This window comes from Equus przewalskii, chromosome 7 (assembly GCF_037783145.1).
Source record: "Equus przewalskii isolate Varuska chromosome 7, EquPr2, whole genome shotgun sequence".
Classification (NCBI taxonomy): Eukaryota; Metazoa; Chordata; class Mammalia; order Perissodactyla; family Equidae; genus Equus; species Equus przewalskii.
Window position 1 is genome coordinate 11,806,621 of NC_091837.1, and position 284,550 is coordinate 12,091,170.

General features: G+C 53.8%; 4 protein-coding genes and 3 long non-coding RNA genes across 15 annotated transcripts in view; 4 read left to right on the forward strand and 3 right to left on the reverse strand.

The window, feature by feature from the left end:
* Positions 1-4,155: 4,155 nt before the first annotated feature.
* Positions 4,156-7,516, reverse strand: CRYBB3 (crystallin beta B3). Its single transcript, XM_070626979.1, has 4 exons — positions 7,299-7,516; positions 6,282-6,414; positions 5,655-5,797; positions 4,156-4,466 (listed from the first exon to the last, which is right to left on the reverse strand). Exons 1-4 carry the CDS (start codon positions 7,400-7,402, stop codon positions 4,301-4,303), a joined length of 546 nt encoding a protein of 181 aa, XP_070483080.1. The 5' UTR covers positions 7,403-7,516; the 3' UTR covers positions 4,156-4,300.
* A 4,600-nt stretch (positions 7,517-12,116) lies between these two features.
* On the reverse strand, positions 12,117-191,827 carry KIAA1671 (KIAA1671 ortholog). 8 transcript variants are annotated; one of them, XM_070626972.1, is made up of 12 exons: positions 191,728-191,827; positions 136,258-137,859; positions 134,188-134,275; positions 127,109-129,946; positions 119,200-119,334; positions 30,291-30,409; positions 27,624-27,879; positions 24,639-24,813; positions 22,768-22,892; positions 20,542-20,684; positions 18,373-18,455; positions 12,117-17,236 (listed from the first exon to the last, which is right to left on the reverse strand). In XM_070626972.1, the coding sequence occupies exons 2-11, from the start codon at positions 137,802-137,804 to the stop codon at positions 18,377-18,379; spliced, it is 5,505 nt and encodes a 1,834-aa protein (XP_070483073.1). In that variant the 5' UTR covers positions 137,805-137,859; positions 191,728-191,827; the 3' UTR covers positions 12,117-17,236; positions 18,373-18,376. The 8 variants fall into 8 exon arrangements, with proteins under 8 accessions (XP_070483073.1, XP_070483071.1, XP_070483074.1 ...); XM_070626970.1 differs by lacking the exon at positions 191,728-191,827 and adding an exon at positions 147,216-147,811; XM_070626973.1 differs by lacking the exon at positions 191,728-191,827 and adding an exon at positions 139,608-139,877.
* Positions 76,273-79,645, forward strand: LOC139084433 (uncharacterized). Its single transcript, XR_011541787.1, has 2 exons — positions 76,273-76,545; positions 77,651-79,645. It is a non-coding gene; the product is annotated as an uncharacterized lncRNA (long non-coding RNA).
* On the forward strand, positions 160,934-165,269 carry LOC103559210 (uncharacterized). The gene is made up of 3 exons (XR_546921.2): positions 160,934-161,063; positions 164,287-164,424; positions 165,006-165,269. It is a non-coding gene; the product is annotated as an uncharacterized lncRNA (long non-coding RNA).
* A 4,746-nt stretch (positions 191,828-196,573) lies between the features above and the next one.
* Positions 196,574-208,449, forward strand: LHFPL7 (LHFPL tetraspan subfamily member 7). Its single transcript, XM_008532630.2, has 4 exons — positions 196,574-196,707; positions 204,246-204,463; positions 205,191-205,329; positions 207,942-208,449. The coding sequence occupies exons 2-4, from the start codon at positions 204,263-204,265 to the stop codon at positions 208,202-208,204; spliced, it is 603 nt and encodes a 200-aa protein (XP_008530852.2). The 5' UTR covers positions 196,574-196,707; positions 204,246-204,262; the 3' UTR covers positions 208,205-208,449.
* A 5,162-nt stretch (positions 208,450-213,611) lies between these two features.
* SGSM1 (small G protein signaling modulator 1) overlaps positions 213,612-284,550 on the reverse strand; it is an 84,127-nt gene continuing 13,188 nt past the window's right edge. The window contains exons 3-26 of one of the 2 annotated variants that reach the window (XM_070626981.1): positions 268,848-268,923; positions 265,956-266,118; positions 264,233-264,385; positions 262,993-263,060; positions 262,567-262,712; positions 262,303-262,434; positions 259,452-259,576; positions 256,690-256,757; positions 255,369-255,532; positions 255,045-255,177; positions 249,111-249,251; positions 247,091-247,229; positions 244,492-244,556; positions 242,552-242,697; positions 239,019-239,147; positions 234,749-234,931; positions 233,399-233,467; positions 231,451-232,041; positions 227,893-228,017; positions 225,643-225,725; positions 221,143-221,252; positions 219,688-219,784; positions 218,422-218,589; positions 213,612-215,612 (exon numbers count right to left, since the gene is read on the reverse strand). In XM_070626981.1, coding sequence (XP_070483082.1) covers positions 215,524-215,612; positions 218,422-218,589; positions 219,688-219,784; positions 221,143-221,252; positions 225,643-225,725; positions 227,893-228,017; positions 231,451-232,041; positions 233,399-233,467; positions 234,749-234,931; positions 239,019-239,147; positions 242,552-242,697; positions 244,492-244,556; positions 247,091-247,229; positions 249,111-249,251; positions 255,045-255,177; positions 255,369-255,532; positions 256,690-256,757; positions 259,452-259,576; positions 262,303-262,434; positions 262,567-262,712; positions 262,993-263,060; positions 264,233-264,385; positions 265,956-266,118; positions 268,848-268,923 — 3,363 coding nt within the window. In that variant the 3' untranslated portion in view covers positions 213,612-215,523. The remainder of the gene's footprint in view (positions 215,613-218,421; positions 218,590-219,687; positions 219,785-221,142; positions 221,253-225,642; positions 225,726-227,892; positions 228,018-231,450; positions 232,042-233,398; positions 233,468-234,748; positions 234,932-239,018; positions 239,148-242,551; positions 242,698-244,491; positions 244,557-247,090; positions 247,230-249,110; positions 249,252-255,044; positions 255,178-255,368; positions 255,533-256,689; positions 256,758-259,451; positions 259,577-262,302; positions 262,435-262,566; positions 262,713-262,992; positions 263,061-264,232; positions 264,386-265,955; positions 266,119-268,847; positions 268,924-284,550) is intronic. The other variant, XM_070626982.1, reaches the window with a different exon arrangement.
* LOC139084434 (uncharacterized) lies at positions 240,275-246,860 on the forward strand. Its single transcript, XR_011541788.1, has 5 exons — positions 240,275-240,426; positions 240,508-240,710; positions 241,138-241,228; positions 241,309-241,530; positions 242,341-246,860. It is a non-coding gene; the product is annotated as an uncharacterized lncRNA (long non-coding RNA).

Sequence of the window (284,550 nt, forward strand, 5' to 3'; positions counted from 1 at the left end):
AGTTCTCAACTGTGTCAGCACCAACGCTCCCTTCTTGGGACAATCATTTTGTGAGAGCCTTTTCACTCTCTTGAAATACAACTGACACTATAACCAACTACATAGATGCTTTCAGAATAAATCAGTAATAAAACGTCCTGACCATAACATAAAAGAATAACAAAATGTATAATAACGTGCATTTCCATATGTAAAGTTTTGGATACAGCTCTGCCAGACGACGTAAAAAGGAGCAGGGATTGGTGCTCCTCATGACAGATGAGTTTGGAGAGGAAATTAATATTGAACTGAACGTGCGTTTGACATTTTCACAGGCCGGTGAAGAATCATCTAGAATGTAATGCAGCCACACGCACAGACCGTTCCAGAGGGGAGGATGCAGACACCACAGGCAGCATGGCCAGGGGTATCCTGAATTCCCAAAATGGGTGGAAAGCTTGGTCAAGTTCCCCCCTGAGGGAGGGAGCTGGGGTATTTATATCCCATTTCCCATCCGCCACTGGACGAGGGCTGCTCCTGGTGGGCGTGCATTCTCCGGAAGTCCAGCCGCCCCCGGGCACCGAGGTTCGTGGATGCTGGACCCACCCACACTGGGAGTCCTAAGGGATCTTGGGAAGCACACGGCGTCCGCTGCCATCCGGGGCCAGACGAAGGGCGTCCGGGGGAGGGCTGAGGAGAGGGGGCAGCTGGCCGCAGGACGTGGCAAGGGGCCCCCAAGAGAACCGGAGTGGGGGCTGCATTTTCAGAGGCCCACGGATGGTGGACCCGTAGGAGGATGCCTGCAGGGCCTGCCGCCCGGCTCCCGACGGTCCTCGGGCTCCTGTCCCGTCTCCGTGAGCCCTGCTCTCCCAGGAAGGCTTGTCGCAGCCTGGACTCTCCAAGCCGGGCCATGGGGCTCAGTTTTCTTATTTCCTCCTTTCCATGGGCGTCCTTAGGATGAAGCCCCCTTATTGAGTAACTGGGAGGTCCCTCTGCTCTACCAGGGAGCCCATCTCCAGGGTCATCATCGTTGAGGAGGAGGGGGGTGAACACTTACCCAGCACACACTTCGCTTTAACCGATGTTTTTAGCCCTTTCTGCAAACTAAACTCACGTTCACACTCACAACAACTTATGAGACAGGTAGCGTTACTATGCCCGTGTTACAGATGAGGAAACGGAGGCACAGAGAGGTTAAGTGACTTGCCCAAAGGCACACACTAAGTGGTGGAGCCTGGAAAGGAAGCCAGGTGGTGTAGATCAAGGGCCCCACTCGGTCATATTGCCTCTAATCCCTTGGCCAGGCTGTCTCTAACCATTAGTCTACACTACCCCTCAATTAAACAGGTAAAGAGACGTCCTGGCGCTGAACCTCACCTCCTGTCCCTGAAGGACTCTGCTACCCTGTCGCTCTCAGGCTCTGCTGCTGCATGAGACAGAATTGAGTCTCGGCCAGAGCTAAGTGCAGCCTTTGGGGGTTAGACGGGCCTGGGGTCAAATCCCAGCTCTGCCACCCCCTGGCTGCGTGACCTCAGCCGTCAGCTGCCCCTCTCTGAGCTTCCCAGGCCATGAGGAGGACTGAATACGACCACGCATCGTGATCTACAGAGAGAAAGTGCTCCCCGACACAGACAGTCATGATGTGTTTGAGGTTTGGGACAGGCACTCGATGTCAGTGACCTCCTGGGTCAGCCCCAGATCTGAGGGTCCAGCTGAACCCCACCCCTAAAGTCAGCCCTGCTCCAGACCCTGGGACCGAGTCTGGCACGAGGGAGGGATGGGACCCCTCCGACCCAGCACTGAGCTGGCCTCCTTGCAAGCCTTCTTCTGACGCGGTCCCCAGGGGCCATGAACGGGCCTTCTTGGTGACAGCTCCCAGCCCAATGCTTAGGACATAGAAGACGCTCCAGCAGCAGCAGCCTCTCCCACAGCCACAGCTGCGGTGGCAGCTGAGGCCTCAGGGCAGCCCAACCCCGGCATCAACGGCCGGCGGGTGGGGAGAGAGGAGCTCTGGGGACAGGCGTGAATTTAAGTCCTGGTGGCACCACTTAAAAGCTGTGGCCCTCGGAGCAATTTACTTCAGCGCTCGGAGCCTCAGTTTCCCCCTCTGCCGACGGGGATCGTGAGCACCTGTCCGTATCTCGGAGACGATACTGTAAAGCACCCAGTGGTGTGCTCCGCGCACAGTAGGGGCGGCACGGTGGTGGCTATTATTATTGTTGTCATAACAGGAATAATAACTGTGGCTCCTGTCCAGGGTTCTTCTTAGGATTCAGGAAGACGATGTGTAAACAGCCCTGGGTCCGGCGTTCAGTCAGCACTGACGCGTAAAAGCTGACGAGGCCTCTCTGTGACAGGGAGGAAGGAGTGGGTGCTGGGTGAGGAGCTGCGGGGGGCTGCCATCCCCACCCAGGGGAGTCAAGCCCTGCCTTTTGTCTGCCCAGTGCTGGGTGCCCCCACCCCCGAGCCTGAGGCCCGGCCCCAGCTCTCCCCTACACCCTAAGTAAAAATGATTCAAAGCAGTTTCTTGGCTCTGCATATTTTTTTCAAAAGCAGGCCGAAGTAACTGAAAATTGCCTATTCTTTTCAATGTCTCCCTGTGGCGCCCACGGCTTCCCACACATCAGCCGCGCCGGCGTGGAGGCGGCAGGTGGCTGGGACGACTCCGGGCACAACAGGGAACAAAGTCAGGGAAAAGACGCAGGACTGGCTCGTGGAGATGGGAGGGCCAGGGGCCGGTCCCCAGGGCTGCGGGAAGCCAGCTGTCACCTGTCAGACGGGACACTCCCTCCTCTTCCCACTGCGGGCAGAGGAGACTCGCATTTACGCCCGGCACTGCCACAGCGTCCTCCTTTGGCTGGATGAAGGCACTGAGGCTCAGAGCAGTGACGGTCAGTGGTGGGAGGTGGGATGGGGCTCAGTCCCCAGCTGAGGCTGCAGAAGCCCTCTGGACAGGGGACAGAGTTACTGATGCGTGGAAGAGAGAGGGTCGGGGCATCCCCGCATCGTGGCTCGCCGGATCTCGCAGTGGCCTCCAAGTGGCCTCCCTGAGGCCCCCTGGCCCCACAGTCTGTTCTCCAAGCCACAGCCAGAGGAATCCTATTAAACCCTAAGGTAGATTGTGTCTGTCTTCCCTCGGGCTCTCCACGGCTCCCAGCTCCAGAGAAGAGTCAGAGTTTCCCGGAGTCTGTGGAGCTCTGAATGCCCTGACCCCACTCCCTCTCTGACCACTCTCCATTCTCTCACTGTCATCTTCTCAATAAATGAATGAAACTAGAGACAGACAGATAGAGATAGAGGCGGAAATGATGAATAGCTGGATGGATGGGTTAAAGGAAGAATGGATGGAAGCATGGGTGAATTAATGAGTGGAAGGATGAATGGGTGGGTGGATGGATGGATGGATGGAAGGATGGGTGGATGGATATATGGATGGATGGATGGATGGATGGATGGGTGGGTGGATGGATGGATGGACGGATGGATGGATGGATGGATGGATGGATGAATAAATGGATGGATGGGTGGACGGATGGGTGGGTGGATGGATGGATGGGTGGATGGATGGATGGATGGATATATGGGTGGATGGATGGAGGGAAGGAAGGAAGGATGGATGGATGGATGAGTGGATGAATGGATGGATGAGTGGATGGGTGGATGGATGGAGGGAAGGGTGGATGGATGGACGGAAGGAAGGATGGATGGATGGATGGATGAGTGGATGGATGGATGGACGGAAGGAAGGAAGGATGGATGGATGGATGAGTGGATGGATGGATGGATGGATGGATGGATGGGTGGGTGGGTAGATGGATGGATGGATGGGTGGGTGGGTGGATGGATGGGAGAGAGATAGGACGGATGGATCAATGGAAGAATGGATGGAGGAAGACATAAATGGGTGAGTGTAAGGAAGGATGGATGAATCAATGGAAAGAAAAAAACATGGAAAAATAGAAGGAAAAATGGATGCATGGACGGACAGACAGGCAGACACAAGATCAGGGCAGGATGTGCGCGTGGTTCCACCTGAAGGGACTAGAGCCTAGAGCACGCGCACAGCTCACAGCCCTCCCTCGGGGGTCTGAGAACCCTCCCCCAGCCTCCTCCGGCCTGCCCCTCCCACAGCTGCCCCCAGGCCTCGCCCTTCAAGAAGTGACACAGAGGAACATGGCAGGTGGGGGCCCGGCCCCAGGCTTTATTGAGCAGATTCCGGGGAAGGGTGGACAGGCGGGCCCTCCCCCCGGCCCTGGAGCCTCCTCTTCTTGCCCTTGCTGCCCCCAGGGGCGGGCCGGGGCCACTGGGGCCTGGGTGCCCTTCAGCTGCTGAGGAAGCAGCCCCGCTTGTGCCACTTCTGGTCGCGGATGCGGCGCACGGACTGGAGCTGCGGCTGGTTGGCGTCCCACTCGTTCCAGTGGCGGTACTCGCCCCGCTCGAACACGTACTGGCGTCCACGGTAGCCGGGGAACTCGTAGCCAACCCACCTGCGGGGATGGCAAGGCCGGGGCAGGCCGGTCAGCCTCCCATCTCCCGCCTCCAGCCAGAGCGAGCCTTTCAAAGCCAGCATTCGCCCATGCTCTCCACCTGCCCAAATTCCTCCCCGGCTCCCCAGTGCCCTCGGGAAGAAGTCAAACTCCTTACCCTGCTCACAAGATCCTTCAGGGAATGTCTCTAGCCTCATCTCTCAACCCTCCTTCTTCACACCCTGGACTCCAGCCTCTCTCATTCTACTTGCCTTGAATCTGCATGCCTCTGAGCCTTTGCACATGCTGTTCCTTCTGTCTGGAACACTTTTCCTTGCCTCATCCTTATCCCTACCCCTCTGTCATTCGCATCCTTTACATCTCAATTGGGATGTCTCCTCCTCCAGCAAGCCCTTCCTGATACCTGGAGGCTGAATCGAATGCCACCCTGGACTCCCGGAGCATCCTCATCACAACACTGATCACACTGTGAGTACCTGTGTCCTTGTCTGCCTCCCTATCAGGCTGTGAACTTCTTGAGGGCAGAGGCTGCGTAATTTTATTGCCCCCACACCCTGCGCATAGTAGATGCTCAGTAAAAAGTTGGTGACTAAATTATTATCAGGAAGAGGTGGCATCTTTCAGGGCCCAACCCCGGATCACAAGCACACAAGTGAGACGTAGTCACTAACGAAGGGAAAATGATTCTGAGATTGCATTAACAGAGATACTAAACCTAGAAGGAGGGAGGTGATGCACCTGCTTGCCTATGTACTACTCAGGTCACATCTAGAGAACCACGATGTCACCAGGGCAAGAAGGACAAGGATTGTGGAGAGGAAAAAATCTGAGAATCAGTTCAAGGGTCTGGGGATGTTCAGAAAAGGAGTGAAGACTTTGATGAGGATGGGGGGGGGGGGGAATGGACAGATTTCATGTGATAAAAATAAATAAACCTTTCTATAAGTCAAGGCTTCCTGAAAACCCAGTGGTACAGGAGTGCGAGCCATTGGACGTTCGCATCCTGAGGCTCGAGAGTGGGGCTCTGAGCAAGGATGCTGCAGGAGCAGCCGACTCGAAGCACGGGCCTCCAGCCCCGGAGGAGCAGGTGTCAGCTCTCTAGGAAACATGGTGAACAGAGATTCTGTTTGGAGCCCGAGCTGTGAGTGACGAGGACGAGGCAGTGGAAGGGTGGGGGTGGTCCCTTACGTCCCGTTGATGGCCCGGATGCTCGCTACGCGGTCCTGGAAGCCGTGGGCCCAGAGGCTGGGCACGTCGTCATCAACTATCTCCATCTTGCGGCCGCTGAAAGCTGGGTTTTCAAACAGATGCAGCTTGTGATCCGGACCATCCTGGGGGCAAGACCACGGGGTGAAGCGGCTGCTCCCAGGCCCAGAACCCGGGTCGGGGAGGCTCCAGATGCAGGCAGGAATCAAGTCGCCACAAAATAACGCCCATCCCCGAGCCCACTGCCTGGGGCGGGGGGACTCATGGGGCTCCCCCACCCCCAAATGCAGGAGGGGTGGGGGCCTAGAGGCTCCTTCAGAGCCCTAGAGCCAGGGAGCCGTGAAACCAAGAGGGGGCGTTTCAGGTCTCATTCAACGCCATCATTTAGCAGATGGGGAAACCGAGGCACAGAGAGGGTGGAAGACCAAATCATTAAGGTGGCTGCATTCCCTCTTCACTAAACCAGATTCTGATTTGCTCTTCCCAGCTTTCCCCCTCCCACTCCCCTTCCAAGGAGCATTAGCTATTGGGACAAGGAGAAAGGGCTGGAGCAGCCACCAAGGGCGGGGGGAAGCAGGTGGGAGAGAGAAGAGTGACAGCTGTACTCACGATGTGCAGGGGCCGGAGGGACAGGAGGCTGTCGCTGTGGTGGCTGTTGGACCAGGCGTCCCAGCGAGGGTAGTCCCCCTTCTCCAGGACAAACTGCTCCCCGCGGAAGGCCCTGCACTCGAACGCCAGCCACCTGTGGGAGGAGAGAGGCCGGGCCGCCTGTGCTGCTGCTGGGGGAGGACCCGAGTCTAGCGAGGGAAGGGCAGACCTTTGACCCGGCACCCTCCTGCCCACCTTTCTACTGATCCCCCGGGCCTGTTATGGAGGGAGCTCCCAGGACACTGGGAGCTGAGTCTCTGAGCCTGCACCCCATCCTGGGAAACAGTCTTGAGAATCTATTTTACGTGCCGCCCGTGGCGGATGCTCAGAAACGTGCTGAGCACAATGCCTGGCGAGTAAGTTCTGCACGGTCGACTCTCCTTTCTTCTTCCTGTGCATCATTCCATTCATTTTCACAAAAACCCTCTCTGAAATATGTGCCATCATTATCCCCATTTGACAGATGAGAAAACAGAGGCCCAGAGGGTGGGACTTGCCCAGGATCCCCCGGGGGGTTGGAGCCTGGACTTCCAATCCGAAGACGAGAATTCAGAGCCTGGCGGGGACCTGCTTGCCGTGTGGACACAGCCGGGTCACCTAACCACTCTGGCCTCAGTTTCCTCATCTGTGGCTCTCTCCTAGGGCCGTTGTGAGGTTTCAGTGAGAGAGCGCATGGTCAGTTTCAGATGTTATAATTATTTGTTCAAATCGTAATGATGAAGTCCCACTTGGCAGACACTGAACAGGTGCCGGGTGGCCCCCTCTGTGCTCCCGCTGCGTAGATCCACATGGATCCGGAGCTAGAAGGATTCTAACACGATCACAGTTCAACCCCTTCATTGTACAGATGGGAAAACGGAGGCCAGAGATGGGAAGCGAGCCGCCTGAGGCCCCGCAGCCCATCTAGGGCTGGAACCCGGACCTCCCGACCCCCCGAAGGCTCAGGGCTGCGGAGGGGCTGCGGGTCCCGGTACTCACGGCCCCGACTCCACTTGGATGGAGCCCACCTTCTCCAGCAGGCTGTCCGTCAGGTTGGGGCACTCGGCCGAGAGCTCGCACCGCTTGCCCTGGAAGTTCTCCATTTCGTACACGATCACCTGGAAGGGCAGCGTCCTGAGCGGCCCGCGGGCCCGGCCCCCGGCCCCAGCGCCTGACCCGCGCCGTCTTCCCCGGGGCGGGGACGGAGGTACCACCCGCCCGCTCCATCGCTCCGCCTCGCCCGGCCTGGAGCCCGCGCCACAGGCTTGCGCTGCCCTCTGGTGGCCATGCAAGGCACCGCCTCCAGGAAGCTCAACTAAACCAGGGATTGCAACTCGGGCACCTGGCAGGGGCCAGTCTCGACCCCATTAGGACTGTAGGGAAATGAAGCTGCTTACGGAGGAGCGAATGCGGGCCCCATTCTAAACTTTTCAAGAGAGGCCATATATTTTTCTTAATGGGAAACTTCCCCATTTAAAAAACCCAGTGCAAGACAGATGAAATGTTAGTTTGCAATAATGGGGTGAACTTTGCCTTACACCCAGGGAGAAAGCGGCTGCAAAGACAGAGGAAGGCTTTGCCTCTCTCATCCACCTCGAAGCCCACTGTCTCTGAAGCAAGTCCCTGGGGGAACATCTGCTCTGGTCATTTTATAGAAGGTTCAGAAAGGGTAAGTCACTTGTCCCAGGTTGCACAGCAAGTTAAGTGGAGGCACTGGGATTCAATAAGTCAGCCGGCTCTTTGCACCCCCGCCCTGGCAAGGACAGCAGAAGGCCCACAGATGACAAAAGGAGGCAGGAAGGGCTGGGAGTGGTGCCCACCTTCTGGTGGGCAAGCTGCCTCTGAGGATGTGCCATGCCCGTGAGGTCACTAGCACAGCCCTGCGCTCTCCCCAGGAGGAAGCTGAGGGTCCTCATGGCAAGGCTGGCCCAGCGTCACCCACAAATCAGCCCCAGAGCCAGGCAGGCCTCTTGGCTGCTCTTCCCTCCCCGTTTCCTCCACTCTAAAGCCACCGGCACGGCCTCAGAAACGCCCCCGTTAGCTCTGTAGTCAACCTATCCTTGAGCCCTTCTCGAACTGAAGCCCCCGGGGCTCACTCAGAGAGGGCAGAGACAGCAAATTCCAACTCTGTCCCATCATGGCATTTGCACTGAGCTCCCGCCAGCTCCGGGGGACGAGGGGGGTGAGCATCGTTCTCATTTTCCACGTGGGGCTGCTGAGGTCCAGCGAGGGACGGGAACTGGACTGAGGTCAGGCAGGAGGGTCAATACCAGTTTCCTGAACCCCCCGGGGCCCCCCGCCCCGTTGGGACAGGCAGGGTGTGTGTGACCAGCTCCACAGAAGAGGGAAGAGGCAGTGACGTCACGAAGCGAGTTGACGGCAGAGGGCACAGGTGTCCTCCTGGCCCAGCTTGTGGAAGGGCTGCCGCTCCTTTCTGGAAAGAGGCTGCCTGGCCGGGATGCTGACCCTGAGGCCCCGACCCTCCCCGCCCAGTACCTTGTAGGTGCCCCCAAGGCCTCCATGGCCCTTGGCAGCCGCAGCCTGCTCCGGAGTTCCATGCTGCTCCGCCATCTCCCAGGAACACCTCTGGATTCAACCAAAGGAAAACGGGTCACCAGGTCCACCTGGGAGAAACCAGGTGCTGAGGTGACTGGAGTCGAGGATGAGCTACAGAACTCTGCTGCCTATGGCATGTGGTCATTACTCACAACCTACATTTGGTCATTCAGTCATTCAACAAACATCCACCTAGCGTCTACGATGGGCCATGCAGACTGGGACAGTCAGTGGGATCGGGATCCCCATTTTACAGAGAGGCACCCTGAGGCCCTGTGAGGGGAGGCCACTTCCCCGAGGTCGGGATCCGGCCTGGCCCCAAAGCCCATGCCCTGCCCCTACACCCAGAGCTCAGCACAGACACCACCTCGGACCCCGGTCAGAGGGCAGGCCCCGGGGCGTTTCCTCTGCAGGGATCTCTCCCCTCTGCACTCCAGACTAGAGTCTCTGTTCGCTCATTGCCTCACGCACCAGTGATTCCGTGAGCCCCTCAGAGCCCGGCCCTGCGCTGGGATGAGCAGGGGACCACAGGCTGGAGGGCATGGACAGACAGACAGACAGCTGGAGAAAGCATGATGCAGGACCAGGTCCTCAGACACCTGCTCCAGCCCAGTTTCCATACATTCACTTCTTCATTCCATAAGCATTTATGGAGCACCTGCTGTGTACTGCCACTTAAAGAGACACAGACACAGACAGACAGCTCCCGTTCATCCCACGGGGACCGTGACACACAACACAGGCCCCGCAGAAGTGGAAGGATTCTCGTGATTGTCCCGAACGCCGACACAGAGGCTGTTCTGCAGTCTATCAGCACACGCACAAGCACACACACGCACATATGCACACCATCTCCCATAGTCCCTGTACACAGTCACATCCTGTCCACTGCACAAGGACGGCCTCGCTCCCTCTTTCACACACACACAAACGCAGGCCATTTCAGACATCCACAGCGGTCCACAGGGCACCCATATCAACACCCCGCACCCAGCCGCTCCCCTCCCCTGGCTCAGGCACTGCCACTCCTGCATGCACAGGGAACGGCCCATCGAAGCTGGACCCGGGCCCAGGGACGCACAGCCTGCAGGCTGGCTGTCCTGTCTGCGCCCAGCCTCCGCGGGAAGCAGAGCCTGGTCCAGCTCCTGGAGGACTCTGGTGAGACGTGGCAGCCCCGTCTGCCCACCGCCCTCCTCAGCTGTGCTCAGTCTTTGCAGGCCTCCCACCCCAAGCACATGCCCAGGGCACCACCCTCTGATGCCAGCTGGCCTTGGGGCTGTTATCCGGTCCGCCCTCTCGGCCCCAACCTTCAAGTGAACCCCCGATTTGTGCGGGGGGCCAGTGCACGCCCCACTGGGACCCCCAAAGTCCTGGGCCTGCCAGGGCAGCACCTGCTCCCCACCCTTGCACGTCCCGGAATGAACCTGCTGCTGGCGCCTTGGGAAGAACCGAGGGGTCAGCACTGGCTGCAGACTCCATCCGCCTTTGCAAGGAGTGTCCTATTTATGGGCGCTTTCTGACAGCCCAGCACATCCCGGCCTGCTGAGCCAGCGCCCTGTCCTACCGATTCCGTTCAGGCCATTTCACTCCAATAGCGGCCTGGGGAGGCCCCAGCGCCTGTGTCCTGGGCCAAGGCCTCTGATGACTTCCTGGGGGCAGAGGGACCTCATCAGCTTTGTGGGAAGCCCGACGTGCCAGGCGTGGGCATCGGGATGTAGTGCTCGCCAGCGCCCCATCCCTACTCTTTCTTAGGCTTCTCAGAGCAACCATCTTCTCTTTGGGGGGGCCTGACATCCTTGGAAAGCCTCCAGTTCTTAAAGTGAGGCACCCCAGAATCTCGATTTTCCTATGTGCCATGTGGCCTAAATTTGAAGTCAGATCACCCTAAACATACCCTCCAGATTGGGTGTAAATCCATCCAACCATTTTCACACGATGCTGTAACAGACGCATCAAAGATTTATTTTCTTCATATAAAAGGCACATACGAATAACAGCTACCATTTATCAAAGGTCTACCATGTGCAAGGCCCTGTGCCAGCTTCATGAGCATTGTGTTCAATCCTCACCCAGCCCTCTTTAGGGGAGGAATTATGATCTCTGTTTTACAGATGGGAAAAGAGTTCAGAGAGGTGAAGTCACTTACCCAGGGTCACACAGCGGAGAGGAAGAGGGGCTGGCCTGCTTCAGGGTCCGGCTCTTAGCCTCCGAAATAAAGGTGATGCTGATCGTCACCTTATTCATAAGCAAAACAAAGTAAACTCACGCATTTTTTAAGTGTCTTATAAAGTATAATTTTGCCTGTGACGAATATTTAATGATTATTGAATGAATGAAATGATGATGGGCCAAGGAGTAAATTAAGCAGAAAGGTTTTCTTTTGTTGTCATTTGTGGCTAAAATCCGCAAGTCAGCGTAGCACCCAGTTGCCCCGCATCTCTGGAGATGCTGGTAGGATGCTGTGGGAGACAGCTGGACTCTGGAAGCAGGTGGACCCAGGTGACCTTGGGGGGGTCACTGAAGGTCAGAACCGCAGTCTCCTCATCTGTAAATGGAGAGCTGCGGAGAGACCGTGAGACCAAGCGCTCGGCACAGCCTGTTACTTGCTGACTTTTAATCACCGAAGACCATGCCTACTAGCGACACTTCAACCAGGGACTACTTCCTGCTGGTGACTGTGGAAAGCAGAGTCGGTCTGACCCCTGACCTTGGGATGCAGTCCCCACCTGCTAGGGACATGAGGGGGAAGACAGAGGTGGGGACAGCCAGTCAGGTGTGACTCCCTCCCATGAGATCCTTTGGGATCCCAAGGACCTACTGTGCGCCCAGCACTTGCCCAGGCCACATTTCCTTAACCTAGAGTTCTCCACCTCGGCGCTATTGCCATCTGAGGTGGGATCACACCTGCGGTGGGGCCGCCCCGTGCATTGAAGTATGATGAGCAGCATTCCTGGCCCCTACTCACCGGATGCCAGCAGTGTCTCCCTCCCTTCCTTGCGCTAACAAAATGTCACCACCCCATTTTGGAGAACCGAGGCTCAGAGAACTCCCACAGCCAAGAGGGGGCAGAATGAGGATTCAACCCCACGTCGAATGGACATCCTGCTTTGTCTCCATGGGCCCCTCTCCCAGGACCCCAGCCACCCCCTCCCCCTGCCCGGCCCCCATCTCTGCACAGACAAGAGACCGACTCAGCGGGTGACGGGCATGCACGCATGGGGGAGTCCATTCATCCCCACACCGACACACCAACCTCTCCAATGCAACTTGCATCAAAGCTTTATTTGCTGTTTTCAGAGTCTGAATGCAACATCTTTGTACATGCAAAGGTCATCTTGTATGGCAGTCGACCAGATTCCCGAATGCTCTTCGGTGCGTATGAAACCTCTTTACAGTTACAAAATATAAAAGCACTTGGAGACATCGATACTCTGTGAGGTCCAGGAAGCCCCATTTGTTTTAACGTTAAAAATATAGGTTTTTCTAGATGAATTCTCAGTCACGCAAGGAGAGAGTCTTTCTGGGGTTGAATAAAGTGCCTCTCGTCCGCCTCCCGTCCAGGACTCCTAGGGTTTGTGAATTCATAAGGCAATTGCGAGAACACCAGCAACCTGAACTCTCCCACACACAGGACTCGAGGTCCTTCTCTATCGCGACTTAGATTTTCGGAGGAGGGGACCCAGAAGGAAGGTTAGGAAAATATATATTTATATTGACTTCCACTCTCCCCATCTTACAAAGCGTTTGATGATCATAATCGTCTGAGAAGTGCCAGACTTCTGGGATATTGGGATGATTTAGGAAACAACACAGTACAAAATATCTTCCATAACACAATATATTACTTTTGTGAGCCCCTTATTTACAGGATCTATAAGGCTATGTGGAACGAGAGCATTAAAAAGCTCAAATTCTTCTGTAGACAACGGCATAATTTCTTGAGCAGGCCTGACATCACTGGAGATTGTCAAAGAAGTGCCAGTCCCATCCGTGGAAGATGCTACGGCACCAGGTGTGAGGATGGCTGTTTCAGGAGGTCCTGCGCGGGCTGGGGGACAGGCTGGGAGGATAACTGGCCAGAAGCCTCAGGCTGACTCTCTAGAACCCTGCTTTCAGCCCCTCCATGCAGGAACCCACCCAGACAAAAGACAGAAATATCTAGAGGGATGCAGGGGGCACAAGGAGACACAGACTGACCAAGAGGCAGCACGGTCATGCCCACAGGCTTTCTGCGTGGCTGCCCATTTCCAGAACCTCGGCTTGCCCAGAATTCCAAACAGGGTGACTCCTAGCATCTTCTCAGCGCAGAGGTCGGATCCAGCTCTCCCTAAGGGGATGAGATGTGGAGCTGGTCGGGCCTGCTTCAGCTGGCTCCCTCCACCTCAGTATCCTTCCAGCCCACGGACACACGATGTCCCGGGACTTTTGCTTTCCTGTTTTAACGCGGTGGAGGAGGAAAGGCACAGTCAGGGGGTCCCCAAGGTTTCTCCATTAGTCTAGGGACTTGCCATGGCTCCAATTAGGGGGAGGGCACTTCCCATTGGAGAGCGCTCTACTGCCTCCCCATCTCCCCTCAGGCTCACCCTGAAATGCTAGTTTACACAAAGGCAACAGAAATCTAGCTTCCTGTTTTTCGGGGCAGGGCTGTGTGGGAGGGACCACAGGGACTGACGGGGAGAAGCAGAAACGGAGGTGGGCTTGAGGACCGTCTCCTCGCGTGGGAGTCTGGCTTCCGTGCGGGCTCCAGTCACCTCTAAGAAAGCATTTAGTGTCGGAGGTGATGTGACCACATCCCTGTGGAGTTTTAGCTTTGTAATTATGCCTAGCTCCCGGGGCAGCCCGGGGACATCAGGATGGAAACTGTAAAAGCAGAAACGGACAAGGCAGCTTTGAGCATGAGGTGGGAGAAGCTGAGGCCTCCTTTACGGAAAGCCCGCCAAGGGTTTTTTCAAACCCTTGCATGGCCGCTAAGCTTAGGGACCCCAGTTAACACCTATTTCTTTCTATTCTCGTTCCTTAGCTATACCTCGAGTTGGCCTCACTCCCCGGGATGCACAAAGGAAAACACATTTGCCTGAAAGTAGACGACTTGACTTGTCCCCCTGGAAAACATCCCCATCGGATTGTCGTTTCTCTGAATCCTAGACAATCTGAGGCTGCCAGCTCAGCGTCACTCACAACTGCCAACATCCCACACGCCACGAGGTTTCTCTCCCACCAGAATCTCTCTGGTGGCGCTGAGGAATTCTCCACAACACTGATTTCTGAGGGCTTGCCATGGAATTTCAAAGGCCAAAGGCCCCTGTTTCATTAGGCAAGGGACCATGAAGAAGGGATCTGCGGGAGGGGAGAGAGATACAGACGTATCGAAAGACCAGCCATCAAAATGCTGATGTGCAAAGGGTGTGTGTGCGTGTGTGGTTGTGTGGAGAGAAAGAAGGAGAGATTGTACAGACATAGGAATTTGCATTTTCTGTAAGACTCTCATTTAACATCCAAAGGCCCAGAGGAGGAGGGTTGGATGAGGACAGGTGACTTGATTGCATACAAACGATTAAGGCGTCTTAAGTTAGTTTAAAAGGAGACAGATTTTCAAGGGCGGCGCCAGGCAAACTGGAGAAACGGGCATATAAACCCTTGCTTAGCCCCCGAGAGCTCACCTAGTTTACAAAAAGGAGAAATAAATAACTCACTTGCCCAGCTACCTGCAAAAGCTGCAAGCAGCCGCCACGTCTGAGTTCACTGCACACTGATCACGGGGGGATCCGGAGGTCGTGGGAGCCTGCAGTAAGGGGGCCGCTCCTGACCCACTGTGACTGTCTGCTCTGCGGTGGAGAGAGGAGGCTGCCCTCGTCGGTTTCCAGGGGTGGATTTTGTACGTCCGAATCATCAAGGAACTAAATGGATTTTTATTTCCAGTCAACGGGTGGGAGGTTGGGCAAAAGATCTCCAGGTCAATCTCATTTTCAAGTGTTTTTTCCTGCCTGTCGGGCATACTTGGGCTAAAACGTGACTAATTCAGAACCGAGAGTCTTGCGTGGTGAGCATTGATAGACTCACTCAACAGAGCAGGTCATTCCTACTGCCTACGATGGTCCCCAGGGGCCCTGCCCACCTTGAGAAAGACAAAGACGGCAGCCAAGAAAAGCCGTCGGGGTCAAAACACACTAGGAGTATCTTTAAAGGGGGCCTATTAACTTGGAAAGCCACTATATTAAAACTGTTATAAAACATGAACTTGATCTTAAAGAAAAAAGGAAAAAAATCAATGGAAGCAGTGCCTGGAGGAATTAAATTCCCGAATGGCCACAGGGGACTGACCGCTCACTCAGCGAACGAAGAGAACACAAACTATTATCAAGCAGGGCCAAACCTCCAGACACAGATGCATGAGGCTGCCATATGCAGGAGGCTGGGCGGGTCACGGGTCCAACAACTGCCCATCAGGAGCCCAGGATCAGCCAACGGGACTCAGGGAGGGAGGGGCCCTGCAGCCACTGTCCGTGGTGCTGAACCACAACCACCTGGGGCACAGGTGTTTGTCTTAACCTGGAGAAACAGGATTGCTCTCCACTCCCTGCCGCCATCCCCAAGAGAGGGAAGAGGTGGTAAAGGGAGATAAGGGGGGAAGAAGGGATGAGGAGACAAATGGAGACTCCTGGAAAGGTGGCCAGGGAGAAGGGAGCTATGTTTTGACACCATTTGCAAATAATGGATTTATCAAGAGAGAATTTCACCTCCTGGGAAGCTGGGGGCCAGGGGTGGGGGGGAGGGGGGTGGAACACATGTGCCCTCACTTCCACATCTAGCCAGTGCTGTGCATGGATCCACTAGGAAACTCAGCCCAGGGCCCCTCGGCAATCACAGGCTGCCCTATGAACTCCCCAGGCATCTCACCAATGGGCGTCTCCCGGGCAAGGTTGGCACAAAGTGGATGGCAACTCCAGACATGGCAGGTGGCCAGCCAAGTATATCTGGGATGATTGCTGGAGCCTTGGGCTTCAGAGGTGGAGGAAGCTGGTGTTGAGGATTTCCAAAAAGAAGGACAGAGTAGAGATTGTCTAGAGGTCTTGAGCAGAGGTCTAGAGCCCCCACTGAGAGCTAGCAAGAAAAAAGGGACAAGGCAAACCTTACGCTTCGTCACCTAGCATCCAGCACTTCTGTCCAGAGTCCCTAGCCTGGGGGCCTCTCCTCCAGAGAAGGGCTTTTAGCAAGACCCTCCCTTCCTGCATTTGGACCTAAAAAAGCACTTGGTCGGGTGGAGTTTGCGGGGGGGGGGGGGGGGGGGGGCTGGCATGGGGGGTGTGGTAGAGGAAGAGGAGAGAAGAAACAAGGAACCCTCATTTGCGTGTTTGTCCTGAGGCCAATTTGTAACATTCTTCCAGGCCAGCAGCTCAGGAGGGGTCCAAAAAAGACTGGAGAAAAAGATTCTCCGGTCGGGTCTGATGTTTGAGTGAGAAAGGCACTGCCATTTGGGCTGAAGTTTATAAACCCTTGAGGCCAAGGGACAAAGGTCACTCTACCGAAATCAGAGCTCAGATGAAAAGAAACCAGGAAAATACATCCAAGGGGGACAATTAGAATTTTTCAAAAGCTTGGACAGGGAATAAGAACCTGAGATGATCGGATACTTCAAGCAAACTATTCAGACATCTTTCCTCCTGTTCTCGAACGTAAAAACATATATACATAGCAAATTTCAAAGAAAACTGGCTGAATTATTGCTTTATCACCTTCTAAAGCGAACGAAAGTGACATACGATGAAACAGGCCAACTCTGCAGGCAGCCCCGCCAGAGGGAGAGAGACACTCGACAGAAGGAGAGTGGGGGTGTTTGAAAATCGAACTGCTGATTCGTCGACAGGGCGATGGAATTCATGAAAAAAGCCATCCAAAACCCCAAGCAGAAGGTACCACCTTGGACCACAATGACGGCAGGCCACGAATGGCTTCTTCCTCCCTGGAAATGTCCTTTTGAAAGAGACCTGCCCTGGGGCGGGAGAAGAGATGCTTTCAAAATACAGGAGTTTTCCACAACCGGAGAGACGGTCCAGCCTCACATCCATGTTGCTGGAGCTGCTGCAGGTGTCCGAAGTGGGCAGAAATGCACATTTTTAAGTAAAAAACCAAACTGCGAGCGTGGACAATTCTGGGCAGCCCGGCTTCTTTCCGGCTTGAAGTGCTGTCTGGGGAGACGTGCTGGGTGAGCTGTGCCGCCCGATCCGGGAGGGCCAGCGGGGGGCACCGGACAGCATTCTCCACCCGACCGGAGGGGTCCTGGCTGGTCACCGTCGTGCAGGAGAGAACGGCAGCAGTGTGGCCGTGTCTGGGGGTTGTGACAGTTAAGGCTTCTGTTCATTAGACGTGGCAGTGTCCCCTGTCTGGAGAACAAGCGACAGTCCTAGTGTCAGTAGGGGGAACAGGTGGCCCCATTTCTTTCCACCATCAGGCCTTAAAACCTGTCCTGGGATCCCCCCAGACGGCCACTCCCACAGCTACAGGCCAGGAAAGACAGAGCTTGGTTTTGTCTGAGGGGCGGGATGAGGAAGGCGGCTGGCAGCAGGGTACGGTGAACAAACGTGAACTGTAGGGTCAGCTCGGGGAGCCACCTCGGTGCCCTCGTGGGCTGCTGGACGCCTAAGTGAGGTATGGCATGTATGGCACTAAAGACGAAAGAAACAGTCTCTGATCCCTCATCCCCAACCCGTGAGCGTACATTTATCAGGAAAGGGGGAATTTCTTGGAGTTTATCATATACATACAGACACACATACATATGCCTCCATACATACATGTCAATATTATGTACCGTATATCATACATGCATATATCACGCAACGCCCCAGAGTCAAGCACACGATGTGCCTGCACAGATATCCTCGCAGGTCAGGTGTGGCCACTAAGTGGGTGACAACAATGCTTTGTTTTCAGAGCTTTCTGGACTCGGGTCTGTGGATAAGGGGTGGTGGGCTTCCCGTGCTGCTCACATCAGAGCTGACTGTTGGGGTGCATGTCCCGTGTGCTCCTGTCCCTCGGGCTTACAGGCGGGACTCTGGGTGCACTGTCACTGTGCCCTGGGATCGCTCAGCAACACGGGCGCCCTGACCCATTTGAGAGATGGAGAAACTGAGGTTCAAGATGTTCAGGCATCCGGGACCCCCACCAGGGTACATCTAATCGTTTCACTTTTTAATCTCTCTTTTTTCAAATTAATTTTTAATTATACAGGTCGTATATGAAGGGAGAAACGGGGAACATTTCAGATTAAGCTGGTCTTTGATAAATGGGGACTGAGATGAGTGAGAAGGGCGGCCAAGCGCAGGAGCCCAGAGCCCGGGTCACCCACCTCTGCGCCCACCCAGGCTGCCCGCTGTGGCTCTTCCCCAAAAGGAAAGAAGCTGTGGCCACCCTCCTCCCAGGACCCCAGGACGCCCCAGGTCTCTGAACCTTTCCTCCCACCACGTTCCCTCCTCCTGGGATCATAGGCTGCGTCCAGCACCCCCAGGGCCCGCCGTACCTGCTCAAGCTTGATTCTCACACAGGCTCTGCCTCTTCTTGGATTTCAGCTCCCGCAGCCACTGCGGACATGGCTCTTCTGATCTGAAACCACAAAGCCAGCGAGAGCCCAGCGTGAGCCAGACCGAGGGCTCCTGCGCGCAGGGCCGGGTGGGACCCGACTCCCCATCTGTCATGCCAAGGCAGACGCTGAGCCGGCACTCACAGATGGCAACGTGCCCACGTGAATGTAACTGATAAGAAATGGGAGGTAACCAAAGCGCCAACGATGGGAATGTTAAGTAAATCATGGTGCTTCCATTCCATGAAATAATCTGCACTATAAAGTCATGGTTATAGAAAATCATCTCCATCCTTCCACTTGTCGCCCAGACATTCAGCCATCCTTCCATTTCTCTACCCGTCTAAATGCCTGTGATGGTTAATCTTACGTGTCAACTTGGCTAGGCCACAGTACCCAGATATTTGGTCAAATATTATTCCAGATGACCCCTGTGAAAGTTTTTTTTTTTTTAAGATGAGATTAACATGTAAATCAACAGACTCTGAGTAAAGCAGATTACCCTCCAGCATATGGGTGGGCCTCATCTAATCAGTTGAAGGCCTTCATAGAAAAAGACTGACCTCCCCAGAAGGAGAGGGAATTCTGCCAACAAACTGCCTTTGGGACTTGAACTGCAACCTCAGCTCCTCCCTGGGTCTCCAGCTTGCAGCCCACCCTGCAGATTTTGGACTCGCGAGGCTCCACAACCATGTGAGCCAATTCCTTAAATAAATCTCTCTCTTTGTGTGTATACATCCTATTGGTTCTGTTTCTTTGGAGAACCCTGACTAGTGCAGTGCCCATATGACACAGATTTGTTTAAATGTATTGTTAAAGAGATTTGTCTGCTTCCCACAGCCCCCTCTGTGCTCTGATAACAAGCACTGCCTGCAGCTCCCAGCAGCATGAGGCCTCTGGGCCTTTGCACATGCTGTGACTCTGGTCTGGGATCCCCTCACACTGCCATCTCTTTGTCCATCATGACTCAGCTCAGCCTCTCCTTCTCTTGGAAGGCTTTTTCACGTCTTTCCTCCTCAAGTATGGGTTAAGAGCCCTTCCTCTCTCCTGGGGCTCAGATAAACGGCCAGACAGTAGGTATTTTTGACTTTGCAGGTCACTGGGTGTCTGTTACAACTAGTCAGCCCTGCAGTTGCACCAGGAAAGCAGCCGTAGATGATACATAAATGAATGGGTGTGGCTGTGTGCCAATAAAGCTTTATTTATAAAAGCAGACAGTGGGCCATGGTTCACCCAGCCCTGCTCTGTCAGAGCACTTACTACATCACAATGCTAGGAGCACGAGTAATTCCTAACCTCTGTGTGTTACCAGGTCTCATGACAAGAACCCCACTACCCCTTAGAGGGCACGTGTACCAGCCAGCTCCAGGGCCAAGGGCTTCACACACACTGTCTCGTTTCATCCTCACGACCACCAAGGAAACTTAGAATGATCAGTCAACCCATTTTACAGATAAGGAAACTGAGGCCCAGAGAGGTCAAGTGACCTCTCCCAGGTCACACAGCTCTGAAGCAGCACAGCTGGGATGATTTTAGAGGGAGCTTTTAACCTCCAGCCCCAGCTGCTGCCGTGCCCTGGTCTGGGAGCCCCTGGGAGCAGGAGCTGTGCTGTGCTCATCTCTGCGTGGAGCAGGCCTGGCCGGGAATGGGACAGCCGCTCCCCGAAGGGCGAGTGAATTAAGTGTATCTCGTTCAACCTGGCTGTGCCCTTCCCTGGTCTCTCGGATTCTCCTGAGACAAAGTCGCTTCCCTGGAAGGTAACAGGAGGGAGGTGCCTCAGTTTCCCCTCCAGCCTGGAGAGGGCGGCACTCAGCAGTTTTCCAACAGCAGATTTCCAAGCAGGATGTGAGGGGAGGAGGGAAGGAGTGAGGCCAGCAGGCCGGGTTCCTGGCCCCCTCCCCGACCTGTGCGTCCGTTACATCTCAGAGTCCGCAGCATCACATTATTGCGTTAGATATGCCAAGAGCTCACCTGAATCCACAGAGCTTCTGCTGCCGGGAAAACAAAGCTGAAACTCTCCTTCCATTCAGCCCTGCAGCCCAGGCACGCTCCTCCCCAGAAGGGCACCCGAGTGCGGGGCGGAGGGGCCCTCACCCCCAGACCCCTCACCTCTCATCCTTCTCTGCGCTGGAGGGCAGCACGCGACTGCCCAGCACCCCAGGCTGGAAGGGGGACTTGGGGGTCCTGGGCTGGGGGGCCCGGCCGGGGGTCTCGCCGGGACTGTCGGCCTCGGGCCTCTTGTGCAGCTGAGTCTGGAGAGAGAAGAGGACTCTCTGTAAATGGCCTGTGGTCTGGGGAAGGGTCCCGGCCAATGGCACTGTCAGCGCATGGTGACAACGGGGCCCCCAGTCTCTGAACGGACCTGGAAGGAAACACAGGGGCAGGGGAGACGCTGCCCGACCCTGGAGGCCGGGACACCTCGGAGGTCAGGCTTTCAGTCCCCACAGCCACCCCTGACCACTGGGATCAAAGACCCACCAGCAGAACGCCCCACAGTCCCATCATCTTTGGCTGAAAAGCCACCGTTTGCAGGTTTCTCAGCACAGGACATCCCGTCTCCTTCAACTCTGTGAGATAGTGCCCCTCCCACAGCTGAGGGTCGGCTCCCTTAAGCCCCCCACTCCTGCATCCGGACAAATAAAATGAAGTTTTGACATCAGACATCCCCAGGAAAAAGCCAGCATGGATTTTCACCATTTTCGGAGGGCACGTTGGGAACAACTTAGTAGTGTGCTCAGAACTCCCTTGGGGGCCCGAGGGTGTGAGGGTGGCAGGTGGCATTTGTCTCTGAGACCACGCCGGGACAGCCCCCAGCAGCAACAGTCGTTTCCATCGTCCGCCCGACAGCCCTGTGCACTGAGATCCGTCGTTTCGACTCTATCAGGCCTGAGTTACAGGACACACGCTCCCAAGACAGACACTGGCTTTCCCCCTTTTACAGAGGAGTCACCTAAAGATCAAAGGTCGAGCAGTTTGCCCAAAGTCTTCCAGTTTTTAAGAACTGCAATTTGCCCCCAGCCTGCCCAACCCCACTGCAGGGCTCCTTCCAGAACGGGCCTGGGAGCCTCCTCCAGGGGTTAACAATTGCCTAGCATCGCCCGTGGCTGAGAGAGCCCAGAGCACATGTGGCTGCCACCAGGCCTGAGGAGCTCATGCTAACACTGACAAGCGGACGGGCGAGAGCCTCGTCTCCACGGAGCGCAGTGCACCTGGGCTGTGTCCAGGGAGCCAGGCCCGTGCCACGTGGGAGGCCAGGCCCCGCCTGCTCCCGTGCCTCCCACCTCAGGCTGCCTCGTAAGATGCCATTTGTTCTGATGCTTAAAAAACAAGTCAGAAAACTTCTGGCCCGGTACAATGGCTGCAAGGCGCTCACATTTTGAAGAGCCGGGAAGCCAATTACAGGGACGGGCAAGCATCCGCCGTTTATTGACTGTCTATTCGCGCAAGAAACGACATAAAAAGCAGAAGAGCCACCTAGTAAAGGGGTGGCAGACTTGTGGCCCGCCCACAGGTGGTTTTCGCGGCCTGCGTGGAATATCGAGTTGAGATACCCCACAGGAATATCTCCCCCTTCATTTCTTCTCCAATAAAATGGGAGAAAAGAGCGACCTTTTGTGGGGTTTCTGGGGGGCAAAAGTGCGTGGTGCCCGGCCCAGAACAGGGGGCCACAAAAGGTCCCTCCCTTGCCTGACTGAAGCACCCCTGCACCCCGGGACTGAGAGAAGCTGGGTGGCACTGAGGGTGGGGCCCAGGGAGGTGGCCCCACTCTGCCCTGCGGATTCCACAGTCCAATGGGGGTTCTGCTCTTATTTACGAGAGCGTCACATGGCTCCAGCGCCGGCTTCCCACATCCTTTGGTATCGAAACCATCATTTTCTGTGCCTACCGTCCCCTGCAACCGATTCCTCAGGGACACAGGCTGGGTCTGTTCACTCCCGTTTCCCCGGCAGCCAGCAGTGGGCCTGACGCCCACGGCGCATTATCAGCCCACTTTACACACGAGAACATCGAGGCTGAGCTACGAGACCAAACCAAGCAGCGGGTTTGGGGGCTTAAGAAAGACAGGGAGTGGAGATTAAGAAACACCAGGTCACCACGGAAATGATAAGGTGGTGGTCCCCTGAGGTGTTATCACGGGGCGAAGCTGGGCGAGGGGCACTCGGGAATTCTCTGTACTATTTTTGCAACTTGTCGCGAGTCTTAAACTATTTCAAAAATGAGAGAGAGGGAGGAAGGAAGGGATGGAGGCAGGGAGGGAAGGACAGAGGGAGGGCTGGACGCATGAGGGTACTCTGTTACTCCCAGGTCATGGGGGCTGTGGCGCCAGGCTGGTACCTTTAGCACGGCCGGGTCCATGCCTGGGAACACGGGGATCCTCTGCGGATGGCTGACAGGTGTCCTCTCGGCCCTGGAGGGCTTGTCCTCCTCATCAGATTCTTCCCTCTGGGGGGATTTCTCTTCTGTTGCAAAGGAAAGGTCACCAAAGTCACGGACAGCCGTCTACTGTGGCCTGTGGGCCAGACCCTTCACGCAGCCCCACGTGCAGCCCCGGCAACAGCCCTGCACAGATGGGATCGCGCGCGGGCCACTCTGCAGATGGGGCCACAGCGGGGGCCTTACTGTGGACAGTGAGGCAGGACGGGTTTGCTCCCGGGACTGGGCATGGCCAGGCCCACCTCCTGGGCTCCCGGCTCATTCTGAGTTGGGGAAACAGACGGAACTCCTTGGCAGAGGCAGGAAAGGAGACAGAAGCCCTTTCAGCCCATTGTGCGCTGGGGTCATGCTCTTAGAAGGGAGTGGGCAGGGCTTCGTGTGTCTTGGGGGAGGGCTGCCCACAGTGGACCAGGAAGCCACTGTCCTTCACCCCGAGCCCCCCTCTCTGGGATGTAACCCCATCACCATGGTCCAGCCTCCAGGTGATGGGCTGCCTGTCCCCACTCCTTCAGGAGACCTCCTGGAGACCGGGACACCGCCACAGTGAGGAGTGGGGGTCGGGGACGGTGGAGGCAAGGTCGGGTCTTCTGGAGCCCCGGGCCAAGCAGGGAACTGGGGTGTGTTCAGAAAGCATACCCCCAGGCCCTCCCCACGCTGGCCGGTTCCTCAAGGCTGCTGGGAACCAGAGGCAGCCGCCATGCTCCAGCTGGTGGTACATGTGGCTTTTGTCCGCACTTTGGTCTTTATTGGCTCCAGGCAGCTCCATGGAACTTGGCTCAGAAAGCCCAGGAAGGGTGCAGAGAGAGAAGTCTTACTCAGGCATTTAAACTTTTCCTCTAATGACAGACATGAGACAGGAGAGGGGGAGATAACCCTCTGAGCATTTATTTAAGGTACTGATCAGAGGCTACGCCCCTCACCCAGCCCAGAGTCTGGTCCAACATCCTACTGTTGGCCATGAACAAATCCCAAATGAATAAAAGCTTACAGTAGCTTTTGGGGACCAAAGGCTATACACACATAGAGCAGTGGGGTCACTTGCTATGGTTTCCATCAAAAGAGATTTTGCTTCTTCTTAAAACCCTTCCACAACTCTCCATCTACAGATAAAGTCTAACTCCTTAGCAAGGAATCACGACTCTCTGAGCTGACCCCTGCCCACCTTTCCAGCATGATTCCTGCTACTTCCAGCTTAAGCAACACAGAAGCACTTAGCCCTGCCACACACACACACACAGAAGGGTCTTTCCACACCTCTGCCCCTCGGATCCTGCAGATATTTCTGTGTGGAATACCCATCCCTGCTTAATTCCATCTGCTCTTTAAGATTAGGCTCAGGTTTGGATATGCAATGCAGCCAAAGAAGTCCTTAGAGGAAAATGCGTAGCCTTCCATAATTTATTAGAAACCAAAAGACTGATAATAAATGAGCTGGTCTTTCAACTCGAAAATCTAGAAAAAAACCAGGCAACAAAACTAAAGGGAGTAGAAGGGCGAAATTAATTAAGGATAAAAGAAGAAATCCTGAAACCCTAGTAAGTTGTGTCTCTGTCTCTCCCAACCCATGGAGCCCCAATTTATATGCCATCCCCGAAAAACCTTTTCTGTCTAGTTTCTACTAAGCTGTGTAGAATGAAAACACTGTAGCTTCCTATGCCACTGTGTTCTAACATCCCACAGCCTGCAAAGTCAGGAAGGTCTTCCCAGTGTCCAACCCAGCGGCTTCCTGCTGTTCCATGTGGTGTCTGTGGAGGGGAGAGTGTGTGGCGTACCCGTCGAGTCCTTGAACATCCACCTGCTGTCAGCGTCCTCCTCCAGTGGAGATCGGCTCTCCGACTCGCCCACTCGGCTGCGCCGGAGGGAGTGGGAGATGGGAGCCCGGCGGCGGCTTCTCTTGCTGAGCTGCACCCGGGTCTTGAGGGCACTTGAGTCGAGGACTGAGGTTTGCTTTGGGAGCGGCAGTGGGGAAGAGGGAAGAAAACAAAGGAGCCATTACTGGAGGGCACCACGTAAGGGAGGAGTGTGTACCTTCGATGATACATGAGATGCTGTTCAGGTGGTCCGTGGCCAGACTTTCTGCATTTTAATAGTAACCAACACCTTAACCCTAAATTTCTCCATAAAACATACCACGAAGGCTGATTACAAGAATTGAATGAAACTTGGGTGCCCGAGCACAGTGCCTGTCACCTAGGGGACACATAGTAGAAACGCCTTTCCCCTCCTGGTGATGTCGTATGAGCATGTAAGCTATGGCAATGCTCAGTACACAGGAGCTCAATAAATATTTGTTTGTTGAGTGAATAACTGAATACATCATCTAATTAAACCTTTACAACAACCCTATTCACATAGGGTCCACAAACTGAGAAGTTCTCACTGTGGTCCTTCCTCCACCCGCAGCAGTTCAGGGTGCAGGCGCAGGTGGGGGGACCAATCTATTAGGCACCAGGCAATCGTTTTCAAGCTTTCAAACATCATGCTCTGAGAAGGGGCAGGTGGAGGGTCAGTGATGGTTTCTAAGATTATCACCTTCTGCAATCAAAGGGCCGGGGGTGCAGACCACCACCAGCGGGCCCAGCAGAGAGGTGGGGCAGCCACTGGCCCAGCGATCTCCCAGGCGATGGTGGTGAGGAGCTCGGAACTCAGGGTTCAGATCCCGCTTGGTCCAAACCCTGGCTGTGTGACCATGAGCAGTGGACGTCACCTCTCTGAGCTTGGGTGTCCCTATCTGTCAAAAGGGGATAACACCAGCATCCCCATCCTAGGGTGGCTGAGAGAATTCGGTGAGCTCAGGCATGGAAAGCCCTCACTTCAGACGGCGCCTGAGAGTCCACAGACCAGAGCTATGACTACAAGGGGCGTCTCTTCCTGGCCAGCTCACGTTCTGGCGTGAAACGTTGGTTTCCTCCTCTCTGGTCTCTTTGGAGAAATTCCGTCACCAGAAGCTGTTTAAGTTAGCAATCACGGGCCAATTTCAGTGAGTCATTTCCCAGAGTTGTAAGTGCCAGACACCCCACCGGGGGCGGGCCAAGGGAGCTGATATTTGCACAGCTGGTCCCAAACTGGCCACAATGGTGTCCAGAGTAGGGGTACTGGGAGAGACGGAAATCATGGGTCGCTGCCCCCAAGAGAAGGGCAGACTTCCCCGGTCGGTCACTAACCAGAGCCAGTTTCTCAGAGTCAGAGAAGGGAGGAGGGGATCACACCAACTGAGGAGCTGGCTGGAGGGGGAGTCGGTGCCGCTTCCCCGGGGCCACCTCGCAGCCTCAGGCTGGTGCACAAGCTGGAGACCTCAGTACCTCGCCTCCCATTCCAGCCTCCAAACAGAGCCCACGGGGGATGCCCATCACAGTGGGCATCATGGGTAGACCTCAGGACACATTAAGTAGCAACGCCTGTGCCTGGGGCCACCAGCATTTGAATCTCTCTGCCACTTTAGTTCCCTAGTCTGCCAAGTGGAGCAGGAATTTTCACCTCTTGGCATTACGAACATGCACGTGGGCCAGGGGCCAACACTCAGTGACCAGCGGCCGTTGACACAGCTGCTGTTATTTACAATGGACGCTGAGAAGCAACTACTTAGTGTTCTAGAAGGTAAGTCCAGAGAGTGATGCTATGGCATGGTGACATCATACAAGCACATAAGCTAGAGCAATGCTTGGCACATGGGGGAGCTCAAGAAATGTTTGTTGAATGAATAACTGAATATATCACCTAACTAAATTCTTACCGTCCATGCCATGTCCATGTTTATATAATGCAGTCCCCCAGTGGACTTGTGTCTTTCCCCACTTTGCCGTTATCCAGAGGGGCCAGTGAGAGACCCTGGCCATACTTAGAAAGGGGAATCCACTTTGAGACCCTAAAGGAAGACCCCTCCCGAAGCAGTGGTGTTCCCACTCTGGGAGATTCTGGGTGGCCATCCCCACGAGTGTGGGCATGAGGTTTTACCGCCAGGAGAGTGGGTCCCTGTTAGACTCTGCATCATTTAGATGCTGCATCCTCAGGAGGGTGGGAGGGGCGCCCCACTGTCAGGGAAGGAAAATGCTGAGAACCCCACGTTTCAAGGACTGACAAGGAAAATTGGACCCCTGAGGGGAGGGGCTCCTTGGGAGCGGGGGCAATGAGAGGACAGGGGCTGGAGCAGGAGGGCAGCTGGACCCGAGCGGCTGGCATCCTGGAGGGAAGCTCTGCTTGGGGCAGCCCCTGGGGACCCACGCGAGGGCTGCCCATGCCTGAGGGGGCTCCCCTTCCTGAAACCGCCACTACCCATTTACAGAGAGACTTGGGTCCCCTGGCACCAGGGACATGGTCCCACTAAGCAAGACCCTGGTGAGAACACCCAGCAGAACTGGTCTGAGCCAACTCCGGACTCTGAACATCTGGAATTGCAGACCCCCTCCCCCAGGGATGAGGACCCAGACTTTCTGGCAACCTAACAGCTGAGGGCTCGGATCAGTTTTAATTTGTGATTGTATTTAAGGCTGTCAAGTCCACTGTGCTGGTTATGAGTGGATGAGGAAGCTGAGGCTCAGAGAAGTGAAGACATTTGCCTCAAGACACACAGCTGGGTGTATGGCAGGTTCCAGCCACATGCAGACATTAGTCCCACCTGAAACCACGCCCTCTGCACCCACCCCAAGGTTCCGTGGTACAGACTCTATCCCTGAAAGGGGCAATTCACCGGGAGATGCTAGAGTGTCCCTTTAAGAAGAAATCAGTGTTTCCAAGACGAGCTCGAGTTCCCGACTCACATCGATAAAGGAGAAGTCGTCCACTCTCTTGGCAGGGGAGGCGTCCGGGGCGGGCAGCCCGTCCGTCCCGTCGGTGGATTCCAGGTCAGTGCTGGAGCGGTCTGCACTGGTGCTCCGCTGGTCTCTGGAGCCCTCAGGCTGGTCCCCAGCGGAGGGGGTCTCCGTTTGCGAGGACAGGGAGGACAAGCGGCTGCTGGGGGGCTGTTTCCGCCCCGACGCGGCACTGCTGTCCGGGGACGGGGACTCGGGGGCCAAGCTACGAGAAAGGAACGGAGGAGACTCGGTCATGCGGGTCGTCTCAGAGAGCTGAACCCAGGAACAGGGCGTGGGCGAGCTTTACACAGCGGGAAACAAGACACAGAGCATCCCGTGGGATGACCTCGGGCACAGCCAGGTGCTGCTCAGGGCGCCCTCACAACACCTGGACAGGTGCGCAAGGGGAGGAGTCACTCCTGTCCCATTCAAGACCCCCTAGTCCCGCGAGGTCCAGGAGCCGTGGCTCACACGTGACTATTGGGCCCTTGCAATGTGGCCGGTGAGAGCGGAGCGTAAGGCGCATACAGGATTCCTAACACTTCGGGTGGAAAAAAAACATTGGATCCATGTGCTCAATAAAATATTGCTATTTAAATTGTGAAGATTAATTTGACCTCTTTCTTTTTACTCTTTTTGTTTCATTCATTCATTCACTTATTTGATAAAGATTTACTGAGCGCTCACTATATGCTCAACACTGTCAATTAACGCTCTCCACAATCCTAGGAGGATTACCCCATAATCCCATAAGTTCCACAATCCTACGACAGAGGATCGATCTCATGAAATTCAATATCCGCCTCAGTAAAGATGAGGAAAGCGAGGCATAGAGCTGGGAAGGAGCCCAAAGGGACAGGACTGCCTCCAGAATTCAAGTCCTGGAGCGTCTCCTGCTTCTGGAATTTCTTCCCATGACAATGCGTTCAAGTACTGCTAGAATCATGGGAACCACACGAGATAGAAAATCTATAGATAAGTCAAGCCATCCAGTGAAAAAGGCTCCCTCCCATAAAAAAAGATACCCAAGTCAAGAGCACGGGAAGTCTTACCCTGAGGGGGGCGGGGGGCACACCAGACACCAGCCCCTGACGGGAGGGTCTGCCCTGAGGACCCCCGAGCGGCCCCCTTGAGCAGAAACTCCAGCCCATGTGGCCCGGTGTCGCGCTGCAGGAGCACAGCCACACTGTTGTCAGCTCTGGGGTGATTTTCTTACTTGGAAGAGGTGGGATGTTGGGGTGTGGGGTGGGATTCAGTCAAATCCACAAAAAATGAGGGAACTACCACCGAGGAGGCAGCAGATGGCGCCGTCGTCCAGGGCTGGGAGCACGTGGCTCCTTGTACGGCCCCGGAGCGGGGCTGCAGGGCCTCGGGGAGACAGGAGGGGGCGCCCACCCACGGGAGACCCCAGGACTCCCTGCAGGAGCTGGGGGTGGAGGCCCAGAGAGGACGGCCCTGCAGGGTCACACAGCGAGTGGGCAGGGCGAGACCCAGGCTCTGGCGGGGGTGTCTGGGGAATTTTAAGGAAGCCTACTAACCAAACCCATTTGGCACGTTGCGGGGAAAAGCTTTCCTGGGTAGACACACCACATCCCCGGGCATAAAACCCACAGATGAGAAAACTGAGTGACATAGTGACAGCTGGTAAGTGGCCGTGCCGGGAGTCAATGTAGGTCTCCCCGACTTCCCCCAGCACTCGATCCTGCAGCCCTCGGCACGGGAAGGCTCGAGCTGGGAATGCGACAGGGCCCACCCTGGGCATCCACCAAGCCACTGCTGTGCATGATCCCCCCACAAGGGGGAGAAGATAACTTGCATTTTTAAAACAAGTAACAGGTGCAATGAATAAAGCTCCTACTGTGTGCCGGGGAATATGCTAATTGCTGCACGGTTGCCCTCCCAACAACCCCATGAGGTGGGGTGCCTCAGTCTCCGCCTCTGGGAGATGGGGTAACAGATTTACATGTTAACACATTTCAGAGCTTACAACAGCGCTTGGCGCGTACGCTCAGCAACCCTCGGCTGTTTTTATAAGCATCGCTCCCCTCCTACATGGAGGAGGGATGTAAAATCTGGAAAATACAGCTGATGACGAATGCACACAGAGCTCAGGAGGCAGTATGATTAATACGCTCCTGTATTTGTAAACACACGCACACAGATGTATTGAAACAAGGCGAGAAAGACACACAGCACAAGCAGTGACGATGGTTCCCACGCTGTGCTGGGGGCACAGGTGGTTCTCATTTTCTCTGTGACTTTTTTGTTATTGTGGTAAAACACACGTAAGATTCACCACGAGTGAGATGTAGCATGTTCGCAACGCTGTGCAACTGCCGGCTCCGTGCAGTTCCAGAACATCCCTCACCCCAAAAGTGGTCACTCCCCGTGCCCCCCGCCCCCCAGCCCCGCAACCACTAATCTGCTTTCTGTATCTACGGATTTGCCTACTCTGGACATTTCATATATTATTTTCTTTATACGTTCTAAAATTGTTTTTTTGTAACAAGAATGGTTTACTCTACCATGACAGACAAAACTGGTCCTAATAATCTGGAAATCAGGAGGCAGGGGGGCCACACTGACTCCCACCCAGGGCCCCCCTGCCCCAGCTAGGAGCCCCGCACAGCCTACCTCTCCCCGCTCTGACGTGGGTCCGTCCATGTCCCATACTGGCTGTCGGCTTCCTGCACGAGGGTGTCGGTGTCCCTGGCCTCGGGGGGCCTCCTGGAGAAACACTGCTTCAGCTGGTCCTGCAAGGACAAGGCAGACGAGAGGTTTCTATCAGGGAAAATGCTCAGAACCCCGGGCCGGCCGACACGAATGGTATGACATCACTCCCAGGTCAGACCCGCCCCAGCTCCCCACTGCTCTCCAAGGTGGGTCCCAACGTCTTGGCTGGGCATCAGGGTGACCAACCATTCGGGTCTGCCCAGGACATCACAGGACGCAGGACTGTCAGGGCTAAAGCCGGGCAAGCTGGGATGAAGGCCACCCTCTCTGGCACACAGAGTCCCGGTGGGTGCCACCCTGCCCCTCCTCAGTGCCCCTCTCTCAGCCTCACCCTGCGGCCAGGCTGAACTTCTCTCCATCTTCAATGCCCCCAGGACTCAGTCCGGTCTCGGGTGCCCCCACTGCCTGAGTCCCACCACCACAGTGCTTCCCCGTCAGCATCACCCAGCACAGCACCCGTGGAGCATTTAACTCGTGCCCGGCCTCGACCAAGCTGTTGACGCATCACCTGGCTGAACTGAGTCCCATGGCGATCCCGTGAGGTGGCGCTTACTACAATCCCGTTTTACAGATGGGAACACTGAGGCTTAGAGAGGTGAAGCGACACGCCCCAAATAAAATAACCGGTAACTGAGAAGGGGAACTCAAACTGAAAGCGAGGACGAAGGAGTTACAGTTTCCCTGGATGAGGATGAAACCGCGTCTGCACCCACAAGGTTAATGTGGGAAACAAAGTAACCGAAGTTTCTGGGCTCGTCTTGCAGAACAGCGGGAGGCCGGCGGATAAGAGAGCGGCTTGCTGACAGCCCCCTGCCAGACTAAAGACCCACCACATGCAATACGTCGAACGCCCCCAGATTTGCACATGTGGCCCATGAAGAATATGAAAGAGTCACCCCCACGCAGAGGACGCTCAGAACTTCAGCCCCAAGGCCACGGGCTCCCCTCCCGGTCTCATTCCCACCGTGTGCTTTGGAAAAACACTTAGAACTGTGTGAAGGCAAGCTAATCTGTAACAATAGAAAGAGTAACTTGTTAGCAGAAAATTTATGTCCTCTGCCCAAACCTCCCTTCCATCCCAGATAAGGAAGGAACTGAGGCTTTCTTAGATTCCTTAGAAATGTCGCCTTCAGCAGATCCGTGGGGAGAGGCGCCCGACGTTCCGTGGTCGTCCATCCCCTGACACCCCGAAGCCCCCTCCCCAGCCCCACTTGCCCTGCAGAAGTCATTTCCAAGTGGGTTCCCTCTAAGATGGGGTTTTAGGAAGATAGTCACCATCTTCCCATCTGCTAGTTTATCGCTTATTAAAGTTCTTTTTCTCCCACCGCCTGCCTGGCCTTTGATCTTGCGGGGAGCAGATGCGGCCCCTGCTCGGTGTCAAAACCTGGAGCTCGAGCCCCGCGGCCTGGACCCCTCGGTTCTGTCACTGCCTGCTTGGCTACTGGCCTCTGTCCTCGGCCTGGGCCCTGGGTACCACCCAACTGGCTGCAGGGCCGAGCCCAGGGCCTGGCACGTGGGGGGCAGCCCACAGATCCCCCACTAAGTGACCAGGCTGCCGGCTTCCCTAACGTGTCCGCTCAGGAGAAGCCAGAGCATTCAAGGCAAAACCAAAACCCCACTCGCGTGGGTGGCTGCTGGCTTCTGACGGCCTGTGAGGGAGGTTCCCAGTCACCATCTTTTGAAGACTCGGGGCAAGTGGATGAGGAATACAGAAGGAGAGGGGGCGAGGAGGTGAGAGCAGCCTTGCCCCAATTCCAGAAAGGTCAACAGGGAGCACCTTCCCTTCTTTTGTTCTATTTGAGGTCAGGAGGCATCTTCTGCTGAATGTGCTTCAGAAGCATTCATCTGCTCACAATCCTTCCATGGCTCCCTATTGTCCTCCTGCTGAAATCCAACATCTCTCGTAATGGAGCCCCAAACTTCCCGGCCAGTCCTATCTGCCACTCCTGCCCCAAACAGCCCTCCATCCCCACTCTGCCTGACTTACTCACTGCATCCCGCAGAGTCCTCGCATCCTGACCTCTGTGGCTTTGCTTGGGCTGTGCCCTCTTCCTATCCATCCTTTCCAGCCAAGCCATTGCAATCACAGTGATCTCTCCTTCTGAACTATTCCTGCCTACTCTGGACTCATGATTGTACCAGGAAAAGTCTGCCAAACAAGTTATTTACTCAACAGATATTTACTGAGGACCTACTATGTGCCAGGCAACGGGGAACTGGGGGTGGGGTCACAACACAGACCCAGTCCCTGAGACTCTGTAACTCAGCTGATGCACCCTTCAAGGTCGGACGCTCCGTCGTCTTTGTTCCCCACACAGGGCCTGCCTGGTACCCAGTAGGTGCTTAGTGGAAGTGGGCTGACCCTCAGCAGTCTCCCTTCCTCCAGCGGTGGCAGCATGCCTCTTCACAGCTTCTATGGAACCATCCTCAGTGGAGAGAGCACATATGGTCCAGCAGAACGAGCAAGTGCATGGGGAAAAGCTTTGCTGTGTGACGTCAGGGCTTTTGCCTCCCTCTCTGGGGCACAGAGAAGTGACAAGGACTCTCGAGGAAACGGTAGTCACCCCAAGGGCACAGAGGCCAATGAGAGGACCCAAGTGACAGCTCCTAGTACAGGGCCTGGCACTCAGGAAATGCCCGATACGTGCCCCCTCCTGCCCCGGTCTCTCTCTCTCATCTTTTGGGGGCACTTGGATAAACCCAGGATGTTCAAGGGGATGCTGCAGGCGAAGCATATGCAAGGACGGGAATTCAGAAGAAACCCCTCAGTCCCGTCTGGTGAACAGCCACACTCGCGACCCTCGTAACAGCCAGACAACCCTAAATCCACGGCCTGTGGAACCTTTTCTTGTTTCCACCAAAATAACACATGCTCATTGTAAAACATTTAGAAACGATAGAAAAGCACGAGGAATGACATTTTTAAATAACCCGTCACTCGGTGACAATATTGTGGCACAGTCCTGTCCAGAATTTCCCCCGGGTCAGTTCACCTAAAGCACCATCTTTAACCGCTGAAGAACGGCCCAGGGATGGACGCAGCATCGTTCATTTGACAATCTCCAAGTGCTGGGCATTTAGGTTGCTGATTACTTTTCACTGTCACAATCAGCAATATGACGAACATCCTTGAGGCTAAAGGGACCCATCTCTGTGACCACTCCCCCAGGAGAGATCCCTAGGATAGAACCACCGGGTGGAGGGGTCGCATATTTGTGAGGCTCTCGGTCATGATGAGCAAGCCAGCCTGGGGACAGTCGGCCCGATCTCCAAGGCCACGGGCGGCCATTAGCGCACCTCAGGATGCAGTCAGTTCCACCAGGGGAAACCTGGATGCGTCTGCCTTAAAAGGACACCTGACATTCTCAGTTGCCCTGCACCCTTAACAGAAATCTCCCTGGGGGGGCGGCCAGGTGGCCCAGCGGTTAAGTCTGCACATTCGGCTTCGGTGGCCCAGGGTTGACCGGTTCGGATCCCAGGTACGGACATGGCACCACTTGGCAAGCCATGCTGTGGTAGGCATCCCACATATAAAGCAGAGGAAGACGGGCATGGATGTTAGCTCAGGGCCAGTCTTCCTCAGCAAAAAGAGGAGGATTGGAAGCAGTTAGCTCAGGGCTAATCTTCCTCAAAAAAGAAATCTCCCTGGGGCCCAGGAATGGAAGTGATCATCTGAGCATGTGCCCAGCTGCTTACTGTTTTCAAAGATGTCATAGAATCAGCCTAACTTGACCCCCTACGTGGTCAGATTCAGAGGCCAGAGGTTGGGGCCTGAGGGGTTGCTTCTGGCGGACTCGACATCATCGTCCCGAGCAGTGTGCAGACGGCTGCAAGCTGGATGCGGGGCCTGGGCCCTGCGTGCGCTAAGCTCAGTGGAAGGCAGAGGGGTGACGCTCAGGGATGGTCTACAGCCTGGGGGGCTTGCTGTCTCTCTCCACTGCACCTGTGTGGCCCGGCCAAGCAGCTTCCCCATCCAAGCCTCAGTTTCCCCTTTGGAAAAACAGGTTGTCCTGAAGCTTCAGCAGGTAACCTCTGGAGAGTATCAAGCTCAGGAGACGGGAGCTGCCGTCCCGGGAACCACTGTCACGGCCTCCCCAGAGTCAGGCAGGGGGACAGACCCCTGGCAAAGCGTGGTTCTTCTCGGGTCCTCCAAACCCCCAGCGACAGGGAGCTCTGAGCGCTGAGCGAGGGCGGGAGGCATCTGAGGGGCCTCTGGCACTCAGCAGGGCAGGTTCCGGGGGAGGCTGAGGATGGAGTGGGGGCTGGAGGCAGGGAACGGCTCTGAGCTCCCGCGCACGCTCTGCGTGGGGGCGCACATGGCGTTCGGCAAAAACACGCCGGCTTCCATCCACTGCCATCTGGGGGCGTTCAGGGCTCTGGAACCCCCACGGGCAGGAATTCATGTGCTCGCCCTCCACCGTCTCACACCGGACTCAGGATTCCAGCGGGCAGCACGCCTGGCCCCCCTGCTACCCCCAGCCCTGTGGCGCATCAATCCTCTCAATCCCTGAGTCCTTCAAAGTCTCCTTCCGGAACATTCCATCCGGCCTCGGCCAGCTCCAGGGTCTCCTTGCCGACCTCACCTGGGGCCCCTCCCATAGGTTCTCTTCCCATTAGTTGCCAAACCGAAATCGAAGCCTGAAGGGCCCCTGCTCAGAATCCTTCATTAGCTCCCCGTGGCCCTCAGGATTAAGACCAAACACCCTAAGGACGGCTTGCAGGGCCCTCATGAGTGGGGCTCTTTCCCCATCGTCCCAGCCCCTCCCTGCTCCCCAGTCCGTCCCAGTGGCTGGTCCAGCCAGCTTTGTCCCCCACATTCCTCAGTCCACTCTCCCTCCCCTCCAGACCTGCTGGACCAGCCACCACCTCCTGGCCATATTCAGATTTCAACTTGGATGGCTCTTCCTCCAGGAAGCCTTCCCTGAACTCCCCCTACCCCCCCCCTCACCCCGCCAACCAGCTCAGGAGCCCCCAGCACCCACCGTTCCCTGGACCTCAAGTCTCTGTATCTTGCTGTCCAATATGGTAGCTGCTAGCTCGATGTGGCTATTTAAATTTAACTTAAATTCATTAAAATTGAAAAGTACAGACAATCCAGTTCCTCAGTGGCACCAGCCATGTTTCAAGGGTCCCACGGGCACATGTGGAGACCACACTGAAAGGCACAGGTACAGAACATTTCCATCGCTGCAGAAAGTTTCTAGCAGTGAGCACTGCTCTAGAACTTTCCACAGTCTAATAATTATAATTGGCCTGTTTCTTTTCAGCCTCCCCTGGATGAGTACTGTTTCTGGAGCCAGAATGCCTGGATTTGAATCTAGGCTCCATTGAGAGCAGCTGTGTGACCTTGGGCAAGTTACTTAACCTCTCTCTGCCTCTATGGCCAGACAAAGCAGATGTTAAGTATTTGGCTGAACTCCATCTCAGTCACTATGCTTTAACACAGACCCCGAATGTGCAGGAATTCAGGAGTTAGGAACACCTGAGGGAATTCATCTTGTAAAGGAGGCTGAAGAGAGCAAGCTGTTTACCAGCACTTTCTCCAGTTGGTATCCGGTAACCTTGTGTGCGCTGCGAATTATTCACGTCCCATGGCCCTGGCAGCACTTCCAACCTGCAGGGCTTCAGCTTGCTTCGCTCTCAGGGCTACGAGGCCTTAAGAACAACCCCAGAAAGAGCCCGAAACTCTTCTAAAAACTTCCTGAGAGTCAGATCTTTCATTAGGTTTAAGGCGGGACGCTCTTCCAGCTCGGTTTCGCCTACGGGCCGCCACCCAAGCCCTCGCTGTCCGCCGGCGAGTCGGGATCTGCGAGTCGGTGGGAAGACCCCCGAGGAAGGGCCGCCCAACGAACACGCACGGCCAGGTCAGCCGTCCACTCGGGCCACGTGCTGGCCTCTTGGACACGCACCCCTGATGGGTGTCGACCACCCCAATCCATATGTCGTTGTCACGTGTCAGATGAGGACAATCAAATCTTATCATTTAGATCGACGAGGACCCTGGGGTCCACTCAGCTGGCCCTTTTCAGATGAGAAACTGAGGCACAGAGGCAGGAGCTGCCGAGCGGCTCTTAGCTTTCACGCTTTCATGATGAGTAAGAGGCAGTGCTGGAGAGACGGAACCCCGGCTCCTGGCTCCCGTCTCGGCCCTCCTTCCAGCCCCCAACACCTCGTCCAGGATGCCTCCAGACGCTCTGAGAGGACATGCGCATTAAAACGCTCTAAAGAGCCTCAAGAACTCAGCAGGTTTAAAAGCCACTGGCTCGGAGCCGCTCACCACGCCCCAACCCAGGGATGGGGGACGACCCCGGGCCCCCGTCTGCAGGCGGCATGACGGCCTCGGCCCGGCTGTCCCCACAGTGGACAGCCCTGTGACACCCAGGCTGGGGAGACCAGGCTGACGGGCGCCTTCGAGGGCTGTGTGTCAACAAGCCGTGACGCGTCCTGAAACGGAAAACGCGCACGCCCTCAACTCGGTGATTTAGTTCCAGAAATTTCTCTCAAGAAAATCAGGAGACACGCTCGCCAAGCTCCATGAACATGAGCGCTCCCTGCGAACATCACAAAATATTAGAAGCAGCATCGCAGGATATCAGAAATGACCTAAATGTCCAATGAGACGGGGACCGGTGACATACGATACGGGGCATCCACACAACGGAGCAAATGCAGCCAAGGAAAACGACGTTCGCCAAGAACACTTACTGCCACAGAAAGATGTCTTTACCAGCAAATGTCAAAAAAAAAGAAAAGTAACAAAACAGCATGTGTGTTAGGATACCAGTTTTATAAAAATAAATAGATAAATGTATGTGAGCATAAGCAAGGAAAACTTCTGGAAGGTTCCACAGCACACAGTTAACAGTGGCGCTGTCTGTGGTGCGACAACAGGCTCTTTTTATTGTTGATGATTTAACTCAGCGTCCACACTTGTAATTTCATATCCTAATGTATCAGATGATACAATTAGAAGTATGATTTGCCTCCCTCCAATCCTACCATGTCGTACACATCGTGAATTAGGAACAAATCAGAAGGAGGCTCTTCAGGGCCGGCCCGGTGGTGCAGCAGTTAAGTGCGCACGTTCCGCTTCAGTGGCCTGGGGTTCGCCAGTTTGGATCCCGGGTGCGGACATGGCACCGCTTGGCAAAAGCCACGCTGTGGTAGGCGTCCCACATATAAAGTAGAGGAAGATGGGCATGGATGTTAGCTCAGAGCCAGTCTTCCTCAGCAAAAAGAGAAGGATCGGCAGCAGATGTTAGCTCAAGGCTAATCTTCCTCCAAAAAAAAGAAAAAAAGAGCCAGAGAGTAAATATGTTGGGCTTTGTGGGCCGTACGGTGTCTGTCCCAGCTGCTCCACTCTGTCCTTGTCACCGTGAAGGCAGCACAGACAGGATGTGAGTGTGCGTGGCTGTGTTCCAATAAAACTTTATTCACAAACAAGTGGCCGGCGACGTGGCCCACAGGCAGTCGTTTGCTGACCTCTGATCTATGTCGGCCCCCTGCTGTGCCCCAGCACTCAGGACAACACCTGGCCCATAGTAGGTGCCGAATAAATATTTGTTGGAGGAATATGTTTCTGAAAATAACTTTTTTGCAGTTGGGTAGCTGTGACCTCAACCAGAAAAGGGAACATAGCTGGCGAGGGGGCGGGGAAAAGAGGAAACATGATGCCGGCATTATTTTGGGGGGTTTGACATCTCCGCCTAAGCGAGAGCCCTGAGTCAGGGCAGCGCCAGGCGGCCACAGCTGACAGAGCGATTCCGAGCAACTCGAGACGGGCATCCCAGCCCCTCTGCAACTCTACACTCCCAGGTCACTACACTGAGGTCACGGGCCCAGGACGGCGTGGGCGACACCTGCTCTGTCTCGGTGCCCCTGAGGGCCTGTGGCATCTTCCTGTCCTGTGTCCGGGTCAGAAGTGCACGACGGCTGGGCAATAACAGTGACAATATCGAGGGCTGACACTATGGAGCACCGACGAGGCGTCATTCACTTTGCCACGTAATGCCCCCAACGACACTGTGCAGTAGGAACCGTCACGGGCCCATTTTACAGGGGAAGAGACTGAGGCCGAGAGAGGAGACCTGACCCACCCTGTACCCCCGGACCCAGGCTCTCATCTTAAGAGCACTGTCTGTGCTCCTGCAGCCCCGTGCAGGGCCCCGTGGTCCAGCGCCTGCTCCTCACCTCCTCCCCTCACCGTCGCTCCCTCACTCTCTACCTCGCCACACGGACGCCCACACACACGGGGCCCCTTCACGCCAGGGCCCGTGCCCGGGTGTTCCTCTGCCCAGGATGCCCCTCCACCTGGCCGGGGGCCACATCCTCCAGACGGCACAGGGAGTCAGCCCCTGGGAGGGGCTCCCCACCCCGAGCCGGGTCCAGGTCCTCAGCTGGTGGTTCTAAGATGCTCGTCTGACCCGCTGGGGGCCTGTCCCTCCCGATGCACAGGATCTCAAGAGGGCAGAGCTGGGTTTTGTCACCTTAGGATTCTCGGTGCTTAGTCACAGGATCTGGCACTTATTAAGTGCTCAATAAATAGGAAGGAAGGGAGGAAAGGAAGAAGAAAGAAGGAAGGAAGGAGGAAAGGAAAAGCAGAAAAGAGGAGAGGCGAGCCAGGCAGTCAGGCCAGAAGGAAATGGATGGGCGAGGGGCTGGCAGACCCAAAAGCTCGCACAGCATCCCCTCCCTGTGGGTTTGGGCCTCAGCCAGGAGGAGGAGGGCAGTGGATGGGCTTCTGGGCAGCCCACGATGCTACCTTGGCCTCCAGCACCAGCCAGCCTTGCCCTGCACTTGCCCAACGGTGGAGGGTGGTGCCTCCCGGGGACAGTTGCTGGGATGCCAGTTGCTGACCCCTCTCAACGGGCTCTAAGAACTACAGCGCAGGTGTGGCCAGGTGTGGCCAGGTGTAGTCAGGTATGGCCAGGTGTGGCCGTGTGTGGCCGCACTGCGGTGGCTTGGCTACGGGCACAGCTCAGGGCGTGTGCTGGCCGCCTAGCTGGCGTCTACTCAAGACGTGCCACGGGCATCACTCAGTGGAGCAGGAAGGTCTTGAGCTCATCTCTGAGGTTGGTGGCAAGCTTGGGGTGGAGGAGGGAGGGTGGTGAAGGACGGACAGAGAGACAGACAAACGGAGGCAGAGAGGGAAGCAGCCAGAACAAAGACAGAAACAGAGAACACGACCATGACTGAGAAGCACAGAGACGGGCACAGGGAGAGACGCACGGGGCGAGAGTGATGAGGAGGTGGAGGAGGATGTGTCCCCGGGCCGCCGAACGAGGGGGCTGCACGGGCCACCTGGGCTGCGGGTCTGTGGCTCCGCCCACAGGAACACACCTGTTCCTGGACTCCATCCCCTCCCCAGTCCCAGCCTCGCTCCCCTCTCTGGATGACCCTCCCCTTTCTGAGCCTCAGTTTCCTCTCTCGGTGAGTCAGTGGCCAGGGAGGGAAGGTCTCGGTGGCCCTTTGCAGCTTGACAGCTAACCTCGACCGCTGGCGCTGGCTGACGCCCGGCGCTTGCCACGCCCGCCTGCTGAGCCATCTGCGGTTCCCAGCGAAGAGGGTTTGGCTCCTTCCCCTTTGAACGAGTGCCCACTCAGATGGTTCAGACCCCCGACGGGGCTGCCCACCTAACTAAAGATGAAACGATGCCCTCCACTCAGAGGCTTGAATAAAATCAGTTTTTATCAACACCCCACAGGTAAGTAACGGTCCCCGGTGACTAGAAATCTGAGCCACAAACTTGTAGGTTGCAGGTGCGAAATTAACCTACCCAGAGGCCCTGACAAGTCGGAGGTGGGACAGGTTCTAAGAGTGGACGGACGGGGCAAATCCGGCTCTGCCTTTTGCGGGCTGTGCCCAAACCTCTCGAAACCTCGATTTTCCCATCTGTGAAATGCGGGTGGAGAGGATGCTTAGGGGTGTTGGGAGGATTCTGTAAAACGTGGTGAGAGCTTGCACATGTCCGACACACGGTAATTGCTGAATAGATGCCAGTCGATCTGATGATGAGGATGACATCCACTGTTTAGCTCCCAAAACACATCGTTTTAACAAACACTCGAACAATGTCCTCTTGGGCCCTAAGGAGGCCGAATAGTCTCACCACGCAGCTGAGAGCACAGGGTTGCCCCTCCAGGATCCCTGAGCACCTCCCTTGACCTGGACACTGGTCAGCGACCCGCCTCCATCACGACACGAACTGGACCCCAGCTCGGCCCGGGAGACCTGTTGCCCTCCAGGACCGCACCATCCACCAGGGGCACAGGCTGCAAAATGACGGCTCTGGCAGACACACTGTCTCAGCGGGGCAAGTGCGAAATCCAAAGTGACAGGGACACACGTTGGCAGCTGGTCCTCGGGAGACGTGTTTGGTCTCAGCTGGGAGTGCCCGACCAGACTCCAGGGCCAGGGCCTCCTGGCTCTTCCGACAGCCTCTGAGGCTATAAATAGAAATAACAGCTGGGCGGGGGCGCCAGGCTCCCATCAGCCTCAGAGGTGGGGTTCCCCCAGATGCAAGAAGCCCAGCAGGCACCCTGGGGCCCATGCTCTGGGGGTCAGAGGTGGCTGAGGAGGCAACAAGAATAGCAATAACCATGAACACTCAGGGAACACCAGCTATGTGCGTGGACCACGTCAAATTCCTTACGTGGACCATCTAGTTTAATTCCCATAGTAAATATTCCTAATATCCCCATTTCACGGATGAATGGTAACAATGACGACAGCAACTCTAGGACCCTTACAGTGGGCCAAGCAGCCCCATCTGGTCCTCCCAGCAACCCTGAGAGGCAGGCACTGTTGCTGCCCCACATTCCGGAGAAGAAGACTAAGGCACAGGGAGGTAAAAGGACGTGCCCAGGGCCTCATGAGGGAGTGGAGAAGCCCGATTCAAAGCCAGCTGCTCGGGCTCCAAGTGGACAGCCTGTTACCCCCACTCTAACAATTCCTGCTGTCACTCTGCCCAGGAAATGCCCCTCTGAGGGACTTCTCAGGACAGTCTGTCAGCCACCAACCAGGGCCAGCCCCAGGCCTGCTTAGAATGTGTTGTGAAAACACAACTCAGGCATCGCCTCCTCCAGGAAGCCCCTCCTGACTGCCTCCATCCATCCTGGGTTAGTCTCTCCTTGGGACCCCAGAGAGCCCCCTGTGCTCAGCCCATCATAGAACTTACTGTTGGGGGCTGTGCATCCTGTTTGTCTGACTGTCTGCTCCCACCTGGGAGCTCCTTGAGGGCAGGCACTGGGTCCGTGCAGACACGGTGCTCAAGGAGAAACTGATAACGTACAGACGGATGAACGAATGAGTGAAAGAACCCAAAAATGTTCCCCTGACGTCCCTGAATGATACTCTGTTTATGCCAGTTCTTTTGATCTATCGCAGGACTGTTTTTATATATGCCCTCAAAATTTCATTTTTGTTACTTTTTAAAGCAAACTTTTCTTCTAAAATATCACATTCAGTGTGGAGACAAACAGTGAAAGCCGAGTGGCCAGTGCAATGTTTTTTAGGGTGCAAAATAGAAGAGATTAATCCCAGGAAGGAGGAGAATCCCCAACATGATCCAGAACTTTGGTGCAGGGGGAGGGGAAGGGCAGAGAACATTCTGGAAGTACTAAGATGCTCTCTGCATGAAAACAGACAAATTCGGTTTCCCTGATAAGCCTAACGTTCTCTTAATAAAAGGTCTTACAGGGGCCGGCTCCGTGGCCGAGTGGTTAAGTTCACGCGCTCCACTGCGGCGGCCCAGGGTTCGAATCCTGGGCGCGGACATGGCACTGCTCGTCAGGCCACGTTGAGGCGGGGGCGTCCCACATCCCACAACTAGAAGGACATGCAACTAAGATATACAACTGTGTACGGGGGGGTTTGGGGAGATAAAACAGGAAAAAAAAAAAAAAAGATTGGCAACAGTTGTTAGCCCAGGTGCCAATCTTTAAAAAAAAAAAAAAAAGCTCCTAAGGGAGTCCATTTAAAAATAAATAAATAAATAAAAGGTCCTAAGGTTAAGACGAGCCAAAGGGAAAAGAGGATTTGGGGCTTTGAAAAATGTATTTCACCTAAATTATAGAACGATCAAAATGAGGAATACTATTTAACTGTTAAAAGGAATGAGGAAGATGTCTACATCCTGCTGTGGAATGACCTCCAGGAGGCACTGCCAAGTGACTAAGGTGAGGAGCGAAACCACACGTAGAGTGAGCTCCATCCATCTAGGAGGAGAAAACACGGCCGTAAATATCTGAAGATACACAGAATATCGGAGGACAGGAAAGCGGTAGTAACACTCGTCTCTGGGAGGGAACGGAGTGATGGGGGAGGGGAGAGGGAGCCATTTTTTAATTCTACCTCTTTTTGTATTTTGTAACATTTGCAGTTAGTAATTTAAAAAAAAAATGTTAAAAATGTCCAGTTCTATATAAATATATCATTCTTTCATGTTTTCCAGCATCTCCTCTTTACAGAGTCTGCCCCCACCCGTCCTGACTTGGCAGCTCCCGGAGGGGTTCTTAAAACAGTCTAAGCCAAATCGGACTTATTTTCGAAACATCACGCGTCGAATCATCTCTCGCATGTTTATTTCAGGCAAGGGCTCAGCCTGTCAGGTGACACAATTGCAGCCTGGACACGTAATGTGAACCCGATGGGAAGGCAGGGCGCTGGGGGTGTCCCTCCACGGCCTGGGACCCCGAATCCTCCGGGATCTCCCGTTGGCAGGACACAGCTGCCATCTTGGCCATGCTGTGTGACAGGGAGCACATTCCAATGTCACAGCACCGCTCCACCATCCCTGCTTCTGGTGATTCATCCAGCAGAGACAGGCGCTCAAACAGAGAAACACAAACGCAGAAACACATATACAAACACACACAACACATACACAAAACACACGTATACACACATGCAAATTACAAGATACACACAAATATACACACACACAAACATACACATACACAAAACATGGACAATTCGCACACCTACACAAAAACCACATACAACTACACACAAACACACAACTACATACATACACAAGCTGACACACCCAGGGATGTTCACAGTAACACTGTTCTTGGTAACAGGAAACACAACCCAGTTGCCTCTCCACAGGGGCACCTGAGATGTAAACCACGGCTCGCCCCTGACAGGGGACACTGCGCTGCCCCCGAAAACAGTGCAGGAGAATTCTAAGCGTGGATGTGGGAGGACGTCAGAGCCACCACAGATGAGTTTACGAAGAGCAAGGGGCAGAAAACTCTGCCTTCATCACCCCCCGGTCATCCTGGGCCCACTGAATGACAAGTTTCCTAACCCAGGTATCCGAGGGGCTCCAGGGCCTCGGATGAGAGGGTGGGGTGGGGTGGGGTCCTGAGGGTCCAGAGTGGGACAGGTGGGGAGACCAGAGAAGGCAGTGCAGGTGAGGGGACAGCCTGGGGAAAGGAGGGAGCGAACCGGCATCTTTATCAAGAGCCCGCCATGTTGTCGATGGACAGTGCCCTCCCCTCTCACCCCCCCTGCAGGGGAGGCAGAGGACCCAGCCTGCAGATAAGGGGCTGGTGTGCAGAGGCGGGGCGAGCCCAGGGCATCGAACGTGGATGGAGCCCCTCTCCCCTGGAGGGGGGCCGCCCTCCTTGGGTGGCACGGTGGTTCCTCTGTCAATGAGCACCCAGCCCAGCGAAGGAGCAAAACCAGTGGAGCTGACATTCCGCGGTCAGGGACAGAACCGAGGGCCCTGCCTCCTTCTGGTGCCCAGCCCGGCCTGCAGCTGTTTAAAGACGCTGCCCGGGGCCCAGGCGTGCCTCTGGGGGGCAAAGTGAGCACTGGCTGAGTACTACTGGTCTAGGTCATGCGTCCTTTATAGGAGGGGGACTGTCCCCAAGGGAGTAACGATTGGTTCTTGGGGGTGGGGGTGAAAAAAATCTTGTTTTTTAATGTATAAAACACAGATACACATACGGTAAATATACAGATACACAAGATAGCCATGATTTTAAATTTTCATGGGAAGGGAATTAAGAAAAATTGTTTAAAAAGGCCCTTTGGGGGTCAAGAAGGAAGAAAAACGTTGATAAACACCAGTGTTGGCAACACTCCACAGGCAAACATGGCAACACGTGTGAACAGTCAGCCATAGGGATAAACAGACACTGTTAATAACCCCACGTGGGTACACTGGCATGGGGGGTTCGCCTCAAATGAGAGCTTTTTAGAATCTGGATGAGGGATTGCAAACCTGGTGTCCCTTTTATCCAGGAGAAAACCGAGACTCAGAGAAATTAAGCCGTTTGCCTGTGTCTGTGCGTGTGTGCATGTGTTGGTGTGCACGCGTGTGCAAGTGTCTAGCTGACCCCAGAGGGACTGCATCATCGCACGCAAGGCCTCCAACGCGACAGAAATGACTCTGGCCGTGGGCTGGAACTCGCTCAGCAACGGGCACCGCAGCCCTCAGACCGCACAGGTCCCTGCCTTGGCCCCCCGCACCTGAAAGTCACTCTGATGACGCGCGAGTGTGAAGACAAACATCCAGTGACGTTTCCTGTGGCCTTACTTACAGGGCACAGAGCCTGCCAACAGCCTGAGCCTCCAAAGCTCATTCGGGGCCCCGAATAAACCAAGCGGACGCACCTGAAAAATGGGACAGGGGCACGCGCAGGTCCACGTCCACGGCCACGGACAGTCAGTCAGAGCAGAGAAAACGAAGGAAAACTGGGTACGAAAGAGTTCATGGAGCAGAAGCCCATTTTACTGATCTATCTATTTGCACATATGCAAAAATATGTATATATTTTGCATATATGCCGTGCAATATGTTGCATTTATATGCAAAATGTGAATATATTTATACATGCATATATGTGTATGTATTTTTATATATTCATGGATGTATATATATATTGCATATATATATGCAAAAAATCTTAAAGGACATGGACATGTTACAAGAATTATTTCCAAGGGGTGGGACGTTGAAACGTGTTTTCCTTTTCTTCCTCATCTGTGATCTTATTTCTCTACAGTGAGTGTGTTTGGTTGGTGCAATTCTGTAAAACAGGAAAAGCATCCAGAACACACCAGGAGACAGGCACAGCAGACCCCTCTACGACGCCACCACCCAATGAGGGGAGAGGCGAAGAAAAAACCATGCCCGTCGCACAAGCCACGGGATCTGGGGTTTTCCAACAGAGAGGCGGCTCAGAGGTCACCCAGAGCTGGCCCAGGACAACAAGCACTTAGTCAGCACCTACTGTACGCTAGCAGTCTGATAAGGATGCTGAGGCGTCTCGGACATCTGCCCTGGGGAAGCTGACGATCGAGCAGGGGGAGTGGATATGTAAGCACATCACTCCAACAGGGAACAGAAAAGACAAGGGACTGGAACGGACGCAGCATGGGGGAAGGGCATGGGGGAGGTTAGGAGGGCTTCCTGGAGGAGGTGACCCAGAGCGGAGTCTTCCTGGAGGAGCAGGAGTTAGCCAGGAGAAGGAGAGGGGCGGTTAAGGTTAAGACAAAGGCACAGGGGTGGGAAGGGACCGGAGAGGAAACTCCACAGAACACAGCCTTTACTCCTTGGCATCCAGTCAGAAGTGAGGGGTGCGGGGAGGGAGGGGCCGGGCAGGGCCTCGAGTGCCTCGCTAAGTTACTTTTATCCCAGGAGTGACGGGAGAGCCGCTGCAGGGCTTCCAGTCGGGGAGGGGCAATTTAATCAGCAGAAATATCATCCCCAGGGGAAGGGAACACTCCAGCTGCTGGGTGCAGGATGGACTGGAGGCGGCAAGAGAGGGGGCCAGCAGGAGGGCACCCACCACCACGGTCCAGGCGAGAGGGCACGGAGGCCTGACCCAGGGCACAGCGAAGGGATGGAGAGACGCACATGCAGTAAAGGAAGTGTAAGGAGCTAAACCCAGCAGGGAAGTGGAGGCTGGGACGCGAGCTGCAGACCATGCAGGTGACGGGGATTCAGGGCTGACAGGTGCCTGGGGGCCAGACAGACCCAGGCTCCAATCCTGGCTCCCTGACCCTTAGATGCTGTGTGGGCTTGCATAAGTCTCTCCACCTCTCTGAGCCCCAGTGACGACAGAGAACTACTCCAGTGTCTGACGCTGATGCCAGCATTGCGTGGACTCATGATCTATGCACAATGCTGAGCACGGGGCTGAGCAAACGGCGGGGCCCTGGGCAATGGCTGGCATCGTCAGGATGCTCGCAAGGCAGATGGCTTCTCTCTGGCTCTGAAACCAGAAGGACACAGAGTCAAAGAGGCAGACGACCCAGGAGCCTTGAGGAATGAGGTGTTTCCGGAATTCCTGGCGGAGATGCCTGCTGACTCTCCCTCAGAGGAGCCGGCGGGACTCACAGGAATTGGAAGAATTCCCCCAGCAATGACCACCCCAGGCTTCCAGCAAACAAGGCCCGAGCCACAAACGCCGTTCTCTGCGCGGTAAACAGAGCCGTCACCGACTGAATGCAATCGCGACAAAGGACAGGATGGAGATGCCCGGGCAGGGCACACAGCTCAGCTGAGCCAGCCGCCAGCGCAGCCCTCTGCCAGGCTCCAAGGGGCAAAACCCCCGGGGCAGTGGGAGCTCCTGGGCCAATGCCCCTCCCAGGGCCGGTGCAGCAGGATCAGTCCAGGCCCCTCAGCTGGGCACTGGCACCCCGGGGACTCCTCTCAGACCTGTCACTGGCTGCTCTTCCCCATACACGTCCTGCTTCCATGAGATGGCACTGCGTGTGGTTCTGCGACAAGCAACACCGCTGCCTACTGCAGTGACCTTCTGTCTGCAATTCAGGTAGCCTGGTTCGTCTACTGGCAAACTCCTACTCTACCTTCAAAACCCACATCTCCAGCACAGGGGAGCATGCAGTCCTTACTCATAACTCTCCTAGAGAGCTTAGGACCCTGGATGGCAGGGGTTTGGGTCAGTTCGGATCCCACCCCTTGTGCCTCTTAGGGCTGGGACCACACGGGTTCACTTTCCTCTTCCCAGGGCCAAACCCAGGGCCCAGCACGATGTCGGTGCTCAGGGAACATAAGGGAGGGAAGGAGGGAGGGCAGGACCAGGCCCAGACTGTGGATAACGTGCAGAGGTACGGAGGCGCTAAACTGCTAAGGTACCCAGTTCCAACGTCCTCACCTATAGCAACGGGGACAACAGAAGCCTGCTCTCCAGCCTGTCGGCGCTCACACGCAACAATCAGCCTGGCACACAGGCAGCCCTTCCTTCTTCCTTCCTTCATCTGAGTACCTACTGTGTGCAGACACCGAGAACCAGGGGGCTAAGTCCTTGCCCTGCGGGAGCCGACATCTGATGCAGGGAAACAGACAAAATCAGAACAGAGCGGGTTACACACCACCTGCAGGGTGGCCCGCGCCACGGGGAGAACAGAGCGGGGCAGGGACCAATGAGGACGGGGGCTGCAACTTTAAACAGGGTGGTCGGGGGGTAGGAGAAGCTAGAGACAGTTGAGCAGAGAGGTGAAGGAGGTGGGGGCGGCAGCCAGGTGGATATCCAGGAGGAGGGCCAGTGCAAAGGCCCGGAGGCTGGCTTTTGCTGGAAATGCCACCAATACTACAGACAGCGCTTCTGGCTTTTGGCGTGAAATTTAGGCATCTAGGCTAAAGCATCCCCACCCCCATTGCCCCACATCACACTCTAGGCCTAGCATTCCCGCTGCCCATCCTAACCCGGAGCTTCCCACAGGAAAACACAAGGAAGCACACACACAGCGCTGGGTGCTTACTTCATCCTTGACCCACTGTGGGTCCAGCTCCAGGGAGAGGGAGGGGGTGGCCAGCACCGAGGTCTGCCCAGCTCCTCCAGGTCCTCGGTTCCCAAAAAGTCCCCGCTGCCCTTTGTTCTCTTTTATTTTTAAACACAGATTGGGCACCGACTGTCTACATCAAGACCCTTTGTGGGGGGCATTCATAAACATCATCTCCAAATGTGCAAACCAAAGTCGGGGGCCCCAAATATTCTGCTCCCACTGAGGGGGCAGCACATTATCCACGGTCAGTATCCCATTTTCCAGATGGGGCAGCGGGTTCCAAGGGAGGTGATCCCGCCCCTGGACACACAGGAGTCAAAGCCAGGCAGTCCAGCCTCACGCCGCCTCCTGAGTCACCTCCCGCACCTCCACTCATTCCAAACAGCTCCACCTGGGCGGCACGCCTGGCTGGGAGCCGCTATTGTCTCCAGAGGTTTTCCTCGTGAGTAACATTTCAGGGATCTGTGGGGGAGGGCGGGGAGAGGTAGCTGATCCCTGGGTGCAGGCAGGGGATCTGTGAGCAACACATCTTGGAAATGCTCCGTGATGCGGAAGTCCAAGTGTCCAGCTGGATCTGAGGCCAGACAGACCTGGGTTCGAATCCTGGCTCTGCCACGCACCAGCTGTGTGACTTTAGACAAATCGCTTCACCTCTCTGAGCCTATACTTGGTTGTGACTACTAGAACCTTTATCATTGTTGTTTAGACTAGTATTAGATTCCACCAAGCACCGCGGAGATGGTCCTTCCTTGCAAAGGACCTTCCAAACAGTGAGAAGCTGACTTTCTGCAGAGGTCACCTGAGTGTGTCACCGGATTTTTTAACACACGGTTTGTAAAGAGAATCGCACATGTGCACCGCTGGCAAACAATGGCTCCGCTCTGCAGCCTGAGTTTTCCTGAGTAGATTGGGGAGCTGGCTGGGACCTGGTTTTAGGAGTCAGGAATCCAGGGCTCAGCGAGGAGAAGTGGCCTGGGCAGGTGACACAGCTGGGGGTGGCAGTGTCCCAGGAGGACGCTGGAGGCTGCTCCTGCCCTCTTCCCCTCCGGCAGGCAGCACAGGTCAACGGTGGCCAGGACCAGTCCCGATCCTAACGTTCCTACGCCACGTCCCTGGAACACGTCTGCAGGGGCAGGGCCAGGCCACGGCCACACTCTGGCCTCAGGGACACCACGGGCACTGTCACTGCCCAAGGGACAACTTGCTGGAACTCTCATCTTTAAAACCCGGCTCTGCAGGCCGTGCTGCCGGTGGGAATGGCAACAGTGGGCAGTGTGGCCGGGTCCGCGCCGTGGCCAGGAGGCCGCCCTCGCCCGCAGGCTTTCCCGTGCAGCCATGCCGCTGGCCTGGTCGTCTTTTCCCTCAACCCACCCCCACTGGGGAAGAGAGCCAGGGCCATCTTTTAATTCTTCCCCCAGCTCCCTATTGATAGCGTGCTGACAGGCGAGGGATGGTTTCCAGCAATAATTAGGGAACCCACCCCCGGGCCTCAGGTCTCAGGTGGGCCGTGTGGCTCTGGGGACCATCGGAGCCCATGCAGTGTCCCCTAAAGGGAAGGGACTCCCAGCCGCACCTGGACCAAGGTGTGCACGGCCGAGGGCTCAAGAGCAGGCTGGTCAGGCGCTGTGACAGCAAAAGGACGTCTTCCCCTGATTCTGGAGGCCACAGACTGCCTGGGGGAGACGCCACTTGCTGCTTCTCCATTGTCACACAGAAACTTCATCAGGTACTAACACCGGCCACACAGAGACCCTGGCGAGGTCGGGTTAACTAAGAGCAAACGATGCGTGCATGGGGCTTGCAGGGAATCCCCAGTGTAGAGGGGCCTGGACTCCAAGGCCCGCTCTGCCCCTGCCCGGTGGTGGGGCCCTGGGCGAGTCCCTTGGTCTCCCCGGGCCTCAGTCTCCCCCTCCGTACAGCGGGTAAGAGTCCTGCCCTCTCCACTCGCTGCTGTGAAGACGGAGCAGACACTCGCTGTCCGTTTGCTGAGTGTGCACCGGCGGCCACGTGACTCTGAGACGCGTCCCAGCCCAAAGTCTGCACCATTTGCCAAAACCTAGAACTGCTCTGTGAGTTTGTCCAGTGGCCTGGGGCAGCGGGGGGCATGTCATGTGTGGAACGGGGCCCCGTGGAGAGCTGGGGGCCGGGAGTCGATAGAGCGTTTACCAAGGAGGACGCAGCCCCTTCAGAGGAGCACCCGGGGAGCCAGACGCGCGTGCAGACCACCAGAGTCTAAGTTACAAGGAGCGACGGTGGACTTGTTTGTTGGGTGGGAGACAAAGCAGGGAAGCCCACCTGGAGGAGGCAGCATGTGAACTGGGCCCCAGAGGATGGGGACACTGCCAAGGAGTAAAGATGAGGGCGCCGGGGCAAAGGCATTCCACGGAGAAGGAGCATTCAGCAAAATGGGAGAGGTGGAAAAACGTGGAACATTTTAAAAGCTAGTTAATATTCCAAAAAAAAAAAAAAAAACCAGGAAAAGAGAGAAAGCATGTGTTGCATACCCTGTATGCCAGGCAGACACTTTCAGAGCGAATCCCCTCAAAAAACCCTTATGATGTAGATACTATTATTATCATTCTCATTTTACAGATGAGAAAACTGAGGTTCAGAGAGGCTAATTCACTTGCCCAAGGTCACACAGGACATATGTGGCAGAACCAGGATAAACTGGGTCGAGTTAATCCCACATCCAAGTTTCTAGACTACAAGGCTGTCTTGTGTTTCCAGGATGGTGTTGTGGGGTTGGGGTGGGGGTGGGGGGCAGCAGACATAAATGCCTCTGCAGAAGTGCAGAGAAAACAGGGCTGAAGACAGAGGTGTGAGACGGCGGCTAAGGCTCATGAATCACATCTGTCAGACGAGGTGCTGGAACCAGATGAGCAGAGAGACCAGCGTTTCCGTTTCACAGCCCGTGATAATTTACAGACAGGGGTGGGGGGGGGGAGGGGAAGAAAGATTGACGGGGAGTGGCCTATACCGGGCTGCCAGCACTTTCATCTGCTAAATCAGGACCCCCGAGAAACAAAACAACTTTTCATTTCCTAACAATTCATTTCAAAGTGGATTTTTTGATATTTTAAGACCCTCCAATAGTGACAAACGTCATTTCCCAATAAAAGGCAGCCCTTTCTGAAGGGATGTGGTTTTCTCTTTTTTCTCTCTCATTGGCTGTGGACGCAAACAGCTCCGGTTGTCTCCCCTGGGGACTGGAAACCCCATGAGGGAGGGATGGGTCAGCCACCGCCTCCCGGCATGTGGCCCAGCGCCTGGTCCAGCGAGGAGCTTGACAAGCATCTATTAATAAATGCACGTGGGAGGAGGGGGGCACCTCATGGACCCGCAACTGGAAACCAAGGGCTCAGATGACATGGACTAGGATCCTCCCACTGGGGGGGTCCCAGTTTGAGCTGGGGTGGAAGGGCGGCCTGTTCCATGTCCAGGTCAGGCACCAGGCACCTTGGGGCTCACCCACCTGGTTCCAAAGGAGCCCAGACGGATGCGAGCAGCAACATCCCCCTCATCTCAGCCCAAAACACCATTTCAAGGACAGACCCACGGACCAAGATGGCAGCTGGTGCCGGTCCGGGGGGACAGAGCTGAAAATCCGTGGGCATCACATGCTGCCTGCAGTGAAAGGACCAGTTCTGTGACTCTTTCGCGCTCTCCAAAAGCCTGCCTATGGCTTGAGACGACGCTGGGAAGGGGCCGGATTCTGCAGCTCGCAGACGGGTCTGTGCACACTGCGGGTTTTCTCCTCCTCGTGTAAGCGGATACTGGCGCCATCTCAACGGGTGAAACAGGCCCACGAACAAGAACATCCCCCGCTGTGGGTTTCTGGTTGCTAGGCAACCAGAGGCAGCGGCCACAGCGCGCATCCCAGCCCCCTGCCGCCCGGGACATGAGTGGGGCATCTCTGGGCGCTGCCGATGTTAAAGGTCTGCCCGCAGAAATGCTTGAGAGAGGACCCGGCAGCTCACTAATTCTTAATCTTGAACAGAGAACCACCGTTTTTGTGGGGTTGCACAGCTTGAGGCGTCTCCCCGTGATTCACCCCATCGCCTCTCCCCTATGAGGCAAGAACTGTGGATAAGCAGGAGGTGGGGGCGAGTGAGGCGCGGAGAGAGAAAGGGGGTCGCCCAAGGTCACGGAGCGAGTGCCTGGTGGAGCCAGGGTTCAGATTCACATCCAACCAACTCCAGGCCTTGGAAGATGCCAGAGAGACCCATGAACTCAGGGTCTAAATCAGAACCACTGGGACTCAGCTTCAGGAGGGCGGAAAATGAAAATCCACTTTCAGAGACCAACTCTAAAGGAAAGAAATGCGGGGGGATGTGCAGCCCTAGTCGGCTGCACCGGGCACTGCGGGCAGGGCAGTGAGAAAAGGGATGTGTCACCAGAAAGCCCCAGTGGTCACAGACTTTTTCCTGATTATACAAGTTACATGTTTTCACTGTAAAATATAAATATAGATCTAGATACAAAGACACATATATTAGCAATAAAAAGCTATAAAGAACACAAAGACCGCCCACAGTCCCACCATCGGAGAGAATCACTGTTAAAATGTGGGTAAAAGTAGGGGCTGGCCCGGTGGTTCAGTGGTTAAGTGCGCACATTCCGCTTCGGCGGCCCGGGGTTCGCCAGTTCGGATCCCGGGTGTGGACATGGCACCGCTTGGCAAGCCATGCTGTGGCAGGCGTCCCACGTATAAACTAGAGGAAGATGGGCATGGATGTTAGCTCAGGGCCAGTCTTCCTCAGCAAAAAGAGGAGGACCAGCAGTAGTTAGCTCAGGGCTAATCTTCCTCAAAAAAAACAAAAAAAAATGTGGGTAAATGTACTCCCCATCGATTTTCTGATTGTTATCTTACAAAGCTGGGATCAGATTTCAGGGGCGATTAGCCAATGGGATTATTTGTTTACTGCCTGATTGTCCCAGTAAGCTGAGGAGCTGCCACGTGCCGAGCCCTGTGTCTCACCTGCTTTATGGTCTCATGAGTGACGGAGGCTCAGAGGGGTGAGGGTCTCGCAGAAGGTCACACAGCAGGTCCCAGGAAAAGCCTGTGAGAGCTCTATTTTCTCCCTCCCATGTATGTCTGACCAATGTCCTGTCCCGGAGCTAGAGGGACTGTTACTAACAAGAGTGACATTCATGGAATGCTTACTGTGAAGCAGGCACAATTTCTCACAGCGACCCCCTGCTCAAGAGTCTCTCACGTTTGCCCGTCACACGTAGATTAATCCCAAGGTCCTCACCGTGTCCCACCAGGCCCTCACTCACCTCCCACTCTCCACATCTCCAGCATCAGTCCCCCCTCGCTCACTGCCTGCAGTGGACAGACCCTAAAGTGGCCCCCACATTGCCCACCTTTCGTGACCCCCTCCCCCCGAGGGTGGGCGGGACCTGTGACCTGCCTCTAACCAAGACGATGCGGCAAAGGGGACGGGCTGCTCTCCCGTGATGAGGGGACAGGGCACGACATCATCTAAGGCTCGGTCTCGCAGGCTGACTCGCTCTGAGATCTCCCTGCTGGCTTGCTGGAGTAAGGGGCCGTGCAGAGACACCACGTGGCAAGGACGGGGGGCGGCCCCCGGGTGACAGTCAGAGGCCTCTGTCCTCACCAGCATCGACCTGATATCTGCCAACAACCAGAGCAGCCTTGGGAGTAGCTTCTCCCCCAGTCAACCCTCCAGATGAGAACGCAGCCCAGCTCACACCCTGACTGCAGCCTCGTGAGACCCTCAGCGGAGAGCCCAGCTAAGCTGTGCCTGGTTCCTGACCTATAAAACCCGCGAGATGACAAATTCGTGTTGTTTACTGTCTCCTTCCCCCACCTCAACTGGAAAGTAAACTGCATGCGGGCAGGGACCATGTCTGTCTTGTTCCCTGATGTATCTCCAGCACACAGTAGGCCCACAACAAGAATTTGCTGAAGAGATGAATGGTCTCAAATCCTTACAACATCTTTGACAACTGGATAGTGTTAATGTCGTTTTTAGAGGAGAAAACGAAGGCTCAGAGAGGTGACGTGACTTCCTCAAGGTCACACAGCAAGTAGACGGCAGAGTCAGGATCCGAGGCTGAGTATGTCGGACCCCTATCTACACACCATCCAGCCTCTCCTCCCACCTCCTATGGCCTCCCTTGTGACAGGCAGGCCTGCTCCTACTCTGGCTCCTCCTCACAGGAGCAAAGCTGGAGGCTGCAGCCTGCCGAGCCGCCACCTCCCGTGGCCTTCCCAGGTGAGCCACGTCAAGAGGGCCTCGGCTCCCCGTTCTTGCTATGTAATTGCCTCTCTGGGCACCCCAGGCAGCGAGCGTTCCTTTTATAAGTACCTTCAGAGCAGCATTCCCGGAACGCCCAACCGAGAAGAGACGAGTACAAATGCTCAGGGGGCCCCTTACTGTGCCTGGACCCCATATGTGCTTCTCAGTCAAGGGCTGGGGAGGGGCGTGCAGCTGCCTGGGGCTTCTCGCTGCTTAAGCACTGACGCTGGGTTTACCTTTCCTCGGGGCGGGGTGGGGGTGGCGGGGGGAGAACAGGCAGGGGGTGGAATTGCCAAGCCCCCCAAGGACAGAACCCTCTTAGCAGCCTGTAACCACAGACCACTCTGATCTGAATCTGACATGGAACCATCTGGCACACAGCAGGCGCTCGATAAATGCTGCCCACCTGGAGTAACCCAGGCCCCAAGGTCTGTGCAGCAACGCCTCAGTGGGTTGGAGAGAGACCAGCCCGCCTTTCTTTAAAGAACTCTGAATTCCTGTGAAGGACTCTGGGATTTGAAGGTTTTTCCACCACTGCAGGTTGGCAGTCCACCTCCAGGACGAACCAACAGACGAAGAAACGAACGGGAATGTGGGGGCCCGAAAGTGTGCTGGACTCAGGTGTGTGTTCCATTCGGGGCGCCTTGATAAAACCAAGAAACACAGACAGAGTTAACCCCAAAGGGGGCTCACGCTAGAGAGATGGGAAAAACAGATCTGTGCAAACAGTGCTTCAAATGAACCCATAAAGAGCAGGCCAAGACCATGGCGGGCAGACCGTATGACGAGCACACATTTACCGCCCCTCCCTGTGGGACGACACACCTCTCTGGGACGCAGGTGTGGGCATGTGACTGGCCCGAGCTTGTGAAATGTGAGTAGAAGTGACGTCATCTGTTTCCGGGCAGAAACTTTACAAGTCACTGTATCGCTGGCCATGTTCTCTTTCCCTCAGGCACGTGGTTGGCCGTGTCCCAGGCAAGCTGCTCCATCAACCAGGGCCCCGGAGTGACAATGACATGAAACACAGACATAGCCAATGTCAGGGGACACGTAAAGCACTCACGAAAGGAACCTACGTTTCTGTTTTAAGCCACTGAAATTCTGGAGGGGCTGTTTGTCACGGCAGCATAACCTAGCCCATCCTGACAGATACAGAGGCAGACGATTTTTGAGACAAGGACAAGGAAAATGAGCCATCACGTACTGCACATCTACTGCAGGACAGCCATTCAATTCGCTTGACATATCTAAGAGCGGGAGCTTCTGAGGCAGATGGCCCAGCTCTGCTGCTTTTCAGCTGTGTGACCTCAGGCATAAGTGCTTAACCTCTCTGGGTCTCAGTCTCCCCCATGGGAAACTATTTACTTACTGGAAACTTTCCCAGCTATGCGTGGGGCCTGCCAGGAGGACAGACTCTGCCAGGAAAGGATGAGCAATTTTTATTTTGCTTTGAAAGGAAATCACTTGATGAGAACACGACGGCTAATAGCAGTAATCGAGCAGAAAGAGAAAAAGAGACTCAGAGAAGTCAGTAAACGAGGCTCGTCTGGACTCCCCAGCACACGTCCAATTTGCCTACTGGTCACTAACAAGCTTTGACGGTTAGTGAGGGATGCAATGGTCCCGTCAAGAAATAGCAGAGATTCATCGCAAACGTTCTCGTTAGGTACCCACTTCTGTTAACCTCAGTTACTAGCTAGTGCCAGATTCTCCCAGACTGAGGGGAACCAAGGGGAATAATGACCATTCCGTGAGCCCAGGATGCTTTCCTAAAGCCTCCGACCTTTACAGACAGACCCCACGCCTGGAAATGCAGGACACAGAACTCTGGGCATGGGAGCTGGTGGCGGCTGCTACTATGGCTGCTGACATCCGTGCCCTCCCGTCCCCAGATTTTAAAAAATATAGTAATAATTTCATGTTGGAAACACAAAGCGTTACTCTTTAGAAAACAGCAAAAAGTAGAAAATCAGGACCAACACGCCCTTGCTTGCCCGTGGCAGACATCAACAGTCAATTACAGAACTGAGCCCCACATGCCCTGAGAATCCCCAGGCAGCCACTGCTGGTCATTCAGAGGTAGGAGGTGGGCAGAGATCTATGTGGTACCCTGCGATGGGCTCACGCGCTGGTTATCTTTTATCAGAATCACGGGATTACAGGATTGAAAAGTATTTGAGAGGTCATTCTAACTCTACCTGGCATCTAGAGCATCCAGCCTCTACTTGCTTTCCTCCAGGGACAGGAGACTCACCATTTCACAATCCCCAATGTCCACAGTAGTTGTATCACGGAATGTCCACAGCCTCAAAAATGTATCCCAGTGATGGGACCCATCTGCTCTGCTGTCAGGGAAAAGTTTCTCTTTGTGGCTAAGGAAAAACCCCATGACTGGCCCAAGTTGTGCCTGGGAGACACACAGAACAGAGGAGTTTCATTCCGCTACCCCGGGGCACCCTCTGAGGTCTGCCCTGAGCCTCCTCCCCTCCAGGAGACGCATCCAGGCATCCTGTGCTATAATCAGAATACACATGCGATGCCAGTGGGCGAAAGAGGCTCAAAAACCAGGGGCAGGATTTTCTCTGGCCCCACAGCGGGGTCCTCTCAGAATCGGGTCTAAGTTCCAGGCTCCCTGACTGCTGGTCTAGAGCTGTTTCCGTGATGCCAAGCTCTGGGTTCACATTGTCCCTTCTCCTCTGTGGGGACAGGATCAGAATCGCCACAGTCTGGCTCAGTGTGGAAGAAAGCTTGGGCTCAGAATCACCAAGACCTGGGTTCAAATTCTGATGCTTCCTGGCTGTGTGATCTGGGTAAGCCCCTTGATGTCTCTGAGCCTTGACTTCTTCATCCGAAAAGCAGGGATCAGAATGCTAATAGTGTGCATATGTGTGTATGTATGTGTGTACGCGTGAGAGAGAGAGACAGAAGGGAATATATAAAAGAGAATGCAAAAGGGGAGACATATGGAGGCTGGCCCTGTGGCCGAGCGGTTAAGTTCGTGCGCTCCGCTGCACGTGGCCCAGTGTTGGTTTGAATCCTGGGCGTGGACATAGCACTGCTCATCAAACCATGCTGAGGCAGCGTCCCACATGCCACAACTAGAAGGACCCACAATGAAGAATATACAACTATGTACTAGGGGGCTTTGGGGAGAAAAAGGAAAAAAAAATAAAATCTTTAAAAAAAAAAGGGGGGGGAGACATATGTATATAGGTAAAGGGCTCACACAGCTGGCACACAGGCAGCTACATCCGGAACAGCAGCTCCTGTCCCGTTCCTCCTGTAAATCAGGCCGGGCACAAGTTAGTGGCAGAGTTGACAGCTCCGGGATAGCACAGGGGCTATGCTCTCAGGCTCAAGTCCGAAGCCCTCGGTCAAATGCTGATTCTGCAGCCCCTCAGCTGGGTGACCCTGAGCAGGGCATTTCACCTCCCTGAGCCTCAGTGCCCACAACTGTAAAGCAACACCCAGCTCGCGGGATGCCCGTAAGGCTCAAAAGCCTCAAGGCACCTGGCACAGGGCCTGCCGCATCGTAAGCACTCAGTAAATGTCAGGGGCCACTATTGTAGGTCACGGCCGCGCTCCTCACACGGCTGTTGTCGAGCCCCCCCCACCCCTCTGCCCCGTGAACGGGGGGAAGACACGGGATCCAAGGGGTCGGCCAGGGAGGAAGTGCTCTCGTCGTCCACTTCCGGAGCTGACACCCAGCGCACAGCCACGTGACGTGCAGAGCCACCTTCCCTTGGTGGCTGCCATTTTAATGACATCTAAAAGGTCATATTTCCCCGCTTAAGAGGCGTTAATTAGTCACACGCCTGGCATCCATTCTTTAGGCTTCAGGAGTAGGAAGGAAATTTCCAAAGTGTGAACGCAGAGGGAGAAACAAGCAGCGACCGCTACCGGAAGCAGCGCACGAAATCCACGCAAGGAAAGGCATCCGCATGCCCCGGCCCGGAGTGCCCAGGACCCCTCAGCTCTGTGGGCAGAGAGGAAACGGTGGCGCCTGGGGGACTGTCACAAACAAACGGCTCATCTTAACATTATGCTAACCCTTTGGCAAGTACATGACTCTCTCCAGGATTCGGCTGTCACACCTTTAAAGTGGAATGTGTCTGAGGAAGATTATGATAATTGCTGACATTTACAGAGTATTTGCTACGCGACATTCTGCTAAGTGCTCTCCCCCCATTAGGTCATATAGTCTTTACGTTAAGTCTGTGACAGATACAAACATAAAATTATCACCCCCATCTTACCCAAGAAGGAACTGAGATTCAGAGACGTTAAGGAGTTTGCCCCAGGAGACAGAGGTGGCAAGTGGCTGATCTCGGCTTTAAACCCGGTCTGTCCCACCCCGAGCCTTGTGGCCACTCCGAGGCCAGCCTGGCAAAGCTGCGAAGCCGCCGTCTTCAGCCGCCCCTCTCTGAGCTCAGCAGCCAGTTATCTCAGCCTTACTGCGCCCCCCAGGCTCCCACCTGGTCCAGCGTGCGGACGACAGAACCCACAACAACAATGTCACAGACACTTCCATTTCCAGGGTCTCCAAGGGACAATCTCCTTTCGACAAATTGATAGAGAATGCGAAAAAAACAAATGCCAGCACTTTAAAAAGCAATATGGAAAAGCTTATGCAGTCACAGGGCTGTAAAGGCGGTGGGGGAAGCGGGTGCACACACACGCACACACAGGCGCGTGCACATGCACACATGCACGCGCGCGCGCACACACGCACACACACGCACACACTCTACCAGGAGGGCAGGGGTGGGGGGGAGACGGGCCCTCCATCCCCGCAGTTCTGGGACTGCGTGCCAGCCAAGCCCGGGTAAACACAGGAATCCAGCGGCCAAGCCCTCGGGCACATTCATTAATTAAACTCCATGGATGCACTCCGTTCCCGGAAACCTCCACTCATTTCAGTAATAATTGGAGGCGAACCAGCTCGGGCTGTAAAAACAGCATGTGAGGGACTCAGCCTTGCCCGGCGGAGAACAGGAGACAGACCGGGCCTGGGGTGAGGTTCTGGATTCCAGGCCTGCGTCCAAGGCGCTGTGTGACCTTGGCCAAGTCATTTCTATCTCTGGGCCTCAGGCCCCTTCTCTGAACAATGGGAAGGCAGCCCAGACCAGATGGAGAGTTCCTCTTCTGGAATCTCGGGGCCTCTCAGGTTGTCCCATCAAGGCCTGGGGGGGAGTGAGTTACACACCCATACATGGACCGTCCTCTCCACCCAATAAAAACAGGACGGAAGGAACGGACACCGACTTCACAAAGGCAGCTTGGAGAACGGTCTTTTAATGAAAGCCAGTGTATGTAATTCTAGAGGGGAAAAAAATGGCTGGGCGCATTTCCCAACGTGTGTTATGCAAGATACCCATCTAGGCGCAAGGCTTTGTGAATTCTGTGGTCAATGCGCGTCGCTGAACTCCTCCATCTGGAGCCACACTTCCCCCCGAGATCTGGCAGTTCTGAAAGTGGCGAGTACATTTCCCCGCAGGGAGACATCCCCCATTCAAGTCAGCGAGCAAATCGATACCACTCCTCCCGATGGAGATCTCAGACACACAGGATGCCAAGGGCCATCGCTGGAGGTTCCTAATGTATATTTGCATAAGCAAAGGCTCTGAAAAGTCCTGTATTAAAACCCCTGTTTAACCAAGTGATTCTTAAATGTATTATCTCTGGTGTTCTTTACTTGTGGAACGCCCATCCACGTGGTAAGTGGAGCAAAAAAGAATTCTGGGAAACTCCCAGTCTGGAAAAGTGAGGGGGGAAATCAGTAATAGGGGTCCTCCGTGGTGACAAGCAGGGGGTGGCTGGCTGGACATGGGTCTCAGGTCCCTGTCCGCCCTGATGTCCAGGGAACACGTGTGTGAAACGTCCACCCTTTTACTCCTCAACCTCACAAAAGGTACCACTCATATGCGTCTCCCGTCCGTCCCAGCAGTGTCCCTCACAGATAAGGAAACCGAGGCTCTGAGAGGTGTAGGGACTTGCCCAAGGTTGCACAGGAGCCAAGTGCAGCCCTGGGATTCGATCCTGGGTCCGTCTTACTCCGAAGCCTATGGTCTTTCGGTTACGCTGCCTGACCCTGCGGTTCTCAGCCCTGGTGGCACCTGGGGGGCCTCAGAGACGCCCGCTTCCTGGACAGCATCCCAGACCAAGCTTGAGAGGTGGGGCCCAGCCACCAGCATTTTTTGAGAACCTCGGTTCGCCAACAATGGTTTGCAAATTGGGAGGCTGAGAGCTTTACCGGAGTGAAGGTTTTGGAAACATCCCAAATCCCGCTTACGATGCTATGCGTCTTTTTAAACCGCATTGATTTAAAACAAATGGGGGTCCAAGAGGGAGCAAGTGTGTCTGCTTTTTTTTTTTTGAACAGCTTGACTGAAATCGATTCTTGGAATGATGCAAACAGCATTTGTAACCATCTCCCAAGCAATAATAATAATAGCCACCCCCACCCCCACCCCCGGAACCGAGGCTAATGGGCGCTCCAGGGAGGGCACTGCTCTGAGCAATTTTCACGCATCACCTCGGTCATCCTCAGAGATGAGCCCCCGTCACCTCCTTTCGGAGGAAGAATCCGGGGTGCAGAGGGACAGAGTAACCTGCCCACGGCCACCTGGCCGGGAGGGGGCAGAGTGGGGATCTGACCCCAGAACCAGTCTGCCCCACAGCCCGAGGTGCCTCAGGGAGAAAAGGGATGGCGTCACCCTGTTCTCGGATGGCAGGGAGCAGACTGTGTCTCCAGGAACCACGGGGCCCTCCCTGATCCCGCCCCACATAACAACAAAACAGGACACGGGCGACAGGCGGGCAGGCGGCCAGGGCCGAAGGCGGGCCCCAGCGCTGAATGGTTTCCCAGGATGACATCAGCCTGAGCCGGTGCAAATGGCCCCTTCACCTGACCAGCCACACAGCCAGGGGCCTAGGGGGACCTCCTCCCCTCCTCGAGGGAGGGGATGAGCAGCCTGCGCTGCCCGTAGGGCCCTGGAGGGAGGGGAGCAAGCCGAACCAAAGACCCGAACCACAGCAGGTGCCCTCAGGCGGCAGGGGCCTGCTCAGGCCCGGGGGCCAGGGCGGCACTGGAGGCTGACGGGGACCAGCATGCTGAGCGTCTCTTGGGCTGCAGGCAGGGCCCTGGACTCAGCCCTCGAGGGCTGGACGACACCAGCTGGGACCACGGCAAGGGACCCAGCACTCGGGCTTGGAAGCCAGACTCGGGACAGCCCCGGCCGCTGGTTGCCGTGTGTCATGGGCAAGATGCTAGCCCTGTCTGAACGCCTCCTCGTCTCTGATGGAGGGCACTGGATGGCACCACGGCCACCGTTTTCCACGTTCCCTTTCCTTTGTCAGCTTAAAATAAAAAATCCCATTACGCAAAATTACAGAAGTCCAGTAAATTACAAAGATCGAGAGCAACCCAGGTTTGGGGTGTGGCGGGAGAGATGTGGGGTCCCTGGGCTCGCCTCTCTCCCCCTGGTCCCCCGTCCCCATGAAGCCCACTAGCAGAACATGTCCAGAAGCTTCCGCGCCTCCCACAGTCCGCAGGTGTGGGACGCTAGGCTTCTGTTTGCCTGGGAGGGACAGGTTTGGAGGGTGGTAGGGAGAGGGGCCCCCGCCCAGAGGAGGCGTCCCCTGTGCTGCAGGTGCCAGGGAGGCCCCTGGCGGTGCCCGAGCTCTGAGGGGAGGCCCAGCCCCACGGGGATCCTGAGTGGAGAGCTCATCGGGGTGCCCGTGACCCCTCACCCCCGTCTCTGTCTCCTCCACCCCAAGAGCACAGCAAGTCTTCTTTGGCCATTCGCCTTTACGGGGTCTCTGCAAGGTGTCTGGGTTTCCACAGTGTGACCGCCCTCCTGGGTGCACTCCTATTTCACACACTTATGTAACAGCTGATCACATTAGGCAACGATGGTGACAAACACAGCCGGCACAAACAGGTTTGGGATCAAACCCAGTGGATCTCAGAGCTCATTCATTCATTCACTCATTCATTCAAGAAGTGTTGAGTGGCAGCTAAGGAGGGCAGATCAGAAGGGGCGTGAAGGAATTTTCTAGGGGGATGAGGACGTTCTAGACCTCGAAGGAGGTGTGGGTTGCATGGGTGTGTGCGTTTGTCAAAACTCGTCAAGCTGTATGCTTAAGATATGTGTGTTGCTGTATGTAAATCGTCCCTCCAAAGTATTTATTTATGATATTTCACACATTTATTTAGAACACTCTTATAACACAGCAGGGAATATAAAAATGTTAGTATCCACACTAAGCATTTTTCAGAGCCAACTATACGCCAGGCACTGTCCTCGGTGCTTCGCAAATGTCAACTGATGTATTCTTCACGACGACCCCAGAAGTACCGTTTTAATCCCCATTTTAGACATAAGGAACCCGAGGCCCAGAGGCAAGAATTGACCTGCCTGTGTCCCACAGCCAGCAGAGTCTGTGCTTTGAGCCACTAACTAGCCTTCTCTGACTCTCGACAAACCAGGGAGAACCCCCATCCTCATGGTATTTACGATCTTGAGGGGGAGACATCACAGCACGGTGGCGACTCCGCTCTCAGGAGCAGAAGTGCACAGAAGCAGCGAGGAGAAGCCCCAGGCCCGGTATCAAGGGCCTGGCCGCTTACTGTGTGTCTCCCTCCTGCCCGACCCCGTGGGGTGACCACGTGGGTAAACGCATGTCAGGTCCGTGAACGGGCCCAGCCCCGTGCCTGGCACACAGCAGGTCCGTAACACAGGTGAGCTGAATAAATGAGCAGAGATGGCATCCACGTCAGAATGCGAGGCCCTCAGAAGCGCCCTGGGGCCCCTCGTATGAGTTCAGACAGGGTCCAGATTAGCTCTGGGGACGATGCTTGACCCCAACCCCACACGGCCGAGCCAACAACGACCTGTGAGCCCAGCAGAGCCCTGAGAATCTTGGGGTCCAGAGAGATGGCTCGTGGTGGGGGGTGCAGAGATGGGGCAGGGGCACCCACAGAAAACCCCAGTGGCCCGGAGGGTACTAACTAGGGGAGTAAGAACAAAGCGGGACTTTCTCAGGGTCAAGGACTGACGATGGTGTCCTTGAGACGTGACTGCCACAGGCCCTGAGTCTTCTGGGGTCCTCAGAGAGGAAGCCGCGACCCTGTGGGGACACTTTGCTGTGGAACAAGGAACTCCGACTTACAATCCAGGCCCTCTCTAAACCATGTCCTAGCAAGAAAGCACGGCTCCACCGAGTCCTAGTCTTCCAGCCCACAGACTCGGCCGGCGGCCCCCCAGGAACTTAGAGTCCATTCATGCATTCGTCTCTGTATTCATGCATTCACCCACCGGATATTTACTGAGGGTCACAAACGTGCCGGGCGTACTGTCGGGCTCTGAGGACGCGAAAGGCACACACTTCTCAGTATCGCTTTGGGGTCTAGCAAGAACTGCTAGAAAGAATTTTGAACAGGGTGTGGAGACACATCGATGAGCAGAGCAGGAGTGTTGACAATTCGTGCGGCCATTCATTTGTTCACTCCTTCATTCATTCCACAAGACGTTCATTAGCGCAAATACACAGCGTGCCCTGCTGTGATGGCATGCCATCCCTGAGGGCCGGGACCATCTATCTTGATCCCCAGGGCCTCCAACTGTGCCTGGCACACAGCAGGTCCTCAACAAATATTTGCTGACTGAGCGAACTGCTCAGGGATTGTTTCTCGAAGGCTGGTGCCCATGGGACCGTCTCCACCTGGGGCCCAGGCTACACAGGCAGATTCTGGGGCCCACTTCAGATGGGTAATACCCCCCCTCGGGGACTCTTCTCACTGAACCAGTACCCAAGGCCCCCAAAGTCTGAGCTCAATCCTCGCCGTTTTAGCCCCCTTGCATCCAAGGGGCCCACAGCTTAAAGAAGTCAGGCCGAGGTCCAAGACAGCGGAAGTGGCGACACCAGGATTCGAACCCAGGCCCCCGACTCTCCCAACTCTCGCGCTGGTTCCTCCGCCCCCACCTTGGCAGGCAGGCCCCACTGAAGCAGCACCAACTCTTCCCCACAATTCAGCTCAGAAACCTGGGAGGATGACATTCTCCCCCCACCACGGCACTGGGTTGTTGAAAATCCACAGGGCTCCACGACGTATGAAAAGATTAGGGACCTCATTAAGCGGAGCTCTGACAGCCTCGCCTTTCTTTCATCCCTCCCCCAAAAGGGCTGGTATTTATGCACGAACAAAGAAAAACACATCCAAGGAAGGTGATGGAAAATCTCCAGCCGCTCTGCACTCTGTCATCTATCAGAACACCTTATTTACCGCCTTTCCAATCAGCGGTGGCTGTTAATGACCCCAGCAGGCTTTGATCATCCAGTAGCAACCCCGTGGGGGGGCTGGGGGGGCTGAGAGTGGAGTGTCCTGCAGTGGGGGTGGGGGCCAAGTGGGAGCTCAGGAGGCTGGCAGGGCGGCGGGGGCCGCTGCCTCTGTCAGGGTCGCCCAGGCCCACCGGCTCTTCCTCCTTCCCCGGACAACTGAAGTACCTGGGGGAGCGGCATTCTGGTGGGAAAACAGCACAGTTTTAAGGAGCGGCTTAACCTGCTTCACCCTCCACCGGAGCCCCTGGCCCTCTTCTGTCCTTGTAGGCGGAGGGAAGGGGGTGCACAAAGGTGGGAGGAGGGACCGTGATCCTGGAGCTGTGAGCAGCCCAGGGGGTCCAGGGAAGCAAAGATGATGACTACGCCCTGGCTCCTGAGCGCTCGCTGCGTGCCGGGCACTCTGCTGGCATCTTACGCTCCTTACCACGCAGAATCCTCCCCACCACGAGATGAGCGTTATGATTCCCTTTTTACAGATGGGGAAACTGAGGCCCAGAACCAGTGCTCTAGAGAAGAGGTCGGCTCAAGCTGCGCAGCTGGGACACGCCTCTTGACCGCTTTTCTGAAAACTTCCCAAAGGCGGGAACTGCGTCTCTTCATGGTTCATGTCTCTTGCAGCTGACTGCAGTTTGCAGACAGTAGGAGCTCAATAAACAACTGCCGCTCAACGCTGAAGGACATCAAGGTTGAGAACGGCATGGCCTCTGAATGTCCCAACTCTGAATTTAGAAACCCAAGCTCCAGTCCTGGATCTGTCACCCACTTGCTGTGTGACTTTGTGAGGGTCTCTTTCCCTCTCTGGGCCTTGGCTTCCCAAGCTGTAACATGAAAGAGGTCGACTGGAATGATCTAGGTGTTCTGACAGTCAAGGCGCAGGAGCGGCTGTCGGAAGAGGAGCTCCACGCCAGCGTCCTGCCCCTCGGCGACCTGCTCACACTTGCTCCCAGGGCTCGTGTACAAACTCATGGATAATGAAGCTCCGTTCACCCAGCATCCACCAGGGTGGCTGCCTTTGTACACTCTTCAAACCCAGCACCAGAGATTCCAGAACCTTCCAGGCACTTCCTGCCAAGATGTCTGCAGTGGGTGGGGAGGCAGCTGCCTCAACACGGCCCCCCTCCACCCCTCACCTTCCCCAGAGCAGAAGGCAATTGCCAAGAGGAAAAGAACATAATCCTGGCTACTAATTGAGGAATTACAGATACTAAATTACAGGTGTGCCCGGGGAAGGGCGGTTTCTAGAAATCAGGCCAGTGAGTGACAGGAATGTGGGCTGCCGGCTAATTTCTGGCTTTGGCAGAAAGCAAATATTTAGAAACAGGGCCCAAAGACACAGGACTGGGAATTCAACAGACCGTGAAAAGGGTCTTCGAAGGCTAGGAAATACGGCCCTGTGGCACCCGTGTAACAGGTCATAACCAGAACGACAGGAAAGCTCAGACTGTGTGCCGAGTGCCAGGCCCAGGCACCTGATGAGCATCTCGTGACATCCTCATAACAACTCTATCAGTAGACACTATTTGCTCCGTTACGTAGTTAAAGAAAAACGTTTTATCAGAGCGGAAAGAGTTGCCCAAAAATACACCGGGAATCAAAGGTTTCTGACCTAAAACTTAGGAAATTCCAAACTCCTACTCCTAATGTTTTGGCTTCACTCGCAGTCTGCCAGCTAAGGCCACATGGGTCCCCAGGGCCTGGCAGGGGTTTCAATGCACATCTCTTGGCTCCGTGGTTCTCAACTGCGGGCAATTCTGCCCCCAAGGGACATTTGACAAAGTCTGGAAACGCTGGACAGAGCCCAGGGATGCTGCTGAACACCCTACAAGGCACAGGACAGCCCCCACACCAAGAACGACCGGGTGCCAAATGCCAATGTTGCCGTGGTGTGAAACCCTGGTCTACACCGCGGTGCCTTGCGGGAGAGGCACCCCAGGCCCCTCCGCCCATCGCCCCGATGGGGAGGACAGGAAGTGAGGCAGCGGCAGACCTGGGCTACAGTCCAGGTTGCGAACACGGTGACTCTGAGCAGGTCACGACTTCTCCCCGAGCCTCGGTCTTATCCTCTGTAAAACGGGGATGATGAAAATAACACCTCCCTCATGGGGTGGCTGCAAGGATGCGATGAGACCACGTGCTGGCACATGGGAGGTGCTCAAGGTGTGTGACTCTTTAAGCCTTAATTCCCCCACCTGTGAAATGGGACAACAGCCTCTGCCTTGGTGCCACCCACGAGGTTCTTCCCTCTGACACTGAAGTCCCATTTTCCCAGGTGGCCTTACTACAAGATGCCAACAGCCTGGAGCGGCAGCAGCTGCAGAGAGCCACTGGACCAGCGGTGGCCTGTGCGTGAGCAAGAGAGAAACGTTTTTTGCAGGGGAGGTGGGGGGAGTTGAGAGCCGGCAGCTTGTCACAGCAGCCTAACACACCCTAATCCAACTCATACATCAAGGTCATAAGGAGAACACCAGCAGCTAACACTTATTAGGCACCTTCTAGGCTCCAGGCCCTGTGTAAGTAGCTCAGAGGGAATCTGAGGCTCACAGAAGTAAAGTCACCTGTCCGGGATCCCACAGCTAGTTAGTGGCAAAGCTGGGATTCAAACTCAGATCTCTCTGAAGGGAGAGTCACGCTCTTAACCGACTGACTTAATTCTACCCGCATCCTTTTTTTCTCCATCAAGAAAGGACAGCCAAAGACACCAAATCCATGTTTAAAAGGCAAAAGTAAAAACTGTCCACAAACTTTGCAACTGTTAATTCTTGGTGACAGCTATGTTTTAGGACCCTCCCTTCAACGGAGCAGGACGATCCAAGAGGACTCCTCTGACCTAGAAACTGATGCTGGAGAAAAGCCATGCGTGGGTACCATGCCTACGGCCCAGCCTTGACGATGAATGTTTGATGACTTCAATGGGGTGATGATGAGCACTTAGGATCCACGAAATGGACTGCATCCCGTGCCAGGAGACTCATGCCAACTCCTAAAAGGGTGAGTTGCTCACAAGCCCCTGGGACCCTGAACCCAGCTGGCCGAGCAGCCTGCTTTACGAGAAAGAGCCCCTGAGACGGGAACGCCAACGGCCCCCACGTTCCAGACCTTGGGTGGGCACCTAGGTTCTTCCCGCTTCCACTGACTCATCCGTGAGATGAGGGATTAAGTGGACACCACTGGCCATCCTCTGACTGTCTGCTGTGGTTGGGACCAACGAGAAGAAACCTGTATTAGTTATCTGTGGCTGTGTAACAAAGAGCCCCAGACTTAGTGGTCCTAAACAACAAACACTTATTATCTCTCACAGCTTCTGGAAGTCAGGATGTAGGGGGGCTTGGCTGAGTGGTTCTGGCTCGGGGTGTCTCCCAGGCTGGATTCGAGCTGTTGTCTGGGGGTGCAGCTCCAGCTGCAGGATGCAGGAGCCACTTGAAGCTCGCTCCCATGGTGCTGGCGGGTTTCAGTTCCTTGCCACGTGGGCATCTCGATAGGGCTGGTCAAGTGTCCTCGAGACATGGCAGCTGGCTTCCCCAGAGCAAGCGCTCCAAGAAAGGGGAACAGAGACTGGGAGGCAAGCTGTGGTGTCTTTTGTGACCTGGTCTCAGACATGACAGTATCACCCTTGCTGTGTTCTACTGGTCACTGGTGACTGAATGTGCCTTCCAACTATGAAACACCAAACAAACGACGACAAAGGTAAGAAACCATTTATGGAGATCCCACAATGCACCAAACCCTGTGCTAAACGTTCCACATGCATCACCTCCACGCCATCTCCACCACAGCTGTGGTGTGATGCGGTGTCATGGGCCCATCTTACAGAAGCGGAAACAGAGGCACAGAGACTACGTGGCCTCTGACTCAAAGGCACGTGGCAAGCGAGAGGCAGAACCAGGACTCGGCCCATGGCTCCCAGACCCCACACCTCACACTCTTATCAAACAGTGGGGTGCTGGAGCTAGCCTGTCCTGGCTCCCAGGAGACAGCTGTGACATTTTCAGGAGCCAGTAGTTAAACACAGCCATTACTAAAAAATAAATTACATGAACTTACAATTAAATAAATCATATTAAAAGCAAAGATGAGAAATATTCAAACTGCAGCCCCTCCTCATTACTACATTGTACTATTAGCTACGGTCTTGAGGTCACCTACGCATCCTGAATCTGTACGGTACAAATCTACACCATCGTGACGTCCTGAGCATCTTTTCCCAGCTCTGTGTGGGCCTCCCTTCTGGGCCTCAGTTTGCCCAGTGGTGGCTAGTTGGTGGCTTCCAATGGGCCCTGGTCAGGGTATTGACAGCACAGGAACAGAAAACTGCTCCATCCAAAGGCTGGCTTGTTGACCCTTCACCCGCAGACCACCGTAACTAACCCAAACACCATTTCCTCTCGGGGGGAGGGATCTTGATGACTCCTTGCTAAAGACCTCATTCTTCACGAAATCCAAAAATACAACATTCTCTGTGATATGGATCAATCCAGATTTCCTTCCTGAAATTTCTGACTTCCCGACGAGGAAACGAGAGGCACTTGTCTGAACAAAACATCTGAGACTGGAAAATGCTGAAAAATGGAGAGATGGTGAGAGTGAGGGAGGGCCCTGGGATCACGCAGACAGAAAGGAGCTTGTCTAAACCCGGACCTCTCAGAAGTCAAGACAAAGATGTGCACGCCTGAACCCCGCCCGGCAGAGTCATTCCTGGCAGCCAAAACCACGGGCCACGACCCAAACGTCCAGCCAGAGGGGTTAACAAATGATGGAGCATGCAAAGACCAGCACGCTGCACGGGCATCGAAAATGGTGTTTACTGAAGACATTTAAAACTGTTAGGTTTTTTTTAAAGACTAGAAAGAACAGAAGGTTGGCAGTTTTGTCTGAGAACGGGAGGAAAAAAGACAGGAAGGAAAGGCATCTGAATGCCAAGAGTGGTTTTCACCATGTTAGAATAATGGGTGGATTTTGTTTTTGTTCAGTTTTTCTGTGCTTTCCAAATATGACATGAGCACGCCCCACTTTTTCCCCCGGGCGGAGGGGGGAGGAGATGATTCCACACAGAGAGCCTGTGCAGCCGTGTCCTGCCCTGCGCGTCACTCAGGTCTCTCCCAGAGGCCCCAGCCCAGCCTCTGGCTGGACCCGTGAAGGGCCCATTGTTCTCCGCTGATATCACGCTGCTGCCTGAAGGCCCAAAAAGCAGAACTGGGACTGCATGTGGCCAGCACACAAGACAGAGGCCATCCCCTGGCCAGCCACAGCGTGGCGGAGCGGGCAGCGACCTCACTTAAGTCCAGCACCCCAGCTCCACGCCCTGAGGGCAGCCTGAGGCCAGGACACCTAGTGGGGCTCTGGGCGGGCAGTGGCAGGCAGGAGGGGTCATGGCAGCTGGACGTTTCTCCAGGAGAAATGGGACCACCTGTGGCTGACACACAGTAGGCCTTCCAATACTACCAGAGCTGCCAGGCCCATCACCACCTGGCCTCGCCTCCCTGAACTCACCTTCTACCCCTCCCGCTTACTCACTCTGCCACAGCCGTCTGGCCTCCCTGCTGCTCCTCAAATGTGCCAGGCACAGGTTGCCTCAGGGTCTTTGCACCTGCTTTTCCTGCTGCCGCAATGTTCTTCCTCCAAAATTCTGAAGGCTCAGTCCCTCGCTTCCTTCAGGTCTCTGCTGAAACGTCGCCCCCTGAGACGAGTCCCTCGCCACCCTTCCTAGTGCCCGCCAGCCAGGCCCCGCACCCACTGTTTGCCAGAGCACTAGAATGACCTGAGACTATCTGTTCATTCATTCATTGACTTCTTCGTTTATTGCATCACCCTGTTCCTGTGAGCCCTGGGGGCAGGGACCCCTCTCCCGGCACACTGAGATCCTGGATAAAAAAAACCCTCAGGAATGAGTAAATGGTTTTCATCACCATTACATCTCAGGTTTTCCATCCTGCGTTGCCCCGGGCTGGCATCTTGTGGTCAGCTCTTAGAAGGCGTGTGCCAGGGCCAAGTCACTTCTCCCTTCTGGGCCTCAGTTTGCCCATCTATGAAATGAGTGGACACCACAATAAAGGAGAGTGGGTTTCAGGGAGCAGGCAGGACATAAGCTCCTAGACATGCCGGACGCTGTTCCCAGCAGAGGGAACCATGTGGGCAAAGGTTCCATGTCCAGAAGGAGTGCACGTTGACTGGCGAAGAGCAGGAGGTCAGAGTGGCAGGAGTAGAGTGAGCCCAGAGGACAGCAGTAAGAGCTGAGGTCGAGAGAGAGGCAAGGGAGACCCCACGGGGCCCTGCAGGCCGCAGTAAGAAGCTGGAGTTTCCTAAGTCTGGGGTGAGGCAGGGGGATGACTTGGCCCCTGGGGTTGCTGGGTGGAGAATGGACTGGAGGGGAAGGGGCTAGAGTGGAAGCCGGGAGGAGGATGTAGCAGGTTGAATAGTGGTCCCCAAAAGACACGTCCACATCCTAACCCCGGGCACCTCTCAGTGTGGCTTTAAACGGAAAAAAGGTCCTCGCAGATGTCATCAAGTTAAGGATCTCAGGACAGGATCATGGTGGATTACCCACTGGGCCCTGAACCCAATGACCAGGGTCCTTGTAAGACACGGAGGAGAAGATGAAGAAGAGGAGGAGCCATGTGAGGATGGGGCAGAGACCGGAGGGACGCAGCACAAGCCCGGGACACCTGCAGCCTCAGAGGCTGGAAGAGGCACAAGGGCTCGTCCCCCGGAATTCCAGGGAACTGACGGCACCTAGATCTTGGACTTGTGGCCTCCAGGACCGTCAGAACATATCTCCCTTGTTTTCAGCCACCAAGTTTGTGTTAATTTATTAAGGCAGCTGGAAGACACGAACACCAAGTGGGTAATGAGTGAAATCGGGGCTTCCAAAGACGAGAGCCACAACCGTCCCTTCCCTTTCAAATTCTCTCCCACTTGCTAAAAAAAGAGGGAGGGAGGGAGTGTGTGTGTGTGTGTGCGCGTGTGTGTGTGTGTGTGTGTGTCGGGGGAGACGCTCAGCCCTGCTGAATATTTTAAGTATCCATTTCAACCCATAATTGATGCAGAACCAAATACTCCCACGCAGCCTCGGCTGTTGGACTGAACACTCAGCGCGGCGCCGACGCTCGCACAGTGAATCCCCAGTGCAGGGCGATGTCGTGGGCCCGCCGAGGCGAACACATGGCAGGGCTGGAGCCCCAGCCTCACCGATCCCCGCTGTGTGGCCCCAGGCCTGTGACTTCACCTCTCTGTGCTTCAGATTTTTCATCCAGGAAATACGGGGCCGCCACCATCTCCTTCAGGGGCAGCTGTGCAGATTCGACGAGACGGGCTCCTGGCAAGCAGGATGTGCTTGATGTATGTCAGATCCCGGGGTCAGGTCACGGGGGGAATAGTCCAGGTGCAATTGACGTCCCCCGGACCAAATGATATACAGCCTAACTGGGGACGGGGCGCGATTTTGCCCCCAGGGGACACTTGGCAAAGTCTGGAGACATTTCTGTCATGACTTGGGAGTGCTACTGGCGTCTAGTGGGGAGAGGCCGGGGTGACCCTATAGAGCGCGGGACAGCCCCCTGCTCCCCAAAGAATGATCTGGCCCAAGATATCAAGAGTGGTGAGGCTGAGAAACTGATACACGGCAGGAGTTTGATGTTACAGACAGGCCCTCCATATTTTAAGACAGTTCCCTCGTTTTCAGCACAAATATTACATATTTACATGGGGGCGTGTTTTTACCCCCTGCCCCCTAGACGGTAGCTCGAGGAGGGCGGGAGCTGGGTCTGCTCTGTTCACAGCCGGTTCCCCAGGGCCAGCACCCTGGTGGGCACCTGACAAGTGCTCGTGAAATGAAAAGGTGAGAGAAGGAACAAGGATGCACAAATAATGAATGTCCGCCTTGTGCTCGGCAAAGAGCACGGTAAACGGCCACGACCGGTCGGCCGGGTCTTCACCCTCTTTCCCAAGGCAGCAGCCTGGCCATCTGGGCAGGTGGGACTCACATCCACAGTCTGAACCAGTGCCCCCCTACCCCAACCCACCCCTCCACCCCCCCAACCCCACCCAAAATCGACGTGAAATGCACAGTCACTGAGCGCTTCTCCGAGGCTGGGTATTAACAGGTGCGGGCCGTGCTGGTTCTCACTTGCTCTGTCCCATTGCACCACCTGCCAGACAAGTCCTAGGCGAGTCCCCATCGTACCGACGAGGACACTGAGGCCGAAAGAGGCAATTTAACCCGCCCAGGGTCACTCTGCAAGGACGGTGGACCCTAGACTCGAACCCGAGTCTGTCGGACTCCAGAACCCTCTTGGCAGAGCATCCTGAGGCCTGTGGGGACCCTCACTTCCCACTTTTGTTCCAGCCTCGGCCTCCGTGGCACTGCCATTGTCCCTGGGTTCTGGAATCTTCTGTCCGGCCTCTGCCTGGAGTCCACCTAGTCTGCCGGGCTTCTCTCTCCGTTCACACGGGGCTGCTGCACGACGTGCCTCTTCCTGCCTTTGTCGCGCAGAGACAATGAGTTTGTTTTCCCTCTTCCCCTCTTTTCTTCCTGGGGTGGGGGCGGGGGCGCAGGGAGGCCACCAGCAAATTATTCCAAGGCTGGCTTTCGAGAACATTTCAGGGCCAGCCTCTGCGGGCTCCTCTGCGCCTGCGACAGAGTCCTCTGCGCTGCTCCAAGTACACAGAGCCCGAGGCGGACCTGGGACTGTGCGGATTACTCAGGTACATCACGTCCAAGTTCAGGGCCCAGAGTCTGAGGCCCCGCCCCCTCCCAGCACAGCGAGGATCCTGCCATTCTAGAAATTCTCCTCCCGCAAAACAAATATTTAAGTGAAGTCCCCGAGGAAAGGGGGCGTGTGTGGATTTTCCAGTTCCCCGGGGATCCTGGAGGGAATGGTTGGAGAGAAAAGGTTTGGTTGTCGCCATAGCTAACTTTTAAGTGCACTTACCCCATGCTAAGCACAGCCGCACACATCCCGTGTTTCCTGGCACGGGGACGCCCGTGGAGGATCACGAGGGGAGATGCAAACACGAGATGGTGGTAATCCCCATCTCACAGATGAGGAAGCTGAGGCACAGAGAGGGGAGGAGTCTACCCGAGGGCACACAGCCAGGAGGTGACAGAGCCAGGCTTCAAATTCAGGCCCTCTGCCACAGAGCAGTTGTCCCCATCCCAACTCTGCCCTCATCCTGTCGAGTCAGAACACCATGGCGCCCAACCAAGAGACAGCATTTACGAGCACCCGTCTGCTACGTGCCCGGGACCCCGGGGGGCCCGTGTCAACCGCAGGACGCCCTCGAGTTCTCATCTGACAGAAGACGAAACTGAGGCTTGAGAGCAGGTCAAGTTCCCTCAGACAGGATGTGGTGGCAGGGTCCGATTTAAGCTCTCAAGCCTGAGGCCAGCGGTGCCCACCACTCAGGAGATGCCAAAAGCCGAATGGGAAGGAGGCTGACGCCCGGGTTTATCGAGCACAGATTCACACTGCTGGGGGCACTGCGGGGTGACAGTGAGCGGCAGGGCCGAACTTCCTTCATTCATTCACCAAGCTGGGGCAGGGGGGCAGGTCCTGTCGGCGGCACTGACATGTCACGCAGGGCAGCGAGGCCTGGGGGACGCCGGCCAATGCCCAGGGTCACACGGCTCCGGGGGGCAGGGGGCAGACCAGAGTGTTACCAAACCCTATGCCTTCCAGCACGTTGCCAGAGAGGGAACAAGAGTGAGAGAGAGAGGTAGAGAGACACACGCAGAGACAGAGAGAGAAAGAGAGACAGAGGAACAGAAAGATGGAACAAGCGGCCTTTCCTCCGTGGGCCAAGTCACCCCTTCCAGAGGTTGGGATGGGGGACCTGTCTCATAAATTCAGGCCCCAATGATTCATCCGGGGCCACAAAGCAGCACAGGCCCACGAGAGAAGGAGAGGTCACCTTTGCACCCAACTTCTCTGGTTGCTGTGCAACCCCAGGAGAATCACCGCACCTCTCTGGGCCAACCGAGGGGGATGTCGGGTCCCCGCCCCTTGAGGGCAGACGTGAGCTTTCGGTGACCTCGAGTGCACAGAGGGTCGGCTCAGAGCCAGGTGCACCCCACGGCTCCATCCTTAAACGCTGGGACCCGTAATGACCACTGGGACTCATCGCAAGGCTGAGCCCAGGGGAGGAGCTGGCCTAGCCCTTCCTTGTCTTCAGTCTCCTGTGAACCGAGCCACACAGTCAGGTGGCAGAGGTCTCTCCTGTGAAAACGCCAGGCCCGCTCTTTGAGTTCAGCCCTGATCAGCGACGCGCGCTCCCTTGAAGTTCTCAGGACGGTCTGGAGAAACCATCTTACCAGGAGCTTGGCTGGAAAGATCCTTGAATGGGGATTAGAGCCTGGGGTTCTGGCCCTGGCTTTGCTACTCACTCGCTGTGCTACCCCACGCAGGGCCTTTCCCTCTCTGGGCCCGTTCCCACCTCTCTAAATCCCCAGTGAGGTACCTGAGATTGATTCTGCACAGTCCCCTTGCAGGATGCAGGCCGAGCTTTTAATCATTAGATGTCATTCCGCCCTGGTCCCCAGGCCCCAGCAAGCTGGCCCGAGGGAGAGACGGTGGAACCCCAGCACCCAGCCTGGGGGCCCAGTTCTGGCCCACTCACACCCAGGCCCAGGGTCACAGGCCAGGGGGCAAACCCGCCCACCGCCTTGGGTGATCAGACGACAAGATGGCAAAAGCCACAAGTCAACTTGCACATGACACGGACACTCGCTCACCCTGGGAGGGAGAGAGGAGACGCAGCAGGTGCCAGCTAATCGTCTCTAAAAATAGGGGAGGACCAGCATCTGTGTCAGGGGCCAGAGTGTCGGCACTTACAGACGAGTCAGCTGGCAAAGCTGGCCCACCTCGTGCGCTGGCCCTGTCCACACGGACGCTGGATCCGGTGTGAACTTCCCGGCCAGGCTGGGAGAGAGGGAGACGCCCCTATCAGGGGAATCACCACCACCTGCCCGTCCCCAAGCAGGGGGACAGAAACAGGGAGTGGGGGGGGGCTTGGCTGACAGTTATTCGGAACAGGCAACTTCCCCCGCTGGATCTATGGGACCCTGGAGGGGAGGAGCTTTTACTGTTGTTTTAATATTTAAAAAAAACATAACAAGCTTACAATATCGGGGGGCTCCGACTCCGTCTGCCTTTTCCTCAAGGAAGAAAACCTCTGCTGGCTGCGGGCGGAGAAGCGCCGGAAGGATTCTCGGCTCCGGGAGGCGAGGTGTCGGAAGGACGCGGCGCGCTTGAAGGGGGTCCGGCCACCGGAGGGCTCCCCGCTCGGCCGCTCGGGGCCCACCGTGCTGGTCACTAAATTGAGGGCCTCCTGGAAGGACCTCCTGACGGTGCCCATCCACTGGGTCATGTGGGTCTGGGCCACGGAGAGCTTGTCCCCCAGGTAATCCATGGGGCCGGGCGGCCAGGCGGCCGGAGCGCAGGGCCTGCCCCTCCCCCTCCTCCTTTCCGCTCCTGGAAGTTCTGGGCTCCGGGGAGCACCGGCCGCCCTCTCCAGTCCAGTCAAGAGTGAATAAACATTGCTGAGCCAGCCGCCGGCTGCATCCGCGGGGCTCGCCGCGAATCGGGAGGCAGGTCAGGGTCAGGCTGGGAGTCCACACGGCGCGCGGAGCCGCCGAGTCAACACGCTGGGCGGTCCAGGCTCCGGTTCCCGGCCGGGGACGAGCAGCTTGGAGGAGCCGCGCGCGCCCCAGGGCGTGACAGTCCCTGCGGGCGGGGGAGGAGGAGGCGGTGGCCCTGGGCGCCCTGGTCCTCACCGTCCCGCAGGTAGGCGGCCCCTCCCGGGCGCACGGCGCAAGGACCCGGTGGGCGGGCTGACCCCCGCCGCTGCCCCCTGCGCGGCTGCCCAAGGCTGCGCCCTGCTCACCTGGCCCCTGCGGGGCTCCCGTCCTCTGGCCAGAGATCCCAAACCTGTAGGCCGGCAGGCAGTTAGCTCATTTCCGGAGGCAGCCCCCAGGGCCCCCGGGTGCCCTGGCTGAGCAGCCCAGGATGACATCAGTCCCCGTCTTGGCGAGGGGCTTCGCTGCCCAGGAACGCAGGACGGGCCTCAGGGAGGCGGCCGCCCAGGGAGCTGACGCCCGCCCCCATTTTTTTTTTTTTTCCTCTCCCAAGTCCCAACTCGCTCACCGTCCCGCGGGGCTCACGGTGACTTCACGAGCCGACAGCCTGCCCGCCCCGTGCCCTGGCCGCGGGCGCACGAGGAACCGCGGTGCACGTGTGCGCACGCGGGCGCGTGTGTGCGTGTGTGTCGGGGATTTGGGGGCCCAGGGGAGGCTGGAACAGTTGGGAAGCCGCTGCTGCCTCGAGGGTGACAGGCGGCGCCTCGGGACCTCGGGCGGCTGCCCGCCTGTCTCCCTCTGGTGGTCCGTTTCTGTGTTTCTGTGTCAGGCTCGCTCCCCGCCCGCTCCCTGTGTCTCCATTTCCACCTGTTTGTGTCTCAGCTTCTCTCTCTCTCCCTCCCTCCTTTCCAGTCTGCTCTCCCTCCCTCCCTGGAAAGCCCCCCCAGAGCCAGGTGAAACGGGCCCGAGGTCCCCCAAGGAAGGAACCGGGCCATTTCGGTGCAGGCTGGGTTGCCATGGCAACCGCGGGGCGCAGCATCGGCCCCATCCTGGGGAGGCGGCCCCGTACGGGATCGGGAGCGCGCGGGATGGGGATGATTCATGGTTTACGCTGGGTCACATGGACTCCTGGGTTTTAACCCTTGTGCAGCTGGAGTGGTGGGGGGTAGGGGAGGAGGGCACAGCAGCATCTGAGACCAGACCGGCTGCTCCTCTCCTCTTGGGGGGGGGGGAGGGAGCTGTTAGCAAGGGACAGCAGCCACCGGATCCCAGAGCGGAGGCACATTTGCTGAAATGCTTTCTCCTTCTGGCAGGGATCCACCCCTCCGTGTTACAGACGAGGAAATGCAGACCCAGAGACGTAGATTCAAGTGCCCAAGGTCACACAGCCAGGGTAGCACGGGGGCACGGACAGAGACCGCTCCCTCCCCACTGTTTTCTGGGTCTGACACGGTGCCTGACCCAGGGCTGGAGCTTGGTAAATATTTATTGTTCGAACGCCGAGTCCAAGACTGAAACCTTGACAGGTCGCACGGCGTCCTGAGGGCTCTCTCCCACCCACGTCACCTCAGTGTTGAACAAATATTTGCTCCCTCGTCACTGATCAAAGGGCCTCACTTGAGAACGACTCTCACGGGAGCGTGTCTGACAATGCAGCTGACACAGATCTTTTCTTCTCTGGATTCCCAGTCCCTATGCCGCTCATTCACTTGTTCGCTCACTCATTCATTCGCTTAAACACTCAGAGCCTGCCTGCTCTGGGCCAGGCACCGGACGCAGAGCCTGAACCGTCCCTGTCGTCGTGGGCTCGCAGCTGGCAGGACAACGGAACGGTGGCCAACACTTATGGAGGGTGTAGCTGGGTCTCCGAGGCCATTCTATGTGTTCAGGGGATTAACTCGTGAATCCCCAATGAACCCATCTGACAGAGGCGGAGACTGAGGCCCAGAGAGGTGACGTCACCCTCCAAGGTTGTCCAATGTGGCGGGCAGCCTCCAAGACGGCCCCAGTGATCCTTGCCCTGTTATTCACACCCTGGTGCGGTGCCCTCCCACGACGAATCAGGGCTGTCTGTGTGCCCAAGAGGATAAGGCAGAAGTGAGGGTGTGTGACTCCCAAAGCCAGGTCATTGAAGGCATGAGAGTTCTCGTCTTGCTCTCAGATCACCCTGGGGGCAGCCGGCCGCCATGCTGGGTGGATGCTCCAGCAGCCCTGTGGAGAGGCCCACCTGGAGGGACTCTGAGGGCCCAGCCACCAGGCAGCACGCACTCGCTAGCCATGGGAGTGAGCCGCCCTCCATCCTAGGTCAGACCCTCAGATGACCACTACCCCAGCCGACACATTGACTGCAACCTCGGGAGGGACCCGGGGCCAGAGCCCCCAGCCAAGCTGCCCCACAGAAGCCACAAGAGATGCAGACGTCAGAGGCAGGATAGTGCCTGGCCCATAAGGAAGCCAAGGACCGGGGCAGAATGGGGGGAGACAAAAGGGAGGGCGACAAGGGGCTCTCGCGGCAGCCTGTGGGTCCCATATATTAGGAAGCACCAACCCATCATGCAGAGGAGGAAGTGTGCACGGGCCCATGTCCCGCCTGCATAGTGTCTGGCCGCACCCATCACCTCGACAGCCTCCAGCGTCCCAGGGCTTCTGATTCTCCCGTGTCCTCGCATGGAGGGTCCTCAGTCAGCCTCCCGCAGCAGGCAGGTCACTCACAGCCCTGTTCCCTCACCCGGAGGGCCAGGGGACTTCCAGGTGGGAGCATTCCCGACAAAGAGCGAGTCCTCCCCACCCAGGCCCAGGAGAGCGGCACGGGAAATACCTACAGAGCTAGAAAGGGATGCGGCTTTTTAAACAGACCTTCTGGACACAGAGATGGGAGGTCACCTGGGAAGTGCCGGGAGGAAAAAAGTCAAAGCAAAGCACCTTTAAAATGAGACTACCCGGTGGTGGCCAGGCTGTGGGGAAAGAGACACGCAGCCCACAGCAGATGGAAATGGACATCGGTATATATTTCATGAAGGGAATTGAACACCCAACATCAAAAGTCTTAAAAGTGATGGCCTGTCAGTTAATAACACACACGCTGAGGCGTGGGGCGGACACGTGCTGATGCCTCTTACTTACTGTGAAATGCAGCAAAAATTTTTTTTAAATGTATTAAGGGATGGATGGATGGCTAGATTTTTATGAAGCAAATCTAGCAAAATGTTAGCAATGGCAGAATCTAGCTGGTCAGTATATGAGTGTTCCCCATACAATTTTCCTGTATCTTGAAATTTTTCATAATAAAAGCTCGCGGGCGAGGAGAATGCACCTGCCCTTTTTTGCCTGCAGTTCAGGTCCGACACCACATCCACCCACCTGCCTTTGGAAGCGAGAGTGAGCGACACAAACATTTTGCTATAAGGATGTTTGTCACAGTCATATATATACATACAGTAAGAACCTAATTGTCCAACAAAAAGGGACTTGCTCCGGGCTGTGCCCAGCCATACTGACGTCAGAGGCAAAAGGAAACAGCAGTAACACCGATCCCGTCTTTATTTATAAGGTTGATGGCTGTTCAGCATGGAGTTTTGTATTAATTTTGATTTTTTTAAAACTACAGCGTTATAGTATTATTTATCTTGATTACTCTCCTGTTTTGGTGCCCCCTTAAATTTCACACCCTAGGTGTGTACCCCAGTCATCTTGCTCTAGTGTCAGCCCTGGATTTGCTAAATCAACACGGTATCGGGGTTAAGGGTTTGGAGACCTGCCCGTAGCTTTTATCAGCTGGGTGACCCAGGGTAAGTTACTTAACCTTTCTGATTTTCAGAGGTGAAATCATCGAACTCATCATTGTCACTGATGCCACGGGTCCCACTCTCACTGTGTGCCGGGCAGTGTATTACATCATTGCATGACATCATCTGCTCCTCCCAACAAGGAACCCAGGTTTGGACTATGATTATTATGCCCATTTTGCAGATGGAAAAGCGGAGGCAGAGGGCAGTGCAGTGACCGGCCCAAGGGCACACAGCCGTTATCTGGTGGAGTCCACTACCCCCAGCCTCGCACCTTCGACAAGGCAGAGGGTGCCCCGCGTGGCAGGCAGGACCCCACAGTTCCGCCTCCTTCCACGAGGGGGCGATGGGGGCAGAGTGAGCAGAAAAGGCAGCTGGCAGCTGGCTCCCTCCTGGCTCCCCCTGGGGACAATGCGGTCTGAACGTCTGACTATAAAAAGCGTTGCTCCCTGAAAACTGGGGCAGCACAAGCACTTCCCCCCGGAGGACTCGTTCTGCAAACTCTCTGTTCTCTCCAGGAAACTCTTGGGACGTGGCTGGGCCTCAAAAAGGAAAGCAAGCCATCTCCTTACATAATGAATCCCAAAGATGCTGGAGGAGCTGCTGAGAGCCGGGGCAGAAATGGGGGTTTTAGCCATGTGTGGGGCGGGGCCCGGACATCACCATTTCCAGACAAGCGTGCGCGGTTAAGGAAAGCAGAGTGTCGGTCACTCATTCATTCAACAAACATTCCCTGCACAGTTGCTCTGTGTGAGCTCTGGGCTGGCCTCTGGGCCTCAGACATTGTCCCAACGGGCCGCCTCAAACCTGAGGCTACACCATTTTCTTCCCAAAAGCTGATACAAACATGCACACTCTGAAGAATCCCTGGTCCAGTGGAAGAAACAGCTGGAAAAAATGAACTATTGCAATACAAGTGCCAAGGGCCATGTCGGACAAGTGAATAACAGGCTATGGGAACATGACTGGAGGAAGGGAAACCCAACTGAGAAGGTGGAAAGTTGAGGAAATAAGAGCAAAGGGAAGATGATCATTTATTGAGGATCTATGATTAGACAAGGTGGGGTTTTGAAGTATGAATAGGAGTACTCCAAGAAGGCTGACAGAGAGAACAGCATGTGCTAAGGCCAGGGGGCACGGCCATATTGAGTCTTGCCTCTGGGCTTTTGCACATGCTGTATCCCTAAGGCTGTAAGCCTAAGGCTGCCTTCCCCTATTCTCCCATCCCTACTGGAGCCCCTTGCACCCTACGACCACCTTCAGCAAACTTCAGCCTTTCCCAAATCTCCCCCAGGAGGTCTCACTTAGATGACCCGCTTCCTATCCTGCTTCCCCCAAACTTGGGCATTCCCGGAGTGTGCATCCGGGTCCTAGAAAGGTACAACCTTACGTGGATGAGGAAGGCGGTGCAGTGGAAACGGTAACAACCGTTAACTGAGGGTTTCCTGCACCGAGAGCTGATCCCCACATCTCACTCATTTAACCTGCCACAAGCCCACAGGGGGGTCCTTTACGAATCACCCCCATCCCGCAGAGAAAGACAGGGAGGGTGAAGGAGCTGAAGGTCACTGAGCTGGCATGGGGGCGCTGGGACTTGAACCCAGAAAGCCCTCCTCCCAGGGCAGCAGCCAGACTCTTCCCACCCCTCGAAGACCCCTCAAGACGGCCGTTTCTGCCCCAGGCCCCGTGCGCGAGGGCGGCCCCCCGGGCGGTCCCCAGACCTGCGGGGTCAGGAAATGCCTGCAGCGGGATATGCCCGGCTGTTCTCCCTCCTGCCAGCTGGCCTGCAGGTGACCTCCTGGGACCACGTGACGCGGGGACCTGGCGGATACCTCCTTCCCCCCTCCTCGGATGGAGGACGCGTGTGGAGGGCCGGCCGATGGCTCAGGGGCTCCGTCCAAGGCCGCGTCCTCCATCCCCCGAGACACGGCTGTCAGGTCATAAAGAGGAGGCGGTAAGGCCCACGCCCTCCCAGGTGGCAAGGAAGGACAGAGACCGTGCTTGCCGGGCACATGGAAAACACTCCAGAATTCCACTCTCATTCGTCTCGTGTCCATGTTCAGAGAAATCTCGGGACCCTAGACATCAGCACGGGGACGGCAGCAGCGAGAGAACCCAGGCCAACCTTCTCGTTTCAGGTCTGAACGAGGTCCAAGTGGACGGTGGTTCCAGGCCCCCGGGTAACTCTGAGGCAGGTTCCCATAGGAGCCGCTCACTCTCTGGACTGCGACAGGGTCTCTGGCCTCATGTCACCCCTATTCCCCCAGCTCCTCTCCACCCCAGCCAAACAGGACAAACTGCCATCTAGGCACACGCTGTGCTGTCTCCTGTTCAGCTCTTTGCACGTGCTGTTCCCTCTGGCTAGGACACCATTCCACCCCTTTTTCACCTGGTCGGCATCTATTGTCCTTCACAGCTCAGCTTAGGGACACCCTCCTCCAAGAAGACTCCTTGACTCTTTGGGCCGCCTCTGGGCTCCCACCCTGCCATGTTACCCCCACCGCATTATTAGCACGCCGGGCTGGGACTCAGTTTACCCGTTGGTCTCCCCACTTGAGATGCCGACTGTGTGAAATGGAGGGATCGCTGAGGTTTGAACCCGAGTCATTTAATTCCCAGCATCCCCCTCACTAGGTTTGTCTCCAAGGCAACAGGGACAAGAATTCTGATGTGAAAACCAAACAAACAGAAATGACTTGATCCTACAAGTCAATCCCGGATTATTTACAAACCAAGGCCAGGCTACTTCCTTGTGTTGACTTGTCACATTCTTACTCAGATCATCACTTAACGACACAGGATGCCCTCAATGGGAGGGGAGAAAAAACTCATCCGGAAAGGAGATCTTTCTAGAAACAGCCAGCAGCTCCTCCCCCTTCTCCATCAGGCCGGCCCCGAGCCCAGGTGGAAAGTGGCATTTCCCACGGGGCCAGGCCACCTGTAATGATGGCCCCTCCGGAGGAAGCTGCACCCTGGCCTCCTCCAAAATGGAAACGGGCGGCCGGGGACCCGCCTTATTTTTCCCACCAGGCTGCCCGCCGGCTCTGGGGGCAGAGGCCCTGAGACATGGCCACCCTCGCCTCGGAGTCCTGGGGAGGCGGGGGTGACCCCACGGGGGTCTCTGTCTTGTGGCCTTGCCTGGGGTTGGTCAATGTGCTTCTTTCTACCACGGCAGCTGCACTTCCCCGTTTTTGGATCAATTAGCAAAAGCAGCAAGATGTTCTCGGGAACAAGAACCGAGAGCTGGGACGAGGGACACATTCTGTCCCCCAGAAACTTCCTCCTGAGCAGGGAGCTTGCTGTGCTCGGGGAACAGCCACCTCTGCAGCCCGAGAGCTCAGGGTCTCCGAGAGGCTCAGGAAAGACAGGAGAAGGCCGTGCTCCGACCTCAGCAGGCAGGGACTGAGCGCCTACTGTGTGCCAGGCACTAGGCCAGGGCTGGGAGACAGCACACAGAGACACTAACAAGTTGCAGGCGCTCTTACCCACCGAGGGCCTACTGTGCACCTGTCCTTTCCCGACCCGTGAGACCTGGGAAGCTGTAATCGCCAGCACACAGGGTGGACGTGGAGACTCTGAATGACGATGTCACGGGCCCACGTCACCCGGCTGCTGCGGGCAGAGCCAGGACCCGAACCCAGGGCCGGCCGAGCCTGCAGCCTGAGCTCTTACCGCCAGGCAACCCCGCCCGGGGGGTGCAGCGTGCTTCCACCTGCCCCACAGACTCAGGTTCGAGGCCCGCCAGGCTCGGCCCCAACTACTGCGGGTCCCCCGGGCCATGGTGCCCCCCACCCTGGGCGCTGATTCCAAGAGGGGCCGCCCCAGAAGGTCACGGGAAAGTCCGGCTCAGACTGAGGCCGCCCCCTCACAGGCCACCCGCCGGCCTGGAGAGAGGGCAGCAGACCGGGTCGAATACCGGGGGCCCAGGTGCCCCTCTGCCTGAGCTGCCTCCTCTCAGGAAGGGAAACCAGGACCCCGGCCTCCCAGGTAAGGGTGCAAGGGCTGGGCACAGGGGGCGGGACGGCATCAGATTCTGACAGGGAGGCCGCGGCTGGAGGGCTCACGTCTTCATAAGACACTTAGGAAGAAAAACAGGCCCCAAGCCGAATCAGCACCGATTCAAACGCAGCAAGGGCATGGCCGGTATTTCCTAAGCACCGACAGTGTGCCAGGTCCTACGCCACTCACATCATCCCCAGACACAGCTGAGGAGAGAGCTTCTAAGACTGACTCCTCGCTGTGTGCCCCTGGGCAAGTGGCTTGCCTTCTCTGAGCCTCTCCTTCCTTGTCTTTAAAATGGGATAAAATGGTTCCCTCCTTCTCAGGTGGTGCTGAAGGTTACAGGATGTGTGTTCCGACCATCTCATGAGAGCAGAACAACGATCCCCACTGTACACATGAGGAAACTGAGGCAGGGGGAGCAAAGGCTGAGGGCTGCACAGCAGCTTAGAGGCCAAGTCTGGCTCGGAGGCCTGTGCTCCAAACCACGCTCTCAGCAGCCGTGGCTCAGTGGACAAGAGGACAGTGGGCACTCAGGAGCCGGTGCCTCTGACTTCCCACCCCACTCCCGGCAGTCCCATCGCCCAGCGCCAGCCCTCGGCCTTGGCTGCCTGCCTCTCCTCTCAAAGCCTCCGCGAGTAACATCCCCGCCTGCCTGCTGACACCCTCGCACAGGAGAGGACTTCTCCTGGCCTGGCTGGAGGTCTGTTCTCCCATGCCTCACTTTGCTGTGCTGCCCACACTGTTCCAGCAGCCACGCTGTGCCAGGTGGGGAGGGCAGCGAGGGGGGGTGGGAGGAAGCCTTGGCGTTTTAACAAAAGTGTGTCACCCCACAGGTCCCCAAATAGCCCCCCTTGGTGGGCACAAGGCACATTCCAGCACCACGGAGTCCTGGACCTCGGTGCTAGCCTGCCTCAAAGCCTCCTAGAGCCCCCCGGCCCATGCCATCACGGTAACACTGCCCAGCTCCCCCCGCTGGCTGCTCCCTGCTGCAAAGGTCACCTGCCAGCAGCCCCAGCCTGACTGCAGCCCCCGCCTGACTGCAGCCCCCATGCCGTGGTGCTCTGTGTCTGAGTCCTCTCACCTCAGAGACTCCCTCGCTGACCTCTCAACACAAAGGAGCTGCCTGGACCCGCTCTATCACAGCTCCCTTTCCTTCACACCGTAACGCTGACCACGACTTGGTGTTTTCCTGACATTTACGTAACATTCTCTCTCTAAGGCTCACGGGAGCAGAACCCTGGATGTGTCACCCTCTGCTACTGGTCTGGTGCCTCTCGGAAGTGTCTGCTGAATGAATGCGTAAATGAATGAATGCAGTGAAGGAGAGAGAGAAGGCGAAAGGAGGGAGGGGAAAGGGAGAAGCACCATTTTATTCCTACTACAACCCCATCCCCTCCTCCCCTCTTTCCCTGGACAATTGCTACCCATCTTTAAAGGCTTCATGACGATGTCCCCACCTCCAGGAAGCCCTCTCTGCCACCCACCCTGACTCTGTTCCATGCCTTCTCTGGGCTCCCCCATCCCAGCGTTCTCCTGGCTGGACTGTAACGCCCCGTTCCCACACCCACTGGCTGCGGACACTGTGCCCATTCCATTCTGCTTCTCCAGGGCCCATCCTGAGGCCGGGCGCACAGTAGGCAGCTCGGCGTTGCAGCCGAGGCTTATCAAGCCCTCACCACACGGCAGGCGCCGGCTGCGTGCTCTGAATCAGAGAATTCACGGACCTGCAGCAGCGCCTTGTGAGGAGGGGGCCATCCTGTACCCGTTGTACAGACAGAGAGGGGAAGGCTGGGAGAAGGCAAGTTACTTGGCCAGTGTCACACAGCAAGGGCCCTGTGTGACCACTGCACCACACTGTCCCCCAGCCTCCCGTGGAAAAGGGGGCAGGAAGGCGGGGAGATGGCATCAGCCCGTGGGCAGGAATGGCTGGAGGGTCCTCTCCGGGTTGGTGTCTCAGTTCTGTGAGGCCACAAGAAGGGGGACATTTATTGAGCGCCGACTGTGTGCCACGCATTAGGCAATTTACACACATCCTCAGCATCCCTTTAAGGAGACAGCACGGCCCCCAAATCTCAGACGAAGGGACTGAGGGCAAAGACACTCAGGGTCCCAGTCCCGGCTCAAACCCACTCAAGACAGTTGGGCACCAAGAACCTAACCAGAGAATGGTCCAGAAAACAGAGCCATGAACGGCATTCTTCTTTCCTGGCCAAGCCCTGAGCACGCTGGCTACTCACTTCCCGCTTTTCTCGGTATTTCCTGTTCGTATATGTCACCTGTCTTTCCCGCTAGAATGCGCACTCTGCTCGGACTGCGCGTTTCTCATTCCGCCCCAATGCTCAGCGCCCAGCCCCGTCCCGGGCACAGAGACGGGCTCACAAATCCTTGTTGGGTGGACGAACAAGCAAATGCACAAATAGAGCCGACAGGGAAAGACACACAGACACACGGTTCAGACTCCGCAGGGCTCGGTTTGCTCGTCCCTGGAACGGAGGCGGCCATCGCAGCACCCACGGGCGAGGAAGATAGATCCCGACCAACGCGCTGTCAGGAGACACCCGACAGCGACCCGCTGGTTCGGGCGCCTCCGCCAGCAGAGGCCCCGCAGCAGGACCCCGCCTCGACTCCTAAAAGCCAAAATTCAGGAGCTGAGACTGGCGGCTGGGGGTCTAGGGATGACGACGCCTAAGGACCTGAGTCCCTGTAGCACGTGTCGCCATGGCAACCGAGATCTTCGCGGATGCTTCCCTCTCGCTTTAACTTCTTACACAGAAATCTCTGATGGGAAGGTTCAGACTCCTTTCTCGGCTGACATTCTACAGAGTAGACATCCTCATGTGGCTCCCAGAGGAAAAAATGGCAAGTGTCAGGTTCCCGCCAGAGAAACTGGTTTGCAGAGAAAGATGAGTTTCGTTTTTAAAAATGCAACACTATTTCTGAGAGCAGGAACCAAATCATCCTCATAAATGCGATTATAAGGGAGCAAAAGTTCTGTCTGTAAGGGATTGGACTTCTAGTTCACTTAGTCAACAAACATTCATTGAATGCCTACTGTGTGCCAGGCCCTGTGCTGGACTCAGGGGATACAGCAGTGGATGACACAGATGAAGACCCCTGCCCTCGTGAAGCCTGGGGTCCAGTGGGATAGACAACCAGTGGAAGAGCATTCCTGGCAGGGAACAGCAGGGAGTAACATGGTAGAGGAAAATGAACCGACCTGCAGTGTGACCCTGGGCAAGTCACTGTACCTCTCTGGGCCCATAATAATACTGTTTGATGCAACTACTACATGAACCCAATGAGATGACAGAAAAAGTGCCTTGCAGGGTGTCTGGTATACAGCAAGCACTCAATAACTGCTCATCCCTTCTGCCTCACAGAGGAAGAGAGAGCCAGCCGCTGGCTGTCTCTCTCAAAGGGGCCTCAGAAAAGTTCTCTAGGTGTGAGGTTTTCCCAAATGGATGTCTGTGTCCTAAGGGACCGAGGGAGTCAGGGGGATGCCTGAGATTTCCAGTTTCAAAACCAATGTGGAGAAGAGACGGGCAGAAGAGGGAACGGGGTGGAGCCAGGCCATAGGCTAGCGGAGCCCTGAGACTTCCTGGGACCCCGATGCGGCCGCAGGTCAGGAGCCAGGTGGACCCAGCCGAGATCAGAAAGCAGGGGACACTGAGAGTCCATCGCCGCGGGCTTCACACCATCCAGGCCATGTGTTCGGAGAGGCCAGGGCCTCAGAGACTCCAGAGAAAAATCAAGCTTCGGATGGAGACGGCGTGGGAGCTGAGCGCCCCACAGCAGACGGCAAACCCCGAGGCCGAGAGTGGGAAGAGGCCCCTTAGAAGGAGCCACCTACACCCCCGGATGCTCAGAGCTGGGGCATGACCCTGGCAGACGGCGCGGCATTCGAGCATCAACCTGGAGCCCAGCAGGAGCTCGAACACCTCCCCACCCGCCTCCCGGCCGCCGGCCCCGCCCGCCCGGCCGGCCTGGAAGACCCCCGTTCAACCTTCAAACCACCCAGCAAGTCCAGGGCTGGGCCCTTCTCCTGCAGCACACACGCGCACCCAGATGTCTGCACGGGGACGTCCCCGCAGTGTTGCTGACGGTGCACAGAACTGGAAACAACCTGCGTGTCCATCTGGAGGGGACTGTTGGAGAAATTACAGCGCCAGGAAAAACATAAAGCCACCAGGAAGAACGAGACGACAGGGAAAGATATCATTTGAGAAAAAGAAAAGTCAGGGCACAGAGCATGACGAATGGAGGGCCTGCTGTGTGTTAAAAATGCGTCCACATCTACGGGAAGAAACACACGCACAGAGAGTCGCGCACGCGCGGAGAATACTTCTGATAAAGTAGAAGTGTCAAACGGTCCCCAGTTTCTGGGGAGGACACGGTGGGTGAGAGGGGCAAGGACACCAACTTTTCTTTAAAACGCTGTTTTGCCCTGTTGGAAATATTTGCGAAGACTGTGTATTACTTTTTCAATTAAAAACAATTAATTACTTATTGTTCATGTTCGGACATCATGTGTGTTCAATTTTCTCCTCCTAAAAGCGGGTGGAGACCTTCCTGTGATGGCAGCCTCCCACGTGGATCCGTTTAGGGGCGTGGCACCCCTCCGCGGGGCAGGGAATGTGGGGGGCACCCTCTGCGTCCAGTCTGACAGCTGGGCACCTCACGGGCACGTAGTCAGTGTTGGAGGAACAAGCGACATCATTAATGCCCATTTGTCCACTTCCATCTTCTTCAGAGTTTCTTGTTTTTACCGAGTTACTATTCACGGGGCATCGACTACACCATGCTGGCCCATTTACACCCACACCTCCCTGAATCGAGTCATCGACTCTGGAGCCTGGCCGACCGCGGGATGCTCCACGGTGGGATGTCCCCTGTGGAGCCGTCCACCCTCCAGAGCTCCTCCAGGGCACAGGCTGCCTCAGGCCCGTCATAAATCAGAAACACGAATCCTTGCCTCAGGCTCTGCCTCAGACCCACTGGGGCACACGGGTCTTCAAGCCCAGTTGCCGGGAATCCACTGAAATCCCCTCTCTGGGAACTGGCAGCCTCAGGATGAGGAGTTTGGAAAAGCAACAGATGTGTAGCCAAGATCAGAAAAGGGGATCCCCCCCAAAAAAAGGGTCACGCCCATTTTACAGAAGAGAGAAACTGAGGCTCAACTGCAAGTCGCAGAGGCAGTTTGAACCCGCTCTCGCAGAGCCCAAAGCCCGCTGCTCAGAGGTTGGGGGTTCGCGGGTGTGGCCACCGTCAGAACAGGCAACTCGAGGGCCTGGCTCGAGTAGGACATTCTCCAGGCTTCCATGCTCGGCGGCCCTAAAATAGAACCGCCAACGTGCTCAGGAAGTGGGGTCCCTTGGGGAACTGTTCCAAGGCCAGACGGCACTGGGGCTCGGCGTGGCGCCTCGGTCCCACTCACGGCCAGCCTGGCAGGAAGACACACGGGCAGCAGCGCTGGGGCAGGCCCTCGGGGGTTCCCGTCCACCTGCACAGACGGGAACAGCAGGAATAGTCTGTGGTGGGGCCTGCGGCAGGGGCCCCTGCCGGTCCCCGGTTCTCAACCCATCCTCAGGGGCGGGCCTCCTACAAAGGTCAGGGCAGCACAGGAAGCATCTGCTATATGCTTGGCCCTGTATCAGGACCCGAGGAGAGAAACGAACACGATACAGGCCCCACCCATTGAAAGTTCCATTTATTCAGTCACCTGGTTCATTCACACACGTCTTCAGTTCGACATGCATTTATTGAGCACCTACTGTGTCGCAAGCCCTATTCGAGGAAGTGGGGAAACGAATAGACAAGACACGTCCCCAAGCTCCAGAAGTTTCACTTTTCATTCACTCTTTCTTTCACTCACTTCTATAAACAATATTGAGCACTTGCTGTATGCCGCCCTTTGCTAAGCACTGAGGATGCAGACGTGAAATAGCCACGTCTGCGCGTGGGAAGAGCGCCCGGCTGGGGCTCCGCTTCACACTTGCTGATGGAACGAGGGGGCATCCAGCCCTGTGTTCCATGACAAGCATACAAACATACGGCACTGAAGCTGCTCTCGGTCTTACCCACCCAGTCCCTTCTTCATCCATTTGGGATGATGAACATTTATTGAGCGCCTACTGTGTGTCAGGGACACGGATGCGCATAGACAGAGTCTCCACCCTTGAACAGCCAGCCATCCTTCCTTCCTTCCCCATTTATGGTTTCAGTTCACCAGACACATATTGGGCACCAACTGTATGCCAGACCCTGGGGAGGCAGACGAACGAGCCCCAGACCCGGCCCTGGAGGCCCAGACACAGGGGTGACTGTGCCAGGACCGTGAGGTGCCCCTGCTGGTTCCTCAAAAGCCCCGAGAGGGGTAGGCGGCTGGCTGTCTGCCCCGCGGCCCCCACGCGAGCTGCAGCGGGGAGGAGGGGTCCTGGGGGGAGTCCCTGGCGCACAGGGAGAGAAAAGCCGCTCGACATAAGGGGAGAACTGGCAAGAGGGCAGGAGATTAATCACAACCAGGTGAGCATCCTCGAGAACTCCAGGAAGGTTCTCAGCTTAGTGGAGGAAGGAGAAACCCAGCCCACAGCTCCCCACGGGGCACGTCCCACAGCAAACTGCCCGCAGCGCCGCGGATTCCCGGGTCCCTCCGCCTTCTGGAGCCGCAGGCTCGTGGGGAAAACAACGGCTTCCATCCGCCACCTCCTGGAGCTGCGGGAGGACAGCATGGGATCAGCCGCGGGCGGCCGGGGCGCAGGAAGTGCTCCATAAGCGTCCCCTGGGAACGTCTTCCTTTACCTGGAGCTGTGGTGGTGTTGAAAGCCGGCTGCACAGTGTGTGACAGGCCGCCCACCCAGAGATCCGGGGGGCGTGCGTCTGCTCCCTCGGCAGAGAGCAGCAGAAGAGGGGTGGTGACTACGGAGGCTGCGCCCATCGTAAAGGGCGACACGGCCCCTGCCCTCTGGGCTGCAAGGCTGAGCCCGGAGCCGCCACGCGGTGAGGGAGCCCAGGCTGCGGTAGTGGCCACATTTAGGTGTCCGGTCAGCTTCCCAGGGAAGCCTGGCCCCCGGGTCTCTGCAGGGACCAGACAGGTGGGCAAAGAAGCCTCTGGAGGACCCCAGCCCCCAGCTGTTTAGGGCTCCCCGCTGCCACCCCAGCAGCTGCCCCACAGGCCCTGCCTGATTTCCCGACCACGGTTGGTCGTGGGCGTGATAAATGGCGGTTGGTTGACTCCCCTGGGTTTGGAGCGGTTCCCTGTGACACTGACACCTGCTCTCCGAGGCCCTGCCTTGCACACCCTGCGCCATCTGGGAGGAGCTGCTCAACGGGAGGGCAGGAAACAGGTTTACAAACTGTCGAGTCCTGTGAGCACGGGAGCCCCTGGCTTCCTCGCTCTGCATGCGGGAGGCTCTGCCGCCCTCCTGACCCCACGTAACCCGCAGCCCTGTAACAAGGCCGCCCCTCCCCGGCTGGCCTGGGAGGCTCTGCGGGCTCCTGGCGCTGGCCTGGGCTCACGTGGCAGGTTGCCGCTTTGTTCCCAAGGCGGGACTTAGGTCATCCCTCCAGGAGGGACGAACGGGAGGACAAAGCCTCCTTTCACGGGGCCCAGGCTGCTCTAGGCAAACACAGGCGATGGGGGCAGAGCAGGGAGCAGGCAGGCCGCCCCACCCCCCTGGCACGCCCCCCGGGAGGGTGGCCAACAGGCGGCGGGGCCCAGGCAGGCTGGGCCGCACTGGGGTCTGGCAATGGCCTCCCCCTCCCTCTGGGCCTTTTCCAAACACACCTGAGGCAAGGACAGGGCAGAGTCCAGAGGGGCAATGAGGAAACATCCGGTCAATTCAACAGAACGTGGGGTTACAAAAAGGCACCCCAGGATTAAAGTCAAGTTATCAACATAAATTAACACAGCTCGGCCTCCAGGGCAAGAGAGCGAGGGCTCCACGCCCAGCCCCACCCCGCTGACTGGCTGTGTGATCTTTTGCAAGTGGCTTAACCTCTCTCTGAGCCTCAGCCTTGTCGTCTGTAAAATGCGGATGGGAACGGCGTCTCCCCCCCAGGACTGCTGGGAGGATGAAATGACGCAATGGGAAGCGTTTTGCCTCGTCCCTGGCTGCTGGGGGCTGACCTGTGTTCCCCCCAAATTCCTAGCGGAAACCCCAACCCAGTACTTCAGAACGAGCCGGGATTTGCAGTCAGGGCCTTTGAAGAGGCGCTCAGGATAGAAAGAGGCCGTCAGGGCGGGCCTGGTGCACCCTTGAGGAAATAGTTACATGTGTCCTTTGGACTACAAACAAAGACACGCTCGGATGTGCCAGGCATCGCACATGCCAGTCCTGCCTCCTGAAGCCCTCCCCCCTCATCCACTAGCTGTAAGACCCAGCTCGGGGCCCAACCCAGGGTGGGCACTCAGTACACGTGCCCGGCAAGCCCCTTTGAGACAGGCCGATGGCTGCATTTCAAAGATGATGACGCTGGGCCCAGAGAGGGACAGGGACTGGCCCCAGGTCACACAGCTGGGATCAGACCCCAGCATCCTGGCTCCCAGTTCAGCGATGCTCTCCTGCTGGCCCCGGCTGCCTCCCCTCTCATCAGTTCCACCTCCAACACAGACACCATGTGTTCACTCAGCTCAAAACTCCCAAACTGGAGTCTCTTTTCAGCTCTGGAAAATCCCCTTGCCCACCCGTGACAAAAGTGGGGGGCTGCAGGGGCCGGGGCCTGCACGAGGATTTTCACACCTCCACTACTGGTGTCGAAAGCCGGCTTTGCCACCCAAACGACAGGTGCAGCTTGTCTACAGGCACCAGCATCCTGGGGTTTAGCGACTCCCTCCATCGTTTACGCTCCACGCTCCGCTCCCCCCACCCCCATAGTGGATTTTCCGGCTGAAACACCCGGAGGCCGAGGCCGGCCTGGCTACCCACCAGGACCGATCTTGGGGCACCGTGTTCGAGACCTCTCTGCCTCCACCGGCCTGGGAACGCAGGCGGCGGGAGACCTGGGGGGCCGGGAGACGGCGGGCGCCCACAGCCCCAAAGCCCAGTTCCGACACCTCCCCGCGATGTGACCCTGGGCACGCCAGGTATCCTCGGTGTCCCCGTCTGCAAAATGGGGACAAGCGGAGCACCGCCTTCCTGGCAGGCGCCCAGCGGGGTGGCCCCGCGTCCCTCCGCAGAGGGGGATCCGGGCAGTTTGTTAGGACAGGAGCGCCCTCTAGTGGCGCTATCTGGAACCCATTCTGCCTGCGGGGCTGCGAGCCAGGACCTTGTGCCCCGTGCGGTCAGACAGGCAGGGGATGTAAAAAGATAACGGCTCCCGTTCATTTCTTGCCTACTATGTGCCAGGTGCTCTCCCTACGCGTTTCCACAATGAGACGCTGACATAATTCTCATTGGAGAAAGGGGGTTTCTCAACCCCAGATGAGAGAACTGAGGCTCAGAGACATGAAGCCACTTGCTCAAGGTCACACAGCAGGAAAGGATGGATTTGAACCCAGCTCTGTCTGAGCACAAAGCTCTATTCTTTCCTGGACCTCTAGAACTGGGAGATTGCACATCATGAAAAACCTTAAGGAGACTTCAGTCCAATACTTCTTTATATCAATAAAGAAACTGAGGCCCAGAGAGGGCACATAGTTGGCTCAGGGTCAGCAATTATAGCCCAAACTCCAGGCTCCCAGAAGTGTTCTGCCCACAGGCCCACCCCTCCAGAGCTTCTACCCTGCATTTATCATTCCTCTCGGCAGTCACAGGATTGGCATGTCCCTCCGAACTGCTCGGAGCCCTGGAATGTCTGAAGCTCGGCCACGGCTCCTTTGGGACAGCCAGGGCTGCCAGTCTGAAAGGCCTCCCTCTGGGAGCAGGGCTCATGGCAGGCCATCAGCATGAAGTCCCCGATGGCATGGGGGGGTAGCCGGCCCCCTGAGGACCAGGCAGTGGCCTTGCAAGCCTGGGAGCCATCGGCATCACAGGATTCTCTTTTCATTTTATGTCAAGGATGCTGTGGACTAATGGGGAGGGAGGCGGTGGTCCTGCCGGGAGGGGCCATAACAGGTGGAAAAAGAGTCAGAAAGGGTCACAATGGGGGAGGAGTCGGGGGGAGCCAGCCTCGGGCCAGCTGGATTCTCATAAACCCGACAGTGGGTGAGATCAGGGCCTGCCTGTGCACGAAAGGACCTGAGAGCTCAGCGATGCCAACTAGCTGAGAGGCCCGGGCTCACACTTCCACCCTCAGGGGAGGTCCCTTAAAACCCGCATCTCAACAGCCTTGAGCCATGGACAGCGCAGGAATTGCCCTTATTGCCTGGAGAGAGGCTGGGGACCCTGTGAGGACACAGACATTGCACACTCGGCAAGTCCAGCGCAAGTCCCGATCCGTCGCCGACCCTCTCCCCCTGCAGCGTTCCTGGGGAGGTGGGTGGGAGCCCCAGCCTTCCGACCATCGGGCCCAAGACCCTCGGTGTCTTCCTGACTCTTCTCTTTCGCTCCCTCCACATGTCCAATCCGTCAGCAAATCCTGTGGGTCGACCTTGAGACCACAATCTGATCCAGAATCTGCCCGCTCCCCATCACCTCCTCTGCTGCCCCTGGACTGAGTCCCTGGTCACGGCCAACTGCGGGACCTCCTTGCCGGTCTCCCGATTCTGCCTCTGTCCTGCTTGAGTCTGTTCCCTGAACGGTAGCCAGAGGGATCTGTTCAAAACCCAAATCAGACTGTGTCGCTCCTACCTGCAGTGACACCCCTCCATGGCTCCGTTGCCTTCAGAGCACAAGGTGAAGTCCTTGAGTGGCGGGAAGGCCCTGCATGACCTCACCACCTCCCCTCACTCACTCTGCTGCAGCGCCCCTCAGGCTCCTTGAGGTTCCACTTGGGTGCACACTTAGACCCCAGGGCCTTTGCACTGGCTGCCGCCTCTTCCCCCAAGTTCCCATGGCCTATGCCCTCCCTTCTTTCAAAGTCTCTGCTCAAAGGTCACCTTCTCAGGGAGTCCCCTGGCCCCGCCCACACTCCTGAGCCCTCTCGCCTGCTTACTTCCTTCTTTCCCTGGCACGCCCCACCCCCGACACACTAGACAAGGTTCTTATGTATCACGCCCATTGTTTCCTGCCTGAACCCCCACCAGGATGTTAGTCCCCAAGGCAGGGATCCTTGACCATCTTGTTCCCAAGCCCTGAAAATACGGCCTGGCACACGTGTTTAGCCGAACTGAACCAAGGGCCCATTAGCTGTCTACACAGGCATCAGCAGCTAATGCTTATTTGGGACCTACTGTGTGCCGACATTGTCTGCACGGCCTCCGTGAGTCCTCAGGATGGCCCACGAGGTGGGTGCTACCGTCATTCCCACTCCACAGACGGCAAAGCTGCCTTTCTGGGAGGTTAGATCTGCCCGGGGCCCTACGCCCCATAGGAGGCGGCTGGGGGGATCAGAAGCCGGGGGGGGGGGGCGGCGCTGCCCTCTGCTCTGCCACAGAGCCTAAAAAGGCGGCCCACTCGAGTTGGACGCATACCACTCATGACGCCAGCCACTCTGTGGCCCAAACCTCGGGCCCAACTCAAACAGCACAAAAATAGCCAGCTCTGCGGTTTCAGCCACAGCCTCGGCCCAGCCAACCCGGACCCTGCGCACAAGCGGACGCTGCCAAGACCTGCGGGTCGGGAGCCAGGGATAAAGCGACAGGAGCCACGGCCATGGCTGACGGGCACACCGGGAAGCGCCCAGCCACTCACTCCCCACGACACCTCTGCACACGGGGCGGTGCACCAGCCTGTGTCCACTTGGCACCTGCTAGGCGCCCGGGGCCATGCTGGGGCTGGAGACTCAGCGCAGAATGAGCCAGTGGCCCTCGTCTGCGTCAGACTTCCCGAGTTCAAACCCCAGCTCCGCCCCTCGCCGGCCGTTTAATACCAGTTTTCTCATCTGTAGAATAATAGTAACACCCACCTCTCGGGGTTGCTGGGAGGGTTAACGCGATGCCACGTGTGGACGTGCCTGGACAGGGAGGGAACCATCCACGCTGCTGTCTCATGACTACGATGACTTATTATTACTCCCGGAGGGGACGACAGGCTGAGGGAGGGGCAAAGCTAAGCACACAAGTGACGAGAAAGCCAGCCTCCCCGGGTTCCTGAACTGCAAAATGGGGAGAATCTTGAGATGTCCCCGTAGGGCTCTCGTGAGCATCTATGAGACACCCGTGAAAGGCGCTTGGTGCAGGACAAGGACGTCGGCGGTGGGGATGGCGGCCAAGATTATTATTATTATTACACTTATTATTATTGTTGCCATCGTTGTAATTGACAACCACAAGCAACCAGCTTGATGCCAATGCCCCAAAAAGGCCACGGGCCTTGGGACCGTCTGGCTAGGTTATCTCGGCGACAGAAGCGATGAAGTAACTCAAAACAGCCGGGGCAGGGGTGGCCATCAGCTACAGTTACTAATGATCTGAAACAGACACTTAACCTCCCAGCCGAGGCTGCACAGTGACAGGCTCGACAGCGGGGGGCTGTGGTTTCTCCCCCCGGGGGACAGAACGGCTGCTACGCAGAGGCCTTGGGCTGCCCACAGGAAGCCACCGACACCCATCAACAAATGACAACCTTGCAGAAACCTGCTGCGGCCCCCGCCTGGCCCGACTTCTGAGAAGCTGAGTCAAGAAATAACCTGAGAGGCGGATCCGGACCTAAGGCTGGGAGGGATGCTCCCTATGTCGTGTACAGAGCGAGCGCCTGGGAACAGCCCAGCGCCAGGCCCAGGAGGACGACTAATCAACCACGGCTGAGGGGCCGGCCCGGTGGCACAGCAGTTAAGTGTGCACGTTCCGATTCTCGGTGTCCCGGGGTTCGCTGGTTCGGATCCCGGGTGCGGACATGGCACCACTTATCAAGCCATGCTGTGGTAGGCGTCCCACATATAAAGTAGAGGAAGACAGGCATGGATGTTGGCTCAGGGCCAGTCTTCCTCAGCAAAAAGAGGAGGATTGGCAGCAGATGTTAGCTCAGGGCTAATCTTCCTCAAACAAAAAAAGAAAAGGAAAAAAACCCACGGCTGACGGCAAGCGGGAATATTAAGACGCCATCAAACATCATGAGCCGTTTGCCAAGGTCTCTAAACGATGCGGCAAATGTTTGTGTGGTCAGTGGGCCCCCGAAAGGAGACACATGGCCCCAGCCCTCGTTCCCCCACTCGACGGGCAGGCAGCGAGCTCACAATGCGGATGAAACAGTTTATTGAAAAAGTAGGGTAATGGGACAAAGAATGTGGGGGGTGGGGGAGCCTGCTTTAGACAGAGGGGTCAGGAAGACCCCAGCGAAGAGGGGACATTGAGCAGAAACCTGAGAGCAGTGAGGAGGGACCCGGGCCGAGAGGGGACCCGGGTGGGAGAGGGCCACCCGGCCCCAACCTGTGCAATGGTTTGTGGTCCCCGGTCACGCTCAAACTGACGGTGACGTCCTGGGAAAGGGGAAGAGTTCCCAGCGGCCGAGGGCGAGCAGCTTCCATGTTTCACAGGAACGGCCCCACAAGCGAATGAGGAAGTGACCCCCCCATTGCAGGTGAGGAAGCAGAGGCCCGGAGCGGGTGAAGTGGTCACCCCGAGGCCGCCCGGCTGTGTTACGACCCAGGCCCGAAGCCTGTGGATTTCCAACATCCCCACGCACCCTCGGGGGCTCAGTGAGCACGAGTGTCCAGCTTAGCGCTGTGGACATGGGGCCAGTCCTGGCACACGTGAGCCGGGCCGTCTTCAGGGACTCGAGGGGGGAGGAGAAACTGGGGGTGAGTTGCAAAGCCGCCGGCAAGCCCACACGGCTCCTCGCACTCCAGGACGTGGTCACCCATGGGAGGCAGGTGACCCAGTGGAAATCTTCTCGGCTTCACACCTGGGACTGACCTTCTAAACCGCCTCACCCCACCGCTTCGTGCTTCAGATGGGGAAACTGAGGCTCAGAGAAGCAAAGACTTGCCCAAGTCACATAGAGAGTTGGGGCAAAGCCAGGCACGGGGCGGTGTCCTCTGTCCACCCCTAAAGCTGCCCTGTGAGGGTCACAGCATTCCCCCATCCTCCCACATCACACCGGCCAGGCTGAGGTTACGCCGGTTCCTGGAATCCGCCAGGGGCACGCCGATTGGGCTTGCTCTTTCTCACACTCACCGCAGTCCCTTGCACGTGCTGTTCCCTCTGCCTGGCACACCATTCCCCTGCCCTACCTTAGCATCGCCTACCAGGCTCCTACATATCCTGTGGTGCCCAGCTAGCTCAGGGGGCTCTCCTGGACCCCCCATCCCAGATGAAACCGTGTCCCCCCAGCCCTGTGCGCCACCCCATCCTAACACACACATGCTCTTTGTTTCACTTCCTTGTGCAGGGACTGTGGGCCCCCCAGATGGGAAATTCCACAAGGTCAGGGGTCCCTGTGTGTCTTGCTCACCCCTGCATTCCCAGTATCTGACCCCAGCTCTGAACTGCTGCCGGTAAGTGTGTGTTGAATGACTATCTGACGGTAGCCGTTCGTCGAGGTGCCCAGCGCCCATGCCGAGCTCCAAGTTCCTGGGGATGGTGGGCCGTACCTTAGTCGCTTCCGCATGTCTGATTCTGACACCAGTTCCAAAGTGTGCAGGTTCTTCCCAGCACCCCCAAGCAATGTCTGGGACACCAGCTGGGTGTCCCACGATTTAACTCGATGCCGACACTGTCCCCCTGGTGACACCGTCAGAGCCCACAGGTTAAGGGCTCCGTCCCACAAGACTGATGCACCTGGGCTTCTGACCAACCAGCTATAGGTCGGAGGTTCCCACAGCCCCGCCTCAGGTTCCGTTACTTCGACGGGGCCGCTCACGGCTCACGGACTCAGAGAAACGTCCCAGAGGGCCAGTTTCTAATAAAGGCTGTAACTCGGGAAGAGCCCGAGGGAAGAGATGCCAGGGCCGGGGATGGGAGACGGTCGGAGCAGCCGGGCTCTCGGAGCCCCTCTCTCTCACCTCCACGTCTTCGCCAACCCCGGGGGCTCCCCGAACCCCTTCTTCTGGGTGTTTATGGAGACTGCATGACAGAGTCATGACTGATTAATTCATTGGCCCTTGGTGGGTGATTCTGCCTCCAGCCCCTCTCTCCTCCCCAAATCAGGAGGTGGGACTGAAAATTCGAGCCCTCTAACCAGGGTTGGTTCCCTCGGCAACCAGCTCCCATCCTTAGGTGCTTTCCCAAGTCAGCTCATTAACATAACAGAAGACACCCTCTCTCATCTCTTAGGAAATTCCAAGGGTTTTAGGAACTCTGCCAGGAAAGGGACAAAGACCAAACGTATTTCTTATATATCACAGGATCACAGCATCCTTCACACCACGCCCAGAGCCTGACACACAGCTGGGCACAGCTAGGTCCTCTGGACCCGGTGGATGGCAGAATTAAGAATACAAATGATCAGGGACCCACCGGCCCAGTGGCGCAGCAGTTAAGTTCACACGTTCCGCTTCGGCGGCCCCGGGTTCACCAGTTCAGATCCCGGGTGCAGACATGGCACCACTTGGCAAAGCCATGCTGTGGTAGGCGTCCCACATATAAAGTAGAGGAAGATGGGCATGGATGTCAGCTTGGGGCCAGTCTTCCTCAGCAAAAAAAAAGAGGATTGGCATCAGATGTTAGCTCAGGGCTAATCTTCCTCAAAAAATAAAATACAAATGATTATGGGGACTTTTTTTCTTCCTCATATTCTTCAGGATTTGCCAAGTTTATGTCCATGTATTATTTTAGTAATTAGAAAAACCCCTAAAATCAACCAGTGTTGGTTACATGTATAATATGACAATGTTCAAAGGTCAGTGATCAAGGACACGGACGGGGGGGTCTCCTGTTTTCCAGCTGCTCTGGGCACTTGGGAGGGAGGGCAGACACCGAACGGAGAGGCGGTTCAAGGACTATGTTTCCTAAAGTCGTATTTTTAGGAGCTCCGGAAAATTCCCTGGGTGAGAAGGCATCCAAAGTATTTGCAAACATTCAGCAGGGGAAAAAGAATATTTCCCAAGTCTTTCCGTTTTGGGCATTTTCAACCCAGTGGCAAATGCTCTGGAAAACTCTGAGGCCCACCTGTGATGATTCTCCACCTAGCCTCTCTGTTCACTGAGCCCTGAATGTCACGTAACCCACAATCAGTTACCCGCACCTCTTCGTTTCACAGATGAGGAAAAAGAGGCCCAGAGAGGGGACGCCACTTGCCCAGGGACACACAGCAGGTCAGTCTCAGAGTCGAAACAAGATTGGAAAAGCACGTGACACCCCACAAAGCACTCCCGCATGGGTTCCCTGACTTTGCCATTTCGCCAGAAAAAGTTTTGGGTTTTTTTTTTTTCTGTTATATACAGGAAAGAATGCAACGCAAGGGTTCCAACTTTTTACTTTTAGTCAGTTCATGGAAAGAAAAACAAAACCTATTCTGCTCAGCTCATAAAAGACGGGGCATTTTCACATGCACACAGAGGCAAGAGGGATCTAATTTCAGAATGAAGAATAGCCCTTTAAATCAAAGAAGTGTTGCTTTCTGGACAATTCTCTACTGCCTGTCCTTGCTGTTTCTGTTTTTCCAAAGACTGGAGGCAAGGCCACTGTGGCCGTTCTGGGAGCGGCGGGGCTCCATCCTCTCTCTCTGGGTCCTCCACGCCCCACTTCCAGCCTGCTGGGCCCCCTCACCGAACCCCATCCCTTTCCCCAGTGCCCCCTTCTCCTCGAGCCACCACCGTGTCCTAAAGAAAACAGAGACACTGCTGGGCAGAGAGGGACAAAGGCAACTCGGCAGGCAGCGCGGGGAGAGGAAGGCGCCGCCGGGCTGGCAGCTGTGCTCACTCACCCAGAGGGACCGCAGGAGCTTCAGCAGGCCCGGACAGTAGTAGTACTCCATAGCAGGCTGGGCTGGGCCGCCTGCCGCCCGCTCCCAGGTCCCCTCCGGGGGCGCCTCCCCCGATCGCCGTCACGATGCCCCGGAGTCAAGTTTAAGGCCCATGAATCATTCAGGGACTGGCGGCCAGGGGACCAGCCAGACGCCCCGCTGGGGACCCCGCGAGCCCCGCCCAGCATCCCCGGTGGCCCGTCCCTGTGGGGCGGGGCCAGGGCCGCCTTCTCCCAGAGCCGGCTGGGTGGGCTGGCCCCTGAGGCCCTCCCAGGCGCTCCGGACACAGGGGGGCTTGTCAGCTGTGTGGCAGGAAGGGCAGGATGAAGTCCCCGGAACTGAGTATGTATGTGTGTGTCTGTGCATGTGAGTCCAAGTGTGTGGTTCCTCCTCCAAACCACACACGCAGGGGGAGCCCCCCAACATGGGAAGGAAATAAATCAACTCAGGATCCCATGGTTCACACAGCCCCTCCCCGGTGTGGGGCAAGTTCCTTTTGACTCAGCTAAGTTTCTGAGCAGCCTGGAAGGAGGACTTGGTTGCCCCCATTTTGCAGAGGGGGGAAAACGGAGGCCCAGAGAGGGCTAGGGACTTGGTCAAGGTCACACAGCAAGGTGGAAATGGAGCCAAGGCTGGAACTCAGGCCCCCTACCCACGAGTCCTGGGTTCTGTCCACTCCTGTGGGCGGCCGGCCCAGCACAGAGGGCGGGGGCTGCTGAAGGGGGGAGGGACCAGCTGCCAGAGTCACCATCTGCTAGCTGCGTGGCGTCCGGGGGGGTGGGGGGAGCATCCATTTCCAGACATTAAAGATGCAAACTAGAGCACACCTAAGGCGGACCCAAGGCGACCTTTCTTGGCTGTTTCCTTCAAAAGAGCATCATCTTGGCGAGTCCGTCCCCTGTCGGAGCCTCAGTTACTCCTTCTCTAAGATGGGGTGGATTAGCCTGTGTGTCAGCGTTTTGTGGATCGAATGAGGCAGAAAGATACCAAAGCAGCTAGTTTAGTCCCCACAGGGCTCCAGGGGAGGTGGTATCATCTCGCCGGGCAGACGGGGAAACTGAAGCCCCGGGAGGCAGACAGACTTGCCGAGGGGAGCAGCTCCTATGCAGTGGGGCAGCCCAGAGCCCCTGCCCAGACCGCCTGTCTGTGGGCCCAGAGGAGAGCCAGAGGCTGGGACAGGGGGACAGCCAGGCCTGAGGCGAAAGGGGCTGGGGGGGGTGGGCAGAGACATCAAGCCTCGCCCCCCAGACCCCAGCCCATTGGGGCCACACTTCAGAGCCCCACCCAGAGGCAGCACAGCCGCTGACGGGAAACCACAGCCCTCCCGAGGAGGCCCGGGGCCACCTCCACCCTCAGCGCCCTCATCCGGCTCGCGACAGGTCCCCCAGCCATGCACCGCCAGACTGACAGTACAGTTGGAGGGCCAGGCCGAGGGTAGTCCCAGCAGGGGTCTGGGGGGAGCACGGCCCCTGAGAGAGAAGCCTGTGGTAGAGACGAGCCAGGATGGAGAGAGCTGCGGGCAGGAAAAGGGATGAACCCAAGGACAGCGGGAGAAAGCAGGGAGACGGACGGACCCCTGAGGGGCGGTCAGGGCCAGAGGCCAGAGGCGGCTACGGAGAGAGCCGAGCAGGAGGGGCTTCGGGTGGAGACAGGGAGACTACCCGACAAGTCTGAGATGGGGACAGAGCCGCCCCCAGACGAGGCACCAAGGAGGGAGCCCCCCAAACCCACGCTCTCCCAGCCTGGAGCTGGCCACAGTCGCCAGGGCATGCTCCCAGGAGCAGCAGCCCCGCCACGCCCCCCACCCCAGACTGGAAGTGACTCCTACCGAGTCTGGGTTATCCTATCCAGGTTGCCCCGCCTGGTGGGGATCCTGAGCCACCTGGCCAGGAGAGCCACCTACATGCACAGATGTGACAGAGGCACCCCTACTTCTTGGATGCTGTCCCTGCATCCCATCCCTCCCACGCCTGGCCTGCTGCCCACTTTATATCACTGGATCACACAGCAACCCCTTCCCCACCCGGTGAGCCACATGCCCCAGGGCCTTGGTTCATGCTGCTGCTGGTCAGAAGCAGTCTTCCTCCCTGCAGTGGGCTGAATGGCAGCCCCCAAAAAGCTCTTTGCAGATGTAATTAAGGATCTTGAGAGGAGCTCATGCTGGGTTCCCCAGGTAGGCCTTAAATCCAGTAAGTGTCCTTAAAAGAGACAGATGAGAGGACTCCACCCCAGAGAAGATGCCACGTGAGGATGGAGGCAGCGACTGGAGCGATGTGGCCACAAGGCAGGGAATGCCCAGAGCCACCAAGAGCTGGAAGGGGCAGGAAGGACCTCCGGAGGGAGCCTGGCCCTGAGGACACCCTGACGGCCTCCACTTTGCGAGAATAAGCATCCCGCATCTCGGGTAATCTATCACGGCAGCCCCAGAACACGAACGCCCCCTGCCTCGGCACCTGCTCCCTCCTATGGGTGCCGGGCTCTCCCGCGGCACCTCCAGCCCAGACGCACGTCCCAGGGCAGCTCTTCTGGAGGAACTTTCCTCCCCATGGCCCCTCACAGGCCAGCTCCCCAGCGGCCCATCCCTGGGCAGCCTGGCGGCCACAGCAAGCCCTCAACAACTGGTGCGGACGTCACTGGTTCATTCCAGAAAAGACTGAAAGTGCAGCCATGTCAGTGCACTCAGAGGGCCCGGCTCTTAGCAGAAACCTCCGTGGGTAAAGAAGACGGGAAGCTGTTGAAAGGGACGTCAGCCATCACTAGGGACACAGGCAGAAAGCTGGCAGCCCCCACATGGCTTTGTTTGGGTGTCGGGTTTCTGGAGGGAGGAGGAAAGAAGCTGGGCCCACTTTTGCTTTACTGGAATTAGTTGCCAATATTTAAGCATCGGAAGAACCGAGTGTAGCTATGCTGACTTCTGGCTTCTCTAGAAACACGGGAAGGCCTGGCCCTCAGGCCTGCATCCCCAGGTGGGGACGTGGGCAGGAACCGCCAGGCGCGCCTGGGGACTGGAGCTGCCACACTCCGCCCACTCCCGCAGCCCCGGTCCACACCACACCTGGGCCTCCGCGGGCGTCTGAATCCAGGACCCTCCTGGAACCAGGCAGCACGCCCGTTGGTCGCACACTCCGGGTCACCGACTGTGTCCAGGCCCTGCGCCAGGAGCTGGACAGAGATGGGGTCGCCACGGGCCCCCCAAGAACACTGGAGGGATTTGCTCGACCCCACGTGCCTGTCGTCCATCAGGCTGCACCTGGCTTAGGGCTCGGCCTTCAATGTCTTTCGCCATGCGGCCTCCCCGTCCAGCCGCTGCCACACCCGTTCCCCAGCCATGCGTGGACCCTCAGCCTCGCAGCCTTTGCTCAGGCAGAGTCCTCCGCCACGAACGCCCTTCCATCCGGAAAGTCAACCATCTCTCAAGCCCAGCGCAAACAGCAGGTCCCCGGACTGCCCTCTGAGCAAGCAGGAGTCACGGAGCCTCCTCTGTGGGTGGTAGGGCGCCTGGTGTGATGAGAGCCGCCTTTCCTACAGGGCTGGGAGCTCCTCACGGGCAGGGCCTGAGGCACATGCATGCCCCTGTCTTCTAGCAGTTGACAACCCCCCGAAGGGTCAGGGCACAGACAGAGCAGAAGTCTGTGCAAGGAGGAAACTGAGACCCAGGGAGGTGGAGGCAGCCCGCCTGCGTCCAAATCCTTGTTCCAGCCCCAGCTAGCTGTGTGGCATTGGGTTGGTGAGTGACCCTCTCTGTGCCCCAGCTCCCTCGTGTACAACAGGGGTGACGAGAATGCCAGCCACCCCGGGTCTCTGGGAGGAGGGAACGAGGTGATCCGTGTGCAGTGGTCAGAGCCCAGAGCTTGGTTAGCACTCAGAAGGTCCTGGCCATAACGGCTTAGCAGCATATCGAGTTTGGGCATCCTGGCTGGCAGGGCGATAAGGAGGGGCCCACGCCAGGGTCAGCCCATCAGGACGGGTTATCTCCCCCAAACCAGGCACCGTGGAGCCCACCCCCTCAGGACACAGCCAACTCGCACGGTGTTATCAACTGCAGGATGTGAAATCACTTAAAACACATGACTGAAGAAAAAAAGAACACTTTCCATCCCCGGTGCCCAGCCTGACCCGGCAGCTCCCTCAGGCCCAGCGGGTTCTCTCCATCGGGTCGGGGGGCAGGGCCGACGGGGCAGGGAAGGGACCCGAGGACGGGAGGGGCCAGTCCAACACAAAGGACGGAAGGACGGCCGCTCCGAGAGCACCGTGCTCAGGGCAACAGGCCGGACACGGAGACCCCGACTGCGAGCTTCCAGGGACGGAAACGTCCAGAAAGAGGCTGGGCCGGGAGTGGGGAATGGGGAGTGGCTGCTGAGGGGCACGGGGTTCCTTCTGGTTCTGGAATGAGATGACGGTGATGGCTGTGCAGCTTCATAAATTTACCAAAACCTATTAAACTGTATGCTTAAAACAAGTGAATTTTATAGTATGCAAATTATACCTCAGTAAGCTACAGGAGGAGGAGGAGGGGGAGGAGGGGACGGGCCTGCCCTGCAGAGCACTCAGGGAGGAGGTGGCAGCGGACACAAAGCCCGAGGGGGCACGTGGGAGGGGACAGCCCCCAGACGCCGGCTGGCGACCCACCCCGACTCCTTCACGAACCCTGAGTGAGCACTTGTGAGAAGTGGGGGCGCACAGCTGCTGCAAGCAGGGATTTGCACTCAGATGGGCCCGGGTTCAAACCCCAGCTCCGATCCTGCCACACCGCGTCATCCTGGACAACTCGCTTCTCCTCTCTGTGCCTCAGTTTCTTCAGATGTAAAACGAAGCTGATGAAAACAACAACAACAACCATAACAATAATAATAACTTCTCCCCGCACAGGGCTGCTGTGCGGGGGAGAGAGGTGGTGTCAGCAGAGCCCCTAGCACACGGCAAGGCCCAGTCACTGAGGGCCTCAAGGACTGAGTGTGGAGCGGTGGGGACGTCGAGCGAGGCTGAGTGACGTGTGATTCTCACCCACGGGGAGCGCAGGGTCTATGGGAGAGAAGCCCTTGGGAATAAGTGACAGCGCTGGAGGCTGAAGGGCCTGGCGTTCCCAGGAAAGGGTGCAATCCAGGAGGGCTTCTTGGAGGAGGGGGCATGGAGCCGAGGCTTGAAATATGACAAAATGTTCTTCTCTCGAAAGACCCAGAGTTCAGGCAGAAGATTCAGCCTGTCTGGAAACACGTCTGCTTAAGTCAGCAATGCCATTTCTATATTCACAAGGCTCCTGCTGAGAGCTACACAGCCCCCAGACACACACATACTCCACACTCCTTTTGGAACTATAATAAAAACAGATTTTTTTTTTCCACCAGAAAACTCATTTCTTCGGAAGAGAAGCGTCATCAGTGAAAACGAATGGGGCGGTGGGGGCTGCGGAGCTGCAGAAGAAGGTGCCCTGGTCAGCCCAGCCACCCAACGCCACGACGGGAAATAGGAACTGACAAGGAACGGAGCTAAGCGACACGTGTGCCAGGACCAGCGGCGCTGGAGTCAAAGAAAATCGAAACAGACAGAGCGAGGACCGCAGTACAGAAGGGGTTAAAGCTAATGCAACCGTGTTGAAGCCGGAGCGCCCGCCCTGCCCCCTGCTGGTCACTGACCAGCACTGCATGGGGACACCGGCGTCACCTTTAATCCGGAAGAAGGATGGGGGGCAAGAGGAGAAGCTCCAGCCAGAAACCCTGGGAGGACGCTCAGGCCATTCTGCCGCCCCCCGAATGTTGGGGCTTCCACATGACGCCGCCGCCCTGGCCCCGTCCCGCCTGTGCACCTGCCCACTGGGCGAGCCCAGGCCAAGCCACGTCACCTCCCCAAGCCTCGGTTTCTCCATGAGCTGTGGCAAGAATTCAGTGAGATGATGAACGTGTGTGAAACAAGATGCCAATACCTCATGTGCTAGTTGAAGGCTAAATTTTAAAAAATGGTTTTTTTTGCTACAACATATAAAACTAGTGAGATTTCACACGAAGATCAAGATCATGGGTGGTGCTTGAGACAGCGGATGGTCCGGCCACTGTGGGCGCCCCCGCCTGCCACCCCGTTGGTCACTAACTCCCCATCCCCGCCTGGCCTGGCTCCTGGGTGTAGCCCCTGAGGCAGAGTCCCAGGGGAAGGCACCTGCCTCTCTCTACCCGGCCGACTCCTACGCACCCGTCAAGACCCAGCTTCCGTTGTACCCCAAGCCTTTCCGGCTCCCCCACAACCAAGTGCGGACACCTGCTACGGCATGGATGAACCGTGACAACATCCGCTCCGTGAAGGAAGCCGGACACGAGAGGACAAAGGCGGAACGAGCCCCTGTCTGTGAGGGACCTGGAACAGGCAAATTCACAGAGACGGGAAACAGAGCAGCGTCTGCCTCGGGCTGTGGGGGAGCTGGGGGCGGCAGCTCACCGGCGGGGCTCTCTTTTAGGGTTGAGAAAGATGTTCCCAAGGTGACCGTGGTGATGGTCACACAGCTCTGAACATGCGAAAACCCACGGAACCGCCCATTTAATGAGTGAGCTGTGTAATGTGTGAATTGTACCTCAATGAAGCTGTCATAGTTAAAAAGTGAGTCAAGTTTAAGAAAAACGTTAAGTATCAGTCCAGGTGGCTTGTGAATATGAAAAATTCTCAAGGCGATGAGAGAATGAGCGGAGTTTTGGAAACATCAAATTCACGCAGCCGGTCCTCCGGGCAGAGGCTCCGTGCGGGTCCCGTTCCCAGATCCAGCGCCTCCCAGCTGAGCCATGTGGGCCCTGACTTCCCCTCTCTGAGCCTCAGCTCTGTCATCCGGAAAATGGGGACAAGAGCAGCCCCTACGTCGTACGGTGACCACGAGAGTGAATGGAGCACAGCACCCAGCACATCCCAGGGGGCTGATCAGTGACAGCATCACCGAGGAGGGGACGGCGGACCGACCGCTAAGGGCACTTGGCTTCTCTTAGGGATAATGAAAATCTCAAATCGATTGTTGGACGGATGCACGACTTTGTGAGTTTACTGAAAAGCACTGAACGGTACAGTTAAAAATATGATAGGGTGCAAAACTAAACACTGTCTGACCGTACAATCCAGCAAGCACGCTCCTTGGAATTGACCCAAAGGAGCCGGAAATTGACACCCACACAAAACCCCACACACCGATGTCACAGCCGCTTTATTCGCAACGGCCCAAACCTGGAAGCAACAAGATGTCCTTCCGCAGGTGAGAGGATAGACAAACTGTGGGCCATCCAGACAGCGAATACTATTCAGCACTGAGAAGAAATGAGCGATCAAGCCGTGAACAGACGTGGAGGAACCTCTAATGCACATCACTAAGCGACAGAAGCCAGTCTGCAGAGGGTGCGCACTGTATGATTCACCTCTGTGACGTCCTGGCAAAGGGAACACTACGCAGACAGTGAAAGGTCAGTGGGCGCCAGGGGTTAGGGGAGAGAGGGATGAACAGGGGAGCAAGGGGATGTTTAGGGCAGTGACACTGCTCTGTGTGATGCTGTGATGGCGGATCCGTGTGGCTGTCCATTTGTCCAAACCCACAGAATGCGCCACCCCAGGAGCGAACCCTACCGTCAACCAGGACTCTGGGCCATCAGGATGCGTCAGTGGAGGCTCATCAGGTGTAACCAACATCCCGCCCTGGTGGGGAGGTTGATAACGGGGGCAGGGGGTGCAGGCGATATCTCTGTACCTTCCCCTCAATTTTCCTGTGAACCTAAAACTGCTCTAAAAAAATAAAACCTTAAAAAAAAAGATGTGGGGTGCTGCTTCCTTCATCCATGCCACAAACACATGCTGCGTACCTACTGCGCACTGGGCACCGTGCTCAGTGTTCCTTGCCCTGTAGAGCCTCCACTCTGAGGGGGGAGGCAGACCCTGCATGATGGGAGGTCACTGCATGGGTGTGCCGGCAGAGAAGAGTGGGGACCAGGGGACCATATAGACATGGCTCCAGGGAAGGCCCCACTGAGAGAGGTCATTTGAGCTGAGAGATGCCTGAGAAGAGGGAAGTGGAGAGGGAGGGAAGTGAGGAAGGAAGCTGGAGGAGAGCAAACAGCACGTGCCAAGGCCCTGGGGTGGAAACATGCCCGGCATGTTAAGGGAACATTCTGGGGCTGTGTGGCTTGAGTGGAGTGAGCACACGGCCTGTGCTGGGAGAGGAGGTGACACGGGTGGCCAGGGGCCAGGCCACACAGTCTTGCAGGCTGGCGTGTAGACACTGGATTGGATCCTGAATACAAATGGAATTTTATCCTCTAGGAACTGATGTGAATGTGACTTCTCTCTAGGGCACAGCAGGCACTCAGCCAGAGGGTGGAGGCCCTCTGGGGTGTCTCCATCGGTTGTGACAGGTGAAGCAGGTAACCGGGACTATTAGCAGTTGAAAGTGTAGACGTTTGTTAATGATTCCGTTTCCCCATAAAACGAGTGATTACCCCACTCATAGCGTCATTCTCACACAACGGCATTTCTACAGACTTCCTCAAGGAGGAGAGACAAAGGGACTAGGTCATCCTCGCCCCATGGGTCCCGGATGCCTCGCCCGGGACGTGGCAGCGCGCTGTGGGATGAACCGGGTTAACACTCGGGAAGAGTGAACCCATCCGCTCCAGCTCCCCTCCCAGCGCCCGCAATCCCGCGAGGCTCCACGAGGGCCGGCTCGGCCCTGGGGGCGCTTTGCAAGGAGCGCAGGTGTCCTGTCCATCATCCGCCTCCTGCAGGCGGGTCCGCGGCCTCAGTCCCCGCGAGCACACAGAGCCCCGGGGGCTCCCCTGGCACCCCTGACGCAGAATCCAGCCCATGTCCCTCCGCGTGGGATCCCGCCCCCAAGAGCCGCCCCGACCCCTCCCCAGCACAAAGGGAGGAGTCCACAGGCCAGGAGTCAATCCAGGTATTGCTGTTTCTTCCCTGTGTGTCCTTGGGCCAGTCACCTCCCCTCTCTGAGCCGCAGGTTCAGCATCGCTAAGAGGGGCATCTTCCAGCACCTCAGGATATAGTGAGGTCACTTAGGGGAAAAAGGGCCAGAAAGTGGCCCTCAGCAAGCCTCCTGAGGGTCCAGAGGTCAGTTTCCTCCTCTACAACGTGGGGACAATGAATACCCATCACTTGGGGTTCGCATGGGTTAAGTGGGGTAATGGAATAATGTTCGTACGGTGCTTAGCACAGTGTCTGCCACATAGAGACCCAAAATATAACATACAGTCATAGTAATGACAGCAAACACTTATGAAGCCTTTGTCACTCACAGAGGGACCCCGACGGCTCAGAGAGCCTGATGGGCACTAGTTCATCTAACCTCACTGCATTGCTAACGAGTGGCTCTATTATTATTCCTGTTTTACAGATGGGGAAACTGAGGCACGGAGCTGTTAACCCACAAGGTTACACGGCTGGTAAGTGGCCCAGTTGGGATTCAAACCCAGGCTGTCTGGCTTAAGATACGTGCCCTCTTCTGTACACATATGACATTTCAATTTAAAAAATTATTTTCCAGGCAACAAAAGAAAAAGTAGGGGCTGGCCTGGTGGCTCAGTGGTTAAGTGCGCATGTTCCACTTCTGCGGCCTGAGGTTCGCCAGTTTGGATCCCGGGTGTGGACATGGTACCACTTGGCAAGCCATGCTGTGGTAGACGTCCCACATATAAAGTAGAGGAAGATGGGCACGGATATTAGCTCAAGGCCAGTCTTCCTCAGCAAAAAGAGGAGGATTGGCAGTAATTAGCTCGGGGCTAATCTTCCTCAAAAAAAAAAAAAAGTAGATATATTGGTCCTCATCAAAATGAAAAATCTTGGGGCCGGCCTGGTGGCCAAGTGGTTAAGTTCGTGCACTCCACTTTGGCGGCCCGGGTTCAGCTCCCGGGAACACACCTACATCACTCGTCCGCAGACACGCTGTGCTGGCGACCCACATACCAAATAGAGGAAGACTGGCACAGATGTTAGCTCAGGGACAATCTTCCTCAGCGAAAACCAAAAAAAACCTTTGTGCATCAAAGAGCACTATCAAGAGAGTGAAAAGACAACCCACAGGATGGGAGAAAATATTTGCAAATCATGTATCTGATAAGGGATGAATATCCAGAATATATATGTAATACTCATACAACTCAGCAACAGGAAAACAAGCAATCTGATGCAAAGAAGATAAACAAGTGGCCACTACGCTCGTGAGAAGATGCCCAGCATCCTTAGTCATTAGGGAAGCGCATGTCAAAACCACAGCAAAACACTACCTCACGCCCAGCGGATGGCTACTATTTAAAAAGAAAATGGCAAGTGCTGGTGAGGCTGTGGGGAATTCGGAACCTCGTGCGTTGCTGGGGAGAATGGAAAATGGTGCAGCCTCTGTGGAAAGCAGTCTGCTGCTCCCTCAAAAGTTAAACACAGAATTTCCATGTTTTTTGAGCAATTCCACTTCCCGGTGTCTACTCAAAGTAACGGACAGCAGGAATTCAAACAGATACTTGCGCATCAATATTCATGGCAGCGTTACGCACAGTAATCAAAAGGTGGAACCCACCCAAGCGCCCATCACAGACGAATGGATGAACCAGGTGTGGTCTATCCATACGAGGCAACATTATTCAGCCTGAAAAACGAAGGACGGACTGACGCGTGCCACAGCACGGACGAGGCTGGAGGACATACGGTGAGTGAAATGAGCCAGGCCCAGAAAGACAAATATTGCACGATTCCTTTTCTATGAGGGACCTAGAATAAAGCGAATTCACAGAGACAGAAAGGAGAGTAGAGGCTCTCAGGGGCTCAGGGGAGGGGGCCTAGGGAGTCAGTGTTTTCTGTCTGGGAACATGAAGAGGTTCCAGAAATGGATAGCGAGTCTGTACCCAGGACCTGAACCCAGGCCACTGAAGCAGTGTCCCGAACTTAACCACTAGGCCACCATGCCGGCCCAACACAATACACTTTTTCATGGTTTTGCACAGAGTGCAGCCGCAGCCTCCTGACTGCTGCCCCAGCTCCAGGCTCCCCTTTCCAGCCCCCTTTCTGCGATGCCCACTAGAGGGCGCTCCAAGCCGCCCCTCTGATGGTGTTTGACCCTGGTCCTGACTGCTGGCTCCTGGTGCCCCTGGCAGGCCTAACACCAAGCCCCTTATTCCGGGCCTGAGGATCCTTCTCATCCTGGGCCTTGGTGACCCCCTCCTGCCTCATCCCCACCGCTCCCCAGGTGCCCCCCTCGCAGCTCCTGGCAAACCCCATGTTCTCCTTGCCTTTCTATGTATTCACACGCCATTCCCACACCTGACTCCCTTCCTCTTGGCAAATTCCTTCTTCCATTGAGTCTGGCTCTGACACTGTTCTGGATTCCTGCAGAGGCTATGATACCTCCCTCCTCCGTGCTCATCAAAGCAACCTGTACCTACCCAAAACCAGCCTCTTTACAGTGGCCAGCAAGGCCTGGTGTGACCCAACCCTGCCAGCTCTCTCTCTCCTCATTCTCTCCACTCCAGCCCCAATGCCATCATCACCATAATTACCATCATTAGAAGCACTACTAAACACAACGAGCCCCAGGAACTTTGCACTTGCTATTCCTGCTGCCTGATCCTCTCCCTCTGATTCTTCCACGTGGCTGGGTCCTCCTCTAAGGTCTCAGCTCAAATGTCACCTGCTCAGAGAAACCCTCCCTGACTCCCAACAGGAAATAGCCCCAACAACCCTTTTCCCCAGCCGTCTTCCTTCTCAACACCCTATTTTATTTTCTTCATAGCACTTGGTACCATCTGAAAGTCTCTTTGGAGTCTGGCTTCTTGTTTAATGTCTGTCTCCCCACACTAGAATGTGAGCTCAGGAGGGCAGGACCCACAGACGTCTTGTTCACTGCTGTACCTAAAGGGCCATGACACATAGTAGGTGCTTAATAAATGTCTGTCAAATGAATGAATGGGTGCATAAATGAATGAATGATTAGTATTTATCATCCTGGATTCCATAATTACTTGTTTATAGACTATTAATATGATCAATTTGAGGATAAAAATGAACTTATTTATCTTTATAGCCTTAGAGCTTTGTATGTATTAATAACTAGGTAGAGGATGGATGGATAGATGGGTGGATGGATGGATGGACGGATGGAAGGATGGGTGGATGGATGGATGGATGGATAGATGGGTAGATGGATGGATGGATGGATGGAAGGATGGGTGGATGGATGGATGAATGGATGGATGGATGGATGGATGGGTGGATGGATGCATGGATGCATGGATGGATGGGTAGGTGGATGGATGGATGGGTAGGTAGGTAGGTGGATGGATGGATGGGTGGGTGGGTAGGTAGATGAGTGGGTAGATGGGTGGGTGCAGAGATAACTAGGTAAGTGGATGAATACAAAATGCTCCCATACAAAATCTCAGGCACAACTGATCACTCGCACTTCAAAACTGAGGAAACAAAAGCTTTCTGGTCTGGCTGGTTTTGATCCAGCAAAGGAACTTCAATCAGCTGAGATACAAGTGACTCCGTCTTCTCCAGCCCTTTCGACCCAGCGGTGAAAGACTAGAAGCAATTAAGAAGGGGACGAGCCGCGGCTCAGAGGATTCCTGAGCCTCCCCAGAGCCCGGTGCGCCGTGCAGTCTCTCCCCGCTCAGCGCTGCAGTCATGCTGCTAAAGCCAGCCTGACACCCTGGCTCAGCCAGGCAGAGAGGTCACCCTGGCCTCTGGGTCAGCTCCCCCCAGCCTGTCTGTTCCACTCGACCATCTCTCCCGTCTCTGAGCCCTGCGCCCCAGCAGACTGGGGGCCTTGGACACAGGGATCATGTCTTCCCATCCCCGAAGCCCCGTGCCCAGCAGCCTCTCAGGCCACAGCATTCAGATGCTAGGCAGATTCTCTCTTTTGTCCCATGCCCTGGTTTGGGGGCCCCAGGCTTCCTTATCAAGGACCTGACAGCCCTCATTTTCTTTCAGACTGTGTAATAAACAACGCTGTCTATGGGGCGAGCAATAGCCGTTTCCAACCTGGCCAACCACCACAACAGAGGCTGGAAGACTTGCCTTTCACAGACTCTCTTGCTGCTAGCAGTGGCCACGGGACCCAGTTCCTGCCCATGATATGTAGACGAAAGTCTCGTGGAAGCTTTTGCTTTCTTGCAGACTCAGCTGACATGGCCCCTCGGCTTCCCACTTCTTGCTGCCTGAAAGTGGACCTAGTGACTGGAAAAGTGGCAGCCACTTTGGGACCATGAGGCACAAAGCAGGAGGGAAAGCCCAAGAAACTCTCCGAGATGCTGGGCCAAGCCAGCAGCTGCCCACCTCTGGCCATCTTGCTGGGTGCGGCAAATGAGCCCTTTCAGTTAAGCCAGTGAGCCAATTTCCTGATCCAGGTTCAATTCAACATGACATGAACACAGCATCATACATGGGAATGCCAAGCAACACATTATCAGGAGGAGAGTCCACATCCTAGGCAAATAAAAAACCATAAAATCTTTATGCATGACTTGCTTTTTAAGCACAATCTTTGAGAAGCTATTTCCAGCAGTTCATACATATGATTTTTCAATTTGATTTTTTCCTTCCTATTGGAACGCCCAGTCAACCAACTCAAATTCAGAGACTCTGTAACCAGGACCAGCGATGTGTCCACTGGGGACCACCTCCAGAGTTCCCTCTTATCGCGAGTTGGCTGCATCCACAAGAATTACTATTCTTGTCATTAGAATCCAATTTTCCCCCATCCTCCAATCATTGTAATACAGTCGTCAGGTTCAAATGCCGTCAACCCTTCCACGACTGCCCTGGCTGATCCTCGTACAAAGATGGCGGCATGATGACAGAGCTGCCAGGAGGTGGCGCCGCCTCTGGAAGACAGGAGCCAGAGTTTCATCAGCAAGAGATGTGGGAAAAGTCTGAACTCAGCATTGAAACCCACTCGGTGGTGTCCAGGAAGGACACATCCATCAGAGTAAAGTTTAAGAGCCTCCAGGCCACCTCCTGGGCTCCGGATGACAGCCATGAATGGAACCCAGTGTCACACCCCGAGACCTTTGCCCGAGCTGTTCCCAGACCACACCCATCCGGCAAACACCTACCCGTCCTTCAAGATTTCAAACAAGTGTCCTTCCTCTGTGAGACCTCCCCAAATGGACACAGGTGCTCCGTGATCTTGGCGGTGGGGAGCTCTGAACCACGAACGGGGCGGTAAGCACAGTGCCACAGCGCCCGGCACACAGGAGAACCCGCCACCATTACTCACACCTTCTCATTCCTCTATGTCGTATTCATAACACGCAGATAAATATTTGTCAAAGAAGCCGGAAGCCCCCACACTGCCCCCCATCCCCACGGGGCTAGTCACAGCCCCCAGCACGCCTCCTGCCTCACCCCATCCACACCTCTGCCTATGCTGGTCCTCCTTTCCGCCCGCCCCCCTCTCCTCCTCCCGCACCTACCTAGACCCTCCCAGGCCCCCCGGGACTGTGAACCCCAGGAGGCCGAGTGAGAGAACCTCTAGGGCCCCCTCGCTCAGGGCCTGGCGCACAGTAGGCCCACAAAGGAAAGAAGTCATCCCTGAAGGAGCCAGCAAATGCTAACCTACGGCTTTGGCAGAACATTCTCGAGGTTACCAGAGGCCCGCCCCCTGCCCCATCGCAGGGACCCCCATGGCTGGTGAATCTGCACCTTCATGGTCATGGGAGGGGCCCCGGGGTGAACTGTGGCCCAAGGCCACGGTCCACGGCTGACTCACCGTGTTTTATGATGGCTGCGTGAGTGCAGGAAAGGAGGGGGTGCCCACCCGCAGGCGGGGGAGGGAGGAGGCCCAGCCCAGGGCTCAGACTTGCCCTGTGGCCCCAAGGGCACTCCAGACAGGAGGGAGGGAGGGAGGGGGCCGTGCAGCGAGCACCAGCCAGGGAGTCAGAGAGGCGGAATTCCAGCCCCGGCTCTGCCCAGCTGCTACGGGGCCCTCGACCAGACGCCTCCCCACAGCGGGCCTCGGGTTCCTCAGCTGCACACACACTCCTAAGACGGGGGACAATTTCCTGTCCCATCAGTGGCTCTTCAAGAGGACGTATGAAAAAGACTCACCTGACGGGAAATAACCATCAACAGTGCGGCAGCAGGTCCCAGCTATGGGGCAGTCACCTCACCGGGCACGGTGCCAACGCCAAACGCTTTCTCAGCATCATCTCGTTTCAGCTCCGTCCTCCCCCCATCACCAAGCAGGGTGGTGGGAAACCCAGCCGATGCAGAGGAGTCTGGACCCCAGACTCAGACCTTGGGAGAGGCGCTTAATGGCTCGGAGCCTCAGTTTCCCCATCTGTAGAATGGGGATAACCCTGCAGCTCACAGCATCAGTGTTATGGTTACTGGGAGGCCCATTTTGCAGAGGAGGAGGGAGAGGCCGGGGTGGAACTCACGGCTCACAGCCTCTGCTAAGTGGTGCAGGGTGGCCGGACCTAATATCGCCCTCTCAGCCCCGGGCTCAGGGCATCTCGTTCCTCGTGCAGCTAATGCCCCGAGCTCTGCAGGCCCACGGGGAGAAAGGAGCTGGAGGGGCTGGGGACAGGTGGAGAGCCCCATCCCACAGCAGAAAGGGCCCAGGTCCAAGGCTGGAGGTGGCAAGGCCTGATTTCCATTCCAGCCCCACCACTCATGAACTGTGTGGCCTCGAGCAGGCGGCTTCACCTCTCTGAGCCTCAGTTTCCTCCTGGGCAAAATGGGATTCGTACTCCCTAACACGGGGGCGGAGTGGGGACTGACAAGGCCTGAGACACAGCCTCAAAACACAGAGACGAACCTGCACCGACACTGGAAGCCAGCAGCACGAAGGCCTGAGTCAGAATGGCGACGGGAGGAACAGCAGACGTGTGTCTGTGGCCCCCAGACACCTCCCGGAGGACAACGTGCAGGGCTGACCAACTGCCAACAGGAGGGGCGGCCGGCAGGGGCCAGGGCTCAGGACCCCATCCCCACCTGGAGGGTCACCCTGGCTCAGTCAGGCCCTCTCTCTGGGCCTCAGTTTCTCCATCTATACTAGGTGAGGGAAAAAGGAGCGGAGAGGAAGGGGGAGAGAGGTGGGGGAGGATGAGGAAGGAAGGAAGTCGGGGAGAAGGGAGGAGAAGCCAGGCGGGAGAGAAGGAGAAACGCTCTGGAGGCCACAGAGACCCACCCTCATCACACAGAAGGACAAGCCGAGCTTCGTGAGGTCCACCCAGCCACCTGACCAAGGTCGCACTGCGGCCGAGCTGGAACCAGAACCCACTTCTTTCACCTAAGAGCCCAGGGTTAGGTCCCCCGAGTCAGGCTTCTAGAAAAGAAGAGAGCTGAACCCCACCACCACCCGCCATCCCCACCCCGGGGCGGCCGCTCCCCAGAACCAGAGGCGTGCGTCCTGAAAGCAGAGATGGGGTCTGACGCCCCCAGCCCTGTCCGGTTCAGACTAAGCACCCCCCACCATCCGCCTCCGGAGGAGAGGACATCAAGCACCCAGCAATGGGGCAGGGGCCTTGGGGACCAGAAGGAGGGGGCCACGGGGAGCTGCGCGAGCACGCCAGGCACAGAGGCTCCTCAGTGACGGCGGGTGGAAGAGGAGGAGTGGCCGGCCAGGGAGGGTGCGCCGAGCCGACTAGAAAAAGACGGGTCTTCAATGCCTTCTCCCCATAACCTTTGTCTTCTCGCACACACACAGAAGTTCAAGTACAATCAGATAAGCTGAGTCGGTGCCACCCGAGAGGGAACGGAGACAAGGGCAGGAAAGAAATCCTCGGACAGGAACGGTTAACAAAAAACGAGGCAGGTCTCGAATGTGTGCGAGTCTGTGGCTGAGCTCTGAGCGCTCAGGGAGGCTCCCTGGGCTGCTGGGCAGACGCCTGCCGGGGTCTGAGTCCCTTCTCTGTGGTTGCCCCCAGCCCTACAATTTCTACTCTGCTGTCGCCACTCTCCCACCAGGTACCAGCACAAATCCTGCCAGGGGCGTCTTCTTCGTTTGTTTTACAGAAGAAGATACCGAGGTTCAGGGAGTGAATTTTCTTGCTCGTGGCCATCAAGCTAGAGGGACGGACCTAGGATCTCAGTGCAGAATCCTGTGTCCCCAAGACGTGAGATGAAGCACCAAGGTCCCTGAAATGCACGGGGCTGTGCGATCACAGAGGAACTTATGAACAGAACCAGTGTCACCTCGTTAAAGACACACCTACCTCAGATGCCCCGACGTGGAGCCTGGAGCCCTGAAGGGACTTCATCAGCAAGTGCAGAACTCAGCAGATCTCCAAGGATCACGGACTCAAGTTCAAAAAAGAAATTCCCAAAAAAAAAAAAAATCGGAAGTGGCGCAGTCCTGGAACCCACCTGGGGACACTGAGGGTCCGGGGGAGGTGGTTTCCCCGAGGGGCTGTGCCTCACTCACCCACCTCCTCCCACAAGAGAGGAAACAGGCTGAGAGGAAGTGCTGGTCCCAAGGAGTCACAACTATGTGACAGCCAAATGGAGACGCGGAAACAAGGATGATAATAAGAATGGTGATGATGGTGCTTATTAAGGAGTTTGCTGTGGACCTGGGACCAGGCCAAGCACTTCCTGCATCATCTCATCCGGGCCCCACATCGGCCCTGAGAAGTAGATACTGTCATTATCCCCATTTACAGACGAGGAAACTGAGGCCAGACGCCTGAGCGCACGCAGAGCTGGGATTTGAACCAGGCCATCCGGCCCCTTCCAGCTGAACAGTGCCCGCCCTCCTGGGGTCCCCACAACTCTCGGTCACTGTCCAAACCACTATGTGCTGGGCCCTACGCATGATCTCACTCCATCCTCCCAAGGGCGCGAAGGAAAGAGGAGTCCTGATCCCGCTTTCCAGGTGAAGAGACTTGAGTGCAGAGAAACCAAGTAAATGGCTCAAGGAGGCTGAGAGGAGGCGGTAGTGGGATTCGAACCCAGGACTTCCAGACCCTGGGACACGTGCTCTTCGCTGCTCGGTGTCGGGCAGCTGGGGTCCGGGAACCCGAGAGGAGGCAAGGCTCCCCGGCAGAGCCACCAAACGCCCTCCACGTCCCGAACCACCACACAGCCAGGCAGACAGCGCCCGGTTCCAGACAGGCGCCTGCCCATCCTCGGCCCTCCGGCCCCTGGGCCAGCCGCCCTCTCAGCTCGGCCGCATTCCCAAGGCTGCCCGACGACCAGCACGGCCTGCGAGTTCCACTCCGGCCGCGCATCACTCACCATCAAGGGCCCGCTCTTCTTGTCCTTGCAGAAGCTGTGGCTTCTCTGGGGGCCCGAGGCCGCAGGGGACACCGGCTGCAGAGCCCGCTCATTGTCCTGCAGGGCCTCCTCCCTTCCCTGGTCCCGTGGCGGCACCTGAGGCACAGAACCCAAGAAAAGGGGGTGACTGGGGCCTCCCCATTTACAGGAAGAAGATATGGCACTGAGAGAGTCCACTCTGTAACAGCAAGGACAAAGAAGAAGATGAAAGGGCCGGAACCTCCCCCTGCACACAGCGGTCCACCCCAGCGATGAGAGGTAATTTATAGGATCAGGACCGAGTTCAGCCCAGCCTCGGCCACTTAAATAACTGTGTGACCTCAGATGAGTGCCTTGACCTCTCTGAGCCTTGGCCATGTGGGAAAAGACCCATAATAACAGTACTCAGGTTCTGGGTTCATGGGAGAACCAAATGAGGACCAGCCCATGGAAAGTGTGTGACACGGTGCTGCCAGCAGGGGGCAGACGTGCACGGGTCCTGAGGGCCTGGCTTGCTCCCCTGGTCCCTCCCCCGCGCCGTGCCTGACATGTGGGGAGCCCTCTGTAAGTCTCCCAGCCTCATTACCGCCACTCGAGGCTCTTGGTGGCTTCATTTCAGAGATCTCTCCATGCATCCCAATACACGTGCATGGTTATGTAGGGAAATACATATATTCCCATATAGGGAAACGGTACGTGAATAGAAGGGAACCAGAGATGCTGGTCTGAACCTCATCGTTTTTTCCCACTCAGTTATACACAGGGGATGCAGTCGCAGGCCGGTAAATACAGGACTCCAGAATGTGGACTTTACACGCCTCACACTCTCCCCACACAGACAAGGAAATGAAGACCCAGAGAGGGGAGGCATCTGCTTAAGAACCACAGCATGAGCGACGAGCAGGGCTGGATTCCCGACCCTTTGCTCCACAGCCTCTTTTTTTGATGCCTCTGGTTCTCCTGCAACCTCCCTGGCTGTTCCTTCTCAGCCTCCCCGCGTCTCAGAGGGATGGCTGAAGGCAGGTGCGCCCCGGGCCAGCCCAGAGCCTTCTCTTCTCCTGTGACATCACCTCCTGGGGGATCTCTCACGATGCCCCGTAGCTTTTAATGAATCCCACGTGTGCACAGACGACTCCCGAATCTGTCTGTCCATGTCGGGGCTCCGGCCTTGTGGATCCCACACCACTCCCACTCAGCATCTCTCTGCACAGCTCAGGCTCATCTCAGACTTCAAATGCCCACAGCAGGCCTCTCGATTACTCCCCCGCAAAAGACTGCCCCTGCCCCTTGCCCACTGCCCAGCTGGGCAACCGGCACCTTCAGGGGGCTCTTCATCCTCCTCCTCCTCTCCATCCTACCAGCAAGGCGGAGGCTCGGCCTTTGAAACATGCTGCGAACCTCACATCACAGACCAAAATCAACTCAAAATAGATCAGAGACCTAAAGGTCAGAGCTAAAGCTGGAAAACTCTTAGAAGAAAATACAGGCGGAAATCTTCATGACCGTGGATGAGGCAAGGGTTTCTTAGATGAGGCATTAAAAGCACAAGCAACAAAAGAAAACCGAATTGGACTTGATCAAAATGAAAAGCTTTCATGCCTCAAAGGGAACCATTAAGAAAGGGAAAAGACAGCCCACCGAATGGGAGGAAATTTCTGCAAATTTTATGTCTGATATGGGACTTGTAACGGGAACATATAAAGAATGATTACACCTCAATAATAAAAACACGAATAACCCAATGAAAAAACGGACAAAGGATCTGCATAGACGTTACTCCAAAGAAGGTATGCAAATGGCCAATAAGTACCTGAAAAGATGTTCAACAGGAAATGCAAATCAGAACCACAAGGAGGCACCATTTCACACCCACAGGATGGCTGCCATCAGAAAGACAGATGGTGACCACGGCCAGGACGTAGGGGAACAGAAGGCTTAACACCACCGGTGGGAATGGAAAAGGGTGCTGTCACTTCGGAAAACAGTCTGGCAGTTCCTAAAGGTGAAAGCTAGACTTCCCGTCTGCGCCAGCACTGCCATGCCTAGGCGTCCCCACAGAGGGATGAAAACATACGACCACACAAAAACTGGTCCATGAATGTAATTCTGACACACGTGACAACACGGGTGAACCTTGAAAACATGCTAAGTTAAAGAAGGCAGTCATGGGGCCGGCCCGGTGGTGCAGCAGTTAAGTTCACACATTCCGCTTTGGCGGCCCGGAGTTCACCGGTTTGGATCCCAGGTGCGGACATGGCACCGCTTGTCAAGCCATGCTGTGGTAAGCGTCCCACATATAAAGTAGAGGAAGATGGGCATGGATATTAGCTCAGGGCCAGTCTTCCTCAGCAAAAAAGAGGAGGATTGGTGGCAGATGTTAGGTCAGGGCTAATCTTCCTCAAAAAAAAAAGAAAACAGTGACAAAGGACCACGTGTTGTGATTCCACTGATATGAAATGTCCAGAATAGGCAAATCCAGAGACAGAAAGCAGATTAGCGGTTGCACAGGATGGGAGAGTACTGGGGAAATGGAGAGTGAGTGCTCCACGGGCGCAGGGTTTTCTGGGGCGTGATAAAGTTATTCTGAAATCGAGTGTGATGACAGCTGCACAACTCTGTGAATACACTAAAAGCCATCGAATCGTACACTTTCAATGGGTCAACTGTATGGGACATGAATTCTATCTCAATAAAGCTGTTACCAAAAAAAAAAAAAATGCTATGAACCCCCCCCATGCTCACCAGCCCAGTGTAAGCCCTGTCGCCTCTTGTCTGAGGACCATGGCCGGCCCGTCGCTGGCCTCCGTCCTCCACCATCCCCCGCTCAGAGCAGCCGGGGTCTCCCTAGCACTCAGGGTGAGGCAGCCGTGCCCAGAAGCCTTCGCTGGCCCCCTTATGTTCCGGGCCCTGCCCACCTCTCCATCGCAGCTGCGGCCAGCGCCCCCTGCGCCCACTGGGGTCCCTCTAGCCTCCACAGGACCAGCTCCTCCCAGCCTGGGGCATCTTCCCTTTCTGCTCCTGTGTCCTCCCCACAGATGTGGGCCTGGCTGGGTCCCTCCATCACTCAGATGGCAACATTCAGGCCCTTCCCATAAGACCCCCCCCCCACCCGCTTCGAGTAACCTCCGTCACACTCTTGGTTTTCTGTCTCTCCAGGACTCGCCAATCTCTAAATGATCCCACTCACTCACATGAGGTCTCTCTGCCTCCAGATTGGTGCTGTCCTCTAGAACGTTCTGTGATGACGGAGATGCTCTCCATCTGGGCTGTCCAATACAGTCGCCACGGCCACCTGTGGTTCTTGAGCACCTGAATGTGGCCAGTGCTCCTGAGGGCGGGAATATCTAATCTTGTTTAATTTTAACTAATGCAAATTTTAAAAAACCACACTCGGCTAGTGACTGTCGTATTGATCTGCACGGCCTGATAAGTGGGCTGGGCCCTCCCAGCAGCCCCGCTGCCTAGAACAGGGCCCGGACGGGGTTAGTCCATTTATCAGTGTAGTCAATGAATGGAGGGATGAAGGTCAACCCCCAAGGGCATCTGATTTCCTCAAACCTCCTTCGCACCAGGCCCCAGACCAGGGGCTTGACCATCTGTTATTTCATGATAAATCTCCAATAAGTCTGTGAAGCACGCAGGATTCCCATTTCACAGATGAGGAAACTGAGGCTCAGAGAGGTCTGGCAAGGTGTCCAGAGTCACACAGCTAGTAAGTCACAAAGCTAGGGCCTGATCCCAGGTCTGCCCAGTTTGCAGTCCAGGGCAGTTTCCTGGGAGAAATCAGATCGTGAAAGTACAGAGGGTCCATCTTCCTGATAAAGAACTCTGAGAACTCAACATGAAAAGGGCCGACCTTCCAAAAAAGAGCCGGCGGCACATAAGCGAGCGGTTCCGGGAAGGAAATACAAATGGCCTCACGCACGGGGCAAGGCGAGGGGCACTGAGCAGGGGCCAGGCCCAGAAGTCCAACAACACACCTAGCTGGCAAGGCCGATGGGGAACGGGCCGCCGCCCTTGCAGGTGAGGATGCAAACAGGTACAGCCCCGCTGCAGGGCCCTGTGACGCAATCCTGCAGAATTACAACCACCTTCGGCCCGTAGGCAACTGCTTTTCGGGACCCACGGATGCACCTGCGCATGCGCAGAATGACAACTAAGTGGTTTGTAAATACCGAAGGATCGGAAATACCATTCATCCCTACTGTTAAAAGGAAGGAAGATGCTCTCTGGGGCTGAATCCACTATAAGGAAACAAGGCACGTGGCAGATCTGTGGGTTCGGCAGAGACTCTCAACCCGAGAATCCCCAGGGGAGCTTTTAAAGCTAACGAGGCAGACCCCACCCCGAGATTCCAACCTAACTGCCCGGGGTGAGGCCCCCGCATTGCCATCCTTTAGGGTTCCCTGCGTTACTCCGCCAGCAACCAAAGTTTCAACCACTCGTACAGAACGCGCTCTTTTATGGAAAGAGGAGGCAAAAACAAGACTATGTATTCACATTTGCTTGTATTTTCAGAAAGAAACTCTAAAAGGATTCGGACAAAAAAGAGTATAAGTGATTCCTGAGCGGGGAGGATGGTGAGGCTGGCAAACGAGAGGGGTAGGGGAGGTTTTATTCCAAACTTTATGTATTTTTGGAGCCTCGTAAAAATATTCTTTCTTTTGAAACAAAAATAAATAATTGGATTAAATGAAGTACAAGGATTGGGCGTGGGACAAAGTTTCGATGAATGTTAAGTGAAAAAGAAAGAGAAAGCAAGAGATGGGGAGAGAAACAGAGAGAGAGAGGGGAGGGAGGGAGGGGTCGCTTTAACTACAATCACAGCCACGCGGGGTCCACGCGCAGAAGTGGCTGTGAATCAGGGAGTCCTCACCCAAAGGAGCGAAGACGTCCATCGAGATGCTCCCTGAGTCCTGTTTCTAACACAAAAACCCAAACCAACGCAAACATCCATCAGTGCAAGTCTGGGCAAGAGTTTGACTCAGTGATACCATAAAATACTTTGTAGCCATTAAAAATACTAAGGTGATCATGTATGCACCTATACTGTTAAGTAAAAAGAAGGCAAGCTGTGGGGCTGGCCCCGTGGCATAGTGGTTAAGTTTGGTGTGCTCCGCTTCAGTGGTCTGGGTTTGCGGGTTCAGTTCCCGGGCACGGACCTACACCACTCGTTCGTAGCCATGCTGTGGCAGCATCCCACATTACAAAATAGAGGAAGACTGGCACAGATGTTAGCTCAGGGACAATCTTCCTCAGCGCAAAAAAAAAAAAAAAAGCAAGTTGTAAGATTTTCTGTAAAATGTTGTTATGTTTCCATAAAATGGTATGTGTTACCTATATCTGTATCTGGACTAGCGTTTTTTGGCCTTGGAACTATGTCCCTTTGGGGCAGGATGATTCTGTGCACGGGGGATGCTGAGCAGCATCCCTGACTTCTACCCACTAGACGCCAGGAGCAAACTCTTCTCCAACTGTGACAGCAAAAAAATGGCTCAAACTTTCCCAAAGGTGCCCTGGGGCAAGACTGCCCACGGCTGAGAACCACTAATGGGCCTTGAGGGGTGTGCCCCAGTTTGTGCCCCGGACTCATCACTCATCATCTGGGGGAGATTTTCTTTCTCAACCACGTTTCTATACTATTTTAAATTTTACACAAGCCCTCACTACTTTTGTAATCAGGAAAATAGAACAATTAGAAATAAATATATACATGACCAATAAGCAACTCTGCCGTGCAGGAGAGCTCCAAGGACATCAGCAACAGTGGCTGCAACTGGGGAACTTTTAAAGTACCCATTATACGCTCTTGGAAGGCGTGAATTTACAACAACCAACTTTTTGGACTTTGTGCTGCTTTTATGTATTTATTTTCAAGACCAAGAAGCAAAGATCTTTGGGCAGGTGAGGGGGAAAACAAGGGGCTGCCCCACGGCCTCCCAAGTCCTTGGCGAGAAAACGGATCCCCTGACAATGAGCACTCCTGGGGCCTGTGCCCCAGGCGGGCGTCCAAGGCTGGGCTGGGGGCCCTCCCCACGCCCCACTCTCCCGCTGCTTGCGGGCCCCGGAGCGAGGTGCTGGCAGACAGACCGAGTGTCACATTTCCGCGGCCTCTGCCCCTCTCCCCCATTCCCACAATAACGGCCGGGCATCTGCAGAGCCCGCGGGCAGCCTGCGCTCGCCACCACCCCCGGTGCCCGGCCCCCACGGGGCGCTGCGTCTCCATCAGCCCAGTAACTGTGCTTCCAGGCAGGAATCCTCGTTCATGCCAGGGAGAAACTGAGGCTCAGAGAAACTGAGGCACACAGCTGGTAAGGGCAGAGCAGAGATTCGAACGTGGCAGCTCGGGATCCTGGGTTCCCTGAGAAGTCGTGGGTTCAAAGCCCGACCCCACCACCCACCACCGTAACCCCGGACAAACCTTCATTCATGATCCCAACTGGTGTCATCCTGCTTAATTTCCACCGCGTCCCTTTCTAGGCTGGATGGGGTGGAGGCACTCAGTCAGTTTCCACACTGCCCCCCGAACACGCCCTTCCTTTCCCACCTCTGTGCATGCTGTGCCCTCCCCTCCTCTCCCCTCATCGGTCCGTCCAAATTCATATCCATCCTTCAAAGGTGGGCTCAGGCCAGCGCCTCCTCTAGGATGCCTTCCCAGGCCTCTTCTCCAGCCCCTCCCTCTGCACCATATCATTTCCTGGCCGTGCATCACTGTGTCCTATCTCGCCACAGAGATCAAATGCTCCCCGGGGTGGGCTCCATGCCTCAGATTTCTTCCCCACCTTCATGGTTCCTCAGCGGCCACCAAGTGGCCCGCTTGAAAGCTTGGGTATCAGGCCAGACCTGAGTGCAAACACTAGCTTGGCCACTTGGTGCTGTGTGACCTGGGATAAGTTACTTAACCTCTCTGAGCCTCCATTTTTTCCATCCGTTTACGAGATGATTGTACCCACAGCAGACGTTGTGGGCGCCCTGCCCGACGCTCAGGGAGCGCCAATGGCAACAGCGTCCTGCTGTGTGAGGACTTCTCTGTCCCCCACTGAGCGTGGCACCAGCCAGGTTAGAGAAGTCTAAATGTTAATGGCCCCAGATACAGCCGCAGGCAAGGACAGAAGGAAACTGGAAGACAAATACTCCGGGTTCCTTGGCCCTTGGACAGGACAACTCAGAGAGGATCTAGGCTGCTTCCCAGAGGTCTCCAGGGAGAACGCGCCTCCGGGGCACTTTGTCACCTCCCCACCCCCTACCAGTTCTTCCAGAGATCACCTCCTAAAACGACTCCCCACAGGGGAGGTCTGCTTCTGTGGAAACCCAAACCCTGACCATCCCTCTTCTGCGGGGTTGTCATGAGGCTCATAGAAGATCACTCATTCATTCAGTCAACAAACATTCTGTGAAAGTTCCCAATATGTCAAGCGTGATGCTAGACACCAAGGACACAGTAATGAACTAGACATGACACGCTGGAATACAGCAGGCGCTCAATAATGTTCCCCATCACTGTCATCATTTCAAAGTGGTGGCCCACGGGCCTGCAGAGACCCAGACGACAAGTTCTGTTTGGACTACACAGCATTTTTTAAGACGTTTCCTCATTTCATAATGGGGGGAACACACATAAAAATCTGGATCTCCCAGATTCTCTTGATAAATCAGGTCTGCCATCTCAGGACCCCCAATCTCACTTGTCAAGAACCAGCCAGACCTGAGCAGCAGTTGCTCCCTTTCCATGAGGCACGAGCTCACCATTTGCCACAATCCCCACCACTCCCTAGGGTCTTGCCCCCAGCCTGACTCCACTCATTTCCATTCCGATAGGTTCTGAGTTTGAGACCCCCAGCTTACATGTCCAACCAACGTTTGACAAAACTGAAACGCCCTTCATACTCACCTTTTGACTGTCTCGAGTCCCCGACTCCCGCCGACGGGGCCCCACTTGAGTCTCCTTGGCCTCTGAACTCTCCTCCAGGAGGCTGGCCCTCCCTTTGGGCTGCTCCCACCTCCTCTCTCTGGCTTCCTGCATGATGGACAGGCCCTCCCGGACTCTGACAGGGGGGCCCTTCTCCGAACAGGCCCTCTTGACGTCCGGTGGTAACCTTCCACAGTCTGGGGGGTGGTCACCCCACTGGGCAACACTGCCCTCCTCTCCCCTCCCGATGGCTTTCCTCGGGGTCTCTTTCTTCTGGTCGGCGGGGAATGATCTGGGCGACACGGTGGCGCCACTGCCCGGCTCCTCCCAGGCCGCGGGCTTTGCCTCGGCCGGGAAATTCTGACCCTTCGCCCCGTGAGACTTATTTGCAAAAGCCTTTTTTTCATCCTCAGCGATTCCTGAGACTCTCTTCCTGGGACCCCCTGGGCCAGAAGAGGCTCCTGGAGATTTTTCAGAAGGAGCTGACTGCGGCAGAGCCCAGAGAGGGGGGCTGAATTTGGGGTTCGTGGCTGGCCCTGGGGTCTCTGCCGGCTGCTCGCCAGAGCCAGGAGCAGAAATGTGGTTTGTTTCGGCAGAACCAGCGTGTTTGCGGAGACCCTCGGCTCTGGGCCCCTCCCTCAGGCTCCATCTTCTCGGGTCCCCCACGCCTTGCTGGCCCGGCCTCTCCAGAGACGAGCTGCTGGACGGACCCTCCAGGGACCCCTGAGCCCCCGGCTTCTTGTACTCCGCCATCAGGGCGTCAATGTCGAGAACGCTTGACCTGTAGCCGTCTTTGATTTTACCTGGAAACGTCTCGCTGATCACCTCGGTCTTCCTTCTGACCAGGAGGTCGCCGGCCTTCGGACGACTTTTGAAAGCGGGGGTCGTTTTGGGAGCAATACTGGTGGACGTCTCGTTCTCGTTGTCCTTCCAGTCGTTCTGAACACCAGTGCCATTTTCTGGTCCCCGATAAATCCGTAAAGCATCAGCACCGATGATCCTTTCACTAGAAGAATCCAGAATCCTGTCCCCAAGAGACGACGGATGGTCTGTTGGCTTCAGGGTTTTTGAAAAGCCCGCGTTGTCACGCTCTCTGCCCTTACCCCAGTTTTTACCAGCGGCCGTCTCCAGTGGCTCTTCGTGGTCAAGAGAACCCAAAGTCAACGTTAAAGGGTGCGGTGATGGAGGCGGAGTTATTTTTCTAGAATGTTCCGTCAAGTATTCAGGCCCTGGCTTAACAACACTCTTTGCTTTTTGAGTATCAGGAATCTGATAGGTGACTGCAAAAAACGTGGCCTTGGGTTCCACCGGTGACCCCTGCTTCACGGCCAAGAGAGGCCGGTCCTGTGAAACGCCTGGGCCCCCCTCTCGGGACTCAGTCCTATTGTGGGAGAGCTGGGGTTTTCTTAAGGCACCAGCGGAGGGGCTCAAATAATCTGTGCGTCTCTGCTCCACCTTCTGAGAGTGTTCTGGGGCGAGGAAGCTGAATTCATCAAACTTCACGTCGGGGGGCAGAGTCCTCCGCCTCCACCGCTCGAATCTCTGGTCCGTGGCCCCCGCCTTCCGCATCCTGGCTTCGGGCTCTGGCGCCGGGGCCGCTGGCCTCGGTTCGCCCTCACTGGCAGCCACCACGGGGGGCCCTTTCTGGACATCTGGCTGTGGCCGTACTCGAAAGTCAGAGGGCTCGTCCTTCACCCTGGAAGGAGCGTCCAGAGGCCATCCCCGGGGGGTACCCCTTTCTCCTGCTGCAATGCAACCTCCCGGCTTGTTTCCAGCTCCTTTGGGGCCCTGGTGCTGGGCCTCCCAGACGGCAGCCTGGACGGCCCTCCCAGAGGTGGCCTCGGGGCCACAGGGCCTGGCCGGGTACTGACTGGCGACCTCGGGGCTCACTTCTGAGCCTTTCTCTCCACTGACCACCACTGTGGCTTTATGCCAGTTCATGCTCAGCCCTCCTGTCCACTTGGGCGACAGGCAATTGCCCCCAAACGTGTCCTTTGGCTCCCGGAAGTCAGGCCTGGACCCACCAACCTCATGTGCCCCTCGAGCTTCCCAGATCAAACTGGCCCTGTGGACGGACCCCGCTTGCCCGTCCAGCCTGCACTCTGGGTCGGCGGGGGCCACCTCAGGGGACAGCTGCCTCCCCGTCAGCGAGAGCCGAGACCTGCCACTTCGGAGCGTCACGGCTTTTCCCTCGGGCGCCGTGGAGATGGCCTCACTGTGCGCACGTGCCCCCACTGTGTGCACAATGTCATACTTGGGCTCCACTCTCTGGGAGGCGGGCGGGTTTTCTGAGCGCCTCCGGAAGGGGATCTCATAGCGGTTTTCACCCAAAGGGTATTTTTCCGGGAGCACCGTGTGACACGATTTAGGCTCCCCATTGGAGAGGGCGGTCTGTCCCAGCTTCTCCATGTCGGGACTGTCAAACCGCCTGGAGTTATCCTTCTTGAGGTTTGTCTTTTCAGGCGGGTCTGTCCCCAGCCACGAGCCTCTCTCAGGCCTGGGTCTGAGCCCTGAGCCGCGGGCATCGGGCACGTCACCAAAGGGCGTGGCCACGGGACAGCGTCCTGACTGGTCGGCCACCGTGTGCCTCTCCACGTGATGCTCAAACACGGTGGCCCACACCGTCTGGAAGCTTCCATCGTCCTCCGGAGTGCTGTCAGAGGAGCTCCGGCGCCCTACCGAGCGTCCCCCTCGACAGTCGTCGGGCACGTGGTTGGAGCTGTCTTTCTGCTCCGTCTGCCTGGACCCCTCCCGTGGCGTCCTGGGCTTCCGGGGGCTTTTCAGGACCAAGGGTCTGTCCAAACCAGGCCCTTCCTTGTGCTGAAAAAAAGAAGAAATAATCCCACTTTAGTTAAAGGACTCAAAAGGGAAAGGAAGAGTTGAGTGACTGAAATGGCTGCTTTGAAAACCACAAGAGTGAGATACCAGAGAAATGTAAAGACTGAACACACCCGGCGTGGGTGAGGATGGGGGCAATGAACACCCTAGGAGACTGCGGGAGGGAACAGAAATGCTATGACTTCTGGCGATTCAGTATACCTGTCAAGATTGTAAAATACTCATTTCTGGGCCTGGCCCGGGGGCACAGTGGTTAAGTTCATATGCTCCGCTTTGGCGGCCTGGGGTTTGCAGGTTCGGATCCCAGGCATGGACCTAGCGCTGCTCATCAAGCCATGCTGTGGCAGCGTCCCACATACAAAATGGAGGAAGACCGGCACAGCTGTTAGCTCAGCAACAATTTCCTCAAGCAAAAAGAGGAGGATTGGCAACAGATGGTAGCTCAGGGCCAGTCTTCCTCAGCAAAAAATAAATAAAATACTCATTTCCTTCCATCTGGCCCATTTCCTCCCAGGACTCTCTCTTTGCCCACGTGCACAAGTCAACGTGAACAAGAACGTTCAGACAGCACTGCCTGTGAAAGCACACAGCCACAGAAACACCCTGAGTGCCCATCTGAAGGGCACTGGCTAAGTATGCTCTGATAGATCCAAACGGCGGGATATCACCCAGGCACCTGGACCCACAGAAGGCGGTGGGTCCTTGTGTCGCAACACCTAGGAACACACAGAATATTGCTGTGTTGTTGGGAGAAAAGCAGACTGCATAACAGTGTATTTATAATACAATACCATCTTAAAAAACCGTGTGTGTATGTGTACAGGTAGGTAAACGGTGGAGAAAGATAGAAATCGCACTGTGAGTACGAGAGGTGGGGAGTGAGGGGGGAAGAAGGCGTGAGGTGACAACAGCGTCTTTTAATCGTATACACTTCAGTTCTGTTCCATGCTTATAATATGCGTGTATTACTTGGTAACTTTTCAAGAATGTTTCTTTCTGTTAGACATACATCTACTTCAAGAAGTTAAACATAGGGGCCAGGCAGGTGGCACAGCGGTTAAGTGGACATGTTCCGCTTCGGAGGCCCAGGGTTCACCGGCTCGGATCCCGGGTGCGGACGTTGCACCACTTGGCACACCATGCTGTGACAGGCATCCCACGTATAAAGTAGAGGAAGATGGGCATGGAGATTAGCTCAGGGCCAGTCTTCCTCAGCAAAAAAAAAAAAAAAAAAAAAGGAGAGGAGGATTGGCGGCATATGTTAGCAGCTCAGGGCTAATCTTCTTCTTCAAAAAAAACAAGCAGTTAAACACAATTAACCATAAGACCTACCAACTCCATTCCTGGGTATATACCCAGGAATACAAGCAAAAACTCATACACGAATGTTCATAGTAGCTCTATTCACAACAGACAAAAGGTGGAAACAACCCACAAGTCCATCAGCTGACGAATGGATAAACACAATGGGGTCCATCCACACAACGGATATTACCCGGCCATAAGGAGGAACGAAGCACTGACACGCTACAATATGGACGGACCGCAAAAACATCATACCAAGGGAAAGAAGCCAGACACAAAAGGTGACGTGTTTCATGATTCCATTTATATGGACTATCCAGAATAGGCAAGTTATGGAGACAGAAAGCAGATTCATAGCTGCAGGGACCAGAGGTGGAGGACGGGCAGTGACTGGGGGGGGTTCTGTCTGGGGTGATGAACGGGTCTGGAACCAGATAGTGGTGACAGGGGCACAACGCTGGGAATATACTTAATGCCGCTGAATTTTTCACTTTAAAATAGTTATAATCCTGGCAGGGCTGCAGTTTGCTAAGCTCTACTCTAGATGATGGAAGGCCATTGAAGAATTTTTTAAACATATTGATTTTAAAATTTTATTTATATTTTACTACATAAACTTTGCATAAATAATACGTGAATCCATTCTCATTGGAAAGGAACCCAAACAATACAGACAAAGCTCACGTCCTTTGGTCCCCTCATTCAGCTATTCAAATACCACCCCCTTCCCGGACAGCAACTGTTATCAGTGGGGAGTGTATTCTGGAAGAACTTTCCAGAACTTTCTCCTTGTGTTATTGTGTGCGTGCATTTTTATGTGTGTGTGTATATACAAAATTCGTTTTTTAAATTTAAAAAATACATTTATTGGGGCCAGCCTGGGGGTACAGCGGTTAAGTGCGCATGTTCCACTTTGGCGGCCCAGGGTTCACCGATTTGGATCCCGGGTGCGGACATGGCACCGCTTGGCACGCCATGCTGTGGCAGGCATCCCACACATAAAGTAGAGGAAGATGGGCACGGATGTTAGCTCAGGGCCAGTCTTCCTCAGCAAAAAGAGGAGGATTGGCAGATGTTAGCTCAGGGCTAATCTTCCTCAAAAAAAAACAAAACAAAACATTTATTATTCTTAAAAAGTAGTTAACATGGTATATTTTGTTATACGTATTTTACACAATAAAAAAAATTCACTAAAAGAAAACTCTATTTATAGAGACGAACTCTCATTATACTTACAGCAAGGATTAGCTTTTCATCCTTTGTACGTTTTCAAACATATAGAAAATTACAGATGAAATAATAAATTCGCCTCGACTCGTCCCCCGGATTCGCTGACAGTCAACGTTCTGCCCCCTGGCTTCACGCAGCTCCTTCTGCTCCCACTGTTGTTCCCACTACAGTATTTTAAAGCGAATGTGAGGGGCTTTCCTTAAATTGGACCCTCTCCCAACCATTTTCAAAGAAATGATTCAGAAGACCCTAGGACCAAAAGCAGGCTAAGCCACTGACCCCAGGCGTGGGGCCCTGGTGCTCAGAGCCAGCTCACCTTTGCTGGGAATTTACGAAGGGCTGGGGACAAGTGGCTCTGAAACCTCGCTCTGGGGTTTAAAACTGCGTAAGTTTCTTAAAAAGTGAAACCTACACCCACCGTCCGATGGAGTCATTCCGCTCCTAGGTATTCACCCAAGAGAAAAGAAAACAGATGTTCCTAGAAAGCCCCGCTCACGGATGTTCACAGCATGTTTATTTGCGATGGCCCCAAACTGGAAAAAACCCAAATGTCCATCAAAGGGGAGCAGAGGGACAAACTGTGCTCTACCCACACAATGGAATACTTCTCGACAATAAAAAGGAATGAATTATCAATACACGCTACAACATGATGAATCTCAGAATAATTATTCTTGGGGCCGGCCTGGTGGCGTAGTGGTTAAGTTTGCGCACTCTGCTTCAGCGGCCCCCAGGGTTCACAGGTTCGGATCCTGGGCGTAGACCTAGCACTCATCAGGCCATGGTATCATGGTGTCCCACATAACACAGAGGAAGATTGGCACAGATGTTAGCTCGGGGCCAATCTTCCTCACCAAAAAAAAAAAGGCAAAAAATCTGAGCGAAAGAAGCCAGACCAAAAAAAATAAGAAAGCACTGGTTCCATTTCTATAAAAATCTAGAAAAGCAAACTAATCTATAGTAACAGAAAGCAGATGAGTGGTTGCCTGGGGGGGGAGGGATTACAAACAAGAAACTATGTGACCGGAGATGTTCAGTATGTGACCAGGATGACAGTGTTCCAGATGTACACGTGTGTCAAACTCACCAGCCTGCACACTTTAAATATGTGCAGTTTACTATATGTCAATTAGACCTCAATAAAGCTGTTTTTTAAAAAAATTAGAACTCTGCAGAAAGCATGAACCACAAACCAGTTATACCTAGAAGTCATTTCATGAGCTTTTTTGTTTTATTAAACAGACTCAATAAAAACACTTTTTAAGCAATTTAATTGCTGGTCATTGACCTTCTGCTGCTGCTGGGTGACGAGTCAGGGTGGGAAGGGAGCAGGGACCACAATGAGGGAAATTGAGGGGGTTTCTATGAACATTTTCTTATTCTTTATTCATTTCTTAACAAAGCAGGCATTCCTTGATAGGAAAGCCACGTCCCCCCTCCCATCTGCAGAGAAAAAAATAAATACCCAACAATTACATTTGCAAACAGCATTTAACCTGAGGAACAGGGAATCACCACCCATCATGCCAGAAGGGACGTTAAAAGTCCCAGCATCAAAGGAAGAAATGTCTCGTGGTTCACGACAGGTTTCTGGTTCTTCCCCGGCCTTGAAGATCAGGCCAGCTCTTTCTGCATTCAGAACAAGCACCCAGTGGAAAAGAAGATGCGCGAACCCAGCTGCCCCTCACCTTCTCTCCGCGTTCCTTCGAGAGCTCGCCACCCGGCTCGGCACACTGTTCGGATCTGACTTCAGTGCTTGCAGCAGGACTCGAAAACCTGGGAGAGAGGTCCAAGTGACTCTCATGGGGCCAGAATTTGTGACTCCCTCCAGCCCAGCCCGGTCACTCGCTCAGGAGCCAAGGGGTGAAGCCAGCATTGACATCATCAAAGCAACGCTGTCTGATTTGCTTTGAGAAAAGACACTTCCTTTCGGGTGGCGAAACCGAGCAGGGCCCGGCGGGGACAGCCTACCTTAAACACAGCATCGCCGGGGTGGCAGGAGCCCCAGGCTTGGGTGAAGAGAACTGGGTGCTCGTCCCAGCTCTAGTGCCTCCCCAGTGCGAGAGCCTGGGTCAGGCTTGTGGCCCCACCTGAGCCTCTGTCTCTTCATCTATAAAAAGGGGATAATTAACACCTCCCCACCATCTCTTGTAGGGCAGATAAGAGGCCACCCAAGGCCCTAATAGCTACAAGAGGGTGTTTAAGGAACAGGGAAGATGCCCCAGAAGGGATCATTAATGGTTGTTGTTAGCAACCCCGGGCACAACAGCAGCCCACTGCGGACCACGGGACTTGGGGGCAGCGGGCTGTCATGGAATGTGGGGGGCGCTGGCCTGTCTCTGCTTCTCCAGGGGACCTTGGCCAAGTCACTGTCGCTTTCTGGGCCTGTTTCCCCACTTGTGAAGGGAAAGAGGGAGAAAGGGGAGTTCTGGGGCTAGAATGTCACCACCTCTGAAGCGTTCTCTAGAGGAGATGCCTAAAGGTCAGTTCAGGGCTGGGGCTGCAGAGCAAAGGGAGGGGAGAGGAATTAGACCGATTAAACTTGACCCAGCAGCCCAGGGTCTGCCTCCCAGGGGGCGTGAGGCCATGCACGAGCTGTTTCTAAACTCGGAGCCTCAGTTTCCCCGTCCGTCAGATGGGAAGCATTCGAGGCAGCAGGAGGACACAGCGAGAGGAGGCGTGTGAGGTCGCTGGCAGCAGCGGGGCCTCCTTCTCTGTTGTCTGAACTCAGGGCTTCTCAGGCCTGGCGGCACATGAGAATCACTGGGACAACTTTTAAAAACTATCAAAAGGTGAGCCGTGCCCATACCAACTGAATCAGGATCTCTCCAGGTGGGGCCCAGGCATCGGTATTTTTCCAGGTGATTCTGAACGCTGAGAGCCACTGTGCTAACTCTGGCTGGGCTGGCCGCCCCGGTTCCCAGGGCCAGGAGGGCAGGCTGCCCAGAGGTCCCACCCCCTGGAAGCTCCATTTCAGACAAAGCGTGTCAGTGGCATGCGTGTCATTAATGAGCTGGTGGACACGCCCAGTGGCATCTCCCTGTGGTAGCTGAGCAGCCACTTGTTGGACAAAAAAGGAGCAAGAGACGTCAGAGATCCGGCAAGCTCAGAAAATCATATGAACTAATGGGATTAATAACATCATCTGGAGCTACGAGGCAGGGAGGGCTCCCATGGGCACTGCGAACCCAACATCAGCTCTCTAGCTCTCTGCTTTCATCCTTTAAGGAAGGTCTCAGCATCATTTCCATTTTGGAGATGAAGGAACCGAGGCTCAAGACCCATCTGATTTTATTTTGCGGGCCGCTGAGGGGCGTTTAGGCTGTCTATGCAGCATCCTCAGTCTTCAGGAAATGAAAGCTCAGCTGTGGAGACAGGCAGAGCTGGAAGGACACTGGGCTCCCAACTTCCTTGTGGTACTTCACCTTGCCCAACCGCCTCTGCAAAATGGGCACGTAACCTCCCCCTGTAACGTGCAAAGCTGAGAAGGGACGAGGAAAGCAAGATCCCAGCTCTGCGGCTGGCACACAAGGTACCCGTAGGGGAGCTGTGTTACTTCTCTACTCCTCAGCTTCCTCATCGGAGAAACAGAAGCTGAGGCCACTGGCTCTCGGGGCTGCGGGCAAACCCAGAGAGGGGGTGGCAGGTGCCCAGCATGGAGCCTGGCTCCCTGTGGTTTCCTTCCCTGCGGGGTCTCCGGTGGGGGGACACGAGGCAGCTTGGGGGCTGGGTGACGCCCGTGGGATGTCCCCACTTACAGTTTGGTCAAATCCGCCGACAGGGGCCGGGCCTGGAACGCCCTCCTCCTGATCTCCAGCTTGGCCTCGGAGCCCTCGGCCGTCCAGCCCTTGATCCGTTCCTGGACGCTCACACCTGCTTTCTCCGGCTCTGGGGTGGTGGATGGGGACTCAGGAGTGGCCCGTGGGGGCTCAGACCCCGCTGCCAAGGCCGTGGCACTCTCCTCCCCGAACAGGCTGATGCGCTTCCTGACGCTGCCCCTGGAGGTCCACTCTGCCGGCGCCAGGACCTCCCCGGCAGCAAATTCTGGGCCTTTCCCCAGCCTGGAGGAAGGGGACTTGGGAGCCTTCTCCAAGTCCCCGTCCAGCTTGGCTCTCCCTTCCCCAAGATTCTGGTCCTCTGTGGGGGTGACCTTGGCCGTGCCCCTGGGGGGACCGAGGCTGCCCATCTCCACCTGCTTAAACAGCATCTTCTCCTTCCGTTCCTGGATCTTCTTGGCCACCTCCAGGAAGTGCGAATCCGGGTCAAGAAGGGGCGCCTCTGCTTTGAGCAAACACTTCTCATCCACTCTGGGCTCGGAGTCGGACCCCTCCGGCCCACGACGCTGGGCGCCGGGACCCACGGTGGCCTCGGCGGCCGCCTTCCTCAGCAAGGCCTCTCTGCTCTCGAAGCGGGCGGTGAGGTCCACGGACAGGGGCCTGGGCTTCCTCACCCAGGACTTCTCAGGAGGGGTGGGGGGCGCCTTGCCCCCCGCAGCTGCTCCCCCCGGGCCTGGCTGCTGAGGCTGAAGGGAGTCGATGAAAATGGCCGACACCGGCCTTCTCCTCAGGCGAGGCCTGGGCTCCGGGGCAGGGCCCCCCGTGGCCTCGACGCGGCTGGCCTTCGGGAGAGCCTCGGGGGGGCCTGGCTCCTCTTGGGTGGCAGCCGGCCTTGTGTCCTGCGACAGGGGGCCAGGCCGGGGAAGGGCCCCCCCAGGCTTCCGGGAGGGCAGGGCAGGCTTGGCGGCCACTTCAGGCCGCGGACCCGACGGAGCCTCCTGGGACACTCTCGTGTTGGCCTCCGGAGCCCCGTCCCTGCTGCCTGGGCCCAGAGAGGGCCCGGCTTGGGTGGTTTCCAAGAGAACCGTGGCACTGGGGCTGGGCCGCAGAAACGTGGGCTTGTTGAACAGAGACGAGCTCATCCGCAGGCCCTCGCCGCCGCCCACCTCCTGCCCCAGCAGGCCGGGCATCCTCTCGCTCGTGGCCTTTGCAGCCACGTCCTGGGGGACCCCACAGGCAGGAGACGGCCTGGCCAGGCTGGGCCGCAAGGACGCAACAACGGGGGGCTTCACGTCGGGGGCCTTGTCCCTGGAGAAGGGCTTGGGGGCGAGTCTGGGCAGGGGGAGCGAGCGGGCCGGGCTGCGGAGGGTGCTCTTCCCGTCCAGGAGCAGCGCCGAGGGGGCCCCCGGGGCGTCCCCGGCCTGGCAGAAGTAGGTCCGTGTCAGGGCATCCTCCTTGGCGATGTCCCCGAGGCCTGGCACTCCCGTCAAGGACGCTATGGAGCTGACCTCGACGACCCGTGTCACCATGGTTACGGCTGTGGGTCCATGGGGATGAGGAGAATCAGAAATGGAGAAGCAACCACTGAAAAAAAGGCAATTTAAAATTCAGTCAGTGTTGGGTGGAAACAGAGAGGTTGAGGGGGCAGGACCGAGAGCCTGGAGCCCCCGGTCTGGACAATAGCCCTCTGCTGACTTCACCGGGCAAGCCTGGGCCAGTCTCCCACCTCTCAGCTCTGGGCAAGGAGAGGGCACTCAAGGCCGTCTCTGAAGTTCCTTCCAGATCGAAGGGTCCGGAAAAGGCACCAAGGTTCATGGAGGCTTTCCTGACTCGGAGAATCTCAAGGCCAGCCCTTAAGGTCAAAAGTGATTATCTCTGCTGTACCGATAAGGAAACCAGCTCAGAGAGGCCAAGTCACCGGCCTGAAGTCACTCAGACAGTAAGAGGCAAAGTCAGGATTCGAACCCAGGTCCCAGCACACACGCCCAGCCTAAGCCCCAGTGAGAGTCCTTGAGTCCTCTCACTCCTGTTACCCTAAGGCATTTTCCCATTTCTGAGCTGATCCTCGTTACATCCCTGTGGTGGGTGCCAAGCACAGAGAGGGTAAGTAACCAGCCCCAGCTCACACAGGAACCCAAAGCTGGGGTCCCGCAGGTCACAAAGTTGGTTATCGGCCTCGGAACCCCAGCCTCAACCCTCACGTCCATCAGATTGTCCCCTATCTTTCCCCTCCCCTGACATTCCAGATGCCTTAAAAAAAAAAAAGGCATCTTCATTTTTCACTCCCCCGCTGTTATTGTTTGCTTTTGGGTTCTCCTCTGTTGACCGCCTATTTTATGCTGGCTGCCTCCACAGTCTCGACAAGAAGAGTTAACAGCTACCGGCCAGAGCTTACCACGAGTGAGGGCTCAAGATAAGCCAAGTGCTTCCTCTGTTTTATAGATCACATCCTCCTTACAACCCCACGACGTGGGAACGATGCTTATCAGGCCCCGTTTTTAGTGGCTCAGGCATAAGCCCCTTTGTTCATCCAGCCATGAGCTCTGCTCTCTCAAGGCAGCAGCCTCCTCTCTCATCAATCCTCCAACAACCCCGAAAGGCAGGGACTAGCAGCATCTCCATCATGGAGATGAAGGGAAAGGGCCCAGAGAGGTCGCCCGACTTGCCTGCCATCACACAGCTGAACCTCGACCTCAAGTCTTCACCCTTTTAAACCCCGCCTTTTTCAAAATTACGCTTATTCCTTTCTGGTCTTCAAAAGTGCCAGACAGGTCGCTCTTCTCGATTCCTTGCCAACCCTGCCCGCCCTTCACACCAGTGTTCTCTTTCCCTGCCAAATTGCACCACCCCCCCCCCGAGATGGACTAAAAGTAGAAGGTTTTTCATTCCACGCCAGCCTCCTGCTTCCCTTCCCGGGGCCCCACGCTGCTGCCCCCAGCTCTGACTCACTCCGCAGCCTGCAGGAAAGAAAGGCAGACAGATTTTGATATTTCCTCCTCCTTACGCGCTCCACGGTGCTAACAGAGTCCTTCTTCCCAAACCGGAGAACACTGTCTAGACACGGTTAGGGGCAGGACGGAAGGACCGTTAGGGAGAACCGGAGAATTCCGTCTGCAACGACCCCGGGTGGACGCACCCCGGGGCCTGTCCAGAATCAGGACGGCTCACCTCTACAGCCAGCTGCCGTGACCGCTTGAAACCCTGCTCTGGGACGCAGACATCCCGGACACGAGACACAGGACAATGACAGGATGCAAAGGACGGGGAGAAAATTCCCCAGCAGAAGCTGCAGGCGCCCTGCACCCCCTGGACACGCCAGCCCCCCCACTCACCCAAGCCGGCAGGCCCTGGCCGGGGACGGGTGGCTGCCGGAGAAAGCCAACGCTGTCACCTCTCATCCTGAGCGGAGCGGGCCGTCCCTGTCCCGGTCCCCGGGCAGCGGCGGGCGGGGGAGGGGAGGCTCGTCCCAGCAGGCTGAGCGTCGGCAGGTCTGGGGAGACACAGGGCGACAGCCTCGGTTCCCGAGCTCCGGCAGTCTGTGCACAGACGGCGCCAAAGCTTTCAAGCTCCAACTGCATCGGCTGGCATCTCCTCCCGCTTGTAAAACTCACGCTCCTTTCAGCTTTTCGATTTGGTCGCCTGATACATACACGTGCGCAGAGAGAGTGCTGAGTCCACAGTAGGTGCTCAATAAAAATCTCCCCTGTTCCTCCAATGCACGTTTATTGAGCGCCTACTGTGTGCACAAAGAGCAACAAGGACTATCCCCTGCCTTCAGGGAACTCACAGTCTGAGAAACACACACGAGCAATTACAACACGGGGCAACAAACATCATGGTTTGTAAAGGGTGACGTGGGGGTGCAGGAACAGGAGGATTAACTGCCTAGAATTGGGAGTAGTGGTCCCGGCAGACACCCTCGGCTTGGAGGAGGGGATTTCTGAGCGCTCAAAGTGCTGGCTAATTCAGGAGCTGTTTCTCCTGGTTCCCCTGCTCAGCAGTATCGGGATGTTGCATCTCTTGGAGGTCCTCACATGCTTCCTCAGGGCCTTTGCACCTGTTCTCTGGGATACCTCTCTCGCTCACACACAGACACAGGCCCACCCCTAAGATCAGGGCTCAGATATCTCCACCCCCCCGCTAACCTAGGACTCTCCCTCTTACACGCCCAGGGAGCCCCACAGATACAGGGCAGGACACATCACAGCTACACAGTTACATTATCCTTCAGTTGACATCAGCCTTTCCCTCTCCACGGTAAGCCCCCAGAGGCACTGCAAAGCCCCAGTAGCTAGTACAGTGGCCTGGCATACAATAGCACCAAATAAATAATTATTGTGTGGATAAATAAACGAAGGAAGAGAGATTCTCCTGGGCCCGCGCCCCACTCTTCTAAGCTTCTGAATAAGTACAGGTGCCATGAATGTCACAGCACTAAGCCGTCTAGGACATCAGATGCGTTCCTCTGGCTCTGGCAAGCTCTGGAGTGGCCATAGGTCAACTGCTACGGGATGACAAAACCAAAGATCTGTGAAGAGCTGAGCTGGAAGCTCACCCCACCTACCCCACCAAGAGGGCCCACCGGTTTCATGGACCACAGGATGGAGCCCCGCTGTCGGATACTCGCTGTGACGCTGACCCCACACTGTCACACCAGCTCGTCTGCCCGAACGTGGAATGAACGCGGCTCTGTGTGGATTTCCCTAGGAAGAGTCGCCAAGAAGACGGTTGCTGACTCAGGATCAGTGGCACACAAATGTCGCCCCACTTTGGGATCCCTGGACCCACTTCAGTGGCCATATTGCGAGCAAGGAAACAGGCAAGGACAGAGACAGAAGGCTTTCTTGTCCGCACCCTCCTAGCCAGAGCAGCGTCTCTGTTATCTGCAATGCCCTTTATAGCTCGGGCTTCCTCTCCCATTTCCGTTGAAAACGCCTGGCAAATAGCTGGCATGTGAATATGGCTGCACGAACGAGTCGATGCATCAACTAATAAATGAACGAACAAGAGACAAGAAAGAAGTTTTTAAACCACCCCAGTGGACAGCTAAATCCTATTCTGAAGTCCTTCCCAAACCTAGAAACCCATGATTCTCAGGTTTTCATTTAACCTGTTGTAAAATATAAGGAAACCGATGGAAATATATGCTTGGAAACCTTACTTTAAATGCATCACATATGTCATGGTTAATTTAAGAGATGTTAGTCTCTTCCAAAACATTTCAGAAGCCCACTCACACGGAGGCCAGCTCCTATTTCTTCCGAGGGTGACCGCGCTCGCTCTTTTTAAATTTATTAGCACTGTGGCCACAGCCAGGTAAACAAGAGATCCCTAAAGAGAGACGGGGACCGAGCGTGAGCCATCTCCGGTTTCATCTGTATTAACCATTATGGAGGTCGGCACAGGGGGCAGGCAGGGAGCAAGGCTGATCTGGGAGGGCAGGGGCTGCAACAGAGCAGGAGACAGAGGATGTCCGTCTGTCCTCAAGCCGTGGGGGTCGCCACAGCTGGGGATCTGTTGTCGCAGAACCTGCTCGATCGGCTTGATCTCCCTGAGCTGATCTGCAAAGTTTCAAATTCCCATTTCCTACAATTTCACGCAGGGAAAACCATTCTCTGGGGGCAGGGAATCAGCAAGACCAATAATTTCTGAAATCAGACAGAGTCATTCCAGAGCATGCATTTCTCCCGCCTTCTGACCTTCCTTCCACAATCCAGGCTCCGTGCTGGGTGCTGGGGGCGCAGCCACAGAGCTCACCGTCTCCCGGGGAATCCGAGAGAACCACGCAGCGAGAAGGCAAGAGAAACATTTCCATTCAAAACCCAACAGTTTGGCAGCTTCGCACTTCAACTCAGAGGCGTTGATTCATTCCAACAGCTGCTGCTGGTCCTTCATCATTACGCCCAGAAATCTGAGCTGGGCGCTCACCAGGCGTTCCCTCAGCCAGCTCTGGGTACCGTCTCCTGGGAAGGCCACCATCTGGTGAGGGGGGCGAGCCAGTCCTGACACCTTCCCCCAGGTGTCTTCCGGAGCGAGACCTGGGCTCCCAGCTCTGCGCACCCATCCTGGGTGATGCGCTGTGCAAAGGGCCCAGTGCACGCCGTGTCCTCGCAGAAGAGCAGGCTGCCGCCGACGCAGGTGGTGCCTCCACCCACAGCCCCAGACGGAAAGGGCCCAGGGTCCCAGGTTACTGCAGGGGATGCGTCCTCTCCCTCCGTTCCACGGCTGTGGCCCTGGCTCACTCACTCATTCATTCATTCATTCATTCATTCCACAATTACTGAGCACCCACCGAGTACCAGGCACTGGGCCAGGTGACGGGGACACAGCAGTGAACAAAACATGTAGACAGCCCTGTTCCCATAGAGCTGACAATCAGGATGATGGGAACAGACAAGAAACAACCTAACTAAGCAAGATAGAGAATGTTAGGTAAGTGACCATAAAGGAGGGAGTGGCAGGAAAACATCACTGAGAAGGGACTTTTTTTTTTGATGAGGAAGATTGGCCCTGAGCTAACATCTGTGCCAGTCTTCCTCTATTTTGTATGTGAGACGGCTGCCACAGCATGGCTGATGAGTACTGCCTAGGTCCATGCCTGGGATCCAAACCGGCAAACCCTGGGCCACCAAGCGGAGCGTGCGCACTTAACCACTGTGCCACAGGGGCAGCCCGAGAAGGGACATTCACTCTCCCAGCAGCAGCCAGAGTGAATCTGAGATCGACAGGCACCACCACGTCCCTCCCTGGCTCCAAGCCCGTGCGTGCGTCCCCACCGCCCTCTGGATAAAGATGTGACGCTCCTTCCTGGAGGCCCAGCCGGATCTGGATCCTCTTCATCTCTCCAGCTTCAGTCTAATGATTGACACACACCCTCATCCATCTGTCTGTCTGTCTGTCTCTCACACGCACTCCTTTACTCCAGCACAATGGACCCCAGACAGGTCACGAGACACGCTGTTCTCTTCCTCGCCTTCATGCCTCTGCACTGCCATGCCCACACTGCCTGGCTACTCTCTATTCATCCCTCAAGTCTCAGCGCCAGGGCCACCACCTCCTCCAGGAAGCCTTCCCTGATGGCCCCGGGGCAGGTTCAGGTGTCTCTGGGCTCTGGACTCTCACTCCTGCTGCTTCTCCCTCGCCCAGCAGTGATCGCCGCCTCTACTTCCTGCTCTGGACTGGGAGCTCCTGGCCAGGAGGCTCCTGGGTCCGGCTCACAGCTGTATCCCCGGGGTCTGACACCACACTGGACACAAAGTCAGTGTGCAAAATTACCTGAAAGGAGAGCATCCTGAAAGAAGAAAATAATAATATCCAACGCAGGCGTGGGTGCGGGAAAATTGACATGCTCACTGGTGCCCAGGGACGATGGAAGCTATAAAAGCAATTTGGCAATATTCCCTTGCAACTGATAATTTCCAAGGCTCCATCAAGAGCTGGGCACCATGCTATGTGACTCTGGGCAGCTTCTGTCTTCTCTCATTTAATACTCTCAACAACCTTGTGTTACCACCATTCTACCGATGAGAAAAACCCTGTTCAGAAAATGAGCTCAATGACATGCTGGCGAGGGCAAGAGCTGGAGTTAAAATCTTCTGACGACAAATCAAGTGTTTTCTCCACCACATACCTCCCCCCAAAACACTCACTTATGTTTGACCCTGTAATCTCACTTCTAAAAACCTATCCTACGAAGGAATCGAAAAGAAGGGAAAGTCATACACGCAAAGATGTCCACTGCAGTGTTATCTATCCAGCAGCAGCAACGACGCAGCCTGGATTTGGGGTGATAACCCTTATTGGAAAAAACTCAGGACTCATAAGCCATTTGAAATGTCCCAAAGGTTGCAACATTGGCAGGCAGACGAGACCTCCAGTTCCCAGCATGCCCAGAACGCCCCAAGGGTCTTAAAGGCCCCTCACGCCCCACGGCCTGAGTCTGCGATCGGAAAAGATGGTTGTTGTGGCTAGAATAGCAAACACCTAGCAATAACCCACTCTCTCCACGAAAGGAGAAAGTCTCTCAGCCACAGGGAGGGGCTGGCCTACATCTCTGAAGGTGAGGGTGGGAGGTCTGCGCACGGAAGCGAAAAGCGCTTATGATAATCTGTTGGGAAAACGGTGGCAGTGGGACATCTTGTTGTACTCAAGGCTGTGACAACAGCAAAGATTGCTGACACAAACAGTCAAGGTCTGGAAGAGAACAGGGACAAAGGAAAACAAAAAGTGTCGGGGACCTGGGATGGAATTGTTCGTAGAATGTTAAAATTTTAACATTCCCTTTCATTTTAAAATTCCTTTTTATTTCCATTAATGTTGTTTGTGCAAACAGTTTTCTTTTTGAGCCTCAGTACCAGAAGTTCCCTCTGAGCTGTGCTCTCTCCACCGCTTCAAAACGTGGAGGTGCAAACTTTCTCTCCTGCCCACTTTCAGAGCTTTTGAATGCTAAGAACAAAAATAACTATTATCGGGGCCAGCCCAGTGGCCCAGTGGTTAAGGGCGCACATTCCGCTTCAGCAGCCCAGGGTTCACCAGTTCAGTTCCCGGGTGCGGACATGGCACCACTTGGCAAAAGCCATGCCGTGGTAGGTGTCCCACATATAAAGTAGAGGAAGATGGGTACAATGTTAGCTCAGGGCCAGTCTCCCTCAGCAAAAAAGAGGAAGAGTGGCAGCAGATGTTAGCTCAGGGCTGATCTTCCTCAAAAAAACAAAAAAACTATTATCTACGAAGCAGATACTGTGTGCCAGGCAGGGTGCTACGTGCTTGACAAGGATGACCTCATTAACAATGAGGCAGCTCCTGTCACGAACCCCATCTTACAGAGGAGGAGACCGAGGCTGGAGGTGTGGAGGGAGCAGCCCGTGGGTGGCTGGAGTTACGTTGACCCCACCCTCCCTCTCTGTCAGATTTCTACCTAGAACAGTTGTTTTTTTATGATGCACAGATGTAAAGGACGCTTCGCGCCCATCAGGATGGCTACTACCAAAAAAACACACACGACAAGTGTTGGTGAGGATGTGGACACATTGGAAGCCCTGCGCACCGTTGGTAGGACTATAAAATGGTGCCGCCCCAGCGGAAACCAGTGAGGCAGATACTCAAAAACTAGACACAGGACCACCACATGACTCAGGAATCCCGCTCCTAGCTACATACCCCAAAGAACCAGGAGCAGAGACTCGAACGCATACTTGTACACCGATGTCCAACGCGACATCATCCACAACAGCCAAAAGCTGGGAACAACCCAGATGTCTATCGATGGATGATGGATAAACCAAATGTGGTCCATCCACACAATGGAATATTATTCAGCCTTGAAAAGGAGTAACGTACCAATATATGAGACAACTTGTGTGAACCTTGAGGACACTTTGCTAAACGCAATAAGCCAGTCACGGAAGGGCCCAAGTGTATGACTCCACTTATACAAGGTCCCTAGAGGAGTCAACTTTATACAGACAGAAAGTAGAATGGTGGTTGCCCGGGGCTGGCGGAGGGGGAATGGGGGGTCAGTGTTTCATGGGGACAGAGCTTCAGTATAACAGGATGGAAAAGTCCTAGAGATGGATGCTGGCGATGGTCACAAAACAGCGGGAATGTACTTAATGCCACTGAACTGGACACTTAAAAATAGTTAAGATGATTAATTTTACACTGTGTGTATTTGACCACAATAAACAAAAAGCAAGAAACTAAAAACAAATGTAAACAAAACCTAATGCTTAGGCTCTAATCACCATTTGACTCAGCTGATGGCAGATCTCCATTAAAAGCCATCACAGTCCACACTGGGCCGTGCCCCCCAGCCCCCCTCGCTGGTAACACAGTGGGAAGCAGGAAGACCCCACTGCTGATCACAGTGGGTGACACAGTCTAGCGGAGGAGGTAGAAGTCAAACACCATAAAATTCAGGGGCGCCCTGGTGGGGACAGAAAGTGAGGCTGTAAAAGCCCGGAGGAGGAGTGGAGTAGTCAGGGATGGCTTCCTGGAAGAGGTGATGTCTGAGCGGAGACTGGGAGGAGTCAGCCAAGCAGAGGAGGAGGTCAGGGCCAGCGGAGTAATCAGCATGAGCCAAGGCCCAAAGGTACAGGAGAAACACAGTCCTCCAGCGTGAGCCTGTCTGTTTACCCTTCTTGGGGCAACATGAGGGGATCTTGGTGAAAAGTCCAAGAGGCACAATTTTCTAAAAATTGTGTACTTTGGGGCCGGCCCTGTGGCCAAGTAGTTAAGTTCGCGCGCTCTGCTTCGGTGGCTCAGGGTTTCGCTGGTTCAGATCCTGGGCACGGACGTGGCACCACTCATCAGGCCACGCTGAGGCGGCATCCCGCATGCCACAACCAGAGGCACTCACAACTGGGATATACAACTATATACTGGGGGCTTTGGGGAGAAAAAGGAAAAGATAAATAAATAAAATTGGCAACAGTTATTCGCTCAGGGGCCAATCTTTAAGAAAAAAAAATTGTGCGCGTTTGTTCACTTGAATTAACACAACATAATACACATAGCATGAAATTCACCATTTCCACCATTTCAAAGAGTACACGGCAGTGGCACTTAGTAAACGCACCATGTTGTGCAACCATCACCTCTCTCTAGTTCCATATTTATGGCCCCAAAGGAAACCCCGTGCCCGTTAGCAGTCCCTCCCCCTTCTCCCCTCCCCCAGCCTCAGGCACCACCAATCTGCTTTCTGCCTCCAGGGATCTGCCATTTCGGGATATTTCATAAAAACGATCACACAGTAGGTCCCTCACTCTAGCGTTGGTCTCAGTTCCTCCACGCACTCGCAGTGAGAGCTTGGGCAAATCCCTCCCTCACTCTGGGCCTCAGTTTCCCCACCGACAAAACAAGAGGCTAAACAAGGGGTCACTAAATTCCGTGATTTTAGAGATTCTGTGATTCAGATTTGGCTCAGTCACTCCCAGACTCACCGGGTCTGCGCCGTCCACTTCTCCCTGTTGCACTTGGCTCGTCTTCCACGGAGCCCAGCTTTTCGCATTCTGAGACGCGGGTTCTAACTCTCCTGGTCACCTGTGATTCCCTCTCAACAGCCGGTGCTCAGCAAATGATGGTTGGGGGCCTAAATGCAGCTCTTAATCCCCCGTTGGCAGAAGAAGTGAGAGCCACGATTCCTGCAGACCGCGCACAGTTTCTGTAAGAATTGCCTTAATCGGCATAGTCTTGACCTCTGTGTAAATTTCGAGCTGGAATGCGTTCAAGTTCAGCACATCTGACATTCTGAGCTCTGGAATCCAGAGGAACCGTCCGAGGGGCTTTTCCCAACTTTTCCCTGGACCATCAGATGCAGGCAGGACACGTTCACACCCACAGGAGGGTTTTGTGGTTTACCGACAGCGTTTGGAGAACGCCGGGTCCAACAACTGGAAACTAGCCTCCTTCCGGCAAGACTTTTCAGAGCCTTTAACGTGCTAATCTGCATTTTAGACGCCCCAAAGCACAATCCAGGCCCCAACTTCAGCCCAACACCCCTCATCCAGGTGCAAGTGCTGATCCGCAGAAAGAATATTACCACTTATCTCGACGCCTCTATTTAAACATCCGCCTTTTCAAATTTTCATTGGCCTGTTCCTTCCTACCATTTAGGCTATTTCTGGACTGGCTAACACACTCACTGAAACCATTAATCAAGCTGCTTTTTTGTTGGTTTGTTTTTCTCTAGATCAGGGATACGCAAACTATAGTCAGCAGGCCACATCCGGCCCCCCCGCTCATTTGTGTACATAAAGTTTTATTGAAACACGGCCACGACCATTTATTTACACAGATTACCCATAGCTTCTTCCCAAGATATTAAGACAGAGTTGAGTAATTGCCACAGAGGCTGTTTAGCCCAGAGGGCCTAAAATATTTACTTTCTGGCCTGTTATAGAAAGAGTCTGCAGACGTCTGCTCTGGAATGGGGAAAACTGAGTCCCCTGGGACACCGGACTCCACCGAGGATGTGACACTCCCCTCTTTACAGTATCGAAAGCTCTTACACTATTCTAGCCGACTCCCGCCCTTTCACTAGATCCTTTCAGGTGCTCCACATAACAACAACAGAAAAACTCAAAAATATAGATGAGCAAAAATGTTTGTAATAATCCTAAATTCCACCATTCAGAGCCAACAGCCACTATGAGCATTCTGACTCGCACCGACTTGCGCATTTCCAATGTAACTGGCAAGCTGTCAAAACCAGATTGAAGGGGCCAGCCCCGTGGCCGAGTGGTTAAGTTCACACACTCCGCTTCAGCGGCCCAGGGTTTCACCGGTTCGGATCCTGGGCGCGGACATGGCACCACTCATCAGGCCATGCTGAGGCAGCATCCCACATGCCACAACTAGAAGGACCCACACCTAAAAATATACAACTATGCACTCGGGGGCTTTGGGGAGAAGAAGAAGAAGGAAAAAAGACTGGCAACAGATGTTAGCTCAGGGCCAATCTTTAAAAAAAACCCCTCAAATGGAATCAGATCAGGCACGCTACTTAGGAACCTGCTGCTTCTTGTTTAATTTCAAAATATGTCATAAACATCTTTCACATCCGTAGCTGCACCACCTCTCCAGTCATTTCGAATGCTTTTGTAGTTTTCTATTAAATGCAGCTCTCATGCTTAGCTAATCCATCCCCCACTACTGGATCTTTACGTTGTTTCCAGTTATGCACCATTAAAACCAACGCCGCAATGAACACCCACAAGCAATTATTTTCCCAAGACAAATTTTGCTTAGAAGTGGGCTGGCTGGTTCAAAGAGGGGTACGCCTTTTTTAGAGCTTTTAGATGTGAAGACCCGGACCCTCCCACGTAAGGCAAACACATCTCGTGCTGACTGAATTCAAAGCTTCCGAGGTCAGAGTCCTCCACCGCTCCCCTCGGGCTGACCCCATAAAGATGTGTCAGGAGCAGTAAACCAGCCCTGGCCGCCGTGCCCTCCCCGGGAGCTCTCCTGGCTTCTCGTTTAAGGCAGGATCATCGCAAACTCGACTGTAAGGTTTGCAAAGGCGATGAGAACAGCTCGAGGTGAGTCTGGGCCCGGCCCGGCGCTGGCAGAGCGGGCAGGAAGGAAGGCCCAGCCCCGGAGCTGATGCTCACAGCAGAGGAGTCTCAGCCTCAGAGCTCAGTTCACTACAAGGCACGGCACAACGCTGGACTCAGAAAAGTGTGAGCACCACGCGCTCTCTTTGGGGAGGCTGAGAAACGCAGACTGCATTTCAGAAAAAATATCAGTACTTCCCTCCAAGTACAAACAGATTTTCGGAGGAATTAGCTTATTTTGGCTCCAAGGCTGCTTTCTGCGCAAAGCTCAGACCCTGGGAAGAGCTGATCACGCTGCTCCCCGGCTCTGAAATGAACGGCTCTCACCGTCCATCGCTTGGGCAAAGGTATTCAAGGCCCGCCCCAAGCTAACTAATCTGGTCTATACGGCAGGCCCTGCCTACACTGCCAGATTCCCGACTGGGTCCCCGGATGGGAGTGTCTTTTTCACTTACTCCTTCTCCATGCAGAGCCCTTTACCCACAGCACAATTTCCGCTTGCCCAAATCCCACCCATCCTTTTAGGGCAGTTTAAAGGACACCTCTTGGGGTTGGCCCCGTGGCCAAGTGGTTAAGTTCGCGCGCTCTGCTTCGGCGGCCCAGGGTTTTGCCAGTTCAGATCCTGGGCACGGACACAGCACCACTCATCAGGCCATGCTGAGGCGGTGTCCCACGTGCCACAACTAGAAGGACAGAAGAAATACACAACTATGTACAGGGGCTCTTTGGGGAGAAGAAGAAAAAAGTAAATAAATAAATAAAGGACACCTCTTCCAGGAAGCCTCTGTGGCTTTCCCAGGCCAAAGAGACTTCCAAACTGCCTTGGCAATTTGCTGCTCAAGATGTCACATATTAGAGATAAGCCTGAGGTTCTTACAAGATCTACAGCCCCCTCACTCCACCCCACCCAGGGTCCAGACCCCTCAGCTCCAGGTTCCACTTCCGAGAGTTGACTTGATGCCTGACACAGAGAAGACCAAATGGGAGACTGCTGGGCTCCCCAGAGAGGGGAGGCAGCCCATGTGGGACACAGGATGGTTTCAGGTACTCCGGATGCTGTGGCATCCAGGCCCAGCATTAAGGCGCTGTGCAGGACACTGTATGACAACTGTTTCCCATGTGCTGCTCACGGGAGCCTTCCCCCGGCCTCCCCGAGACGGTCCATGCTGGTGCCACTCCGACTCGAACGCCCACATCTCCATTATCCACTAATGTCCCACTTTAATCAAGAAGAGACAACCCCAGCTCAGACCATCAGAGGCAGCAAAGGACTTTAAAATATTATTTTACTTTCATTGTATTTAAATTTACTGCTATTTTTTAAGAAAAGTGAAACTGGTTTTCAATTTGAAATAGAGATTTTTCTTAAAGATTCCTTTAAAAAGTTATTTAACTTTCAAAAAAGCAAAAAAATTGACAGTAAAATAACGGTACAGGGGTTACGTGGATATGGCAAAAGGCCATGAGGCTGGAAATCACCAGTAAAATGGAAAGAATATAGTATTGGAGTCAGAAAATGCAGATGCCAGCTCCCAGGCAGCTCCCCTTCTTAAGGCTAACGAACCAGAGACTAGCTCTCCTCGTCTCCATTGCAGCTAGGAGTGGCCATGTGATCCAGTTCTGACCAAAGAGACACAAGGTGCAATGGCCAGAAGACTTCTGGAGAGGCTTTTTCTTTGCTGATAGAACAGGCACATGCAGCTTACGGTGCTCCCCTTCTTCCTACTTGGAACAAAAACATGATGCCTGGAGCCAAGGCAACCATCTTGAGACCATGAGGTCACAAGCAATACTTGAAGGACAGAGGCACGGAAAAGATCTTGATGACACAGCTGAGCCACTGCACTAACTCGGAACCGCCCTCCTCTGGATTTTTGTTGTTGTTGTTATGTAAAGAATAATAAGGTACTGTTTAAGCCATTGTTAGTTACGGTTTCTGTTAGATGCAGGCAAAAGCGTTCCTAATGGATCCAGGGAGTTTGGTGCAAATTGGTTAAATGCACAAAAGTCTTCGAAGCAAACATAATGGTTGTGGTGTCTTTGACAAGCCACCTCACCTCTGAAAGCTCAGTTTCTTCACGGGCAAACTGAGTTCACTGAGACCTGCCTCAAAAGATTTGTAGGATTAAAGGACACGGCGCATGTAAAATACCTACGGGTGGACGTGGCACGCAGCAGCTTTCTGGAAATGCACGATAAATAAGTGAGCAAACAAACCGGCAGAACGTGAAGCTGAGTGGAGGGACCTGCGGGTGGGTGGGATTCTTTTAGCTGGACTGAAGGAATAGCCTCTGATGAAGGAGTTCGGGAGAGACAGTGATTCAGGGAGTCTGCCCTCGCCCACGCTCCAGTTGTACCCCAGTTTCACAGTCGGGAGGCCACAAGGAAGGGCAGCCGGCTGAGTGGATACGGGTTGCAAGGCTGGCCTCAGAGCCCAAGGCTTAATTCACAACGGGGGGGGGGGGGGGGGGGGCGCTGCGCCAAAGGATGTAAACGCCAAGGGCAGCCCCCCAAACCAGGATGCAAGGAAAGCCAGAAAGAGTGGTCCAGACCACACCGCATCCCTGGGATGGAGACAGCCTCAGGTCCACCTCCGGCTGCTGCACGGCAACCCTCCCTCCACCCCCGCCCCAGCCATTAGCATTCATGTGGTCCCTGCAGTAAACCTGCAGGGCCGGCTGGCACGTCCTCTCCCCGTTTTCCCAGGAGGGTAACTGTGCCTCCCACGCCCTTCGGGCACCCAGCCGACTCCTCCTCCTCCTCCGGCACCAGCTTCCCAGCACTCCGGTAAACCTGTCAGGGCCTGGTGCAGCCAGCCTCGGGGCACGGCAGACAGGCCCTGCTCCTGGCACGGAACCCGGGCCTCCAGGTTCTGAGTTACACATGGGCCGGCTGCAAGAGGGAGGTCCTTCGACCTATGAAGCGCCGGGCCCTGGGGAAGCCGGTGTTAATGATCACCATGAAACCACCAACACGAATTGAGCACCGGTTGTGTGCCAGGCGGCACATTAAATGAATTACCCCAGTTAAGCTGGCCCCCTGGGGGGAGGCGGACGATGAGGCCCGCCTGACGGATGAAGACAACAAGGCCAGGGGAGGTTCAGCAATTTGCTCGAGGGGTGGAGCCAGGATTCGGACTCAGCCTGTTAATCGTCGCAGCAGCAACTGTGGCTGTGACATGAGGTGCCACCCCTGCGCCGGGCACGGTGCTCAGGGCTCTACCTGCGTAATTTCTATTGCTGTCTTCAACGACCTCCAGGGGCTGGTACTCGTATTCTCCCCATTCTGCAGGCAGGAAAACCGAGGTCTCAGAAGGCACAGGGATTGGCTGAGGTCAGCTGCTTCGGAAGTTAACAGACCTGGGATCCACGCTGACTCCGGAGTGTGTGCCCTCTGCCGTTTTGTCATTTCATCATGCCCCTGCCACCTGGCACAGGGCCTGTCCGGCTCAGAGCGGGTTTTCGGGCAAGTCTGGCGGCAGAAAGTCCTCGTCCTGGAAGCGCAGTCTAGCAGGGGAGGCGAACATGGCCACCGACAGCAGTGGGGGAGACTGAGGCCCATGGGAGAAAGAAGACAGTAGACAGAACAATGCCGGCCAAAGATGTCCAGGCCCTAACCCCCAAAACCTGGGAATCTGTCACCTTACTGGCAAAAGGGACTTTGCAAATGAGATTGAGTGAGGGCCCTGGGAGATGGGAGACGATCCTGGATTATCCGGGTGGACCCAAATGTCATCACAAGGATCCTTATAAGAGGGCGGCAGAAGGGTCAGAGTCAGAGAGAAAAAATGGGATGAAGGCACCAGAGTTGGGGGTCCACGAGCCAAGGGATGCAGCGGCCTCTGGAAGCCAGAAAAAGCAAGAAAGAGGTTCCGCCCTGGGGCCTCCAGAAGGAAAACCCTCTTGCCGACCATATCAGACGTCTGACCTCCAGACCTGAAAAGCAATCAACTTGTATTGATGATGAAGGCGCTAAATTATGGCAATTTGTCCCAGCGCCAATAGGAGACCCACAGAGCTGAAGTCGGCTGGGAAGAAAGGAAGGGGAGGGCTTCCTGAAGGAGGCGGCACTGAGTTGAGTGGCTGTGCGAGTAACCCCGGAGTGCAGGCCTCTACCAAGTTCTTCACTGGGGCCTCACCTCCCATCCGGGCTTCTGAGGGTCTTTAACAGCATCAAATCCTGCAAGGTGGGTCCCAAGAGGACGCTTTCCATGCAGCTACTAAAATTTAAATGCCAAGGAACCAAAATGAGTTACAAACTAAATACAATTTTAAATTTAGGGCCTCGGGCGCACTCGCCTGGTTTTAAGTGCTCAACAGGCCGGTGAAGCTGGGTACCTGACCGGACAGTGTAGACAGCGCTGTACAAACCCGATACACGGATGTGTAAACTGAGGCTGAGAGAGAGGGCGTGCCGTGGGCGGGAGGGGGCAGGCTGGCCCTCAACCCCGGACCTTTTAACCTCCCTCCCAGCCTCCAGGGTCCACCGGCCTGGGTGCCCTGACCCCAGGCCCAACCTCACTGAACTGAGCCACAAGCTACTCACCCATCGGAAGGAGTCATGCCCTTTAACATCACCGACGACAGTTTCTTTTGACCTCTGTCCCTCGTTTTAAATGCAGGGTGCGGGGCAGCGAGGCGGGAGCAGGGAGGCCTCGGTTAATGAACGGTTCTGCTCAACGGAGCCTCCCGGGACCGAAGCTACTCACTGTGGGCACGGGGCACCTGTGGTCCAGACTGACGGGTGCCACATGGTGAGTGATCCCCACCGTTGCCCCCTGGGCCCCCAAATCCATCATCTTGATTAACTGACGTCCGGGGCAGTAAGGAAATCTCTATCGACGGGGCCAGAACGCCCCATCAATCCATCAGGGTCACAGGCTCCATTTCTAAGGGAACCTCTGCCGCTGACAAGGAACTCTGGGAGGGCTCCCTGAGTGATGTATAATGAGCTACAGCGGGGACAACCAAATCCTTGACACTTTTAGCTAAAGGCAGTTACAAAGAGTTTCAGGGAAACAAATACAATTAAAAATAAGTTTTAAATGCATTCCCTGGGGGCGGGGGGAATGGGGGTGTGGAGGGAGCAGCCCCACCCCTCGGGTCACGGGGACAGCCAAATTGCAAGCGTTCCCTTCGCTGTTCTTAGCGGCAACCAGTCGATTCTGATGCCCAGTGACCTCGCGTACAGCGGAGCAGACCCCTGCCCGGTCTATCTGTGCCATCCTCTCACCCTCCAGCGCTGGATCAAGACGATGCTCTACTGCTGTGCACAGGGTTGTCATGGCCAATTGTTTCAGAAGTGGGTGGCCAGGTCCTTCTTCCTAGTCTGGAAGCTCCGCTGAAACCTGTCCACCGTGGGTGACCCTGCTGGTATTTGAAATCCCAGTGGCACAGCTTTCAGCCTCACAGCAACACACAGCCACCAGAGTATGACAACCCACAGACGGGTGCTGTGGTTCCCTGACCGGGAAATGAACCCAGGCCGCGGCGGCGAGAGTGCCGGATCTTAACCACCAGGCCACCGGCGCTGGCCAAGGACTCCTTAGGTGTCTGGAAGCAACTGAAAGTGCTTTTCGCCCTGGATCATTAAACCACAGCACCTGCTTGACAAATGCCGAGCCCAGAACTGAGAGCAGCCTGCTGGATTTTTAGGGGAAGCAGCGGGGAGAGGAAAGCCTAGGGCTGTCTGCGCTGAGGAACGTCTTCCCAGGCCAGGGTGAGCCAGCGGGACTATAGCCAGATCCTGGGGTCCTGGTTCATGACGTAATTTATATATAACATACACGTGCATTACTATATGCATTATACGTATTATGTGTTTTATATAATAAATTTCTATAACATACAAATAGATACTTACAGTCACATGCCACGTAACGACATTCTGGTCAGTGACGGACCCCACGTACGACAGCGGTCCCGTAAGATTAGTACCATATGGCCTCGACGTGTGGTAGGCTACACCGTTTAGGTTTGTGCAGCTGCAGTCTGTGACGTTTGCACAATGAAATTGCCTAACGAACCACAGAGGCGCAAGACTGCCTTTCCACGATGTTGAAACTGCTTTAGCCCAAGGGCTCTCTTAACTTGCAGGTTCTCCCAGCTATGGAAACCCTGTGTTAGCTGTGACAGGGCCACACAGGGGCCAAGCTCACAAAACTATGAGCCGCTTGGGCCTGCCCAGCTTGGGAGAAAGGTGGGCGAGGCCTGGCGAGATGGTCCAGTCCAGGATTGTGAGTGAGCACTTTTTAAAACAGCAAGTTGCCCTACAGGACTCTGAGAGCTTGTGCCCGTGTCCAATCCTATTCAATCGGCCTCTTACATCTCTCTCCACGCCCCTCCCTTCTCCCCATCCACGTCCCCGGGCCCATCTGCCTCCCCTCAGACCAGACGACCACGCTTTCTGGTCTGGGGGACCCCACCAGCGTCCTCCCTAGCCTCCCCCATACTGGAGCAGGCATGATCCTTCCAGAAGACCATTCCACACCCTTCATCTCCTACACAAAAACCTTTCTATGAGGGAGAACAATGAAGCTTCTAGAAGAAAACCTGAGATATATGGATCTTAAGTAAAACTTGTGCTCATCAGAAGACACCATTAAGACAGTGAAAAGGCAACTCACGTACTGGGATAAAATATTATAGATATAGAAATTATATAATATATAGTATTTTATCTATATTATATTATAAATATATTTTATAACATTATACAAAATATTACCTATTCTCTATACACGTAAGTGTGATGACATAAACGGAGACACACATATATACTTCACCAAAGAACTCTATCCAGAATACAAAATATGATATATACACATATATGTGCATAACAAAGGACTCGATCTGGAAAATATAAAGAACTCCAGAACAAGGGCCAGCCCAGTGGTGTTGTGGTTAGGTTTGCGTGCTCTGCTTCGGCAGCCCGGGGATCACTGGTTCGGATCCCAGGTGCAGACCTAGTACCACTAGTCAGGCCACGCTGTGGCGGCATCCCACACAAAATAGAGGAAGATTGGCACAGCTCTTAGCTCAGGGCCAATCTTCCTCAACAAAAACAGAAACAAAAACGAACTCCAGATCAATAAGAAAAAGACAATCTGCAATCTGGTTGGTTGGTTAGTTTTTAAGGACAAAAGATTTGAATGGGAACTTCACACACACACACACAGAAAAACACCTCCAAGTGATCAACAAGCTCATGAAAAGACGCTCCACTTCACTGGTCATCGGGAAAAGACAAATTAAAATCACAGTGCAACAGTACCCTGCATCTACCTTCATGGCCAAAGTCACAGAGACTGACGTCAGCGAGCGCTGACAAGGACGCTCAAGGGGAACTGGTTTTAAATTGGCACAAACCCTTTGGAAAAGTATTTGGCAGAACCTACTAAAGCTGATGGACACCCAACCCAGGACCCGGCCGTTCCCGGGCTGGGTATTTACCCAACAGGAGCGAAGGCTCAAGTCCACAGAAGACCCGGGCACGGACGTTCACAGCAGCTTCATTCATAAAAGCCCAACCCTGGAAACCACAGAACGTCCATCAGCAGCAGAGTGGATCCATCAACGTGTCATATTCACACGAGGGGAGAGAAAACGGCGATGAAAACAGTTCGAACGACTGCAACACGTGAAAACACAGATAAATACCGCAGACACAGTGGGCAAAGGCAGCAGGACCCATCAGCACCTGTCCTGGAAACTGCACCCAGTTCAGGAAACGGGCCACACTGCCCGACGGGGACGGAAGGGGGAAGAGGACCGACCAGGAGGGTGGCGGGAGGCCTTCTGGGGCCTGGACACCTTCCCCATCTCGACAGGGCGCTGTGTTCATCGGCAGCCTCCGGGAGCTCAGGAAATAAGGACACAACCTCCCCAGAGCCCTGCATGCCCGGGCCCTGCCCGCTGCCAGGACCTCAGCTCCTGCCGAATCCTCCCCTCGCTCCTCCTGGAGATCTGGGTTGGGTTTAACAGGGTAAGAGTCAGGATCTGGGAGGACTCCACCCAGGGCGGGAAAGAGACCTGCGAGGAGCTGCCAGTCCCCTTCTCTTTTTCCCCGAGGGCTGTCAGTACCCACGTGCGCTAAGGCGGCCACAGCTCCCTGAGTCGATGCCTCCTCCTCCAGGAAGCCCTCTCAGATCCCCACCGCCACCCCGGGTAGGCTCTGGTTCCCACAATTCTCTGCTCCTTTGTGACACCGGCCCCCCTGTTTTAAGCCTGTTTACTTGGCTGCCTTGCCCCCTGAGGGCTGAGACCCTCTCTTTCTTGTTCCCTGTCTTAGCACCAGAGCCTAGCAAGGTGCCTGGCACCTAGTAGGTACACAATAAACATTTGCTGAAACAAATGAATGTCTGAATGAGAAAGTGAGTCATCTGAGGGAGGATAAGAATGGGATGGGGCCACTAGTGATTTTATGCCACCTCCTTGGTGTATAGAAGGTGAAATTTGGGCCCAGAGTGGGTAAGTGACTTGCCTAAGGTCACATAGCCAATTAGGGGCAATCACAGCACAGAATCTCCAGGAGACGCTACTGAGGTTTGTTTGCTAACAGTTCACAGGTACACCCTTTTCCAGGAGCCCTGTCCTCAACAGGCTAGCCCAGGACCCCACCCCTCCCTGTAAACCCCCCACAAACAGGGGCATCCATAGTCAATGACCGACTTATATGGGACACAAAAGGCTGCTTACCGTTGCCCCAAGGTAGCGCTTATTCTGGACTGCAGGCTGATGCGCTGCCTCCCGAGAACGACAACGCCCCTGAGAACTCAGGACGGCCAGGAGGCAGCTGTTAGGGGAGGCGGTGTCCACGGGGGTGTGGGCTGTGGGGGAGGGGCCACGCTCTGCTCCCCAATCCTTTCACTTTGTCTCTAAAGGACACGCAGAAGGACCCCATCGACACACTCTCGCTTTCCAGCCCCCAGCCAGGAAGCTCTAAAACACCCCTGAGTCCAGAGAGGGACACCCTGCCCACTCGCCAGCTCTCAGAATAGGTGCCTGGGCAGACAGGGGTCAGTTCCCCGTGAGTCACCGTGGGCCCCTCCCCCGACGGCAACTCACCCACCCTGGTTACAGAAAACACTATACCATCTCCGAAATCCGGATAAACACTACCTGCTGTCAGTTTGCCTAGACTCTAATTTTGCTCAGCGTAATCACCAGTTACGAAGAGCTCAGAGGATGCCGTGTTTGGGGGATAACACGCAGGCCTGGCGGCCAGGAGCCCCCAGGCTCCTTGCCCTGTCTGTGTCCCTCTGTATGACCCTGCAGAGTGTGGACTTCCAGCCAGAGGCCACCAGCGGGGTGTCCAATCCCAGTCTGACCTCTACCAGCTGTGTGACCTTGCGCAAGTCACTCGACCTCTCTGATCTACGCTTCCTCATCTATAAAATGGAACCATGGGTATGTACTTTGCGTACCTTTGTGAAGATTAAAGGAGATCGAATACGCAAAACGCTCAGCACAGCCTGCATCCGTTACCATCCCCAACCACAGTATGATTACTGATGAGGAGGGAGCCTGTGGAGAAAGAGGCGGGAAGGAAGAGGAGAGACAGGCTTTGTCCAGCATCTCAAACAACACAAGGAATCAGAGGCCTGGAAAGTGTATACAGCAGGCGCTCACTATACAGGCGCTCTGCTCACGATAAACTTCCTATGCAGAAGACGAACCCAAGACAATGACCTCTCTGGGCTGAGAGACCTCTTTAGGCCCCAAGAGCCACCTTTATGCAAACAGCCCCCGAGCCTGGGCAGAAGCGGGAACAGGTGACCTCTTCCTGCTGCCAGCCTCTGCGCTCACGCTCTGGTCCCCTGAGCCACGGTCGCCCACCGCCTGCCGGAGCCAGCAGGTACTCAGCAGAGCTTGCTGTGCTGTGCGCGTCAGGCGCCAGGGGGACAGCCCGCCCGCCAGGCCCCCCTCAAATCCTTGGGGCGCTGGTGGAGAACTGTCTGCTGCTGGAGGACAATCTGGAGGCGTGTTCCACCGTCTCCCCGAGGTTCCCAGCGCGGCGAGGCCCTGCTCACCACCCCTCAGTTAACCACCGGCCCTCGCACCCTTGATTCACCCTGCTTCTTGGGGCGCCCAACCTATGACCCCCCCCCCTTCCTAGAACCACTGACTCACAAGGGACGGACCTGCTCTGCACACCGTGCTCACCAGGCTGTCGTGACTCCGCGGTGAGGCACGCCCCATTGTGAAACGGCCCGCAGACCACTGACTGCCAAGACGATACGAGGTTTCAACATCTGGGCTTGCTGAACTTTTAAAAGCTGCCCTTTTACCGAGTTATCAAAAGATTTATGGACCCACGATGTGCCACATCCCGTGTTCGGTGATGGGGAGATATTCATGGACTGAAAAGTCAGGGTCCCTGCTTACACAGGGCTTAGAGTCGGGGAGTGGAAAAGACAGGGAATGGATAAACCAATAGGCCGGGACAAAGATGGCGGCATGTGACAAGGAAGGGGAAGAGACGGGTTTGCGGCTGGGCCCCACGGATTGAGTGATCAAGTAAGCCTTCATGGAGGAGGTGACATTTCAGCGGCATGACCTAAAGGATCAGAGGGAGCCAGCCAAGAGAAGAGTGTGAGGTCTAGAGCTGGAAAAGAGTTCAGGGCATTGAAGGAACAGAAATTTCAGACAGTCTGGCTGGAGTGGAGGGGAGGACAGTGGCCTGGGCTGAGTCTGGAGAGGGGCAACGGGCAGATCTTGTGAGGCTCTGGGGCCGCCTAAGAGTGGCCCCGGGGCTCTTCCAGACTCGCCCTCCTCTCACTGCCTCCCGTGCACTCTGATCTGTTCTCCCGAGTGGGAGAGGCCGGAGTTACCACCTGCCTGCCAGCAGCCTCACTGAGTCCCCCGCTCCCGGGGGACGGCGTCTCACATGTCAGCATCCTGCACCTGTGTGCAGGTGAGAAGGGCTGGCTTCCAGGCAGGCGGAGGGAGAGGCAGACGGAGCCCCTTCCAGATCGGCACCTGGCACATGGGCGTCTGAGTCGAGGAGAGTTTCGGGGAGTGGCTCACAGCGCGCAGACTTGAATTCAAACCCCACCTTTCTGAGCTCGGGCAAGTTTCCCCGCTTCCTCAGCCTCAGCCTCCTCACCTGTCAAATGCGTTAATAACCCTATGTGCTTGCTCATGTCGCTGCGAGCTTTGCTGAGAACATCTAATCCATGTAAAAGCACTTGGCCACAGTTCTGCATTGATTCCATTTTTACTCCTACTATGCGCCCACCACGGCCCTCGGAGCCAGGATGCAGCTTCAAACAAGTCAGGGCCAGCCTGGGGGTAGCAGGGGAGACCCACGAGGCTTACCCAAGTCAGTAATTACAAAGACAAGATTTAACCAGCACACAGTAGGTGCCTCCCTCAATCTGAGACCCCGTCCCCCACTGAAAACCCAGAGCCTACAGCTACCCACAAACCCTGCAAGTCAGGACTCTGTCTTCGAGGAGAGGCTGGGTCACGGGCATCCTTAAAGAGCCCAGCTCTCTAGAGGCTACAGTCTCAGCCCCAGCAGGACCGAGGCCTGGCCCCACCCACCCCCACTGGCTACACCCCTAAACCCCAGAGACGAGCTCTCGGGGGATTAGCTGCGGGCGCGGTCAACGTCAAGGGCGGCGGCGGCCAGCGCAGGCATGAGTCATGTCCTGCCCGCTTTGCAGAGGAGGGGAGGGTCCACGGCTGGAAACGCTGATGCCACGCAGCCTCGCCGAGGAGGGGACAGGCAGAGGTGAGAGCGGACCAGAATGGACAGGGCAAACCCGGGTACAGCGCCCTCCCACCACCGGCTACGCCCATGCCCGGCTCTAAAATAAACTCGGGAGGGGGATTCTCTCCGGATTCCTCAGTTACCCCGTGACCACAGGGGTCACTATTTTTTCCCCCTTGAGAAAGGAGGAAACTGAGGCTGAACGAGATTAACTGCCTCGTCCAAGGTCACTCATAGGGTCAAATTCCAGAGCCTGGAAGGCTGGCCCACTCTGCGGGACCAGAAGGAATGAAGCCGGGGGACAATCCTGTAAACACAGAGGGGTGGGGCCCCAAAGCTGCCTGAGTGACAGCCCGGCAGTGTGGTGGAGCGGTCACAGGGAGGCCTGTGGCCTTGGCTTGTGACTTTGGCTGTGTGTCCTGAGCCTCAGTTTCCCCAGATGGGCAGAAAGGGCCTAGCTCAGCTGCAGAGCCCCAGGCCCTCCCCACAGACGACGGGGCGGGGGGGGGGAAGACCAGGCATCCAGGCCTGGGCAGGAGTCCGAGGCCAGCACTCTCGGAGCTGCCCACCCTCAAGGGCGGGTCACCACAGGGCCACCACGACACCACCCCTCACGGAGGGACAAGGCCAGGGCGGGAGCCAGGGCCTGCTGCTCCACACCAGTGGACACCCAGAGGCAGCCTGTCCATGGCCCATTACCAAGCCCCAGGGCGCTGCTGGTGTGCACGGTGCGCTCGGGCCCAGGGACCATGTTTCCGGGTGGCTGGGTGGGGATGAGATGCGTGTGTGTATTTGGGGGTTGTGTGTGTCGGGGGGGGAGGGCGTGCCTGGGGTGAACAGGATCACCGCGTGCTGGTCGGCTCCGCCTGTGGAGCTGGGGAGGGGCGCGCAGGGTGGCAGTGGAGCTGTGCGTCCAGGTGGTCGTGAAGGGGGAGGGTAGCGAGGCGGCCGTGGAACTGTGAGCTACAGGGAGTGGGTGGGAGGACGGGGGCAGCTGGGGGGCTCATAAGCAGGCTGGGCGCCTGTGGGTCTGAGCAATTGTGCGTGTGGGGGGGGGGGTTGCGGTGGGGAGGGCTGTAGTTAAGAGCTCTGACTCTGGAACCATCCTGTCGGCGTCTACATCCTGCCTCAGCCTCTGAGAGTCTGTGTGATCCTGGGCAAACTACGACACCTCTCTGAGCCTCAGTTGCCTCATCTGTAATATGGGGATAATAATAGCATCTCCCAGGGGTGGCTGTGAGGATTAAAGGAGGAAATTATGAAAAGTATGAGCACAGTGCTTGACCCACAAAGAGCGGCTCTTATTAGTATCACGGTGACAGTGACATCTGTGGGTGTCCGCAGTAACCGGCGGGTCCGTATGTATGTACTACGTCAACAGAGGGATAGGACGGGGTGTCACGTGCCTGTGGGGGTCCTTTACATCTTTGCACCCTTCCTGCTTGGGGGCCAAACTAAAAATTTATCTCCTACCCCCATCATAAAACTTATTCACCTGACCCCACTCAACCAGTTAAAACACAAAGGAGGCGGGGACCCCACTTTCACAACTAAAGAATGAACACCTCTGAGGCATGAAACTAACAGTCCCCTGATACCTCCAGACACTCGTGCTGGACCCTGGGGTTACAGCAATGAATACAGGCAGATAAGACCTCTGCCCTCAGGCAGCTCAGTCTGGGATGGGGAAGACAGACAGATATCAAAGAGAAACCCAAGAAAGGTTTCAACACAACTGTGACGGAGGAGAGAGGGAACAGCAAGAAGTTCCCTCAGCAAGAAGTTCTCCCAGCAGAGGGAGAGGCAGCAGAGCAGCCTATGCAAAGGTCCTGAGGCAGGAGACCCTTGTGGGAGATCCAAAAGTACACAGCACTCCAGGAGCAGGGGGTACCGGGTGCACGAGGCTGGAGAGATGGGCTGAGAAATGTGAAACAACCTACATGTCCAATGATGGGGGATCGGTTAAACAGACTCTTCCACTCTTTGGCAGTTTCATGCATTTGACCCAAATGAAGTTTACAAACACTGGTGAGAGGAGAGACCAGTTAACAGCACGATGTTAAGTGAAAAAAAAAAGGAAGCTGCAAAGTTGTTTACATCTGGGGTTTTGCAAACACACACACAAAAATTTGAGAAAAGTTTTTCATCTACAAGAAAAACAATTGCATCCCCAATGATACAAAAATCCCCCTGCCAAAACTTCACAGTGCTAGCCCAACGGCGAAGGACATCTGGATATTTCTTCTTTCTGCTGTTTGGCATTTAAAATGTTCGATCAAAAAAATTTGCTTAATGTTTAACAAAGAGCGAGAAAATTTCCCTGCCATCTCCTGCCCAGATCCCAAAACCCTGAAGAGGTTTCTGGAGCCGCGCTTTTAAGAGGACAGCCCTTTTTTGTTCAAATAGCACATAAACAAAAGCTCGTTTGGCAGAGGTCCTCGCCGGGTGGACATTGACCCCGCGCACCCTCCCTGCCTCCCGGCACCAGCACTGCAGCTAAGACAACAGCGAGCGTTTTCTCGGGGAGCCCTGGGGAGGGGGGCTCGAGTTCTGGCTAAGCCTCAGGAACTCGTCCCAAACAGTTTCTTCCCCACCCAGGGACCCTCCCTTTCCTGTGCCTCAGGGTCAGCCCTCCTCCCACACTGTTGCTTTGGGCCAGCACATCCCCCCAGAGCCCTGACCAGCCCTGAATTCCTGGGGCCTGGAAGCCCAGAATCTTCCATCTTAAAGACCATGCAGCCCAAGCTCCCCTGTTGCACCGGCGAGGGGACTGAGGCTCCGAGAGGGGATGTGACTTGTCGAGGACATCCAGGACGCCGGGCAAGGTCCACCCTGGCGCCTGGACCTCCTCACCAGGACCATGCACTCAACGAATATGCATTAATTAAGCACCTACGATGTGCCGGGCACTGCTCGAAGCATCAGGGACACAGCCACAGAGCAAACTGACAAGGTCTCTGCTCTGAAAGGACGAAATCGCTTCTGAGCCAAGCAGGCCTACGAAGGCAGGGAAACAGAGTTATGTGATAAGGGTCAGGGGTCGGGGGAACGGCTCCAGACTGGGGGGACGGGGTGACCTCCGAGCTGGAATGTGAATGAAGAGGAGGAGGCGGGGAAAGAAGCTCCAGAAAGAAGGCCGGGAGGCAGGGCCAGGGGCAAAGGGAAGGCGGACAGTCAAATCCCGGCTCCCACACGTACTGGCCGTGTGACCTTGGACAAGTCAATTCTCCTCCTCGACCCTCAGTTTCCCGGCCTCTGAAATGGGGGTAATGATGCCGCGCCCAGAAGGACGCAGGAGGCCCCAGTGCAGTGCCCCGAGCAGAGGGGTTCCGTTCTCCTTCCCTCCCCGTCCCCGGGTCTGATGCCCGGCTGCAATTCTCAGGTGAGTTAAATCGCCTCAAAGCACATTTCCGAAGAACTACCCTAACAGAGACTTTCTTCCCAGAGGATCATATGATGCAGATCCGCCCACTGAGGGGGTCCGAAGAGAGACACGCTAAAATCAACATGCGTGCTCCAAGTTCCAGGGCCGGGCTGGGGCCTCCACAGTCCTGGGACCTGCAGGGGCTGGGAGAGTCCGGCCCACTGCCCCCAGCTGCAGCGCCTCCTTCCCCTCCCTGGAGTGTGTGGAGCTCAGAGGTGGGAGGTCAGGCTCAAAGGCAGGCTTGGCTTCAGGAAAATCCCTTTCCCTCCCCGTGCCTCAGCTTCCCTACTTGTGGGGCAAAAGTAACAAGCCCAACCTTGCAGGAGTCTGTAGGATTAGCTGTCGGGGGCTCGGGAGATGTGTTCTCAGGACCAAGGGCACGACACTGAATAATGGCTCCAAAAAATAGGCAGGCCCCCATCCCCGGGCGTGGGAGCCCTGTTACTGTGCGTGGAAAAAGGGACTAAAGATGCTGAGATGGGAGGACCATCCTGGTTTATCTGTGTGGGCCCTAAACGCAAGGACGTGTGTCCTTATAGGAGGGAGGCAGAGGGAGATTTGCCCACAGAGGAGAAAAGGTGAAGTGACAGCCTCAGCAGAGGAACACTTGAAGAGCTCGGCTGCTGGCTACGAGGATGGAGGAAGCAGCCACTCGGAATGCGGCAGCCTCTAGAAGGCAAGGAAATGGATTCTGTCTGACAGCCTCTGGAGGGACCGACCCCTTGGTTTCGGCTCAATGAAACTGACTTCAGACTTTCAACCTCCAGAACTACAAGAAAATAAACATCTGTTGTTTTCAGCCACCAGGTTTGTAGCAATTTGTCACAGCAGCTGCTGGAAACTAATACAGCAGCTTTCACCATCCCAAGCTAGAAGGGCTGGATGGCTATTTGTGCCCAGATGCAGTGCTGGGCTAAATTAGAATTTCTGCAGGTGGAGCCCAGAGAGGGGCCAGGGACCATCCACCGGGGAGAAGCAGGGTTTCCGGGAGCTGGAGGGGCTCGAAGGCACAGCCACTCCACACACAGCCTCCCCAGCGCTTGCTCCCTGGACCTAGGCCACCTGTCACTCATCCGCCCCCTGCAGGGCAGGGGCGCTCACAGGCAGGGGGCCCGGCTGACCGCCCTGAACGCATCCCCACCAGGTTCGCCCCAGCACCCGCTACCCGCCAGGCCCTGCAGACACAGAGAGGGCAAGATGTGGTCCCACCCCAGACCCAGGAGGAATTCCAGCACCCAGCCTTGAAGCACTGGGATGGGGGCCCACACGGGGGCTGCGGGAGACCAGAGGAAGGAGGGAGCGGAGACATCTGAGCCAGCTCCCCCCTCTCAGGGAGATACCCCGGGGGGCATGTTCTGCATGGTCCCCGGAGTTCCCCAGTGGGGCTGAGCCCCTGTCGCCCCCAGAGGCAACCTGTTGATGAACACACCCAGCAATGGCCTCTCTCCCTCCCTGCCTGGCTTCCCCAGACCTCGAGTCTTTCCCGGGAACACCTCCCAATCACACTACTTGCGCTCGAATCACTGTCTCAGGGTCACTCGCGGAACCCCCATCCAAGCAGGTGAGGTATTCCACATAGAAGACAGGAGGTGAGGCGAGGCCCACGACACAAGAGAAGATGTCAACACCATCATCTACACCCTTTATCACCACCACCACCACCCCAACCAAGGGTCAGGCACTGCTTAAACACTTCTCGTGTATTATCTCATCCTCCTGTTAGTGGAGGAAGGTGCTATTATCATCCTCTTTTACAGTTGGGGAAACTGAGGCACAGAGAGGGGAAGTCTTCCTAAGAATCTAAAATGGCTCACACTGTCATCTCTGGGGCCTCACCATCCATCTCTCTCCTTTACTCATTAGGCTTCAGCCACACAAACTTTTCTGTTCCTTGTACTTGCCACCACCCTCCCCTGCCAGCTCGTTCCTACCTCAGGACCTTTGCCCATGCCGTTCCCACTGCCTGGAAGGAGGGGCTGCCGCCTCCTCCACCCTCAGTTCTCTGCTTAAGTGGCATTTCTCCAAAGGGCCCTTGCCTGAGCACCAAACAGGAGTGCCTCTCTCACCTCCCTGCTATATTCTCTGCACAACCCTTTTCACAGACAAAATTCTCTCCTTTATTGGTTCACATGCTTTATTATCTGTTTCGAACAGAAGCTGGCAAACTTTGGGCCACAGGCCAAATCTGGCCCACCTCCTGCTTTTGTAGGGCCTGAGAGGTAAGGATGGTTTTGCATTTTTAAATCATCGAAAAAAAATCAAAACGACACAGGAAAATGATATGAAAATCAAATTTCAGCGTCCATAAATCAAATCTGATAGGAGCACAGCTGTGCCCACTCGGTGACATAGTCTTCTGTCTGTCTGCACGGAAATCTGTGGTCTGCTGTCGTGATGGGGTCTTATGGTCTGAAAAGCTGAGAGTATTTGCTATTTGGTCCTTTATGGGAGAAGCTGGCCGGCCGACCCCTGCCCTAGGACTCGCGGCCTTGTCTGTCACTTCTGGGGGGGGGGTTCCTGGGGCCTGAAGAGAGCCAGGCCCATAGCAGGTGCTCAAATAACAACGGGGGAGGAGAAGAGGGGAGGTGAGGGGGTGATTAACACAAGGTCCCGCCCCCCAGTCGGGGACTGAGTATCACCTAGGTTTGCAATGGGTGGATGGATGCATGAATGAATGAATGAATGAATGAATGAAATGAACATACAAACGTCAAAGGGAAGCCACAGTTGTCATCCCTTAGGGTGGCCCAAAGTCCCAAAGCAGAGTTTGACATCCCCTGGGGGGGGGGTGGGTTGTCCCCCAACCGCACAGCCCGGCCTTGACATTCTGTGGGCCCGGAGCTCTAAAGAGAGGATGTGATTCACTCCACCAGGAGAGGAAGGAAGGAAACCAGCCCTCGGCTCCAGAGCCAAATTTAACTCCTCTCCTCCAAGAACCCTCCTCCCCAAACACGCACACGCTCGAGCTCGCACACGCACGCGCACGCGCGCACACACACAGCATCTCTCCACCTTGCCGGGTGAGGAGTCCATCCTGGCAGCGTGGCGGGGGGAGGGCATCCGCAGCTACTGGCTCGGCTTGTTGAACGGAAAGCGAAGATTCCAGAGCAGTTCCTCCCTCCCGGTCCACACACACACACACACACACACACACACACACACACACACACACTCTCCCTCCTCGCAGCACTGAGACAGAGGGAACCAGAGAAACAAGAGACGGAGGAGGAAATAAGGATCTCTAACGCCACTGGGGATTTCAGATCCAGCAAATAAGCTCATCTCTCAGGAGGACGTTAGCATCCTCAAAACCCGGGAGACGGCATCTAATTTATGTTCTATCCCGCTGGGGGGAAATTGATCAGTTTACACTCTGGAACGTTCCGTCCTGATAGATGCATATTCTTACTTCCCAAGAAGAAGGAAGTCTTTTTCCATGTGGATATGCATCCAAAGAGTCAGAGAGACATCAGCTCCAAGGTTCTGGAATAGTCCTAATTATCCTGCCGTTTCCTCTAGGCCTAAGCCCAAGATTTTATCACAAGCCGCTAAAATGCTCTTCGTGGAGAGGTCTGTGTTTACTGCTCTTTGTCTGCTTTTTCTCCTCTGGAGCTCTGTTCTGAATGGGGAGAATCACAGAAGCTCACAGATAAAAGGGAATTAATTCCACACTAAGGGGCTGAAAGCTACTTTAGCCCTGTCTTGTAGCTAAACCTTCCCTTGGCTGGGCAAGTAATACAGCACAGGCAGGAACTGCTGTAAAATCATAGCTCCCTGTTCCAGGGCTTTTCCCACCCCCTGGAAGCCCAGCCCTCTTTGAGGGCAGAACTTCAAGGTCCAAGGACCTCCAGGTGCGTTGAGCACTGGAAAGACAGAAGACTTTGGCAAGGGGCCTGAGCTCTCTTCCTCCTGGCTGTGTGGACCTGGGAAAACGGCTTACCCTCTCTGGGCCTCCATTTCCTCAGAGGATATTAGTGCTGGCCTGCCAGGGGTCTGAAGACTCAAACACTCAAGGGAAGTGAAAGGGATTGGGGGTAACCCTCAAAGCATGCACACTTAGTTACGGCCATGCCCCCGCCCAGGCTAGAGTTAGAATGACCTTTTTCCCAAAGAGAATCCATCACATCATAACCCCGATTAAAACCCCCAGAGGCGCTTAGAATTAAATCCGTCCCCCTTTCCACAGCTCTGTGCCCGCCTCCCAGTCCCTTCGTCCTCAGCCCTCAGCCTCCACTGCTCCTTTTGTTTCATCGGCTCCGCTCACACTGGCCTCTGCCGCACTCCTGCTGGAAAACCTTCGCACACGCTGTTCCCTGTGCTTGGAACACCCCCGGCCACCCCCACCCCCCGACACACACATGCATCCTTTAGGTCTCAGTTTTAACAGCCCTCCCTCCAGGTAGTGGGTTGAACAGTGTCCCCCTCAAATTCATGTCCACCAGGAATCTCAGTGTGTGACCTCTTTGGTCTTTGCAGATGTAATTAATTAGGGCTCCATGAGGTCACCGGATTAGGGTGGGCCCTAATCCAGTGACTGGTATCCCTATAGGAAAAGGAGATGATGCAGATAGACAGGCACAAGCCAAGAAACACCAAGGATCTCTGGAAGCCACCAGAAGCTGGAAGAAAGGCAGGCTTGTCAAGCAGGGCCTCCGAGGGGCACGGCCCTGCCGACACCCTGACTAGGACTTCCGGCCTCCAGACTGTGAGAGAATGAATCTCTGTCGTTTTCAGCCTCCCAGATTGTGGTGACTGGCTATACTACCCTCAGAAGAGCCTGAGCTGACCCCTCAGCTAAAGTAGGTCCCCCAGCCTTTCTTAAACATCCTGCTCCTCTTTGTCTCGTGAAAATGTTGGCCTCCCCTCCAGCCCATAAACCCCCAGAGAGAAAGGATCTCGGCCGCCGCGTGCCCTGCAGCAACCAGCTCAGAGCCTGGCCCACAGCAGGCATCTGATGATATTTTCCAAATGACTTAATTTGACAGATGTGCCAAAGGAAGCTCAGAGAGGTCAAGGGGCTCACCTGAAGTCACACAGCAGGAAGAGGCAGGGACCGGGACCCAGACCACTGGCCTCCACACCACAGAGCCAGGATGCTGATGCCCACCCACAAGGACTTGGGCTCTGCAGGAGGACCTCCTTCTCCCTTCCGACTCCCAGCTGCCAGGCCTGTGCCCTCTGGGCTGTGCGCCTGACCAGGAGCCTGACCTCCTGGGCAGGGACCGGTCTCCACTCAATGAACCTGGAGATAGAAGCCTCTTCAGTCCTCCGAGGTCCTGGGGCCACCGTGGGGCCAGGGATGCCCAGACTCGGGTTACCCCGACACCCACAGGGCAGTTCCAGCAATGGCCACTCAAGAAAGTGGGCTTCACCCGCTGGGACCCACTCTCCCCTCACCCTCCAGGCTCCTCCCTGACACACCCTCACTGCCTAACTCTGAAGCTGGGGAGGCACAGGGCTCGAGGGCTGGATGCTAACCAGCCCTGACTCACAGAGAAAAGCAGATCTAGGCCGCAGAGCGTCTCCACTGGGGGCCAGCCCATCTCTAACACTAGAGAGCGAGGCCTCTGGCTCAAAACCCTGGGGGGGCGGCAGCATTTACCTAGTTGGGACCCGCGGACACTGCTTGGTCTCCTCTGTTTGTGTTTTTAAAGTAAACTATTTATGGCCAGAGATGCTGGTTTTTTTCAGTTTACAGTAACGATACGTAGATCTGAGTACAAGCAGGTGGGGTGACTTTAAAATATTAGGTGAATCATAACACAGGAGGTCTATGCACATGGCAAAAATCGCCAAGATGGTGTGTGAGTGACCGAGCTGGAGGGATTGGCACTCACTCATTCATTCGTTCGTTCACTCGCTCTCTCTGGCAAAGACGCAGACACACACACGTCCCTCGGGCAGCTCTGTGATACGTTCCTCAGCTTTCTCCAGAGTCAAGTGATACGTTATATGGCCCTGCCTCTCGGGCCAGGTGCCCAGAAGAATCACCTGGGGAGATTTTTTTTTTTTGAGGAAGATTAGCCCTGAGCTAACATCTGCTGCCAATCCTCCTCTTTTTGCTGAGGAAGACTGGCCCTGAGCTCACATCCGTGCCCATCTCTCTCTACTTTATATGTAGGACGCCTGCCACAGCGTGGCTTGCAAAGCAGTGTCATGTCTGCACCTGGGATCCGAACTGGCGAACCCTGGGCCACCGAAGCGGAATGTGAGCACTTAACCGCTGTGCCACTGGGGTGGCCCCGAGATTTCTTTTTTAATACAGATGCTCGGGCCTCACTGGGCAGACCCACTGAGTCTGAGCTTCCAGATGGTGGCCCCACCACCTGTATTTTTGTAAAGCTCTCCAGGGGGGTTCTTCTGAGCGGCCAGGCCCCAGGTCCTCAGCCGCTGCTTCTCCCGCTGTGAGCCCGGAGCTGGGGCTGTGGAGTGTACAGAGCATCCTGGAAGAACGAGATCCAGGCCTTAAGCATTTCACCCAAAAGAGTCTCAGGCCAGGGCATGCCTGGGGCCAGTGAGAAGCGGGTTCTTCAGAACTTCCCCAGCATCCGTCCAGGCCAGCCCTTTGTGGGGCACTGGGCTACATGCTGAGAAAGGTCACGGTCGGGTAGGGGAGGCCGAAATAGTTCAGAAAACACATCATCCAGCAGACGTTCTGCCACAAAGCAAGGCCCAACAAGTACAGATCCTAGGGAATTCCCACAAAAATCAGGGGCCGGCCACACCTATCAGGACGGCTGGTATCAAGAAACCAGAAAATAGCAAGTGTTGGCCAGGATGGGGAGGACCTGGAGTGCTTGTGCCTCGCTGGTGGGAGTGTAAAACGGTGCAGCTGCTGTGGAAAACAGTATGGCAGTTCCCCAAAGAAATAGCAAGAGAATTATCATAGGATCCAGCAATTCCACTTCTGGGTACATACCCAAACGAATTGAAAGCGGGATCTCAAAGTGATATTTGTACACCCATGTTCATAGAAGAATTACTCAAAACAGCTAAAAGACGTGGAGCCACCCAAAGGCCACTGGCAGATGAGTGGATAAATAAAATGTGGTCTATACACACAACGGAATATTATTCAGCCTTAAAAAGGAAATTCTGACGCCTGCTACAGCGTGGAGGAACTTTGAGGACATTATGCTAAGGGAAATAAGCCAGTCACAAAAACATAAATATTGTATGATTCCACTCATACAAGGTCCCCAGAGTCAAGTCCAATTCAAGGAGACAGAAGTTAGAATGGTGGCTGCCAGGGCTGGGGGAGGGAAGAACGGGGAGCTAGTGTTTAAGGGGGACAGAGTTTTAGTTTTGCAAAATGAAGAGTTCTGCAGAGGGATGGTGGTGATGATACCCCAACAATGAGAATGGATTTGATGCCACTGAACTGTACACTTAAAAACAGTTAAGATGAGGGGCCGGCCCAGTGGCACAGCGGTTAGGTGCGCACGTTCTGCTTCTCGGTGGCCTGGAGTTCACCAGTTCGGATCCTGGTTGCGGACATGACACTGCTTGGCAAAAGCCATACTGTGGTAGGCGTCCCACATATAAAGTAGGGGAAGATGGGCATGGATGTTAGCTCAGGGCCAGTCTTCCTCAGCAAAAAGAGGAGGACTGGCAGCAGATGTTAGCTCAGGGCTAATCTTCCTCAAAAGAAAAAAAAAAGTTAAGATGGTAAATTTATGTTACATATATTTCACCACAATTCTAAGAAATAAAAAATTTTTTAAAAAAATTTAATGTGTGGGCACAGGCTGGGGACCCAGCTGCCTGGGTTCAAAAACCCCAGTTCTACCATGTGCCAGCTGGGTAGCCTTAGGCAAGTCACTTTGCCTCTCTGTACCTCAGTTTCCTCATCTGTGAAATGGGTATAAATGATCATACCTGCCTCGTGGGGCCATCGGGAGGACAAAATGAGCTGATCAGCTTAAAGCGCTTAGCAGAGTTCGCGGTTCGACATGCTAACAGCTGTATGACTGTCGCGGTCGTTACTGTTCCTGTCCCCCTACACACCCTGCTGGAGCTCTGAGGTCTCGAGGACGCCCACGTGAGGAAGATGTGTGTCCAGGGGGATGCAGTTTTGGCCTTGAGGGTTGCTTAGTACCTGGTGCCACTTGAGGAAGGAATAAATACTCTGAGCTGCTCTGCTCGGCTTGCTGGGTGACACGGGCCAAGGCCCTGCCCTCTCTGGGCTTCAGTGACTCTTGCTCCTCCAGCCCCTCTAGCCCCATGCCCCTGTGAATCTAAGGGTGAGAAGCCAGTCCATGGCCCCAACGGTCAGCAAATCAGAACCCGGGGCCAGACCGGAAGCCCAGGGGTGGGGTGAGGGAAGGCGGATGCCCCCAGTGGCCACAGGGTCAGAGGGTCTCAGACACAGGCCCTTCCGCTCCTGACCCGCAGGCTCCACGAGGCAAGACCCAGGAACAGTTCCCCAGGAGGAAGCTGGGGGTAGACCCCACCTCCCATCCACCAACCAGCCTCACCCAGGTCACCAGCCCCGCTTATCAGGAGCCCAGAGGGGCAGAACGCAGAGTCCCTGGTCTTGGACCAAACATGTTATCCAGAATCCCCAGACAGGAGGCACCCCTAAGGGGTCACATCCTCCTGCCTGGTTTCCGTTTTTCAAAGAAACATACCCCCAATGTCGCAAGGTCATACAAAAAACACACACGGATGTGTCTGATGCTCAGATGTGGAAACATTAGTAGCATTATCATTACATTAATAGTAATTAATAACAGCTGCCAAAGACACACCGAACGTGGGGCTGATAAGAACTTCACAGGCAGCATCTCGGTCGGTGCTCACAACAGGGCGTTAGCAGGTATGTCCCCGTTGTACAGACAGGGGAAACTGAGGCTGTGGATTGAACACGCCCAGAGTCACACAGGCAGCAAGTGATGAAGCCAGATTTGAACCCAGGCTTCCGGACACAAGAGCCCACCTGCTCTGCTCCACCCTTTCCCCGTCACATGGGCATCTATCTCCTGAGCCCCTGCCCCATGCCCAGTCCTCACACGGTCCTTCAAAGCAGCATCACCTTCACACCCATTTTGCAGACAAGGCAACTGAAATAGGAGGTGATGTGACTGTCTGGAGGTAAGATTGGAACCCGGGTCTCTTGGTGGAGCGTGGTCATCCTCACCGGGCTGTGATTCCGGAGGGGCCAGCTGTCCCACCCCTGCGGCCCCTGCTTCCCCCACTGGCAGGGTCCCTGGAAGGCTCTGTCCACCCGCAGGAGGAAAGGCTGAGGCAGCACTTCTCCTGCAAAGGCCAGGGGACGCAGCCCAGCCAGAGGCAGGGGGCCAAGGGCCGAGCTGGGGGTGGGCCCCAGCATGCAGGGAATGGGCGGGAAAAGGACCCAAACCCGTTCCTCCACCATGGGGGTGCCGGGTGCTGGAGCATCTTCATGTCTTGATCTGCCCGGTGGGCTCCCTGCCTCACCCATGGGAGCGCCCGACTCTGGCGGGTGGCCAGCGGGGTTTGAGCTCCACCCAGACTTCAGCATTGCGGACCGGCTCACACCTGCTGGAGGCGGGCGATGTGGACAGTCCCTCCAAGAATGGGGGGCGAGGGACGGCAGAGAGGGGGGCAGGTGGAAAAAAACTCGAATGAGGAAGCAGGAACCCGGCTGGCTCTGTGACCTTGAGCCAAAGACTCAGCGTCTCCAAGCCTTTTTTTTGTTGTTGTTCCCTGCCATAGACAGGGACGCTTCCAAGGGCCAGACACAAAAATCCAGACAGCCGTGTCAGGGCCCGGATCCAGTGCCCGCCCCCCGGGACTCTGCCGGCCTGCTCCATAAACAGGGAATTGCTGAATGTGGAGCGAGCCTCCCGGGGGATGCGCTCCCGGCGGCAGCGGGGCCGAGGGCCTGGAGCCACGGGCTCAGGACGGGGGTGAGAGGACCAGGCTGTCCGAGGCCCCGGAGATCAGAGGCTGGTCAACTTGCTTAGTCCCCAGCCAGCTTCCTCGCCAAGCCTCACCACTCCCCACAGGGCGCTCGGGAGCCACCCGGCGAGCCCACGCTGAACCCACAGGAGTGTGGACGGTGCAGGGAAACCCATCCCAACTGCTGAATACATAAGCCAAAGATCCCATCCTCCGCCCGTGAGTCAGCAGTGCCACCGCCAAGCGCCAGAGAAGGCCAGGGAGGACAAACGAAATGAGCGGGGACTCTGGATGCCAGCTCGGCCCCAGCCTGGCTGTGTTTCCTGACCTCCTTCCTCTCTGAGGCTCAGTCGTCTCATCTGGAAAAAGGGATCAATATTGCCTACCCAGAGGGGTCATCCTGAGGGTGTACCACATGAAATGACAAGATTCCACCATTGCTGACCCACAAAAGTGGCACTTTCAAATGTTTCAACCCAATATGCGGATGGGTGCAGCATACAGCATGAGAGCAATAATCTGGTCAAAACCGATCCCAGGGGCCGGCCCCGTGGCCAAGTGGTTAGGTTCGCGAGCTCCACTTCAGCGGCCCAGGGTTTCGCCAGCTCAGATCCTGGGTGTGGACATGGCACCGCTCATCAGGCCATGCTGAGGCGGTGTCCCACATGCCACAACTAGAAGAACCCACAACTGAAAATATACAACTGTGTACTGGGGACTTTGGGGAGAAAAAAGGAAAAAATAAAAAATCTAAAAAAAAAAAACAACAAAAAACTGAGCCCAGCAGCAAACTTACGCTCCGGAGAAGCAGCAAGAGAGCAGAACAGAGGAGCAATTTAAATCTCCCCTCTGCTCTGGCAGGAGACTGTTTTCCTCATTCACGGGACACGATGTGAGGTCCCCTGTATCCCAGAGCTTGGGGGGGTGTAAGCACCCCAGTGATATGCTGAGAAATATGCTTTAAGTGATGGGTTTCCACATGTATTAGATTAACTATAACCCGCCTGTCGAACATCTTTCAAAAGGTTTTTTCTTTCAGTTTTAAAATGTGAGTCAAATGGTGGTATATCCGTGAAAGGGAATACTATACAGCCATAAAAAGGAATGAAATCCTGATACACATTACAAGACGAGTGAACCTTGAAACTCAGCAAAAGAAGTCGGTCACAGAAGACCTCATAAGGTATGATTCCATTTATATGAAACGTCCAGAATTGGCAAATCCATGGAGACAGAAAGTAGACTAGCGGTGACCCAGGGCAGGGGTAACTGGAGGAGAATGGGAATGACTGCTCATGGGCACGGAATTTCTTTTTGGGGTCATAAAAATGTTCTAAAACTGATTGTGGTGAAGGCTGCAGAACTCGGTGAATACATTAAAAAACCACACCTTTTTTAAATTTTTTAATTTTGTATTCAAGTATAATTAACATGTAACATTATATGAGTTTCAGGGGTACAACATAATGATTCAGCATTTGTATACATTGTGAAACGATCACCACACTGTCTGGTTAACATCCATCACCACACAGAGTTAGAAAAAAATCTTTATGATGAGAACTTTCAAGATGTACTCTCCTAGCAACTTTCAAATATGTGACAGTATCAACTATAGTCAGCATTCTGCCCATTACATCCATTGACTCACTTTCTAAATGGAACTTTGCACCTTTCGACCCCCTTCACCCATTTCTCTCTCCAACCCCCACCTCTGGCAACCACCGATCTGTTCTCTGCACCTATGAGCTTGCTTTTTTTGTTTTTATGGGATTTTTTTTTCAGATTCCACATATAAGTGAGACGATACGGTATTTGTCTTTCTCTGACTTACTTCACTCAGCATAATGCCCTCGAGGTCCATTCATGTTGTCACTAATGGGAAGATTTCACCCTTTTTTATGGCTGAATAATATTCCACTGTACACATATACCACATCTTCTTTATCTACTCACCCACTGATGAACGCAGGTTGTTTCCACATCTTGACTATTGTGAATAACGCTGCCATGAACCTGGGGGTGCATGTGTCTTTTTGAGGTAGGGTTTTCATTTTCTTCTGATAAATACTCAGAAGGTGAACTGCTGGATCACACGGTAGTTCTATTTTTAATCGTAATTTGGACTGTATACTTTAAATGGATGAATTTTATGGTATGGGAATTATATCTCAATAAAGCTGTTACTTTTTAAAGTGAGTCAAGTTCAAGACAAAGGCTAACTGAATAACCTTTCGTCCAGAGGGTAGACAAGCATGAAAAATTTTCAAGGTGATACAGGGATGACTGGAGTTTGGGATACACCGAATTGATGCGTTCGAGCCTCAAAGCACAGGCTCTATGTGAGTTCAGGTCCCACCTCCTGAGTGACCACCGGCTAGTGACTTCACCTCTCTGGACTTCAGTTTCCTCATCTGGAAAATGGGAACAAGAAGCGTTCCCGCCTCACGGAGTCACCATGAGAACGAAATGAGTCAGCACAGGGTCTGGCACATCCCAGGAGGCTGGTAAACGGGGGTCTTGCTACCTGGCAGCACCATCGCTTTGCAGACGAACTGACACTCATGGAGGGGTGGGACCTGCCTCTTTCCAGGGCTGGGAAAAGGGGGCTGGAAATCTGAACATCCGTCTTCAAGCGCACGGACACGGAAGTCCCACCTCCCAGCCAGCTGAGAGGCTCACCCACGCCTGCCCCACCCAGACCCAAGGCCGGCTGATAAGGCCTTTCCTGAAAGCGAGCACGACCTGAACACCAGCCAGGGATGTGCTGAGGGCCTGCCAGGTGACAGGGCCTGCCAGGTGACAGGGCCTCCGGGAGCTGCCAAACTCCCACAGTACAGCCAGTACGGCCCGGCAAAGGCGGGGCAGAGGGCAGAGGGTGGGCCCGAGTACTCATCGCCTTTATTCAATTACTAGTATTATTTGCTCATCACTATTATTCATTCTCCTTATTATTATTTTCACCCAGATTTCTTTGGGACTCACTGGTCATTAAATGCACAAATACTTATCAAGCATGCCTACCCCATGCCAGGCACTGTACTGGGGACATAGCAGTGAACAGGACAATGTCCTTACCCTCCTGTGGGGAGACATACGTTAGAGAAATAAATACATAAATAATCATATGACTGCAAATGGGGACATGTACCGAGGACCAGGGGCGGGGGAGGAAGGAGCCTCCACCCAGCAGCACTGTCTTCTCCCACCTGCGGCCTCCTCACTGCCCTCCAGGCTTCCACTCCCGCCTCAACCCCAACTCCAATCTCTGCTCAGCAGTCAAAAGGATATTTTTAAAATTCAAACCAGATCCTATCCCAAAGGGCCACCACACGTACCACGCACCCCACATTACACTGGGCCACGAGGCCCGGAACGGTCTCCTATTCCTCTCCCACCTCCATCCGTCTGCTCCTTCGGTTCTTCCAGGACGCCCAGCTTGTACCTGCCTCAGGGCCTTTGCACTTGCTGGTCCCTCGGCCCAGAACATTTTCCCCTGGGCTCTTCAGACGGCTCCTTTGTCTACTTCAGGTCTTAGCACAAAGTCCACCTCCTCAAAGAGCCCTTCCCTTAATCCCAATCTAAAACAGACACCCATCTTTCACATCAGCTTTTACTTTCCCCATTGCTCTTAATTACTATCTAAAATTCTCTGTTATATTAATGGGCCATGTGCCTGCTTCTTCCCACTAGAATGTCAGGTCCATGAAGGTGCTGAATACTGCTGTATCTTCAGTGCCTAGAACAGTGCGCGCCACAAAGTAGGTGCTCAATAAATAGCTGGATGGGAGGAATAGATGGACGGATGGATGGACGGAAGGAAGGGTGGGTGAGTAGATGGATGGATGGATGCAGGGATGGATGGATGGGTGGACGGGTGGATGGATGGATGGATGGATGGATGGATGGGTGGATGGCTGGCTGGCTGGCTGGATGGGTGGATGGATGGATGCTGGATGGATGGATGGATGGATGGGTGGGTGGATGGATGGATGGATGGGTGGGTGGGTGGATGGATGGATGGATGGATGGGTGGATGGATGGATGCTGGATGGATGGATGGATGGATGGTGGGTGGGTGGATGGATGGATGGATGGATGGGTGGATGGATGGATGGATGGACGGGTGGATGGATGGATGGATGGGTGGATGGGTCGATCAATGGATGGATGGATGGGTGGATGGATGGATGCTGGATGGGTGGATGGATGGATGCTGGATGGGTGGATGGATGGATGGATGAGTGGGTGGATGGATGGATGGAAGAGTGGATTGATGGATGGATGAAAGCAAGAGTGAATGGGTGGGTGAATGGATGTAGGGATGGATGGATGGACAGATGGACAAATGGAAGAGTGAATGGGTGGGTGGATGGATGGATGCCTGGATGCATGGATAAACGCACAAACGGACAGAAGGATGGATGGAAAAAATGGATGGGTAGATAGAAGGAGGGATAGAATGGATGGAAAAGTAGATGGAAGACAGAGGAAAGAAACAATGAGTGACCAGATCTTTTGGGTGGTTCTGACCATGTGTTCACGAGCACGGCATCCGGAATTGAAATCTCTCATAAGTACTGTTTTCTGAACAGGCGAAATGAGATAACGCAGGTGAAGCATTTAGCAAGTTCTCCATACACACTAGTCTTATTATTTTAGTTGCTGTTACCACTGTAACACCTGGGTGGTAACATTTTGGAGGACGTTTTTTCTTTTTCTTTTTTGCTTGTGTTCCACAATGATTCTGTATCGGTTTCGTAAGAAGAACCGCCCAAAGAGTTCTATTTAATACTTGGCATCTCTCTTCAGCATGATCTTCGATTTCAGATGGAAGGGAAACCCAGCAACCAGCGGGGATCCCGGCCTGTTCCAGCCGCCTGCCCTACCCCCTCACAGAGACACACTCTGCAACCTGAAGTTCCCAGGATCATCCTCGCTTTGGGGGCCACTGTTAAAGAACCGCCCCCCGGAAACACGCCAGGTGAAGACTCCAGCCTGCCCGCGGTGGCACTGCAGCCAGAGCCCCAGATGGCAGCACAGAAGAAGGTCAGTCACCCCCCCAACTCTCTGCCTCCGAGACAAACTCCTGCCTCCATGATCCACCCCCCAAAACTACCATTTCTGGGTGCAAATTTAGTGCCACTTCCCACAGCGACAGCCTGACTGGTCTTCCCAAACTTGAGAGAGACATTTGGGAAGTACCACGTTGTAGGTACAACAGTGAATCTGGAGGACCCCAGGGGAACCCCCAAGATTCGGCGGCCATCCTTCAGAGCAGCTGATGTGGATGAACAGGCCCTGGGGCCCGCTTGTGGGGGCAACCGGGCACAGCACTGAGGCGTCCCAGACAATGAAAACAAGCAGTGGTTTTCAAGGGCAGGCCCGGAGGAAGGCGCCCAGGGGCAGGCGCTCCAAGTTACAGAGGTGGGTGGGGTTGAGTTGGCTGGTTCTTGTACAAACAGCTCCGTTACAGCAAAAAGAATCCTAGCGACCATTGTGGCTGCCTTTTATCGATCTTACTATGAGCTGAGGGTTTCATCACACACTCGAAGGCGGGGAAGCCATGGTCAAACACACTCCCAAGCTATGTCCAATCAGCAAGACAGTCGTATTCATAACAGCAGCTATAATTGATTGCAAGGACTCAGTGAGGTGCTGCACGGCATGGACTGAGCACAGCGTCTGCTCAGGCAGGGTTGTTGTTATAAACGCACCAAATGACGATGATCAGGGGGAGAAGGAGGCACTGACTGTGTGCCCAGCTGTGCTAGGAGCCTCTATGTCTCGTGGCACAACCACCCGAAAAGGTGAGACCTTTCTATCAGCCCCATTTTACTGAGAAAGAAACTGAGGGTGGATGAGGTTGTAAAATTCACCCCTGGCCACAGAGCTAGCCAAGGGCAGCATCTCTTGCCCCCATGGATGTCACGAACCCCAAACTCACTTCTTTTTTGTTTTTGAGGAAGATTAGCCCTGAGCTAACATCTGCTGCCAATCCTCCTTTTTTTTTTTTTTTTTTTGCTGAGGAAGACTGGCCCTGAGCTAACATGCATGCCTACCCTCTTCTACTTTATATGTGGGACACCTGCCACGGCATGGCTTGCCAAGCAGTGCAATGTCTGCACCCGGGATCCGAACCAGCAAACTCCGGGCTATTGAAGCGGAACATGCAAACTTAACCGCTGTGCCACCGGGCTGGCCCAACCAAACTCATTTCTGAAGACAGGCTCTATTAACCCCATCCTCTGTCTGGCTCTTGGGGTCCTCACTGGTGTGCAGGTGACTTCCTAGTTTCAGATCTTCTTAGAGGTGGCGGGTTGACCCTGTCCCTCTTCCCAGGTGTGGCGGAGCCCGTCGTCCTGAAGCCCCTGCTGCAGCCAGGGGAGCGGGGGGAGGGGTTCCCAGTGAGCTCATCTTACAGGGCCCCTGCCAGCCTGCCGTGTCCATCCGGCGGCTTTAACTTGGACAACGTCCAGGAGGCCTCAGCGGGAACAGGAAGCACCCCTGGGCGATAAAGATCAGGATTGACTTGTGAGCGGGCCCAGAGTGCTTCGTGCTGGCCAAGCCACCTGGCCCAACCCCCGCTCTGAGCAGCCCCGCCTCTGAAAGGAAAGTGAGCACCACCGGGCCTGCCTGGAGGAGGTGGCCCAGGGGTCCCCGGGCCTCATGTCCAAACCCACCAGTTGTAGATTACAACTTCCCTAGAAAGGAGCTCACGGCCCAAAATAAGAAAACAGACGCACACGTATAAAACAATAGCTCGTAAGAATTAAGCATTTGCTGTATGCCAGGCGCCTCTCTAAGCCTTCACAGACATTAACTCATTTCATCCTCACAGCAACCTCATTTCACAGAGAGACTGAGACTCAGAGAGGGGCAGTGACCTGCCCAAGGTCACACAGCCAGGAGGTTACAGAGCCAGGATCTGAATCCAAGCCACTTGAGAATAAAGCCCACATTCTAGACCCCAAGATGCAGCGCTGACATCTCTCAGACACACATGCCTACGCATGGCGTGACTGACAAGCCTAAAACCCACCCCAATACTAGCCCTGGTCATCGCTAGCATGTGGGATTGTAAGAGTTTCAGCGCCTCCCTTTTTGTTGATCTGTATTTCTAAATGTTGACAATGAAAAGGCAATGCATCATAACATAAATGTATATGATGTAAATGTAATAAGGATAAAAAGAGAATAAAAACGATTAATTTGGGAAATGAAACGAGTCATCCATTAGTTCACTTAACAAACAGCTATCTGAGGCCACCACGCTCCAGGTGTGGAGGTGACAGCCGGGTAAGGCAGAAGGGCACCAAGTGCAAACGACGAAGGGAGGGGGCAGCCACAATTCCACAGAGAGATGTGCACAGAGAGGGGGGCTTCACCTCACATCGCCACCCACCCCACAGAACAGCGCACAGAGCGACCCGCCATCCGCCCTGACCCCTGTGACCTCACTGAGCGCTCCCGGCCAGGCTGGAAGGCAGCCATGGGCACCCCCACTCCATGGGCGAGGACCCCGATGACACAGCTGGTGGGACAACAGAGGCAGGATGTGACCCCTGGGCCACGGCTTCTAGGCGGGCTGCTGCTGCGGCCCATGAGGAGCCACCTTCCCGGGGCCGACTCGGGCCTCAGAACAGGACCCGGGCGACACCCGGAGAGCCCCCCGCGGCTGCCTGGCGGACCCCACGACAGCCGGGGCTCACACTTGCTCTGCTGGGCCCGCCGGCATTCTGGACATGCCAAAAGCGCCTGCAAAGCTTTTGGCTGCCACGCCCTCTCCCCACCTCCTAATGAATTCCACAAAGCAAAGGCGGAGGGCTGTGTCATAAAGGACACTTCAGGAGCACCATTGCCTCCGTCGTGGAGGCACACGGACAGCAACCAGGCACAGCTCCCCCCTCCAGGGAGGGCTTCCCCATCATCGCAGGGAAACCGTGTGGCCTCAAGGCTGAGGGAGGGCGGGACCAGGAGAGTGTGGTCCCCGCCCAGCGCCCACGTGGTCCCACCCCACATCGCATCGCAGCCCTGCTCTCAACCTCCGGATCTGCTCCCTGAGGGCAGGAGCTGCATCCCAGGCAGCCCTGAGCCCCAGGGTCCAGCCAGGCCCTGGTACACAGTAGGCGCTCAATAAATAACCAAAGATGAAAGTGATCAACCACCCAAGAGAGGGAAGGATACACTGCACTGGACGTTCCCAGGGGAGACGCGGGACTTCAGGGCGAGGCGGGACCGCTGGGTTGAGCTACGAATACAGGGTGGTCTCGGCTTCGCAGGAGGCGGGCCTGAGTTCGAATCCAGACACTGAGGAGGGCTTGACCTCCCTGAGCCTCACCTTCCTCATCTGTAAAAGGGGCCAGTAATGCCGGCTGTCCGAGTAATTCTGCGGATCGACGAGAAGACGCATACGCAACACCTCCCCAGCAAGGGAGGTGGCACCCAGTGGACCCTCAGCAAACAGTGTTTTTTCCAGGCTCCACCTTTGAAACGGCTGGTTTTGATTCTTCCCAGAAGGCACAGCAGGAATAAGAGGCTCTGGGATCTCCTCATCCAGTTCCCCCTCCCGCTGTGAAAAAGGCCCAGAGAGGGGAAGGGGCTTACCCAAGGACACACAGCAAAGAAACCAGCACTAGACCTCAGGAGGGGTGACTCCCGCCCCCGAACTCATTCCAGGACACTTCTGTGTCCTCCCACGGCCCAGGACCCCTTCACAAGCCAAGCACAGTCCCCGGCAAGCAGGTTCCAGAAACAAAGACAAGCCTTTTCCAGGGCTGGGGCCTCAGATGAAAGGAAGAGACAAACTTGGGCAGCTTCCCAGGCCAAAGGGCCCTGGGAGTTCCCGACCGAGTCACTCCCCAGCCCGGCCCAGGGCACGGGGCAGGGCACGGCGGGCACGGCGCCCACCGAGGCCCGGGCTTCATGTCCGGGCAGGCCGGTAGGCCTGAGTTCACAGAGTGACCTCAGTGTCCCCAAGGCACCCGCTGGCCTCCCCTCCCGGCAGGAGGCCCCGCATCCCCCCATCGCTCCCCCTGCAGAGCCTCGCCCACCACAGGAAACAGGACGGTCCCCAGCACGGGCTTCCGTCGCTCAGGAAGCAAAACAAAGAAAAGAAACATCCACGCGGAGCCGGCTGGGAGCGGCAGCCTGACCCGGAGGCCGACATACAGCAGGGCCTCCACCAGGCAGGACACCGCGCCTGGCTCCCTGCCTGCACGAGCCGGTGATCTGGGCTACACGTGTCACCTCTCGGAGACTCAGTTTCCTCGTTGTTCCTCAAACGGGAGCAACGCTAGGACACTTCTTCACAGGCTGAAGAAAGGACTCGGGAAAATAATGCACAAACCCATGTGTCAGAGGCACCGGACCGTCAGAGCAGAGAATCAAGGCTTATGATTATTTTTTTATTACTGCTACTGTTACTATTTCTGCCACTACCACAAACGAGGAAGATTTATATTGTGACTTGTAAAACAATTCCTCGGCATAACTTACACACATTTATTTAAAAACTCTAAGCTGATCTTTTTATGGGGAAGGGTTCCCATTTTTAAAGCACCTACTATGTGCAGGAGGCTTTCTATACAGTTACCTCACCTGATCCCACAACAGCCCCACACGGAAAATCCTAGCATCTTCTTTCTGCAGATGAGAACTGAGGCTCAGAGAGGCAAAGTCACTTGCCCAACGTCACACAGCAGTGACATGTGGAGACGGGAGGGCGCACCAGGAGTGCCCAGCTCTGCCTGCTCTACCACCGGGAAGGCAGCAGGCCGAGGGACTCAGGCCACAGTTGGGCTGCGAGTATCAGAAGCCCCCTTCCCAGCGGTGGCCCTGGGCACGTGACCTCCTCTCTGAGCCTGAGTTTTCCCATCTGTACAACGGGGACACAAGAATCAAACAGAACAGTGACAACACAGTGCCTCGGCCAGAGTGCACGCTCCCTACTGATCACCTTTATTTCTCTCTAAATGAGATTTCGTGTTCTCCAAAGCTGGTCTCTGCGGATGGAGGAGAGGCAGCCTGTCATCTCCCCCAAACTTCCGAGGGCACAGGGGCCGGGGCGGAAACCACCAGGGACACACGGGTCAAAGGCTGCCCTCTCTCGCCCCCAGGGACACCTTGGCCCATCCGAGACTCACTTCCCAGATGAGGAAATGCTCAGAGAGGTGAAGCGACCTGCCCAGAGTCACACAGGAATCCTACACCTGCAGCACCCCAGATCCTCAACCTCCCCATCCGACTTCGTCGGGACGCCTTCCCCTGACATCTCATTTTCCCTGGGGCCTGCACAGGACTTGCCACGTGATCGACACAGGACAAATTTGTGTCAAATGAATGAATGAAGGCATGAGTGAGGGACCTCTACCCCTGCACCTAGCTCGGCGGCCTCCGGCGGAAACTCTTGACCATGGGCTCCCTGAGGCCCGCCACATGCCTCCCCACGGTGGGGCGGGTGCAAGATTCCGGACTCTCCCGGGCTGGAGTCAGCCTGCTTCTGGCTCAAGAGTGCTGAGTGGGTGGTCCAGGCACCGGCCCCTCCCTGGCTGGAAAGGCTGGCCCCGGGGAGAGGATCATTGAACAGTGACCTGCTGACAGACGGCCCTCCAGCTCCAGCAGAAGGAGAAAAGGGTCTACTCAGAAGCATGGGTCCAAAAGCACTGCCTCGTCACTCCTTTCCCCAAGGTCCCGGCTCCCAGGACCAGAAGCAGCCTCCCTGGGCCTTCACAGACTAGTAACAACACCAGTAATCACGGTGACAACAGTTAACACACGTACATTCACTAGCGGGCACCGTGTCTTAACTCATTCAATGCTCATCAACCTCCTGAGGCAGGCACTATTATGACTCCCATTTTAACAGATGAGGAAACTAAGGCACAGAGAGGTTAACTGCCTTGCTTGAGGTCACACAGCAGGAAAGTGGAGGAGCTGGGATTTGAACCCAGGCAGTCCGGGTCCAGATTCCCTAGAGGACTCCCAAAGCATAGTGGGAATATCCAATACTGCAGAACCAATATCTAATTTTGTAGAACTCCTCATTCCACCCCAATCAGGATGCCCTTGGCTCCACGGTCACAGGCACCACTTATTTCTCATCTACATCATGCCAGGTGTTTCACAGTCCTTTTTGCTAAGGGTCACGCGCACCCTGTGTCCCTTTTACAAACGGGCAAACTGAGGCTGAGAGAGGTGATGAGACAGGTCGAAGGTCACATGACCTGTAAGGGGCAGAGCTGGGGTTTGAACCCAGATCTGACCCCTCCACAGCCTCCCCTTGGCCTCGCTGTGCCTCCCGCTCCACTGGCTACAGGTACGACAGCTTGAGGAACCATAAACCAAGTCCAGAGCAAACACCCTCATCCAGATGATCGCCTCTCACCCTCAGGCCTCACGTCACAGGTGCAAAGCACCTCCATACCCAACGTCGTGTTCGGGCTTCACTGCGGCTCTGCCAGAGCGGATGCATTATTCCCCTTTCCCACATGAGGAAATGAGGCTCAGAGGAGCAAACCACCTGTTCCAGGTTATAAACGCAGACCAGGTCTCCTTACCCAGAGCCCTGCTCCGGCGTGTCCCCCACAGATCACAAGCCACCATTCCCACCGCCACCTCCAGGCAGACCCTCCACCCTGCACAAGGCTGTCCTGCCAATGGGAAACCTGGTGGCCACAAGTTGTGTCACTGCTCAGAAAATACATCCTACCCCCCTCAGCCTCCATGAGAGGCGGATCCGTTTCTGCCTTACTGATGTCGGCCTTGGCCACTGATCTGCTCTGGCCAAGAGAACAAGGGCAGGAGTGACAGCTTCCCCGATCCCAGGGGAGACTTTTGGAGGCGTGTTCCCCCTGAGCTCCTGAGCGTCTGCTGTCCAGCACCACAGAGCGCGCCCTGGAAGCCGCCTGTGGACCTGCAACCACAAAACGAATGTCTGCTGTTAAACACCACTGCGATTTGGGAGATGTTTGTTACACAGTATGATCCCAGCAAAACCTGACTAATACAAGGACCATGTATTTCCAGAAGGAAGCAGAAGACGTGTGTACGTGGGCAAACAGCTTCCAAGACACAGTCTCCAGCAGTCTGGATTAAAACCCCAGCCACAAAATGCTGTGCCACCTACAGGAACTGTCACCTTCCCAACTGTCACGCCAGAGGCTATGTCCCATGGCCGCGCTCGGCCACGGTGGGAGGGTGAAAGCTGCGACCACTCTGGAGGGAAATGGACAGGCTGCACCGACAGTCGCAACATCCTGCATCCCAGCCTGGACCCGGTCATCCAGTCAACTGCAACAAGTGCGCAGACGCTGGAACAGGGATGTTTCCTGCGCACCGTGCGTCACAGCAAAAGACCGGCCCTAACGCAGCACCCGTGAGCGAGGGAGCTGTTGAATAACAAATGGCACCTGCACGCGCTCGAGTGTTGTTCAGCTTTTTAAAAGCGTGCGGTAAGTCAGCACGTTCTGAAATGGGAAGGTGTCCACGTCTATTCTTAATTTACGTACAACATTCTTTGTTTTGGGGTTGTTGTTGTTAAGAGATTGTCTACACATATTCATTCAACCACAACTATTTACCGAGGAAACAGCAGCGAAGACAAATAGGGTTTCCACCTTCTTGGAGCGTAAAGCCTAGAGGGCAGGAAGTAATAACGACAATTCTACTACGTCCATCGCAAGTAACAAGGAGGATAATAACCACCACCACCAACACACACTAAGCACTGACCACGGGCCGGGCCCTTCTCATGTACTCCTCACAGCAACCCTCAGAGGTAAGACTCGCTATTATTTACCCTAACTGATGAGAAACTGGGGCTCAGAGAGGTTAAGGCACCCGCACGAGGTCACACAGCCAGTCAGCGGCAGAACCAAGATGCAACTCCTTCCAGCTGGCTCCAGAGTGGACATCAAAACAGCTCAGATAATTAGCAGAGTGTGATAAGGGCTTGGAAGGAAGTAAACAGCACAGATATACATGCAAGTTTCCGGAGGGTCGAGAGAAACGGCTGACCACATTATCTCTGAGGAGTGGGATTTGGGGTCTGGAGTGGGGGCCTCACTTTTCACTCAATACAATATCATTGTGCCACCTGGGAAGTGTTTGGTGTGTCACGTGTTATTTTTACAATACAAAAATATGTACATATTTATATATATATGTATATACAGCCACGCACCACGTAATGACGTTTTGGTCGACGACGGACCGCATACACGACAGTGGCCCCATAAGATTAGCAGCATGGAGCCCAGGTGCGCAGCAGGCTATACCATCTAGGTTCGCGTGAGTACACTCTATGATGTTCGCACCACAATGAAATTGCCTAACGATGCATTTCTTAGAATGTGTCACCGTCATTAAGTGGGGACAGAGAGAGAGAGAGAGTGTGTATCGCTTCTGACTCAGTGACATAAACACCAAAGGTCACGCTTGGGGACGTGTTGTATATTCTTCGTGGAGACAAGGCTATAAAACATTTCAAAGGTCACCTGACCAAGCCGTGAACCAGCTCCACCGAGATAAGTGCTCCCCAGAGGGCAATCCACAGTCCTGCGCACACCGTCTCCCCCGCCCGGTGCCTTCCTCCCACCCGGCTGAGCAGACTCCTGACGAGTGGGCTCCCGAGGGCAGTGGCTCTGACTAATCGCCCACCGAAGATGCTCAATGAAACATTCCTCGCATCGAAGGAAAGAATCTCTGTGTGTGCGTGTGTGCCTCAACTCAAAGTTCGTTAGCTTCCTTTTAAAGGACAGGAGTTTGGGCCGTGGGAGCGGGCAGAAGGACCGCTCAAAGTCATAAGTGAAAATCGAGGGTCCCCAAAGCAGCCATCGCCTGAGTTTGTCGTGAAGAATTAAAAAAAGAACGAAACAGCTCAGCCCGGAGCCTGGCACCCATAAAGGGTCCGGTGAAAAGCGGCTGATCTGATGTGTTACGCGCTTTACCCACGTGCTCTCTAATCCTCCCATTTTACAGAAGAAGAAACTGAGGGTCCGAGACGGCAGTGGCTTGTCTGGGGTCGCCCTGCTAGGATCTGGATGGGCAGTGGGGGAGGAACGTGAATCCTGGCCGGGACCCTCCTGCGCTCCTCTGCATCCCAGCCCTTCCACAGCCTTCCTGTTGGGTGTTGAAGGAGCGCCAGGGGCTGTAAAGAGAATTTTTGTTGCCTGTGGTGTAACTTTTATTCATTCAACACACCCTGCATCATTCTAGGGTTACCAATTGGCACGTGATTCTTCAAACTGCGTGCTGCTCTTCCTGCCCGGAATGTCCTCCCCTCCTTGCCTCGTCCTTTAAGACTCAGCTCATGTCACCTGGGGTCACCACACACACCCCAGGCTGGGAGGGGCGCCGCCTGCCTGAAACACGTCCTGACGACAGACTATAACGACAACAGTCATACTTCACTGTTCCAGTCGCTGCTTCACTGAACTCGCCTAACAGCCCTTCGAGGGAGGGCAGGGTCCCATCACGAGCCAATTTGACAGATGAGCAAGCCGAGTCCCCAACAAGCGCCATGCCCACGGCCACAGCCAGGCAGGAGAGGGCCCCCAGTTTACCCCAAGTCTCCCTGGCTGGCTCCCTCCTTTCTGTCCCTGCCTCCTCCAGGAAGCCTTCCTGGGTTGACCCCTGCTGCCCCGGGACTCACCCTCACCACCCTCTGTGGCTTCTCCGCTCCACCTCGTGGATGGCAAACATGCACAAGCTGCAGGTTGGAAACGAGTTCAAGTCCCTGCTCTGCCACTGGTGGCCGGCAAAGACCTCGCACAGCCCTGAGTCCAGTCTGGCATCTGTGAAATGACAATAATGCGCCCCACAGCCTCAGGAAAGGGGGGGGGCAGGTAAAGCGTAACATCCCTGAGGACCTGGCCATTTGCGCCCATCTCCGGGCAGGCAGCCCGTGGGTGCTCAGCAAGGTTTGCTGAATTGAATGAAACGCTGACAATTACCACATTTGGGCCCCCTCCCCGGGGCGGGGCGGGGGGGGGGTTCCCGCTCCAGACAGACTGGCACGGTCTTCAGCGGGCTGGCTCTCCAAAGACAACACTGACCAGTTTCTCTATCCCGATCCGGTCCACTGTCACCTCTCACCTGGATTTTTCTAGCAGCTTCCTCACTGGCCTCTTGGCCTCCTGGCACATGCTCTCCCATCCAGCCTCCCACAGGAGCAGGCCAAGCTTCCCAAAACACAGGACTCCCCTGACCCCACCCCTCCCCATGCCAGAGGGCCTCCGCCCTTCTGCCAGCACCACAGCCCTCCCCTTTGTGACAACCGACTCTTCTCTAAGGTTTCACCCCCAAAGAGCGTGACTGCCAGCAGTCTTGGATGCAGTGCCTTAGAGCATCTGTGGAATAAATGAATGAATGAATGCACATTTGGAATATTCCTCTGGGGCTCTTTTTCTGAGGTGGTCACACATGCCGAGGGGAGAGATGCTCAGGGCCAGATGGTGCCAAGGTCAGGCCTGAAGAAAAGCCTGCCCCCCAGGACCTCCAAGGGGGGCGGGGCCCTCCCACCTCAGAATCTGCGGGGAGGGCTGCACCCCAAGAATCAGCACGGCTGCCTCAGTGGTCTACAGGACAAGCTGACTGCTCCGTGGCTAGAATGTAATGGAAACGGACAGGTCCTGAATTGCCCCGGGCCACACCGTTCCGATAGTGTCTGCACATAGTAGGCGCTCAGTGCACACTAGTGAACTGAATGAGCCAGGCCACGGGTCTAGCTGAAACACGTGCTCAGACCAGGCACTGAAACCCCGCGCTTCTCTCAGGAACCCCACCCTTGTCAAGCATGCAATTCCTTTAAAAAGGATGCCCCCTAAAACCGCGGAGACCGGGGCTGATGTCTGCACAATTCCCCTGGGAACTGTCGCAGGGACGAGCCACCAGTGTCTGCGGGTGAATGCTGTGTGTCCAGGAGCCCTGATGGATGAGCAAAGGGACAGGCGGCCAAGGGCGAAGCCTTGTCCAAAGGCTCGGGTTACTGAGTAGCGAAGCCCCAGAGCCTCTCTCGGCAAGGGGGGTTGGAGGGGCGATGAACCCCTTTGGAAGAAAGAACAAGCCAAGCAGCTCTCTAATCTTGCAGTTTAAAAAGACAGCGAGTTTATGGATTTGAAGGGTTTAGGGAGCCTTCCCTCTGATCCTGGAGGGGAAGCCCAGCGGATGGGACATGGGTAAGGAGGGGCCACAGAATGAGGCCCCACTAATACCTGCACGGCTAGCTCCTGCCTATTTCATAGCTATCCTACCTATTAATCCCATCCGCCACCCAGAAGAGGGGAGACCGGGGCTCAGAGAGGTGTCCCGCCCAAGGTCACAAAGAAACTGCAAAGAAAAAGCTCTTCCCTTCCTAAAGGTAATGGCTGCTCCAGGCTAGAGAAAGTTCAGTTCGGCCGGGCCGGAAGCCCCGGCCACCTCGGCGGCGCGCGGAGGTCACACGGCCCGCTCCTGGACGGAGAGCAGGGTTTCAGGGCGCGGCGCCCCGGCTCCGAGGCGAGCGTGTGCCAGGAGGGCGTGGAAAGGTCAGGATCGGGTGCGGGTCAATGGTCTGCTTCCCTTCCCGAGAGCCCCGCCTGTAGTCCCGGGCGGCGCCGCCAGCGGGTGGGGGCCCTCCGAGCCTGCCCGGGAGCTGGGGGACGGAGCCTTAATCCCATCAGGGCGCCTCTGCCCCGGGAAGGCGCGCGGAGGGGAGCTCCGGGGCCCGGGGTCGCGGCGCGCTGCTCTCTGCACGGCCCCCGCTGCTCGCAAGATCCCAGCGCCTTAGGCTCCGCCTCGCTCGGTATCCCCGCTCCCCAGTCTCCACCTCCGGGGCCTCCAACCCGCACGGACGTCCAGATCCTAGCAGCTCCGCGCTGGGTACCCCGGATCTCCAGCGATCCCCAAGCTCCCAGTCACCAGATCGCCTCTCGGAATCCACTCCGAAGGCTCGAACCAATGCGAGGGGAGAGGGATCAACTAGCTCCCAGTCTCCAATCAGCGTCTACCATCACTCGCAGGCTGGGGATCCAGTGGGACCCCAGGAGGCCGCCGGTGCCCGATCCCCTCCTGGGATCGACTCCCAAGTCTTCAGCGGGGTGGCACGGGATCCCTCGGCTGCCCTGTGAGGGATCTTCCCGCGGGATCCACTCCCAAGTCTCGGGAGACAGATTCCCCCGGCTCCCAACAGGATTCCTCCCTTCCCGCAGACCCGGAGCCCGGGGAGATCCACCGGGTCCCCGCCTCTTCCCCCGCCAACTTTGCCAACTTTTCTCCCGGGGCCTCAGCCGCGCAGAAACTTGGCGGCCATCGCCCACCGCCGCCTCCGTAGCCCCCTCGCCGGCCGGGGATCGGGGGCGCACGGCCAGCTCCCACCCCCGCGGCAGCCGCGCAACCTACCCTGGAGCCGCCGCCGCCGCCGGCCCGCGCCGCGCCGCCACCTGCCCGCCGCCCGCGGCACCTGCCCGCGCCGCCCGCCGCCGCGCAGCCTAGCCTGCTGTGGGCGGGGCGTCGGGCGGGGACGCGCCCCCGTCGCCATGGGAACCGCGGCCGGCGGCGCCTGCGCGGAGGGCCCCGGGGCGGAGCGCCGCCAGACCGACCAGCGCTCGCCGGCGGGCGGTCTGGCAGGTCGGAGGTCGCTGGTCCGCCGCGGACGCTCCTCCCGGGAGCTCTCCCGGCCCCCGAGCCCCGAGCCCGCCGCGCCCGACTCTGATCCCCCGCAACGGACAGCGATCGCCGCCGGGGCTGCGGCCCCGAGCGCCTGATGCCCCCGGGCGCTCAGGAGGCGCTCGGCGGAGGTCGCCGGTGGGATCGCCGGGGCCGGGGCGCCGGAACCAGAGCCAGCGGGGCGCCGGCGCCCCCTCGCGGCCAGCGGGGGCATTGCACCTGGAACCGCAGGGCCGGGGTCCTAATGAGAGGGTGTTCACTCTGCTGGGGCGCCTACTGTATACCACGCCTGCTGCCGTCGTGTGGAGGGGAGGTTCTGCGGTGAGACTTTTGGATACGTTGGGAGAATCGTAGGAAGTCTCTCCTGAACGAGAAAATGCCCGTCTTGCTATCTTTTCCTCATTTCATGCTATAGATCTTTTAATATTAAGCACCTACTGTATGCTGGGTGCTGGGGACACAGTGGTGAAGCAGCTGGCAAGATCCAGGCGCTCGTGGAGCTTAGGGACACTGGAAACAGTAATTGCACTAGTAACTTGAATTGCATTTGTGACAATGCTCCCAAGGAAGTGGACCGAGCATGAATAACTAAGGACCTAAAACCGTGTACGTTTAAGTCAGTTAGACCTCAGTAAAGTTAAAGAGAAAGAAAAAAAAGAACATCACACGTGTGTGTGTGTAAGAAGAAAGGGCACTCCTGTTACAGGAGATGCACACTGTATCCACTGTTTCTTTTATTCTGCACAGCAATCCTTTAGTTGTTCTCCAGCCCCCATATGACCACGGAGGAGCCTGAGGCTCCCAGGAGATTTGCCCACAGTAAGGGAACCCAGAAATGGCGAGGTGGACGCCCCCTGAGGGCCTGTGTCCGAGGATATTCTCCTTTATCGTCTGGATGTCTTGAGCACGCTTGTCAGTGGGACTCAACTCTGGCTTTCCAATACGATGCCTCTCCCAAGGGGAGGTCTGACTGGTGGAGGACAGACAGTGGTGGGATTAAAGTTAGAAGCCCTCGAAATCCCCCTTTAAGCAGGGCCTTGACGTGGCAGGAGTGGGTTACACCAGCAAAGGGAGCCCGTGGGTTATTGTCTGCTGCCCTCTGCGGCTCCCGGGGCAGCGACTTCTATCTCTGTTCACTCCTGACTCTCGGCGCCTAGAGCCAGGCTTGCGCAGAGTGAGCGCTCAGTAAATACTGACTCAATAAATAGTGGGTTACATGCAGGGATGACTGACAGCTGAGGGTGTACCATCTGTCGCCTCTCCTCCAGGACCTTCTACGCACTTCCTGTCTCTTCTGGGCAAATCTCCATTAAGCAGAATGCCTGGACTGAGAGTTCTGCTTAACCGAATGTTCCATGTTTCTCGGCTCCCCAGCCAACCCAGTCCTTCCCCTTGGCATCTCCTCCCTATTCCAGAACTTAAGCACCGGAGGGGAGAAGATGGTCCTCCTCCTGCCACCACCTGCAGAAACCCCAAACCCAGATGTGTCCCCAGCCCTGACCAGCCCTCCCCAACCCTTCGCCCGGAGAGCTGCCCAACTCAGGCCCAGCGTCGGCTCTTCTGCCCCTGTCAATCTTAGAGGGAATCCCAGAAGCGCGGAACTACAATTCCCAGAGTCCTCCTGGCCCCAGAAGGGGCGGGACTTCCTGGTTCAGCCCCTCCTTAGCGACTTGCCCCGCATTCCTGTGTCCTCAGGTCCAGGGGAGAGGCTGCCAGCCTGCACACAGCCAGCCGTTATCCCCTGACCAAAGAGGTGTCAGGTTGTACCAGAGCCAACACCCCCACCCCACTCCCAGCCCTGGCTTTTCTCTTCCTGAGGACAGAGGACAGTGCCACCCAGGGACTTTCCCAGAACCCCTTCTCTGCCACTTTCTGCCCCCTCCTCCAGGAAGTCTGTCTTGATTTGGCTGCCTGTTCTCAGACTCTCTGGCAGCCCCTGTCCAATAGAACTTTCCGCAATGACGGAGACGTTTTATATCTGCAGTGTCCAACATTAGCCAAAAATGACTGTGAAGCATTTGAAATGCAGCCAGTGTGACGGAGGAACTGAATTTTAAATTTTATTGAATTTTAATTAATTTAAATCGAAATAGCTACATGTGGCTACAGCTACCGTGCTGAAGAGTATAGCTCTAGAGCCCACATGCTCCTCCGCAAAGACCGTCTTCATGCATTTCCGCCGGAGGATATTTACCCATTTTGTTTCTCCGGTAATTGACCTGCTTCTTGAGGCCGAAGGCCAGCATGTGCTTTGAAATGTTTTCCCTCAACACCGGGCCTTTGCCCATGCCGTGCCCTCCGTCTGGAACACCTGGCCCTCCAGGTGCCCATCATCTGTAATGACTACATATCCTTCAAGTCTTAGCTGTAACGTCAACTCCTCCGAGAAGCCAGCCCTGACTACCACATCGCAGCCTCTCTTCTACCCCGTACGAAGGCCCTGACAACACTGTTGTATAATTACCTGACTGACTTCCCAGACCGTGAGCTCCTTGGGAGCACAGACTAGCACCGTACCTGCAAAGAACTGACAATAAATATTCATGGAATTCAATGTTGAGTAAATGTTTGCACGTCATACAATCCAGTGCCTGGTTCCCAGTGTTGATACCGATGCAAGCTATCATTCACTGAGCCAAGTACTTTGCCCGTGCTGTCTCATTAAGCGCCACCACAATCTTATGAGACATGCTCTATGGTTCTCTCCCTTTTACAGATGAGGGATCTGGAGCTCAGAGAGGTCAAGTAAATTACTCAAGGTCACACAGCTAGGATCCCAGTCTAGGTTCCCCAGAAAACAGAGCCTGAGGCAAACTTACATGCTAACTCTTTATTGGGGATGTAGTCCCAGCCCAACAAAAGGGAGGACGAAGGGGCTGCCAGGGAGGGAAGCAGGGAGAGCACGTACAAGGCCTGCCTCACTGGGTTGGCCACAGCTTCTCAGGAAAGCCCAGCAGGGAGTTCCACCACTCAGGGCATCTCCAGAGAAGCCACAGGAAACATCCAGGGACGGAGGGCAAGAACTGCATCTGCCGGCTCCATCACCTCCCCACCACCGAGTGTCCTGTCCGCCATCCGTCACCCCACAGGCTCCTCCCTTCTGGATCGTGTTGCCTGCGCCTTCGGGCCGCCACGGAGAAGCCAGTCCACACCCAGAGCTCCCCTGAGTCTGGGAGAGGGGCCGCCAGAGCCCCCCCACTGCCACCGCCGAGGGTCCCGTCAGCTCAGCTTGGATGACAGCTGCGGATGCTGGGCACCCCTGAGGAGGTGTGTCCGTCGGGCCTGATAAGGCTCGTACACGGCAGAAGCAGGACTCAGAGCCGGTTCCCACTAACTCCAAACCTTCCACGGACGTTGACAGAGAGAAAACCGTGAATAAATGGACGATTGAACCATTGGGGGAAACCCTGGCAATCAGCTGTTCCAGGCGCCCTCGTTTGACAGGTGGAGAAACTGAGGCTCAAAGAGGCAGAGATGCCCCGACTAAGTCGCCCTGAGTGGAGATGGCAGATCCAGGATGGAGCTGTAGTCTCAGGCTTCCTCGAACCCTCCTGCTTCCTCCAGCACCGACTGCTGTGCGCCTGTGCATGGTGGCGGCGTTGACAGCATTAGAGTGAGGCCTCTTGTTCTCACCTGCCCAGTGTCGGTCCCCGTCCTCTGCAACAGCGCCCATTTTCCTCCTAGAAACCACCCCATCCCCCACCTTTAGTCCATGCAGTGCCAGTGGGGTGAACCTTGTGGCATCCTTACCCTCTCCCCAATCTCCAACCCTCAATCCCCAATCCTAGGGCACAGGACCTAGTTCTGGCCAATCAGAACTTTCCATTCCCCTGGCCACAATGATTGGCTCATGGGTGGGCATGTGCCCAGGTTTGTCCAATGAGAGTTCATCACAACATTTACTGCAACTGTGTGCAAAGAGGAGCTTTCTTTTCTCTGGGATTGCTAAACCTCAGAATGTTAGCAGAAGCCAACACTGTGAGAGAAAACCCACCTTAGAGTGAAGCCGACCCAGCAGAAAACAGAGCTGAAATATGGAGAGAAAGAGGGCCTGAAGACATTGCTTGTTCACCTGGATCCAGCTGTGCCTGAAGCTGCACCATGGAATTTTCAGTTATGTCAGCCAATAAGTTTCTCATTTCTACTTGAGTCAGTTTGAATTGCGCTTCCATCACTTAGAGCAAAAGAAAGCATCCACTCTGTGCCAAGTCTTATGCTGGATGCTGGGGATAAAGATTTTTCAGATCCAGTGCCCCCTTTCTGGAAGTTAACAGCCTGTAGGGAAGATCCTCAGGTCCTCGAGAAATATGTAAATCTGTTCCTGGACTAGAATTACGAAGGCAGAAAGGTAGAGAACACAGTGGCAAAAATTCTACACCTGGTGTTGAATCATAGGTGGGTTAATCCCTCTTCATGCCGTCTCTGACCCGGGATACCCCTGACCCTCCTGCCACCCTGATTTAGAGCAGGCTTTTCCCTCCTTGCACAGCCTACCCTGCAGCCCGGAGTGACAGGCTGTCGACTGAAGGGACCAGGAAGGAAAAAACACACACCCCTCGACCGCGAGACCAGCTTGTCACGCGCCTGGCCTTTGTTTGCCAACCTGAATGTGTCCTTCAAAGGGAAGGAGACTTTTCAGGAGGTGACAGACTTACGTCCAAAGCCTAGCCTGAGCAGGAGTGGCCACGCCGGAGGGTCTTGACGTAAAGTGTGGTGAGTCTGGAGGGAAGCGTGGTCTGAGGTCAGGAGGTGGGGAAGAGGAAAGTATTGTCCAGGGGCCAAAATGGGATTCACGGAGCCACGCGCCCCTGAAATTACATGCAGTGTGGTGTTTGTGCGCATGCGTGTGTGTGTTCACAAGACTGCATGGGGAAAGGCGTCCATGGTTTTAAGTCATATTTTCAAAGGAATCCATCGCCTCCACAATGATAAGCCCCGCTGGTCCAGGACGTGGCCATCCCTTTGTGGATGGACGTTTTAGTGTGTTCAGGCTGCTATAACAAGGTCCCATAGAACGGGTGATTTATAAACAACAGAAATTTATTTCTGCCAGTTCTGGAGGCTGGAAGTCCAAGATCAAGATGCGGGCAGATGTGGCGTCTGGCGGGAGCCCGCTTCCTGGTGCACAGATGGCCGTCTTCTCGCTGTGTCCTCAGACGGCAGAAGGGGCCAGGGAGCCCGCTGAGGTCTCTTTGACGAGGGCCCCCATCCCCTCCCAAAGGCCCACCTCCTAACGCCATCGCCCTGGGGGTTAGGATTTCCACGTATGAGTTTTGGGGGCATGCAAACGTTCAGTCCATTGCATGGGGGAAACGGAGCCCTTAGATTATATCCTTCGACTCGGCTCATGCAGCTAGCTTGTCACACGGCCTGGACTTGCACCAGCATCCGCTTACCCGGCTGTGCAGCTGAGAGAATGAGGCAAAGGATGCAAGTGCCCCCAGGCCCGACTTGCCCACCGTCAGATCTCAGCCTGGACGCCACACGGCCCCCGGGGCACCCTCCTCCGTGCTGGCCCCCAGCAGGGCCCAGGGCTTTCCCTTGAACGGAGCTGAGCCTGGACGCATCTGTCGGTTGATGGGTTGGGCAAATGCATACCTTCACTTCTCATACTCAGATCCCTCCCATGTCCGGCAAACCTGCTCCAGCAGGGTCCCCCCCTCAGTAATGGCAGCTCTCCCGTCCCGGGCGCCAAGGGCAAAAGCCCTGGGGCGTCCGTGGCTCCTGGCGTCTCTCATGCTTCAAGTCCAATCCGTAAGCAAATCCAGTTGGCTGGACCTTTGACCTTCAACATAGATCCAGAATCTGAGCACCGCCCCCCCTGGCCCTCCCTCTCTGCCCCGCACCCGGTCCACCGCTGTCTCCCCTAGTTCCAGAAGGTGCCTCCTGACAGCTTCTCCCTTGCCCTCCCTCCTGCCTCTTCTTCACCCAGCAGCCAGAGCCATCTTTCTGAAACACAAGACAGGTCCCGTCCCTGCCCAAGACCACCCGCAGACTCCCCGTGTCACACAGAAATTAAAAGCCAGAGCTCTATCATCGTCTACGAGGCCCATCACTCTCTCCTTCCTCATTCCTTCTGGTCACCCAGACCTCTCTGCTTCCTCAAACATGCTGAGCACACGCTCACCACAGGGCCTTTGCACTGCTCCTCCCTCTGCCTGGAATAATCCACCCCCACCCCCCACTGTCCTGAATCCACGTGGCTTCCGCCCTCAGCTTTGATCTTTCCATGACCATCCCCCAGTCACTCGCCGTCTCTCTTCCCTGCTTCCTTTCTCTCTATGGCACTTATTAACCTCTGACATCTTGTATATCAGCTTGTGTCTTTCCTTACTGTCTCTCTCCCCCACTAGAGTGTAAGCTCCAGGAGGACAGGCTTCTGTCTGTTTTCCTCGCTGCTAAGCCCCCAGCACCCAGATCGGTTGCTGGAACATAGTAGATACTCAATAAATATTTGTTGAATGAATAGATGGATGCATGGACCATGTTGTTCTATCCTGTTTGTCTGTCTTGTCCACAAAACCCTAAGCTCCTTGAGGGCAGACACTATGTCCTGTTCACCGTTGTATCCATGAGGGTCACATGGGCTGGGCACATAAAAGTTGAATGAATGAATGATCACCCCCTTTGGTTGACAGATGAGGACATGGAAGCCGGGCACTCACGAAGGCACTAGCAGCCACCTCAAAACTCCCAAATCGCAGTTCTTGCCTCCCATGGCTGACAGTGGCTCCCTGGGGACCAACCATGCTCCCTGCCTGGAGCAGGTGGGAGTGTTGGCCCAGCTCTAACCCTGGGCAGCCCCAGGAAACCCCCGGGGTATTTGACGTTAAAGTTTAACCCCTTAATGTCACTTTGGACTTAGGGTCCAGAGTCAGGAGCCGATTCCCTGAGTTTGAGTGCCCGGCCCCCCTCTCACTCCCTGAGACTTCATTTTGTCATCTGTAAAATGGGGACTATGGTAACAGTACCTACCATCCAGTGGCCATGAGGCTTAAACGCAACGAGGCCCTGAGAGTGGGCTCAGAATGGGGCGGGGTGAGCGTCCACGAGCTGTCAGCGCCCATGACACATGACAGTTAAACGCTGAGCGGAGGACAAAATCCTCAGTCCCTTTCAAGCTTCCTTTCGGTGGATTCCAGCGAATTGGAGGCTGGCCGGATGTGGTTTCAGGTTATAATGCCTCATGTCGGTTTCTGGGCACCTGCACGGCCGGCGTGATTTCCCAGGCGGCCCTGAGCACATTATCTGGGGAACAGAACTCCTGTGAAGGTCAGAAACGCCCGGTCGAGCCACTGGGGCAGCAGAGAGAGGCAAAACCGGGGGCCGCCGTCGGCCCCGGGCTTCTTCGCTTCCGGGCTGGAATTACACCCCTTGGGATCCTGCCAGCCCCAAGGAGAGGCTGATTCCGGTGGAGGAGAAAAGAGAAATCCATCTTGCTTTGCCCAAGGGGTGGCGTCTCACTTGCTGGCTAGCAGCCACACGGTTTTTCTCATGCTGGGAACAGAAAGTCTATGCAACAGAACCCCGACCCACCTGGCCAAGCCGAGCTCGCCCTCCCCTGCAACTCCCACGCAATCTTATCCCCGAACCTTCAGGATGCCCAGCCCCATTTTCCAGAGAGGTGAGGCGACCTCCCCAAGGTCGTAGCGCTGGGGAGGGGAGGAGGCGGTGTGTCAGCTTCTTTCTCCCACATCTTCCTGCTCGGGACTGAAGCCAGTGCTCCCTGCCCCCTGGGATGCTAACGGGCTTTTACAGATGGAGAAACTGAGGCACAGAGCCATGGAGCGACTTGCCCCGGGTCACACAGCTGTGAAGTGGTACAGGGACTGTCCCGTCTCCAAGCCCAGGATTGCTGCCACATTTGAAGGGCTGGCCTGGCTTGGAGTCACAAGCGAAACCCAAGGTTGAAGGGACTGGCCCTGGGAAGCCAGTGGGGGTGCCCTTGGCCGGAGGGGCAGCTCAGCCGCTTTTGACCCCGGGTGTCCGTGGGCAGGCTCAGCCCTCCTGGGCCTCACCTCTGGTCATCGATGACAGTGCTGGCTATTAGCAAACTACCATCCTCCTCCTCCAACCACCTCCATTATTATTTAGGTAAAACTGGACTTCAAGTGGAGTCATTCGTTCATTAAAATAAATTTTTATTTTAAAAGGACAACCAGGATCATACCCCAAAATAGAACAAAACCACAACAACAAATACTAGGCAAATCCAACCACATTTCCAAATTCTCACGCAACTCTGTAGCCTGCTCAAGGCTCCCTGTCTTTTTTTTTTTTTTTTGAGAGAGAATTAGCCCTGAGCTAACATCTGCTGCCAATCTTCCTCTTTTTGCTGAGGAAGACTGGCCCTGAGCTAATATCCGTGCCCATCTTCCTCCACTTTATATGTGGGACGCCTACCACAGCATGGCTTGCCAAGCGGTGCCATAGGTCCACACCCGGGATCCAAACCAGCAAACCCCGGGCCACTGAAGCGGAACGTGCGTACTTAACTGCTGCACCACTGAGCAGGCCCCTCCCTGTCTTTTTCAAAAGGGGAGATTGGCGGATGCTCAGGAGGTGTTTAAGACCAGTTAGCTCCAACGGGCACTTTCTCCTTGATGTACAGAGAAGGCTTGAAGGAGAACTGAAAACCAACTCCAGCCTTCTGGGAGTTAGTGACGTCTAAGGCTGGTCTGAATGTCCCCCGAATAGCTCCAAGGACCATCCGAGGCTCCCTGGCGTCCACCTCCTTCATCTGGAAACCTCTAGAGCTGTTCTTCTACGGAGGCCCTCGCAGTGCCGTGCTCTTTGTATCTGTCGATACATGTACTGGAGAGGTCGCGAGGGGAAGGAAGGGTGCCATGTCCGTCCTTCAGGGAGGGCTGGAGGGGACTCCCAGGGCGTGGTCATGGGTGTCTGCTGGTCAGTGGTTGAAGCTGGGCCTCGCCTTCCCTTTGGGGTGGTGTGAACTCCACCAGTCTCACTCTCCCTGTCCTCGTGGTCCATTCACAGCTCTCCATCCCTCGCTGGAGTCCTTCCCTTTCTTTCCCTCCTATCTGCTCCATGTTCCCCCGCTAGGAGCCAGCCAAGGGGACAGACACTCGGGGAAGAGGAGTTGTGGGGTATGGTTGGGGAGGAAGGGCTGTTTTTCCTATCAATCTAGGCATCAGAGTCTTGGCTTCTATTCCATTTTTCTCCTGATTTTCCAGGGGATCTTGGGCATGTCACATAGCCTCTCTGGGTCTCCATTTGGTTTTCATCTTTTAGGGTGTCTGCTAACCCCACCTGGTATGAGGAAGCAACAAGATAATAGGTGTGCATAACACTGCCACAAATAATCACCACCACCACCACCATCATCATCACCACCATCACTACCAGCATCATCATCACCACCGTCACCACCACCACCATTATCATCACCACCACCATCATCACCACCACCATCATCATCACCATCACCACCACCACCGTGATCATCACCACCACTATCATCACCACCACCATCACCACCGTCCTCACCAGCACCACCACCATCACCATCACCATTATCATCACCACCATTATCATTACCACCATCATTGTCACCACCATCATCATCACCACCACCATCACTACCACCACCGTTATCACCACCATTATCATTACCACCATCATTGTCACCACCATCATCACCACCACCATTATCACCGCCACCATCATCACCACCATTATCATTACCACCATCATTGTCACCACCATCATCATCACCACCACCATCATGGTCACCATCATCATCATCATCACCACCACCACCAGCGCCACCACCATCATCACCACCACTACCATCATCACACCACCATCATCATCCTACCATCATCATCTCTACCACCATCACCATCATAATCACCACTGCCATCATCATTTATTGAGGACCTACTGTGTGCAGGGAACTCCACAAAGCACCTTCTGTATATTTTCTCATTTAATCTTTCCAAGTATAAGGCTTGTTTAACCTATGAAGGAACTGAGGCTCAGAGAGGGTAAGTGACTTGCCTAAGGTCACACAGCCAATAAATATGACAGCCAGAGATCGAACTTCTCTGGCCTCAAAGCCTGTATGCCTCCCCAGAGTGAAAGCATTTAATTGGGCTGGAAATGGTCAGGACATTAGTTTGGACCTAGAGATTCATAGACATGCTGGAGCTGTTCTCAGGGCAGGAGAAATGAAATTCTCTGGAATGAAGTATGAGGGAGATGACACCGCCAGGCCAGAGGAGCCTTCTAGGCCACAAGGGGGGAGCAGCCGCCCCGGAGCAGAGACGGACAGATACACAGCCCTGCCTCAGAAGAAAGCCCAGAGCTGGAGAGAGGAAGGCAGCGGGGAGACTGGAGCTCGGGGCTGAATGAAAGCAGGGAAGGAGATGGGAATGTAGCGTGGTTGAGAACGCGGGTTTAAGTACAGACAGCTCTGGGTTCGAGTACTGGTACCCACATCTTAGCTCTAACCCTGGGCAAGTCTCTTCACTCCTCCAAGACGTCACCTAGAATAGTGCCTGGCCCACAGCAGGTGGAAAGGAAAGGAGAGTTGCCAGGTCACCAGGCCTGGGTGACTCCCCAGCCCACCCCTCTAACTGGATCCTTGGGCTGAGTCGCCCACTCCTCTCTGAGCCTCAGTGTCCTTCTTTGTAAAACAGGAGGTCACGGCACCCACCTTGCTGGATTCTCGTGCAGCCCGGCAGACACACAGGCCAAGAGCGTGTTCTCCCCCAGTCATCGAAGATGAGCTCACTCCACTTCTCTGGGCTTGTGGCTGAGGAGTCACTAAGCACGTGAATAGTGTGATGAGTGTTAATTACCCGGCATACGACAGTGTGTGGACCGCCGTGCTGTTAGTATTAGAAACCCGCCACTCGCTCACCCACACTGGCTTCCAGGATCGGCCTGGGGCAGTCTGCTGCCCTCTCTGGGCCTCAACTTTCCCATCGAAAAGTGGGAGGAGGTTGAGATTAAGAGTCTTATGTTTGGGCATGTGGGTCCCTAGGAACCTTCCAGCTCTGGAGGAGAGAATGTGGGATGGCGCAGCCACCTGAGTCAGCAGGTGCGTTTCAACATGTACAGCCCAACAAATGCTTGCAGAAGTCCATGCACACGCATGTTCACGGCCGAGCTACTTGTGGTAGAGGGAGCAGGAGGCCCCCCCATCTTGGAGGGGGCACATGCCACGGAATACCACACAGCAGTTGGAAGCGACGCTGTGGCAGTTTCGGCCAGGATCCTGCTCATTATCCCTCGTCCTTGTGTCTCTGCCCGTCGGTGGGCTTCCATCTGCCAGCCCTGCGTCTTATTGCCTGTGGATTTTCTCTGCCTGTGGGAGCCTATTTGCCACCACACATGGCTGCCACCACTGCCGCGGGCAGCCCTCGACCAATGGCCGGCAGGAGCTGGTGTGCAAAGACCACACCCCTTCAGTTCTCGGGAGGTGCTGTCTGTCACCCATCTCTCGGAGCTCCCCAGGGCAGTAAAGCCCCAGGTGCCCCCGGGGACAGCTGGCTTCATAGCACCCTCTTAACTGGTGGCCTTCTCTTTTCACCCCACCTCCTTCTCCCCATCAAAGGACTTGCACCCAAGTCCTCATCTCAGGATCCGCCTTTAGGGCACTCAAACCAACACAGACGCAAAAGTGGGGCACACAGCAACGTGGATCCACCCTGGAAACATGATGCTTAGTGTCCGAAGTGGGAGGAGGCAGAACGCACCCAGCGCACAAGACTACGCCACTTACATAAATGCGACACACACACATACTGAACCGCATCGATGTTGCAAAAATACCTCCAAGCAAAAAGATACACGTTGAATCATCCAAACGGTCACCTCTGTGTGTGATTTAGAAAAAGGCCCCCACTCTGGGTAGAGGCAGACCTTTGGGATAGTGTAAGGCTTGATGGGCTGAGAGAATGAATGAATGAATGAATGAATGAATGATGAGAGGGGCCTTGCACGGCCCAGTGGTAACGATGTGCCGGGCAGAACGGGAGTGCTCGAAGGTCTGTTTAAGCACTGACATTTATTCCAGGGTTTGGGGTTTCTACTTCCGGAACTTGTTGGGGCAAACCCTCTCCCCACCCTACGTATTCGGGTCTCCCATTGCATCACTAGGCGGAAGGGAGGCTGATGGCCTGGGGTCTGAACACAGGACCAGATCTGGGCTGGGGGCACCTTCACCGGCCCGTTTCTCTCTTTCCTGGCAGTTTCCAGCACTAATTTTGCCCTTTGACCCCTAGGTCCCTGACCCTCCCTGATGGTGGGCAGCATGTGGGTGGCTCTGGGGCTCTCCCTGGCCTGCATCTCGGCCCTCAGCCTCATCTCCCCTGCCTGGTTCCAGACCCCCACCTTCTCCTTCGGCGTCCTCACCTACTGCTCCTGGCCTCAGGGTAACAGCTGGAACCAGAGCTGTGGGATCTTCAGGTCCCTGGACGACATTCCTGACTTTGCCTGGAAGGTGAGTTCTGGGCTCATAACTCACCGGGGCCTTGGGGGCACTACCCAACCCACCACAGCAAAACAATGCCAAGTTCTGGTCCTACCCCACCTCCCAGCCCCCAGGCCTGAGCCTCTGACTCTGTCAGTGTCGGGTGGGGTTTGGCTATCTGCATTTTAGCAAACACCCAGGATGAATCTGAAAGCTGCCAGCCCATACAATACCTTTGTACAAATTAGGAAAAGGTGCCCCTTCTTCAGGACACTATACTGCCATCTGCTGGAAAAGTACTATCATCAATATGCAAATCTATGATGATCCCAATGTAGCTCCTACAGTTGTGCAGTGTACAACCTGCACACACCTACCTGGCCACCCTCTAAGCATTACTAGGCTAGAAAACCACGGCTAAGCTGTTGGAAGTCTCTGTTATGAGGCACATTACCAAGTTCAACAATGGGGACAATGGGTCAGGACTCTCGGTCCAGCACCTCTTAGGAAGATTATACAGCCTTCAAAAGTGATCATTACAAAGGTCCCTCTCCTGGTGAACCTGCCATACAGGAGGTGCTCAATAAAGGCTGGTTATGGTGACTGTAGATCTAGACCTTAATTCTGGCTTCACCACAGGGATAACAAGAGCACAGACCTCGGGGGTTTCAAAGACTCGGTTGCTGTTCAACAAGCAGAAGGGGCCTCCGCCTGCCCCACCGCAGTCAGCCCCCTGCCTGCTCTCTCTTCCTGGCAGGTCTCGGCTGCAACGCTCCTTGGAGGCTGGCTCCTGTTGGCCTTCAATGCAATTCTCCTCCTGTCCTGGGTCCTGGTCCCCAGAGGGCTGTGCCCAAGGTGGGGTAGTGGCCCAACTCTGGGGGTGGAGGCAGCAGCAGGTAAATCCACTGTTGCATAGCAAGCTTTCCAGAGACGTTTGCAGAATGAATGAATGAATGGATGGATGGATGGATGGATGGATGAATGGGTGGATGGATGGATGGATGAATGAACGGATGAATGGATGGATGGATGGAGGGATGGGTGGATGGATGGATGGAGGGATGGGTGGGTGGGTGGCTGAGTGAATGAGCAAAGCTGTGAGCAGTGTCTGGCCTCCCATGTTGAATCGCAGAGATAAACCCTAGGATGGTAGACTATTCCTGGTCCTTTAGCAAGCCAGAAATGGGAGAGGGGAGGGAATGGCATCCTTAGCAGTGCCTCTCTGGCCCTTAGCTAGACCCAGTCCTAATAGTCTGTCCTCCTTTTTTTCTCTCTCACCTATCCACTTTGCATCATCTTTATTGGGACCACCATACACAGTTGGGCAGGTTGTGCACTGCACAAGGGTGCCCAGCTGAGGGCTCAGATGCTGAAATCTCGCCTATGCTACACTTGCTAAGCTGGGAAACAGCAGGGCTGCATCTTTCCTGAAGGGTTGCTTTTCTCTAATTCACACATAGGCTCTGGATGGTCTAACCCAGCCCTTGATCGCAACCCTCCTCCCATTCGCTCTCCACCATCTCTCACCTGGATCGGAGCAATAACCACCTCACCTGTCCCCCTGCTGTCACCTTTGTCCCCTGGAGCCTGTTTGCCACATACTGGCCAAACGGGTCTTGTTATAACCGAAATCAGATCATGCCACTCAGACTGGCTCATCCACCCTCCCATGACTTCATGTCACACTCAGAGTAAATTTGACCTCCTTGCCGTGGCCGATGAGGCTCCGCCCGATTAAGCCCTTGTTCCCTCACGGGCCTCATCTCTTCCCCTAGCCAGGCTCAGTGTGCTCCGGGCACACCGGCTTGCTCTCTGCTGCCCGTAGACGCCAAGCTCGTTCCGGCACCTGGAATTCTCTCTCACAGATCCTCAAGTGTCTTGCTCCCTCACTGTCACTGCCCCGGTGAGGTCTTCCATGACCTTGAGGGGAGGGAGCATCCCTCTCCTTGGGTTCGCCTTCCTCTCACCTTGCTTTCTACCTGCCACAGCACTTACTCACCTGAAATATCTGACCTGCCTGATGGGTTATTGTCCATCTCAAGCCACTGCAATGTCAGCTCCACGAGGGCGAGGACACACCTGCCTTGATATCCTCAGCACCCAGCACAGTGCTTTGCACACAACGGATGCTCACTAAATATTTGTTGAGCCAGTGGCTGGAGATATGGTCCTTGTTCTAGGCTTGCAGTGTCTAGTAGGGGTGGGCTGCCTCAGGCTGTTGTGATGTTAACATCAGTGGATGTTAGACACAACAGGGATGAGCACAGGGTGCCAGGAAAAACTCCAGGAGGTACCTGATTCAGTGTGGGGAGGGTGTTAAGGAGGGCTTCCTGGAAGAGGCATCACTTGAGCTGAGTCTAGAGGTATAAGTGGGAGTTAGCCAAATGTAGAAGGGTATTTCACGTAATGGGAGCATCAGCAGCAAAGGCATGGAGACCAGAGAGCAAGGCACCTGCAGGGACCTGCAAGGAGACCAGAGTGGCTGGAGAGCAGCAGGGGAGCTGGGGGCCATGTGAGTCTCCTGCAGTGAGAGCGCCTAAGGGGAAGAGGCGGCTGGCTCATTTCCTTAGTGTCCTTAGTGCCCTCCACAGCGCCTCTAACAGGTTTAATGAATGAATGCATGGATGGATGGGTGGGTTGGTGAATGGATGGATGGGTAGATGGATGGGTGGATGGGTGGATGGATGGCAGGGTGGGTGGATGGATGGATGAATGATTGTGTGGGTAAGTGAGTGGATGAACTAATGGATGGATCGATGGATATATTAGTGGATGGAAAGATGGGTGGATAGAGTAATGGATGGGTGGGTAGATGGTTGGGTGGGTGGATGGATGGGTAGATGGATGGCTGGGTGGGTGGATGAACAAATGGATGGATCAATGGATACATTAGTGGATAGATAGATGAGTAGATAGATGAATGGATGGGTGGGTGGGTGGATGGATGGATGGATGGATAGAGGGATATGGAAAATGGGTAAATTGGAATATGGATAGATGGATGCATGAATGGATGGAAGGATGGATGGGTAGGTGGGCAGATGGATGGATGGATGGGTGGGTGGGTGGATGGGTAGACGGGTGGATGGATGGATGACTGAATGGGTAGGCAAGTGAGCAGATAAACTAATGGATGGATCGATGGATATATTAGTGGATGGATAGATGGGTGGATAGATGAATGGATGGGTGGGTGGATGGATGGATGGATGGATAGATGGATGGTTGGGTGGGTGGTGGCAGGTGTTTAAGTGGGCAGATGGATAGATTGGTGGATGAGTGAATGGATAGGTGGATAGAGGGATAGAGAGAATGAGTGGATTAGAATATGTTGAATTAACGGGTGAGTAGACAGATGGGTGGAAGGCTAGTTGAGTGATGGGGGGATAAAAAGGTGGATGAACCAATAAATAAGTGAATGGATGAGTGGATGGGTGAATGAGTGAGTACAGGGATGGAAGGTTAGCCACGTGACTGACACACTGGTTTTTCTTCCCGTTGTCTCCAGCCATCGCCACCATTGTGGGCCTGCTGGTTTTCCCCATCAGCCTGGCCTCTCCTTTCTCCAAGGAAGCCTGCGGGGCCTCCTCCATGTACCACGGTGGGCAGTGCCAGCTGGGCTCGGGCTACGTGACCGCCATCTTCAATGCAGTCCTGGCCAGCCTCCTGCCTGTGATCGGGTGGTCCCACATGACCAAGGTCCAGGGAAGGACCATCCTCTTCTCTAGTGACACTGAGAGAATCATCCTTGTGCCAGAAATGAGCAAATAAAAATTTCCCAGGAGAAGCAAAAAGAGGCCACAGTGGAGTTGTATAAAATCACCATGTACCCAGGTTCAAATCTCAATTCTGCTGCTTCCTTGCTGTGTGACCTCAGGCAAACCACATCACCTCTCTGGACCTCAGTGTATTCTTCTGTAAAATGAGAGGTGAAATAATGCCTACCTCCTAGGGTTGTTAGGAGAATTAACTTGGGATGCTGTATGTAAATAAAGCACTTAGCATATTGGTAGACACATAGTATCCGATGACCTTTAGCTATTATAATTATAATCCTTACCTCCCAGGACTGAGGTGACAATGAAATCTATTCATGAGCAGTGCCCAGGGCAGTTCTGAGTCTGGGGTTGTCGCTCAAATACTGTATCTTTTAATGTGCATGTCCATCTTCTCTCTCTTCCCTCCCGCTTTGTGACTCCTTCTCTCTCGGAGAATTTGAAAATGACTCACTTTCCCATCCAACATGTCACGGGTGCCCATTGTGGACAAGAGCTTGTCCGGCGTTGGGGTGGGGTTGGAGGAACAGGCTTAGTTAAGGACCTGTCTCAGCCGCCACGCAGATACTCCCACTGATGGGCAAATGTCAGTGTTACTGTGGAGCCCAGGAGACCCTTCAGGATCCAGCCCCAACCTCTCTCTTCAGCCTCTTTCTTGTGCCCCACCCCACCCCCGGCCTCTCTCTCCAGCCACGCTGAATTCTGAGCCCGCAGTAGGTCTCTCCAAACCTCCACCCCTGTGCACAGGCCGCTCTCTCTGCCGAGGATGCTGGAGTCCATCTGTTGCTTTGCCTGTCATGACCCATCACCCTTCCTCCAGAGCAGCATCCTAATTTTCCTTTGGGAAATGACCCTCGGCAACTCTCTGGCCACCACTGGCTTTAAGATGGACAAATGAGCGCTTCTAGCCGATCAGGCCTGGTTGGAATGACTGGTTTAGAGATGAGCATGGGACCTGTGTAAGCCAGTGTGCAGGAGAGTGGAACCATGAGTGGGACAGAGGTGGAGCTTGAAGGACGTCATCTGAACACCTGGATCCAGCCATGCCTGCTCCCCTACCTGTGGAAGACACAGTCACAGGCAGCTCCAGGCTGTCATCTCCCTAGCTTGGCTGCCCCAAAGGAAAAAGTGAACTTCCCCTTCCTCTGTTGGTATCTTTAAATCCCAGAGAAGGAATCTGATTGGCTGGGACTGAGTCATGTGCCCACCCTCGGGGGAGAGGCATGTCTGCAGTCCCCCTAGAAGGTCATAGTTATAATGTAGGAAATATGGTTCCCCAGAAGATGGGAGAAGGTGCTGGTACTAGGATGGGGAAGGATGCTGGGCAGGCAAAACCCTTTGATACCCAAGCCTCTCTTTAAGGGAAGCTTTATTATCCCCATTTCATAGAAGTGAAAACTGAGACTCAGAGATGTAAAGTCACTTGCCCAAGGCTGCACAGCCAGTCAGCAGCAGAGCTGGAATTTGAACCCAGGTCTGTGAGACTTTACGGTGGAGGCAAAATAAGACCCAGATTTGCTCCCTCTGCCCCCACCCGGCTCATCTTGATCAAACTCTTTTGGCTTTAATTGTCCAACCAAGAATGTCTGTTAACAACCCCCAGGAGTGACCCTATTATTCTGAAAACACATGGACCACAGAGAACACAGCGCGCATTCATCTTTCAGAAAGAACAAGAAGGACAACTTGACACCGTTTCTGTAAAGTAATAAAATAATGGAATCGAGAAATAGAAAACCTAGCATGCCACCACATGGTGTTCAGATGGACTCAGAGGTCACGTGTCAAGTGTCAGCAGAAGCACTTCGATGCCAGTCAGCCTCGTGGAGGGGATTCCTTGAGCCCCAGCAGCACGCCAGCACAGAAAGCACAAGCGGATGCCACCAAGTAGAAATCCAGACTCAGCCGCACGTCACCCACTTGAGCTCGGCTCCTCCCGGTCATAACCTCACAATGGCCCCCGACGTCCTTGAGTTTCTCTTTGAACTGTTTCAGCAAAGCCAAAGGGAGCGATTCTGCAGCCCGTAAAGCAGCATCATTTACAGAAGACTCTGTCTTTATTTGACAAGACACAGAGGGATCTCCCCGTCTTATTTTCTCTCCATCAGAACAAAAGGCGTCCAGTGTGTGCAAGGAGCCCTCCTCCCACAGAGGCTGGAAATCACTGTGCCCACAGGCCGAATAAAGAAACCCAGGAGGACGCTGGAGGAATCCCGCTCAACGTCCCAGGGTAATGGAAAGTCCCCAGGGAACTGCATGGTCCTGTGTGTCATCTGAATTCTGCTGGGGTGGACTTAGCAACGGGCTGGCGAGCTGGCACTTCCAAAAGGATCAAATCGTGCTCCTCTGGAGTCTATACCTGTCCTGGGCTCGAGCTCTCCACGAGCCCCAGGGCTTAAAAGCCACACCTACAGGGACCCGGGAGCCCTTTCCTGACTCAGCAGACTCAGACGCAAACTGCAGAGTCAGCGTGGGTTTCACGCCTACCGGGAACTGACGGCCTCCCCACGTGTAATCCAGCGTCGCTCCGTCACAGCCAAGAGGGCTCGGAGCTCGCCCCTTCCCGAGCTCTCCTCCAGGAGCATCTTCTCTAGGGTTTCAAAGACTCACCTGTGAACCTGAGCGAGGTAGATGGTGGGAGCTCAGGGAAGCTGAGGTCCCAGCCAGGGGTTCAATCCCCAGTGATGCTGAGGAGCAGAGGGTCCCAGTGAAAGAGGGGGGCTGGGACTGAATCCACAACCAAGGGCAGCATTATTAACCCCAGTGCACAGACGTGAACACGAAGGCTCAGAGAGGTAAAGTCACTTGCCCAAGGCCACACAGCCAGGAAATGGCAGATCTAGGATCCTAAATCATTGCCCCCCAAACAGGTAGACAGAGATATAAGACATGATTTTAATTCGTGCAATGAGAAACTCATTCCCTTTTCAATTCTCCTTTAAGGCCTCCGAGAAGAAAGGCTCATTTGGTGCTAACATGACTTTAACGCCTCTCAAACCCTTGTAAGATCTCTTCTTAACAATGAGAGAGCAGGCTTCCGGCTCAGAGCCTTTGGCAGGAAATAGTATTTGGGTAGAATAATCATATTTATTTTTTACAATTATCTTCTGTTTATGCAAATGACACTGGCTTTCCATAAGTTTGAAGTTCAAAAAGTGCCTTGATTTAAAGAAAACCATTAAAGATATAATCGTACAGATGGTGCACAGATATTGTCACAGTCATAAAGGTGGACTGCAGGTGACTTGAGCTTGTCAAGGGAGATGCTGTCATAAAACCTGGGGAGAAGGCTCACTGGTCAAGGGGTCTGATGTCACTCAAACTTAAGAGCATCTGTTGAAAAGGAAAGAAATCTAAATGGCTTCCTCCCACTGTTCAGGCCTGGGAGAGAAGGCGGGAAGGGGAAGAAGGAAGAGGAAACAAGATGGCAGAAACAGCTGCCGGCCCCTCTGAAATGGGACGGTAGGGTGTCCCAAACTCTTTGCACGAGAAGAGCTTCTCGATTGCCCCACGGCTTCTCCTACAAGCCGTAGGGAAAGCTCTAGATGAAAAGAAAATGGAGGGTGGTCTGGAAGAGACGCGGTGGAGCAGCCAGAAAGGCCTTCCCGTGCAGTCTGGTTCTAAACCGGGACAGCGGGATTCGGCCAGGAAACCTGGACACAGAAAACGCAGGGGGGAGAGGAGGAGTCCACAGCGACAACTGTGTGTTCCAGATGCACGGAAACAAGGACCACTTTTCCATCCCTGCACTGAGTCATGAAAACGTGCCTAGCGATCCAAGATGCATCTTTTTACATCTGTGCGAAGTGCAAACGCACGTGTTTAGGAAAGCCTTTACAAAAGCAGAAGTACTCCCTTAGGATTTTTTTCCCATAAAATATATCATCCATTACTGTAAGTCAATAGTGCATAGAACCAGGCATTTGAGCACACATAACAGGCAAGCTGGCATTGCATACACAACAGGCCTGGCGGGGCCAGGTGGCTGCCCCCAATAGCAGCCCCCAGGAGGACAGCCACGTGTACCAAGCTATGGCTGGAGTTGGAGGAGAGACTGGTGGCTCCAAAGGACGGTCAGAACATCAGGACTCGTCTTTGCTCTCAGGAGCTTCCTCCAGGGAGGAGCCCCCCTTCCCACTGAGAGACGCCCCCCCCGTCTGGGTCAGCCAAAGTCAAACCCCCAAATGCCCACTGTCGTGTGGCTTCAGACTCACCTCTGCTGGAAATCATCCGAGAACGTGGTGACCGGACTCACCCAGGCCACCAAGGCCACCTGCAAACTCCTCCTCCACTTGCTGGCTTATTGGGAAGCTAACATTTTTGATATAAAACCTGAAGTTTTGATGGGTGCTCATTCGATTAAATCAAGCTTTGCTTCTGCAGCAGAAAACCGGAAGTTTCCCTCAGCCCGACGTCAGAGGCTGCAGGGGTTGGCGATCCACGACAGGTGCCCGTTGCCCGGTGACTATGATGCAGAACATGGCAGCCGTGAGTGGGAACCCTGGATGTTGAGGGACAGCCGGGGTCTATGGAAAGACTCAGGGTGAGAGGCGAGCCGTCCCACAGCGGGGATGCAGTGAGGTGTCAACCTAGAGATACACTCGCAGTCCAATGGCTGACCATCTGGGGACCCCGCCCGTGCATGGACCTCGGGGTTCATGGTAGACAGTTAGCAAAAATGGCTTCAATTATTTCTTGCCTGAATCCACATCGCTTTTCAATGTCACTTTTCAAAACCTCCCATCAAGCAGGGAGTCTGTTTCCCCATCCTTTGAATCTGAGCTCAGCCGTGTGACTTACTCTGACCAACCGAACAGGGCAGAAAGGACTTCATGTCAGTTCCCAGCCTGGGCCTTAAGAGGCCTTGCACACTGCTGCTTGCTTGCTTGGAAACTGCCATCGTGGCCCCGGAAACAAGCCTGAGCTAGCCCAGCATGGCCCAGTTTCTCCCAGTGCCCCAGCCAACAGTCAGCCAACTGTCAGAAGCTGAGTTGCCCAGCTGGTCATCAGCTGACCACGGACACACAAAGGAGTCTGGATGAGACCAGAAGAACCTCCCAGCTGAACTAAGCCCATACGGCTGATCCAGAGAGTCTCAAGCTAAATAAACGGATTAAGTGACTACAGAGCAGCTAAATAAGTGGCTGTTTGAAGCCACTAAGTTTTGTGGTGGTTTGTTACGCAGCATTATGCGTGGTAACAGCTAACTGAAAAAAGGAATGAGAAGTGGTTCTCCTGTCTTGAGCTTTCTAGGGAAAGACCAAGCAGCCATCACAACAATCGTCCCCATCCGGGGGAGGGTCAGTGGGGTACAGTTGGGAGACACAGCCCTCAGAAGTGAACATTTCTTTCTTTCACATTAAAAAAAATCCCCCCAACACAGAAACAAAAAATAGCCCAGATTCACACATTTCTCTGTTGATATATTTTTTTCTCTCTATATAGACACAACTCTTTAGTAAACAATCACGAGATATGTTGGCAACACCGAGAAAAAGAGGGCACCCCACAGACAGAACAACGCCTACGCATTCGATTCCGGGACACAAGGACGCACACAACGGACGGAGACCCGACTGAGCACAGGAAGCCAAATAAATACGAGTTATTCCAAATCACACCCACGGACGCTCTCTGGAACACCACGGGAGAAGGCGCAGAAGGAATCTTGTGCTGTACTTTGTGACTAGTCTGTCGAAAAAATAAATAAGAACCGGAAGGTCTAGGACCTGGGTCTTGCTAAAATAATGTCCCCGGCATGAACAGCTGAGTGGCAAGAGAGACTCTTCTCAGGAGGGTCTTTTGCACAATTTTCCCGTCTTGGGAAGCTGGGGGACCAGGGCGAGGGGATGCGCTCTCATGGAGCGCTCTTCCCAAGCAGGGGCCACCTTGGCTTCGTCCATCCCGCCCAAGAGGCCCCGCTCGGTGGAAGCTGGGTGGTCACATGCGGCAGAAAGTGCTGAGACTGAGGGAAGAGCTTTGCAAGGACGCGGGGCGGGCATTTCTCCCTGTCCCGAGCAGGAGCAGGGGGCTGACACACCCTCCCTCTGCAGACTCAGGGTCTGTCTGAGGATTGGGGACCCTTTTTGTGAAGACACGGAGGGGACCATTTCCGGACCTAGCCGTGACCCTGGTGCCAGTTCACCAGCAGATGTTTCTCGAGGAAAACCCACACCACCCTCGCCCCTGGCTGACCTCTATCTTCCTTTTCCTCCTTTGTCCTGAGTAAGCATGGGCACTTAGGGAAAGCCAGCCTCCCTGACCAAGTGGCTGTCACCAACACACACGTTCCAAGCTCCTGAAGCACCAGCCCCAACGTGCGGAAGGAGAGGCGAGGTCTTCCCTAGGAAGGGAGGAGGGGGATGTGGACTCTGCCCTGCCCCAGGGGCTCTGGGCAGGACCCAGAAGAGAGGATCTCACGCTTAGAGACATTTCTCAAGTTCCATCACCCTTGCAAGGAGACAGCTTTCTTGAAAAGAAGAAAAGAAGTTTCTCCTATGGTCAGGTGGAGGAGGAAAAAAATGAGAGAATACAACAGACAGAATCCTGGACCCTAAGAGAGAGGTGTGCGGGCCTCTGTGCCTTCTCTATGGGAGGAAGGCTCAGGACACAGGCGGCTTAGGTATAAAGAAAGTGCAGCAAGAGAGATGTTTGAAGCCCCTCTCGGAGCCAGCGGTTCTCAAACAGGGACGTTTGGCAATGTTGGGAGACATTCTGGGTTGTCAAAACTAGGGTGGGGGGATGTGCTGGCATCTAGTGGGTGGAGGCCAGGGCTGCTGCTCGACATCTTGTGATGCACAGGACAGCCCCGCTCAAAAGAGTTACCTGACCCAAGTGTCAGTAGTGCTGAGGTGCAGAAACCCTGCTCCAAGCCAATCTTCCAGCCATGTTCTGGAACATCTCCGAAGGCCCCTTTCAGAGTACAGAGGTAGCCCCACAGACCTCTCCCACACCGATTTCCAGGACAATCCCCGCCCCAAGTCTCATGTGACAGGACCGTTTGGAGGGATGAGGAGAAGGGAGAGGGAGAGGAGACCACTCTGGAGACCACGAACGAAGATGTTCCCTTTGTCCACCAACAACCCCCACCTCCCGCAGGGGAGGCATCCAGACTCGGGCGATCTTTGGTCAAACAGGAAAACGTAAGGCTGAACCGAAGGGGCAACCCCTCGACCTCCACCTGTCCAGCGGCCAAAGTCAGAAGTCCACGCTCAGGAACAAACGCCAGGACCTCGCTCCTGGGGTGGCCGGGAGGGAAAGTGGGCAGGATGGGCGGGTGGTGGCCCCGCTGACACCGCCTGGGCGAGGGGGCCCTCACTTGTTCTCAATCAGAGTCTGCACCTTGTACACGAGGTCCCGGGCCAGCTTCAGGATCTGCTTGGTGTTGTGTCGCTCGGCCATTTCTGAAAGAGCAGAAGGCGACAGCTCATGAGTCTCCTTCTGTGTCCCACCTTGGGACATCCCCATCGGCATCGTCTGGCATCATCCCCAGGACGGCTCTGGAAGCAGAGACCTTGGGAGAGGCCTGCACCTCTGGGCCTAACTTTCCTCATCTGTAAAATGGGAACCATAACAGTACCTACTTCACAAGGCAACTGTGAGATCAAGCAAAACATTAGGTCTTCCCTCCCTTTCCTGCAAACACAATGACTGGGAACCTTTTCAGAAAGCAATGCCAGGGGCCGGCCTGGTGGCGCAGCGGTTAAGTATGCACGTTCCGCTTCAGCGGCCCGGGATTCGCTGGTTCGGATCCTGGGTGTGGACATGGCACTGCTTGGCAAGTGATGCTGTGGCAGGCGTCCCACATAGAAAGTGGAGGAAGACGGGCACGGATGTTAGCTCAGGGCCAGTCTTCCTCAGCAAGAAGAGGAGGATTGGCAGCAGATGTTACCTCAGGGCTAATCTTCCCCCAAAAAAAGAAAGAAAAAGAAAGCAATGCCAGGCACATAGTAGATGCTTAATAGGATGAAAAGAAGGAAGCAACAGGAGAGGGGAAGAGAGGGGAAAAAGCAAAAATAATAATTTTATCAAGAGCCACACAAAGTAATTAGATCTTCAAAGCCAAATAATCCTAAACCCAGACATTTATCATAAAGACATCATTTAGTAGGGAAAGAAGGCACTAAGACCATGGTTCCCAAACTGGGTGCAAGGTACCCCAGAATGCCACTGGGAGCTCACAGAAATTTTGAGGGAAACACGATAATACTCCACATCTGCTGAGCACCACATAAATTGCCAGCATGAGCAAGCTCGCAAAGGGCACTAATTCCTGTCAGTGACTTTATGTCTTTGCAAAGCTAGGTTTTCAGCAAGTGGATGCTGTGACCAAAAGCAAGTACCACGTGAAAATCACCGTGGAACAGGAAATGAAGGTGGTGGTGTCCAAACTGATCCAAGGTTTGAGAAGCTGTGCACTGTTCAACAGTGCACACTTCCCATTAGTAATCGTACTTATTTAAAAATGAAATAAAAATACTATTTTCTTTTGACTTATGTGTTTTAGTTTTTCAAATGGCTACTGTGGAAATTAATAAAAGAAAACAATTAAATTGGAGTTGGAAGGCCTATAGGGGGAGCTCTCACACCCTATCACATGTTGTCAGTTATACCAAATAGGAAGAGACCTTCCCTCCCATCTCGGACAAAAAGTAAAACTACTTTGCTAGGAAGGAAGATTTCTCTCCCCACCTGGAAACAGCCCAGCCAATGAGAAATGCTGCGGCTCAGCCAATGAGAAAGGCCACAGCTCAGCCAATGAGAAATGCCGCAGCTCAGCCAATGAGAAATGCTGCAGCTCAGCCAATGAGAAACGCCACTGCTCAGCCAATGAGAAACGCCACAGCTCAGCCAATGAGAAACGCCACAGCTCAGCCAATGAGAAATGCTGCAGCTCAGCCAATGAGAAAGGTCACAGCCCAGCCAATGAGAAGCGTTGCCGCCCTGAACTGCTACTTTCCCCCAATGGATTTTCCTCTGGAACAGCCCCTCCCACTCCCCCTTTTTCCTATAAAAGCAGCTCCCCTGCTTTGTTTTCCGGATTTGCCTATGGTGTGCCACAGCTTGCACATCCCAAATTGCAATTCTTTTGGCTATTCTCGAATAAATTGGTTTTGAGATAAAATAGCCGGCAAATTTGCTATTTAACTCAATTGTTAGGATACAAATACTTATTAAGTGGTTGGACCTAGCTACTTACTGAATGGACCTTTTGGCCTGGGATGCCATGAAAATTTTACAGACACCTGGGGTGCCATGAACTGAAACAGTTTGAGAACCTCTACACTTAGATGCCCACTGATAGGGGATGGTTCAGGAAGTTAGGGATAGACACTTGAGGCATGTTCTGTAGTCTTAAAAAATGATTATATGGAAGACAATTTTTAAAATATAAGGTTGGAAAAAAACTCTAAATACAGCTGGATGCTATGATGATAACAACATAAAAATATACACGAATGTGGAAAAGATTGGATGGAAAAAATTATTTTTAATTTAAAATAGGGTGAGGTCACAGGTGGCTTTTTTCTTCTTTTGCTTTTCCCCAAAACCTTCTTTAGTTTTTAAAACTTTTTAAATAGCAATAACAGTAGCAATAGTTTCCAGCTATGGGATCCTTCAAATGGGCCGGGTACCACGTGATGGGTTTGGTTCATGTTATCTCATTTAACCCTCCCAACATCTCTGTGAGGGTGCTGTTGTTAGCAACATTTAATCCCCAAGGAATCTGAAGCCCAGAGACGTGAAGTCACTTGCCCAAGATCACACAGCTTCTGAGTGGCAGAAGTGGGATCAGAATCCACATCTGTCTGATTTTAAAGGCTGTGCCTTTTTCATGCCACTTCAACTGCCTTCCTGTGTCTGCTTTTCCTATGCACATCAACCCTTGGAAGCAGACACCGTTACCCCATTTCACAGATGAGGATGGTGTTTAGAGAGAGGGGAAGTGACTTGTCTGTGGGCACAGCTGCTTAGTGGCAGAGCCAGGGTCTGACCCTGAGCTTGATTTCAACACCCAGGCTCCTCCTGCCAGATCCCTGAGAAAAACACATCCTCAGCATTACAAGATGTCAATACATCCATTTGGAAATAGCCACAAGAAGTGTGCAGAAACCCCTGCATCCCCCTCGCTGTGCATCAATCTCAGAGACTCTCTATTCCTCCCTTGGCCCCAGGAAGGACCCCTGAGATGAGATCCTGGTATGTGGGTACCATTGAAGAACTTGATGATGTCTGTGAAATCCATGTTGTTCTCCAAGATGATGTCTCGGTAGACCTCCACCAGAGCCAGCGCGATGAACAAGACATAGTGGGCGGACGAGACGTGTTTGGCGGCCCAGATGGTCTCCCAGACGGAGAAGACGTCATCATAGATGAGTTCTGCCGAGACACCAACACACAAGCATAGGGAGGGTCAGCCACAGAGATAGCAGTGCCGCCCTCCCTCTGGGAAAACCCCAGGCCAGCTGTGCGCTGAGCTTCTGTCCGGGTGCAGTGGACAGAGCTCAGGCCAGGGGGCAGGAGACCTGGACTCTCCCCCTCCACCATCAGACCTCAGCCTTCCCATCTGTAGAATAAGATACGCAAACCAGGTGGCTTGTAAGTTTCCAGCTCTGACACTCTGCAAAAGTGGAGGAACTGAGTGTATGCAGGCTTGGTTTACACTGCCCTGCCCCCGCCCTGCTTCTTAACCAATGTCCCCCTCTATTCCTGCACCTCCATCTCCTTTAGCACCCGGGGGGTGTTTCCCTTGCCCCCTGCACACAGCAGAGCTGGTTGCTCCCTCTGGATCTAGTAAAGAGATAGAATGGAGCAATGGTCAAGGACAAGGCTTCCTACATCCAATAAACTCAGTCTGAATCCAGGTCCATCACTTGCTAGCAAGGTGACCCTGGGCTAGTTACTTCCCCTCCATAAGCCTCTCCCTTTCCTCATCTGTAAGTAGGGTAATGCCGATAGTAGTAAAGGACTAAAGGGACAGTACATAGAAATAGCTCAGCACAGTGCCTGGTACTTAACAAACACTTCCATACGTGTTAGATATTCTTATAATTAGCGTCTCCTCAAATTTGCACAATAGCAATGTCATGTGTTACACATCATTTCTAAGTGACATGTGAAACATGCTCCATGGGCTTCTCAGTTCTTGGTCTCTGATAAGCAGCCTAAGAGAATGGAAGGGAACTGGGCTTAGGACATAAAGGGGGCTGGGATCCTGGCTCTCCTATTCCTAGCTCTGAATTTCATTCTTCTCAGCCTTAGTTTTCTCATCCGTAAAATGGGGATTGTAACAATACCTACTGTGTAGTGTTGTTGCAAGATAACGGAGGTGAACTGATACTGAGAATTCAATAATGGGCGCCATCCTCTTCTGCCGGCTTTGCTCCAACACCCCCCAGCCTCACCTGCAGGGTATCTTTTCCCCTGAGCTTCAGCTGCAAAGAGTCTGGGAACAAGGCCCCAGTTGGAAGTCTGTACCTCGCTTGAAATCCAGCAGGAACCAGCGGTAGCAGAAGTAGAAGTGAGTGTAGTCCCCATTCTGATGCATCAGCTCAAAGAGCTCCGAGTCCAGGATCTGTCAAGGGGAGGAGAGGCAGGCGTCAGCTTCCTGGGCAAGGCCAGACCAGAGGGGACAGCTGAATAAGGGACAGGGCATGCCCATACCAGACACCGTATGCATAGCCCTTAACAAGCAGGTGGAGTTAAAAAATGGGCAAGGGATTTGAAGTGGAAATCAACCCAGCTCAACCCAACCCAGTCTTTTCTCCAAAGAAGATATGCAAATGGCCAATAAGCACAGGAGGGAGGCTCAGTGTCACTAATCATTAGGGTAGTGCAAATCAAAACCATAGTGAGAGACCACTTCACACCCACTAGGATGGCTATTATAAAAACGATCGACAACAGAAGTGTTGGCAAGGATGTAAAAAATTGGAATCCTCATAGGTTGTTGGTGGGAATGTAAAATGGTGCAGGTGCAATTCCACTCCTAGGATATCCCTAAAAAGAAACGAGAACATGTCCACATAAAAACTTGTACATAAATGTGCACAGCAGCACGATTTATAATCGCCAAAAAGTAGAAAGAATCCAAAAGTCCATCATCAGCCATGGATGAATGGATAACCAAAATGTGGTACATCCATGCGATGGAAAATTATTCAGCCATAAAAAGGAGCAAAATAGTGATACAGCTACAACACGGATGAACACTGAAAACATGCTAAATGAAAGAAGTCAGACACAAAATGCCACATATTGTATGATTTCATTTATACGAAATGTCCAGAATAGGCAAATCTATAGAGACAGAAAGTAGATTAGTGGTTGCCAGTGGCTGGGGAGAGGGAGTGACGTCAATGGGAATGGAGTTTCTTTTCGGGGTGATGAAAATGTTCCAAAATCAGATAGCTATGATGGTTTCACAACTCTGAATATTCTGAAGACCACTGAATTGTACATTTTAAAAGGGTGAACTTTACAGTATGTGAATTATATCTCACAAAGGTGTGTGCCTGAGGAATAAATGCAAACATTACTTTGAGGCAAAGGACCAATACAATCAAACATCCTTTTAAGGGTGAGGGCCAGGTCTTGTTCATTGTTCTAGTCACAGTGCCTGGACCAAATAAATGCTCAGGGAGAATGGATCTAGTGCAGATGATTTGAGTTGTTGAGTTAAGTTTGAGCTGAATTGAGTTTTTAACTTCAATTCAGCATTTGGGCTGAATTGAGTTTTTACTTCAATTCAGAGATCGAGTTGAATTGAGTTTTTGAGCTCAACTTAGCAGGGCTGAGTTGAGTTGAACAGAATTGAGTTAAGTAGGATTGAGTTACTGAGTTGTGTTAAACTAGGTTTGGCTATGACATTGACTTGAGGTCCGTTGGGCTGAGTTGGATTAAGTTATGTTATTGAATAGGACTGCGTCATACCTGGATGAGTGACCTCATGTTGGCAAAGTGTGTGTCCATGGCGCCTCCATGGGGGAAGTTCTGGTTCATCCTCTTCATGAGCTCTGTGAAGCAGCTGAAGGCGAGGGCCTCTGGGGAAAGAGCACAGAAGCAGTCAACTCTGCCATTGCCCAAGGAACCTGAGGTCCCAAGGTGATGGGCTAAGGCCCCGAGCTCAGGCCATAGCCAAAGGAGAAACATAAGGACAATAAGGCACCAGTGTATTCCACTTCAAGGAATGCTCTCCAGTCAAATTAATCACATATTTCCCACCTTGGAGGGGCTGAAATATCCGTTCTTATAGAAAATGATGGTGACAGCAGATGCTCTTTTTTAAAGATCACTACTTGCTATAATAAAAAGTTGACAATGTTTTGTTGGCCCTCAATTTTTTTTTCTTTTTGAAATTCTACTGGTTCATGAAACTCTCAGGTCTGGGAACCACTGTATTAAAACAGCGCTTGTCAACACTGGAAGGGCGCTTACAGGATTATGCAAAGAAAGGGCCAAACAGCTGTGGGAAATGCTGCTTAGAAAGTCTCTACATATGTTAAGAAAATAAAGGCAATAAAGAAACCTGCTTCATATTGTTTAACCAAGTGTCTATGTGAAAATGGTACTTTTTTTTTCTCTTAATACTTGGTAACTTTGGGGAATGCTACACAAGACTGGAAGGTTTCCCAAGGCACAGTAGGATCTCACTCTTTTTTTTTTTTCCTGAGATTTTTGTGTTTTTATAACAATTCAGATTTACAGAAAAATTGGGAAGAAGAGTAGAGAGAGTTTCCGCATACCCCACACCCAGTGTGCCCTCTCACTAACATCCTCCATTAGTATGGTTCAGTTATTTTAATTAATGACCCACTGATGATACATTATTAACTAAAGTCCATACTTTTTATCTAATGTCTCCCCTCTTTTTTTTGAGGAAGATTAGCTCCGAGCTAACATCTGCTGCCAATCCTCCTTTTTGCTGAGGAAGATTGGCCCTGAGCTAACATTTGTGCCCATCTTCCTCTACTTTACATGTGGGACGCCTGCCACAGCATGGCTTGCCAAGCGGTGCCATTTCCGTACCCGGGATCCGAACCAGCAAACCCTGGGCTGCCGAAGAGGAACATGCGAACTTAACCGCTGCGCCGCCAGGCCGGCCCCTAATGTCCCCTTTCTGTTCCAAGAACCGACCCAGGATAACACATTGCACACACTTGTCATGTCTCCTTAGGCTCCTCTTGGCTATGGCGGTTTCTCAGACTTCCTTTGTTTTTGACGACTGTGACAGTTTTGGAGAGTCCTCATCAGGTGTCTACAGGATGCCTCGCTGTTGGAACCTGTCTGATGTTTTTCTCATGATAAGACTGGGATTGTGGGTTACTGAGAGAAAGACCACATGGGTAACGTGCCATTCTGATCACATCGGATCAAGAGCAGACACCACCACCATGACTGACGGTTGTTGATGTTGACCCTGGTCACCTGGCCGAGGCTGTGTTCATGAGGTTTCTCCACTGTATACTTTCTCTCTCCTCCCACCCCCTTCTATTCGGAACTTTTGGGAAGGAAGTCATTATGCACAGTTGGGTCCAAAGAGTAGGGAGTCATGCTCTTCATTTTTTAACAGGCTTATTGAGATTCACAAAGAATAAAATTCATCCTTTTAAATGTACAATTCAGTGATTTTAGTGTATTCACAGTTGTGCAACAATCATTGTCTTATTTCAGAACATTCTCATCACCCCCAAAAGAAACCCCCATATATATCGGCAGTCATTACCCATTTCCCTCCCCCCACCCAGGCCCTGTCAACCACTAGTCTACTTTCTGTCTCTATAGAGTTACCTATTCTGGACATTTCATTTAAATGGAAGGATATAATATGTGGTCTTTTGTGTCTGGCTTCCTTCACTTAGCATCGTGTTTTCAAGGTTCATCCACACTGTAGCCATATCAGATCATTCTTTTTTGCAAAATAATATTCCATTGTATGGATCTACCCCATTTTTTTATGCATTCACCTGTTGATGGACATTGGGTTGTTTCCACTTTTTGTCTATTATGAATAATGCTGTTAAGAACAGTCGTGTACGAGCATGTGTATTCATATATGTTTTCATTTCTCTTGGGAATATACCTATGAATGGAATTGCTGTGTCCTATGGTGACCGCATGTTCAACATTACAAGGAACTGCCAAACCGTGCTGCAAAGTGGCCGAACCATTTTACAATCCCACTAGCAATGTATGAGGGCTCCAATTTCTCCACATCCTCACTAACACTTGTTATTTTCTGATGTTTTGATTCTAGCCATCTTAGTGGATGTGAAGTGGGATCTCACTGTGGTTTGGATTTGCATTTCCCTAATGACTAAAGATGTTGAGCATCTTTTAATGTGCTTATTGGCCACCTGTATATCTTCTGTTGTATTGAGAAGTGTCTAGTCAAACCCTTTGCCCATTTTTAATTGGGTCATTTATCTTTTCATTGTTGAGTTGTGGGAGTTCTTTATATATTTTGGATACAAGTCCCTTATTATATATGTGATTTGCAAATATCTTCTTCCATTCTTTGGACTTTCCTTATTTTCTTGTTGGTGTCTTTTGAAGCACGAAAGGTTTTAATTTTGATGAAGCCTGATTTACCTATTTTTCATTTTGTCAATTTATGCTTTTAATGTCACATCTAAGAAACCATTGCCTAACCCAAGGTTACAAAGATATGCCTACTTTTTTTCTAATAATTTTATAGTTTTGGCTCTTACATTTAGGTCTATGACCCATTTTGAGTTAATATTTTTGTATATAGGATGAAGTAGGAGCCCAACTTTGATCTTTTATATGTGGATATCTGGTTGTTTCAGTATCATATGTTGAAAAGACTATTCTTTCCTGAGTTGAAATGTCTTGGCACGTTGTCTAAGTCAATTGACCACAAATGTAAGGGCTTATTTCTGGACTCTCAATTCTATTCCATTGATCTCCATGTCTATCCTTATGGAAGTACCACGTCTTGATTAGTGTAACTCTGTAGTAGGTTTTGAAATTGGGAAGAGTGTGTCCTTTAAACATTTCCGCTTTTTCAAAATTGATTTGGCTATTCTTGGTCCCTTGAATTTTGGTAGAAATTTTAGGGTCAGCATGTCCACTTCTGAAAAAAAATAAAAGGCAGCTGGGATTCTGATAGGTATGGCATGGAATCTATGGCAATTTGGAGAGCATTGCTCTCTTAACAACACCAGGTCCTCTGATCCATGAACATGAGAGCTTTCCATTTACTTAGATCTTTAATTTCTTTCAATGATGTTTCATAGCTTTTGGAGTACAAGTCTTGCACTTCTTGAGTTAAATTTGTTCATAAGTATATTCTTCTTTTAGATGCTACTGTCAATAGAATTGCTCTCCTAATTTCATTTTTGGATCGTTCATTGCAATTGTGTAGAAATACAATGACTTTTGTACATAGATCTTGTACCCTGCAACTTTGCTGAACTTGTTTATTAGTTCTAATATATTGTTTTGATTCCTTAGGATTTCCTATAGGCAAGATAGCATCATCTGCAAATAGGGGTGGTTTTACTTCCCTTCCAATCGGGATGTCTTCTATTTCTTTTTCTTCCCTAAGTTCCCTGGCTAGAACCTTGTCTTATTTCTGGACTTAGGGGGAAAGCATTCAGTCTTTCACCATTGAGTATGAACTAGCTGTAGGTTTTTCATAGCTGCCTTTTATCATGTGGAGGAAGTTTCCTTCTATTCCTAGTTTGTTGAGTGTTTTTATCATGAAAGGGTGTTGAATTTTGTCAAATGCCATTTCTTTGTCAACTGAGATGATCACGTGGTTTCTGGCCTTTATTCTATTAATGTGATGAATTACATTGGCTGATTTTCATACATTGAGCCAGCCTTGCATTCCTGGGATAAATCCCATTTGGTCATGGTATATAATCCCTTTTATATGTTGCTGGATTCAGTTTGCTAGTATTTTGTTGAGGATTTTTACCTTTATATTCATAAAGGATGCTGGTCTATGGTTTTCTTTTCATATGATGTCTTTGTCTCGTATTGCTATCACGCTACCAACGGGTCTTCACATAATGACTGGCCTCATAGAATGAGTTGGGAAGTGTTCCCTCTTGTTCTCTTTGTGGAAGAGTTTGTGAAGAATTGGTGTTAATTCTTCTTTATGTGTTTGGGAGAATTCACCAGTGAAGCCATGTGGGTCTGAGTTTTTCTTTGTTCTCATTCATGTTTGTATAATCAGTGGCTAGCAAATGCCTGGATGGGTGGTGGACACCTGGACATAGATGTTGGTCAACATGGAACCAGAAGACTTTTTATTTCACTATGACCTTGATGTGTTCACAGACAGGTCTTCTGAGCACCTGCACTGACCCATTCTGTGGAATCACAAAGTAAGGTTAATTCCCCCTCCTCTGCAGTAAGAAGGAGACTGCACCCCCAGCCCTGGGGTGGGGAGGACACACTCACCATCATCCAAAATGACCAGCAGTGGAGCCAGGAGGTCACACATTCCCTGGACATAGCCAATCTCAATGTGCTGCCAGATGTAGCTAAGAGAGAGACACAAAGGGTCCAGTGATGGCACCCACAACCTGTCTCTCCAACCCACTCCTCCTTTCCCTCCACCCTGGTTTGCTCCTCCATGCCTCCCCTGGGCCACTCCCTCAACCTCCTGCCTGCATCCTCCTCCCCAGTCTCACTCTTCAAACATCCTGTGCTCAGCCACCGGATGACCTTCCTCAAGTCCAGCTCAAGGAGGCCACTGCATGTTCAAAAACCTTCACAGGCTCCCTACTGTGTGACGGGACAATGTTCAAACTCCTTAACGGGGGTTAAAAGGCATTCACAGCCTCCTCCCAATCCGTCTCCACAGCCCCACCCGTCACTTCCCAGTACTTCGTCCTCTCCAGCACACTGAAGTATTTACCTTTGCACAAATAAAGCAACACGCACACCCTGTGCTTTTGTCCTAGCAGGTCCCTCTTCTGGAATTCCCATCTGCCCCTTATTAATAGTAACCAATATTTACTGAACATTTACTCTATGCTCAGCCTCCTAGACATGCAATGTGTCATTTAATTCTCAAAATAATCATATGAAAAAGGCACTAGTATCATCCCATTTCACAGATGAGGAGACTGAGGCACAGAGAGCAATGTGATATGCATAAAGTCATATACCTAATAACAAATGGCAGAGGCAGGATTTGAACCCAGGCAGCCTCACCCCAGGGTGTGCACTCCTAAACTGTACGCCAAATGCTTTCTTCAGTGTCTCCTAATTTTGCCAAAGTCCATCTTGAAGGTCACCACCTCTGTGAAGCCTTCCAAGATTTCTCCTGATGCCATAACCAGGCAAAAGTCAGTCTATCCTTCCTTCTCCCCTAGCACTGTGTCATTTTAATGTACCACACTATATTAAAGTTAATTGAATTTGTATCTCCTAGATTGAATTTTAAGAGAGAGAGATTGCTTGGGACGCTGTGAGACGGAATAGCTAAGTGCTTCCTAAGGAGTAGGAGCTGGGCAACCTTTTCTGAGAGGTGCAGATGATAATTATTTTCAGCTTTGCAGGCCACATGTTCTCTGTCTCAACTACTGAACTCTGCAGAATCAATCGTGGATGATATGCAAACAAACGGACATGGCTGAGTTCTAATAAAACTTTATTTACAAAAACAGGTGCTGATCTGGATTTGGCCCATGGGCCGTACTAATAGTTTGGGAACTTGAGTTAGAGTGGCATGGAAGGAAGTCCAGGATGCATTGTTGAGTGTAAAAAGCAAGTTTTAGAAAAATAGTTCATAGTGTAATCCCACACAGGTAAAAATTTAAAAAAATATTAAAACCTGTGCATTCACATTATATTATGCCATATATATTATATATCTATTATGTTATTATATATATCTCATATATATGGCTTGGGAGGATATTCATTAAGTTGCTACCAGTAGTTACTTCTTCTGGGTGAGTGGCATTGATGACTGGATATGGAAGGAAAAGTTTCTCTTTATACCTTATGAATTTCTGATTTCCTTGGTTGATTTCGTTTTTTTTTTTTTCTTTAGGAAGATTGGCCCTGAGCTAACATCCGTGCCCATCTTCCACTACTTTACATGTAGGATGCCACCACAGCATGGCTTGATGAGTGGTGTAGAGGTCCATACTTGGGATTGGAACCTGTGAAGCCCAGGCCACTGAAGCGGAGTGTATGAACTTCACCACCATGCCACTGGCCTGGCCCTCTGATTTAGGTTTTTAATAAGCATGGGTTACTACCATATTTTAAGAAATAAAATATTTAGTATTTAAGAAAAAGTAGTAAGTGGCCCCAGATCTTGGCTTAAAGAAATAAGGCACAGATTCTAGAGCCCGAAAGGTGTGGGTATGATTCCCGCTCCCCTCTGAGCCTCCATTTCCTCACCTATGAAAGGGGGATGATACTTACTTCATAGGGTTGTTGTGAAGACTAAGTGGAATGATGTTAGCAAAGGGCTCAGGATAGTGCCCGGTATGCAGTAAGTGCCTAATAAATGCTCTCTACTATTACCGTTACTATGATTGTTATATTCTTATCAGGGTGGGCTGGAATAAGATTCAAAGTAGGCATGGTGTCAGCTGCAGAGGCTGTGGTTCCAGCTGGGCTCCCTGTAGCCCCCACCTCTGCCGTCCCCACCAATCCCCTCGTATCCATCCCCACCCCCGCCCCAGCCACCTGCACATGATGTTGCGCAGCTTCTCCAGGTTGGTGGGTGTGAAGTACCAGTAGTTGCGGTCGCATCTCTGCACGTCCTTCTCGATGCGGTGCAGGTTCACCGTGTACAGGTCCAGCAGCTCCGGCTGCGGGGCCCCAGAAGGGCAGGAAAGAACCGTTACACTCCAACTCCTCCCAGAGGCTGTGTTCCAGAAATTCTCTCTCCTCCTCCTAACCCTCTCCTGTCGTCACTGAAAAGAACATCCTCTACCTGAACCAGTTGGGTGTTTAATATTGTCGTCGTTGTTTTCTGAGAAAGCCTCTTTCACTTTATATGATGAAAATTCTTTTTATTTTTTCCTTTTATAGAATAAGACAACCCTATGAGGTGCAGAGAATTATTATCTTCATTTTACAGATGAAGAAACTAAGAGAGTTAAAACTGTAGCTGGAACGCACCCTTCTCTGCGGGAAACTGGACAAGAAGAATGGAAGGACTGAGCAGAAGTCCAATGCTGGCAACATGCTGGATGCCGTGACCCACCAAGCCTGATGAAATGGTTGTTTGATGGCACAAGAAAATAAGGAACATTTAAAGGCCAAAACTTAACCCAGAAAGGAAAAAAAAACCAAAAACCAAAGCTGTCTTCTGCCTTGAAGGAAGCTGCCAAATAGGGAAAATTTAAGCTTGGATTTCATGGTTTTGCTGCCCCCCTCCCAGGTAAGGAGTCTAATAAGAGACTTTCCTACATTAAGGCAGGACCCCAAAGAGCCACACGCCCAGTAAGGGAAGACTAGAAAAATGACTAACATCCTAGGCCTCTAGGACAACTTCCTGTCTTGAATATGGGTGCTGAATTAAGTGTAAAAGATATCTCTCTGGATAATTACCAGCCTCAAATCACATTTATAACTTATGCAAGTTGATAACCCAAATTCTTACTCCCTAGGTGGTCAGAGAAAGAGCAGAGAATTTATTTTAAAGTGATCTCAGGTTGGTTATGCTCCTGGGTACCAGGAAGAAGCAAAAGAAAATCTCTTTGAGGAAGCTGCCTTCCACTTAGGCCTCAAATAATGCAACAGATAAAGTTCCAAGAAATATGAGCTCATGTTCAAAAATCACAAAACACTCAGAGAAAGAAGGTACCATGAGGGGACAAACACCAGACAGCAGAATCAGATCCATGAGGGCTTCAGGTAATAGAATGATCAGGAATGGGATGTAAAATAAGTTATGTTCAATATTTTTAAAGAAATAAAAAAAGAGATTAAAAATAGAGTAGAGAGCAAGAGACCATAAAATAATCAAGGAATCATTTTATAACCAATTTGAAGAAAAGCCAAATAAAACTTTAAAAAAATCTATAGAGAACTTACTAGAGACCTGTCACAGAAAATTAGACACAACCAAAGAGAGAATTAGAGAATTGAAAAGAGATCTGAAGAAACTATCCAGAATCCGGTGCAGAGGGACAAAGAGATGACAAAATGAAAGAGAAGTAATGTATGTGGAGGATAGTGTGGAAAGATCTAACACACTTTTAATCAGAGCTACAGAAGGAGAGAAAAAATCAGGAAGTAGCAATATTTGAATAAAGAATTGATGATGCCTTGTAAGTTTTTCTTGACAGTCACACAGCACAATCAGACAACCTACAACTAGAATGTACAACTACGCACTGGGGGGCCTTGGGGAGGAGGAGGAGGAGGAGGAGGAGAAGGGGGAGGGGGAGGGGGGAGGGGGGAGGGGGAGGAGGAGGGGGGAGGGGGGAGGAGGAGGGGGGAGGGGGGAGAGGGGGAGGGGAGGAGGAGGAGAAGAAGAAGAAGAAGAACAAGAAGAAGAAAAGAATAGATGAGAATTTTTCAGAACTGACTAAATAGACCAATTTTCAGATGCATAAAGCCCAACAAACCATTAGCCTAAAAACAGAAAAAGGAACCCACACCTAGACACACAATGACGTATAATATCAGAAAGAGAATCTTTGAAGCAACCAAAGAGAAAAGCAGATGTCTTTAAAGTGATGATAATTAGATGTCTGACTTCTCGACAACAATGATGAAATTCAGAGGACAGTGGAATCATATCTTCAAAGTACTGAGAGAAAAAACTGCAATGTAGAGTTGCATGTCTTTCAAGAATGAGGGCAAAAAGAAGGTCCTTCCAGACAGACACAAAATAAGAGAGACCTTGGGAAAGGGAATTCCAGGGAATGTAGTTTATATGGAAAGACTGTTACCTCAGACTAGAACCTGAGAGGTAAGGAGGAATGACAAACAAAAAATGTGAAAGCTAGTGAGGTATGTGCGCCATGTAAGCAAGGGAGTAAACTAACAAACAGAGAGACCTGAGATACAGGAAGCAGGAGACAAGCAAAGAACCTGAAGATGATGATGGAGAACGATCTAGGGTGACAGCTAGCCACCAGGCACAGCGGACTGGGGAAGGCCAGATTCTCCTGGAGAGAATTCTTCAGACACGCAAAACGAATAGAAAACCCAATGTGTCTGAACGTTTCAGAAGAGGCTTGGAAAACCGGCCAAGAGTTTGCAGGGGGTGAATTCATGATATGTTTGTAGCAAACTAAGAAAAAGAAAACAGAGACAAGAAAATGAAAACACACCTAGGAGAATAATTGTTTTGCAGGAAAGAAAAAATGAAACAGCATACTCCATGGTGTATACGTTCTATTGTTATACTAATGTAAACACTGAATAGTCATTTAACGAACATCATTATAACTATGTTGGATGGATGAGGGTGGGGAAGCTTTCACTCGTGTGGTGGGAGCGTGGGGCTGGGGAAGGAAGAAGACTCAATCCTCTTCTGTGATAATGGGGAGTCCATAGACAATGTCTAAAACTGAAGAAAAATGTAAAAAGATCAAGAAGTAGCGATACAAGTATTTACAGACACGGGGTCAACACGAGACACTTGGGGCAGAATAAGTAACCACCGCTGCCTCTGGAGGGCTGAATGGGGATCTGTGGGGCAGATAACTTCTGGTTTTCGTATCCAGCCTTGTCTGAGTGTCTGAGTCTTCACACTGTGGGCATGTTTATCGTCAAGAGAAACAACAAGTTCTTGAAAAGAAAATGGATCCACAAAGCCAGGCTCAGAAAACGTCCCTTTTAGTTGACATCCTTTGAAGCCAAGGGAATTTTTGGGCAAGAAAGTAAACTTGAATATTTAAGATATTGGACCCGAGGGTAAATCAAGATGCTGCTCGTCAAGGCTGCTAGTGATGGAGCGCTGACTGTGTGCCAGGCACAGAAAACTTGACTCACTAATTCCGAAAACAAGGCAGGAAGGAAGGGATGAGAGTGACGGGGAAACTGAGGCTCAGAATGATAAAATGACACGCCTAAGCTGGGATTTGAAGCCAGGACTGTTTGACTGAAAAGTCTGCATTCTTTACGCATCATATTATCTTCTCTCTCAAATGCGTTTCCATAGTGCATTTTCCGTGATGGAGAAAATGCAATGAACCAGAGGCTGTTCTGGATAAGTGAGGTTTCTGGGACACTTCCACCCTCCCGCTCCTACAGAGAACAGTGGAGGAGAAGCCTGTGACTTACGGAGTAAGTGACGCCGCTGGAGGACACAGGGGACGCTTCGTTGTTGGCGGAAGTGGTAACGGCCAGAGAAGCCAGGGCGGGGAAGAAGCTCTCCATCTCCGGCTCCTCTGAGAGGGTGTCCTCACTGTCCACCTGGCTGTGCTTCTCCACCTTGCTGCCCCCCCAGCCCTCCATCAAGGCCCCCTCCTTTTCAGGCAGGGCCACGTCCATGCTGCCAGTGATGGACATGAACTCATCCATGCTCTCGTTGGCGAGGAGGTCGCTCTCCAGGCTGTCCTGCACGGCCAGCTCCTCCCGGTGGGCCTCGTCCCGGGAAGTAGTGGCCTCGCTGCTCTGCCCGTCATCCACGCTGCTGTCCCTGGGTCGAACCATAAGAGGGGCGTTTCGCTGGGCGTCCATGACACTGTCTTCCGTACTCAGGCTGGGCTCCGAGTGCTCCGAGAGGCCCGAGGAGAAGTTGTGGGAGGAAGGATGGCCGGAGTCTGGGGAACAGGTGCCATTCACCAGGTTCCCATTGGGGATCTTGGGCTGTTTCTCCTCCGGCCTGCCTTCTGCCTCCACCTGCTCCACTTCGTCCACAGACTCAAACACCTGAAGACAAGGTGCACAAAGACAGACAGACAGACTAGGACATCCACTGTGGTGCTGTTTCCAGCAGCAACCTAAATATCCATCAATGAGGAATTGGTTCAAACATGGAACATGCACGCAGTGGAATACTATATACTCAGTAAAAAGAGTGAGGCAGATAAGGTAACACATATGCTCCCATTTGTGAAAAATAAAAAAGTGACCCATATGCATGGAAATGCATAGAATAATCCAGAAAGGACCTAACAAGCCTTGCAATGGACTCTGAGGAAGGGGTACTAGAGAATTAAAGTAGGGGAAGAATATCTTTCATCATACAAAATTACGTGCGCATAATTGTTCAGAGGGAAAAATTAGTTAACAACAAAAGGAACAGGCTAAAGAAAATCCATGTGGTTGACTATTATGGATCAACTTTCAAAAGTAGTCAGATGTATATGAAATATTATGGAAAAGCTTCCAGGACACACCTCAAAGATTTATTTGTGGTTCTTTGTGTCTTTAGGTCATATTCCATCAGGGACAGAATGAATAAGACCATATTCCAAGGTCACTTGAAATATTTCTTCTGTATGGTTACGCCACCAACTTAATTTACTGTTAGTTTCATGTGTTTCTGCTTTTTAACAAGATTTCTTTTTGATTAAATTGCTTTAAATTATGTAAAAAAAACTTCTCTACCTTAAGTCAAAACTAGAAAACAAAGTATATTCAGGGAAATGTAGCTTTTTCCCCTGCCCGTCCTGCCCCATAGGCAACCATTTCTCTTAGTTTCTGGCTTATCCTTCCATTGTTTTTAAAAACAGATGCAAATATATGCACATATTAATATTTCCTCTTTTTACACAAAAGGTGACATAGTATGCACATTTTTTGCCCTTTGCTTTTTTCTTTAATATTGAGTGAGACTGGGTTAACATTTCTTTTCACCAAATGAAAAGGAAAGTTCTTGAACAATACATACGATCGCGTTTATTCAAAAGATTTAAAAAGACTATCAAATGTTGTAATATATCGTCTACACACGGTCTACCTATTTCTGTGAATGTAAAGGCATACAGAAGGATCTGGAAGGATACACAGCTGTGTCAGGATAGCAGTGTTATTTCTGGTGAGGGCAAGCGGGGATTAGGGTGGTCAAGGACAAATTTAGCATTCTTGGCAATATTTTAATATTTTTACAGGGAGAACAGACTCATATATTACTTGTGTAACTAAAAAGTCCATTTTCAATGGCAGCAGAAAAAGCTAAAACAAATAGACCATCGGGGACCTGCAGAGGACAGACTTTCAACCCCATTCCTCCGGGTCCGAGGGAGGGGGAGGGGCGGGACGGGGCGGGGCCTCGGACGGTCACCTGTGTGCTGCTGCTGGAGTCGCTCTGCAGGCGGATGTTCTGGCGGCCGGAACTGCAGCTCTGGGAGGACTGAGAGAAAAGGGGGCAGGAGGCAGGGGTGAGGCTGCGCCCCTGCCCGGGGGCCCTGCGCTAGCCCAGGGGGGACTGCAGGGTTGGGAGTCAGCGAGTGCCGTCTTCTCTCTCTTCCTGACTTGACCAAGTCCCCTCTCAGGGCCTCGGCTTCCTTTAAAAGGAAAGGGGGCACTCACTCCCTACTGCCTGGAGCCTCCTCAGAGGCCACACCCGCCGCTGGGCCCCCCTCCCACCCTGTAACTGGGGAGCCGCACCTTAACTGCCCTGTACCTGAGACTTCCGGCTAATACTGTAGTTCAATATTATTGTTAATGTTGAATATTAGTGACTGGCGACACTAACGGCCCAACTTTTTCTCCCCTCTCTGTAGACATGCTTTTTGCCCCATAACTTCTGGTTCCCGCCTCCCCTGATGCTAGGCTCAGCCACGTGACCTGTTTCAGCCAATGGGATGTGAGCTCAACAGGGCCGAGGCTTAACAAGCACGTGTGCATTTCTGCTTTCTCTTTAGGATCTGCTTCCACTGTGAGAACAAGCCCAGGCCAGCCTGCTGGACAGCCAGACGTGGCACAGAGCCGAGTGACCCCACACGTGTGACAGAGCCCAGCGAAGGGCCACAAACCTTTAGTGGACCAGCCACAGACATCAGGTACAAGTGAGCAGAACTGTGCACCTGACCCACAGACCCACGAGGAAACGTAAATGTTTATTGTTGGAAGTCATTGACCTCTGGGGGCTGTTTGTTACGCAGTATTATTGTGGCAGCTGATGACTGATACATCACTGCTGGGAGAATTAACTTTCTTCCGGGCTCCTGCTGTGGGCTGGTAACTGGAGGTTCTGTGACGACAGACATGTCTGACTTGGTTGCTGGAGTGTTGCCGACAGTACCCGGCACACAGTACACATATTGAGTACCTGGTTCTAAGTAAGCACCTGTCGAATAAATGAAAGTCTGGCATGGTGCTAGGTACTTAGTACACACTATCTCACTTGCACACAAACCTCCCCTAACAAATGATTGTTCCCATTTTATAGATGAGGAAACTGAGGCCAAGAAGTGAAGGTGCGTGCCTGAGGCCCCAGAGCTAGGAAACGGTGGGGCTGGAGTCCGAACTCAGGTCTATCTGACTCCAAAGTCTCACTCCCCTGAAAAGCTAGGGGTGAGACTCCATCCCGGGGCCCCAGACACCCGGCCTTCACCGTTCCCACAATAGCCAGACAGAGGAGACCCCGCCTTCAGGGCCCCCTCGCCCCCCGAGGTGGGCTGCCCATCACCTCGTTGCTGATGGTGGAGTCCCGGTGCATCAGCCGGTGCAGGTGACCATCCAGGCTGGCCCCCGACGAGCATTTGGCCAGGGCTGCTGCGTGCGACTCCCGCTCCCTCTGCCGCACGATTGCCTCGCAGCCCAGCCACTCGGCCATGGTCTGTGCGTAGCAGGCGTGAATCTGCTCATCCACCTGTCAGGGCAGACACAACGTCACCCAAAGAGCTGGGAACCCTGGGGAGGGCCAGCCCAACGGGGAAGAGGTCGGCTCTGACCTGGGACCCTGAGCCCTGGAGACTCACCCGACATTCACGGAGTAACATCCAACAGACAGTAACTGAGCACATACTGTGTGCCAGGCACTGGCTGGGCCCTGGGGACACACAAAAGTGAGCAAGGGTCCTTCCTTCTTGCAACTTTTCCTTCCTTCCTGTCTTCCTTCTTTTATTCATTCATTCAAGTATTTGTTGAGCCCCTACTCGGTGCCAGGCAGTGTACTAAACCACAGGGATACTGAAGGGAGAAAACGGATTCTTTCCTTCTTTCTTACCTTTTTTTTCTTCTTCCTCATTCATTCACTCACTCACTTGCTCATTTAATTTAATAAGTACCTACTACGTGCTGGGCACCAAGCTAGGCATTTGGGACACAAGATGAGCGAGATGGTTCATTCATCCATCCATCACACACCCAATGTACACACTGAGGGCTTTCCACGTGCCCAGCATGGGGCCAGGTGCTGAGGATACAAATATGAATAAAACTGACTCCTGCCTTTATTCGCGGCAATGGCTTTCTAGAAGGGACACAGATTTCAAGCTTCTTCCTCCTGGGATGTCAGCAGAGAGGTGGGGAGCTTACAGGTTTCGGTGTGACACAGCCCAGGTAACTGAGGTGCTGGATCTGCCAGACCTCTGGGCACAAGTTGGGGTGGACCACCTGACGGTAGGGTATGGAGGGGCAGGAAGGGGAAGGGAGAGGGCAGGGAGCCTGCCCCGGGCGAGGGTCGGGAGGGGTGTGGGTCGGGAGGGGTGTGGAATCTCTTAGGTGCCCAGGGCTTCCAGAGAGAGGCTCTGGGTCCTCCCTGCCCTGCCCCAGCGCCTGTCCTGAGGGGCTCCCTCCCTCTGAGTCCACCTCCCCATTCCCACTCCCCCCCCCCCAGGCTAGGCTTCCACGACCCCTCACCTGGACGACCCTCCTTCCAGGTGACTGCTTGTCCCAGCTCGGCCCCTCCTAGCCATCCCCAGCTCAGCGGCCTTCTTCCTGTTTCCTCTCCAGCCCCGCCTCTCATGCTGCACCCCTCCCCTAGTCCTTTATGTTCCAGCCACCACGTCCACGCCTTTCCGCCCCTCCCCACGCAAGTGCACACACACTGCCTCCTGCAGGTGTCCCCTCCAGGGCTTTGCTCTGGCCGTGCCCTCTGCCCGGACGCCCTTCCTCATCCCCCCGCCTGGAAAGCAAGCCCTGCGAAGAATTCAGGCAGCCTTCTGCCTCCCACGTGCTCTTCTGGCCCTGGGTTTGCCTCCATCTGACTTTGCACAACCCCACTAAACCGGCAAGGACCTCATCTAAGGCAGCTCTGGGTCCCCAGCCCCAAGCACACGGCCGGTCCGACGGAATTCTCAGTTACTGTCTGCCCAGGAGCCCAACAGGCACGGGGTGGCATGGAGGGGCCGAAAGCTGGTACCAAGACGATTTTAGACAGTTTGCAGGCACGAGGCCTCATAATGCAGACCCACAGTGTGAGAAAGTCTCCATTTTCAACTCTCCTTCAACTCTTCTGACTCTGCCAGGGAGGCAGGGCCAGCCTGGTGCTACTGTGTCTTTAAGCCCTCCTTAACGCTTTATATATAATCTACCTTTTTAACAAGAAGAGGCCAGGCTTCAGGCAAGCTACAGGATCTAGGTAGAACTGGATTATATAATTATGTCATATTCTATTTATTTTTATAGTTGTCTTCTATTATGGCAAGTCATATTGGTTTTCCACCCATGGCAGGGATATTATATATATAAATATATATATATATATATATATATATATATATATATATATATATTTTGGTGAGGAAGATTGGCCCTGAGCTAACATCTGTGCCCATCTTCCTCCATTTTGTATATGGGATGCAGCCACAGCATGGCTTGATGAGTGGTGTGTAGGTCTGCACCCGGGATCCAGATCCACGAACCCCAGGCTGCCAAAGCGGAGCCTGCAAACTTAACCACTATGCTACCAGGCCAGTCATTAAAATATGTTTTTAAATAAGTTATATACATTTTTATGTGCTATTAGCTGAAGATTACTAATTACAGCATGGTATCAGATCGGTGGAACAGAACAGAGAATCCAGAAATAGACTCACGCCAATATACTCAAGTGATTTGTGACAAAGATGCAAAAGTAATTCAGAGGAGGAAGGACGGCCTTTTCAGTAAATGGTGCTGGAGCGACGGGACACCCACAGGCGAAAAAATGAACCTGGACCTAAAAGACACACTGTATGCAAAAACGAACTCAAAATGGATCACAGACTTAAATGTAAAACTATAACATTTTAGGAAAAAACGGGAGAAAATCTTCAGGATCTAGGGTTAGCCCAAAACTTCTTAGAATTGACACCAAAAGCACAATCCATGCGTGGAAATTGATAAAATTGAACCTCATCAAAAATTTACAAATTTGTTCTTCAAAAGAGCCTGTTAAGAAGATGAAAAGATGGGGCTGACCCGGTGGCGCAGTGGTTAAGTGCGCACATTCCGCTTTGGCGGCCCGGGGTTCGCCAGTTCGGATCCCGGGTGCAGACATGGCAGTGCTTGGCAAGCCATGCTGTGGTAGGCGTCCCACATATAAAGTAGAGGAAGATGGGCATGGATGTCAGCTCGGGGCCAGTCTTCCTCAGCAAAAAGAGGAGGATTGGCAGCAGATGCTAGCTCAGGGCTAATCTTCCTCAAAAAAAAAAAAAAAGAAGATGAAAAGACAAGGAACAGACTGGGAGAACATATCTGCAAACCACATTTGCAACAAAGAATGAATATCTAGAGTATATAAATAACTCTCCAACTCAACAGTAAAAAAACAAACAGTTCAGTTAGAAAATGGAGAGAAGACGTGAGCCGACATTTCACTGAAGATACACAGATGGTCGGTAAACACTTGAAAAGACGTTCAATATCACTAGCCATTTGGGAAATGCAAAGTAAAACCACATTGAAAAGTCGGTTACACACCTGAGTGGCTAACATAAAAAAGAGTGACAACACCAAGCCCTGGTGGGGATGCAGGTGCGAATCACTCATACGTTGCCGGTGGGGATATAAAATGGAACGGCCACTACAAACGTTTGGCAGTTTCTTATAGAACCAAGCAGGCAACTACCCTAGGACCCAGAAATTGCACCCTTGAGCATTTACCCCAGAGAAATGGCAGCTTCTGCTCACATGAAAACCTGTAGTGAATGTTCACTGCAGCTTTATTTGTGATAAATAAATAGCCAGAAAACTGGAAACAACCCACGTGTCCATCAACAACGGGTGAACAGTCAGACAAACTGTGGTGTGCCCAGACCATGCAACACCGCTCAGCCATAAAAAGGAATCAACTATTGGTACACATGACAACTTGGATAGATTGCCTGAGTTTTATGCTGAGTGAAAAAAGCCAATTCCCAAAGGTCACATACTGTATGACTCCATTTATACAACATTCTTGAAATGATAGAATTATAGGAGTGGAGAATATATTAGTGGTTGCTAGGGGTTAGGGACAGGGGTGGGTGTGGCTATAAAAGGCCAACAGGAGGACCCCTGTAGCAGCAGAAATGTCCACTATGTTGACTGCGGTGATGACACACAAACCTCCACGTGTGATAAAATTGCAGCGAACTAAATACACAAACACACAAATGAGTACGAGGAAAAGAGGAAGTCTGAATAATATTGGTATATGGCACCCATGTCAATACCCTGGGTGTGATACTGCACTATAGTTTTGTAAGAAGTTACCACTGGGGGAAACTGGATGAAGGGTAGATGAGATCTCTCTGCATTATTTCTTATAACTGCATGTGAATCTATAATTATCTCAAAGTAAAAAGTCATTTAAAAAAATGACATCTGTGGCTTGTGTTGTATTTCTCTTGGACAGCACTGTCCTGGAGCTTCCTGGCTCCCCCACGTCTCGCTGCCCTACCTTGGTTCATCACCAGCCCAGAGCCCCCCAGCCCCACACTATTGGCTCCTTGTGTTGCCAGAGACCCCGCTGTCCATCGGGGGCAACCAACCTCCTTCCTTTCTGTTTCCGTCATCCCGAACTGGTAGTGGCCGAGGAGGAACGGCCACACGGCCTTGCGGATGTCTGGCTGGATGCCCCCGTAGTAGATGAGACGTAGCAGCTCCTGCTCCTCATAGCTCTGCGGGAGGTGGGAGGAAGCAAAGGGTTTGCTCAACGGAAAACCAGGGAGTGCACTCTGACCCAGCAGTTCTGCTTCTCAGACCCAGCCCTCAGAGATCCTGGCATTAACGAGCAAAATCATATGTACCCAGACATCCATTGTGGCATCATATGAAACGGAAAAACCCCAGGAACTCCCCAATCACCCACCACCGGGGGGACGGTGCATCTCTACATGGAAATCCCACACAGAGAGGACAAAGGGTGGGAGATGCACCTATGAGAACCTACACAGAAAGATGCTCAACACGTATCAAGTGGAAAAAAGAAAAAACCAAGCTGCAGAGCACGGCTAGTGTGAACCCATTTTTGTAAAAAGCAAAGAACGAAAAAAAGAAAGGCCAGTATATACCGAATTAATATTCCACTTAAGTTTTAGTCAATTTTGTATGCTGTGCTGATTCAGGTATATTATCTTGAAGTTATTCATCTTGATTGAGCTCTAAAAAAATTGTTTTAAGGCAAATTAATCCAAAATGAACATTTCCAGCTGGTTGTTCATACACTGATGACTTTTGCGCACACGAGGATGAGTTTAAGAACTGTTTGCTGTATTGAAGAATAGATTTGTCCTCTTTATTTTTTAAAATTCATTTTCAGGCAAAGGCTTTGCAGTTACAATTAATCAAGCTGGGGGTCCTATCTGTACGTGTGTGTGCGCGTGCACGCGTGCATGTGTGTGGAAAGTGTCAATGACAGCTGGATGGCTACTCTGAAATGTGCTGGAGCCCTGTTTCCTCTCACCTCTTTACTTCACGTTCCAGAATTAAAAGCATATTTCACATTTTAATGCTAGTCTTAGATGCACCCAACCACAATGGCAAAACCAGCCATTCTTTTGTCTCTATTGGGAATTTTGATTTGTATTGTATAGACAGCCCTGTCAAAGTTGTTTAAAAATCAGAGAACTCTTTGTGGCTGTGGCTACGAACTCTTCATTAAAATCCACTTCTCTCCTCCCAGAACCCACAGCTGGACTCCATTTCCCAGCCTCCTTTGCAGTCAGGTATGGCCATGTGACTGGGTTCTGGCCAATGGGATGTAAGAGGAAGTGATGCAAGTCAGGGCTTTGAAGAAACAGGTGTACTCCCTTCACAGTGTCCATTTCTCCTCTGCTGGCTGGAAGCAGGTGACCATGAGGCCCTGGAGGATGTGGGGCTGCAAGACTGAAAGACCCCTGAACCTCTGGAGGGAGGAGAGGTGTCCACTCACTAGGAATGCCCACTCAGGACTGTTAAGTGAGTAAGAAATACACCGGAAGCATTAGATGAAAAATATTCATTTCTGACAATTTATCGTCTCAACCAATTTGTCCTTAGACTACTGCCTCCCAAATTGGGGAGATCACTAGAAGCATTTGGGGGACTTTCCAAAAAAGATAACTTCTTGGGCTCCAGTCTCAGAGATGCCAAACCAGGAAAGCTGGAGCAGAGCCCAGAAGTCTCTAAATCTTTGGAATTCCTCAGGAAATGTGGCCTCTCATAGACCGCCAGGATGCTGAACGCGATGATCTTTTGAGAAAGTAAGCTGGCGTATCTACTTACATTTTAAATGCACGTCAATCAATTTTAGTTCTAGGAATCTGCCGTTGAAATAGAAACACTAGCACAGAGAGGTATGTGCTTATAAAGACACTGACTGCAGCATTCTTTGAAATAATTTTAAAAAAAAGAAAGAAAAGAGCTCAGATGTCTATCATTAGGGGAAAATTTAAATAAATGATGGTCTACCCATATATGAGATGCTAAGGTTCTAACATTAATATTTCACCTAGAGATTTGAAAGAGGTCCTTGATATAAAAGTAAGTTGGTCTCTTAAATTACAAATATAATATAACTTCATTTATAAAAATTTGAGTTACAGATATATCTATATAGACATATCTACAGATGTATAACCATAGGAAATGTATGGGTCTATCCCAAACTGACACTATTTCTTAATTCAGGGTTTCAGACCTAGAGGAGTGAAGCAGAGACATCATATGAAAACAATTTTTATTCTCGTCATTTGCATTCTCCCTTCTTTGAATTGTTATGGTAAGTAGGCGTTCCTTCTGTAATTTAGAAAAACAACGATTTTTGGCCAAAAAAGTAAAACAACCCTTTTCCTTGTCCAGGTTTGGGAACCAGTTTGTTTTTCCCACCGAGTCCCTGGCATTCTCAGGTTAAGTACGGAACGGCACCTTCCCCTGCGGTGGGAAAGCCAGCCTGACCAGGTGCTCCCCAGTGTGGCCATCCCCAGGGCCCGGCCAGAAAGGCACCCAGCTGACTGAGCCACTAGATTCAACCAGCACGGAGGGAACAGCTCTCTCCTCCGAATCACCTGATCTTGGCAGCAGGTAAATTAGTGTTTCTCGGGGGCCGGCCCCGTGGCCGAGTGGTTAAGTTCCCGTGCTCCGCTGCGGCGGCCCGGGGTTTCACCCGTTCAGATCCTGGGCGCGGACATGGCACCACTCACCAGGCCATGCTGAGGCAGCGTGCCACATGTCACAAATAGAAGGACCCAGAACTTAAATATACAACTATGTACCAGGAGGATTTGGGGAGAAAAAGCAGGGCAAAAAAAGGTTGGCTGCAGTTGTTAGCTCAGGTGCCAATCTTAAAAAAAAACGAAAAAATTAGTGTTTCTCCAAGTGGCTTCCGCCTTCCCCTAGCCATGGGAGGTACTTTTCCAACAATGGTCCCTGTAGCCAAATACATTGGAGGGAATGTTCCATATGCTCTCCACACTCCCCCAGTTTCTTGATAGTGACAAGCATATTAGCATAGCCAAGGTTCTGACAAGTCCTGCAGGATACAGCAAGCTGTTTAACCTCGTTTCCCAAACTCTTTGACAATGAAATTTTTATCAAACATAAGCATTTTCATTCCAGGGACATGTGTACCCCAATAAGAAAATCTTAGAAATCTACCTCCAGGTAAAAAATCTAGTGGTGGAACTCTCAGGCCTTAAGACAGAGGCGGCAGAAGGAGTTCTGAACAGCTGTGGGGTTTTCTTGGTCCAGCTGCCTCCCTCTAACTTAGCACATAGTTTCAACTAGACTGTGAATTCCTTCTGGCTGGGGACTCATAGCATGTCCTGCAGGACTGAGCCTACAGCTGGTGCTTAATACATGCTTAGTGAGTGATTCTTTATTTACTTCTTCCAGGGGAGCATATGTATTTTCCATCCTCCTTGTTACCCATCCCAGCAGGCAGAAGCAGCCTCTGGGTTTTGGAACTCTCAAGAAAAGGAGGGGGCCTTCAAGGATGTCACAACATCCTTGAGTCCCCACAAGCACATGGGGATGTTCTTCAGATGACAAGACGGGCCCGCTCCCCTGCAGTCTCGGCCCCACCCTGGGCCGAGCCAGGCCTTACTGTGCTGTCCTGAAGGTACTGCTCCCAGATCCCGGCTGTCAGCCCACGTCCAGCGTCGCAGGGCAAGTCCGGAGACACGATCATGTGATTGACCAGGGCTGACAGGTGGGTCCTCACGGTGGACAGGTGTCTGCAGTAGGCAAGCCCTGCCGGGGGAGAGGGGACGGTGTCAGGGTCCACCACCCGACACCCCTCGCCTGTCTCACGGAGGCTCCAAGTGCTGGCGTGCTCAGGATCTCATTGAACCCTCATGACCCAGCGAACTTGCATGATCTCCTTTTCCCAGATATGGAAGGTGAGGCTCGGAGGGGCAAAGTCACTTGCTGGCTTAACTGCTTAACAGCTCCGGGACCCTGGGGAAGCTCTACCAGCTTTCTCAGCCTCGGTCAGGGCGATGCCACCTCCTCTGCTGGAAGCCGAGGCAGTGAATTCACAGGCTGGAGGCAGCGAAGGGGCAGGCAGGAGGGGCTGGTGGCTCCATGGGCTCCCTGCCTCTGGGCACCTCCAACCCACACCGAGAAAGAGAGCAGGGGAGGCGCATGATTCCGGTACAACTGCAGCTGGGTAACGAAAGCCCAGCAAGTCCATAACCAAGGGATGCACCCGGCTTCTTTCAAAGATGGCCCTGCACTCTTACAGGAATGCCTGCCTGCCTGCCAGTCTTCTCCTGCTCCCCCATGGCACCTGGAGGGCACAGGGCCTGGCACACGGGAGGCACTCAGCAAATTCCACTTGTGTTTGCTTTGACTGTGCCCCTCCCCTCTGGCTCTCTCCTATCATCACATTCTCAACTCCCAGAGAGGACTCTGGAAGTTCTGGAGCCTGAGGACTCAACCCTACCAACAACGAGGATAACGATGATGATGACGATGACGATGACAATGACGATATAACAGCTAACATTTCTACAGCACACACTAAGCGGCAGGGAGCTGTTCCCAGAGCGTGCATAACCTAACTCATTTAATTCTCACCACAATCCTATGAAGCAGGTACTCTTAATATCCCCATCTTATAGACAGGGAAACTGAGGCACAGACTGGTTTCATCACTTGCCCAGATCACATCGCTGGGAAGTATGGAGCTGGGGTTTGAATCTGCGCCACCTGGCTCCAGAACCTGGGCTCTCAACCACCATCAGGGATGAGCCCTGTTGTGGGATGGCATTGCTCGAGACCCATCTCCGTGCCCACCCCTTCTTCCAGGGGGCTCTTCCATTTGGGCTCCAGAAATACTTGCCCAATGCCTGCTCCACGCCAGGCCCTGCATCAGGCACTGGGGAGCAGGGGGCAACAGAAAAGACAAAAACCTTGCTGGGGAAATAAAACCTGCTAAGAATCAATATAGCAGAGTGGCAAAAACAGAGCCTTTGTGGTCAGGCATCCCTGGCGTTAAGTTCCAGCTCTGTTGCTTATTTGCTGTCTGACCTTGGGCAAGTCTCTTCACCTCTCTGTGCCTTAGTTTCCTCATTTGTGAAATGGAAAGAATCAGAGTACCTGTATTACGAATTTAATTTTTAAGTTCTTGAGGAGGGATCGGCCACGTTACTCTTCTGCTTCTGTCCACCGGAGAAGGGAACTGACATTTATTGAGCACCTATGACATGCGACGCTAGGGGCTTCCTACATGCTTCTCATTCAGTCTTGAAAACAGACCCTCTGCCTTGGGGATTAAACCACACACACCCCTGCCACCAAGGAGGCCCATTGTTCACTGCCCTCTCTTAGGACTGAAGGATACAATTTATCCTCAATCTGTAGATGAGGAAATTGAGGCTCGGAGGAATTAATGTAACGTCACCAAAACTAGACATCTAGGAAATAGAGGAGCAGAGGTCCAAACTCCAGAGCCAGACTCCTTCTCTTGATACTGCTGGCATACAGTAGGCCCTCAATAAATGCTCTCTGGAGACCACAGTGGCAAATAAGGGCAATACGTACATCCATAGAAGGCTCTGGAAAGGATCTGGTACTTCATGTTGTCACAGAGCAGCTTCAGGGGGGCCCTGCGGGTAGAGGAAGAAGGAAACACTTAGAGAGACTCACATACAGCCCTGGTTTCCTGGAGAGGAACACAACTTGTTACCTCTGGGGAGGAGATTAAAATCAGCCAGTCAATGGGACTGTGGGGGTATCGTTTCCACCATATAACAACACTGTCCCTTCTCCTGCTATTGGCTTGGGAGTCGCCCCCTCCCCAGCTCTCTGTCCCTATGGTTCGGGTGGGGCTGATTCAAGTTGGAGTCACAGTGATTGGTCACAGGATCCAACTTGGGCCAGTAAGAATCAGTTGAAACTACTGGGAAACACTCTTTTTTTTTTCTGCTTGAGTTTCTAAGCCGGTGGAATATAGGGCAGTGGCTGCTGGGATCCATTTTTGCCACTGCACAGGAAGGGCCTGCCTGAGAATGTAACCATCATAGAGGAAAGCAGACCCAACAGCAGAGAAACAGAGACATTCCTGCTTTGAGCATCTGGATCCAGCCAGGCCTGAAGCCACTGCACCTCTGGACTTCTTAGTTCTGTCAAGAGATTTTCTTTTTCACTTGAACAACTTTGAAGTGGGTTTCCATCACTTGCAGGAAGGGTTCTGACTTCTAAAGAGACCCAGCTGAACCAAACTGAGCCAAACTGGGATTCAGGGCCTGGTTGAGTGCAAAGTCGGTGATGCCTCAGAACTTCCCCTTGCCTGGGGATTTTGGGGGCTTTTTTTGGCTGAAAGAGGAGAGAAGATTAGGGCCCCAGCATTGTTGGAAAAAACAAGGACTGTGGGAGGGAGTGCTGTGCATTCTTGCAGAGAACAGAGTGGAGGAACATCTGCATATACATTCTCAAGACATCCCAGGGGACACCCCGGAAAATCCAGGGAGACAGAGGAGGGGGCATGGCTGAAATCCTCCAGTTATGCACACGGATGCATTAAGCATTAAAGTCACCCTCTCCGTGCCCTTAGATTGGTGAGGCTCAGGCTGGCTCAGGTTACATAAGAACAGCATCACACTGACAGCTGTCCCACAGTGGACTTAGCTATCTGCAAGGTGGTGAGCTCCCTGTCGCTATAGGTGTGTAAACACATGCTATGAGAGGGGGTACTGGGTTCGAACAGTTTTTCAGTGGTCCTTGGACCACGAGCCCAAGAATTGCTTGGAATTTCTTCAACATGTGGATTCCTAGGCTCTGTACAGACCTGCTCAATCAGGACCTCTAGGAATTAGCCCAGGAACCAGTAGGTTTTGCTCCCTCCCCCAGGTGATTCTGATGCACATTGAAATGCAAGACTCTTGGGCCAGCCCCAGTGGCCTCGTGGTTAAGTTCAGTGTACTCCGCTTTGGTTCCTGGGCGCAGACCTACACCACTTGTCTGTCAGTGGCCATGCTGTGGCGGTGGCTCACAGACAAAAAGAGGAAGGTTGGCAGTAGATATTAGCTCAGGGTGAGTCTTCCTCAGCAAAAAAGAAAAACAAAATGCAAGACTCTTCTTACATCAGTGCTTCTCAAACTTAAAAGTACACATATGATCTTAGGATCTTATTAACTTCAGATTCTGCTTCAATAGGTCTGGCATGAGGGACTGAGAGTCTGCTCAGGTGATGATGTTGCTGGTCCACAGACCACACACTGAAAGCCAGGGCTAAGCTGAACTTCAAAAACTGGACGCCAGCCCCCACCCCTTGTGCTCCTACAACTGGACCACCCCATTGGGACAGAGGCCCGGCAAGGAAAAAAGGATTCCATTCTCCCAGGTCAGGCCAGGAGGGGTTAATAGGAAAGAAGGACAGTCTCGTCAACTGGCTTGGCAATTTTGAAGAGACGAAAGCTCTATGGGCAAGGAGAGAAATGATCTGGGGATTCAACTTTATCCAGTAAAATAATAAGTGTAACCTACTGACCATTTCCATGTGCCAGGTACCACGTGCTGGCTACTTCAAACCATTATTTGGTTTGTCCTTACAGTAGCCATATGAAGTAAGCATTAGAATCCCCATTTGGTGGAGGAGCAAACCGAGGCCTGGGTTATTAAGTAATATTTCTGGCTTCTGCCTTCCAGGAGCATGGTAGACTGCACTTCCAGGCCCCTTGTGGGTGAGGCCAATGAGCTGTGAGCAGAAGTGACATGCGCTGTTTTGGGGCTAGAGCATTTAATTGTTGGTTCAAGAGCTCCATGAGCTCCAGAGCTCCATGCCCTCTGTCACGGTGACTGGCAACATTCAAGATGGTGGTGATCACCTTAATGTGGAGAAAGCAGAGACTCCAGCTGGCCCATGATAGACACATAGGATGCATGAAAAATAAACCTTTGTTTATAAGTCACCAAGATTTTAGGACTGTTTGTTACTGCAACATAACCTTATTTATCCAGACTGATACATGTAAGGAAGCTCCAACAGCTAGGAATTCGCAAGGCTAGGATTTAACCTAGACTCGATGATTCCATAGCCTCTGTTCACTCCTCTGAATTCCGTGCAGGGCAAGAAATGAGTATTTACAAATCTTTGGTAAACCCTTCAGCTCCCTCCATCCGCAGCTCGAGACTCTCATACCTCTCATGGTTGCAGCCATTAGTCGAACCACCGTCACCTGAGCCGCTCTGTGAACAGGATGAGCAGGAGGATTTCCGGGGGCTGGGTTGCCATAGGGATGGCAAGTTGCTCACAGAGACATCCATCAGGTCCTGAGGGACTGTGGTGGACAGAAGGGGCAGAATAACAGCCCTGTGTAAGCCCACGTGGGTCACAGAAACCTCACCCCAAAGCAAGCAGCTCACCCCCAGGCCAGCACAGGGAGAGGGAAAGACCCTGAAGGTCACAGTAGGAAACAGCGACCACAAATCATTGTCTGACCTGGTCCCTTAAGCCAACCTGTTCCAGTGAGAGCCACCACCAAGATTTGGGGCCCCCAGCAGATGAGGAGAGTTGAAGACAGCTGAAGAGAGAAGAAGAGAAACCAGAGCCAGGAAAACAGGCCCAATCCCAGAGCAGGAGGCCAAGCCTCACCATGTTGTCATTCAGTTGTCCTCACAGGGTTTTGGCGGGAAAGAAGGGGACTCACTCTCTGGGTGAGAGAGTCTCTGGTGGTGAGCCAGAGGGGGACCCGACTCAACAGGTGAGGCAGGGCACCCAGGGGCAAGAGACCCAGTGAAGTTCTGATGAGGGCGGAGGACACCGGCGCTGTCCGTGGTACTGAGGGCGTGGGTATATGTGCGCTGTCCATGGTTCTGAGCCGTACAGCCGCTCCACCAAGCCGGTCTCAAAACAGGTTGGCGACCCCCCAGAATCATGTGGGGGCCTTGTTCAAAAGCCATATGCCTATATCCCACCCTTGACCAACTGAATTAACACCTTATGGAGATACAGTCCTTGAATCTGTATTTCAAAAACAATTTCCTATAGCAGCCACATTTGAGAACCAAAAGGGGATGACTGATTTCCTAACTCTTGGACATTGGTGATTCCCGATCCATTGCTCCCAGGATACAGCACTTACAGTTTCCTTGCTTTCTCCCCCAGCTCCATGAAAAGCCCAGCATCTGCCACGGTGCTGAATAAACATATTGCTGACATATGCACTACAATTTCTATAGTGAACTTCCTGGCCTCTTAGCAGTTCTAGACAGGTGCAAAAAAATTTATCTTCTCTAGGGCAGGGCTCAGTAAGTATTTTCTGTAAAGAGCCAGGTGAAAAATATTTCAGGGTTTACGAGCCATTGGGTCTCAATCATAACCGCTCAATTCTGCTGTCGTAGTGCAAAAGAAACCATAAACCAAATGCAAACAAATGAGCATGGGTAGGTTCTAATCAAACTTTATTTATGAACATTGAAATGTGAGTTGCAGATCATTTTCATGTCACAAAATATTCTTCCTCTTCTGATTTTTTCAATTATTTAAAAACATAAAAACCACTCTTAGCTCATGGGCTGTACAGAATGAGGTTGGATTGGCCCATGGGCCACAGTTGGCCCGGCCCTACTCTAGGACATTAAGAGGCATGCACATTTGCCCCCTATGCCATGCCTCTGCAAGGACGACTGGTGATACCTGGCCTCTTCCCCCAGGCTCCAAGGGGAGGGGAAGTTGTGGACCCAAGCCCACTTGCCATCAGAGCTCGGCAGCTGACAGGGTCCACTGCTACCCACTGACAGAGTAGAAAGCTGCCTACAGAATGAGGTTCTTGGGGCCACCAAAAGTGCCTTGTTACACTACTCCTCTTCAAGCAGATTCACCAATCAGCTGGCCAAGAAAGGCCAGTAAGCCCTTATAACATGTTCTAGAAAAACATCCCCGGTTCGTAGCCAATCTCAGGGAAGCAGTGATCACTTGCACCCAGTTGTTGCAAACATGCCTCCACCCCCAGCCCCCTACACCCTGCAGACATCACCAAAAAATCCCTTTGCTACTGATCCCACAACACTCCAAGCTGCATCCTGCAGGTGGAGGCTGGACAGCATAAGGGCCTCAATTTGTCTCCTGCCTCCATCTTCCCTGGGAGCAAGACTCAAATGACAACATGGCAGAGGTGGCCGGCACCCAGCCCCTGGAGTTGGGGGAGCCCAGACATTACAGGGGGGCTGCTGCTTCAGGTTTGGTGTGGGGAGGGTGGCGTCCCATCTGGCTTGCGCCCACCTACTGCCCCTGGCCACCACCAGCACGGACCGGCCTACAGGAACCACCATCCAGGCAGGGCCCATGGAGACGGGGGCAACTTAAAAGACAAAATAAAAAGAATCAGTGAAATGGAAGGTCCGAGGTGAGGGGAACATTGAAACAGCTGGAAGAACCAATTGCTGGGGGCTTGAACCTTTCCCCTGCCTTCCTCCACACAGCTCCCACGTATTGTGTTTGATTAGAGGAAGAAAGAATGCTGATATTTATAAAGTGCCTAACCTTGTCTCACGCGGAAAGGGAAACAAAAGAAAAAATACACAAATGGGACTATATCAAACTAAAAAGCTTCTGCACAGCAAAGGAAACCATCAACAAAAGGAAAAGACAATCTAACAATTGGGAGAAGATATTTGCAAATCATATATCAGATAAGGGGTTAATATAAAAATATATAAAGAACTCATACAACTCAACAACAAAAAAACAACCCAATTGAAAAATGGGCAAAAGGAACCAGCCCTGATGGCTTAGTGGTTAAAGTTTGGCATGCTCCACTTCTGTGGCCCCAGTTCCTCTCCCAGTCACGGAACCACACCACCCATCTGTCAGCAGCCATGCTGTGGTGGCAGCTCACATAGAAGAACGAGAAGGACTTAGAACCAGGAGATACAGCCATGTACTGGGGCTTTGGGAAGGAAAAAAAACAAGAGGAAGATTGGCAATAGATGTTAGCTCAGGGACAATCTTTCCCTGCAAAAAAAAGAAAATGGGCAAAGGATCTGAATAGACATTTTTCCAAAGAAGATATACAGATGGTCAACAGGCACATGAAAAAATGTTCAGCATCACTAATTATTAGGGAAATGCAAATCAAAATTACAATGAGATACCACCTCACACCCATCAGAATGACTATTATTAAAAAGACAAGAAATAATAAATGTTGGAGAGGATGTGGAGAAAAGGGAACCCTCATACACTGCTGCTGGGAATGCAAACTGGTGCAGCCATGGAGATTTCTCAAAAAATTAAAAATGGAACTACCATATGATCCAGCAATTCCACTGCTGGGTATTTACCCGAAGAACTTGAAAACATGAATGTGTAAAGATACATGCACCCCTGTGTTCATTGCAGCATTATTCACAATAGCCAAGACTTGGAAGCAACGTAGGTGCCCATCAAGGGATGAATGGATAAAGATGTGGTATTTATACAAAGTGGACTACTACTCAGCCATAAGAAATCCGGCCATTTGTGACAACATGGATGGACCTTGAGGGTATCATGCTAAGCGAAATAAGTCAGATGAAGAAAGTCAAATACCATGACTTCACTCATACGTGGAAGACAAAAACAACAACAGCAAACAAACACATAGACACAGAGAATGGAATGGTGGTTGCCACAGAGGAAGGGAGGAGGAAGGACAGTGAAAGGGGTGACAGAGCACATGTGTGCGGTGACAGATGACAATTAGTCTTTGGGTGGTGAACACGATGTCTACACAGAAGTTGAAACATAATGATGTACACCTGAAATTTATATAATGTTATACACCAATGTGACCTCAATAAAAAATAAGCAAAATGTCCAAAAAAGTGTCTACTATGTGCTGGGTACCATGTCATGCAGGGGATTGCCTTATCAACCTTAATGACCCCATAAGGGATGCATTTCTCCTCCCATTTTACAGAAGAGAAAACTGAGGATCAGAATAATGATACAACTTAACTACCCAAAGCCCCACTGGGTAGTAACCAGCATAGCTGCTCTTTTTGTGTGTGTGAGGAAGATTGGCCCTGAGCTAACACTTGTTGCCAATCTTCCTCTTTTTGCTTGAGGAAGATTGTTGCTGAGCTAACACCTGTGCCAATCTTCCTCTATTTTATGTGGGACACCCCCACAACATGGCTTGATGAGCCATGCTAGGTCAGCACCCGGGATCTAAACCTATGAACCCCAAAGCAGAGTACGTGAACTTAACCACTAGACCACAGGCCGGCCCCATAGCTGGTCCTTTTTACAGCTGTCCCCGCTTCCCTTTCCACCACCAACAGCTACCACTTACTGAGCACAAGTACTATCATTATCCCCTTTTGCAGATTAGGAAACTGAGGCACAGAGAGTTTAAGCAGCATGCCCAAGACCACCCAGCTAGTAAGTGGTGGAGCTGGGATTCCAACCCAGGTGTTCGGACCCTGAGGTCCTATTCATACTCTCAGCTGTTTTCCCTGGCTGCTGTCTCCTCGTGCCACCCTTGCCCTAGACCATTGGTTCTCAACTTGGGCAATTTTGGCCCCCTGAGGAACATCTAGTGATGTCTGAAGACATATTTGGTTGTCACGACTTGAGGATTAGCCAGATGCTACTGGCGTCCAGTGGGTAGAGGCCAGGGATGCTGCTCAGCATCCTGTAATGCACAAGACCTCCCCCACACGCCCCCATATACACAATTACTCAGGCCAAAAGTCCACAGCGCCGAGGCTGAGTCCAATACAAATACAACGCGAGCCACTGGCATCACTTAAAATGTTCTAGTAGCCACATCAAAAAGGTACAATGAAACAGGTGAAATCAGTCTCAACAATCTATTCTGTTTAACCCAACGCGTCTAAAATGTTATCATTCTAACATATAGTCAATATGAAATTATTGAGATATTTTATATTCTTTTTTTTTTGGACCAACTCTTCAAAATCCAGTGTGTATTTTACACTTACAGCACATCTCAATTTGGACCAGCCGCATTTCAAGTGCTCAGTGGCCACATGTGGCTCAGACTGTCACACCAGGCATTACAGAGGCAGTCACGGCAACAGACAAGTCTGAAATGCCCTTCTCTGACCATGAGCCTATCTGAACGTTTTAGAGATCGTCTTTGCCTCCTCTGGGCACAAGGTGCAGGCAGAGAACCAGGTGGTGGAGACAGGGGTGAGAGGACCCTGAAAGGGAGTGGAAAATCATCTGTGGCCACACCTCCCCTCCCACGGTGAAACTCTTCTCTCTTGTTCTTTAAGGCAGGCATCTGCAGACTTTTTCTGTAAATATTTTTGGCTTTGTGGGCCCTACAGTCTCGGTCACAACCATTCCACTCTGACTTTATGGCGTGAAAGCAGCCACAGACAATATGTAAATGAATGGGGATGGCCCTGTTCTAATAAAACTTTATTTGGAACTATAGGTTGTGGGCCGAATTTGGCCCAGAGGAAGGGGGCTTAGTGGATTTCTGATTTAGGCACTTCTTCAGAAAGGACTTCATAGATGAAAAGCATAAGCACAAAGATGGTTTTGTGTTAACTCTGTGAGGCTCAGGCCCCTGAGAAAATCAACCGAGGATGGGGGTGGTCACCATTTCCGCGTGGGCTGAAACTGACCTTGAAGATGAAGGAGGTGAACCCATAATGCCGTCCCCCTGCCCCCCATCAATACAACCTGCACGGAGTCTGGAGCCAGACCACCTGGGTTCAAATTCCAGCCATGCTAAGGGTTAGCTGTGCAACCCTGGGCCAATGTCTTAATCTTTCTGTGCCTCAGTTTCCTCCTCTGAAAAAGGGGGAACGGCGATGACAATGCTACCTGCCTGGGTGGGCTGTGGTGAGGACTAAATGAATTAGGACAAGGAGAAAGCACAGAAGTGGCATGGCACACACTGGTGCTTAATACAGGATACCTACTATTGCTCACTGAGCATCTGTCCAGTGTCACCTTAGGAGTTCGACGTATCATCGCCCTGACTCCTCAGAACATGATCCTGGGTCGGGGAGGCTGTAATCCCCATTCTACAGACGAGAAAATGAGGCCTGCAGAGGGCAAGTCACTTGGCCACACCGCAGTGGCAGGCTTGAATGCAGGAACATGCTATTTTCTCTAAACCAGCAGTTCTCAGCCAGGAGCAATTTTGCCCCCAGGGGACCCTTGGCGACACCTAGAGGCATGTCTGGTTGCCCCAATTTGGTGGGGCATAGGGGTGGGCTTTGCTACTTGGTGCCTAGTGGGTGGAGACCAGAAATACTGCTCAACAGCCTACAATGCACAGGACAGGTCCCCACCACAAAGAATTGTGCCATCTGAAATGTCAGTACTGCTAAGCTTGAGAAGCCCTGTTCTAAATAAACTGACTTAGTTGGGGTTTCCTCAAAGGCAGAGAAGGATTCAAGAGCAAATAGTTTATTTGGGAGGCATTGCCAAGAAGCATGGTTAGGGTGGGCCGGAAGGCAGAGTACCTGGTTAGTTACATGCAAGTTACCACCACAGGCAAGTGGTGCTCGATCTCCGGTCGCCCTCTGGGAGACGCACAGAACACAGACTCCAGAGTTTTCTCACCTGAGGGGTGAGGGAGCTGGGGCATTTATATGCCAACTCCTGTCAATCATTGGCTGAGAACTGCTCCAGGGGACATTGGTCCTCTGACAATTCTCATCCGCTCCACCCCTGGACAGAAGGACCCTGGTGGCTGGAGAGCCCCTCAGGCACAGAGATACAAAGGCTGGGAGCTGGCAGCAGAGTGGCATGCACAGAGGGGTGTGTGTGGGCACAGCTGGCGTCTGTCCCACTGGCACAGGCAGAGCCACAACAGGCTAACATGGATATTCCCCAAATAAGTAAGACATGCAGCTCCCAGCCTGGCTCCCAGCAGGAGCCTGCAAATTATTGGTTGGATGCGCCCCTCTGGAGAAAGTTGCCCGGGAAGGCAGCCACAGGCATCTGATCTCTCTCATGAATCAGCTCTCTGGTGGGGCTGTGTGAGCTGCGGGACCACAGACAGGCTGGGACGGCTCCAGCCCGTGACCCTGGGCGGGAATGACCGTGGTAACAGACTCTGCAGGACACTCTTCATGACGCAGGAACAGGCTGTGCTCCTAACTGGCCACGAAGGTATATATATGTGAAAACACGGGCTAGCCCGAGCCCATGAGCCCTTCCCGGAGAGCCTGCCCCACGCCCTCAACCGACTCAGCGATGGCTGAGAGGCGGGGTGTTAGTGGCCTGGCACGAACAGTGCAATCTCGCCAGGGAGGACGGCTGCTTTCAAAGAGCCCCTCCCTGCCCGGCTGTGGTCACTTAAGCAAGGTGCAGCTCAGAGTCATTATCTGGCAAGCGGGAACAACAGAGCCACGGAGGGTTCAATAAAGTGGTTAACAGAAGGCACCTGTAACTTCACACTACAGATATCCATGCAGTGCCTGATAGATGCCCAGCCTCCTTCTGAGAATTTCCAAATATTAATTCACTCAGTCCTCATAAGAAGCCCATGATAATGATGATGTCAATGTGCCCGTTTCCATTAACCAAGCATCCATTTCGCGGCGGTCACCATGCAGACGTTTACTATCTCGTCTGTTAGTGCCGCGAGCTTCGCTTCCCTTCTCCTGTCTGAGACCATTTATTGAGGGCCTACCGTGTGCGAGGCCTTATTCTATGGGCTTTACATTGATCACCTCATTATCTCCTTGAATCCTTACAACAAAATAATAATAACAATAACATAGTAGCAGCTGACATTTGAGCGTTCTGTGCCAACTGCCTGAACTCATTTAATCCTCACAAGGACTCTATGAAATAGGTGCTATGAAAATGCCCATTTTACAGATGAGGAAACCGAGGCACAGCGAGGTGAAGGGCCTTGCCCAAGTTCAACCAGGATTCCAGAGCCCACATCACTGTCGCTAGCCTATGCCACCTGTCCCGCAGTGGCATCTTTATTAGCTAAGTAGAGAGTGGTTGTTTGTTCTCATTGGGGGGAAACCGAGGCCGCCAAGATACTAACTTTCTGATTCCAGGCCCCCCCCGCTGCTGGCCCTCTCGTCCTCTAGTTCCAAATACCTGGAGTTGTTTCCAGGGTCAGCTCCCAGGTGGATGCCCGGGGCCCGGGGCCAGGGCGTCTTACCGAATTCCGACTGCATGCCGGGGTAGATGATCCTGAACACATAGTCCGTGGCCTCGTCATCTTCCTTGTCTGAAGACGTGGACTCGGCGGAACCCTGAGGGCTCCTCTTGCGCAGTCTGGGGAATACTTTGCCCTGAAAGAACGTGTCCAGTGCACGGTCCCTGGGACGCACCTGTCCCTCCAGCCTGCACAGCCTGAGGGGCTCGGGGGGGGGGGGGGCTGTGCACAAGCCCATGAAGCCACATAGGGCCCATGGGCAAGAAAGACCACTCCCCGTGGCTGACGCCCACCCCAGCCTCCCTGGACCCCGCCACGGTCACTCACCTTCCCCCGCTGGGACCAGAGGGGCGGGTCCAGCTGCCCGTGAGGGAGCAGCCCGTTCTCCAGGCACGAGAGGAATTGCAGGAGGTGCCCCCCTTTGGGGAAGCGGAAAGGCGGCCTCTGGATCCCATCCTGGCTGACCAACACCACCGTCCCACCGCTGTCCACTGCCACCGCGACCCGGCCAGAGGAGACCCAGTGGGAAGTCACTATGAGGTGTGGTGGCAGGGCCCTCCCAGCCAACACATCCCCCCAGGCCTGCAGAGCCAGACCCATGGACCTGCCGGAGGCCCCGGGAAAGGCCTGGGCAGAAGGTCAGGGGCAGTTTTTACCTCCCAAGTCCCCCTCAGCCCACCTCCCATTGTCATTGACTGGGGAGCTACAGGACAAGGTCAAGAAGAGTGTGGTTGGCTTCCCTAAGTCACCCCAAAAAAGAAAAGGCTGCCCCCTAATACACCACGCCCCTCAAGCATCCTCCACAAATCTACGTGACCTATTTTCATAGGAAAGATGTCCGACTCGCCCCCTTCTCAGGGCAATAGTTGACTCTCACTAGCATGTATTGAGCACTTACTGTATACAAAGATGGCATGTTAAAGGCATTGTCTCACTGTAATACTCAAAACAGCCCTCTGAGGCGTATCTATTATTGCCTCTTTTACCAATGATGAAACCGGGGCTCAGAGAGGTTATGTAACACGCCCAGGCTCACACAGCTGGTAAGTGGCAGGGCCTGGATCTGAACCCAGGTCTGTCTCATTAAATAAATTAATGTAAGCCTCGGTGGGGCACAGACCCATGCTTCCTAAAGCAGGACAGCCCTCTGCTTGTTCTGAATGTACCTTCTCTGAGCTTCAAAGAACTCGAGTTAGTAATCCCAGGTCGTCAGAGCACTGACTTTGGAGTGACAAAGACCTGGGTGCAAGACCAGGCTCTGGAGTTTACAGGCTCTGGACTTTGTGCCAAGTTGCCTCTTCAACTCTAAAATGGGAATGATGGAGCCCCTATCGCTGGGTGGTTGTGACGATTAAATAACAGGCATGTAAATATTAGAACCGGGCTTGGCGCATCATAAGTGCTCAGTAAGTATCAGCAACTACCACCATGTGAGCCCTTCACATGCATCCTTTTATCCTCACAACCACCCTACGAGAGGTACTGCTATGATCCCCATTTTATTGGCGGGGAAACTGAGGCTCAGAGAGGTGACGTCACTCATTTGCAGTTGAACAGATCATAAGGCTCAAAGAGGTCAGGTCACTTGGCCGAGGTTGCCCAGATAATAATAAACACCCCGGCCCTGTGCTACCCCCGCAGTCCCTACCTTGCTGGTGGCAGTGCAGGTAGACAATCTCCTCCAGGCGGATGGTCATGGCGTAGTCCCAGTAGACGCTGGAAGTGGAGGGAGGGTCAGGTCTGCAGAATGCCTGCCCACCTCATTGTGGGGAAGGGCCCAGGAGGTCAGAAGACCACCCATGGGCTCCTCCACCCTTCTCACCAGGACCCACCTGTCCCCAACATCCAGGTCCCAGTCTCCCCAGACTCAGTCTCCCCTTCTTCTGGTCCCAGCACCCCAGTTTCCCAAGGAACCCCCCTCCCTTACCTCCAGTCCATGTGGCTGAGGCTGACCCCACCCACCCTCCACCCCAGGACTCCACGAATGGCCACCTGACCCAGGCCTGGCCAGTCAGCCTATTCCACTGTTCTGGCCACAGAGATTGGTTCAGGGATGGCCCCATGACCCAAGCAGAACCAATGAGATTCAATTATTGGATTTAAGTTAGAATTACTGGGAAAGATGCTCCTTTGTGCTAGGAGAGTAGTGGTATGGATGATAGAAGAAAAACCATGCCTGAGAGTGAAGTCACCAGTCAGGAAAGCAGAGCCAAGAGATGGAAAGAGTTCAGGTCTTCATTATTCTAGTCCCTGGATCCCACCATGCCTGAAGCCACTGTCTCTGGATTTTTCAGTTCATGTGAGCAAACACTTAAGTCAGCTTGAGTTTGGTTTTCTGTCACTGGTGTCTAAAAGTCCTGAGTAACTCAGACCCTAACTCTAGACCACCGTATGTCCATGTGGTTAGAATAGCCACCCAACAGCCTTGACTTCACAGGTCCCAGCAGTGTGACCTGTAGGCTTCCATGAGCCTCAGTTTCCTCCTCTGTAAAATGTGGATGATAATAATACCCACGGCATAGTGCTGCTGTGAGGACCAAACGGAATCACACATCTGAAGTACTCAACACAGCACTGATACATAAAAAAGCACTTGGTTAATGGGCCCTGGATTACTTATCTAAGGTTTTCCACTTCCAGCTCAAGGCCTACCACTGTCTTGAGACAGGTTGCTTTTCCCCTCAGAACACAATGAGAGGTGGGGACCACAGGAGCTCAGGTTTTGAAGCAGCCATGGGAATGCCCTGCTCACGTCCCCTTCAGGAGACCTTGCTTGGGGAGCAGAGTTGACCAACAGCTTCAGAGGACACTGCTGTGGATCCACCATGAGGTTCGTGGCAGGGCCACGCTTTGCTCGGGCTGCCCTTGGCCAAGACTGAGCATATGTGGATGCCAGCATAGGCCTGCTCCTGTGGGCCAGGGGCTCCTTTAGCGGTCAGCTTTAGCCCAGGGACTCTCAACTGATCTGGCCAAACATTCTTAGAAATGCACCGTGTCCGAGACTTTTCCTGCCCGATCTCCCTTCCTTTCACCTCTCCGTTCACAGGGGTCAGACCAGCTTTGTGATCTGAAGGTTCTTCCTGCCTCCTCCGGCTCCTCACTTCTGTCCTTCACAGGAGCTCCTGCACGCCTCTCCTGTGTGGGTGTCTGCTTCTTGGAGGACCCAAACTAACACAGCCTTCGAGGTCAGACAGGGTTCAAATCCCACTTCGGCCCCCCACACTGAACTGGTCCCTCCCCCTCTCTGGGCTTTGGTTTCCCTTGCTGCGAAAGGAGGAAGTTGGACAGGGCCCCTCTGCACTGGTCCATGCCAGAAGCAACCTGGCCAGGGTCCACTGAGTGAGTGTCCTGGGAGGATGGTCAGGTACACAACACAAGCACTTCCAGGGTGGTTCCAGGCCAAGAGCGTCTCCTTGGCCCCAACACCATTGCTCTGTGAGGGTCTGGCTGCAGCTGAATGATCCAGCCCAGCCTAGGACCGGCAGCACCTCCCAGGGACCCTCTCTGAGGACAGATGGCACCTCTGCACAGGAAGAGACCAGCTCAGAGAATGCTATTAATCACACAAGGCCCGTGCTAATTGCACTGAAGCTTAACATTACGCAGAACACAATAACAGTGTTCTGGTTACGTTCCTTGAAAAGAGTCAATATATAGATGAAACCCCATGATGCCTGCACGCAGCTGCAGGATAATATGCAGGGGAGAAGGGATGGGTTCTGGAGGCTTGTCTAGTTTTATGTTGGAAATTCCACATAATAAAAAGTTCTAAGAAAGCAAGAAAACGTAAAAGAAAGATACGGACTCAGAGCAGCAAAAATCATTGCTTCTCCCCCGCACCAGCTGCCAAGCCTCCTCTGGCTGAAACAACCGGGCCGGCCACACCTTTGCACAGTGCCTCCCCTTTGTTCTTCCTAAAGCCTTTCCTAAATGTGCCAGCACACAGGGGACCGCCGCAGGAGCCCCTGGTCCCCGCGTTTCTTTGGAGCCTGACTCCGAAGTCTTTGCTGAGTCTTGTAAGGTCACAGGACATCACAGGAGATGCAGTCGCCCACCAGACGCCCACCAACCAGCATCTCCTGCCTCCCTTTGTCATCGAGGGATGGGAAGGGTGGCAGCAGATGGCGGGGGATTTGCCCTTTGTGGGCTGACGAGATCTCTGTAAAGCTTTCTCTCTCTGAGTGGTGTTTTGCCCTGCACTCTGCCTAACTTCCATACCCTAAGATTCTCCCAGTCGGTTCCTGGATCGTTCCGAGCCTGAGTTACCCATGAGGCCACAGCTGTAGGGAGGCTGGGTCAACTGGTTGCAACAACTGGATGGAGCAGCCGGCAGGGGCGGTGCACGAGGGACAGGGCACAGACTTCCCTGTGCCGAGGAGAGGGACCCAGGGGATGCACCCAGTGCCCTACCTCTTTTCATAGTCCAGGTCTCCCACAGACCCGTTCATCAGCTGGTTGGGCGTCCACTTCAAGGTCATGACGTCAGCCGTCTGGTGGAGGGACAGGTACCCCGGCACGGCCTCCATGTCATCCCTCTGCAGAGAGAGGAGGACTCAGGCCAGAGTCACAGTGGACCTGGGCCCTGGCCCATTTGACTCAAGGACGCACAGCCAGAAGCAAGACGTCAGGTCATTCCCTCCAAGGCCACGGCCATCTGGAAGACCCCAGACCTCCTTCCAGATGGCCATGCTAAGCAAACCTGCTTGCAGGCCCCCACGCAGGATGGTTCCATAAAGCCCAGCTGTGGAAGCCGTCCACCCCAACACTTCCCCACTTGCATCTCCCTCCTGAGGTCCGGGGCTGGGGGCTCTTTAGAAGCTGGAAGGGGCTCCGTCCTTCTCAACCGCACCCTCTCCTGAACAGAAGGCATCGATCTGGCAGCATTTTGGCCAGTCTTAAGGGAGAAAGAAACGGCAGCGGAGCTCTGTATCCAACCCCACGGGCATGATCCAGAAGCCCTGTCCCCAAAAACCCCCACCACGCTCCCTGCCCAGCAGCCTGACCCTCTGCCATCCCCGAATTTCCCCAAGAGCCTCTCACCTGCCCTGTCTCATCCCCAGTGGGGTGTGGCAGAGGGGGTGTCTCCAAGCCTCAGACATAGAAGAGGCAGCCCCTCCACCCAATTCACTCAGTGACACGGGGAGATGGACAACTAACATTTACTGAGCACCTAGTGTATACGAAGCAAGGCTCAGCTTCAGACACAGCGTCTCGATTTAACCACACAGGCCGGCCACCCCACAAGGGAGCGCCACTGCAGCATTCCATCGATGCTAAGACGCACATTTGTTTTTCGCATTTTAATGCACCTGAAACGGGGATGCATCTTTTAATCAGCGGCATCGCACAATTGTGACGTCGTTGTCATTGCCTGATCTCGTGCAAACTCGGTCACAGCTGTTCATATTGTTGCTATTTCGATTAAGGTTTGTGCACGGTTGTTACTTCGCATGCGGAGTACAGGTGCTATTTTAAATGTCTTCCAAAAGGTCAGGCCGTGATTCAGCTCTGAATCAAAAGGTTATTGTGTACAGAGAAAGGCTGGGAACAGAGCAATGGAGCACTAACGTGATACTGGTGAAGCTGACACATTATTCACCACCGCAGGAAGCGACAATTCCAGATTTTCTTGCAAAGCAACAAGAAGTGTGCACGTTTGCAAGAAATGTCACATCTCCCGAGCTCTTGGTCCGAGGTCAGCAAACTTTTCTGTAAAGGGTCAGATAGGGAATAATTTTGGCTCTGCTCTGTTGCCACCACTCAACTCTGCCACTGTAGTGTGAAAGTAGCCATTCACAATGTAAACTGATGGGCATGCCTGTGTTCCAATAAAACTTTATTTACAAAAACAGATGGAGGGCCGCATTTGGCCCACGGGCTGTAGCTTGTTGACTCTTTCTCTTGATGGAACAGAAAATGATATTAGGTGGAAAAACAAGGGCAGCGATGACTCCAAGTCAAAAATTGATATAGAAGATTGGACCCTGCAATGTGAAGAAGTTTTAGGACTATCTTAACTAATGTATTTCAATTATTTTTTCCCTTGTGTATACTTATAAGAGTAATGTATGATTAAAAAACACTATCTCCAATTGTCTCAAAGAGCTCTTTCAAAAATGTAAAATAAAATTTCCAAGCAGTGAGAAAATATTTTATATATTTTAACAGCATTTTTCATTTCCTGATGGTTATGTTTAAAATGGTGCATCTTAAATTCATGGCTTCTTAGGTCTGAGGAAATAGAGTCTTGTACCCATTGTGACGCGGGTGCTGAGGCTCAGAGGGAGATGTGACTTACTCAGGGTCACCCAGCGATTGCAACTGTGACCACAGGGCTGGAGTGGCCAACAGCTCTCTGTCTGCTTCCTCCCAGCTGAGCCCAAACGCCATGCTGACCCTAATGGTCCCAGGGAGGGGACAGCAAAGGAGACACTCCATGAGGGTAGGCGCTTCGAGTGCATTGCTCACCACGTGTCGAGGTGCCTGGTCCATGCCGGGGCATAGAGGGTGATTGGTAAATGGCACGGACTCTGGCGCCGGCCAGCCTGAATCCAATCATAACTCTGCCCCTTACTCCTCCCAGTATGGGCTCAGTGTTACCATCTATGATCATACCACTTGCCTCAAATCGTTGCTTTGAGGTTTAAACAAGTTAATACAGTTAAAAATACTTAGCACGGTGCCTGACACATAGGAAGCACTCAATAAACATTAGCCGTGAAGATGTTTATCTTGATATCTCAAGCATCCAGCGCACAGCACGTTCAGTAAAAATGTTTGCTGAATGACTGAGCAATAACAAGAGGGGATGGATGCATAGATGGCTGGGTGGACAGGTGGATGGATAGATGGACTGGAAAATAAATGGACAAATGCATGAATGAATGGATGGATGGATGGATGGATGTAAAGATGGGGAGATGGAAGAATGGATGCATATATATAAATGGATATAAATACAGACAGATGAATAAAGGAAAGGTGGGTAGATGCAATGGATAGAGGGATGGGTAGATGAGCAGATGGGAGGGAGCTGACTGGCTGGCTGGCTGAGCTACGGATGGATTGGTGGATAGAAGCAAATATTGGCATATGGACAAATGGATGGAGAGATGGAAATATTGGCAGGTGAATGAATGGACGGGTGAGTGGGTAGATGGATGGATGACTGGATGAGCAACGTGGAGCCAGAGGGAACCCCTCATCTAGACCCTGGGGCCAGACCCGCAGTGGAAGATCTGGGCCCCGGAGGAACTCTCACCGGCTGAACCAGAACGTTGTTCTTGCCGTAGAGCAGAGTGGCCCGGGAGTTCTGGTGCAAGGACTCCACATAGTCACGGGCGGAGAGGGATGGCCGGTCGTCCATGCTGCCACTCGAATGCCTCTTCTGGATCTGGCAGTGTGAGGGGAGGTGGAGGATGAGGCCTGGAGCGACCTTCAAGGCTCCACTCCATTCCTCACCTCCAGGCCAAGTCCACAACTCATCCTAACTCCCCCCCAGGGCCCCGCCGTCCGCCCCACTCACACAGAGGGCTGGCCGCTTGGTGGGCGAGTCCTGCCGCAGGTGCGAGCTGTGGATGCGGTGCCTCTGGACGAGCTCGTCGGCCGAGGGGTCGGTCCAGAAGTGATCCGCAGTCTTCATCTTGGTGTACTCCAGGGCACAGGGCCCCACTGCGGAGCAGACAGGGGCTGGGAATCCATAGCCCCAGAAAGTCTGCCCTCCCGTCTATCACCAGTTGGGCCACCCATTGCACTATCCGTCCTGTCCAGCCAGCTAGGATGCCCCAGGGTCCTGCTACGGAGCGACCAGAACAAGACCCAGGAGCAAAAGACAGAGAACAGGTAAGTTTGGATGGGGGAATCTGGATGGAGATGAGAGAGGCCCTCAGGAGGTGCTCTGGCCAGCCGAGACCAGAGATCCATGCGAAGCTCAGAGCGCTGGACCACTTACCCAACAAAGATGCAAGGATGGGGCCATCCACGGGGTCCATCAGGAGAGCTTCCTTCTCATAGTATTTACTAGCGAGAGGAAAGGACATGCAGGTTAGGATGGTGGCCAGCAGAGGGCGCACAATCAACCATGTCCTGGCGGTCAGGAGCGGACAGACTGGCTGCCGTCCCCCTCTTGGTGCCCAGTTCCCTCTGTGAGCCTCCGCTGCCCCATCTGTAGAGTGGGGATAATAATGATATGCTCACAGGGCTGTCGGAGGACTTTTGGGAGAGACCACAGATGTAAGGCACCTCACACAGTGCCTGGCACGTAACTGCTTCACACATAGCTGTGATGCGGACTTCACCAGAGGAACAGGAATGATGACGTGACGGCAGCCGAGGCCCGGCTGGTTCTTTCTGCTTCTACCGCATCTTCCGTGTCAGACGGGAAGCTGCTTAGAGGCCAGATGCCATCTGCCCTTCTAATATCATCAAGGCAATTAGATGCTTTTGAGCTGTGGTGTGTACTGAGAAGCTGTCTTAACAGGGCTTCCTGCCTGGATAACTAACATGCATGATGCTGGCCTGACACACTCAAAAATGGCCCCTGGCTTCTGGCTCTTCAAAATAACACGTGATGCTATCAGTACGATGTTCGCGCTGAGGGTTTTGTTTGGTTGGTTTTGTATAGTGGTTCTTAATTCCTTGAAAACTCATAGAGTCTAGAAACTAACAGAATATCAGACTTGGAAAGGACCTCATTCTGACTTCCAGAGGGATCTCAGGACCAGAGAGGGTAAGTGGCTTGTTAGAGGTCACACAGCAGGCAGATGGAGGCTTGAGCCATACCCAGCCAGACGGGCTCTTCCCATCCTACAGCAGGGTCTGAAAAACATAAGATCTGGAGCCACACAGACTGAGTAGGAGGCCAACTTGGCTAGTCCCTCCCTTGCTGTGTGTCCCTGGGCAGGTGACTACCCTCTCTGAGCTTGGTGTCCTCAGCTATAAAGTGGGAAGAATGACAGAACTCCTCTCCCCAGGTTGTTGGGAGGATTAAATGTCGTCCTGCACGTATGGCAACAGCACAGACTCCAACACCAGGAAGTTCTCACTAAATGGCAGCAACATCATTGTAATTTTCCTCCAAGGATGTCTTCTACAAACCAGAATATTGGCTGAAGCAGAACTGATGCGCAATTCCCAGGAGGGCCAGCAGGGGGAGGCAGAGCGCACCCAGGGGTGGGGTCTTCCCCCCTTACCTGCTGTTTTCCACCAGGTAATGCACGATTTTGTCCAGGACCTTCTCAAACAAGGCAGTGCGGATCCACAGGTGCTTGATGGCGAGGGGCGACAGGTTGGGCAGCTTCGGCAGCTTCCGCACATTCTCCTGGAGGCCCTGGATCTGGTTTCGCCTTCAAGACCCGGAAAAGAGGAGAAGAGATATTCACAAAAGAGGAAATCTGACAGGGCCAATATGCAAATGGAGAAATGTTCAACCTCCCTAGGAAATAGAGGAATGCCAACTAAAACAACAACAAGAGCCCACAGTGCTCGCCCATATGGCAGATGGGTAAAGAGTTGGAAAAATAATAATACCCAGTGAGCGTGAAGATGTGGTAAAACAGACGCTTTCACACACTGTTTGATGGGCAAGCCAGATTCTCATACCGACATTTCTCTCTGTCTCTCTCTGGAAAGGAGTGCTGGCCAGGAAGAGTCTTGGATTATAGATTCTGCAGTGGCTCCCCAGTGCCCTTGAGGGGCAAGCTTTTTAACATGACGGGCAGGGCGCTCATGACCTCGTCCCTGTTCACCTCTCCAGCCATTTCCTTATCACCCCCTCCTCTGACCCCAGGATCCAGACAGAGATATCTGCACATCCCTGAGGCCACCAGGCTCTCCTGTGAGGACCTTCCATGAGCTGCTGCTGCCTGGTTTCCCTCCACCCCATTGCAGGCTGACTCCGTGTCCCTCTTTAGGTCTCCGAGAGGGCCTCCCCTCCTCTTGGACCAGCCAGAGCTGGGGAGGGGCCCCTCCTCTGTGCTCTCTCAGCCTCTGCAGCTTAACTTCCTGCTCAGCTTTCTGCCTCCCCTCCAGACTGCCACCTTGAGAGTATGGCCTAAGTGATTCAATTATTTTTTAAGTGAAATACTTCCTGACACTCTACACGTGGCCAACACGGGGACTTTTCATGGCTGTGTCTCCAGGGCCCAGCACAGGGCCTGGCCTGCAGCACAGGCTCAGTGAACCCGTTGGTGAACGAGTGATTGCACAAATGAATGAAAGGCTCTCCCTTACCACCAGACACAGGCACCTCCAATTCCTCCATCAGAAAGTCACTCCCGATATTACGAAACCCCCGTAGAAATCCATCCTTCTAAGACATTATCAGCAAGCACCTGGGAGTGTAGCAGATGGCCTGGAAGGCACCTGAAGACCAGGTGGCTGAGGAGTCAGATTCCAAAAGGGAGTTGGCCAGGCCACATGCAGAGCCCTGCCCGTCACCCGTTCTGGCCAGCAGCCCTGGGCAGGCAGGGCCAGAGGACCAGGAGAGAGCTGTTTCTCATTCAGGGAAGTGGGGCGATCACCACAGCAGAGATGGCGAACACGTGGCTGAGGGTCTCTCCCCCTTCCCTGGCCTGTAACAGACATGGCTAATCAATCCACGAACTCCTTTCCATAAGGCCCAAGTGCAGCTCCAGAATCTTTCACAACACAGTCCTCTGGGCGGCCACCAGCACCAGCTGGAGTGGAAACCTGCCTGGGCTCCAGGAGGGGGTTTTGGCTGTGCAGTTGGGACTCTGGGGTGGCTCTGGCAGGAGGGGCTCACGTACACACACTCAGCCCACGCACCTGCCCCAGCACATACAAGCTAGAGCATGGGATGAGTGTGGGGATGAGCGGGTTCTCGCAGGGTCGGGGGAGGAACCCAGACTGCCTCCTCCGGGAGCTCTCCAGCCCTTCCCCCAGCTCCACACTCACGTGTTCTCCATCAGCTGCTCCAGGTCCTGGACCTTGCGGCTCAGCTCCTCGGCCGGCGGGAAGCTCTTGCCCACCTTCATGAAGAGAGCCGCGATCTTGTTGCTGCGCAGGAAGCCGGCCGCCCGCCGCCGCAGCCCGTGCAGGACGCAGGCCTCCACGGCCGCTGCGGGGACATCAAGGTCAGCGGGCCCTGCCCACGCTCCCCAGCACCCATCCCCGCTGGAGCATCAGAGGCGCTGTGCAGAGCCAGGGGCCCCAGAATCCCCAAATTCGTGACAGCGTCAACGGGGAAAGTGTGTATGCCTCACCACCTTTCACCCGCTCCAAAGTGAGCAAGGGAGCTCAGTGGTTAACGCACGCTGGCCGCCTAAGGTCAGACCGTCTCTGTTCATATCCTCTCCCAGCCACGAACCAGCTGGGTGACTTGGGCAATTACTTCCCCTCCCTGTGCCTCAGCTTCTTCATCTGTAAAATGGGGACAGAAGGAACAGTAACCGCCCAAGGCTGCTGTTGGGATGACGTGGAAAAAAGGCAGGGAAAGCACACAGCCTGACACAGAGTGAGTGCTGTAGGAGCATGAGCTGTCACTCCCGTCCGGGTGGAGGGGTGGACACCCACAGGGCGGCTGAGCTCCATCTAGTCACAGAATCACGTCAACACCATCACTCTTGTGACCCAGCTACAGCTGACATTACGGATCTCATTCCACCTCCACTGCAGCCAGGGAAGAAAGGACAACCCTCCCCATTTTTCAGATGTGGAAAGTGAGGCTCTGAGGGGAGAACTGAACTGCCCGGGGCCACCCAGCAAATACGTGATAAGGCTGGGATGCAAACCCAGGTGTGAGCCCAAGATGCGCTGGCGACACTTCGGCCTCCTCTGCAGGGAGGAGTCAGTGTAATCTTCCCATTTCTGTGTTTACCCTGGAGGCCCCGCCCAGTCCTGCTCAGGGCAGAAGATCTGGTCGAAGCCTGAGCTCTACCACTAACTTGCTGTGTGACCTCAGGCAAATCATTTTCCCTCTCTGGGCCTCAGTGTTCCCTTCTGGGAAATAGACCCTATGCCAAGCCATTCGGACGCCCCCTATCTTATTTCTGGTACTTTCACCAGTCCTTTGTTACGTATCTTCTTACCTTCTGTCTTACACAGCAGCCTGGGAGCTCACTCTGGTATGCAACAGGAGCATAATCAATGTTTACAGAAGAAGTGAGTATAACAGCTAATCCTTATTGGGGACCTCTGGGTTACCTTACCAGTGTCAAGGTTTATCCTGTGACAAAACCCCTGAACAGAGTGTTGTAGGAATCGCCATTTCACAGACAAGCACACCAGCACCCCAAGGGACCAGAGCCTGGCCAAGGTTAGGTTATGTGCAAGGAGAAATACCGAGACGTTCTGGTTTAGTGGCTTGGCTTGGTTTTTTTGTTAGCCATGACTTGGCTTTGCATGAATGCCCACATATTGCCTAATCTATGCCCATGGATTTAAAATATTCTGGGTGAGCATCTCTTAACTATCTTCATTTTCACTTACAGACACAGTACGTTCACTTGTTTATACTGAAATAAGTTAATCACCTGTTCAGCATTGTAGACATGGTTAGATTCTTTCTGACAATGGCTCAGGTGGAACGATGGATAAAAGAAATTGCCAGGAGATCCTTCAGGCCCCATTTAGTGCCATCAAATGTTCTCACCCAAAACTTTGATGAGAGTTGAGAATTATTATGATTTTTCTCACTTTCGATTCCTCTAAGGCTTTAATTGAACCCTAGATATGCAACCAATCCTGAAATGGACATGCATATTATTTTATCTGCAAATAAAAATGTCCAGGAGAAAAAAAATTGGGCGTATATATATTCTCATATTCATATTTATTTGTCTATGTAATGCACATATATATATATAGGTACATAGGTGTATATGTACATATTTATGTAAATATATATATTTTTAAATAAACATATCTCACTTTAAGAAAAAAGATCTCGCCAAGGTCACCCAAAAAAAAAAGTGGCAGAGCTGGGATCTGAACCCAGATCTATCTGACTGCAAAGGGGTGGAACTGACATCAGCAGGCTCCGGGGCACAGCGAGCACTCGGCATGCTGCCAGCCCACGGGTGGGGCCTCAGCCATCTGGACAGAAGCTGACGGGCCTCTCCATGGGGCCAAGACCATGAGACGGGAATGACAGCGTGTCCCTCATCATGAGACACTCCACTCATGAAATCAAAAGGTTTGCAGGGAGAAAGAGAGAAACCCTCCCACTTCTACGTGCACACCAATTATGAGCTGAATCCTGACTTCAGGGACACGCAAAACATATGCCTCCAGCCATTGTGGAAGTGCAGGAAGGACCTGGCAGCGAGGTTATTTCTGGAAGCCTGTGAGCGGAGCTGGTTCAAGGAGAGTCTGAGTCACACTCCGAGCCTGGACCTGCTCCCTCTGCTGAGCCAGCTGGACGTGATCCCTCAGGATGTGTCCATGGCTCTGAACTCCCTATTTTTTTTAAGTCCCTATCCATCCTCTCCCCTTGCCTGGCGACAGCCATAGGCAGACCGAGGGAAGGACATGGAGCCATTCCTCAGAGGTGAGACCACTTGTCCCTGGGAGCAGGGTCCCTGTGCACTGAGCCACCGGAGGGGAGCCCCGTCCCTCGGGGGTTCGCCACCATTACCCCTTCACGGGGCGCGGAAGTCATTCTTAATTCCCTCTCTAGACTTCCCTGTATTTCCCAGTTCTCTACTGAAGGACCTTTGGAATCCGAAAATAACTTTGGAGTTACGAGGGAAAAAGATGCTGTAAGAACCCTGGCTCCAAGGCACCGCTTTCCCGAGACAGCCTGCGGAGAAAGCAGCCCCCTTTCAAGGCCACGGGCCACAGACTCACCACAGAGGGACACGATGTGGCTGCTGTCTTCATGGACGAACTTCCGCGTGACGGCCTCCTCCATGATCTGCTTCACCTGGAAGGCAGGGGCGGCCCGAGGGGGACCCAAATGCGACCGGGCTGCAGGGACCCCAGGGGCTGCGTCCCCCCACGGCCTTCTCAGGCTGTTGGGGACATTCTGATAACTGCTTTCCGTCCGCACCCTCCTCGCTGTGTCTTCTGTAAGGCTGAGGCCTGTGGCCTGTGATGACAGCCCCACACGTCACATTTTACTGAGTTATTTTTTCAGGCTCTCTGCACAGTGGGCTTCTTCTCAGGTGTCACATGAAATGTCATCTCCTTCCCCGACCACATTGCCCAATGCGGCCCTCCCCTCTCTCCATCCATCCCCTACTCTGGTGCCTTCAGAGTACTAAGTTATTCCTGTCCTATTTGTTTATTTGCTTATTGTCTGTCTCCCTCTTCCAGAATATCAGTTCCCCGAGGACAGGGCCTCGTCTGCCGTGTTCGCTGCTGCCTCCACGGAGCCCAGAACAGTGTCCGGTGCATAGTGGGAGCTCAATAAATATTTTCTAAATGAGTAGATGAATGAAAGAATGAATGAATGAAACAGGTATATAAAGAATCAGGAGGGTGTCGTGTGAAAAATCAGCCCTGGAATCCGGGAGACCCGGGTTCAAATCTCTGCTTGGACCCCGACTAGCTGGATTTGGGGTCTTATTTTGGGAAACAGAGGTTCAGCAGGGTGAAGCGACTCGCCCAGAGAGAAGTGCTGGCCCGGAGCAGAGACGGAGCCAGCCCGGGGCTGACTCCCCAGGCTGCATGTTCTTCCTGCCACACTCACTCGCTCGACAAACATTTCCTGGGCCCCTCTGGGGTGCCAGGCACGGGGGACACAGCACTGAAAGGCCCGCTGTGCCTCTGCACAGGGAGATGACCCTCTGAGACCTGAACATTCCTCCATTCCTGGACTCTGCGCCTCACTCTGCCCAGGGTCACTGTGGGACTTCAGCAAAGCGTTTCTCCTCTCTGGGCCTCGGTTTCCCCACCTTGAGTTGAGGAGTTCAGAAGAGATAATCTCAAAGGATAGTCTCAGCTCTACATCACTGAGGCTGTGACGTGGGGGTGAAGGGAGCAAGATCCCAAATCCACCCCCTCCATGAGCCCCTACTCCCCTCCTGGCTGCGCTGCGGCCCCCCGAGACTCGGCCAGGCCAGCACGTCATTGCAGCCATCCGAGAGCTGTCTCACGCTCTCCTGCTCCTCTGTCCCTTCCTTCTTGCTGCCTCCTGCAGGGGAAGACAGACTCAGAGCATTCCTGGCCACCTTCTCCAGAAAAACACATGAGCAGGCCACCCCGCACCACCCTCGCCCCGCACAACCTAAGGGGTTGTGAACAGCTGCTGACCTCCGAGCTCAGCGAGCTCCAAGCTGGGCTCTGCCAGCAGCATTTCTAAGCCTGGGAACCATCTAGCCAGGCCCGTGGAATCGGCCCCGTTTATGGATGTGGAAACTGAGGCTCAGGGAAGCCAACTGGCCCACCCAAGGCCACACAGCTAGGAAGCAACAGAGTTGAATTCCAACTTACACCAGTGTTTTCTGTCTTGGCTCCAGCGGCCATATCCTGGCCCTTCTAGCTACTCGCTGTGTTTCTTCAGGCAAATCACATCACCTCTCTGAGCCTTAGTTTTCTCATTGGATAAAGGCTTATAGGAATTGCCTGCTCAAAGGGCTATGAGAGGACTGGACAAGGTCACACACCCCACGTGCTGAGCACAGAGCCTGGTGCACAGTGTGCCTGCAACAAATGTCAGCTTCATGCAGGTCAGTTCCTGCCTGGAACCTCATCTGGCTGCCTTTGACCGTTATTCTGGTCCTGGTGGAACCACAGCCTGTTCAGGAGATGACACTCCCTGCTTGGGTTCACACAGCAGCTGCTTTGATGACCCCCATCAGGTTTATAACGATTTCCTCTGCACCTGACCTCGGGGCCGGGCTGGGCCCTCAGAAGGGCGAGCCCTCTGCGCCTCTGCTTTACAGCCATGGTTCCTGCACACCCCAGGGGCTCAATAAGGTTCTGTCTGTGGAAGGAATAGCTTGGAGGATCATGACGGACTTCTGCTATGGCAGAATTTTAGCTGAAAAAATGCCTTCCTGTCATTATAATCATGGGTAAATAGAGCAGCCGTATTATTATCCCTGCTTGTCGAGGGAGGAAGCAGGCACAGAGAGGTGGTGTAACCTGCCCAGGGTCACACAGCTGGTGAGGAGTGGAGTCAAAATCTTGGACTCAAGTTTATCTGACTTCAGTGGCTGAGCTCCTTCTATAAGATGCCATTAAGCTCTCAGGGTCTCAGAGCATTTGCCCAGCCGCACCCCTCCCCAGGTACCTGCCTCCCTCTTTCCTTTGCTCCCCTGAGGCAGGACACAGTGATCCTGACCTATAACCAAGTCTCTGAGAACCTGCCAGAAGGGGGTTGCCAAGCACCTAGACCTGGACATCCTTTGGGAACGGAGGGGCAGAGGGAGCGGGTTCAGGCTACGTCGTGGATGTAGGTGGACTGTCAGACAGGCATGGAGGGTGGGGTGCCCAAGCAGCTGGGTCAGGAGCTCTTTCAGAGAAGCCCAGTGGTTCATGAAGAGCTAAGCCTTTGAGGCCTGGCAGACCTGGGTTCAAATCTTGGCTCAGCCACTTCCTGGCTATAGGGCCTTGGGGCAAATTCCTTTACCTACTACCAACTTCTAAAGAGTCAGTAAAATCTGTTAGCTCTGTCATCAGCATACACCCAGAGTCGAACTACTTCTCATGCCCACCACCTGCCCCTCCCTGGTCCAAGTGGCCCTGGATCGACATTGTAACCTCTCACTTATCTCCTTGCATCCACCTCCTAGAGGCTTGTCTTCACACAGCCAGAAGGATCTTGTTAAAAGGCAAGTCAATAGAACAACCAGACAGAAGATCAGCAAGGAAACAGAAGACTTGAACAATGTTATAGACCAATTAGACCTGAGAGACATACAGAACCCACCACCAACCACAGCAGAATACACATTTTTCTCAAGTTGCACACGGAACATTCTTCAGGACAGAGCACGTTTTAGGACACAAAACAAGTCTTAATAAATTTAAAAAGACTAAAATCATACAAGGTATCTTCTCCGATCAGAATGGAATGAAAGTAGAAATCAATAGCCCAAGTAGAAATTAACAACACACTCTTAAACATCCAACGGGTCAAAGAAGAAATCACAAAAGAAGTTAGCAGATATCATGAGACAAACGTAAATGAAGACACAACATGCCAAAATCTATGGGATGCAATGACAGCTAAGAAGGAAATTTATAGCTGGAAATGCTTTGGCTAAAAGAAGAAAGTTCCCAAATCAACAATCTAAGTTTACACCTTAAGGAACTATAAAAGAAGAAATTAAACCCAAAGCTAGGAGAAGGAAGGAAATAACAAACAGAGCAGAGATAAACAAAACAGAAAATAGAAAAAATTAACAAAACCAAGAGTTAGTTCTTTGAAAAGTTAGTTCTTTGAAATTCAGCAAAATTGGCAAACCTTTAAGCTAGATTGACTAAGAAAAAAAGAGAGAAGATTCAAATAACTAAAATCAGAATTCAAAGAAGAGACATTACAACCGATGCCACAGAAACAAAAAGGATTATAAGAGAATACTATAAACAATTGTATGCCAATAAATTGGACAACCTAGATGAAATGGATAAATTCCTAAAACACACAATCTACCAAAATCTGAACAGACTTATAAGCAGCAAGGAGACCGAGTCAGTAATATAAAATCTCCCCACAAAGCAAAGCTCAGAACCAGATGACTTCAACGGTGAATTTTACCAAACACCTAAAGAATTAACACCAATCCTCCTCAAACTCTTCCCAAAAAAACTGAAAAGGAGGGAATACTTTCAAACTCATTCCAAGAGGCCAACATTACCTTGAAACCAAAGCCAGACAAAGGCACACTACAAAAACTACAGACCAGTATCTTCAATGAATAACAACACAAAAATATTCAATAAAATACTAGCAAGCAGAATTCAGCAGCATATTAAAAGAATCATACAGGGGCTGGCCTTGTGGCGTAGTGGTTAAAATCCACATGCTCCACTTCAGTGGTCCAGAGTTCACAGGTTTGGATCCCAGGCGTGGACCTACACCAATTGTCAGCCATTCTGTGGCGGCATCCCACATACAAAATACAGGAAGATGGGCACAGATGTTAGCTCAGGGCCAATCTTCCTCAAGCAAAAAAAGAGGAGGATTGGCAATAGATGTTAGCTCAGGGCAAATCTTGCTCAGCAAAAAAAAAAAAGGATTGTACAACATGACCAAGTGGGACTTATTGCTAAAATGCAAGGATGGCTCAACATACAAAAATCAATCAATGTCATACATCATATTAACATAATCAAGAAAAAACACCACATGATCATCTCAGTTGATGCAGAAAAGCATTTGACAAAATTCAACACCTTTTCATCATAAAAACACTCACGAATCTAGGAACAGAAGGAAACTACCTCAGTAGAAGCTCTATATGAAAAACTCAGAGCCACCATCATTTGTCGTCATTCGTGCCATCGAGTCAATTCTGACTCCTAGCGACCCTGTGTACAGCAGAGCAGAACCCTGCACAGACTTTTTGCGCCATCCCCCCCTCTTCTGGCGCTCTGTCAGACAATTCTCTGCTGCTATTCGTAGGGTTTTCACGGCCAATTTTTCAGAAGTGGGTGGGCAGGTCCTTCTTCCTAGTCTGTCTTAGTCTGGAAGCTCCATTGAAACCTGTCCACCGTGGGTGACCTGCTGATATTTGAAATCCTGGTGGCACAGCTTTCAGCATCACAGCAACACACAGCTGCCACAGCCTGACAACCGACAGATGGGTGGTGTGGTTCCCTGACCGGGGAACAAACCTGGGCTGAGGCGGCTGAATCTTAACCACTAGATCAGCAGGGCTGGCTGCTGCCATCAGACTCAGTGTGAAGGACTGACAAGTTTTCCTCTAAGCTCAGGAACAAGGCAAAGATGCCTGCTCTCACCTCACCTCTTTCATGCAATATAATACTGGAAGTCCTAGACAGATAAATTAGGCAAGAAAAAGAAATAAAAGGCATTCAAATAGGAAAGAGAGAAGTAAAATTATCTATGTTCCCAGATAACATGATCTTATATACAGAAAACCCTAAAGATGCCACAAGAATCTGTTAGAGTTAATAAACAAATTCAGCAAAGTTGCAGGACACAAAATTAACACATGAAAATCAGTTGTATTTCTAAACACTAATGAACAATCCAAAAAGGAAATCTTAAAAAATTCCATTTACAATACCATCAAAAAGTATAAAATACTTAGGAATAAACTTAAGCAAGGAAGTAAAAGACTTGTATACTGAAAATAATATATTGCTGAAAGAAGTTTAAAAGACATACACACAAAAATGGAAAGGCATCTAACTTTATGGGTTAAGAGGTCAATTCTACTCAAAGCAATCTACAGATTTAATGTAATTCCTAGCAGAACCCCAATGGCATTCTTGTTTGCTTGGTTTTTGTTTTTTCAGAAACAGAAAAATCTATTCTAAAATTTATATGGAATCTCAAGGGACCCCAAATAGGCAAAACAATCTTGAAAACGAAGAACAAAGTTGCTCTCACACCTCCTGACTTGAAAATTTATTACCAAACTCCAGTAATCAAAACAGCATAGTACTGGCATAAAGACATATAACAAATGGAAGAGAACAGAGAACTCAGAAATAAACTCCCACATACATGGTCAAACGATTTTGGCAAAAGAGCCAGACATTCAATGGGGAAAAGACAGTCTTTTCCACAAATGGTCTTAGGAAAACTGGATCGTCACCAGCCAAAGAATGGAGTTAGACAATTACTTTATACCACACACAAAAATCAAGTCAAAGTGGATCAAAGACCTAAATATAAGAGTTAAAACTATAAAAATCCTAGAAGAAAACACAGCAGGAAAAGTTCATGACATTGCATTTGGCAGTGATTTCCTGGATATGAGACCAAAAGCACAGGCAACAACAATAAAAGCACATAAACTGGACTTCATGAAAATAAGAGAGTCTTGTGCATCAAAGGACACAAGAAACAGAGTGAAAAAGGCAACCCATGGAATGGAAGAAAATCTTTGCAAATCATATATCTGATAAGGGGTCAATGTCCAGAATATGTGAAGGATTCCTACAACTCAACAACAAAAAGCCTGATTAAAAAAAGGGCAAAGGACCTAAATAGATATTTCTCTGAAGAAGATATGCAAATCGTCAACAAGCACACGAAAAGATGCTCAACATCACTAATCATTAGGGAAATGCAAATCAAAACCACAATGAGACAGCAGCTCACATCCATTAGGATGGCTACTCTCAAAAAACAGAAAAGAACAAGCGTGGGGGGGGATGTGGAGAAACTGGAACCCTTGTGCACCGTTGGTGGGAATGTAAAATGGCAGAGCAGCTATGGAAAACAGGACGGCAGCTCCTCAAAATATTAAACATAAAATTACCATATGATCCAGCAATTCCACTTCTGGTATACACCCAAAAGAACTGAAAACAGAGCATCGAAGAGATATGTGTACACCTGTGTTCATGGCGGCATTATTCACAATCACCAAAGATAAAAACAACCCAAGCGCCCATTGATGGATGGATGGATAAACAAAATGAGGTATACACATACAATGGAATATTATTCAGCCCTAAAGAGGAAGGAAATTCTGATACATGCTCCAACATGGATGAACCTTGAGCATATGACGGTAAGTGAAATAAGCCAGTCACAAAGAGACAAACATTGTATGATTCCACTTATATGAGCTCCTAGAGGAGTCAAATCCATAGATGGAAAGTAGAATTGTAGTTGTCAGGGGCCGGGGGGCAGGGGGACTGGGGAGTTAATGTTTATGGGGACAGAGTTTCAGTTGTGCAAGATGAAAAGCTTTCTGGAGATTGGCTACATGACAATGCGAAGGTCCTTAACACTCCTGAACTTAAAAATGGTTAAGAAGGGACATTTTATGTTCTGTGTTATTTTACCATAATTTTTTAAAGTGTGTATGTTACGTGTCAACGTAGTATAAACACAAACAGGGTGAATCAGACCACATCTCTCCCCTGCTCAGAACCTCTCATGGCTCCCGCCTCACCTAGAGTGACAGCCCGTCTTCAAGGGGGCCCCAAGGCCCTGGACCCACCACTGCCCTCCCTCCCTCCTCCGCCACTGCTCCCGTCACTCCCTCCACACACCCCTTCTCCTCGCTCTTTGCTCAAACAGCGAGCACAATCCCATCTCTGGCCTTGCACTTGCCATTCCCTACACCAGAACCCTCCCTCCCCAGAAATCCACACGGTTCACCTCTGCTCACATGTCACCTTCCCCAATCATCCTTTTTAAACTTGCCACTCTCACCGGACCAGACCCTCAACATATCCCTTTTCTGCCTATTTCTCTCCATAGCTTACCGCCTCTATCATGCTATGTATTTTTCTTATTTTGTTCCTGGCATCTCTGATTTCATGAGGTCAGGAATTCCACGTATGCCATTGATCGCCCTGTTCTCAAGCCCTAGAAGAGCACCTGGCACATAGTAGGCACTCAATAAGTATCAGTGGGATGAATGCATACCTCCTACGGAGAGGTTTAAATGAGGCCACACAGGTCAAGCAAACTCAGCATAGAGACTGATACACAGTATGTGCTCAATAAATAGCAGCATTTTAATAATGAGGACGGTGACACCCCTGCCGCCCTGGGACAAGTCACATCTGATCTGCGCATCCCGATTCCTTGCTCGTCAAACACATGTATGCAGGCAAAACCAGGTTAAAAAGAAACCGCAAAATTAACCGTGCAGGGGAAACACTGCCACCACACCTTGCCCTACAGGTCACTTCCATCTAGATGTTCACCAATGTCCTTTTGCAATAAACCATTACATATAAGTAAGTGTCTCTCTGAGTTCTGTGAGCCATTCTGGTAAATTACTGAACCCAAGAAGCAGGTCATGGGAACCCTGATTTATAGCTGCTCAGTCAGGAACACAGACACAGCCTGAGACCTGAAACTGGCCTCTGGAGTGGGGGCAGTGTCATGGGACTGAGCCTTTAACCTGTGGGATCGGACACCACCTCCAGGTAGACGGGGTCAGAATTGAGTTAAATAGTAGCACACCCAGCTGGTGTTGCAGAATGGCTCATTGTGTTGAAAACCCACACCTTTGGTGTCAGAAATGTCGTGGGGTAACAGTGTGAGAGTAAAGGAGAAACATACAGAAGGAGTGTGCTCTTCCAATGCATCGACCCCAAACAAGAATGTCTCCCGGGCTGGTCTTCACAGTTCCAGCCGAGGGAACTGCTCCTGCCTCATCCCGAGTCACGGCCCAGGCTGCCTGCCCTAGTGTCACAGTTGGAGGACAGCTCTCGGGGCGAGTGCTGCCAACCAGCAGCTGCCCACAGGCTGGCACACCCTTCAGGGTCTCAGTTTACCCCTCTGGCCTCAAAGGCTTGTCCAACTCCCACTGTCTAGAACGCCTTAACATCTTCCATTCCTTTCCTTCATCATTCTTCTTTGGCCCTTCTTTCTGATCCTGCAAACTGTTGCCTCCCCCACTGTTAGGAGCTGAATTGTGCCCCACCCCCCCACCGACTCCCAATACATATGTTGAAATCCTAACCCGTCGGATCTCGGAATGTGATCATATTTGGCGATGAGATCTTTACAGAGGTACTTAATTTAAAATCAGGTCTTAGAGGGGCCCTAATCTGATATGACTGGCGTCCTTATAAGAAGAGGAAATTTGAACACAGACGGTTACAGAGGGAAGATGCAGGGAGAAGGCGGCCATCTTCAAGCCAAGGAGAGAAACCCAGAGCAGGTCCTGCCTTCCGCCTTCAGAAGAAACCAACCCTGCCACCACCTTGACCTTGGACTTCCAGCCTGCACATCCATGAGAAAAGACATTTCTGATGTTTACGCCACCGAGCGCGTGGTACCTGTTACAGCAGCCAGAGCAGACTACACATCCACCATGAGCATCACCACCATCGTCACCCTCCCCAGCCGCATCCCTCTGGCTTCTTATATGCCAGCTGAACGAATGAATGAGTTCTAGGTTTACCTGCATGTTAACTCATTATACGCTCTCCACAGCCCTGTGAGGATCTGTTTCCATTTCTATACCTATTTCTCAGATGAGGAGACTGAGGAAGAGAGAGATTCAGTAACATGCCCAAGGTCACACAGTGAACAGGAAGCAGAAGTGGAACCTAAACCCATGTTCTTGACTGCTACTCTGGGAGCATCAGCCAACGGTTGTCTCTGATGATGATGATGACGACAATAATAATAATAACAATTTACTATGTGCCCAGCACTATGCTAAGCATTCATGGTGTTATGGACTGAAGTTTGTGCCCCCATGAAATTCACATGCTGAGGCCCTGTTCCCCAATTTGATGATATACGGAGGTGGGGCCCTTGGGAGGCAATTAGGTTTAGATGAGGTCATGGGCGTGGGACCCTCATCATGGGATTAGTGTCCTTAAAAGAGGAAAAGAGATCAGGGCAGGGTGAGAAGGCAGCCGTCTGCAAGGCGGGAAGAGAGCCCTCGCTGGGAACCAATGGGCTAGCATCTTGATCTTAGACTTCTCAGCCTCCAAATTGTAGGACATAAATGTCTGTTTAAGCTGTCCCATCTGCGGTGTAGTTATGTCAGCCTGAGCTAAGACATATGCCCCACGTAATCCTTCCAACATGGCACCCGGTAGTCATCATCACTCACTTTACAGACAAGGAAACTGAAGTTCAGAGGTGTTAGTTACTACCTGCCCAAGGTCATCAGCAAACCCAAGGTCACCCTGCTGAGGCTTACACTCAGGTCCGTCTGACCCCAAGGGGAGCCTTTTTCACCACACTCTGCCCCAGAAATAGGGGTCAATGTGCTCACTGGGGCTCCCTGCCTCAGCCATAGAGAAGAAGCAACCCACGCCCCACCGCTTCCTCCCCAGCCCCAAACAAAAAAGCCCTCTTGCTATTCCTCAAGCACACAGGGGGCCACGGGACTCAGGGATGCAGAGGGGACCATGAGAAGGCTTCTGACCCCTCCCTGGCTCCTTGGACAGGTTTTAACGACGTGGTGGGTGCTGCAAAGTGCCATGCACATCCCACCAGGACTGGAGGCCACCAGCTGCTGGAAGACCCTCAGGTGCCAGCCCCTTAGAGGACAGGGGATCCCCTCAGCTGCAGAGAGAGCCCCCACTAGTCTCAGTCCTTTCCAGGGTGGCCCACACCCAGTGGCTGAAGCACGTGGGGTATACAGACCCAGCATCCTTGCCCCAACTTGCGACGGCTCTGAAGGGCCACCCCAGCTCCCCTCGGAACTCCCCAGAGGGCTGGCTTAGGCTTGCACGGAGGCCCCATTGCGACCCAACTTCTCCTCTGCCCACTCCTGCTTGCTTCACTTCACTTCCCCTGGTGTCCATCCCAAGATCACGTGCTAACAACCTCCTGCCGACCTCCACCCCAGTGTCGGCCTCGGTCAAGGGCAGCTGAGCTGCAGCGTGGACGTGTCTGGGTGCAGTCAAAAGGACAAGATGCAAACGTTGGTGAGTCCACCTGGCAGGAGGCAGGAGACCCCCATAATCAGCCCTTGGATCCGAGTGCAGGGTGCAGAAAGCTGCAGGAATGGAGGCAGAGGGTGCTGCCCTGGATGGGCTTTTAGCCCAAGGAGCCACAGGGTGGGAGGAACAGAGAGGCACAGGGAAAGTGTGACACGCAGCAGAGCTGTTCCACGCAGGTCCAGCGGCACCAGCACCAGCTGGCAACTGGGTCAAATACAAAGGCTCGGGTGTCAGCCCAGACGGATTGAATCAGTAACTCCGGGGCGTTTATCAAGCCCCCCTGGGTGATCTCATGCATGCTCAGATTGCAGTGGAGCATTTGAGGGGGAGGAAAGGCGGGAGGACAGAGAGAGAGGATATAAAACAAGGAGCTGTCCGGAAATCCTTAAGGAAGGAAAAGATGTAGTAGTCACAGCTCCTGTCCAGGGACCCTCCCTGCACAGCTTGCCCCTCCCGGTAACCTCTTCCTGGTACCCCCCCTCAGGCTGGGGACAGCAACACCTCTTGGTTCCCCAGTTACTAGCCACGGGGTGCTGCCCCCTTCCTTGTGGTCTCCCAGCATCCTTCCCCCCGCTTAGTCAATAGCTCCTTTATTAAATTCACCTTAATGTGCTCAGTTTCGGGGATCCATCTGTTTCCTATTGGCGCCCTGACTGTATACACACTGTCTCAAGTCCAAGCTCTGCAGAGTGGAGAAGGTTGTCTGTTTACAGCTGTGGATGCAGACACTCAGAGAGGGTGACTCCTCTCCCAAGGTCACACAGCGGGGAAGTTGGCTGCAGGGAGGACCCCGTGGCGGTCTGGCTCCAGGCCTCTTGTCCTGGGGATGGATCTGGGGCGCTGTAGGTGGGAATGCAGCACCAAGGGTCTTCTCAGCCTGAATGAGGGGTCCGGCTAGTGAGGACCCCTCCCCACCTCCGCTGGCCCCAGCTGTGGGCTGGAACATCTCCCGAGAAGTTAATAACAGGCTGACAGCCCAAGGCCAGCAGAGGGAATTAAAGAGGCTGTGGTGGTGGGAGGCACCCGGAAGGTGGCTGAGGGCCTTGAGAAAGGGGCACTGTCTCATTGCAGGTACGAAGAGGCTGCTGCCCATTCCTTCCTTCCCCCTCTCAGGCCCCCAGACATGGGCTAGGACTTGGTCTACTTTGAAGGCTGACAGATTTGAGGGACCTCGAGGTGGTCTGGGGATGGTGGCGGTGGCAGTGTGGCATCCTGGCTCACTGCAGCCTCTATGACTTTCTAAGCTGCAGCCCGGAATCACGCCCAACGTAGGTAACACAGAGGCAGTGGCTGTGACTGGTGGGACCTCGGAGCCACACAGACGTGCATTCACATCCCGGCTGGGCCCCTCACGTCCTTTGTGAACGAGGCCAAGTCACGCTCTTGCTGGTGCCTCAGTTTCCTCTTCTGTAAAGTAGAACCTATCACCCCGAGGGGCCGGGGTAAGGATTAAATGTGCTGTTATTTGAGAAAGGGCAGGCTGTGCCAGCACACAGTAGGAACTTTATGATGCTAAAGCTCACTGCTCATTTTTTTGAGTGCTCACTATGTTCCAGGGACTGTTTGTAACCATGACAACCCTAATGAGGTAGGTCCCCAAAATATTCCCATTTTACAGATGGGGAAACTGAGGCACAGAGAGATTAAATAATCCATCTACCGTCATGCAGATGCTGCAGGATTCAGATCCAGGGCCTTTGTTCTGACAAATAGCTTGTCTCACAGCAGAAGCTGGAGGCCGTTTTGAATCCAATGCTTTCGTTATTGCCCAGCTTAGAGTTAGAGAGAATGTTTACAGAGCACCTACGCTGCGCCAGGTCCTCTGTACAGAAGACCTGATTTAATCCTCATGAGAGCACGATTATCCCATTGTAAAGAGGGATAAAGTAAGGCTCAGAGAGTTTATGCGATTGCCTGAAGGTCACACAGCCAGAACTTGAACCTAGGTCTGACTGGCCCCTGACCCAGAGCTCTGCCCTCAGCCCCGCCCAGTACTGGGCCAGGCCCTCTGAGATCCCAAGGCGCTGAGAAACGTCCAAGAAGGGGTTCCTTCATCTCACCCAACTTGGGGACCCAAAGAAGCACCGAACCTGGAGTCAGGGGACCTGGGTCACCTGGATGCGACTCTGCCAACCACACCCTGTGGGGGCCTTTTGTGGGGCGGCACCTCAAAGGTCCAAATGGTTAGGAAGCTTTCATGCCTCTCCAGCATCCATGCTCAGGAGTCCTCCAACATCTGCTTGCATTCCTCCAATGATGGGGAGCTCACTCCTTTCAGAACCAGCTTATTAGCTCTAAGACAGGATGTCAGGAGGCAGCTGAGAGAAGCTAAGAGCTTGGAATGTGGAGTCACTGACCTGGGGCCCAATCCTTGGCCACTCCCTATCTGCACGGAGCTGGATGAGCTTCCCCATCAGTGAAATGGGGCGGACGAGGACAGCACCCCTACCTCGCGGACGAGGACAGCACCCCTACTCACTGGGGCAACGTGAGGCTTGAACGGGATCATGGAGACAGCCCTGGGCACATAGTAGGAATTCTACAAATGGTAGCGACTCGCCAGACGACAGTGACCGTCCAGTTCACTGTCTGGCCCCAGTGCATGTTTGTGAGCGTTAGTTAGGTGAATGGGCAATCGCTGCGGGCCCCTTCGGCTTTAGTCACCCAGCCCAGCTTCCCACCCACCGGCTAGTGGGGCCCAGCTGGGCTCTGGGCTGTGGCCAGGCCGCCCCTCCACGTCAGGCCTCTGAGCACCCGCCGCGTCCCCACTCTGCCCCACCCTGCCACCATTCAGAAGCCAGCCCCGCCCTCCCGCCACCTGCAAATATTTAAACAGTGTCCAGGGAGGGTTAATCTCAGGAGGGAGTCAGGCAAGGAAGTCCAGGCCCATCTGCAAAGCCGGAAGCGGGGCTCCCGGGGCTCCCGGGCCTGCTCACATCGGCCACCTGCTGGCCCCCAGGGACCATCATGCTGCACCCCCCTTGAACTCGCTCCTCTCCCCTGTCTCCCCGCCCTCTGCTGTGTTTACCCCTCTAAGCCCCAGGGTGGGAACAACATGGCCCAGCGTGCAGTGCTGCCGGAGGATCCTGAAAAATAGCAGCAGACGACCTCCAACAGGACGCAGCACACAGCTGGCACCACATAAACGGAGGCACTTTAGAGGAATCAGAACACGAGCCTGGGAGCCACCAGACCCAGGTCAGACTCCACCTCAGGCCTCCGTTTCCTCCCCTGTGGGATGGGGATGGCCCCGCACCACCTCCCGGGGCTGCTCTGTGCGGATCCCGCGAACGAAGCGTGCACAGCGCTCAGAACACGGGCCGGGCTTGGAGCCACCCTGCCTAAAGCACAGCCTCTCGCACATCCCTCTCCACCCGTCCCCTGCGGGACGCTCTTCCTAGGACTCAGGATGCCTGACCGTCACTTTGCGTCTGTGCGTTTATCCATCTAGTGTCCGTCTCTCCCACGCAGACCTTGAGCCCCCAGCCCAGCACCTGGGCAAGCAGTAGGTACTCAATATATGCCGGTGATCCCTCTGATTCTATTAATAACATGAATAGCAGCCACTAATGCTTATCCAGCTCCGTTCCAGGGAGGTCCTGAGCCCCTGACACCTAACCTCGTTTGCTATGTGCGGAAGGCTGGGGTCGGCAAACTTTCTCAGCAAAGAGTCAGACAGCACAAATTTCAGGCTTTGGGCTAGGGCCGCCAGATAAAATACAGGACGCCCAGTGAAATCGAAATTTCAGGTGAATAAGGAATACTTTTGTTTGTATCAGTATGTTCGAAATATTGTATCGTGCGTGCTTATACTAAAAGATTATTTGCTGTTTCTCTGAAATTCAAATTTAATGGAGCATTCTGAAGTTTTATTTGCTAAATCTGGCAAACCTATCTTCAGGCCACATACAGTCTATGTCGCAGACTCTCTTTGTTTTTACAACCCTTTAAGGATGAAAAAAACCATTCTTAGCTCAAGGGCGTACACAAACAGGCTGAATTTGGCCCACAGGAACCTCTGGCTTAAAGCACCCAGCCTAGTGCCTGCGGCACACAGTAGGCCCAAATAAACACCAGCCGGGCTGCCACCTGCTCTGGGAGGCCTGCTGCCTCAGTCCTGACTCAGAGCGCCCACCCACCTGGGGTCTCAGGTGGGAGGTGCCTGGCAGGCAGGTGGGGGAGTGACGCTGAGCCAGCATCAGCGTGGGAGACGCAGGCCCCCAGGCACCCTGAACTTACGTCCATAAGAAACCAGCAGTGGCGAGGACGGTTAAATTGGGATGCCTGGAGGGCCTTCGGGCGGCTTTAAAAATAACTCTCAGCGTGTGGGGAAAGTGGGCAGAAGGGGGTGACTCAAAGGCCCCTTGACAACCACTGGGGCAAGGCGGGTGAGCGGAGGATGGGGTGTGCTGCCCTGCAGGTACCCGGAAGGCAGAGAACAAGACGCAGACACCTCAGCATTGCCAGCCGTGCCTTGGACCACTGACCCTCTCATGCAGGTCCCCAAAGGCGACGTCACGGGCTCATCTCTGCTTTTGCTGATGTGGTGCCTTCTGCCAGGTGCCCCTCCATGCAGGCTCCAGCTGGCTAACTGAGAGTCAGGCTTCAGCCCAGGTGTCGCCTCCTCCTGGGAGCCTTCCTGGACTCGCTATCCCCCAAGGGAGGGAACTGTGCTTCCTCTCTGTTCCACTAACACCTGCCTTCCCAGCGCTTATTACATGAACCCAAACTGTTGCTCACTCACTCAACATCCATCATGCGCCCGCTATGTGTGTGGCACCAGGTGGCAGGCAGATAGAGTCCTGAGGAGGTCACAGACCAGCGAGATGGAAAGACTCTAACAAAATCACACAAACAGGTGAATCATGACAAAGCATGACCCGTTGTCTGCAGCGCAAGAACTTGGTTGTATGAGAACTGATAAGAAAGAAACCGGACCTGATGGGGTAGGTCAGGAGGTCAGAGAGGGCTTCCCGGAGGAGGCGATGCTTGCGATGATCTGAAGCACAAATAGAAAGGAACTCTCTGGGCC

Coding starts and splice junctions, on each gene's coding strand:
- LHFPL7 (XM_008532630.2), top strand. CDS start 204,263: ATGGTGGGCAGCATGTGGGTGGCTCTGGGGCTCTCCCTGGCCTGCATC. Junction 204,464..205,190: donor TTCCTGACTTTGCCTGGAAG/GTGAGTTCTGGG, acceptor TCTTCCTGGCAG/GTCTCGGCTGCAACGCTCCT. Junction 205,330..207,941: donor GGGGGTGGAGGCAGCAGCAG/GTAAATCCACTG, acceptor CGTTGTCTCCAG/CCATCGCCACCATTGTGGGC.
- CRYBB3 (XM_070626979.1), bottom strand. CDS start 7,402: ATGGAGAACTTCCAGGGCAAGCGGTGCGAGCTCTCGGCCGAGTGCCCC. Junction 5,798..6,281: donor CCCTCCGGCCCCTGCACATC/GTGAGTACAGCT, acceptor TCTTGCCCCCAG/GATGGTCCGGATCACAAGCT. Junction 4,467..5,654: donor ATCCGGGCCATCAACGGGAC/GTAAGGGACCAC, acceptor CCATCCCCGCAG/GTGGGTTGGCTACGAGTTCC.
- KIAA1671 (XM_070626970.1), bottom strand. CDS start 147,283: ATGCGAAAAGCTGGGCTCCGTGGAAGACGAGCCAAGTGCAACAGGGAG. Junction 24,814..27,623: donor ACGACTTCTCCTTTATCGAT/GTGAGTCGGGAA, acceptor CCGCTCCCAAAG/CAAACCTCAGTCCTCGACTC. Junction 22,893..24,638: donor GATGTTCAAGGACTCGACGG/GTACGCCACACA, acceptor CCTTTGCAACAG/AAGAGAAATCCCCCCAGAGG.